Source organism: Dama dama, chromosome 28 (genome assembly GCF_033118175.1).
Source record: "Dama dama isolate Ldn47 chromosome 28, ASM3311817v1, whole genome shotgun sequence".
Taxonomy (NCBI): domain Eukaryota; kingdom Metazoa; phylum Chordata; class Mammalia; order Artiodactyla; family Cervidae; genus Dama; species Dama dama.
In genome coordinates this window covers 41,242,112-41,453,100 of record NC_083708.1, presented here as the reverse complement: position 1 = coordinate 41,453,100, position 210,989 = coordinate 41,242,112, and the positions used below count along the sequence as shown (strand labels likewise).

Here is a 210,989-nt window from a genome sequence, read left to right as displayed (position 1 = left end):
GGACTAAAACTTAAGGATAATCGTAGTTTGCCAAGTTTATTTCAGGTTATAACATAGGTATTTCAAATAAATTCTTAATTATGCTGCATGGATAAAAAGTGTCCCAAATTAAAGTCATCATATGCAAAGGTTATTGTGATGTGGCCCATAGATAAATAGATCTTTGAAAAACTCTTCTTTCCCAAATAGTGTGTCTAAATGAGAGGGAGAACGAGAAAGAGATTCCATTATTAAACTTGGAAATACGGAAGTCATGGTATCAACTTGCTGGGCTGAAAAGAATTCGCAAAAGACCATCTGAGTGAAAGTGATAAGTGATTAGGACAAATCATGTAAGGTCATTTCCCAACAGCTGACACCCACATAAGAGAGATGTCATTGTCAACTATTACGGTGTTGAACCTCTTTCTCAAAAGTACCCTGCTTTAAATCAGAAGAGCTTGCTGTGATGTTTTCTCTTCTTTGAAATCATGCCATAAACAAACATCTGTAATAAATGTGTTTGAATATTATAGGGCTGGTATGACCATGTTGGGAGTAATAGGTTTGAAGTACATAACAAAGCAAAGAATATGCTGATGTCAAAGGGAGTAACAGTTACTTTATTTTTCTAAGAATAAAAGAGACTAGGTCCCCAAAGTCTCAACAAACAACTCTACAAGACACTGTTTCCATGGAGAGTGACAGAACTTGGTGATTAAGAGCTCATGACACAGGAGTCAGATTCCTTGCTTTTGAATCCCAGTGTTGCTGTTAACCAATAATGCAAACTGGGCAAACTATGTCATTTATCATCAGTTCTGTGGTTTTCTTAGTTGTAAAGTGGGAAGAACAATATTACCTATATTAATGAGTAATTTTGAATATTTGCATGAGTTCTTAAATGTAAAGTACTTAGAACAGTGCCCAGCACATAGAAAGCTTGTTCTATCATCATTCTCCACTATTCAACCATAGATCCTCCCAACTTCAAATCAATAAACAATATAGATATAAAGTGCTTTTGTTTCTTCTACTTCTAGGAGAATAGCTGTTTTTAGCTCCAGAACAAAGCATGCAATTTACCCACATAGGATAAGCATGTATACACTGCAAAAATGATTGAAATGCTGTTTGCTTGCAAATATTATGGTCATGAGTTGTTTTAAAGATGTTACAAGTTATAGGGCTTAGAACTCTATTTTAGATAGAAATCCATTCACTGTTGAAGCCCTCTTTTGAATTAGACTTCTCTTACAGAGGTCTTTTTGTGATTTTTTAAATGGTTTTTTTTTTTTTACTTTCTATTACATTCTATTATAGTTTTCAAACTTTACACGAAAGTAGAAAAAATAAGATAATTAGACCATATGTGCTTATTACCCAGTTTGGGCAATTATCCACATTTTTTACTCCTCAACAATGCTGGAGTATTTTGAAGCAAATCCTGGATATCATATTTTGCCCAAAATATTTCAGAATTTATTTATAAGAAATAGGATTTCCTTTTTTTAAAAAAGTAACTACAATTGTGCCTAACAAAATGACCAGAATTCTTAATATTCCAATTGTCTCAAGAATGTCTTCACATGGTTGATTTAAGTTAAGATCCAAACAATGTGAAATGGGTAGTTTAAGTTCTAAGGATCTGGTTTTATATTTTGGAAGATGTTTCAGCTTCATACTTTTTCTAAAGGGAAATGAATGACCACAGCTGCAGTTTGAAACTGAAATCGTCATGATAACAGAGGAGAGAAAGCTAGAGTGAGAACTAGGAGTCTCATAGTAGGTGCGGGTTTTGCTTGTAACACTGATCCAGGGGTCTATTTCATGACAGTAGACTCTTTTACCACTGCAGAAAGAAGAAAAACAATCCTTCTAAAGTACTTGTGCCATACTAAGCATAGGGAGTTAAAAAACAACCTGTCTGTGGTCATTCCAAGACACTGAAACCGAATGAACTGGTCAACATCTCAATCTTTGAAGTCCTCTGGGTGCAGAATTCCCTTCTGTTTTTCATCTGTCTCAAACTCTAAGAGAGACAGTCTCCTTCTTAAAAATATTTCCAAAGGATTTATTGGTGATATTTGCACCTTGGTTCTCACATTTAATAATCATGCCTCAGTTTTTTTTATACAAGACTATTTGCATGCCTCCTAAGACTTGGATTTAATGTTTTTATTGGATTTCATCATTTTTAATATTGATTTAATAGGACTACCACTGAAGCCCCCAAGTGTGTTTTACAAGGAGACACTTTATAATTCCTTTATATTAGGTTACTTGTAATGACCAGAATAAATGAGATTTCCCTTTCAAAGGAGGTAGATAGGAAATAAGTAACAAAGATAGTATTTATATAGATATAATGTTAACATATTTGTATGGTGGGAGGGATCTAAAAATAAATGAACCCACATCCTTCTGTGGATTCCTACAATACAACCACTTGCAGCTATGAAAGCTAATGTGAAAATCATCTTTATTGATTACAACCTCAAAATAGTCTGTTATATTGCATACGTCTTTTCCTCAGGTCCTATTTATCATTGTAAAATTACCACTGCTTTTATATTTCCTTTTATAATGTCTTCTGGAGTATGGTTTGTTAAAATCGTATAGGCTGAAAGTTAAGATCCTAGGCTCTAGAATCAGGCTAGATCTAAATCTAGATCTTGGTTCTGTTACTTCCTAGCTGAATGCCTTTAGGCAAGTCACTTAACCTTTTTATGCTTTGGTTTATTCATTTGTAAAATGGATGTAAAAATACCTATGTAATACCTTATTATAAAATAATTTTGATTATAGTTCAGCAAATATTTAAGCTCCTTTAGGATGGCATTTGCAGCCATTGATGATCTGTTCCTATCCTACCTTTGGGGTGGTCTCACAGATCCCCTTTAATACACTCATCCTAAACCCACTGAATTATCCCCCTTCCCTTTGCTCCATGTGCACCGTCATGCCTTGAAACCTTTCTTCATATTGTTCTTCCTGCCTAGGATGCTCCTCCTCCTCCCTCCCTCACTTGTCAATATCGTACCTTGATCATCCATCAAGGCCCAGCTCAAATGGTTGCCATTTCTATCCTTCACTAGGATTAGTCTCCCTTTTTCTTACCTCCATCTCCCTAGGCAAACTTATATCAGAAGTTTGGCTAATAAACTAATATTGGATGCTTTCATGGCTGTTATATTTTCAAGATCAAATGGTACTATATGTTTCTGCGTTTGTAATCGAATATATAGCCATTTCTTCCTTTACATTCGGAAATGATAACTCTTTTTTAAAAAATAAAAATGTTAATAAAAGTTTACAGAAGGATTAGCCTAAAATGAAAAAAAAGGAAGTTTGCCTAATGTATACACAATGTATACCCTGAGATCTACACACATTTAGCACAATCTACTCCCACTGCACTTTACAACCACGTATGGTGGCATCAATAATTCTGAGGCATTGCAAAATCTTCATAATCCAAATATTTTATAAAGAGTTGCAGTGACAAGATCTCAAATATAAAGGTTTGTGGGTCTTTTTTAAGGGCTTAATCACTTTTAGTTAGAAATTTAAGTTAACAAGAACTTTCTATTCCCTAAACATTCCAATTAATTGCTGTTTAGCATATGGGTTACCAAATTTGTCTTTTTAAAGTTTGCATTTAGAGATTGCAAATAAATCTATTAGGATGAAATTCTAGGTCAGTCAGGTTTTGATTTGCAATATTTAATGTTTGCATAATTCCACCTTTGCCTGACCTTTCAAAATTATTTTAACAGCCCTACATTTACTTTCCTAATGGAATGATTTGCTACAAAGCGGCTACAGCGGGTAGTCTGGAAGGACATTATAACATTCCTTTGGCTGTCAAAATCCATCTGTCCTTGTGTTTAGGGGAATTCTTCATTGCATGTGATATTGGGATATAAGACCTCACTTTCCACTGTAGATGCCAAACAGATTGAATCGCACTCTCCCCTCACCCTGGAATATAGAGCAGGGGCCCCAGTGCCGGGCCATGGACCCTCCCACACAGGCCCGTGCACCCCGATGAAGGAGGAGCAGTTCAAGGGGTCAGCATGATGTCCAGTAGTCATTTCTAGAAGGTGTGGTGCAGCAGAAGCAGAGATGGTGGCATCTTGGATAGAGTGTTCCTATGGCCTGGCCTCCTTAGGCCCTGGGTTCTTCCTTGTTTCCTAAGCCTGTTCTTCCAGCCTCTCAGAGTCTATGAGCCCCCTTTCCTTCAACATTTTTGTTTCCTTTAGATAACCAGAGCTCATTTTGTTGCTTGCAAGCAAGAACCCTCATCAAAACCACTGATATTGCAAGGGGGAGGAAGAATTCTAGATTCCAGTCAGATTGTTGGCCCACTTAGTAGGCAACTGATTAATGTTTCCATTTCCTCATCTGCAAAATGGAACACAGTCTATAATTGTGTCAACTGTGTGAGGATCGAATAAAATAATCTCTGTAAGATATTAAGCACAGTACTACTTATTAAAGTCCTATTTGTTAAAAAGCATTCAATAAATAGTAGCTTTTGTATTACTAAATTCTATGTAATTGTGTGTTCAGGCCACAAAACTCCACTGCTCTTCACATAAAGAGATGCTTCTGTGCACACTCTGTTCAGTGTAGAACTTCCTTTTATTTCCCCATGCTGGGGTTTGGTTTGGTTTTGCTTTGTTTTCCAGCTTAGGACTTTGGCACTTTCCCATATTGTACATCCCGAGACTTCCTCAGGGAGTCTGCAGTCACTGTCCCTGGATCTTCTCTCTTCTCTTCCCTCTGTCCCTGCCAGCTCTCCCTCACCTCCAGACTCCAAAAGCAATCAGCTGCCCTAAAGACTGACTGACTTCAGATGGGAAAGGCAAAACTGAGTTGAGTGAGTCCTACTTCAGCATCTGGTATACAGATTTAGTATCTTTAATGGATTTAAAAAACAAAGCAAAACAAATGCACAGCCTATATCCCAAGACTTATTATAGCATCTTTAATTTATCTACTTAGCTTTTGATGAAAATTTTTTTCTTCCACTGAAATGTGTAACGTCCTCTCATAGTTAAACTGTGGAATCTTTTCCATTCAACTTCTTCCCTCTGGGATGTAATAAAGAGACAACTTATGGCTCAACAGCACGTTGGAGACAATTTTTCTGTGAAAGAAAAATGTTTCTTACAACATGTAATGTTTCTCAAAGGAGGTGGGTCAAAACATAGATATCAATTCTCTGTAACCATTCACTGAATACCATATTTGGTTTGAGAATATTACAGTGTAGTATGTTATTTTTGAGAGGTTGAGTACTGGTCATGGATATTTTAATCCCGATAACATCCAGGTGTAAATCAGAATAAAGCAGAAGTTAGAATTATTTACTGTATCTGCATATTCTCTTTTCCCCAGAAAAAGTGATAGAAGCGCTGAGCAGAGAAGAGCAGAGTATGGAGTAGGTGGCAGCATACCTCACCTGTCTGGAAGTTGGCCAATTGAAGACGTTTTTCTGGATCAGTCATTTCCTAGTGTGATCTTGAGCTCAGCCTCGGTCTCCTAAGGTGTGAAACAGGAACAATTATACTCTAAAGCATGCTTGTGAGAAATAATTGACATAATTTGCGCAAAATACTTGGCTCTAGCAGGACTTCAAGACATGATTGTTGATGATATAACTCAACATCGGATTGTCAGAGGGCTAGTCATTCTAATGGCATTTGATTGTCTAAAGGAAATATGATATTATTATATCTCCATTAGTATCTACATAAATCTAACAGAGAAGAGATCTGATTTCATCAACAGATGTCATTGGGAAAGGCAATGACAATTCAAGATAACTCAGATACTGGGAAATTTGTATTTACCAGAATTTGGGATAATTATTGAAAATGTTCTATGTTTAAGTTGGTCTTATTATGATAGTAAGGCCATACCCTCAAGGAAAGCCATACTTGTTTGGGTGATACTATTTTAGATAGTAAATAATCAGGCAGGTAATGCACAAAATTTACTTCAGGAGTCAGAAAACTTCTTTTAAAAATTGTTTAAAAGCAAATTTGAGTTATAGGGTAAAATATATGTGTGAGCTGTAAGTATCAATGTAAAAACTTCAGGTACTTGCTACATGTAAACTTCATTTCTTTATAACTGAACCCAAAGTCTGTTTCACAAGACTCCTATGCTAGGAGGTGGAAATGAAACCTCCAGATAATCTCAGCTGATGGAATCTCCTCTCGTGTCCACCCCTACACTCTTCTCACTGCGCTGGCATCTACAGGACAGGTGGGTGGGCGGGTGGGTGGAATTCACTCCTCAGCCACAGTCACCTCTCCAGCTGGCCTCCTCTGATGTGGAAGTCCTAGTGGAGTCTCTGATCAAACATTTTAGGGGCAGGTCTACTTAGACTCTGTAGTCTCATGGAAGCAACCTACATGCCCTTCAACAGATGAATATATAAAGAAGGATGTGGTATAATACTCCACACTACAATGAAATATTACTCAGCCATAAGTGAAATAATGCCATTTGTAGCAACATGGATGGACTGAGTGAAGTAAGTCAAAAAGAGAAAGACAAGTACCAGGTGATATCACTTGTATGCAGAATCTAAAATATGATACAAATGAATTTATTCACAAAATAGAAACAAACTCACAGACAGGGGAAGGGGGACAGATAAATTAGGAGTTTGGGATTAGCAGATACAAACTACCATATATAAAATAGATAAACAACAAGGTCCTACTGTATAGCATGGGGAACTATATTCCATATCCTGTAGTAAACCATAATGGAAAAGAATATGAAAAAGACTATATATGTGTACAATGAGTCACTTTGTTGTACACTAGAAACCAATAAAACATTGTAACTCAACTACACTCCAATACAAGATTATGTATAAATTAAAAAAAAATTCTGCAGTCTCTCAGAGCCACACCTACTCTACCCCCAGCCACACATGAAACACACACACACTATGGTGAGTGCAGGGTATTTATAGCAACCCCAGAACCTTCTGTCCGAGTTCCTGCACACCACCCTGCCTGCCCCCACTGTGCCTGGCCATGCCATGTTATACAGGTGCTGTTCCGGGCTCCATCTCAGACAGGAGGCATGATTCCCCTCTACTCTCTGGCCTCTGCCTTCAGACCCCAAACCTAGAAAATTCTGATCTCTTATCCATCCCTTACCTACAGGCCCCAGCAAATCTGGCCTCTGCATTTCTCTTTCACTACTTCTCCTACTACTCTCCATGTTCCAGATACTTTCAACATCCCCAGTGTACTGAGTGCATTCTTCAGCTCCTTAAGAATTTGGATCAGAACACTTTTCTCAAGGATCATAAGACCTCTGCAGAAGCAATCTCTCTCATCCTTCCTATTTCAGATCAAATATTCCCTCCTAAAGGTTAATCTTGACTATTTAGCTAAAGTAGACCCCAACCTCTTTTATCAACCTACTCCAGTTCCTATCATATTGTCCTTTTTTCTCACCCATCTGGATCTAAAATTGTCTTTTTAAATTATTTATTGTCCCCTTGCAGATTATAAACTTAACGAGATTTGGGAACTTGTGTGTCATCTTTGCTGCTGGATCTCAAGAACTCAGAACATCATGCCTGGAATATACTGGGCTCTCAACACATAGTTGTTGAATAAAGGAATAGATTAATCACAAATCCCAATTGAGAATGACCCATTCCTCAGAAAAAATGCACTGAAGATTTGGTATATCCTTTAAGAAGGTTCCAAAGCCCTGAAGCTCACCTGTAGACTTCCTGAATTATAGTTATGCTGTTTCATAATGTTCTTTTTGAAGAATTCTGAATTTTGTTCTTTGAAGTTAAACATGAGCATGAATTTTGAAAATGCACTTATGATGGACTATAACAGATCATAGGCCAACTGTTGCTCATTGGTTTTTATTAAAATAGATCCATGATATTTACATTCACTGACCCTAATGACCATATTTCATAAATACTTGCCCATGTCCAGCTCTTCACTCCTTTGGGGAATGTGGTAGATTCAATTCCCAGCTTCCCTAGCAGTTGGGCAGAGCCATGTGACTAATTCTAGCCAAAGATTTGTAGACAGAAGTGAGCTATGTCACTGCTAAGCTCGAGCATGTAATTGCTGTGTGAGATCCTCCAAGGTTTTACCTTCTTCTTCTTTGTAGCTACGGGAAGTACCTACTGGTACAAAGGTGCAGTGCCCTCTGGAGGGGCACACAGATCTTCAGCAAACTTTGTGTGAGCAAGTAGTGTAAACCTCTCGTGTGTGTGTGTGTGTGTGTGTGTGTGTGTGTGGTGTGTTTTAATTTGGCTGCACAGTCTTAGCTGTGGTATGCAGGATCTTTAGTTGAGGCTTGTGGTATCTAGTTCCCTGACCAGGGATCGAACCTGGGCCCCCTACATTAAGAGTGTAGAGTCTTAACCACTGGACACCAGAGAAGTCCCAAACCTATCTTGTTTTAAGTCTCTTAGATTTTCTAATATTTGATATTGCAGCATAACCCACCATAACCAAATATACCACTGTTTTGGAAAATATGTGATTTCTTCACAAACCAATGCAGCGGGGGTGGGCGGAGCTTTATTTATAATTTAAAGAAGTCTTATAAGATATGTCACAATTTCAGAGATGTTAAAATTTGAAAAATGTGGGCCTTAGATGATACAAAATACAGATTGTCAAAAGGAATATGTCGAAGTAGATTAGTATAGTGTCAAGAACTCCAAATCCAGAGTTGAATAGAAAGTTATAGATTCAAACCCCAGTATTTACTGGCTTGTGACTTAATAACTTAGCTTATGCAAGCCTTAGTTTCTTCATCTGTAAAATGGGGATCACAGTAGATGCTGCCTTATAGGGTTTTGTGGATATTAGATGAGACAATTCTTATAATGTGTTCAGCATAGTAATTTTCCCACATATTATAGTCTCCATATTTGGTTAGATCACGGAGCTTGTTCAAAATGAGCATTAATTTTAGACAATATACAAAAGTTTGTTATTATATCATACTAATCAATCAGCAAATATCTATTCATTTCTTTTAAGTCATGAAGACTAGGCCTCTGAGTTAGGTGTTCTTGGAGATAACAAAGAAGCAGATTGAGAGGTTGAGGGCTGAAGGCAAATCACACTGGGGTCTTCTTCCTATCCACTCTCTGAAGGATTTTCTGGATTAATCAGGCTAGAATGAACATTAAGAGCAAGCTTGAAGAGTAAAAGTCATAAAAATATACCTGAGGAATGAATGTAATGAAAGGTCAATCTTGTGCCTATTTTGGTGACTGGCAGGACTAGTAAAGGGAATTTTTTTCTACGTTCAGGGTTTGTCTTGGATGTGTGCTTGAGTGTGTGTGTGTGAGAGAGAGAGGGCACTAATGATTGGGAAGCATAAAGATAATTCATAGAATAAAGGGTGGCTCTTCCAAGATAAGTAAGAGATTGTCCTGTCCACATTGGGTTATACTCTTCAGAGTGTCTGAAGTTATCCAGGGAATATTATTGGACTCATGGTATATCCAAATTCATAAAACAGCAACCCATTATATAATTGTCTTCATCTGTTCCCTGGTGGCTCAGATGGCAAAGAATCTCCCTGCAATGGGGGAGACCTGGGTTCGATCGCTGGGTTGGGAAGACCCCCCTGGAGAAGGGAATGGCTACCCACTCCAGTATCCTTGCCTGGAGAATTCCAAGGACAGAGGAGCCTGGCAGTTCATGGGGTCACAAAGAGTCAGACATGACAGAGCAACTTTCACTACACTTTGTCTTTGCCAAGGTGTAAAAATCATAAGCTGAGGTTTATTCAAGACTAAAAGTCTTCTCACACATACTTTACGAGCTTTCATTCTGTCACCGATGACATGCATTGTGGATTCTAATTCGATGTTCTCACCTCAGTTTTCTGGAGGACATATGCCTGTGAAGGAACAGGTTGCTGATTAATATGATTATTTGTATTAAATGCCTGGCAGAGCAAGTAATTTTCTCTAAAGGAAGTGTAGCTGCCTCTAAATATAACTCTGGGCTACAGTTCACCTTTTCTGTTTATTTTATTCTTAGCTTGTGAAACTGTATCTTAGGACTTGGGGTATATAACTTGTTATTTGATATCAACTGAACAACAGTGAATCAATTGTAATGGTTCTGGCACCAAAGGAAACAGAGGGGACTTAAATATGTCTCCAGAAGACAAAAAACTTCTTTCTGTGTACACTTTACAACATACCTTTCCACAGTTATTCAAAAGTCCAAAAAAAAAAAAAAGTTTTCTCACTACTTCTCATTAAAGACCGAGAGGACAAAACAGAGAAAAATAACTCCAACCCACATCCTATTTATCAGATGTTTTGGATGAAATTCAGATTGAAAAATCAAAAAGATTCCTTCTTCTTCTCTCTCTTCCAGCAATGGCATTAGGATGCTTATTTCTCACTGAGAAATACACCCACTCTCACACACTCATTTAAAAAATGAGAATTTGTGTTAGCGTTCCAGGAAGGGGGCGGGGGTTGTGTTAGCGCAAACAGGTTTTGGCTCCTCCCGGTTTTCTCGCTGTCTGGATGGTCTTGGGTCCCACTTTGGGTTCCGGTGTATACCTGGGTACGCTCCCAGAGGCTACCGTAAAAAATCTCTAACTCTGGTATTGCAGAGCACTCCCCTAACACCTCATCGGTCCTCTTGAGTTTTTCTCGTCCGGATAACCGCCCCAGGATTTTTAACTTTACTGGGGGCAAGGGTTTCGCGGTGCGGAGCCTGCCTTGGCCCCGCTGCCTCTGGCCTCTTGGCTCGCCTGGGACCCACGAGCCACGCGGAGCGGGGTGCGGCTTCTCCTCGCTTTCTCCCGACAGGGAAGAGAAGAGACGAAAGGAGGTGCTCAGCTCTCCTGGGTACACGCCCAAGCATCTGTAATTTGACCTTTACGAAACAAAACGATGCTAAACGGCAAAATAGCCAACGTGGAGGTACTCAGTCCACCCGAGTACGCTTCCAAAGAGCTCTAATTCGACGTTTAAAAAACAAAACAATGCCAAGATGCAAATTAGGCAGCGTAATATCCAGGATGAGCCTCGTTTGACAGGCCAAACTGAGATTTTAATGGAAAGCTTACTCATATCCTGCACACTGAATTCATTCTTTTAGTAAAAATGTAATAAAAAATTTTTTAATTGTGCAATTTTAAGTTCCACCACTGTCACAGTGCACACTCTACAATAACACTGAACGGAACAATGGACACCCCCATATCGCATTGTGTCAGGTAATTACGAAGTGTCGCGGCGCGGGAAAGCGAAGCCGGGAACGTCAGCTTGTCCCCCGCCGCGTGTACGAGGGATTTAGAGCTGCGTGTCTCACCGAAAACTCATCAAACCGTTTAGGCCACTGCCTTAACCCAAAGAGGGACAAACGCCCTCCGAGCCTGGCCCCGGGCGTGGACGCAGAGGGCCAAAGGCGAGGCGCGCGAGCGCAGGGGGAGCGAGGTCGACTGGCGGAGAGAAGATGCGCGCCCGGCAGTCGAGGGCGAAGAGTCACCCAGCGGGGGGGAAGGGTCCCGCCGGGGGTGGCCAGGGAGTCCTGGTCCCTGGGGAATGGAACCCCACGCGGGACGCTGCGCTCCCAGCGGCACCTAATCTTGGGGGGGGGGTGGTATATATCAAGCGCACCAGGAGACGGGTGCGCACGGGGTAACGCTGTTAACTTTGTAGTGAGACAAACACACGTGTGTGTGTGTGTGTGTGTGTGTGTGTGCGCGCGCGCGAGAACTGGAGGGAAAAGAAAGAAAAGAAAGAGCAGGGAGCTGTAGGCCGAGATGTCCTACTTCTAAGTGGTTCATTGAGAGGCAAAAGCTTTCCTGCAAGCGCAGTCGTCACCCGCAACGCGTTGGGGACCAGCCGAGCAAGACGCCGGGATCTGCAAGGGGCCTCCAGCCTCGCGAGCCCTGAGGTGGCCCCCAGAAGGCGACACTGTCGCCGACAGCTGTGAGGAGGTCCGGACTGTGGTTTCCTTTTCCCGAGACCCCGACCTTGCCGTCCGGAGGGGGCGAGCTCAGCCTGCCTTCTTCTGGGCGGGGGTGCGGAAAAAGCGGCCTTCTATCGACGCGACCTCTGGTCCCCACGCCCTCCCACCGCCGTATCTCCTCCCCGCAACCCCATTCATTTTTCCTAAGCAGCTTCCAGTTCGGGATCAAAACCCAACTGCAAGCCCACCCGAGAGCTCATCACGGAGCTGAAGCGGGTGGCCGGGGTCGGAGCGGGGCCCCCGGGGGGCCGTCGTACGGAGGCAGCGGCCGCGAGGGGCGCCGCGTCCCGCCGGGGCCGGCCACGGATGAGCCCGGCGGCCGCGAGCAGCCCCCCGGAGCCGCGCAGCATCCGCGTCTACTGTGACGGTGGAAGCCACGCCCGCTCGGGAGCTGGGGGCTGTCCTAGCGCCCCCCCTTACCTTTCCCCCGCCCGCCCCCTGCTCCCGGCGCCGGCCCCCGGCCCGCCCCCGGCTCGGCTCGCGGGAGGCGCTGGGTGCCTGGGCTGGCGCGCTCTCCCGGGCGCGCACACACACACACACGCACACGCACACGCACACACACACACACACACACACACACACATCCACGCACGCACGCCCAGAGCCGCTGTCTCCGCGCCGGGCCCTCGTCCCCCTCGCCCATGCAGACGGACAGAGCGCCGGAAGATGGCTGACGACTCTACGGGGCACCGAGGATGCAGCCCGGCGGCGGCGTTGGCGGTGGGAGCGGCGGCGGCAGCGGCAGCAGCAGCGGCGGCGGCAGCGGCAGCGTTGGCGGCGGCGGCGGCGTTGGCGGCGGCGGGAGCCGGAGCGGCGGCGGCGGCGGCGGCATCCCCGAGACCCCTCGAGCTACCTTTCCCTCTGACAGCCACTGACGTTCTCCGCCGCTAGAAGCGACCGCGCTTCCCCGGAGCCTGCCTCCCCGCCTCCCCCGCCCAGCCCCGCGCCCGGCCCGGCCCCGGCCCCGCCAGCACCGCTACCTCCGCCAGCGCCGCCACCATCAGCACCACCTCCGCCACCGCCGGCGGCGGCAGCAGCCATTTCATCTCCACCGAAACCAGACACAAAACATGGCAGAGATGGAGAAAGAAGGGAGACCTCCGGAAAATAAAAGGAGCAGGAAGCCGGCTCACCCGGTGAAAAGGGAGATCAATGAGGAAATGAAGGTATTTTTTGGACTTCGGGGCCAGAGAGCTTGAGCTCTTTCTTCCGCCCGCTCCCTTTGGGCTGTTGTATGGATTTTTTTGGGGGGGGGGGGAGGGGGTGTACAGGGGAGCGCTTGTCAGTTTCCCTAGGATGCCCTGAACGACTCAGCTCCTCCTCCAGGTGCAAAACAGAGGCCAACTGTCGGGCTGCATCCCGGAGATTTGCCTGCCTCGGATTTGATGGGGGTGGGGTGAGGGGGGGTCGACCGGGAAACCACAGACTCTAACCTGATAAACCCCAGGTTGGGACGGGCGCGTTTCAGGGAGGAGGGGACCCGGAGCCCGAGTTGGAGGGTGGGTATGGTGAAGAGGCTTTCCGGGTCGGTGGGGTAGTTTCTTCCCCCCTCTTCTTGGGCAACCATCCCCGGATCCCTCCAAAGTTAGGAAAGCGCCGAGCCAAGGGTGCCCCGGGAGCGCTCGATTCCACCCCCCTCTTGCTAGTTCATCCGCCCGCTCCTCCGTACCGCTTCCTAGTAGCCCGCTGCATCGGTGTAAAGGGGCTGTCAGTGCCGAGGCGAGTTGTGGCCCGAGCGGCGCGGGTCTAGGTACCGTTTTTGACGGCCGGCTCGCCTCGCCCGTCCCTGCTTGCTCCTCTCGGTTGCCTCCGCCTCCCTCTCAGCCTTTGCATGCTTCACTTCCCAGTTTAAGCAGACCCGGGCAAGCCCTGCTGAAAAGATAGCTGTCTGAGGGGCGGCCTTCGCGGAGCGCCTGCCCATTGTTCGGAAAGGCCGGCCCGGAGTCGTGTTGGCGAGGCCGGGCTCCCCGCCAGGCCAGCGGTGCTCCAGAGGTGGCGAGCGCCGGCAGCCTGGCGCTCCAGCTGTTCGCGTTGGAGTGATTGCACAAGAGCCCCGCTCAGCTCCGGACCCCCCTCGCCCCCCCCACCTCCAACTTATTTTCCATGAAGTTGCAGCTTTTGCCCGGTGAGGGTTTTGTCTTGTGTTGATTTCACGAGTCTCTCTTGATTTTTATTTTTAATGTTTTATTTGTAATTTTTGTCTTTCTGTGAGTTACGAGCAAGTAGCAAATTTCAGGGAGGACTTTAGTTTTCATTCTGCAGCCCTCTTGGTGTTCCCCATCTTCTGCATAGAATCCTTAACACTGCCCACTGACTTGGTCAGGTTGGTCAAGTTGGTATTTAAAAGACAAACGAGGAAAATGGCAAGCAACTAAGTAAAATCTATTACAGTTTGACATCATCTTGATTAGAACAAGCATATTCTAGAGAGTGCCTTGAAAGGGGCCCATGGATAATAATACTATATATATTATTATATAGTACCTAGGTGCATATGGTTAGCGTTCCTTTCTTTCAGAAAATGTCTGTAGCAATCAACATTTTGGGATAAGAGTTTTGATTTCTGGGTGAGGAACTTAGCACCTGGAAGCATGCTTCAGTCCAAAGAGAGTTAAGGAAGATTTGCCTTAGAAATCAGTGCCATTCCTTGTGATGGAAACCACCACTGATTCCATTGATGGTTTTTTTTTTTTTAAAGAGACCGATAGGAGTTGTCTTCCCATGGGGACTGGAATTCAGAGAGTTTAGGATAACCATTCTTCCTCACTCACCCTTCCCTCCTGTCCTGCATTTCCAGATTACTTTTCTATTTCAGTTTAATTTGGGGTTGGAGGAAGAGGAGGGAGGTGAAGCCACCAAGAAATCACAGTGTGCGCTGGCCCTTTAAAACACTCTGCCTAATGTGATCTATATGGATGGCCAGCTTTTAAGTTTCATAGGTTCTAGGATTACAAATTAGCTAATTTTAATCAAAACATGTGAAATGTTATCCCGGCTGGATATAAAGGCTGACTGTGCTCGATGCTTGGGGCTCACGTTGTTGACTTTGGCTGCAGGAGCACTCCGTGGTTTGGGAGATAGTTGTCCTTCTACAGTATAACAGATGTTTGTCTGAACTGGTGAGGAAGAAACAAAAACAACATTGTGTGAAGGGGAAAAATTACACAATTTTTAGCCAGTGCTGCAGGACTAAGTATGGAATTAACCTTCATGCACAGAATTTCCTCTTTTTAAAATGTTATTTTTCTTCCAAATCGCCACCTACTATTTGAAGTTTGAATCCTTGTCATTGCAGTACAGAGTAGCATTAAATAAGAAGTTTTACGCAGCAACCAATTCAATTGCCTGAAGTATCCATATTTTTTCCATAGTTTGGAACAATGTGTAAGAGACCCCAGGTCAGAATCTTCAGTCAGGTCAGTGCGCACCACGCCAGTGAGGGATGAAATCCCATTTCTAGAGTGGTTCTTCAGTATTCATTCTTCTAATATGATAGCACCCGAAGTTCTCATTTTTAAAGTGATTTCTCAAAGTCAGAAGGTGGGTTATGTTGAACTCGTGAATATTTTCTGCTTTTAATGTTAATAACCACATCCATAAAGCCCTTTCCCATACCTCTTGGTATTACTACCTCTCCATTTCCCCAAACCTAAAACTGTAGAGTAATGCAACAAGTTGATTGCCTTATGTAAAAATATGTGCAACAAAATGTCACCGAGAACATAATGTGGCCTTGTGCAGCTTCATACCGGTGCCGCTGGAGCTGCCTGGCTGTGTTTGCCTTCATCTGAACGGCTTTCATCTGGACCAGTGTAAACTAAGCCCTGGTAAGTAATCACTGCCCGGCAGAAAGAAAGGAATGTATACAGCTAGCATGGCCTAAGCTGTAAAAACGGAAACCTGAGCCCCCACCGTGGATCACATATCAAGGCTGGAAGGTAGGGGAAATGAAAGGGGGAAAGAGGAGAGAGCGAATGCAAAAGTCAGCCTGGGAAGTGGAGGATCAGGAGGAGGCCCCCCTTAGGGAGAGTTGGCTCAGGGATTAGGGAATTTTATCGTGGTGTCCAGTGACCTACTCAGGTTTCAACACTGCTTGGATCAAGTTGCTTCTCTGTGAGCTGAAAGAAAAAGGACTGGTGTGTATGTGATTTTTTTTCCCCTTGGGGTAATAGAAAGGACATTGGTACGTGTCTATTTTAAGTACAGCAAATGCAGGGCACTGAAAATGAGCACCAAAATTGCCTCATCATAGAGACTTCAAGATTTCCTAATTGAGATAGTCACACATTTATTTAAAAATGGACGGAGAAGACAAACTGGCTGAGGTTTAGCTGACACCAGTAATGTCATTGGAGATTGTCTTCATGTGGCTAGAAGCTAATGTTGGTTGCTGTTTCACCAGATCAGATATTGAGTTACATTTTCCTTATCACTGGTGTAATGTACATGGCAGTTGTAACAAATTTAAATTTGATACAATATAATTTTGTGTGTGAAAAGTACATGACTTGGCATAGCTTGCCTTTAGTGTCCTCTAGTGAAAATATCTTCAAGTAGAAATGTTTGTCTCATTATGATCTTTACTATGTTTCATTATCTTTCCTTTCCCCCCACTTCATCCTGGTTTTTCTTAATTAAAAAGACTTGTTACATTACTGTACTTATAATCAGTCTGCCTTGTTTAGTTAGTGACCAATAGAGAGAATTTTAAACAATCAGATGGCAATTCAATTTATATTTTGAGTACTTTCGGTTTCTAAAGTGAATATTGTGATTGTATCTAATGTAATATGCCTTCAATATATTGTTAGCTCACATGAATCATTATAAGTGGCCCTTAGGAGGAAATTTGACATATGGAAGTGTTAATTTGTTTCAGGAGTTCATCCAGAACATAATATAGAAACTAGATGTAGTATTGGATGTGTAAATGTAAATATATGAGTGAGTGTAAATATAGTTGCACTTAAGGGTATGTATTTTATATGCAGAGATCTTGGTGAGCATGAACATGATTAGTGACTAGCAAACAGTAATACAGCTCAAAAAAGTCTAAGCTATGTGTAGAGATAATGAGTCAGATTTTCATCTTCTAAAACTCTTTGACAAAACCAATGTGATTAGATCATGCACTCTGCCCTGGAAACTTCCCTAAACAAACCAAAATTAATGCATTTACAATGTTTGGCTTCCTTATCAATTGCTCAGCTACGGGATAAGCTGTGTTAAATGTTTTAGGTTCTTTGCTGAAGAAGTTCTCTGTCTATAAATATTCTTAATAAGTAATTTGTACCTAAAATTATGCTTCAGTCCTAATGTTAGAGTCAGGCACATCTGTTAGAGTTCAGTAGTAAACCCACCATAAGATTTTCTAGTTTAGTTTCTGATGGTCTCCATTTGGCGTTAAAAATGACCTGTGTCAATTGCATAGACAGTAAAGCAAGTTGCAGAGTTGAGCTTGTGAGTGTGGTGATTTAAATAGCTTGTCATAAAATAAAACAGTGATATCAGAATGTGGATTGGAAAAGTCAGCATGTTTAAGGTTGAAACCAGCTCATTACTAAAACAGGTATATTTTAAGTTTTGCTCCTGAAACTCCATCCTGATGTCAGAAACAGTAAGGAACCTAGGAAGTGGGCTTGGGACCAGATCTCACTGTGGCATTCACAAATTATGTCAGACCTCCCTGGCTAAGAAGTGGTGTGGGGTGTGCTGTCCGGCAGGGCTGGGAATTCATGTCAGGTGGGACGTGGCCCTTGCCCCTCGGGAGCTGGTATAGGATGTTCCCTAGCCCACTGTCCTTGTCCTCTGCATTGCTCTCAGTTGTCCTGCTCAAGGCTCTAGTCTCAACCCAGAGGAGAAGTTCCTGGGAGGGCAGAGGGAGCCATGAATCCTGCTCTGTTCAAACCTGGAGTTTTCTGAAGAGTCTCTTTCTCCATCTGTGAACCTGTGAGGATGATGTGTGGTAGAGCAAGGCTCTCTAAGCCTTACACAACTCACAGGTTCCAGAGAGGAGGAAATGGAAAGGAACCACTCCACTTCCTCCCGAATCTGAAATAAACATTTGAACTAGAAGCAAATGAGTCTGACAGACTCATTCCCTTCTGCGTTTCCTGCCTCTGTGCTTGCCAAGCCCGGCTCTGAGAAGCCAAGCTCTACTCTCCTTGTGTGAAAGACGGACTCATAGGAACCAAGAGGTAACGGAGTTTTTAAAGGAAAGTCAAAAAACAGGGCCTCGAAAAGGGCAAATAGCAGTGAATACACACTACAAGTGACTGAAAAAGGAGAGTTCGGGGAAATAGACTATCTTGCTAGGGTGACCAGACTTTTTATATCTTCTAAGGACGAATTCTTTTTATTGAGTCTTTATACTTTTTCTTTTGAAAAAATTATTAGAAGTAGTAGAAGGTGGATCCTTTAAAAATCTCAGAAGTCTAAAACTTCCTTTTGCGGAATGGGAAGTCAGCCACATTTACACTCTTGAGCTAATAAGATTATTGAATATTTTCCTAAAAGAAAAGGGATATTCCAGGGGAGAATGGAAAAAAAAAAAAGCAACTTTTGTTTTTGATGGTGCCAGTTGAAACATGTAAACAGACATGAAAGCCTGAGGTGGGTGAAATTTGCTGAAGGTATATTTTCGAATCTGTAGACTGATGGGTGTTAATATCTCTTATATAACTAAACGTCTGTGGAACTCCTGCTTTAAGGCCAGTGGCTTTGGCATGGACAGGGAAACAATGTCACAAGTCTTGGTGATTTTGAAGCCAGTGCTGCAGCTGTGATGGGACACAGCTGCCCACAGCTGCACGCCTGCTATGCCTGCCACAGTGTCAGCCCGAGGGCTGGCCTCCACAATTCCACACATTTGTTTGACCTTTTTAGGACATTTGATGTCCTGGCCACAGATTAAAACATGGGGACATCATTGTCTGCTCCTCATCACAACAAGACAATAAAGCAACATAGATGTTTACATGTGGAAACACACACAGTTTGGTTTCATGTGACAATTATACAACCTTCCCATTGAGACTGTGTCAATAAGAGAGCAAGACTTTCTCCTCAGGCCTGCTCCAGGTCGGAGCTGGACTTTAGTGTTCTTATGTATCCCCTGCCCTTAGAACCGTGTTATAATCCTTGGGTCGTGGCTGAGAACAGTGCTGCAAAGTGACCCAGGTGGAGCTCAGTGACCTTCTTCAAAGGATTTCAGGCCAAGAATCTGTGTGTGGTTCAGGGACAAACAACAGGGCTCAATGGGTGCAGTCTGCATACAGAGTATGAATCTGGCAGCTCTTCATGACATCCATGTGAATGATTCTCTAATGAGACGTCTGTGGGAGTGGCTTTTCCTTAGGATGCCTTCTGATCCTGTGAAGTCATGAGTGTGGAGGCACTCTGTAGACATTTCTTTTCCACTACTTAAATTTTACCTCCTTCTTGGTAAAACCCTTAAAATGAAACTGATCCATTAGATCTGTGTTAAGAGAGATGACTTGAAGTTGAACCAACTTGAATTTCCAACAGTCTGAGAGTGCTTGTTAACATTGGATGTTATAATTTTTTTAACTTTCAGATCTGGGGGATAGATAGAGCTAGAAACTGATTTCTAATCAAGTTTAATTCCTACTTCCTACAGAAGAAATTGCCTTTCTTCTGCAGCTTCCTCCCCCGAGCCCTTTCAGTTCAGTTCAGTTCAGTCACTCAGTCATGTCCGACTCTTTGTGACCCCATGGACTACAGCATGCCAGGCTTCCCTGTCCATCACCAATTCCCGGAGCTTACTCAAACGCATGTGCATCGAGTCGGTGATGCCATCCAACCATCTCATCCTCTATTGTCCCAAACCCTTTAAAAATCTTAATTAGCAAGTCCAATGATGCTTAATAGAAATTTACTTTACAACTCAGTCAGAACCCATGGAGGTGAAAAGGGAGATAAAATATTTTCCAAAAATAATCATCATTCTATTATTCATAACCTTAACTGGCAGAGATACTAGCATTTCTTTTCCTACCTTGTAAATTGTGCAGGACTGGGGGTTTCCTTTTCCTTTGAAAGTATTTCTCATATGCTGTACTTTCTTGGGTAATGTGTGTCAGAATGTTTTGAAGTTAAGTGATGTAACTGGCAGATCCTTTTTATTGTCATTAGGACTATGAATATGACTGACATGGTTGTCTGTGAGAAGACTATGTGTTAATTTTTAATTAAAACTATTTTTTTATTTTTATAAAATAATTCATAGGCATGACAGAAATAGTAGAATAAGCAATACAAATAGCAAATAGCTACAATACAAATAGCAAAAAAAGAAAAACAAAGGCTATAATTTTCCCACCCAAACACAATTACTGTCAACATTTTGATGTATGTCTTTCCATGTTCTTTTGTATGTATGATACATTTTTAAAAGATGGTTTTATAGTGTAGTAACCTTCCTTTTTGAACTTAATATATTGTTAACAGTTTTTCATGGCAGTAAAAATTTATCCACAGAATATTTTAGTGGCAAAGTAGTATTCTGTTTGAGCAATTTTATGATTAAGCTATATTTATTTAACCAAATTCTGATTGTATTTAGTTTATTTCTAAGAAAACAACACTGAACATACGTTGTTTTGTACGTATTTCCTTAGAATAGTTTTTACCTAGGAATAAATAAAATTGCTAGGCATACCTAGAAATAAATAAAATTGCTGAATCAAAGAGTATGTAAATTCTTCAGCTTTTATTGCATACAGTCAAGTTACCTTTTCTAAAAAATGAGTCAAGTTGAATTCCTAATAATTTGAGGATGTTCATTAACATTGGATGTTATAATTTTTTAAACTTTCACACACTTTTTTAAGAATCATGTATCCTGAATTTTGTTTCTATATTTACACTTTAGAAAAATATGGAAAAGTCATTTTTCTCTATTTACACATTTTAAAAAATATTTGTGGATGTATCCAAATGTATCCACATTTATTGATTAGATTCTAAGTGTTGGTCATTGTGCTGGATGAGGCATAAAATGAAATAAAAAGTTTCTGCCCTCAGATAACTCACAGCGTGTTTGGGATGGAGGATATATTTTACTAGCACTGGAAAGGGATATAGGACTTGGAGTAAAATGGAAATTATATTTGTGAGAAGAGGGAGAATGTGACTTTCCCCTCGTTTGAATGAATGATTAGGAGCCCTCCGAAAACTTTCTGCTTTCTTGGGTAGGATACCGAGTTGAAAACAAATCGACATTTGGTTATGCAAGGCCTGAGATGAAAGAAATCAGTGATGCCCACCCTATATTTTAAAGTTGGATTGGTGTGTTCAAAATAAAATCATTAGTCCTCTTTGAAGACCTTGAAGTACTTTCATTTCAGAGGTATTTTGAGATTTTGTAATTACTGTGATTTTCAAAATGACTTGAAGTCAAGTCTTTATTGTTTACCTGGTAAAATGTTCAATTAAAAACCATTTAGATTGAACTTTGACATGCATACAGTATTTTTAGTTGAGTAAGGAGAATGTCTAATGAATGTCCTGTGAATTAAATTCCAATGAAAGTAAATTTTGCCAGCATAGAAAGAACTCAGAGAAATGAGGAAAAGTAAAGTTTCCCATCTTTCTACTATTTATTATTTCCACCTTTTTTTTTTTTTTTAAATTCTAGGAAAAGATCAGGCTTTCAGACTAATGTTAGAAGTAGAATTTTCTTCTTTCTTTAGGAACCCTGGAGATGAGAGAGGGGGATCTGAAAGGGAGAGAAAAGGTATGGGGGTAAAGTATTAAAAGTGCAAAGCCATTAGAGTCAGATGTGATGTCAAAAAGTTGTCAAATGAAAAGATTAAATTTTAATTGTGAATTTTAAGAACCACTATTCCAACAGTACAGATAATTAAGGAGAGTAGAGATCAATGACCAAATCAGAAAACAAGTTTACCGTAGGTAGATATATCCTGGTTAGAAAGCTCTTTGTATGTGAAATTGACATCCTGTAATATGATTTCTTTGCAGTTCTTTGTTGGACCACGGAAGTAGTTATTTTGGAGTTGCTGACACATTGGACTGAACAGAATTTATAGTAGAAAGAGTCCTGGTATAAGAATCAGAAGATCTGTATTTTTGTTCTGACTTTACTAGGTGATCTCTCATGCCTGCCATTTACCTTCTGTACGTTCCAATTTTCTGTTGTAAAATGAGGATGTCACAGAGGTTCACCAAAAGTTTACTGTGGAAACCAAACACCTAACTCACAGGGTTGTTGAAAGGAACAAGAGAGTTAAAGGATGTGGAAACACTGTCAAGTGCTATAAGAGTGTTAGACATTATCATTGTAATTATAGTGACCTATTTTCCAAACCCAAATTGGACCACATGGTATGAGAGAGGATTTTTGTGTCACTTCCAAGGGCGAGAGGCAGTCTGCAAAATGTGTTTTGGGTGCCAGAATATTGAAATTCTGGCACTTTTGATGGTGTGTGGGAACAATGATAAAATATTTGAGATAGTGGCTGTTCAGTGAAATTTGTGATGTGTGATCACTGTAATTATTATATTTCTTTGTGAAATGTACTTTATTTCATGTGTAAGTAGAAGTTCTTTGATTTCACATAGTCTTAGCGCTGGAAGGGACTTTAAGAGACTGTACTAAAGTTTCCTGCTGTAAGTCTCCATGAGAAATTCTGGGTGAAGATTTTGGGGGAAACCAACTTTACAATTTCTGTCCGTACAGTAGCTTGACCTTTTATTGAACATCCTTACCTCAAAAATTTCTCTGCACTTAACTCTTATCACCTCAATTTTCTGGTAGAAAAACTTGAAAACCCTTATGGACCATAAACATTAAATTCACTTGTCTTAGAATATGTATGTTTCTTGGATGGTTGCTGCAAAAATCCATTTCATTTCCTTTGGTTTGGCACCATAACGAGCCCATATGATGTCTAGCATCAAATTCTAAGTTTTAATTCTAAATCAAATTAAAAATTATTTATTTCTTGGGGTTCTTCAGTTTCTTAGTATAGTATAGTATATAAGACAGAGGTAATACCTATTTCTTGTAGTTATACTACAAGAAACTTTGGTGTTTGTTTTCTCTTTTATCTTGTTCCTTTTTTATGAAAGGTTTGAGATTTGTGGCTCAAGGCTTTATAAACCTTTTATTTTCTGCTTTTGCAATCATATATCTAAACATTAAGGTGTTTCTTTTTATTTTCAGTGATAAGAAAGGAAATGCTTAGAGTTTATTTTCACTGACATTTATAGTAACTCACAAATCATGAAATAGATCATGTTCATATTGATTGTTCCATGAGGCCTCTGAGTTTTCAGCACAAACCATAAACTGAGTGATGCAGTTAAGGTGCCCAAATAATACAAATTTGGTATCAATAATCCAGTTGCAATTTCAGTTTTTACCCAAATGTTTGAAACTTCTGGATCCCATCCTTGGTTCTGAAAGTCTGAATGGGTTTGCAGCTGAACTGAAACAAACAAATCTATATCCTTGACTGGGAGGTTGCTCCATGAATGATGCATCTGTAGCTTTGTGTCACTTCAGAGATTAGACACAACCAGCGAGAGGCGCCCAGGATACAAATGGCCTAGAAAATTAGATATGGTGGCCAGCAGTTATCTTTTTGGCTCATTTCTCTTAAAGATTCAGGCAGACAGTATACATTACCAGTAGGATGGCTTGAACTTGGCTTTTAACACTGTTGGGAATTGTGGGGTTTTTGTTGTCGGTTTGTTTTTTAATGCAAGGTATAATCGTTATCCTTGAGGTTTCTGCTGCCAGACCCCTGATGGAAGACCTCTGTTTGTGTGCCTAGGACTGTCATTCTCCAGTCAGGCACTCAGCTCAGTGAAAGAAATTGAGAACTAGGGAAGAGTGACACCTCATTCAATTAAGAATGTCTTTTGATTGAGTAGTGCCGTGTTTAGCTGAATCCTCCTCAGTGGTATTCCAGAAGTTGCTGAGCTTATTACACATATCGATCATATCATCTTTGCACATTCATGAAAGGAATGTCTATTTAATGTGGACATGACCAGCCATCAGAGAGAATAAATGCCTCACTAAAGCTTGATATGGCTGACTGTTGGCCTTGTGGATGGTAGCACTGAATCAATCTGTCTACATTTTTAAAAAATTGCTTGTGCATTATACCATCACAGATTGACCCATTTGGAGCTCTGAGCTCAAGTGGGTACTAAAGCAAAAAGAAAAAAAGTCTAGCATCATGTAGGTGGTTTGAAATGCTAGGTTTGTTTTTGTGGAGTAGTGTAATACCCTTTCTTTTTTATGCAACTGCTGAAATCTAAAGTGAAATTCAAAAGAACGTGGAACTTGCATGTTGAGGCTGTGCACGTGCTGGTTGAGCCTGGGCGCTTTGTCTCAGGTATAAATTATACATCCCAGTGTAATTCAGAAATGACAACTTCTAGGGAGAAGGAGAAAAGATTCTTTGAGTCACAGAGAAGGTTAAAATGCATAGTTTCTCTAACTCCATCTACGGCGCTCAGGCTGTCTTGCCAGATAAAGATGCCTTAAAAAATTTAGATGCCTTAGAAAAATTAAGGTCCGTCTAGTCAAGGGTATCAGAGAAGGCGATGGCAACCCACTCCGGTACTCTTGCCTGGAAAATCCCATGGATGGAGGAGCCTGGTAGGCTGTCGTCCATGGGGTCGCGAAGAGTTGGACATGACTGAGCGACTTCACTTTCACTTTTCACTTTCATGCATTGGAGAAGGGAATGGCAACCCACTCCAGTGTTCTTGCCTGGAGAATCCCAGGGACGGGGGAGCCTGGTGGGCTGCCATCTATGGGGTCGCACAGAGTTGTACACGACTGACACGACTTAGCAGCAGCAGCAGTCAAGGCTATGGTTTTTCTGGTAGTCATGTATGGATGTGAGAGTTGGACTATAAAGAAAGCTGAGCACCAAAGAATTGATGCTTTTGAACTGTGGTGTTGGAGAAGACTCTTGAGAATCCCCTGGACTGCAAGGAGATCCACCGAGTCCATCCTAAAGGAGATCAGTCCTGGGTGTTCATTGGAAGGACTGATGTTGAAGCTGAAACTCCAATACTTTGGCCACCTGATGCAAAGAGCTGACTCACTTGAAAAGACCCTGATGCTGGGAAAGATTGAGGGCAGGAGGAGAAGGGGATGACAGAGGATGAGATGGTTGGATGGCATCACCGACTCAATGGACATGGGTTTGGGTAAACTCCGGGAGTTGGTGATGGACAGGGAGGCCTGGCGTGCTGCGGTTCATGGGGTTGCAAAGAGTCGGACATGACTGAGCGACTGAACTGAACTGAACTGAAAATAATTCATTCAGCAAACATTTATTAAGCTCTTACTCTATGGTATAGGATTCTTCCTTCTATTAATTTTTCCAGTTTATTGAGATATAATTGACAGAAAACATTGTATAAGTTTAAGGTGTACAATGCGTTGGTTTGATACATTTATATATTGTAAAGTGACTACAACCACAGTATTAGGTACCACCTCTGTCCTGTAACATAGTTACCTTTTTTACAGTGAAAAGATGTAGAATCAACTCTGTCAGCAACATTCAAGTGTATGATAGTGTTCTTAGCTACAATCACTGTAGTATACACCGTTCTGTACTATACCCTTTGACCAGTCTCCTCATTTCTGCCACCCCTCAGCCCGGGTAATCCCTTCTCTCCTCTGTGTTTCTCAGATAGAGATACTTTGAGGCACACACAAGCATTAAGACCTAGCAGTGGTTAAGTTCATTAAAAATAGTCACCTGGTAGTATAAGCTTTAAATTTGTTCAACTATTATTTACCCATTATTTCCACAGCTTGACATCTATACTAACAACAATAATACCTTACATTTATAGAGTTGTCCCTCCAAATCCACAAGGGATTGGTTTCAGGGCATCCTGCCTCCACACTGGAATACCAGATTCTTAAGTACTCAAGTCCCTTGTGTGAAATGGTGTAGCATTTTCATATAACCTATGCGCACCCCTGCCATATACTTTAACTCATCTCTAGATTATTGATAATACCTAATATAATGTAAATGCTAGGTAAAGAGTTGTAAGTACAATATAAGTGCTATGTAAATAGTTGCCTGCATGACAAAGTCAAGTTTTGCTTTTTGGAAGTTTCTTAAAATTTTTTCCTAAATATTTTCCTTGGGGGTAACTTGAATCTATGGATATGGAACCTGCAGATACTATATGGCTGATTGTATATTGATTTATAGTTCATAAAGTGTTTTCATGTGTTATCCAAAATCTGAGCTGATTAGTAACCTTAAAGTTATTTGGTGCTTTTACGTTATTTGTCAGAAGACAATCATAGTGACCTTTGATTTCATGGGGAAAGAATCTGTCACTTATGGAATTCGTAAAGGAAGATATGCTTTGATGTTTAAAGACTACTGTTACAAAACATAAAATTAAAAAGGGAAACCCTTATAGCCTATTCAGCTTCCTGGATGGTAGTGGTTGACAGTTGAGGAATTATTTCTTTGCTGAGATTTTGCTTTATCTGAGATCAGAGTCATGTTAAGAAACACCACCTGAGTTAGAAAGCAATTCTAATTTAAATTAATCTGAGCCACAAAATGCTTGATTGTTTTCAGTTTTGAAATCTCTTCTTAGCTGTTTTCGTGCTTTTACCTTTCAATATTTTTGTATTAGTTCAAGATACAGACTTTGCAGAAGGATATGCCAAAATATGACTTCCTATTCTTAAGCAAAACTGACAAATGCCTTTTTTCTTATTATCTTTAAATTGCAAATGTCTGAAGGCCTGTCATAATTGGATGCGTCATCCTGAGATTTAAATGCATGACAGTTTTCAAACGTGATTTGAAAAATGAACATGACTCTAAGGAAGGAAGGGCAAGGCTGGCAGAATACGGGGTGGTGCTAATAGAATTCAATGTATGCATTCTTTTTCAAATAGTTATTGATTATATACATAAGTAGCCTATGCTTTTCTTTCAGAACTTTGCAGAAAACACCATGAATGAACTCCTTGGCTGGTATGGCTATGATAAGGTTGAATTAAAAGATGGTGAAGATATTGAATTCAGGAGCTATCCTACAGATGGAGAGAGCCGGCAGCACATTTCTGTTCTCAAAGGTAATGACATTTAATGTCCCTTTGTTCATGCAAACAAGGATTAACTATCTCAACCCGCCAGAATTGAGTTGCTCTGGGACTCATTTTGTTGATTATGCCAATAGTTGATTTAAATGTGCATCCCCAGGAGTGCTTTCCCATAAGCAGAATATAAGAGCACAACATAAAACAAAAACAGACACAGCTTAATCTCCTTCCAGCTATGGGAGGGCTAGCTAGACAGGGCTAGGGATCCTAAGCACTGCAGTCCTGCTCACAAATATAGAGAAAGGGACAATGTTTGCTAACTTCTACTTTCCTAAACCCTTTGATATATCAGTTGTTAAGGGCTGGTGCTGTTAAGTGAAATGTTAGGTTTAAAGTTTCAGACTGCAAGAGACAATCATGGTTAATTTGGTAATTTCTCTTCTTGCCCCCCAGTTTTAGGTGAGAATTCTAAAGGAGAGCCCTACTTCTATTTTCTGTTTGAAGTTTTCACCTTATCCCCACAGCCTTGGATAGGGTAAGAAGAAAAGTAAGAGAGTAGTAGATGATTGGATCCTATATTATTCTTTAGGAATTATCATCGAAGCCTGGCCAGGGAGTAGAAATTAGAGGCTTGGCAGAGTTGACTTAACACTAATTCTTCCGGTGGGTAGCAATGCCAGATACCCCATGAGGGGAGCCTAGAACTATTGGTGGGTGTTGCTCTGCATACTGAATTTATGAACCTAAATATGGATTGAAGATTTGTTCATCGAAGGAAAGAAGAGGAGTATGTGAAGAAGCTATTCATTTGGGGAACTTGAATAAAATGTGGGCTAAACTAATTGTGTGATATCATTGGCAATTTGATCTGTATTTTCATTGCATGCAAAATCTTTTGGCATACACTACCTGTTCAAGCATTTTATTTCCAGTCTCTAAGACAGTGCTTTTCCTTCTTATATGCCAAGCAACAAAATGTAAATGAGCTGTCCTGCGGGCATGTGGAATTGAACATACCTGACAAATTTTATGTTAAGCTTGCTATGAAATTGTCCATATCGTTACAGAGATAATATCATCAATTTCACTGTAAATGAAAAATGCAAGTCATGAGTTTATATTCTATAAACTAATAGCTCATTTAATACTTGATCTAGTAATAATCTTTGCCTCTGGGGAACATGGAGAGAATACCATGATATGCTACTGAAGGGAAAAAGTTGTGTTCCATGGTGGAGTGTTTTATTTATTTTTTTAATGGTTCATATGCGAGGATAAGATTCACAAAGTTCATATCATTATAAGTTTTCTTTGTGATCATTTTTGTTAATTTGTAAAAATTATTTCATTTATTTATTTTTGACTGTGCTGTATCTTTGTTGCTGTGTGTGGGCTTTTCTCAAGTTGCGGCCAATACGTGGGCTCAACAGTTGTGGTTCCTGGGCTCTAGAGTACAGGCTCAATAATTGTGGCGCACGGGTTTAGCTGCTCCAAGGCATGTGGGATCTTTTTGGACCGTGGATTGAACCCGTGTCTCCTGCATTGGCAGGCAAATTCTTTACCACTGAGTCACAGGGAAGCCCCATTTTTGTTAATTTTTAATGGCTATTAATGGGTTAATTTAATGAGTCTACCCTGTGAAATAGCAGTTTGTGTTCTTTTTTCGTAATCATCAGCTTCTTTCTCATTGGTTCTTTTGATTATATTACCACTCAACTTTATAATATATCAGGACCTGGTTACCATGGTAGGGGGGCACTTTTTAAGCTTCTCCTTTGGTAGCCAGAGAGCGATGCCTGCCATATATCACTTTGTACATGTAAAAGGTTAATTGCCTCTCAATTTTCTATGGGCTTTTACGGTACTAAAATTCATCACTACGATACAGTAGAGATATTAGCTATCATGGTGGAGCAAATGATAAAGGAGCCCATAAGAAATTTACCGTAACACAGCTGAGAAAGGTTCAGGATTAAGTTCTGGTAAAGTGTTTAAAGATTGGCAAGAAAAAAAATTTTATTCCATAGCCATTTTACTTGAGAAAATGTGGTTGTAAGGAAAGTAAGTCTTTCCATCATATTGAATGATTTTTTTTTTTCTTTTACAGAAAATTCTTTGCCAAAACCCAAATTACCTGAGGACAGTGTTATTTCACCATACAATATAAGCACAGGCTATTCAGGGCTTGCCACAGGAAATGGACTCAGTGACTCGCCTGCAGGGTCGAAGGATCATGGCAATGTGCCCATTATTGTACCTTTAATTCCGCCACCTTTCATAAAGCCGCCGGCAGGTAAGTCACTCCTGGGGTTTCCAGTGATCATGATTTACGGAAAATTGTTTAAACTGCCCTATGATAATTATTCAGTGCTTAAGTTTATTTTGGAAAAGACTGTTTTAGGGACATTGCAGCTAAGAAATGTGAGTGTATGTATCATTTGAAGAGCATTACTTTGTTAAGCAAATACCCCCAATCTACTACTGCTTAGGCTGTTGACCTTCAACTGACAATACACTTTCCTACCCCTGGCTACAAAAAAAGTTATTTTCCTTCTCTGAAATCTATTTAAAATTAAAAAGGATAAATTAATTTAAAAAAAAAAGACATATACTGATCGGTTAACAAGAAAAAAAGGTTGAGCTCTTTGGTGTGGTGCAGTGAGGACCACGTCTCCCTGGTGCGTTTCCCAAAGGAAGGGGCAATTTATAAAGCGTGTGTGGCAGGCTTGTTCCCCAGTGTGCCTTTCTTCTAAGTCTACTTAAGAAACAACGCGGGTTACTCATCTCGTACAGAGTTGTTTCTAATTCCTGGAAAGCTTTCTTTAAGAGCTTTTTGAAAAATGGAGATTCAGATTTTACTTGGATGAAAGTGTAATCAGTTCTTTCCAGAAAATTAGATGGCAGTGTATTAAGCTAGATGGCTATAGGCTGAGCATGATGTTATATTGCAAGTTAGGTTACAGTTATGTTCCACATGGAGAAAGAAGGTCAGTAATATTGTGTCTGGCTTGTTGTAAAATGTTAGAATTTTGCTAGAATGCTTAATTGCTGTGCTGGTTATTTTTCTGTATGTTGAATTAAGCAATGATAAATAATGAATTTTGATAGCAGTACTTACCATAACTCATTAAAGGTAACGCTTGTATTTTATTTTATTTTTTTGCGGGGGGAGAAGATAGGTGTTTGGTTATGTTTCCATAAATGGTGAACATGTTTGTAAAATATAAATTACTGGGCTTACATTATAGATATATTTATACCATCTTCTAAGTGTTACTAACATTTTCCTTCATGGTATGGTTACATTCTCTTCCTTGACCTATTACATTTTAGCAGCAAAAGTGTCCTTTCATACTGAGGTCCTCACATATGTCATTAAAATCCATTTACATATAAAAATCACTTGTGATCGTGTTTGTTGCTGAATACTAACATCATTTTTGTTTTATGTAATGTTTGTCTTTGTAATGCCACTGTTACTTTTTGGTTGGCTGTTTTATGGTGCAGAGGGACCCAGATTTATCTCCTAAAGGGTCAAAGATATATTTTGCATAGAATAGCTGGAGAGAAAATTGACTAATTTTGTAAATGTAGGATTCTTTGTTTTGATGTATGTCAGTGGCTTCAGTGCGTGGTGATGTTGAGGATACCAGTAAAACAGCGTGACACAGTGAAAAGAACACAGGCTTCAGGTTCAGATAGATTGGGTTCAAATCTAGGCTTTGTCATTTACCGAGTCTGTGAGTGTAGAGAAGCTAGGTAATTTCCACATATATAAAATGGGGGTCGCAGTTTCACCACCTGAGATAGTTGTGGCCCTGAGATGAGAAAATGTATGTAAAGCACCAACATAGTGCTTGCCGCATGGAAACCATTCAGTACATACCATGCCTCTTTGTCATCTTTTTATTTTTTCAGTCCTTATTCTGCCCTAGAGTTATCATGCACATAATTTGTGCATAAAAAGGTGTGCATCCAAATGCAAATTCTCCTCTAAGGTTTATTTGAGCAAAGCAAACAGCTCTAGAAATTAGCATAGCTGAGGCTAACATGAGTTTGGCATGCCAAAAAACCTGCCCTGGAGTTTCCTGCTGAGCCAGCCACGTGGAATTCAAGCACACAGCTCCTATTTAACTCTAATTCCACATCAGATCAGGAAATAAATATGCAAAGGATAGAGGCCAAAAATTGAGCCTTGGAAGTCTTAGATGTAAAAACTCTGAGGAATTAAAAGCCAGAGTAACTGAACACCAGTGGTTTTGTGCTGTCTTCCATGGAATTCTAGGACACTCATCTGTTGAAAACAGAATATAAGAGAGGACATGTTTAATTTTCTGTATCTGCTCTAAATCTTGACCCAATCCTACTGCTGGGTTCCATATGACAAGACAAAGGTACACAAAGTTCTCTGCTTTCAAGGAGCTTACTCTATTATTGCCTAAGCAGAAACTTACAGGAGAGGTGAATTTTGACTTATGTTATTTAGTGCAGGGGTCGTCACAGCTACTGAACTCTGCTGTGGCAGCAGAAAAGCAGCCATAGATAAACAGGCCATAAACAAATGGGCCTGGTTGTGTTCTAATAAAACTTTATTTACAAAAAGAGCAGCAAGCAGGCTTTGGCTCAGGGAAAATAGCTTGCTGACCCTTGCATTAGGGTAAGATTGGCAAAAGTCTCATGATAACAGGAAGGTGAATAGAGTTTCTAAGAGTCAGGCTATGAGCTTTGTCAAAGTGCTCTCTGTTACATCATGAGGAAGGGATGTGACAGGGTAGGAAAACAGCAGGGTTTTTAGGGAATGTGGTGAGCTCTTGTCACATAATAGTAATCCACCAGGATCTGTTGAATAAATGAATGAATGACATATTCAAATTCCTATTGCACATACATAAGACAGTACAGGCTACTTTGTTGTTCACTGAGAAAGCACGAGGATCTTGTTTGAGTTAATCTCAACCTTTTTGACCGTGACCATAGCCTTTGTGACAGTGGTTTGAGTACTTATCCACAGATAAGTGTAAAGTTCACCAAGTATCCAAAAACTCCTGTCTAGTTAATCATTTCAGTTCTTCCTTTTGCTAAAACTTTTACCAGAGTTGTTATTCAAGATAAGTTGAGGGACACTCACTGTCAATTTTCTAGCCATATATAGGTTAATGTGGCATTTCTTAGGGAAACTAATCATACAATGGCTGAAAGAAAGTGGCCCCTTGATAATCAGGCCCTGAATAATTTAGAGTTGACTGTATCATACAAGTGTCCACCTCTCAGGATAGGGAAGATGAGCACTGTATGTATACTCTGGATTCCTGGAAAGAAAATAACTATTAGCATTCAAATTATTCCTGTTATACTGTAAACCAGCTATGTGAAAATGCTCACAACACCTTATGTTCATATTAAATCCTGTAGTTATGAAACTCATTCAAATTTATTATTTTATTTACTTTGATCTTAATAATAACCCTGGGAAATAGCATTTGAGATATCATTAAGTAAAGAACTAAAGCTCAGATGGTTAAATGGCTTTCTCAAGGTCGGGTGGCTTCCAAGTACTTGAATCAAGACTAGTACTAAAGTCTTCTGATTCCTAATCTAATATTCTTTCTAATATAAAGTTGCCATTTCAGCATATTTATATAGAATTTCCCTAGACTGTATCAGAATAGGAATACTTATGCTACTTCAGATTCCTTAATGATGGGGATACAACTTGTTTCTGCAGAAGGTTATTTTTTTCAAGCCCACATCTTTTGGGAGACTTGATAAGTTCTCTAGCTCTAAGCATCTGTGGTTCTGTGAACCTGGGTGACCTAGTAATAGTAGTAAAACCCCAGCTTGGTTTTAAAGTCTTGCCATCATGAGGCAAGTTGCTTCTGCTCCAAGGTACCAGAAGGCTACATCTGGTCAGGCACTAGTTCCAGAGAGTTTCATTGCTCAGGCAGGCTCACCACTGGATCTCGTCCACGTTTGGCAGCCAGTGGGCCCAGTGGAATTCTCGTGATCGGGAACACGGTGATACCACACTCGCTTGGATTTCCACTCTGCTTTTGCACAGCTGCAGACAGAAGTGTGGGGGTAGCTTATTCCTGGGCCATGGGGACTGCTTTTCTGTTCCTGCACCCCTTTTCTTCCGAGAAGGGGAACTCCTCATGCCTTGGTGATTACCGCAAGCTTTGACCTCGCTTTGGCTGCTTGTTTCCATCCAATTTCAACCGATTTCCAAGGCTAAGCTGCCCTTCCCTCCTCGGAGACAGAATCTGGCCCTTGGTGTAGGGTTTATGACATCACGGTCGTTGCTGTGGTAATAGACTTGTTATAAACACAGAATAATAGCTCTGCTTTTACTTTTTTTCCCCCCTCCAAACAAATGAAGGGAATCACCATGATCCTTAAATAAAAATCACAAACTTTTCTGCAGTGGACAGAGTAAGGTTTTGCCATACAGAGTAGCCATTTAAAAAAATAGCTGTAAGAATATAGTTATAAGAATAATACTAGAAAATAATAGAAAGTGTTGGCCAACTCTTTTTATGCTAACATTCCTTTATCCTTTAAGTTAGAATGAATATGAAAACCTCCTTCTTTGCTAATTTAAAAAACCAGAGTGCAAGCATAGTCTGAAGTGACAGAATATATTTCAGCAAGAGTTTTGAAAGATAAGTCAGGTTAATTACATTGTAACCTTGCTGTAAATCTTCTCATATTAGAGATTTTTAATATGAGTTCAGCCTTTTGGGACTTCATTCAGAGAGGGCTGTACCACTAAAAGACTTTCGGCATGGATTATAAGAGCTGTGCAATAGTGAATCTCCATCAAAATACTTACGTCTGCTCTGTTCCCCTGCAAGTTTGACTGTTGAAGCAAAGCCATTCAAAATGAATTTTAAATTCAGTAATTTTTTTTTACAAAGATCTTATATTATGCTTTATTGCTTTACATATGTAATAGCACTCAGTTCCATTGACCAGGTGGCCCAGATGGTAAAGAATATGCCTGCAATGCAGGAGACCTGGGTTTGATCCCTTGGTTAGGAAGATCCCCTGGAGAGGGGAGTGGCTACTCACTCCAATATTCTTGCCTGGAGAATTCCATGGACAGAGGAGCCTGGTGTACTATACAGTACATGGGGTCACAAAGAGTCGGACACGACTGAGCAACCAACACTTCCACTTCCATTTCCATTGACTAGACATCAGCCCTCTGCAGTGGTTGGGCAAGGTTAGGTCTCCCCACCTTGCCTACTCATGGTTAAAGTAACCAGCTGGAACTTGAACCAAGATTTTCTATCTCTTGCTCTTAGACTTGTTCCAAGAACAACATTTTGTTCCCAAGACTTAAAAATATCAGTAAAATGATTAGTATGATTTGTTTTGCTGATGAGGTAGCAGAGACTTTGCTAGTGAAAGTTTCACTGAGCCCGGCTGCAGAAGACACTGTGTGTCTAGTAAACAGTATTTTAGATCTGAGTCTTTTGACAGGTTTTTCTGGAGGCTTATAACTTGCCTGTTACAAGTCTAGAATCCCTCTAGATCTCTGAATACTTTAAAATAAAATGAATGTGAAAAAAGGAGGGAATATACTTCTCTGGATGCATTTATATGGCAGTTTTGAATAACATGTCTTTTACCTTAAATGATAAGTGACCATATTCATATTCCAGTATGTTCCCATGTGTGAGGTGAGACATAGGGTCCATCCATACAGCACTCACAGGTTTATGTGGAGGACTTGAGATTAAGCTCCTAAGACCAGCTTGATTTCCTTTGTGCAGAAGCGTCTTGCCTTTCTTGGAAAACAGTGACCATTTCCTGTCTTCCAGGATGGTTTGCTTTCAGTGAGCTTTCCAAATTTGTGTTCAGTCATAGTTGTGGAAATGTATTTTTTCAGGCAAATCTTGAAATTCTTTAGGGGTTATAAGAACTGGGCTCTAAGGAACCATTAGCTTAACGGGGAATATGGAAACATTCACGTGATCTGCTAAGCTCTATGTATATAGCTGAGTAACCCACAGTTAATAAGCATGTTACTTTTTGGCTCTTGTAATTCTTACATGGAGCTGTACTTGCAGGAAAGTGAGAATCAGAATGTGGTTTCCATTATGATCATTATTTATTTTATCTGTTATTCAATATTCTTGGGGCTTGCATATGAATGCTGTATTCCAAACAGCCATTGAGAAAACAGGATTTAATAAAAATTGCTTTGCCATTTATTTATTTGTCCAAATTTTAAAATATGATTATTAAATAAAATTACCTACAGTTAATGGGATTTGGATGAGTTACTATTTATGTAGCAGATACATTTCTCATCAAAAAGAAGAGGTTCACTGAACCCTCAGATTTGGAGAGTTTTCCAAACCACTTAGGACAAGGACAGGAGGAATTATGGTAAATGGCAAGAGTAATAGTAGTTAATAACAGTATTGATGTAATCTCATCAAGCTAATATTTTCTGAGCACTTATTATGGGCCAGGCAATGTGCTAATAGATTATCTCATCTCATTTTCAGAACAACTCTGTGTGGATGCTCTTATTAACTTTGTTTTACAGATGAGGAAACTGAGACCCAGAAAAGTTAAGCAACTTGTCTGAGGTCACACAGGTAGTAAGTGGCCAAGCTGTTAGCTGAACTTAGGTGCCATATCTCCTTAACTCATATTCATACCACTGGACTATCGAAAACACAGTATCAGTCTTTCAGTCAATAGTGTATTTACTGAATCTTCTTTATATTGTATGAGATAAGATAAATCTATACAATATAAATGCAAATTATATATATAATATATATGTATATACACACACACACATATATATGGTGGAGCTTCCCAGGTGGCGCTAGTGATAAAGAACTTGCCTGCCAATGCAGGAGACATAAGAGATACAGGTTCGATCCCTGGGTTGTAAAGATGCCCTGGAGGAGGACATGGCAACCCACTCAAGTATACTTGCCTGCAGAATCCCCATGGACAGAAGAGTCTGGCGGGCTACAGTTCATAGGGTCGCAAAGAGAAACAACTGAAGTGACTTAACGCACACACATGCAGATGTACATGGTACAAATATGTATATCATCCCTGACCACCTAGCACTTGGCACCAAGGGTACATGGTGGCAGTAGAGGGCAGTTAAAGTGGAGTAGTAGAAAGTCTACAGGCAGAGTCTCAGGAACTGTTATGTTTGTGCCGTTAAGGAGAAATGGCATCTGAAACATAATGTAGGCTAGAAGATAGTCACTGAAAATTCAAAGTGATAAAAAAGACACAAAATGAAGCTTTAAAATGTTAACGACTATGATATGGGTCCTGTTTTATCTTTTTAAAGACAATCAAGGGGTCTTGAAAAGTTATTTCAAATTTCAACATGTTCAGTCATTCTTTTGTTGTTGTTTTTTATGAATTTATTATTGATTGTGCTGGGTCTTCCTTGCTGCACGCAGTCTTCCTCTAGTTGAGGTGAGTGGGGGCTACTCTTCATGGCAGTGCACAGGCTTCTCATTGCGGTGGCTTCTCTTGTTGTGGAGCAACAAGGCTTTAGGCATACAGGCTTTAGTAGTTGCAGCTTGCTGGCTCTAGAGTGCTGTTCAGTCATTCTTAATGCCAAATGGAATGTGTAGTTGAATGCTAGCGTGATGTGGTGGAGAGACTACCAGAGCAAGAACCAGGAGACCTGGATTGTTAATGCCAGCTCTGCCATTTGTTGATTGTATAACCTTGGATAAGCCACTTAGCCTCTCTGAGCCTCAGTTTCCTTGTCTGAAAAATGATGTAGTTAATTGAAGTAATCTGTAATTTCCCTATATTTGTAAAATCTTGGCTTTGTGACTTGTATAGTGAATTGCCTAGATGATTTTAGGATTTGAAAGGGTCTATTTCAACATGCCACAATATATATTTGTCAATTGACTGACTATATTTAAAGCCAGTTACCTATGTGTATAGTTACAGCAGCTGAAAGTCTGATGGAAGATTTATGCTACTTAGGGCAGCTTTCAATGATTGTTAATTTTTACTTTGAAAGAGTCATAAATAAATGCAGAAAATAAACTTATGTTTAGCAAGGGGGAAAGGTGGGAAGGAGGGATAAACTGGAAGACTGGGATTGACATATACACACCACTATATATAAAATAGATAACTAATAAGAACCTATGTATAGCACAGGGAACTCTGCTCAATGCTCTTTAATGACTTGTATGGGAAAATAATCTAAAAAGAGAGTGGATATATGTATAACTGATTGACTGTGCTATACAACAGAAAGCAATACAACATTGTGTATCAAATATACTCCAATAAAAATTAATTAAAAATAAAATAAAATTGAGAAAAAGTGCTAAAAAGTGCTAAATATGAGTAAATAACAAGATTATATCACTCATATGTTATTAAATCTGATCATTTTGATGTTATACATAAGTTGTGATCACTAAAAGTATTTTCCAAAATTTCTGACAAAGAGAAGTCACATTATGTCAAATTTAACTTACCAAAACAGGCATAGGAATAAGTAGAAAACCTGAGTAATTCTACATTTACTGAGTAGTAAGGGAATTAAATAATTAAATCATTTTACAAAGGACATTCTAGACCCAGATAGCTTCAGTGTTAAATTCTACCATTTAAGGAAAAAATAAAAACAAACTTAGAGAAACTCTCCTAGAGAAATAGAAATCATTTTATGATCCCAGCATGACCTTGATCTCATCAAATGACAAAGGCATTAAAAATAAAAATGATAATTTAATGTAATTAGTTTACATTAACATGGAAAAATTGTTTATCATGAACAATGATTCAAAAATCCTGAAGAAAATCATAGCAAATCAAAGTCAGTGATATAAACAGTAGGATAATGTGTCATGACTAAAGATTTTTTTCTAGAAATGCAAGATTGATTTGAATTGTAAAAATTAGTTAATGTAATTAATTGACAGAACAAAATAAAGCTCATGGAATAGTCTCAAAAATTGCAGAAATTTAAAATTTGATAAAAATTTGACACAATAATAAAAACTCTTATAAAAGTAGGAATAGAATGGAACTTCCATAAAGTGACAAGCAATATCCACGGAAACCTACTGCTAACATCATACTTAATGTAAGCTTTCCTCTTGAAGTCCAGAATCAGATAAAGATAACCACTATCACCATTTCTATTTAATTTTGTACTAGAATTCATAGGCAGTGTAAGAAGACAAGAAAAAGAAGCAAAAAATATAAGATTTTAAAGGTAGAAATGCTATTTTGTTTAGAACCTGTCTCCCTCAACAGTGAACAGGTAAACTATTATAATGAATGATTAGTGCTAAACAAGTTAGTACCCCCAAATCCATTATATCTCTATATTTCAGCCACACACACACACACACACACACACACACACAAAACCTTAATAATATCATTTAAAATAGCATCAAACCATCAAATACCAAGGGGGAAAAAACCTAATGAAATGTGTGCAGGATTGCTACACAAAAACTATAAACATATAAACTATAAACACAAAGAAAACCTAAATCAGTGAAGGGGGACACACCATGTTTAAAAAGTGGAGGCTAAATATTCTAAAAAGGCAGATTCTTCCTAAATTGATTGATATATTTAATTCAATTCTGATAAAAATTTCATCATAAAATGTGGAAATTCTATTTCTAAAATATACATGGAGATGCAAAGGGGTGAGAGTAACCAAAACTATCTTGAAGAATAAAAGCAAAATTAGAAGACTTCTACTGTCAGATCTCAATATTTATTATAAGATTAGAATAATTATTAATTAATTAATATTATTCATGTTAATTGTTGCTGTTGTTATTCTTCTTTCAACCATATTTAAAATTATCCTTTAGGATTTATTGATCTATAATTGAGATATAAAAGAGGAAAGAACACTTTCTGTTTCATGTCAATTCTCTTTTGGTTTAATGTTTTATCGAACCTTTCCTTGCAATTATGAAATATATAAATATTGGAAAAGTGCATAAAACATATTATGCAGTCTTTTACAAATAGTGATTCTTGTGTACTTAAACCTTCTTTCCTCCATAGGGTAACTACTTTCATGGTAATCATTGGTTTCCTTTCTTCTATAGTTGAAACAACTTAGTATGTCTCCCTAAGTAATATAGCTTATTTTTGCCTATTTTTGGACTTTATGAAATTATGGTAGCCAGCTTCCAAAATGACCCCCAATTATCGTAGTCTCCTGGTGGTGTCTTCCTACGTTGAATCAGGCATCGTCTGTGTGACCAGCTTCTTAGGGTATCATAAAAGGTCATTGCAGTTTCTGCATAATTCTCTCACATTATTCACTCTGTGGGGAGCATGAAGAAACTTAAGCAGTCCTGTGAGAAGGACCCATAGAGGCAGGAACTGAGGCCTCCTACCAATAACCAGCACTGATTTGCCAGCCTTGTGTCTGAACCACCTTAGAAGTGAATCCCCCTGTCTAAGTCAAGTCTTCAGGTGACTGTAGCCCCCCAAAGACATTTGATTGTAATCTCATGAGCAACCCTGAGTCAGAATTGCTCCAAATCACTCTCAAATGCCTAATCCACAGAAACCATGAACAATAATAAATAATTTCTATTGAATTTTTTAAAAAGACAAGGAGATAATGATATAAAGATATATATATATATATATATATAAGCCATTGCAATAGAATCCAGAAAATAATCTAGATTGATTATTTATGACAGATGTATTAGTCAGCTTGGGTTTCCATCATAAAATACCATAGGCTGCGTTGTTTAAATAAGCAACATTAATTGTCTCACAGTTCTGAAGAATGGAAGTCCAGAGCAAAGTCATCAGGGTTAACATCTGATAAGAACTGGCTCTGTGAGTTGCAGGTGGTTCCTTTTCCCTGTGTCCTCACTTGGCAGAAAGAGATAGCAAGCTCTCGTGTGTCTTTCTTATGAGGGCAATAGTCCCATCAGACCAGGGTTCTACCCTCATGACCTCTTCTAACCCTACTTAACTCTCAAAACACACCATCTCCCAACAGCATCACCTTGGGAGTTAGAGCTTCAACATGAATTTTGGAAGGACACAAACATTCAGTCTGTAAGAACAAAAATGACTGTAAAGCAGTGAGGAAAGAATATTCTTCTCAATAAAAGTCCTCATGATAAAAAAATGTATGTTGACTCTCTTCACACCATTCACAAAAATCAGTTCTAGATGGATCGTAGATCTAAATGTGACAGGTAGAACATTACAGCTTGTAGAAGAAAACCTCAGAGAATATATTTGTGATCTTTAGTAGGCCAGTACTTCTTAAACTATATACTGTGGGCATTAACCATAAAGAAAAAGGTTGAGTAAATAGACTCTGTTCAAGTTAAGAATTTCTGTTGATTAAAAGATATCTTTCGAAAAAATGAAGTGGCAGATCAAAGTGGGAAATGGTGTTTGTAATACACGTTGCACAAGAGACTCATTCACAATACGTAAAGAACCCCTGGAAATAGAAAAGAAAACATCCCAATAGCAAAATGAGCAAAAAGTATAAACAGGCACTTCATTAAAGAAAATATCCAAGTGGCCTATAAACATATTAAGAGTTGTTCAGTCTCATTAGTCATTAGGAAAATAAAATTTAAAATCCCAGTGAGATACCAGTATAGCAAAAATGAAAAAAATTGACAATACCCAGTGTTGGAGAACACAGCAACTGGAATGCTCATACATTGCTGGTGGGAGTATAAACCAGTATAACCATTCTTGAAAGCTGATTGCCAGCATCTGTTAATGCCGAACATGTGTGTTTGTGCTCAGTCGCCAAGTTGTGTCTGAGTCTTTGTGACCCCATGGACTGTATAGCCCACCAGACTCCCCTGTCCATGGGATTTTCCAGGCAAGAATACTGGAGTGGGTGTTGCCATTTTCCTCCTTCAGGGGTTCTTTCTAACCCAGGGATCCAACCTGCATCTCCTGTGGCTTCTGAATTGGCAGGCAGATTCTTTATCACTGAGCCACCTGGGAAAGTCAATGCTGAACATACACATATCCCATTATCCAATAATTCCATCCTAGATATGTACTCAACATAAACGTGTGTGTATATAGATATATATATATATATTGTCCAGTCGCTAAGTTATGTCCAACTCTTTGCGACCCTTTGGACTACAACACGCCAGGCTCCTCTGTCCTCTACTATCTCATGGAGTTTGCTCAAATTCATATCTGTTAAGTCAGTGATGCTTTCTAACCCTCTCATCCTCTGTCGCCCTCTTCTCCTTTTGCCTTCAATGTTTCCCAGCATCAGGGTCTTTTCCAATGAATCAGCTCTTCGAATCAGGTGGCCAAAGTATTGAACCTTCAGCTTCAGCATCAGTCTTTCCAATGAATATTCAGGGTTAGTTTCCTGTGGGATTGACTGGTTTGATCTCCTTGCAGTCCACGGGACTCTCTAGAGTCTTCTCCAGCACCACAGTGTATATATATTGAGCCAAAAGCATTTGAAAGAACCTTTATAGTAGCATTTATTCATAATAGCTAAAAACTGGAAACAGTTTAAATGCTCAGCAACAGTAGTTAAGATTGTTTCCTAGGGATTCCTTGGATGGGCCTATGTGGATGAGTGTGAGCCTTGAAGTTAAGTGTGAAATTGTGTGTATATGACCTGTACAAAATTCAGATTGAAAAATCCTTGTCTCAAAAGATCTTGAGTCTTTGACTTAGAGACCTAGATTAAAAAAAAAAAAAAAATAGCTCCCGCCTCTCTTGATTTCATCAACTAAGCCTTAGAATGTAGCTTTAACATTTTTATCCTTTGTCTAGTCTGTCCATAGCTTTCTCAAATTGAGTATTTAAAATCTCATCGTTCCTTATTATTAAGGAATTATCATCTGTTTACATGAATTATATCATGGTGAAGCCTAAAAATTAAGTTACAGGCATGAGACATAAATATCTCTGAAAGTGATCTACTTGAGAGCTGCTTTTGATATGGTGTAAAGTAGAGAGAAATGAAGGGCCACTGAATGAGCGACAAGAAAGTAGGATACACATTACTCTAGAGCAGTGGTTCTTATCAGGGGGTAAATTTGCGCACACCACCCACCCCCCCCGACCCCCGCCCCCGACCCCAGGAGGACATCAGGCAATATATGGAGATCTTTTTTGTTGTCACAGCTGGCAGAGGGGACGGTACTGGTGTGAGTAGATGCCGGGGTCCAGCCTCAGCAGGATCCAGGGGTACCCTCAGGATGAACGGCGTCTGCAAGAGAAAGAGGGAGAGAGAGACAGAGAGAGAGACCAGACTGGGGGTGTGCAGCAGAGTCTGGCCAATCTTTATTTTTTACCGTAGCTTTTATATTCTAAGTTAGTACATTTTTAAGGGGAAGATAGTTTAATATTATATCAGCTTATCCTTCACGAAACCAGGGTGTTTTCTGCATACTTCTTTGTGAGAGTCTTGTACATTATCTTCTGGCCATGGGGCCTATTGACATTTTATGACCTAGGTGAATGCAAAGCTGTTTTCTGTAATCTATTGTTTAATGAACACAAAGGTCAGTCCTTTTGCAGAAGTTATCAGTTAAATTTATCTAAAAGGTTTACCACACAAAGACTCTGCAGCTCCGGTGAGGCAGCCCCTGTTAAGCATTCCTGGTTAAAATTAACAATTAAATGATTACTAATTAATTATTAATTAAAATTAACAATTCTAAACTCTTATTTTTCTAAATCTTTTAACTATAACCAGAGCTGCCACAGAATAATATTTTTGTGTTCTCTAATAGGGCTTCCTCACCCCACAAAGGGCTCTGTGCCTATTAGGGCCTTTATGTGATAAACGCTGTTTTATGATTAGGGCATTATGAGCAGTCATGCATATTAGTACCGAGGGCATAAACGCATTTGCCAGACAAACTAAAATGCCAGCAAAGGAGTTTAAATTGAAATACTCCTTTCATCCTGGATAATCTTATAGGATGCCGCCGTCCGGGGGACATATTGATTAAAGTTCTAAGTTGATTCTGTTTGGAAAGAGATCGGTGAAGGCCTTCTACCTGTGTCTCAGAAATTAGGGAGTAGTCTAATAAAGCAAGCATCAGAAAGACAGATATCATCTTTAAGGTGAGTGCCGGGGCAGCTTTTCGAAATCCCTGAAGTCCTAATCTGCCTTGCTTGTCAGGTCTTCTCCTCATGACCTTGTCATGGGTGGGATCTCGTGTGCTGGCTCCCGGTAAGTAGAGGCCAGGGAAGCAGCTAAATACCCTACAAGGCACACGGCAGTCCCACACACGAGTAGGAAACCAGGCCGTGTAGTGATGGCAGCTCTGTGTCTGGGACACCTCTTGGTGTCTTGGGTACCGCTCCAGCTCCTGTTGGCCCCACAGTGACTCCTGTGCTTTGACAGCTTAGACATGTGCATTCTGAAAGGGCCTTGCCTCATGCTTCTGGCATATATTTCCAGTTTCTTGCCCTGGGACTTACCCGATACGGCAGCATGGGCTTCATGTAAGTCATTTTGGCAGCACATCCACAAGTGCAAACCAGAAATATAGAGGGCTTGACACACTAGGTCAATGGGACATGACATGTGATGAGTAAATTCTTTCTCCTTTTGCCACCCTGGTTCCCTGGTGGCTCAGATGGTAAAGAATCTGCCTGCAATGCGGGACATCTGGGTTTAGTCCCTGAGTCGGGAAGACCCCCTGGAGGAGGGAATGGCAACCCACTCCAGTATTCTTGCCTGGAGAATTCCATGGACAGAGGAGCCAAGTGGGCTATATATAGTCCATGGGGTCGCAGAGTCTGATGCAACTTAGCAACTAACATTTTCACTTTTTCACTTCAAAGAGTTATGAAATTTATTTCACACTCCAAAGAACATTCTTTATGACTGAATACCAGTCTCTGTTAATAGTGGCCAACTTGGTATTACATTGTTACTTTGGCTCTTCCGTCCTCCCCAGGTTCATTTCCCTTGTCCCCTACTTCTTCCTGGAATCACATGCCCAGTAAACCACATGCATGCAAATCTTTGTCTCAGATTTTGTTTTGTGGGAAGAGTCAGAATAAAATACTATGTGTGTGAAGGTTCACACTGAAAGATCAGAAATTGATGGAAAATAATATAAAAAGTCAGAATTTTATTCATGTTCATCTCTTTAAAGTGAAGCATGAAAATGTAATAAAGGATTAAAAAGAGGGTACCAGATTTGTGGTGGCACAAATATTAGAGAACTTAGAAAGGCCCACTTCAAAAATTGTCCCATCAGCCAAAGAATTTTCTAAGCCTCTTCTATAAGGGCAAGGCACAACAATGGTGGTCATAAAGAAGGAGAAAAAAGAAGGAAATTAAATGAGGGCTTCAAGAAAGAAAATGAAAGGAAAAAGATTATTCCCTGACTGCACTCCTTTAAATGGATCTTGTTGTTTTGAGAAATTTTGAATCCTAGATTTTTAGTTAGAAGGAACCTAGGAGATCATCTATGTAAATTTCCTCTTTTACAGACGAGAAAAATGAGGCTAGAGAGGCTAAATGAGCTTACCAAGGTCACCGAGTTGCTTGCATGGCAGAATTAAGGACACCATCTAAACATGGATTCTAAATCACTCATCTCTGTGATTCCTGAGGCAGCCTGGAACTTTTCTTGGCATTCTATAAACTCTTTTGAGGGGTATGACCAAGCTTGGATTTTAGAACACCCTGCCCCAGGTCACCAAAGTGCGAAGATGCTAACAGGAAATAAGAGGAAATGTCAGCTGTCCTTGCCCTTGCTTGTAGAGGGGTGGGTGTGTTTCTGGAATTAACTAAGACCTGACTGTTTGAAATTAATCATTTGAAGGTATAAATAAAGTTTGGTTAAGAGAGAGGAGTGAAGCAGAAGGTTAAGTTGGTAACTCTTGTTATTCTAGGGACATTCTCAATGCTGACTTCTGAAAGTTTCTGTTAAATTGAGAAGACTTAGTTTATGGAGTTGGCCAAGGACAGTGGAAATAATGATTTCATTCTGTTTGGGGGCTTTTCACTGGTGTTTCCTTCTAAGGCAACTTTGTTCTGAGTGATTAGCAAAGAAGGTGTTCTTGGTTTCCTCTCCCACCTCCTGCCCCCACTCTGGACATCCAACTACACAAAGTGTGTCTAGTAAGGATTCTGATATTTCTTCTCCTTATGCTGATGCCCAAAGTCAGACATTTCCTTCTAGTGGACAAGACAGATATGGTCTCTGTCTTAACTGGCTCACGGTTTTCTGGAAAGGACAGACATTAAAAAAAAAAACAGAACTCAATCAGGTCTGATGATGGATCAAGTCCAGAGTGCTTTGGTATCTGATCAGGCTTGGGGGCAGGAAGAGCTTCCATAGGAGGAGATTTAAGATAAGATACAAATCGGCCAAGGATTTTGAGGTTGTACTTGAGGGAGGAAGCAGCACGTGGAAAGGCTCAGAGGAGAGAGCACCTCAAGGTAAACAAAAGGAGGCACTGCCCAGAGAGGAGATAAGCTGAGAGGCTGTCCTGAGCATGGGAGCCATGGGACAGTTTGACTTCTTGAGGGCAGCGGATGCCACTGAAGGGTTTGGGGCAGGTGAAAGCAGTTCATCAGATTTGCCTCAGAAGAATTCCTCATTTCCACAGTGGAGGGAATGAGCTAGATGGGAGTGAAGTGGGAAGCCACCTGTAGTATGGGCGAGAGGTGTTGGTGGCTTCCTTGGAATGGACAGCAGTAAACTCCATGGTGATGGGTGTCGTATAGCCTAGGACAGTGCCTGGTATGTAATTAGACTGTGTAAATAGTAACTGAATGAATGGATATATTATAAAAAATATTTAGGAGGACCTGATAATTAATCAGAATATAGGAGGTGAAAGGGAGGGAAGGGGCAGGAAAGATAACCAGATTTCTGCTAGCAGGTAACTGCATGGATGGCCAGGAACTGAGATGGGAAACAGTTATGGGAAGGTTGAAGGGGCAGGTAATGGGAGGGGTGTGTATGTAGCTTTGGACGTGACAGGTTAAGACGCTGGGAGGCAGTTGGATATAAACTGAGTGGTAACTGTATTGATTCGGAAATCTTCATCTTATGGATGGTAGCGGGAGTCACAGGAGTGCGTAGATGATATGGCCCAGCGGAAATGCAGAGAGAAGAGAGGACTCTGCAGCGCTGCAGTGGGTGTGACCCTCTACCTTCCCCATCGCCAGGCTGTTTTGGCACGTGATGGCTCATCATATTTCCAAACAGGGATTGGCATGGGGCCCCTTCAGAGAGCCCCGCAATGGCTCATTTTTCTCATTCAAGAAATCTAAACGAATATTTCAAAGATCGGAAGGTGAAGAGGGAAGGAAATTATCTTTTTGACAGTGTTCCAGCAGGTTCATCTTGGTTCTTTCAACAAATTTAGTTCAGTGAAGGTGCTTCCCACTCTTCAGTCTGCTGAACTTGCAGTTCAGGTCATGGAGGGAAGGGGAGGAGCTGAGGAGATGACAGCATGTGTGTGATGCGAAGGCTTCACCCTCCCCACGTGTCCCTCTGACCCCTGATCTCTAGGCTGTCAGTTCCTCTCCCCTAGGATGGTAGCTGCAGCAGGAACTCTGCCTGGCTGAACCACCTGGAATGCTGAGAGGTGGCACGTGGCATGCTGGCCAGTCACACTGAGGCTGCCTATACCCCCTCTGTGGTCACCAAGAATGCCTGACTCCTGTGACCCCTGGGTGGTGACAGAGAGCCCTGGGGATAAGCAGGCTGGCTTTTCCCATAGTCCTTTTCTACTGCTTGTTGGCATTTTATGCTAGGGGCAGCCATGGGAAGCTCCTTGAGGACTGGGATCCAGTGTATTTTCAGACCCTAGTAGATTGTCTGACACAAAGTTGAGTAAATAAATGAATCCTTTGTCTACAATGAAGGTTCCCCCCCTCTGGGGAGATTTGTCAACCACTGTGAGGCCCATTAAGTATAATTTATGGGGCAGCCAGATTTCAGAAGGAGAAATGAGCCCTTCAGATAAATAGTGGGTAATGGGAATACTTTTCTTATTCTGAAGTCCTATATAAAGCAGTTTGACCCTTTAGTCCTAATATGCTGCTATTTGTCTTTCTTTGGAGATGATACCCCTCTGTGTAGAGCAGGGGCTTGGAATTGCTTTTCTGGAAGTGATCAGTGTGCTGGTGCACACTTTTGACCTTGATCCCTTGTCCCTAATCATGGGCGTCTGTTGGCTAGATGCTGAGACTTGTGCCTGGACTTGAGCCATGTAGAAGAGAGAGAGGTCCAGAGAAGAGCAAACCCATCACTGCAGCAGAATCGTCCCAGAGCACCTGAGGTTGGACAGAGGGTCAAATCCAGGACTCGGGGATGGAGGACAAGATTTTCATCGAGTTTCTTGTCCATGGCAACCACCCAGTGAACCTGAATTATTCAGTCTATTAGGAGCAGGGTTATTCTCCCATTGCCTTATTATTGATGTCTCCCATTTTCTCTGTCGAACTTTACGGTAGAAAGGGTCACCTTCTCTGTATATGATGCATGTAGCAGACACCACAGGACTTAGTGGACTGTGGGTGTCTTTGTTCAGACTGGTGGTGTTTATTGAGGACTAGTGGATGTCAGTCAGCACACCTAGCACTGGCCGTGTGGCTGCTGGCCTTGTCCTCCTGGCAATGGAGGATCCAAATTCTGGGCAGAAGAGAAGAAACCTTCCTGATAATTAATGACCCACACAGAAGTGCTCGTGCTTTAGCACTAATCCAGGGCAGTACTGCAGAACATCTCAAGGAGAGGTCCTTGGAAATCCAGTCTTGTGGATTCTCTCTGAAAACACCTGTCCGTGGTCACGTTGGTGAAATACATTGCACTCTTATCTCCCTCTTGAAGATTCCTAATGACACATTGGTGGAACCCAGAAGTCTTACAGTAAAGAGCTTGTTGTTTAGCTTTGTTTGGCCCAATGCTTCCCATACATATTTGACCATGGAAGTTTTTTTGTTTTAAATAACATTGCTTTAAGTATCCAATGGTATTAATGTTCTGTGGGGGTGTATTTTAGAAAATGTTGTATCGAGAATTCTGGGTTTTGGTTTTTTTTACCTCTTAAGTTCTACCCTCTTACTTTCTTACTCCCCCTTCTTAGGGTGAGTACATAGGAAAGACAGACTTTCTGCAGTGAGTACTGAGGAGTGGAGGTGAGGTTTCGGAGAGACTTAGAAGATGTCCCTTCACTGGCTGATCAGTGAAAGTATTTAAGTTAATGTTAAGCTGCTGCAGGCACAGTGTGCTCGGTAGTGTCTTGTTAAAGAATTCAAGTTCAGCGTGGTATGCAAGAGGGAATGACTACTTTGGGACTTTATGGGATCTCTCTCCTGTTATACTTTCTTTCTTCAAGTGTTGGGGAAATGAGTAAAGCAAATTTCTGGAAGTAAAGCAAATTCACTTTGAGTTTGACTACAGAGTCAGTTTTCACAAAGAACTCTTTGGACTTTCCTCTGACATGCTCTGATTAGAGACACAGGGAGATAAATTCTCTGAATGTGAGTTACGTTCCTACATTTTCGTGATTGTTAAAGTCTCACTCTTAAATCTATCCTTTCCTTTTCCTTTCTACTGTTACTGTATAGGTTCAGAACTTCATCTCCTTTCCTCTACATCCATCCATCCACCCATCCATCTGTCCATCCATGCTTTTATGCATTCATTCAACATGCTCTAAGTATTGATATGTACTAGTTACTGAACACACAAAGGTGAACGAGTCATGGTGTCTGCTCTCCTGTTGCCTGTTTCTAAGATGTGGAACGAGAGTCCAGCCTTTCTGAATTCTGATCCTCCCAGCCTTTCTGAATTCTGATCCTCCCGGCTGAGTCATTTCTCAGCACATCTCTGATCCTGTCACCTCCTTTAAGAAACATTTGGGAGCTCTTTGTTACCTGTGGAATGAAGAGGAGCCCCTTCCACCCCAGAGCAAGATGATATTTAAGGGACCCTTCATGCAGGCCCCAGCAGTCCCAGTCTCATCTCTGACTTTTCTCTTCATATAGTTGGGGTAACTGGGGGACTGCAGGTCTTCCCCCAGTCCTTGAGCATGTCTGCCGTTCCCTGGCTCCTGCTGGTCCTCTGTCCTGTGCCTCCTTCTCTTGAACTTTCTCCCCCTTCAAGACCCAACTCACAAGCTGTGTTCTCTGGCCTTTAACAGGCTTCGGAACCCTCTCTTCCCACATTCTCCTGTTTTAGACTGTGAGGCACAGACTTCTTGGTTTCTGCAGGGTCATATCCTGTTCAACTCAGCATTCTTGACCAGTAACCTAGTGCAGGGACCTGCACCTGGATGTAAGTGTTTAATTCATTCTGGAACCATATCTTTGACAAATATGTGTGTGTATATGTGTCATATATATATATCCCCATATATATATATCCCCATATATATATATCCCCATATATATATATATATATATATATATAAATAATTTTAAATTAGCTAGAAAAGTTCCATTAGAAAATTTAAAATTAATTTTATTAGTTTTAATTTTTTGTACTTTGTACGTATTTTAGCAAGCTTAAAAACTTTTCGTGTAATTCTTTTTAATATTTATTTATTTTTAATCACTTGAATGCTTTACAATATTAGTTTGATTTCTGTCATGTATCAACATGAATTAACCATAGGTGTACATGTGTCCCCTCCCTCTTGAATCTCCCTCCTACCTCCCACCTGTTCCTAATCCTCTAGGTTGTTACAGAGCCCCAGTCTGAGTTCCCTAAGTCGTATGGCAAATTCCCACTGGCTGGCTCTTTATGTATGTTATCATGTATGCTTCCATGGTTCCATCATTTTCCTGTCATTCTGTGTAATATGTATATAGTGCTTGTATACATATTACATCATTTGTATAATATGCTCATTCCTTTTACATGTGTGCATGCTAAGTTGCTTCAGTGGTGTCCAACTCTTTGCGACCCTGTGGACTGTACCACACCAGTCCAGAAAAGCCCTTCCACATCAGAAAAGCCCTTCTTTTTATATACTGGAACCAAATTTTAGTTTATGTATAACCATTTAGATTTTATTTTGGAGTTAAGTACTACTCTATTTGGGCTTCCCAGGTGACTCAGTGGTAAAGAAACTGTCTGCCAATGGAGGAGACACGGGTTCGATTCCCAGTATTCCTGCCTGGGAATCCCATGGACAGAGGAGCCTGGCAGTCTACAAGATCATAGGGTTGCAAAAGAGTCGGACACTACTTAGTGACTAGACAACAACTGCTCTATTTGGACCGATGTGGACTATTTTAAATCTTGAAGACACTGCAGATAATTCTACTTCCAAAAGAAAAATGGGGATTATTTTAGGTACTATAAAAAATCATAATTGTATGGAACCACTATCATATAATTGCATCTCTCTTTTTAATGAGAATTAAGTGCAATAAAATTTTATTAATTCAGACTCTATTCTTTGGCAATTTTTGATAGTTCAGTTACCAAGGTGGCAGACATTTTCAGTTGTAACTATATACTTTTTAAAAGAGCAAACTTCTCAAGTGCGTAGAAAGATCCACCCATGTATAGATAGTTGATGTAATAATTACAAATAATTCCCATCTATTAATTACAGAATATCTGGCAGTACAGTGATATATTTGGCAACACCTTGTCAACTATTAATTTAAGTACTTTTTAAAAAGAATAAGTGTAAGTGAAGCTTTTATTAAATCTAATAGCTTTATTCTTAAATAGTCTGAGTTAATGAAATTTAACCTATTACTGGGTTGTTCTTTGCATTCAGAGATATTGGGTCTATATATAGATATCCACTGGGTGGGAGGGATGTGATTGAAGGGGCTGGTACCTACTCATTGGGCCTCCCAGACTGCATACAGCCATCACCTCCCCTTTTCTAATGCCTCATGCTATGCTGTGCTTAGTCACTCAGTCGTGTCCGACTCTCTGCAACTGCATGGACTGTAGCCTGCCAGGCTCCTCTGCCCATGGGATTCTCCAGCTTATAGGTCTAATTGCCAGTAATTTTACGGAGAAGGCAATGGCACCCCACTCCAGTACTCTTGCCTGGAAAATCCCATGGACAGAGGAGCCTGGTAGGATACAGTCCATGGGGTTGCCAAGAGTCGGACACGACTGAGCGACTTCGCGTTCGCTTTTCACTTTCCTGCACTGGAGAAGGAAATGGCAACCCACTCCAGTGTTCTTGCCTGGAGAATCCCAGGGACGGGGGAGCCTGGTGGGCTGCCGTCTATCAGGTCGCACAGGGTTGGACACGACTGAAGCGACTTAGCAGCAGCAGCAGCAACAGCTAGAGTTAAGGTGGGCATTACTATTCCTTGAGTGACTTGCCCACGTCACACAACTGGAAGGGGCAGTGTTAGTACTTTCACCTGTGATCTCTGTCTCCCTCTCTCCATACTTTATCATACTGTCTTTCAAATAATAGCTACTTAAGTTTGCAAAGGAGCAGGTATCTGTTACCTCATTTGCTTAAAGACAGTCACCCCCTTGAGCTGTAATAAGTGGATCAGCCTGTTGCTTTTCTTTTCTGGAGATCCCTAGCTATATGCCATTCTCCCCACCTCCTTCAGCTTCTGCTGTGCTTTAAATTCACATCTAACAGTCATTCTGAAAATATTCAACATTATGCTGCAGTATGATCATACAGTAGGCTTTTGGCCACTCTGCCTTCACTTGTTGGTCCTCAGCTAGCTCTACCTATATGCCCAGGGCTAAACATTAGCCAGGTAGTGAGCAGAGGCTTCTTGTGCCCTTAGCTTCTCCCATCTCTGCCCTCCTTTTTTCTCATGGAGCTCTGTTCTTAGCCCTTCTCTCCATTCTCTGTGAAAACTTGTTCTTCCAAAAGAATCACTCATTTTAAAGCATAGATCATTATAGACAAATATGTATTAAGCCTTATTGCTTTCAGGGAATTTATGTTTTAATGGAATATAAGAAATATTTAGCCTAGGAAATTACTCCATAATGGTAGAATTGGATTTCTGTGAGTAGGTGAGGATAATTTTTGAAGCTAGGTTATTCTTATTGGAATCTAAAAAGTTACACATGTATAAGTGGTTCCCTACCTCACCCACATGGAAAGTCAGTCTTATCCATGTCCTGCTATTGATCCCCCTCCTTACTAAAGAAAAAGCTGGGAAGAGTATTGCTTGCCTGTGAGTAGAATGACTGCTTCCTGAGACCCAGGTATATTGGTTCTGTCTCATCATTTAATGTTCAAGTGGCCCTTGAGGGTGCAGACAGAATGTTTGCAGTGAATCCAAGCCTCGTAGTCATAAAGAAGCATAGGCTTGCACTGTGGGCCTTTAACTTGTTTCTTAAAAAAATCGACCAACAAATATTGATTGAGTAACACTTCAGCTGTCTCCTCAAAGACATTTTGACCTTTCTGATTCCATTTTGTCTATTAGTGTGTTATGGAGCAGTGTGCTGTGCAAGTAGCACAATCTGTGACAGCTTTTAGTCTTTTTCTTGGAGGGATGTCTGTGTGGATGGTATATAATCTCACCTATTTAGAAAGACTGTGGTCTCTAAGGTGTAGTAATCAAGAGCTTGGGCCCTGGAGTCAGATGCCCCAGTTTTCATCTTGGCTTTGGTATGTACTGACTGTATGATTTGGAGCAAATTACTTGGCTTCTAAACCTCACTTTCCATATCTGCATAATGGGGATACTGTTGGTACCTACCTGCCTTGGGGGTGGTAGCTGTGATTAAGATTAAATGATGGATTTAAAGAACTTTGCACTGTGCCTGGCACCTATTAAATATGAAATAATTACTAGCCATAATTATGTTCCTTTTGGTTCAGTGGTCCAGATTTTCTCTTGGTCTCCCTTATGTTTATTTCTAGAACACAAGGAATTGTACAGAAGCTTCTGTAGGACTCTAGAGACTTTTAAATTAGACTGCCTTAAAGTTTTTGAAATTCAGTTATTCCAAGAAGGGCTTCAAAGAAAGCACACTTTAATCTTAGTTTCTTGCCCACTTTCCAGGCCATGTGTTTATTCTGTTCTTGAGTGTAACTTCTCCAACAAATAGTTTGAATGTTACCTGTGCTTTCAGTTCGTAATGTGGAAAACACACAGGAATCACTTCAAGCTGTCTTCCAGCTTGTTTCAAACATAATTCAAATCTTGAAATGATTACCTGGACATATGCATTCTAGGAACTGTTGGAAGAGAGAAACAGCACCAGCAGATACTTTTAGACTTATTTTCTCAGTCTTAGATTCCCATGAAAGTTACAAAAGGGTGGTGAATCACTTGGGGTCCATCAAGTGGGGTCCCTCCTGATTTGCTTGCGCTCTGGTTAGGTAAGCTAGTATGCATGTTCATAGCCAATTAAAATGCCTCTAGAATGGCATTGACCAAGGCCATCCTTATTTTTAAGTCCCCAGATAAGCAATTTTTCAACTTTAGCAAGGCATTCCAGAAATGCTTGACTTCATACTTCTCTGCCTTGTGAAAAATAAATACAATTTTGATTTTATCTCAGAGTAATTACTCTAGATATCTCCTTCTGGGATATAAAGTAGAATAATGTTCTATAGCTCTTTGAACATTAGATTGGAAAGAATATGCCCTAAACATTTTGCTTAATTAAATCCTAAAGAGGTGGTACAAACTTTTCATGATTAATTGAAACATGCCTATTTTGACTGATGCATATTTATATGATATTATCATATGAAAAATTTATCATGTTATATAAACTATTCACTATGGAAATGTGATTTAAAGCTGTAAGCATTTTGCATTTGTTGCTGCATTGTTCATTATGAAAAATAGGCTAATAATGTCTATAAGGAAAAATCTTTTCTCAATTTTCTTTGAGGTACTCTTGTCTCTAATGGCCCAGATTTTAGCCTAGATATGAGATCAGGTTTTCCTAGTTTGAAGAAATATTTTTAAAATTAAAAAATTTTAAAGCAGATAAGGTTCAAAAGACTAAAGGGCTGGGGCCTTCTGTTTTGCCCGTGTAAAGCATGTACACAATTCCTGGGTTTCAGATTTTTTAAAAAAGATGTGGTTGTTAAAATGAACCAATTCTTTTGGCTTTAGTGTTTCCCAGGTGATGCTAGTGGTAATGAACCCACCTGCCAGTGCAGGAGACTCAGGAGACCTGGGTTCAATCCCTGGGTCGGGAAGATCTCCTAGAGGAGGGCATGGCAACCCACTCCAGTATTCTTGCCTGGAGAATCCCATGGTCCGAGGTGTCTGGTGGGCTACAATCCACAGGGTCACAAAGAGGCAAACATGACTGAAGCGACTTAGCATGCACGCATGCATTTTAGCTTTAAGCACTTAAGAAAAGCTCATTTTCTAGGGGTACAGACATGCTGTTTAAGATGGGGTACCATCTCATGTCTGGTGGCAGAATTTTCAGCTAAGTTTTAGCTGACAATTTTAATAACCAAAGTTCTTTCTTATTTCTTAAATATATTAATAAAAATGACTTTTTTAAAGACTAGAACATCTGAGATATCTGAAAATGTTTTCTTGAACTTTTGGAATAATCCCTTTATCTGACTCTTCTTTGGAGCATTAGCTGTTGATAACAGTTTGGTGACAGAACAGGAGATATCTGATGGCAGTTTTCCAAAGGGTTTGCCTTTATGAAACACAATTTTATGAAAAACGGAAGAGAATACTGAATTATTTAACAAGACAGATGCTAAGTACCATTCTAAGAGTTTTCCAACTGCCAGATACAAAAGTGCACAATTTCTTTTGTCTCATTTTCTCATATCGTTACTTTGTAGTACAAATTATTTATAAAAATGATCTGCTTTAAAATTATACTTTTTATTCGTTAGCTCTATTGTAAGAAACTATCCTTGCCTCTCTTTTAAAAAAGACAAGTAGGACTGTGTGGTGATGATGGAGTAAAGTATGAGACAGACCTGTGAGTGGCCTTTTTGCCCTGGGCATCATTCCTTCAGGTCAGGCCAGGACGTAGACCAGCTGCCCAGCCTTCTTATAGCTTTGCTCTTTACCCTATGTGTTCTTGCTTTTAGTCTATGATAGTTAAAGATCTAGGACCTAAAACAATTACTACCCCCACATCCCTCCAAATCAGACTATTTAAAGGAAGAAACCGCAAGGGGAAACCTAATGCATGTTCTAAAGTGGATCCTGGGGAAGTGGGGTCTCCTTGTTGAACTTTGAGGCCAAATAATTTCCCCCGTAAAATCTATTTTTCCTTACAGATTTCACCAGTATCAAGCTTATTGCCAGCGGATCATTTGTGAGAATTCTGCTGTATCATCTTTTTTTCAGGAATTTAAGATTTTAAAAGAGCTAACTGGAAAAATAGAAACTATTAGTGCTAGTTAGTTTAGTAATGATAAATGATTATTTTCTACATATACTCTTTCTAATCTAATTTTTAAAACTCCACCATACTCTAAGGTAAATTATAGAGTCTTGTTAATTTTTCATACCATGTAAAACGTCTGTAGACAGGTGCCATATTAGTAAGCATACAAAATGTAAATAAATCTTTATTTGAATAGAATACATTATTAGTCATTGCATGACATTTGAATTCATGTTATGACTCCATTTAAAGGAAGTTATTTTATCAAAAATGCTTGATTAACATCAAAGGTTCTTTTTTTATAGCATCTTATTTGATAATTAACAATCAATTACAACATGTAATTTGTGAAATAAAAATGATCATTAAAATGACAATACTTATTCCATTAAGGTAAACAAAATGCTACACAGAGTTCTGAGTGATGACACTTGGGGGGAAAAAAAGCCATATCACTGCACTACAAATTAGTTTGCTTCTAATTTTGCAGGCTGATGACCGTATTGCCTCAAACCAAATCTTTTCCCCTGGAAATGGAATGATTGCATGACAGGCTCTATGAACCATGAATATGTCAACAACTCATGGACCAGGCCTTGCTTAGCAATTAGTCTTTGGGGGATTTTATTTGGAAATCAGACAACACTATACCAGAGCTTGTTGGGGATTCTATGATTGCCACCCATGTCTGGAACATGAGTTTGGGTTAGTCAAAAAAAAATCCACAAAGGAGGAAGAGGTATGGCTAATAGTGGCAATCAGTCATACACACACACACACACAGACACACACACACGGTCAATTGGGACAACCATGGAAACGTAAGATATAGTGAGAGCCCCCTAGGAGGTAGCAAGGAAATATTTCTTAGATTTCCACTAAGAAATCATCTCCTATTTTCCGTGTAAATACCCCAGTGTTTCCCTGACTCCAATCTTTTGAATATCACCATCACATTTTGTTACAGCATCTTAGCACCTGCACTATGATTTATTCAATATATTTTATTAACTGACTCACTTTAAAAGCCTTTGTTTGTCTCAAGCAATAATGTTTGTGATATTCTGGGCTTGTTATGCTAGTTAAATTTGTTTTGTTTTTTTTTTTTCTTACAAAGGACAAGAAATACAGTAGTTTAAATATTGAAAATATCTGTCTACCACCTAACATTATTCTAAGTGTTCCCACGACACGGGTAGCAGGTGCTACAGAAGCTCCTAGGACCACCAGTCTGGCTGAGAATGATCTGGGCAGCTGAGTGACCTCAGGCCTCATGGCTGACTCCCCCATTACCATTGCTCCATCCAAGGACCATGAACCACACGTCACCTGGAGGGGAATTTGAATCAGTCCTGCGCCTCCCCAAGGATAGCCGTGAGGGAAGGCTGTATCATAGCAGACTGCTGAGTGAGCTGGGATACTGCCTTCCTTCTGGAGAACCTGGCCACTCACACCTTTTCTTTCTCTGACTGATCCTATCACGCGGAAATCGTTAGATTGCAAGAGTCAACACCACCCCCTTTCATGTAACAGTATTTGGGAACACAGAAAGATTGAGCCCGGCTCCTGACTGTCCCAATTCACATGGGGACAACACTTTTGTAGGTTAGCACTGGGCAACCCACTCAATATGGATCTGGTTAGGCTGTCAGCATTACCTTTGAAGAAAGGAGTCACTTTACGAGCTTCATTAGTACCGAGCCTGGTTTAACCAGGCAGAATAAGCATTTGTGCCAGGATAAGAAGCCTTGGGACCCCTCATGGCTCTGCAGTCATGCTTTGGTTTTTAAATAAATGATGTCTTTTGGAAACATAGGAGCCAACTAAAAAAAAAAAAGAAAAGAAAAACGAGAGAGAAAAAAGCACCAAGTCTTTCCACCCGGCTATTTCCTAGGTCAGAAAGTGGTGAGGTACTGAAATTAAGATCAGACCTCAAGTAATTCTGTGAGGTTCAGGGTGTGTCTAAGTTTGAAGGGATGTTTGCTTCTGATATGAACATTTTTCTTATACTTTTATTATAGAAGATGATGTGTCAAATGTACAAATAATGTGTGCCTGGTGCCAGAAAGTGGGAATCAAGCGCTATTCCCTGAGTATGGGAAGTGAGGTGAAAAGCTTCTGCAGCGAGAAGTGCTTTGCCGCCTGCCGACGAGCCTACTTCAAGAGAAATAAGGTAAGAGCACCGTAGAGAGAGGCGGCCATGCAGGCCTCACCGCCCCGTGCGCATGCGCCTCTTAGCTTCTAGCCGAGATCACTGCGCACCCCGAACTTTGATTCTTTCTGTTTTCTCTGTTCTCTTTCTCTGTCATACTTAACCTTCTGGATTAAGGAGCCCCCTTCTAATGTGTAACCTGTCCTTCAATTTCTCTTGTCTTGGTGTTTGAATTCTGAGAGGGTGAATGAATCTGATGAAGACACGGTGGTCGCAGCCGGTATCCTAAGTGACAGTGTCTCTCTGGCCGTATAGTACTAGACGAGGGTCTATGAAAGAGAAGTGGTAGAAATTCCCTATCAAGGCTGAGAAACTAGCCACAGAAGCATGGCCAGAAAGCTTTTAGTCCGCTCAGCTTTATACTTGTTTGCAAGGCGAATGTTGCTCTGGCTCTTTCCAAAATCCGACCCACAAATTCTAATCAGGAAAAAGTCAAGTTTTTCTTGACACCTTACATTAAAATTGATTGATATTGAGAGAAGATGAAATAATGAATATATGAACCAACCCTGCTCATACAGCGAAGTGTTTGTGAGAAGCATGGTGGGTGAACACAGGAACAGCCATGGTTATGGTTTCTTTTTTTGTTTTGTCTTAAGGCATCTCAGATCTGAACGTGTCCTTTTAGAATAGCATTAGCCACCATTGATGGGAAATGGAATTCATGATGTTTTTACAATCAACATACACACTCAGTTAATTTCCTAATCTTTTAAGAACCGCTACTGCATTTTGCCACTAATAATTGAAGTCAATTGCTAGTTCTTGATGATTTTCCACTGATCTGCAAATCTTCCTTAATTCATAAAATCATCCACATTTTGCTCAGCATTTCCATTATACAGTATCAAAATCTGTCCTTCTTTGAAGCAGTTACTGTTTTTTTAAGTCTGATATTTGCAATCCTGAAATGCTAATTTGGGGCTCACTGCATTGCAAGAAGCACTGTTGCAGCAAATTATCTCCTTCAAATTTGGGTCACATCATTCGGCCAAAAAACATAATGCCAAAAGAATTAGGCTGCAGAATTCAGCGAGGTGGAATTTTAGTAGCAGTCTCTAAGAATTAGCCTCATAATCTTCACTGGAACAGGGAGACAAGTAAGGAAATTGGAATTCTTTTGGGACAGTCAACAGTTCACTTTCCCTTGGGAGGGGCCTCACAGGAGGGGCTGGTGAGGCTTTAGAGGAGGGTGGTTGGAGCAACACATGGGAGACACGTTTTGTTTTAATATTTGGGGATTAAAATGATCTCTGAGACCCTGGGGCTCCCGTTTTGAATGCTGAGCACTGGGGTAACAATCACAAGAGTGGGCCCAGAGCTTTCATCTTCAAAGCCGTACTTACCACAACAAAATACTTTGCATTCCATCCCAGAAGATGGCTATAGAACAGGGATTTTGTCTTTCTATGATTCCAAAGGGTCATGGGTCTGAATCTTGATGGACTGCATGTAGTGAATAAAATCAAGCAAGATAAATTTGTCACAACCCTAGTAATACATGTTGCACTTTGCACAGTGTTCCAGCTTTTTAATCCTTTGATAAAAGTCATCTAATTCAATTTGAGAAAAAAAACAGTCCATAAAATATATATGTATAATACATATCATATATACAACATATACATATTTATAAAGTTTAAGGTCAAACTGAATTTAAACTTCCATAGCATACAGTTTTGAAAAATGGATAACTGGGAGCCAAGATAAGAGTATTTGGAATACTTAGTAGGTAAAATCAACAAAGGGAGAAAGACCATTACTTTTCACTTCCTGCAAGTAGTTACTGGGGTAGTTCTTTGAATATCCTATGAAACCTGGGAGCGGCAGTGACTTGAAGTTTAGCCAGTGACTTTGAGGGCTGACCCCAGCAGCCCATTAGTGTACATACAATACCTGTCTTCTCTGCAATCTTCATGCTTATTTATGTATTCCAAACCTCTGCCGCACTAGACGGTCTCGTTTTTCAGATAGAGAAATAAACTGGTCACATCGCTTGCTGGATTCTTTTTTTTTTTAAATTTCAAGAGTGTTATCTGTGCAACAATATCCTATTGTATTACAATAAACATGTACAGCTGCTGCATTTCTGTTAACTGATAGGATTTTGTGGTCATTTCATTTAGGGCTTGGGTTTCCTAATGGATTGTATTAGATACCAGTCTCCATCCTGCCATTTCTAAGAACTGCTGTACTAAGCCCCAGGGTGTTCCTCACTGAAGACAATAGCAAATAGCTACTTCTGTTCTTGTATCATTTAACAAAGTCTTTAGTCCTCATTATTAAAATTGTGGACTGCTTAATCTTAGAGGGCAGAATTCCTCGCATTCCTACATTAAAGATTTTCTGGCTAAATTCTACACTTTTAAATATTGAGAAGTGGATGGAAAACAGAGTGAATAATGTGTATGCAGAACAGAATTTTGCCTTAGGTATACTGTAGAATCTAAAAAAACATGTAAAATTAACTATGTTGTAAATTATGCTTTATAATGACAGCCCGCTTCTTGGTAGATAGCATGCTGGGATCTAAAAATGGTCTCTAAGTTGAACCCAAATTGCATGCATAACTTTACAAAGAAAAATCCTGGTAGAAAAGGTAACTAATTAGGAGCAGTATTCAGCTGACCTCTGTTTTGTGTCTGAGCAACACCTGCATTTGTGAATGTAAATTGGACAGCTGTGCCTATGCTTCCCCTGCCATCCTCTTCACAAATGCTTGGGTATAAAGGCAGGAACTGATTTTCTGCTAAAAAACAAGGACAAAAATAGCCCAACTCTCAGAATGAAGGCCCGCTGAAAATTGGCTCTTTAAATTTCATTTGCTTCTCAAACCTTCTTTCTCCTGGGGTCTCTGTGTTTGTTTGATGGAATAGGTTAAGAATGTCACATCCCTCTCTTCCAAACCCTGATGCTGTGAAATAAGAGGGGGATGGAGGGAAGCCAAATTAACCCTTTGTGGCATGTAGGTTATAATTTTAAACCAACTTAAAATTCAATTTGAAGAGTAATTTGGATTGCTATAAGTATGTAGGCTTTCTTCGGAATGCTTCTGCTAGAACTGTGAGTCACAGCTGTATTCATTTAAGGAGCCCAACTACCAGCTTACACGTTTCAGGATGTTGGCTCTAGGAAGTGTATGGTGTTGATTCATAATCATATTTCATAGAATCCTTATCCCCAACAGGCTCGACTGCTGGCTCCAAAGTGTTTGAAACAGTGGGTAAGACAAATACTTTTGTAGTCTGTGGGCATCAGCTGAACAATGGGATGTCAATCTCATTACCTGATGCACTGCAGACTTTTCGGGGAACTAATAGCTCATTCTTTTCCCAGCCCCTTCTTGAGGCCACAAGTAGAGAAGAACTTGAGAACATTTCTAGCTAGTGTTTTGCCTAGGAGTTGGAAAGTTGCAGACTCCTTAGTGGTTTTGTAAGAGATGCTGAAGTGTTTAGTCCAACTAATACCAGTTTTACTTTGCACAATAACAGACGCTTAAAAATATTCTTTCCTAAGGGAGTGATGCCTTGTAACCATTATCCCACTTAAAACAAGAGTAACAAACAAGACCACAAATAGTAGTCATTTCCAAATATCCTGTGTTTGATCTTTTTCCTTCTGCATGGGAAATATCCTGTTGTCTAAACTGATGTCTACAAATCAAGCAAGAAATCAAAATTCAAGACAAACGACTAACACAGGCAATGTAAAGGAGGTTTTCTTTCCTCGTTCAGATACCAAATTTATAGTGGTATCACTGATACTTTAGTAATAGACACAAATTCCTAATAGCACCAAAGTTTTGCTTCTTTGTTCTAATTTTTCTGTAACTTGAGATAAGAGTAGACAGAAATACATCTTCAGTATCACAACGTTGCTATTCTTCCACAGACTATAGTGGGAACATATCAATGTAGATAAGAGATAAAGATGAACTAAAAATAAAAAGGTTATATAGACAGAAACGACATTTGCAGATGATATCAGTAAGATCTTCATAACAATCATGGTAATAATAACAAATATTCAATGGGGAGAATATTGTATAATAAGCATTGCATTTCCTTTACTTTAAAGCTATATCGCTGGATACACAGCATGTATCGTCATAGTATTTGGAGTTACATTTTATTTAGACTATTGGGCTGTTTATTAAACTTGAATATATCCTGGAGAAGATTCTCAGTTTCAGACCTCACTATAGAACCTAGTAGTGCAGAAGAAATGTGAACAGTTGCCTTGTTAATCTAGTGATTAACCTGTCTACTTTTTTTTCATTTAAACACCTGCAAGATTTAATTTGCAAAATGGCTATCATTCATGAAGGTTTAGGGAAGGACATTAAATTACCTGTAATTAATGTCCCAGTTGCCTGAAGCTTAGGCCACGGACTTGCTTTTGCCAGTTGTTTGCAAATATTCTTGACTGACGAGAATTCTTAGGGAGCACCAGATTTCTTCCTGTAGATTCACCGTGTTTTTATGGGGTGCCATTTTTTTTTTTTTGGTGCCGATGTTTTTATGGGGTTGAGACTGTATGACTGTATGCCTGCACTCTGGCCTGGAGAATGTCTGCTTTGGTTCTGCATTGTCCTCGAACTGTGCTGCAAGCCTGCCCACTGCCTCCCAGGACTTTAACCCACAGGCCAGAGGCCAAGTTAGTTCCTTTTCAGTTACAGCAAACAAAGCTGTCCTTAGGAAGCTTTGGGGGAAAGAATAACAAACCCACCTGTTTTCTTGTTCTCTAGTATTTTGAAATATGGGATGGAATATTGATGAAATTCTGCAAATAAGAGCCTGTGAGAAAAACACCAGCAGAGGAGAGGAACTGTGTTAGTCCTTTGAAACACATTCAGGGTAGGGGTAGAGCACGAGAATTCTGGCCAGAGAAATAAGAAGCAAATCAGATTAAAGTGATGCCTGGACCCTTCAGGAGAGGCAGGAAGAGTCTGAGGGCAGAGCTTCTGCAGGCCAGGTAGGATCCAGTGCCCTAGGAAGCCATCAATCAGAAGCTTGGGGGAGAGGCATGCAATCTTGAGTTTATCAGAACACTTGAACACTACTTGAGAAACACTGGTCTAAGGGACCCCCAGAACACAAAGAGAATGGGGCAAGCGAAAGAAAGAAAGGGATCGCAACCATGTGCTGAAAGAAAGGAATAGCAACCATGTCCCATAGTTTTGAATGGGCTACATGTTGGGATATTGTGGGGAAACAGAAGTAATTTTAAACTATTACCCAGAATAGATGCCAGCTTCTGAATAATATTAGATATTTTAGATTAAATACGAAGAGATGATTAAAACTTCAAATAGCTTCAAGCCCTAATACTTTATTCAACGTTTCTTTTCAATGAGCAGAAGGAAGAGGGGCTACTTTCCATAGATCCAAATCCCGTCACCCAGAGAGCGATACACAGGGTTACTGACATAGATGCTTGAATGTTAATTTTCAGACAGTCCGTCACTGGCCATCCTTCTGGTGATAGCTAATGCTTTACACTTAAATCAAGTTTTTCTCATCTGAACTGCCGGTAATTATCCAATCCATCTCAAAGGCACACTCCCTTTTAACATTAACCACAGTGTCAGATTGCATCAGCTGCATTGTGCCCCGGTGGCTGCGGCTGCAGAGTGATGAATGTTTGTGCTCCGAGTTCCTCGTCCGGTGTCTGTTGGTTAGTGGGCAGTTCAGGGAAACAAATGATCAGGAACGGGTTTGGTTATTTGGGACCTGCGTTCTCCTTATTGATCCAGTCACTCGCATCGTCAACTTTCTCACCTTGCTGCTAACAGTGTTTAGGTTTATCTGAAGAATGAAATTTTGAAGAAATATCTAATGGCTCGTTTTCATGTCCTTCTCCAGGCGTCAGCTCCATGCAGCTCAGAGTTACTCTTTGTGCTGATATTAAAAGGGAGGTGTCATGCAACCTTACTAGTAATGACTAGGAGGGGGAGAAGTTTCTAAGCGTGCTTAGTGCACTGTCTGGAGAAACCAAGAGAGATGATTGTGCATTTTCCTAGGATTGTAGTTATGCTCTGTAAATTCAAAGGCTTCGTTAAAAATGTTAACTGTCTAAATAAGTGCATGCATAAGTCAGGCCAGGTGGCTTGCTTTGAGATATTTTAAGATAGTAGTTTGAGTCCAGAATTTCTCTCATACACTTTTGCAATGTCTGGTCATAAAACCTAGTACGCCCAAGAGGGCCATATGCAGGAGATGCAAACTATAGGCACACCCGTGGTTATTTTTATTTCTCTCCCATCTCAGTACCTCTGGATAGCTTTTGTACACATAAGCAAAAGTGTGAACTGGGCAAGCCACGTGCAATTCTTTGTTCCTTGGGCTTTCTGCTCTTTGTTCTTATTCTCACAGATTAGGATGGAGTAAAGAAAATCTTGCAGCAGAGGGCCACTTAATTTCTGCCCCAGCAGCTCAGACTGAGAATGGGAAATTCCCTAGGTTGCTATCCACTCATAGGGTGGCCATGCACACAGTAAAGTCTAATGTCTCCTGACAGGCTGCCCTTGGAGGTTACAAATGCCAGTCTGTTGTATTCTCTGTAAACACAGGCTGTGGGCCAGAGCAGGGCCCTACTACAAGCTCTGGAAGGCAGATCAATGGTTTAATAAATCCATAAAAGATGCTTGAACTCTGCTGCAGTTTACTGAGCACTCTAGTTAAATGAAACTCCTGTAGTCTTTAACAAAATGGAGATAATCAATGGCCATAGGTAGAAGCCAGTGTCTGGTAATCACAACCTCCCAGAATTTGTGTTGTGGTCTCCTTGCTAACAGAGTGTTAGTCAGGTCAAGGCTCTGGAGCTCACCACATCTGTACTGATATTTTCTGAATGTTTGAGCTGAATTTGGCCTGGAGATGACATAAGTGTAGTAGTGCTTCTGTGAGAACTATTTTTAAAAGCTATGAGATATTATTTAAAATAAATTTTTCTTAAGGCAGAATGATTAATCTCAAGAATTATATTTATCCTAACACATGGTGGCTTTGAAAGGCATCCCTGTGATGAAAAGTAAATAGGTAAATAAAATTCATTCTTGGTTAAGTCCTCAAAATGTCAAATTGCACAGTGTTAAGAGCCCTGATTAATCCTTCTGTGGTAAAATATTCCTCATTAGTTTGCTATGGTTAAGGGTTAACCTCTTCTATTATAAATTCAGATATTAATGTATTTAATATATTTTCTGCTTAATGTATCTTCTAATAGAAGAAAATATAGTTAGTAGATGTGCATTTTTTACTTCCAAATGTGCTTTGGAAACATACTGATTTGTGAGAGAATTTTGGATGCATGTAGGAGAATTCCTTCTTAAATATGTTGAAAGGTATTTGAAAGTATTTAATCACTTTTGATTGTGAGAAAACAACTTTGGAATGATTATTTTTTCCCACAGAGACAGTAGATTTTATGACAAATGAAAGACTTTGCATCCAATTTTTGTCACAAAAACTTAAATTGAGTTTAAGAGAGTCTTCTCTCTTAATGCAGGCTCCTACCCCAATAAGTATATTTGGGGGGGTTCAATGGGTAATAGGAGTTTTGAGGATTAGAGACTGCTAGTCTTCTTCATAGGCAAATATCACAAGATAAATTGGTGATTTCTATATGGATCCAATAAATCATATGTTATCTTGTATTCTGTTTTGATAGAAAGGTTGCTTATTATTTATAATGTAGCAAGCGGTTCTGTGACTGCACATCCAATTCTTTGCTATAAGAGCCTTTGAAGGCCCTGACACTTCCTGTGATCATCCGGAGGATTGCCTATTTTATAAGTTGGAGCAATTTAAGTTGTTGGTGTCAAATGATTTAGAGATACAGAGATCCAGGAGCAGGTGAGATAAAGTTGGGCAAAAGGTAAAAACAAGGGGCATTTGTCCAACCAGAGGCAAGTGCCTCTGTGCTGCTCTTTTGTTTGTTTTTGGCCAAGCTTAAGAAAAAAAACCTTGTTACTTATTCATCCATTTAGTCCTAGAAAATAAAATGAAATGTATATTGAGCTCCTATAATGTTCTGGGTACTATTTTAGGCTTAGTGGCTACATCATTGAACAAGAGAAAAATCCCTGCCTTAAAGGGACTTACAGTCCATTCTTGAAGGGAGATAGATAATATACAGGTTAAAAATATGTATGTATTGAACACAATTTCAGGTAGTGATATATGCTATGAAGAAAATATAGGGTGAGGGGATGGATAGTGATGAGGTACTATTTTGTACCTGATGGTCACAAAAATTATCTCTGCAGAGGTGAAATGTGGGTAGGGACATAAGGAAGTGATGGAGTAGTCATGTGAAGTGTTTATAGCAGAGAGCTGCAGAGAGGAGGGGGAGTGAGTGAAAGGCAGTGGTCAGGCAGGAACAGTTTTGGCATTTTTGAGCAATAGCAAGAAGGCCAGAGTGTCTGCAGTTGAATGATCAAGGTGGTTAGTGCCCAGATCATGTAGGCTGGAGAGGTAATAGTTTGGGTTTTGTTCTAAGTATGATGGCAACTATTGGAAGGTGTTGAATAGGGTGTGTGACATCTGATTTTTGTTGTTGATTGAATTTCTGTATCAAAGAAGTAATACATTTAAGAGGCTTCCCTGGTGGCTCAGAGGTTAAAGCATCTGCCTGCAATGTGGGAGACCTGGGTTCAATCCCTGGGTGGGGAAGATCCCCTGGAGAAGGAAATGGCAACCCACTCCAGTATTCTTGCCTGGAGAATCCCATGGATGGAGGAGCCTGGGTAGGCTACAGTCCACGGGGTCACAATGAGTCGGACACAACTGAGCGACTTCACTTTTGCTTTCAATACATTTAAGATCCTGGAGGCAAAGGGAATTTTGAGAGTAAGAAAGGCAACAGCTTTCCCGTCAAAGTTGGGTGTGTCTGGCAATAGAAAATTAAAAATATCGTATTCACTGAATTATTCATTCGTAGTTATGAAACATTTCCCAGTAGCAAAAGTGTGTTGAACCAATTTAGGTTTCTTTTTCGTTCGTTCTTTTTTTTGGGCACACTGTGGGAAGAAATGAATGAAGGATGGATGTTGTTGGTTAAATGTTCTGACACAGCAGTTTTCTTTCTATGGGGTTGACAAGGCTTGCTCCCAACCTAATGGGGAGGTTAAGGCCTCAGGAGGCAAGCTCAGGTGCCATATGGAACCCAAGTCTTGTCCTGGGAGATATATAACATATACAGGCCTTCTCAAGCTCTACCCCTCAAAGAAGCACGATGAAAAGGAGGTAGAAACTTTGAGGGGACCATCTTTGGATCAAATTATTTAAAGTTTATTTTAAGTGTGTTAGTCACTCAGTCGTGTCTGACTCTTTGTGACCCCATGGACTGTGGCCCGCCAGGCTCCTCTGTCCATGGGATTCTCCAGGCAAGAATACTGGAGTGGGTTGCCATTCCCCTCTCTAGGGGATCTTCCCAACCCAGGGATCAAACCTGAGTCTCCTGCATTGCAGGCAGATTCTTTACCATCTGAGCCACCAGGGAAGCCCAGTTTATTTTAAGAGCAGACTGAATTTGGTGACTGCATACTTTTAGGGTGTATTAGAATTTTTTAGTGCAAGTAGCAGACGACCCAACTCAAACTGATTTAAGCAATGAAAGGCATCTTTTATCTATGGAACTGTAGAGTCCTAAGGTAAAGTATACTTCAGGGTAGGTTGATCCTGCAGTGCAATGGTCTTATCATGGTCTCATTTCTTCCCACTTCTATATTCTTCTGGATAGAGTGTTGACCATATTCCAAGGCAAGCTCCTCAGGACCAAGGAATGGCTACTAGCAGCAATCAGGGCTAGATGTCTCTTCGTTCACATCCAATAGAAGGCAGAATGCATATGGCCTAGTGTTCTGAGCAAGAATGTTGAAATTCACACTCATTGTCTGTGCTGAAGTTACATGCCTAGGCCTGAATTTGGGACTGTGACCAGAGCAATAGATATTTGAATTAGCTTAAACCAGTGATGATTCCCTTTTGATAATGGAGTTGGGCTCATTTTTCTGTAAAGCCCATGGGAAGCTGCATGGGGGAGGGGTAGCTACCAGAATGAAAATCTGGACACTTTTTAAAGAGGGATGAGGTCAGAGTGATGGCTGATGATATGTGCCAGCAAATGTCCATGAGAGAGAAGGAGAAGTGATCTCATGACGTTGAATTCTTTACACAATGACCATGTCATGTCCACCAACTTTTGTCATGTGGAAGGACTCTGAAACCCGTGTGTGGACTGAAAGATAAAAATGTAGTTAACATTCATCAAAGGGCCCTTAGATGCACTACCTCATCTATCCAGGACCAGCTGCTTTGACAAACCCAATAATTAGAACGTTGGTTTTAGTGCCAGGACCAAAGTGCTGACTCTTTTGATTCTTTTTGGACTCTATAGAACACGAGATTGCACAGAGCTAAGACAAAGGGACTGTAGTTAGCTGTTAGATATACTCATTTAGGAAGAGGAACAAGGGTGCAGTTAGAACAGCAGATAACCCAGCATGTGGCTTCATCAGTGTAGTGGCCTGGGAGATGTTGGCCATGGACCATATTGAATGTGGGGAGTCAGATGCCTGGGAGTAGATGGTGATGGGATGAGGCTGCTGTTACCCATCAAGAGTTAGCCTGCTTGCCCATACATTTAAGCTTCTTTCTCTCTGGCTGAAAACTGAGTCTGCTAAAATGAAGGGAAGGGAGAGTGTTCAAACAAATTGTGATTTAGTCTGAGGCCGAATACATCAAGTTCAGGTGGGCAAAAGAGCAGAGACCTTGGAGACTTCAGCTTTCACAGTTGTTAGTTAATGAATCAATCTAACAAATATTTGTTCAGTAGCTACCATCTGTCAGACACTGTACTAGTCATTGGAACTACAGGGGCCAAAAAAAAAAAAAAGCCCTAGTTCCTGCCCTCATGAAGCTTACAGTCCAGTGGGGGACAGAGATTTGTTTAAATAAGAATGCAGTTGTGAAATTACCACTGTGGCAAGAGCTATGATGGTGTGGGCACAGTCCTGTGAGGGTCTCTCATAGGGAGATTTGACCAGTCAGGAGATCTGGAAGCTTCTCTGAGAAAGTAGTGCTTGAACTGAAGTCTGAGAGATCTGAAGGGGTGTTAAGTAGGGGAAGCGGGGAAGGAAGAACTCACTGGGCTGAGAACACAGCAGTATGATTTCCAATCCTGGCCCTAGGTTGCTGCTGCTTTGCTCATTTCAAGTTCTTTTGGAAGGAATGGAATTTTACCTACAAGCAAGAGAACAACTGAACAAATAAACATTCCCTAGGACAATAATCTCATTTATCCATTTGTTTGTGTGTTCATTCATCCATTTGTTTATTCATCCCACCAACCTTTAGAAATGCGTGACTTGCCTGCTGGCCTCTGCCTTTGATCCTTCACTCAACCTCATAACTATAGAGTTTGCCCATTGGTCCTAGTTCATTTCAGGGAGTATATTGACAGCACTTAACTCCTGTGGATAGAGGCAATTTGTAAATAAATAATAATCAAAATAAGGAGAAGAATAAGAACCCAAGTGTTTTTAGTTATCAACTATATCAGAAAAGCAGCAATGACAACAGAGAAAAGATTGGATAAAAATGTGCTGATTTGAAAGAGAGCAATAGTGTCATTATTGTCTGATAGATATGGTTGGAAATAAACCTAACCCCTTCCCACCCCCTACCCATGACACTGAGTGTGGAAAGAGGTATGGTTTTGTTATAGAAAGAAACCGTAGAGCTATGTTGGGCTTCCTTGGTGGCTCAGATGGTAAAGAGTCCACTTGCAATGCGGGAGACCTGGGTTCGATCCCTGGGTTGGGAAGATTCCCCTGGAAGAGGGCACTGCAACCCACTCCAGTCTTCCTGCCTGGAGAATCCCCGTGGACAGAGGTGCCTGGCAGGCCACAGTCCATGGGGTCGCAGAGAGTCAAACATGACTGAGCGCCTAAGCACAGCGCATGGAGCTATATTAACATTAATGTGAGGGCAGACAGGAAGTTTGGGTGATGATATAGTCCAGCAAAGAGGAATGCTTATTGACACGCAGGTCCCCAGACTACACAAGTGTGATAAAATTGGAAGCAGAGCAGCTCACCCGCTGGCCTGCTAACACAGGGCGATTCTCAGGGCACAGTGGTGTGGCGGGAAGTAAGGAATCCCTGCCCTTTCTTTGGATTCTTTGTTTCAGCCTCCTGTTTCATTTAATGGCTAGGATCAGGATGACAAAGCCATAGACGTGTGGTAATAATAAAAAGGAGGTAGGTGAATCAGATTTAATATTCCTGGGTCTTACTGGGTGATGTGGACATGGCTATTCTAAATCCAGGGGGTCTCCATCACTCTTGGGGATGCCAGGTGGAGAAGGTGACCCTCATCAAGCTCCGCCGTACCTGCACCTGCCTCAGGTGGCTGTGAATGGAAACCCACTAGAGTTCGGCTGGAGTCAGTGGTCCCCTTTTCAGTTCCAATAACTTCTGAAAACTACATATAGTGACAGTCGTCTCCAAAAGAGGCTGATTTTAAAACTGTGATGAAAATGGCTAACAGCAGGCTGAAGGTTAAAGTAAAAAACTTAAAAACCATAAAATCTGCCTGGAGGCTATTTAAGCAAACTGTTTTCGAGGCACAGATGGTTCATATACCTCTGAGCCAAAAACAAAAAAGTAAAAAAGGGACAGTAAAGCTGGCGTGATTAAGCAGACAAGTATGAAAGTTTTATTAGTACTAAAAAGGCATCCTTTAGAAAAGTGAAAAATCTGTCTCAGGAAACTCAGAAGACACGTTGAAGACCAGTGAGAAATGGAGAGGGCAAATGGATGACATTTTAAAAAGCAACCAAAGATGGCATAAAACGTGTCATGTGTGTAAGTACCTGGGGTATCAGAAGCTGTGCTCTAAGGACATCAGAAAGCAGTGTGAGAGAAAGATGTAGTGCGTGGAGAGCTGGGTGTGGCCTCCCTGTCCTGCAGAGCAGTTTTTATAGGGAATTCAGTGCACCTTAAATGGTGAGTTGAATCTCCAAGAAAAATCAGCTGAGGCAAGTTTGAGAGTTTTACGTGCGGTAAATCAGAAGGTCCAAAGCTCATGAAGGAAATGGCATGATGTTGCTATTAAAAATTGTAAGCATACTTGAGAAATGGGAAGTCACTGACTGGGAGGGCCTCCAGCCTCTCTGGGGGACCCCGGGGTGCTTAAGGGTGCAGCCGTCCGGTGTGTTCTGTTCACGTGCGGTGCAGGGGCGTCCACATACGCATACACAGAAAGTCCCCAGATTTTAGGTTGCTGATATTCCGTTATCATAATTTTGAGAGAAGTCAGACTCTGAAGAATCACAGAACAATACAGTGTTTGTAGGGTTACCATTTGAGAAACCTTCCCCTGAGGAAAAAATATAGTACTTGTGTTTTGAGGTAACATTCAATATAAACCTAACTAAAAAGGACCAAGGGGCTTCCCTGGTGGCTCAGATGGTAAAGAATCCGCCTTCAATGCGGGAGACCCTGGTTCGATCCCTGGGTGGGGAAGATGCCCTGAAGAAGGCAACGGCTACCCACTCCAGTATTCTTGCCTGGAGAATTCCATGACCAGAGGAGCCTGGCTGGCTACAGCCCGTGGAGTCACAAAGAGTCGGACCCAACTGAGTGATAACACACACACACACACACACACACATACACAAATGACCAAATATAGCCTTGCAAAATGTCAGGTAAGTTTGGATTTTCAAAAATCTAAGTAATTCACTTAGAGTTTGGCTGACTCCCTCTGAAGGGACCCTTGAGGAAAATAAATAACCAAAGGCAAGGAATAAAGCCTAGCCTTGGATTAAGAACCTAGGTAGGGAGTGCATGATATTCCTCAGAGTACAGTTAAATTAATAGCATTCCATCTCAGGGGTTTATATTAGGAGTAGTGTCACTTAATATACTGATTGCTTGTTTGGGAGTAGATGTCTAGGAAGGAGGAGAAGTTTGTTATTTTCTCTAAGTTGCATTCATTTGAAAAACCACAGAGGAATATCTGCAAAATATCTCTATCCCCCTTGCCCCCTCCCCCTGCTAACCTCTGCTCTACAAATATATAATAAAGTAACCTGACATCAGATGCAGTTCCATTCACTGAGCTGTCAGCTAGCATGGTGGTGGTGGTGGTTTAGTTGCTAAGTCGTGTCTGACTCTTGTGACCCCGTGGACTGTAGCCCACCAGGCTCCTCTGTCCATGGGATTTCCCAGGCAAGAGTACTGGAGTGGGTTGCCATTCCCTTCTCTAGGGGACCTTCCGCAGTCAGGGATTGAACCTGCATCTCCCGCATTGCAGGCGGATTCTTTACCACTGAGCCACCAGGGAAGCCTGTCAGCTAGCCTAAGGGAGTGAAAAATTTCAGTTTCCCTACTACCTGATATGGGCTGTCTCTCAGCATCTTCAGAGAGGGGAACTTGGTCCTGTGTGAAGGCAGCTCAGTTGTGCTCCTTGCCTAGACTAAAAACAAAACAAAACAATCTTTCGCTGCATTAAAGACAGGTTTTTGAAGTGCACAAAAATACATTAGACTGTATGCTGATAATCAAGTTTTGTCTTCTCAGGAAATGTGAAGTTCATTCTTCTTTAGCCTGAGTTTTATAAAAGGCTAATGCTGAACTTTAAAAGAGTTGACATAGAGGATTAAATATATTTTCCTTAGACTCTAAGCTATGCAAATATGGGACACAAGAGCCTGAAAAGATATTCTGTTGAGGACAAAAGAACCAATAATAAAACCAAAGAATTGGTACAGATAAATGTAATGATAGTGTACTATGCCTCTTAACACTCACAGGTAACCTTTGCAGTTGGCCACCATGGAGAAAGACTGGGTCAGACTTCGTGGCAGATGGTTTAATACATAGTGCATATATTAACCCACTGAGGCAGCCCTGGAAATGCAAGCAGGTTGTTAATGATCGTGTACAGCAGTCGTGAGCTGCTTCTGCTCTTGCAGTAAGGTATTCAGATGTCATGCTTCAGGGTTCAAGTTGATGAGTTTCTGGGTTGGGAAAACATTTTCCCCTTTGTGTTGCAGTGCACAGCTGATGAGGCATGCTCCAGGGAAGGGGTGATTTAGACTATGTCAGCTGGATGGAAGGGAGACAAGGTGGACTCATATCCCAGGTCCGTGATTTAGTTTGACTTCTTACTTCTGGTTAAAATGGTACCAGCGAGAGTACACAGCGTATGAGGAATTTGTGAATCAAATGTGAAGGCAGTGGACATCACTGCTATAAATCTAGTGGAACTTCGAATCTGATTAGCAAGTCAATATGGTTTAAAAAAAAAAGAATTCCCAATCCTATAGCCTGTTAGCACCATAGAGAACCTGTACCAATGATGTAATTTTCATTTTCCTATATCCTTAATTGTTTAATAAGTTTAAAAAAAAAAAGTACCGGCTTCCCAAATTCCAGAGTATTAAAGGTAAGGAATCCGCCTGCCAATGCAGAAGACGCAAGAGACACGGGTTCGATCCCTGGGTTGGGAAGATCCCATCAGGCAGGAAATGGCACCCCACTTCAGGATTCTGGCCTGGAAAATTCCCTGGGCAGAGGAGCCTGGTGGGCTACAGTCCTTGGGGCTGCAAAGATTCGGACACCACTGAGCAACTGAACACACAAAGAGTGAATTAAAAACAGATAAACTCCAGAGAATTAATTATGAAGAGGCGTACTCCCAAGGCCAGGGATGGAGCTCATAGAAATTATTTGTATTTATTGAAGCTTAAATCAAGACAGCCAGAATTAAATAGAAATTCGGGAAGAATTGGGTGAAAAGTTTAGAGGCCTTATCATGTTTCATTTAAGGCATTGTTTTGTATTAAATGTGATGAGAGAAGAAAATTAAAGTACACCAAAGTAAACAGAGGCGATATTAACATTTCCATTCCCTGCATGCAGAAGTCGCCTGCTCATTCAAGGCGTTTTGCTCACTTTCTCTGCATTTCTAATGCAGCCATTTATCACTTAGCAAATATCAGTGAAATTTAATTCTTTTTAACTATGAAATTCAACTCTAGATGAGGAGACGTTTGACTCGCCAGGACCTGCATACTTGGTCTGGGGCTGACAATGGTGATGTGGATCTCAATTTCTTTCTCCTGGTGTATGCAGGGAGATAGGGGATATATTAAAACCTATATCAAAGAGATTATTTCAGTTTTCCTCCATCACCTGTGCTCTCCAGAGACATCCAGGGCCTGGAAGTCACCAATCATGTTGCTTTAAACCAGCTGTGCAGGGTGTGAGACATGGGGACATGGGCCTCACTCATTCCTGCATAGCCCCGCACTCATGGGGCTCTTCCCTCCCACACCTGGAAGGCCCAGCTTCCTCTCACCAGGGACAGGAAGAAGCTGATTGCTTCCATCTTGGTTGTGGGTCCTGAAATAACTCCCTCTGTCACTCAGCGCCTCCCTAGGGGCTGCTGCTAGCAAGACTAGGAACAGGGGGACCCAGTGCTCTTGGCTTGGGCCAGAATACTGGCCTCGGTGGGGAAAGTGAAAGGCTGGAGAGAAGCGCAGGGGTTTGGGTACAGATCATATCTGTGGGGCCAGTGAATGAACCGGCAGCTCAGTTAGGTTCTCCAAGGCTGGGCCTGTCTCAGGGCTGGGTGCCATGGAACACAGAAATCTGAGACATGGTTTCTGCTCAGAAGAATGTCTGCTTGAGTGTGTGTTTGCCTGTGCTTGCGTGGAAATTGACCTCATGCAGCACTTTTATTCCTTTACCCGCTTATGCTTCATCCACAGCACACTGGCCAGTGCTGTGTAGCTGGGGAGACAAAGGTAAATAAGGAGAGGTGTCTGCCTCCAAGGCTCTCATTGTTGAACAGGGGAGACTGACACATAAACAAATAATATGGTACGAGGCAGGCTGAAACAGATGTGGGTAAGAGGAACTGGGGCCCAGACGGGGACTCCTCCAGCCCAGGGGCCAGCACGAATGAGCACATGTGAGGATAGAGACCAAAGTGTAAATTCAAGAAATGGGATGGCCAGGAACAAAGCTAAGGATGGTGAGGCAGGAAAAAAGGCTCTGAGTCAGGAACGAGAGCTCCACATGCCACATGTTAAAACACAATGGTATAACCCTTACTGCTATTCCCACATTATGTTTTAACATTTTTAAAACATTACAGACATTATAGGAATACTTAACATCATTCTGTCTCAGGTGTATGGGAAGCTTCTTCCACAGGAGAGAAAGGAAGCAGGGACGGAGACAGCCCACAGGGCCCATGACAGACATGTAAAGAGTTGCATGTGTATCTGCACCCTTCCTGGACTGTTCAAAATGAAAGTGCTGTTAGAAAGCTTCTCCAGCATCCTCCTTGTACAGATGAGAAAAGAGAAGGGGTCGCACAAGTAGTGAAGGGCAGATACCTCAGTTACAGCTAGTAGGGTGAGGTCTCAGAAACAGGGAGTGGTAATGGCGGTTGTCTGAAGAGCAATGGAAACCGCTCTTCTGTCTAATTAGAATATCAGTATTAGTAAGTGCACATATAAATTTTTTGAAAGGGCTTAGTATGCTATTTTTCAAGCTTTTATTTCCCATGCACCTGTGCTGAAAAATAAATTTCACTTTGTAATTTAGTGTACACGCCCCCCATCCAACACACACACACACACACACACACACACACACACACACACACAAGCTCATACCATATTCAAAGTATCTAAATCACTTTGATGCTGGCAGTGTCTTGATTTTACCAGATAGTGTCATCAGAAGGTTTTCCCACAATTATGTCATAACTGCAACCTGGCTGACAGCAACTGTAAGATGCATCATGATTTTAGAAGTGTTACAGTGTGAAAAAAGGTTTAAGCTTTAGAATACACAAAACAGGGCATATCTATTTAAAACTGAAACAAAAGTTTCATGAAACAATACTTAATTTTCCATGTGATGTACTCTGATATTTTCTGTTTTGTTCTGTTCTATCTCATTAAAAAGTTGCTGGTTGGATCTCATGAATGGACTGAGAACCCAGCTTGAAAATAGATGAATAGACAGATTTGTATTAAATGTAATTACGGACTTCCCTGGTAGCTCAGCTGGTGAAGAATCCTCCTGCCAATGCAGGCAATGCAAGAAATGTGGGTTTGATATCTGTGTCAGGAAGATCCCCTGGATAAGGAAATGGCAACCTCTTCCAGTATGCTTGCCTGGAGAATCCCATGGACAGAGGAGCCGTGGGGTTGCAAAGTTGAACATGACTTGAGCATGCACGCACACATTTTGGCACAGTAGGGACCCTTCAAGTTCTCACTATTTGATTCTCCCTGACCTTAACTCTACAATTTTACTAGGTTAAATTGAGGTATTCCTATCAGCTATTCTAAACTTTCATTGTGGACTCTCTTAATTGTCATATGTATCCCTTAAAATGGCCAATGGCTGCCCCATTTATAATTTGTTTTCAAGTATGCATTTGTCTTGATGGAGAACTTAGATTGATGGATATACTGATCAGACAGGGAAAGGAAATCTCACATTTAAAATATGCTGTGCCAAGCTCTTACCTCAGGTGAAAATGAAGTAAAGGAAGGTAGAGGTGACTCGGTGGAGAGAGCCAGGGGGATGGAGGGAAATTGGACAGGGAGGAGAGGCCAGAAAAGAGTGTGAAGGAGGAGGAGCAGCCTCCCAAACAGCTTCCACTGTAGTCTGAGTCTTGGGCCAAAGGAGGTGAGTTAAATGACCAGACTATCTGATGTTTGGCCTGGTTTTCTCACCACAGTCAATGAAACAACAGCCAGGCCTGTTTCAGGCCAGAGCTGCACAGCTCATCATGACATGAGGGTCATTCCTCACAAGGGCTGGCAATGCCAGGGGAATTGTTTGGGAGGACAGTGTGGCTGTCAAGGGAAGCGTGGTTGAATCTATTTTTTAGTAGGTTGATGAAGAAATGACTATGAAGGCTTTCCCCATTTAAATAATTCAATACTCACAGCTAGATTAGACACAGGGTGAGGATGGAGTGGGACATAAACCTACATAGAAGCCTGTCTGGAGGTTTCTTAACCTCTTGTTTGACTCATGGCCGCCTTGGGTTATTCAAGAAAGCATCAGAGTGGATGTTTTCTCTAGGGAATAAATATACACACAGATTTTACAGATAATTTCATGGACTTTCTGAAATTCATAGACCCCTTGATTCCAGGTTTAGAGTTCTAAGTAAGGATTACAGGAGGTGGGTGAACTCAGCTCCCCATCTGTTCTAACAGTTAGAGTTCTTCCCTTAAACCAGAGATAGAAGACAAGGTTTTCTGACCTATGCAGCCTAGAATAGAGGCTTGGAACAGGTGGAGGTGAGCTGTAAATCTGTTAGCATGAGAGACAATACAAGCAGACTGCGGGTTGACTGCCACTGCTGGATGTCCCCAGACAGATTTTTAGAATAAGTGTCCAATGGGACTTCCCTGTAGCTCAGGTGGTAAAGAATCTGCCTGCACTGCAGGAGACCTGGATTTGATCCGTAGGTTGGGAAAATCCTTTGGAGAAAGGAATGGTGACCCACTTCAGTATTCTTGCCTGGAGAATCCCATGGACACAGGAGCCTGGCGGGCTACAGTCTGTGGGGCCTCAGAGTTGGACACGACTGAGTGATTAACAATACAATACAATAATAAATAATACCTTCTGCCTTAGTGACAGAAATGATGCTCATTCTATAGGCCTTGAGAGTCACATGGCACATTTTTTTCATCAGTTTGTCCAGCACTTGGAGCCGACAGATACTTCTCAAAACAGATGTCATTAAAGTCACAAAAACTGGTGATGTTATGGACAGGTTCTTCCATCTGCATTGCAGAGACATAACAGATGTGGGAAAGCCATCAGTCTTGGCAAGATACTGGATTAAATAACACTTGATGCCTGGATGTCCTGTCAGATGCCTTGTCATACTTAACTGAACTCCTTGCTACTTTTAAAAGAATTTAACTGTCAGCCCATTTAATGCTCATCTCCAGTGTGAAAATTTTAGATGAAGGCTATTTAGTTTAATTTGCCAAGATGTCCCTTCATGTTCGGGGAAGGGGAAGCAGGGCCGGAGTCCACCGGAGCTGCCCCTTTGCAGAAGTCTGGAGCACGTGTGACACAGAGTGGCTTCTGTGGGTCACGGTGGTGTTTGTTATGTGAAAGCAGCGCACCCTGCTTCTGTCTGCCACTCCCGCTCTGGAGAAGAGTATCATTCATACCACCATTCTGCAGACACGGGAATGGTCCAGGCACCGACCATTCTTTCTTCAGGGTGGAGGGTGGGCTAGGGAGAGACTGCCGTTCTGAGAGCCTGCCTGGGACTGTAGATGGAAGGGCTTGGTCAAGTCCAGCAGCTTCGTGCTGCAGTTAGATTTTTGGTTTTTTTTTTTTCCTTCTTAGGGAAATCTGTGATGACATTTTTTTTTTCTCTGCACAGGTGCTAGAATGCATTGCACAAATACAAACATATCCCACTTCATGAGAAAATTTGGAAGTCATTTTCCTTCCATCTGTCTAAAGTAGACTGTGCTCTAAAACTGGCCATGCACCCACCCGTTCTCCCACGCACCTTCCTGGTGACAAGGAGGAGATGGCATTGTAAGAGCAGGAAAAAAAAAAAGATAAACCCTGGGAGGCATTTAAAAGGATGGCTTATTAGTATCGTTTGGGTGGCTATGAATAACACATGGCCGCTTCTGGGGCTGCATATGATGTCCAGAAGAGTAGCCTGGGTTTTCCTTCCCTCCTCCCTCCCATTCCAGTGTCGCTTTATTAACAGATCACTTTCTCCATGTAATTTCCAACTCCCTGCCGAACCTGAGCATCCTTTGATCACAGCTCCTTTCCTGTGTCCGCAGTGAGTTCTCGCCCACATTAGGTAGGTAAGCAGCACTCTTTTAGAAAAGGGAGGTCGTTTCCAGAGGCTGCTGCAGCTGTGAGCGCTCCGCAGTCAGACAATCAGAGGCCCAGCGGGGCACCTTCCGAGCGCAGCTGCACGGCTCTCCTCTCGAGCTCTCCAAGGCCCTGGACCCTACGTGCGGATTCCAAGCTACATTTAACACAATTGCCCATCAGCACTTAGGAAGCAGTTACCACAGAAACCCAGCAGAGACCAATTAGTCACATGATTAAATTAATTAAAATAACCCAGGGCATCTGCCATCTTGCCTCTTTCTGCTACAGATAGCGCCTGACCCAGACAGAACTGTAATTGGTTAGCAACACTGTTGTGTCTCTACATCCTAGAATTGTCTTCTTACCACGGAAGGGGGTTCTTCTGATTTGCTTTTCTTTCCCTAAAGAACTCTCTTGGGTTGCTTTGGAAGATACTCCTTCCCTATAAGCCAGGCAGTATCAAATTTACCAAACATCAGATTTCATAAACAGTGGGATTTGTTATGTTGGGGATAAGAGGATTTGGAGACATTTCCAGTTGCACAGTGGAAGACTTTTGGAGGTTCTTTAAGGAGGGCTTTAACAATACATGCCAGAGGGTGCTCTGTAATATGCATTCACACTTGACCTGAGAATTCTGTGGCAAATCAGGGAAACCAGACCTGGACTCTGCTTGTTAAAGTAATAGAGGTGTTATAACGGGGCACAGGTGACCTGTGTTCTAAGATGGTCCTGAGTCAAGGATGCTGTGCAGTGACCCCACTCAGTGGCTTATCACTGGTAGAAGACAGAAAACGCACACTCTATAAAGCTAATGCGGTGTATCAGTGCTTTATCCTGGGTACGCCGAATGACCTAATAATGGCCTCTCCGAAACCTCCATGCAGTCAGAGGTTTTCTGTTATATCAGTGCCATACTTCTACACGCACACACACAAATCCGCTTACTCAAACTCTCACAGTGCTCCCGGTAGTGTGATTTCCACCACCTTAGACACTTTTCTGGAGACCCTTCTTATCCATCACACCTGAGAACAAATGATTGAACATGATTTAGAGATACCAAACGAGGTAATGCTGTGGTTTCCCAATCCTCTTTCTTTGTGAATTGGCTTGACAGAATGGCCTGAATTAATTATTTAGTCCGACTGCATTAATTTGTGCCTAACAAAGCTAGTGGCACAGTCTCGTCCACAAACCTTGACTCTGAGCAAGAGAATCCTGGTTATTATACATGAACAAGAGGTAGCATGTAAATAGTCAGCTGGGGCGGATCTTTCGGCAGCTGTAGGCATTGACCTCTTTGAACTTACTTCTTCCTGGGTGAATCAGAGTCTAGTCAGACCTCAGAACAGATGTGTCCATCTGGCAGTTCTGAAAATCAGGTGACTGATAAAAGAAAGCTGCATGGTAACTCAAAAAGCTGTGGCCTAACCTATTATGGAGTGAGCCTTAAAGGAAATCAATTGATGGGATGTCACTAGTAGCAATAGTAAGAATAAGAAGACACGTTTCTATCACGTTATCATTTACAAAACAGTCACGTCCCTCCAGGCTTGGACTTAGCCTTTCCTCTGATCTTCACCAATTGTGTTATTTAATTACACATATTTTGTGTGCATTTGGTGCATTCACTTTGTTACCAGTGCAAGGATTACTTTGTAGATAAACATAGTGTGAATGCAAAGCAGAGCTAAAATTAAGGGGGAGAAAATGTATTTCACATTTTAGAAAGTTTTTTCTTTGAAATAAACAGAAAAATGAAAACATATGAAACTTTCTTTGCATATGTAATTAATAAATACTTCCAGTAGAGGTGATTTGAAAAATAAAAAATATTTTTTAACTATTTTATTTATTATTAAATAAATAAATAAAATTTATTATTAAATAAAATAGTTAAAATATTTATTAAATATTAGTGCCTCTGTGAACCATAGGCTTACTTTTATTAGCAGAAAGCTGTTTCTGTTATTTCCATATAAAATTTTTCTCAAGCTATGAAAAATTACGGAATACGCAGCCATTTAAAAACTGTTAACGCCTACTCTTTTGAGAATGGCAAAATGAACCACAAATCAAAGTGTGTCTTAATTCCTATATTGCATATCAGGTGTGGTCAAAATTAGTCAAACTTTCAGAAAGTTATTCTAAAATGTTTCAACAGATAGACACTGAGTGCCAAGAGATTTCACATTGCTAATATTTTGTACAGACCAAACTTGATTATCCAGGAATTGAGTTTTCACAGCAGTGCATGGGTTTGCCTGTCATCATCATCACCCTAAATTCTGGCTGCCAAGAGGAACTTTGAAGGGACCAAGATTGATTACGGAGGGGATATTAGTTATGCATGTTCCATTGCAAATTTTAGATTAGCCTTTGTCTTGTGTAATTCAGACTTCTCTCACCCTATCAAAGAGGAAAAGCAGAAGGTGACTGCACAATTTATGAATAATTTTTCCATTCTGCCTCCACTTTCCCATGTCTTATTAATATTCACTGTATATTGACAAGAATATGAAATCTGAACATTTTAAAGTCACAAAGCTAAATGCAGGATCAATCCTGATATGCTTCTGAGATTGACACATTGTGAGAAAAAAATCACAAAGTTAAATTTGTGTGAAAATTGGGATTATAAGAAATGGTTGCTGCCGGTATTGATTTTTAGCCTCTTCACTTGCTCTTCCTGGAAAATCTTGGTTCTGAGTACTTACTGACACACTTTAGTTGTCAAGGAAATCAACTTTAGAGAAAATGAAATATTTTGGAAATGAGTTTGTGTCTCTTCTATTTTCATAAAGACCTAGTTCTTTAGTAGTAAAGAGACAGGGCAGTTTGTGGAACTGCATAGTAGCTCCACCATGAATCTTTTCAGGAGTGAGTGTATGAATAAATTAATAAACAAAATTATATTAATAAGTAAAACTGCATAACATCAGGGCTACATGTTTGTTCCAATGTGCTAATTCATAGCACTCTAGGGAAGGTGAGAAAAAAATTAAACTCACCCTAGTGATATTAAAAATTGAGCACTTGTTATTTTATTCAACAAATACCTATTAAGATCCTCAGTCCCCATCACTCTAATGTCTTTTGACTGCTTTTCTTTTCATAGCATATAATACTACAGGATATCATATATTTTAAATAGATTTGTCTATTGGTTTATTGTCTGTATTTCCCATCATAATAAAACCTTATGAAGATAGCAATTTATCTGTCTTGTTTACCAGCATATCCCCAATGTTTAAAATAGTGTCAAACCATATAAAAGAATCTTGATAAATATTCATTGAATAAATGAATGAACTAGGTCTGAACTAAATGATGAACTCAATAAACTAGATCAGACTTTTTGAAATAGGATCATGGAAAGGAATGTTAATTTGTTTACCAAATTAGATGAATTAAATGTTAAAAAAATCTAGTTTGTAGGCTAATGAAAGTGAAAATCACTCAGTCATGTCTGACTCTTTGCAACTCCTTGGACACATGGCCAGAATACTGGAGTGGGTAGCCTTTCTCTTCTCTAGGGAATCTTCCCAACCCAGGAATCAAACCCAGGTGGATTCTTTATCAACTGAGCTATCAGGAAACCCAATAGATAACCTCGTTTTTACCATCAAGTGTTGGTTGCATTTTTTGAACCTGGAAGGCTTCAAGAATCGATGGTAAACTAATCGATCATTGTAGTTTTTCTTTTTCAATATGTAAATCCTTTGGCACAAAGAGTCTAAATGGATTGAAGATGAAAAGATTCAGATGAAATTAATTTTAGCCAAGAAGACAGTAGAAATAGGCATGAAATAAGAAAAAGAGGAAATATTGGAAAAAGACAGAACTACAATGTGTGCATAATCCTGTCTGAGGTAAATGGACCAAGAGTCGGGGGTCCTTATTCTCCTGATTGCTTATCCACATGGCTTTGTTCCTGAATCATTGGGTTGTATAAAACCCCTGCAGATTAACAAATCTGTCTTCCCAGGTTTATAGTAGTAAGAATAATTATCTTATTATCAGCCATTCAGTGGTATCACCATACAAAACTTTTATTTTTGTTGTGTGAAAGAATATGGATTTGGCTAATGTTCAGGTGACATATAGATCTGATTATTTTCTCTTAATACTATCCACACATAGTTTGTACCTTGCAGCAAACACAGACTCTTGTAATCTAAAATAGAAATCATCAGTCACTCACTCATTTGCAATATACATGTCAATTTTTTTCCCTTTTGAAAAAGCACAGTGTTCAATGCATTGCATAGAATGACTGACCTGAGGAAGCTATTTAACTTCTCTGAGTTTCAGTTGCCTCCCTCTTAAGATGAGGACAAAAACACTCTTTCCATCAGGTTGTTATAAACTTGACATGTATACTGCATGAGAAAAATTGACATGTATGTTGCAAACCAGTGAATGACTTACAGACTTAGGAGGAAAGGGGGCAGCAGTGAGGAGGGGTTGTCTGATGCCCCAGTGTATAGCAAATGGAGCCTAGAAGAAGGTCAAAAATAACTAATTCAAAATAACCTTTTGGATAGTTGAAATAATACTATGTGCCAAAAAGAACCTCTACCCCTGCCCACCCCCCTCCCCCACACCATCCCTCATGTCTGCCTGGTGACTTCTGTTTTCTTAACTGCTTCCTGCCTTCATCTTACCAACCAGCTTGTAAAAAAGAGGATTTAAGGAGCCTTACCTAACCTTCCCTATCCCAAGTGATGTTGAGATAAACTTTATGCAGCTCTCTCTGGGGTCCCCTGAATGGATTCTCATGGTAAGGATAGGACTAGCTCAGAATGGATTCCTCATGGTAAGGATAGGACTAGCTTAGGACTAGCTCATTTGAGAGGTTTCCTGGGGACCTGCTTAGGGGACCGTGCAACACCAGAATGAGAGGTCAGCCAAGTGCAGAAACCTGTCCAGCACTCCCTCCAGGTGTCACCTCTGCCCATCCCACAAGGGGTTCCTTCCTCTTTTGTTCCTCTCCTTCTAGAATCCTTTCCCCAAATCCTGGCCCTGAGAGTCTTCGTGACCCACAAGGGTTATTGTGTGTCTCTATAAACCTGTGGATACTCATAGTTCCTCCTGTTTTTAAAGTTCTCACTACATGAGACGATGAGCCAAGCACTTTATATTGTTTAATCCTCACAACAACCTGGTGGAAAGAGTGCTTTTGTCCTCATCTTAAGAGGGAGGCAACTGAAACGCAGAGAAGTTCAATAGCTTCCTCAGGTCAGGCAGCCCATAAGTGACCGGGTTGGGTCTCTTTCCCCACCAGGTGTCTGACTACCCCTGCATCAGGCTGAAGGTGGGTGCACGCCGTCAGGGGTGCGGCCGTGCCACGCACACGGTCCGTGCTCTGCTCGGATGCTTGTTTCTGCTCACACAACCTAAATCCCTGGAAAAGCCCAACCATCTTTTCAGGATTTTTTTTTTTTTTTTCCTTTCAGAAATGTGTGCTTGCAGTGAGCCTACTGTCAATGATATACTTGCTTTCAGTTTCATAAACACTTCCTATGCCTTCTCCCTGGGAAGTTGTCTCCAGGGTTATCTGACCTATGAGTGTGAGATACCAATTAAATCCATGTGCAATCTAAACATTTACAAATCAGGGCTGTGCCGAGCCTAAAGATTGTGGGGTCACCAGCACCTTCCTTGGAAGTGTCCTAGCTAGCAGATAGAAGTTTAGGTGAATGCTTCTGCCAGCCTTTAAGACATTCCAGCTTCATTTGATCCAGAAGATATTGTGAAAGGGAAAGCAGGGAGCATATATACTACATATACACTTTACATGAAAATAATTTCTTTCTTTTTTTTTTTTTTTTAAAAAAAGGAAGAAACCTAAGCTAAAATTTCATCATCGTTGGAGGGAAGTTGGACTTAGTGTTTTCCGCCAGATGTGTGGACAATTTCTCCAACTGGAGTCCTTTAATGGGAATTACATTTTCCATAGACTTTCATTTCCTTGACTGTTCTGTGTTTGCACAGCATGGCTCCAAAAACACCCTGCTGTGGCTGAGGAGGTCTTCTCCGTGAGGCCGAGACAAGTCACGGGGCTGGGCCGGGCCATCCCTCTGGGACGAGGTACTTTTTCTAACCTAGTCCCGTGCGTGTGCAGAGCTGCCTGGTGGCAAGCTCCGAATAGCACAAAGGAGGTTGGCTGGTCGGACTCCTTGTCAGGTTAGGAAGCCCTTTGTTTCTGTTTAGTTCTCTGAAACAAGACAAATTATGATATTTTCTGTTAATTTCTTTCCTTAATGAGTTTCATTAAAATCAAAGCTTCCGGAAGACTGAGCCTTGACAGCCGTCTAAGGACTGTTTCATTTACTGGGGGCTGCTTAGACTGAATAATTATTACAGCTTGATAGTTTAAAAAGAAGTAAGAACAACAGAGAGAAATAGATCCCTTGAATAGTGTGTCATAACGTTTCTATTTCTTTCCAGGGTCTGCGATTCTATGGGGTTCAAAAGAGATCATTAAAATCGTGTATTCTTTGAACTAAAATATTATTAAATCATCACACACTTGCTTCTTAATGGCTCCCTGGTTCTTAAATACTGAATTTCACTTAATGATGCTAGATTAAAAGGAAACCTTTTAGAGGTTAATAAAAGAAATTTTAAAGAAAAGCTGTCTTTAGACCCCGGCAGGTCATTCAGTTCATGGTGCCGTGTTGTCTTGATGAGAATGTGGGCAACAGCATGTTTTATCTCATGGTTACTGAGTGGTATAGTTATGCACATTCACTTGTCTACCCCAAGTCATTTTGTATGCCAGTTTGGCTTTAAATTTAAATTGCTGGCCAGAATCTCATATTTCATGATAGGGTCTTCTTATTTGTATGGCAAGCCTTCCCCCCACCCCCCGCCCCGCCACCCCCCGGCCCGTCTCTCCAAAGCAGAGACAGTGAATGCAGTACACTGAGATGCCGAGATCCTCTGAAACCTTCTGTGATGGTTTACGTGAAGACCAAACCTGAAAAAAATCTCAGAAAGGAAAAGAAAAGAATATCAAAATTATTCAAAAATCGATAGAAAGGAATATATACTGCTGATGGCTCAGACAGTACATAATCTGCCTGCAATGCAGGAGAGACCTGGTTTGATTTCTGGGTGGGGAAGTTCTCCTGGAGAAAGGAATGGTTACCTACTGTAAGTATTCTTGCCCGGAGAAATATGGACAGAGGAGTCTTGTGGGCTACAGTCTGTGGGGTTGCTAAGAGTCGGACACAGTTGAGCGACTAACACTTTCATAAGGATGCAGTGACTCAGAATTATTTTAAATGCTTCTTCAAGGAGAAAAGAATGAGCAGATGAAGTAAGTGGAATAAAAATTTGATAATTGTTGAAGCTAAGCGATGGGAATTTGGAGATTTACTATTCTGTTATCTTTATTTTTGTGGATATTTTAAAAATTTATAACAAAAATTTTTTAAGTGATAAAATATTAATAGGAACATGGTATGCGTGAGGTAGAAAAACAAGATCATGGATGGTAGCAATTTGATGGGTCCAGGATAATTTCACAGGAAAAGCTTTACATCATTTGAAAAAAAGTGTATCATTGGAAATTTTACATAACTGAGAAAAAAAATTAATGAGACACAACTCTGCAATCTTTCAGGTTCTGATTTTTTTCAGCAGATAAATTGTTGATTTAGGAGAAATTAAACTGGGGAAATACTCTGTATCGGGGGAGGGATTTCTAGGAGCAGGTTTAAATTTCACCAAGGAAGCCCCATTAGTAAAAGTGAGTTTAGTGGGTCAGGTGGAAAAAAAGAAATTGGATATAAATTATGAGAAACAAACTACAGAAAAGAATATGCATTTTCATTGTTCTTATTTTATCCCTAGCTGTTTAAAAACTTGTCGTAGACAAAAGAGAGCATTGCTCACGGATTCACCTATATGCCCAGAAAAGCAGAGGGTCCCCTTCTCACCAGGGTCTTTGGTTTGGGGTTGGAGTCTTAGAGCTACACTCTCCATGAATGTGGAGGCCCAGGAAAGCACAGGGAAGCCCCTCTCCCCTCCACAACTTGAGATGGAGAGCAACTAGCTTCAACTCTTGGGAGGAGTCAATTTGGTTGGCTATGTTAGCCCTTGATAATGTCCCGTAGGGTTTCCTAGCCTTTCTGGAACACTTCCAAACCACTCCCATTTTCTGATAGTTCTACTTAGTGATGGAACTGGATGAATAGTTGGACCAGAGGGTTTTTACGTGTCCTTCAAATTCTGAGATTTTTTTTTTTTTTTATTATGCAAGACAAAGAGAAACGAAAACATCCTCAGCCATAACTGAGGTATTTGGATGTAAGATAGGTATGTCTGCAAATGTGCCTCCGCACATTCCCTGTAAAGAGAAGATGTATCCATATTGTGAGCCTAGGCTGGCTGCCCACCAAGTAGCAGACTGGATGTAATCTGGTCCTTCTATTTCTTAAAGCTTTTAATACCAGGGAGCCTGGTCTCTCTCAAGAACTCCTCATTAAAGTATAAAAACACTCTCCTGTAGTTTCGACGCTAGGAAGGCGCTCTCTGTCCGAGAAGTCTCTCACTGTCTTATGGAAATGTCTCCCCTAGGAGGTCAGTGAGCCCAGAGCTGCAGCTGTGTTTTAATAAGGGCTGGATAATTTTATGACCAATAACATTTGTCGTTACACATGCTACAAGAAGGTTAATCAAATCTCAGCCTTCAGGGCATAATCTGGGCTCTCGCGGGAATTTACCCACAGAATTCTGTGTTTGCCTAGGGAAGCTTCCTTCCCTCCTCACACATTAGCTGTTGACTGTGGCTTCTCCAGTCTGGATTTGCGCCGGCATTGTCTCTGACTATCACTGGAATATCGCGATGTTTGGGGGGCGCCAACCTTGTTTGGGGGCACCAACCTGATGGTATGGCTTGAGGAGGCTGGATTTTAGAGCTTCTGGGCTTTCAGGCCAATAGTTTGTTTTTTCAACTTGAAACTTCAGTGAGACTGGAGTATTCAATCTATCTGTTTCATTTGCCTTAGGGAGCCAAAGTTTAAGGCAACTTTCAGACCTGAGATACCAAATATTTTTCCAGCATTTCTCGGTTGCTTAGGAAACTCATAAACTGGTTCAAACATCTCACTTGGGGAAATATTGAAGTGACATTTAACTCAGAAACAAACTGCTTTTGGTCTGCTAAAGAAAACAGCATCACTGCCTGGAAGGGCAGCAAATCAAAATAAAGAGGGCAAGAGAGAAAGAAGAGACGGCTCTTGAAAGCTGAAGTTCGGGTGGCGGGAACACAAAATTTGAGATTGTGCATGTTTTTTTCTTCAGTTTGGATTCTGTGGCTGGATCAACTGGTGGTATTTCACATCCTGCCATAACAAAGAAGTGAAGTCCCCTTGTCATTTGAGGGGTCAAGAGACCTCAAGAATTCTTTTCTTCAGGACTCAGTGATATTTAATGGCACAAAGGAGGGGATATAGACAATCAGAAATAAGACCTAGCTGTCCATGGCTTCCGGAGTCTCTGTTAGGCTCTGTTGAGCTGGCCTCTGTTTTGATTTGTTGTAGACTATCCGCACAAGGCCACTCTTGCAGGTTCTTTGTGATGGAGGCCATGTTGCTTCAGAGTCTCCACCATGGTAGAGTTCTCCCTACTCATTCCCCGCCTTGTCGTGCTGGTTTCTCCAAATCCAGCACAAGGCAGGCACAAAGGGTCTGATTCAGATTGTTTGAGTACTGAAAAGGGAGTGGTGTGTGTGTGTGCACGCACGTGTTTGGGGGGGCACCAAATTTGACTCTGTTTCCATATGGTCACCTAAGTAGGAGGTGACTTGAGCCTACTCTAGGACTAAGAATAGAACCAGGTCGGTGTGGAATGGAGTGGGGGGAGTCCCAGGAGAGGAGGCAGAGTTCAGGGAATAACTCTTTACTCCTTAGCACTTTCTTGGACTTTGGCTATAACTGGAGGTGTCTAGAGATAAGTAAAATGCGTACATAATATTAACTGAACAGAAACAGAAAACAAAAATGAAATTCTGTTAGGTACCAGAATATACACCTAATCTCTAGGCATTTGTGCAGAGCCAGAGACTGAAAAATCAAAGTGCACCTAATCTGAGTATTCAAATGAATTGACCAGTTTCTGTATTGGAATATGTGAGATGGAAATGAAGGGAACTGGGGAGGGAAGGCATCCTGCCTCATCCCGCCCCTCCTGGGTGGAGAAGGCGCTAGAAGCCATGTTCTCCAGCTGCTTCAAGCATAATCTTGTAGTGTCCCCCATGGGCTTCGGCTCAGGTTGTGTCAGCTTATGTGTACAAACAGATTTTTAAAATTGTCCCTTGCTAAGGGAGCTGACATCTGCCACTCTCAGAAATTAGAAATGACAGATGCCCTGAAGGGTGAAAGGCAGTGGCTGATTTTGCGTAAAAAAAAAAAAAATAGCATCTACTCAGACTCCACTTTTCACCAAACAGACAGCATTGTCTAATCCACGCATTTAGTGGTGATTTCAGGTAACAAAGGAAACTGGTTGTGTGTGTTAACACTGCTGTTTTCTCCCGCAAAACAAAAGCAGAACCGTCCTCACTCTTTCCTAAGGTTTAATGCAGCGCCTCGTGCATCAGACACAACAGGTGATGGATGTTTGTGATGAGATAGGTGGTGGTGTAGAATCCTCATGTTTGGTCACCCTGGGAGGCCCCTTGTATCTGCAGTCGCCATGTCCCCTCTCTGCCATGGGAGAGAAAGAACACAAGCCTCGGTACTCTTGAAAGAGCGTGGAGTTAAACTGAAGGTAGAAGTTCTTGTCTATTTTAGCCAGGCGGTTTGTGAAGGGGAGCTGGAATTGGAACGAGGAAGCAGTGAGAACCGAGGCATTTAGGGCTTGGCTTCTCTCCACCTCCTCTCTGTTGGTATCTCTGAGTTTCTCTGGCTGTTGGCTCCATGTTTTTCTCAACCAGACTTCGTTGCTTCCCCACAATTCTTAGTCCTCATTACTTGAGTGTGCACAACTCCATCATGGCCTCTCCAACGCCTCTCAATATAGTGATTTTTCAGTTCAGCTCCCGTCCTTACCTGGTGTAGTCTCTCGCTGTGTTCTAGTTTTGGTTCCTGAGAGAAGAAATCTGATGGAATTACTCCGTCGTTTTGCAACAGGGCATTTCATGGGCTGCTGGCCAGATTGTCTGATGGCTGCCCTTGGGTCACATGCTCCACTCAGCTAAGGTTGGTCACATGGTACAAAACAGGGCACACACTCTCTTAGAAAGACTGTGATGGGTAGACACCTTGGTTGATATCTCAAGTTTACTGCCCAACATATATTGAGTGTTGACTTGTGACTTTGATAGACATCAAGGGTGATCAAAAGCCTTTTTCCCCCCTATTTATGTAGTAAAGAGGGAAGGAAAAAACATGACTCCATCTAGAAGCAGATAAGAAACAGCAGGAAGCACATGAGGAAGATGGTAAAAGTGTAGGATTTAATCATCTATAACCAAATTTGTGGTTCTGATCCAAAATCCAGAGTGTACTTTCTTCCTCTTTAGTCTTGCTCTTTGGGTGTGAAAAGATGGGCAGATCCTTAAAGATGACTGAAAACCCCTATTGAAAAGCCTCCTTCCAGGGCTCAACTAAATCCCATCTCTTCCTCACCACCTCAGCCCCAAAAGATACCTCTCTCCCATGGCCTTGGCAAGCATGGTATGTATTTAAGCAAGAATCTGTCACGTTTTTCCTCCCATATATATATATGTATATGTATATATATATATATATGTATATATATATATATATATATATATATATATATATATATATATATATATGTATGTCTAATCTTCTTAACCAAGCAGAAAACTCCTTGAGTGAAGGAGCCAGCTCTTATGTGTCTCTTTCCCATAATTCCCATAGCTGATGAGATAAAGAAAGTGAATTCAGAATGCTGGAATAAGTTCATCTAGGAGGAACCTTGATTAATGATTTGAATATACTATGTGTGAAAATGCAGTCCAGTCCCAGAATTTAGTTAGTAACATATGCAGGTATTTTGACGATATGAAACAGCAGAGCAGTACTTGAAATGCCCCAGAATATAGTCTTTGAGAAGATAATTTCTTGACTGAGGAAGGACGTGGTGTAGACAGTGGTTGGTCACCCAGGAGTGAGCTGTGATGCTGAAGGTGTGCCTTTGCTCTGGGGGGTCTGGCATGGCAGGGAGGTTCTAAGGGGAGAACTACAGAGATACTCTGAAAGTAGCCCAGAGGATCTCCCTTGCCTCTGCCTTTCTGGCTCTAGTGTGGGTGTGTGTGGAGAGGGGCAGTGTTTAAACTCAGCTGGCTGGTTCTCTTATGACCTTGTCCATTTTAAGAACCTGGGGTTTTATCCAAAACTGTAATATGTTTCTTTCCTTTTGGTTTACATATACTGCTCAGAAGACTCTGTTAAGAATTTTAAATATATCAGTAATAATTAATCACACACTGTGTTGTCAATAGATTAGAGTTAAATGGCAAGAGTCACTTCCAATGATTGACTTTCTTCTGTTTTCTGTATATTTCTACTCATTAAAAAAAAGAAAGAAAGCAACCACAAGAACAAAACAAAGAAGAATAAGGCAGGACAAAGTGCTGAACAGTGGAAAGTGCGGCAAAGTTGCCTGTGGAGTCCTTATAAAACACAATCTTTTAAATATGTATTTTATTTCTAGCAACTTGACAAACTAAAACCATATTGAAAATGAAAAAACTGACTGAAATAAGCTGAAGCATGCCTCAGGCAACTCAAAGCTTCCCACCAGTTTGGGGTTAACTTCCGTCACTCCTAACATTTGTGAGAGATTCCGAGTAATGTGGAATCGAAATCACAAATTCTACACACAGATTAAGTGAGGAAAGGAACAAACACACTCAGCATTATTAAGCCTACAGCTCCTTTGCAACCTCTGCTGTTGCACCAACAAAAGGTTTAGGTGGGGAGAGAGATATCCTTGAATGAGGAGGAGCTGCTAGCAGATATTGGGGACCATATTGGGCATGACCTTGGGTACCTTCTGCTGTTTTCCTTTTATCCCTTAACCTGTCAGCGTCTGGCCAAGAACCCCATATTACGATTCTTTTATGCCTTCAGTTGGATCACCCAGTTACATCTCAGTATCTTCCATTTGTGAAACAAGGACACATTACCATTCTCAGCAGGCTGAAAAAGTGCAATGGAAGCCTTAATGCATTGACCCCTATAAAAACTGACTTCATTTATTACAGAAATCTTTACACTCTCACGCCTTTTCCCTATGTATATAAAAGGCTAATAGGAAAGAAGGGAAGACCTCTGATTTAAAGGGAGAATGGATTTTTATATCAATCCCCTTCATTAGGAACCATTTATTTGAAAAGAGTTATCTTAAGAAATCATGCTTCAGTTGGTGGTGGAGGGCGGTCAGGAAAGGAAGAGAGGGAAAGAGGGAATCAGAACCATCCAGCACTTGGCCCCTTTTACATCCCCAGTATACAGGGAGTCCTGAATCTTGATCTGTATCAGATTTCCACTTTTAGAAACACTTAGGAAGTGAAAATGAAGCCATTGATTGGCTAAGGGCTGCGGCATCCCATGACAGGATGGTTAGCTGAAGACCTCAGGATAAAACTGAGGACCAAAATAGCCGTTTCATCACTAGCCCCTACCAAGGTAAATCTGAGAAATTTCACTGACATTTTTTCCATATAAATTTCAAGCATTCCAAGAGTGAAAGCAGCACTGGATCCAGGCAGAGGTTCCCCAGGGGACCCTCTGTGTGTGGAAGGGAAGCCCATCTTCGGGTCTGAAACCACAGGATGAAGAGGAATGAGGCGAGTGCTGGCTCTGAGTCCTTGCCTTGCAGAGCTGCCTTTTGTTACAATGAGTGTGAAGCACATGCCTTAACTTTTAGTTACTTTGGCTTTTTTGGCTAGTGTCGCATCTTATAAGTCACAGTCTAGCTTCTCCTGTCCGTATTTTTACTGCACAGAAGGTTTCCCAATTTGCAAGCGTTTGCAGCACGGCTGGGCCCGGAGATAAAACAGAATGTGTATGTAGTACAGCATGCATTCAACTGATGCACAAGATTCTTTCCACCATATGTGCAAAGTAGTGTGCTTTTCACTCGAGGTGCCACTGCCAGAATTGCCAGGAGCACATGAATAAGTGGAGGAGAGACACCCCGTCCGCCGTGCAATGGGATGGGGTGCCAGGCCCCACCCTGTGCTTGGAAGAAGACCCTTGCTTTCAACATCCACCTGTATTTTTACCCCTCCCTTTTTAGCTCCTCTGTCCCGCTGTGTTCCACTCACCTTGACACAGCTCCCCTAACCTCATCCTGTTCCCTCAGCCTGGATCTAGGGTGCCTGCCGTTGTTAAGGTTGGTGTGGGGGCCCTTCCAGTAGGAGAGGTGAGGTGTAATTAGCACTTATGCTAATGAGGATAATAAGACTGTGGTTAAAAACTCATCAGTTATGGAGAGGAATGACATGAGAGGAAAACCAGCTGATTTTTTTTTTCCGTGTAAATGTTTATTGTTCTTCATCTCAGGCAAAGCATAATTTTTTGAGCCTTTTTACAGGAACGTAACATTAGTCTGGTCTTTATAGGTAAATCTTCTAGTGGAACATTTTTCATGATAAGAAAAAAAAAAACAGATATAAAAGAACTGTACTTTTCACTCATCTCTTTGTATCCCCTTGTCTCCTTTAGCTGAAATAAGCCAATTCAGAGAGTTTTTGGTTCATTGTATTTTACTTTCATATTTGCTGCCTAAAATTTGAGTTGTCACCTCCCTTGGTTTTACTGAAAACTTGTTTGAAAGCATATAGTGTTTCTGACCAAAAGATGTCAGTGGACACATGACTCAAACTCTCTTCTTAACATGACCTCCATGTTAGTTTTTGATGGAGGTCATAACCACTGTCTCATTCAGCCAAATGTGGGTAACATGTACTAGCACCTCTTCACAGCTGGGGAACCAGGCCACAGGGCAGTAACTGCCTTTTACCTGTCCTTCAAATTCTTCAGCCACTGGTCTGGGAGGTAGGGCTCCTCCACCCACAGGCCTTGCAGCCAGAGAAGTTGGTTTATTATATTTGATGAAGCATAATAACTGTTATTATAAGCAATCTGTTATAACTAAATCATTATCTCAACTTTCTACATTGATTTCATGGGAGTTATTTGCAGGCTTTCCTCCCCAGCAGGTTAACAGGTCACCTTTGGGCCAATCGAAAGTGTGATTTTTGGGTTTACATTATTTGTGAGTGCTGACGGATTTGCTGTTCTTGACCATACCCACAACATAGAACAACACACGGCTTCTGACCTGGCTCTCTGTGTTGCTACCCTACCTTTCCCGAGCTGGAGATCTATTGGAAACTCTTTGTGTGGGAGGCTGCACTGGGAATGGCAGGGTTCTTGGGTTTTGGCATTGTCCTGTGTCACTGTGGTGTCTGGGGGAAGGTGATCACACCACAGGGGAAAGGACAGGCTGATGGTGGATTTTCCCCTGTCCATGTGCAAATCTGGGTGAGCAGACAGCCCTAGTGCTAGCGTGTGCTCTATGAGAGGTGAAGCTTGTGTGTTCTGGAAAGGCCAAGGACAGGAAATGACAGGGATATTGAGAGATCCCCACTGACCATCCCTGGTGGCCCTGTTGGAAGCTTTACTCCTAAGGGCAGGGACCAGCAGAGAAATGTCCCTCATTTTAGCAGATTCCTTGTGGAGCAGGAGAGTCTTCTTTCCCAGGCTTGCAGAGCATCCTTCCTTGGCTGGGGAGGAGCACACCGGAGACTCTCCTTCAAGCCCGTGTTTCAGATGCTTTGCAGTGGTGACGACAGTCACACAAGGGCTCGACCCACATTCATTGGGTAATTGGTTATTTTAACACAAACTGTGACTAAGGAACATGATTACACACCTGTCAGCCATGTGACAGGGAAGAGAGCTGTCTGTGAGCAGGGGGACTGGCTGCATTTCTTCCCAGGTCTCCGTGGAGTCTTCTCCATCAAAGATGTCATTTTTCATTTTTACTTTAAAACAAGACAGACATTATAGCTACTGCCTTGTCTGTATCATTTATAGGAGTTGATGCCACAGATGCTAATCTAAACTAATACAATTTCATTCTGATTATATCTTTGTAGACCTCACATCCTAGAGCACAGGAGGGCAGGATGTAATATGAAGAAACAAATGAGCATAAACATTATATGGTACCCAGACAGCAGCTTCCTGTGACAGGGCAAGGGGTGGAAAGAAATCAAAGTGTTTTGTACAAGGACAACATTTTAATTTATGATGAAATAGATCAGAAAAAGAAAGCTGTTTCAGATTGTACAGGTGACTAAGTGGGGGAGGGGATTCCCACTTGTGGTGAGGGGATTGCCAGGTGATTCAGGGTCCTGTCTGTGGGTTTCAAAGGAGGAGTGATGTGTCAGAAAGATGGGGATAAACACATTATGAAACAAACAAACAAAAAAAACCTCAAAGGCAACAATTTTGAACTGAATTCTAAAACAAATAAGGACCTAATAAATGTTGCAACATTTAATTTTTTTAAAAAGCCCTAACCTTTTGAATAAGAAAATAGTGTCCATTCATTTGCACATTGACTGAAAATGCTGAATCAAATATTAGATTGTTCAGAAATTCTCCCTCTTCATTTGTCTGCTCCTGTCCATCTTTGGTGAGGCCATTCAGCTTGGGAAGTGTGCTTGTGCTGGACAAGCATGTGTCCAGCCTCTGCAGAGCATTGAGTTCGATACATGTGTCTTCTATCACTGAGTTAGAAACAAAGTTGATACAGGATGAAGTTAGTAGCTGGAAAATAAGAAATAAAGGGAGATGGTGTGAATGGTAAAGAAGGGGGACTAACAATAAAACCTAGGTCGTTATTTGGGGGGAGTGTGGTGAAGGCAGTGGAATTCAACATGCAACAGTCCCCCCAACATGCAACCCTAGGCCGCTTATGTGGGTGGGAGCTGCCCAGGAGGGTGGAAAGTTTCTTGATGGAGATGTTACTCTTGAAACCTAAGAGGAGGTAAAGAGAGAAAACAAAGGATGCCTTATTTGCAGGGGGCACAATGGTAGTCAGAGAGCAGAAGAGAAAAGAGGTCATTAAGTACTGTTGTGTCCAGGCTGCATAGAGGGTTAGGACCCTGATTAGAGGGTGTATTTATGCATTTCTAAAAGCCCTCAGACCTTCACCAGTATCTTCACCTTTGCCTTTGGCTGCTGAGCATGCCCTTTGACTGCATGCAACTTAATTTTAATCAAGACTTTAGTGATAAGAAAAGATATTGAGTCCCTCTGACCTTCCAGTCAGCTGAGTTTTTCTCTCCAGAAAAGCAATGGGTTTGTAAAATATTTTTAAATAACTGTCATCTATTGAGTTCTTACCCTGTACCAGACATTGTGTGGGACATGTAATGGATTTTCTCACTCAGTCCTTGCTACGAATTCTTGAGCTGGATGTTAACGTCCCCTGTTTTTACCGGTGGCCCCGGACTCAGCTCATTATAGGCATCCCGTGGCTCTCCTGGCCCCTTTTTGTACTAACATCTTCAGCCAGATGGCACACGGAGTGCTCAGCCTTTAAGAATTTGCTCTTTTTCCCCTTGGTTTTCACTTCCTCATAATTCTTGTGTAATTATGAGAATATTTTCTAGTCCTTACTTTTGTGGTTTACTTTTATTTGCCTTTCCAATTTTATAATTATTTAAAAACATAAATTTTAAATAGGATATAAATGTATGATATTTGACACTTCAAAAGGTGTATGATTAGACCTTGGCAGGGAATCCTTTGTGCTATTGTTACCATTGAAGTTAAAAAATTATCATGTGTTGAATGTTGAACGGGCTGGATCCCATTCATTTTGTATCCTTCGTTGTAGATGCTCAGTGAATAATGAATGAATGAATGAGACCTAAGGAAAAAATAGTTTAAATGCCCCTGTCATTGCTACCCATTTTCTGTGGGTTCACAAAGTCACGTATTAGTGGTTTGGTATAAATTTGGAGTAGTGTAACCTATAGTTTATGAAGTTGGGTTAAACATTTTATAATTCAGAGGCAAAGGTCTGTCATCCCCTAAGGCAAATAAATTAATGAAATTTCTTTATCACACTAGAATACTTGATTGCATGTAAACACTGCTTGTTATTATTAACAAGGAGAGGCTAGGGAAATTCCCTGGTGCTCCAGTGGTTAGGACTTGGCGCTTTCATTGCCATGGGCTGCGGTTTGATCCCTGGTCAGGGAACTAAGATCCTGCAAGCTATGTAGCTCAACAGGAAAAAAAAAAAAAAGGAAAGCTAATACTAGTGATAGATATATCAAGTGATCATTTTTATTTCCCTTTTACAATTTTCCATATCAGACCATAACAGTTTTCTATCTGATGCTTAGGCAAGAACCACAAGGTGAGTTTTATGAATTTAGAATCCGTTGTCCTTGGTCTCAATCCATCTTGAAATCCAAGAAGAGATTTGGGCTCCCATTCTCAGTTAGAATTCCATAGTCTTAAATTCACAGGATGTGTAAATGAAACTGAAATATAGGAGAGATTTGAAAGCAAGCAGGCCCCCTAATGAGAAGTCTGTCAAGTTCAAAGGACATGTCCTTCCCCATCTACAAGCAGAGTTTCTTCGGCTGTTGTACAAGACCCCCTCCCCCCCACACACACTCCCATTTCCATATCCACTACCCATTCTCCCTCCCCACCCGTTCTTCCGCATCCCTGTCCCATACCTCGAGGGCAGAACGCTTGGAAAGGCCTTGCCCTCTGGGCTCAGGGTTTGGGTCTGCTCAGCTTTTGGCTGCGTTTTTGTTGCTTGTGTTGCCTGTGGTCCAATAGACCACAGTCTCTTATTGGTGGTGGGGAGGGGGATGGCTTCCACGAACACCTCCATTTGAGTTGTGTTGGGCATCAGTGCTCCACCATGAAGTAGGGAGACCAGAGGGCAAGGTTTCTCCCTCTCCCACCAGCAGCCACAGGGATGTTGAGCTGTCACTTCTGTCTCCTGGTAGTGTCTGCAGTTTCTCTTGCTCGTCATCAGCCAGGCTTCCGCTGCTGGCTCTGCTGATGTGGAAGAGCCACTTGTGGTGTGGGGGTAAGAGCCTGCGCTTAGGGTCGAGATCCCCGCGTTCAGAGCCAAGCTCTGCCTTTATCAGCTCTTTAGCTTTGGACAAGGTACTTAGCTTCTCTATACTTCAGATTCCTTGCTGGCAAAATGGAGGTGGTAATGGTAATATAGACCTCATAAGGATTTACTGGGGGGCTTTGATGAGATGAAGTCTGCAAAATTCTTAGTGTGGTGTCTTGCACAGAACAAACTTGAGTCTTGTGTTACTGTCAGAGGGACTTCTATATTGGGTTTTCTTCCTTTGTGGTGACAGCTCCATGAAGCAGTCCTTGAGTGGGAAGTTTCTGAAAGTGATAATGTTCTCTCCAGTGGGGTCCAATCTGTGGTCTTGGAACCTCCATTATCTCTGGGAGATACCTACCAGTTATCTCATATCTCATATCTAGAATCACACTGAGCAATTGAGACACCAGGGTGCAGAGGAACTGGAAGAGCTTGGGAATTTTGGTACCAGAATGGTTGGGTGAGGGGTGGGGGGGGGGAGAGCAAAACAGGAGTGGCAGGTGGGGACTGCTCGCTGTGGAGAGCACCTGTTCATCTCTTGTTCTAAAAAGGGAGAGGATATGGAAACCCAGGTCATTTTTTGTCTTTTGTCACATGGACTTTGATTCCAAAATCTACTTCATGGGATCATAATAATGATAGAGGAGCAAGTGTTAACTGAAGTTGTTATCCAAAAATGGATCTCAGCCTGATACTTGGCTGTTGGCCTCAACGAGCCTTTCCCTCAACACCAAATTCTGCTAGAATGATTATCTCCCATTTAAACATGACACAACCCCACCTTTTATTACCTCCATTTTTCATCTACAGAATGACTAAGATTTAAAACTAAGACTCCAGAGAGTATTGTTTGAGCAGAGGTTGTATTCATGAAGGCTCTGTGCCACCATCTTTGCATTTGGGTCCTCAGAGAGGCTGATTGGCTCTAGGGTTAGAAGCAAGGTAATTTTTAGACTTTGTTGCTCCAAGCCTGATAATGCCTATATTGATGTGACAGGTCAAGTGGCACATGGATTCTAATTGAAGCTGTCAGGAGGGTCCATCCTGTTCACAATCGCATTCCAACTTCACGCTCTGAAAGACCCAGGGGGCAGAGCCAATGGATTGGTCACCCTGCCTTTCTCCTTTGCCTGCCTCCAGCACATAAATCACAGCACCACTCCACATTGGTCAGAACATTTGTGTGGACAGTGCACAGTGACATCAGAGTTTTCCTCCTAGTCCTCATCTTTCTTCATGTTCAGACCAGTTTTATAAACATTGCATAGTTTCCAGATCTATTTCTTGCTAAAGAAATCTTACCTTTAAGGCAAATTGTACTTGACATAACATATTGGATGCTGACCATAAAACTGTCCCAGGCCAGAGCAGTGACCAGAGTAAGTCTCCTGTGTCTTTCCTGAGTGGAGGGCCAGAGTGGTGGGTCCATAGCTAAGTCCATGAAAGAAAATAAAGTCCAGGCAGGCCAAGTGCCTGGATCAGAGGGTCCACGGCAAGGCCAGAGCCAAGGGTGAGGGTGGAGAGCTGGGAGTGGTATGGAAGTGGACTCTAAGTTGAAGCTGGTAGGAAACCAGTGACGAAAGTGCAGAGTGATTGCTGAGATCAGCCTTGGGGCCTTTGTCATCCTGCTTAGTGAACACCCAGGGGACAGGGTTGACTGCAGCTTAGCATATGAACCATCCAGAGAAGATTTAGGTGACCCTGCTGTACCTGGACATTGATTATGGCGTTTCTTTGGCTGCTGGTAGGAGAAAAGAAAGTTAAATTGGTCCGAGCACTACAATTGTGACATCATGGTCATTGACAAATACTTCTGCTAATTCAGAGTTTATAGTCCTTGACCTCAGAATTAGAAAATAATTCAGAGAGACCATTTGTTTCCGTTCATGACACATAGCTCTCCGTGACCACTATCGCTGGGGTATGCCCTTTGAGATATTTCTTCCAGAAGTAGTGAGAGACGTGCCCTGACTCAGCCATATCCTCTCACATGTTTTCTGGTATCCATCTACCCTTTGGAAGACCTGTGTGCATATGTCACGAAGAAGGGTGTGTTCTGGGATGGAGATGCAGAGCAAGCTGACTGTCCCGGGACCATGACCCGCACTTCTTACATCATCTTCCCACCATATTATGGACAGCAACTGAGCTAAGCAGCTGTCAACCTGATCAGAGTGCATTGCTGATGCTCTGTCTCAATTGTCCTTAGGAGTGGATGGGGTTGTGGTAATGAGCAGAGGCCCATGAACTGGGCCTTTGGTTGCCCACCCCTCACCCTTCAAGAATCACCACAGTCCAGCCCCCATTTCTCCTCTAGGCAAGTCCAGGGACTCAGTGTCACTAATTTGTACGGGGGGCTCCACTGCTTTGATGAACTGACTCATGTTAACTAAAGTCACAACCTGCACTTACGTACCAGAGAGTTGGGACTAAATGGGATAAGACACACGAGCGTCTTTTATAGTTTGTATGGCATTTTCTATGGGATTAAGAAAAAAAATCATAAGATAATATTGATAATGCTTTTAGAAATTCACAAAGGAAATTACTAAAGGGTCTGAATAGTTGAGTGAACTCTGCAGGGGGCATCCTTCTGGAATTGATGGACTTAGCTGTCCTGATCAAAGATCTGAAGGTTATTTAATAAGAATTAGGTTAAAGAGTTTGGTTTGTTTTAAGGATTAATTTTACAGCTTTTGAAGTGTCATATCCCCCAGGTTGTGTAAGAGAAGTACTGTCTCCTGCTTGCTCTTGGATTTTTTTCCCTAGGCTCTTTGCAGACCACCCTGCCCCCTTCAGTTGTATCTGTCATTAAATACCCTCATTTTCTAATTTCCTTGGTGTATTCAATCTTGGACTGCTAAACCAAAGACTTAAAAGAAAATCTCCCTTAATAATAAATAATACATATTTTTAAATTAATGGCATTAGTATTTTCAAGTTATTCCATATTGATTTATTTTTGTCACTAGCAGAGAGGTGGTGGATCATCAGAGTTTCGAGTGGTCACCCTGAAGGCACACTGCCTAGGTTTGAATCTTGATTCTACCACGTGTTAGCTGTGTGACTTTGTGTAAACTATGTAATCTGTCTGTGCTCTAGTTTCTTCATATAAAAATGGAGGCTAGTACCTTCCTCCTAAGATTTTGTTTGATGTATGTGTGAGTGTGTATGTAAAATCAGTTAATATGTATCAAGCACTTAGAATGCTGTCTGGTGAGTACATTAGAGCTGCAGGAATGTGAGCTGTTCCTATTAATCCCTGATATTATCCAGAGCAGTATCTTCGTCTGGTTCTAGTGTGTTTCTTACTCCCCTTGGAGATCAGGTTGTTTCGGGGGGAGACTTCCTATGGATAGTAAATTTCCCCCGTAACATCTGGATCCTTTCCTAGCCTTACAGGTGGGGTCCTGAGGTCTGCTTCCAGTCCTTGCCTGTTTCACATTTTCTCTAATTTCTCAGGTCCATCATGAGAGCTATATATAAAGACCAGGGTCCAGACCCTTTGCCTAGTGATTTCAGAAAACAGGAATAAAAGGACCACCTGAAATGCTCAATTATTTGAGCATTTTATAGGGGTCAATTGGTAGCAAAATGGTGTTATCTGTGTTTCCCTGCCTTTTGTTTCCCCTCTAGGGTCCCAGGGTAATAGATGCAATTAAGCAGTGAAAAGTCAAAAGGCAAGCAATGGGCAGAGGCCGGAGGTGGGGGAGGGGAGCAGTCAAAGAGTATGGATCAAGGGTCCTGGGATAATCAGAAGCCACCTAGATGTAACAGTGGTATCGCTTTAGCTGAGAATTGAAAAGAAGGAATCACATGCCCCAGTTGCTGGGTCTTACCTGTGGTCACTTTGAAAAAGCAGTTCTTACCAAACAAAGATGCTCAGGTGACCTGAAAAAGAGCAATGCAAGATAAATCCAGAAGGGCCACCTGTTCAATAAAGGGAAAATAGATTTTAAAAATGAAAAGCAGAAACAGGGATTTCAGAACCACTCAGCAATGGCTCTGATAATTCCAGACACAGCTGTAACGCGTGCTGGATGGAGGATGATATATTTTCGTCCACGTGGTAGCTGTATTTCAGGCTGATGTGGAATCTGTTGCCGTAACTGTCATGCAATCCATTAGGCCCCTGAGTGAGGGCAGCCATTAATCAGGCAGGAGATCAGCCCCACAGCCTCACACGCTTGCGGCTCTGAGTGGCTCTGACCTGACATCGTTTAAGGCGATGCTCATGGAGGCCATAAACATGATTCGATTCCCATTATCTTCGTGTTGCATGTTTGTTACCGTTATTCTTTGAAGACTCCAAATTGGATATTAAAAATTTATGATATATATAAAGGTTTGTATGGAGTGAAAAAATAGCTGCAGCAAATAAGTCCATCTCATTCATCAGAGATGTTTGAGCTGTCAGAGGAGCCTGAAGAGGGATGGAGAGAGCCCCCTGCTTGTCAGCTGAGGAGGATGGAGACTTAGGAGGAACTTTGCTGCAGAAACCAGCTTCTCCCTTGGCCCACGTGCTAAGTGGGAATTTAAATACGTTTTGTTAAAAGAACTGAGTAAAACGGGTGTCACCTCAAGATCCCATAGTCAGTCTTCAGTGACAAGCTAATGAAAGGGAAGGGAAGAGATGCAGATGCAAAGATTAGGAGCAGGGTTGACTTGAGCGAGTGCCTGACTCCACACACCCCTGTTTCTGGGTGCCTGGGATATTGAAGAGCTGGGACCCTGAGGCCAGATAGGAGTCCCCAGTCTAGGAGAAAGCTCTCTGCCCAGGCTGCATGCATACACACTCCTGTCCACGACCCATCCGCCATCTGATATTCAGTGACTTGAATATGTACTTACGTAGACGTAGGCAGTTCAGAGTGGAGAAGAAAGCGCACTTCCGGGCCTTACCTTAAGGAAGGGCAAGGATTAATGAATCCATTCAACATAAATGTGGAGAAGGAAATGGCAACCCACTCCAGTATTCTTGCCTGGAGAATCCCGTGAACAGAGGAGCCTAGCGGGCTACCGTCCATGGGGTCGCAAAGAGTGGGACCAAATGAGCGACTATCACTCGCTCACTCAACATATATGTATAGGGTTGTTCTACAAGGTACTCGTTGAGTATGGGGCCTTCGTACATAATGCACAGCCTCTGCCCTCAGGCAGTTTCCATTCTGGTCGGGAGGCTGAGACAGGAGTCCTGACCAGGGTGAGTTACACCAAGGTGTCCCAGATGGACTTGGGGCACTATAACTAGGTGAGATAGACAAACGGAGCAAGGCACCAGGTTGGTTAATCTAGGAACAGAATTTTGGAGAGGAGAGTTTTGTAGGCAAAGACCAGAGGCTAGACTGACTTGTCTTAGGCGAAAGTCCATCTGGGTGGGAGGTAGAGGAAAGAAACACATGGGGAAAAGGGATTATTGGCTAAAGTCCAAGTTGAGTACTGGATCTGCAAGCTAAGACACTGATGTCTAACCACATGGGAGGGATGTGTGTTGGGCAGAAGTGCATGGAATAGTGAGAGGTCAAAGTGTGAGGCAGATGTGATCAAAGAGCTCCAGCAGAGGCTGAGACTCAATATGGCGAGTACTTCTAGGTTCAGGGGCAGAACACTCACCTCTAGGGACTGGCATGCAAGGCAGAATGTCCAGTTGTTAGGGTTAAAGGATAGGAATTCATTCATTCATTCTCCATTTATGTGGCCTTTATAATATGACAGGAACTAGATGAGGCTCTTGCAGCTTGCAGCTGAATAGACGGCAGTTTCTGCACTTGAGGACCACACAGATTCGTGGGGAAGGCAAACACAGAGATGGTCATGGTACAGTGCAATGGATGGAGTGGGTGTAGAGAGGACAGAGAGGTTAGACCAGGAGGAAGAGGTCTCAAATTGGTTCCTACTGGAGCTGCAGTCTGAATGAAGGCTTACAAGATGCCTGCGAATTTTCCAGAAGTGGGGAGGAGAGATGGAGTCTGGTTTTACCCAGGGAAAATGAGGTAAGGGTCAGGAATCTAGCTGAAGGGAATGGGACTTTCAGTCATGAGGAACTGGGCCACTGAGATGAGAATAACTGGGCGGTAACTCCGGAGGCCCCCCCTGTGCTGTTCCAGCCCAGGGCCAGAACTGGCTGCGCTCACTGAGAGGTGAAGACGCTGGGCTGATGCTTACATCAAGCTCACAAGGATGTTCACAGCACACTGAAGGGCCATGTGGCAGCTGCCATCCACTCCTTGCTGAGCTTCCTCAAGACAGTGTGTGTAGACATGTAACAAAGGGACAGACCAGAAATGATATACCAGAAAATGAAATTCCAAGGGTTTTTGGAAGTTGTCTCCCCGTGATAAATTCCGTTTCTCTTGATAAACTGATAGAGTTAATTTATCTTGAATTTTGAAAAGATATTCTATGGCTTCTGGTTCCAAAAATTAGTTATAAAAATATAATTTTTTTTTTGCTCTACAACTCTTCATCTCTAAACTTATTCCCACAACTTTGAGATGCACTGTTTTTGATGTTCCCAAGTCTATTCACCACACCACATGTGTGAGCTGACATGTGCTACATCTGCTGAAGAGTTGCAAAGCAAAGTCTGGAAGCTCTGCAGCACTCTCCCAAGTTCTGATTCTAGGCGGAACCTTTTCTTGTTTTCAAAAGAAATTCTGAAATCACAATGACGTGAAAGTTTAAAACCCTATTCATCGCAGGGAGGTATTAACTCTGAAGCCTAGTTTTCTTTCCACTTAAATGGCAAGAGTATTAACCTTTTCATTGAGTCAGAGACATCTCACTTTTCTGGGTAGGTAGTGCAGTTGTTTTTAGAATGCTCCACATTTTCTAAAGGAGTCCTCCACAGGAGAAAAAATGCTAACCTTGCTTGGATCTGCACATGACACCAAGGCTCTAACCCAAAGGAAGAAGTGGATTCTTTGAAAGAGAACTAAAGTTTGCTATATGTAAGAATCAATATTTAAAAAGCAAGTTAGTGATGATTCACAGGGAAAGAGAGGTGACTAAAAAGTTGTTTAAGCCAGAGCTGTTTGAGGTAGAGAGGCAGTTAGTCTAAGTTTCTCATATCTGTGCATGCTAAGTTGCTTCAGTTAAGTCCCAACTTTTTGCAACCCTGTGGACCATAGCCCACCAACTCTCCTGTCCATGCACTTCTCTAGGCAAGAATACTTGAGTGGGTTGCCATTTCCTTCTCCAGGAGATCTTCCCAACCCAGGGATCAAAACCATGTCTCTTATGTCTCCTGTATCTGCAGGCGGGTTCTTTACCACTAGCACCACCTGGGAAACCCTTCTTACATAATCTATTATTTATTCAAATATTAGGCATGGCATGAAAATAGATGTATGACTGGCAGCAAGATGGGGAAATCCCTTTGCAGTTTAGTTGAAGGACTTCTTAATTTCTATTTAATGGCAAGAAATGAAGGTTTCTTAGATTAATAGATCAAAAATGCACCTTTGGTCTTACAATCACATTTGTAGTAAAATGTGAAAAACAGCTTTCCATTTGCTTTTCCCCATAGTTGGCATAAATATCTAGCATATTAGTCAGAATAAAGCTATTGAGAGTGAGACACATGGAGAGACTTAGTTCATCATGACGTGTCTCGCCATTGCTTCTGTCCAAACTGGTCACTTTAAAATGAACTCAGACACCAACATGGGCTTGTGGCCCCAGTAGTTACTAAGAGCCCATGGCAGTGGTCTCCCTCGAGACGGACAATTAGAGGGGGCACTGTCTGTAGAGAATTCAAGAACAATGATAAAACCAGCTGAAAGTTGATTTGCTTTGTGTTATTACTATGAGCAGTGATTTCGTGAAACTCCAGTGTTTGCACACCCTCCCTGCAGGGGTCAGGGGCTTCCTCTGTCCACCCACCTTGGTATGCCATTGTCTGCCACCCACAATGGGGTTGATGCAGAAGAAGGCACTGGCTTTGATATATAAGAGGTTATAAAACATGCTGAAGTGAATCTGCATGTAGGGTAAGGAAGTTCTAGTGGGTTTTATTTAACATTGCCACAGTTGGTATGGAATGATAATGAAGCTCGTTCCTACAGAGCACTTACCAGGCTCCAGTCAGTGAGTGGGACCAAAGATCCAATGGTGAGAAGCCCTTAGGAAACTCGTAGTCTGATGGAGAAGACAGAAGTCACAGCAGCCAGTGTAAGGGTGCATCTGTGTCAGGCGTAAGAAAGGCAGGTGCGAGCTATTTGATTTGGTTAGTGAGGTTCAGGAAGGTCTTTTTAGGATGAGGTATAGTAGGTCTTCCAAGATTGTCACACTAGAAACTAAAACTAGGTAGATTTTTTCTTTTTTTGCTCATAAGCAACTAGCCATGTGGGGCTTCCCTGGTAGCTCGGTTGGTAAAGAATCCGCCTGCAGTGCAGGAGACCCAGGTTTGATTCCTGGGTGGAGACAATCCCCTGGAGAAGGAAATGGCAACCCACTCCAGTATTCTTGCCTGGAACATCCCCAAGGACAGAGGAGCCTGGCAGGCTAAATCCATGGAGTAGCATAGAGTCGGACACAATTTAGCAACGAAACCACCACAACTAGCCATGTAATCTCTTAAATCTTCAGAGAAAGCCCCACTGCTGGGTCCACATCCTGGATCTTCCTAGTGTTGCGTAGCTATTCACTCCAGAGGGCCTGGGGCCTGGCTGTAGACCATCCAAATTCACTCAGGGTCTCCTCTGAATTCTCCCCTCCAGGCAAACTTCTTGTATCAGTGCTTCTTGGGCTGCCTGTGCATTACTATTACCTGAGAGCTTAAAACAGCAACAAAACCACCCGTGTCAAGGTCCAATTAAATCAGAATCTTGGAAACATGGCAGGGTTGGGGGGTCAGGCACCAATATGTTAAAAACCACTGCAGATGATTCTACTGTGTAGCCAGAGCAGAGAACTACTGCCTTAGATGGATTCACCTAATTTCACTTAGGCTGGTAAAAGTAATTTAAGCTTTTACATTAACAAAAACTTGAGAATGCAGAGGGGATTGCTTCTGTGAGAGGTGTGTGAGCGCTTGTGTGTGCACACACACACGAGGGTGATGGTGCTAGGTCTCCCTGTGTGTCGTGTGCGTTCCGTCTCTGGTGTGTGGTGGAAACACAGTGAATGGCTGGGGGATGGAATTTCTTAGACTCAAGAATCAGGTTCATTGTCAGAGGCAGACCCTTCCAAGCTCCATGGGGTGTGATGCAGAGGCAAATACATGGCTTAATAAAGAAGCAAATTTCTGCCTTTCTCTCACCACTCCTAATCATTCCAACCCTCCTCCTTTCTTTTCTCCTGCTGTTTTATTTAACCTCATAATTTATGAGGCTTTATATAAAATCTATGGCCTCTTTGACGAAGCACAAATCTTAATGGGTTTTTTTTTCATCCTTTAAAAACAGAAAAAGCATTGTGAGCACCTTACATGTAAGTGAAATGAATGTATTTTTGCCACTAATGTTGAAAATATCCCCAGGCATCTGGTGTGTATGAATGTGTATACATAGTACATGCATAATAAACATATTCCACCTTATGAATATTTATACACAAAATACATATATATTGAATATAGACATATATATGTAAATAGTAGCCCTTGCAAACTATATGCAGTGTATGTTTCCAAGCATTTGCATCATAGTGCATCAGGAATATAATAAACCTACCACCAAGTTTAGCATATTTTGAGGTGGCATTTTTCTACAGAGTTGTGCCTAGGTCTAGTTACTATCCATGTATGGGGTTTTTTTCATCACGGAAATGTTTAAGAACTAACTGAAAGTAAGGTGCTGGGCGTAGCAGAGTAAGAAAGATGAAGTAGATGTGGTCTCTGCCTTCAAGAGACCTGTACCTCTACAAAATGCCTTAAAATTCACTTAAGAAGAATCTGACATGTTTGCTACCCATTGGCATCTTATTGCTTTTTACACTGCTGCCTTTTATGTATACGGTCTGCTTAAATGGGCCCCCTTTAAGGCTCTATTGGCTTTCTCTGATGTAGCTGCAAAGTAGGACTGATGCTGGGAGAAGAAATATCATTGGTTCCAGTGCCTTGATAGCCATTGGGCATGAGCACGCTTACACTTTTTTCTTTGTCACACATAGTCCAATCCTGCAACTACATTTTCATTTTATTCTGATTTGGTGGTGGGTTGCAGGGGAAGGTACAATTAAAAGGCACAAAATCCCGGAGATGTTTGTAAATCTCAAAAATACTTCTTGTAATCCCAGTATTCCTACCATGACAGTCCACTTGCAAATCCCATCAGTTCCCTCCCTGCAATAAATAGCAGAAGCCTTTATTAAAGACAAGCTGCCCCTTCTAAAATGTACCGAATAGGGATCCCTTTCTAAACTGACAATCCCTAGCCTAGCTGAGAGCTCCGAGTGGTCCTTGTCAGGGGCAGCTTTGAGGCCGTTAAAAGAGAAACAATGCTGGGCGCTGTCACCGCTCTGCCGACGTATGCGCGTTGTTTTCTCCCCCTCAATCCATACATCACAACAGGTAGTTCTCAGCTGTTCCCCTGGTGCCAGACGTACATTTTATCTAAAGAGACAGCAGACAGAACTACCTGCTGCTTCCTGTGCGGCTCTCCCTGTGTTTCTCTCCTTTTTCCTACTTCACTTGGGCATTTTAAAATCAGCTGGCAGGGAGCCAGGAGCTCATCATTTTAATGCAGTGCAAAATGGAATATGCATAATTATATGCAAGCCATATGTGAGGGAGACAGCTCAGCTGTGAATTTCAGAAGGGCCAGGAAAGAGAGAGCAGCTAGGGCTGAGATAAGAGGAGAGCAGAGCGGAGTGCAAGTGTCACCAAATGGATGGTTTAATGAGCGCGCTGCGGACACGCCTCCTTTCGCCTACCGTTTTCCTCTCTCCAACTCCAAACCAGAAACTGATGGAGATTAGAAAGGGAAGACTGTATGCAAGGGGTATTGCTAATGGGCTCTGTTAAATGTCTCCATTTAAACTTCAGCTTTCTTAATTAACAGTGTAGATGAAAATAACCAGTAACTTTTAATGCAGCTTCTTAATTAAATCTTTTTTATTTTTACTGCATTTGATTTAAGAATCATTGTTCTTACTAGATCATTGCTCCTTTCAGATCTTTATTTAAAAATTGAGGGGAATCAGTTTATCTCTAATAGTATGACAATGCAAAATATAACTATGCAAATTGCTTTTCTTATGGCCTTGCTATTAGAATTTTTTTTAAGTGCATTATCTACAAATTGCTTAAGCATGCCAAAAAGTTTAAACACGTATGTATGTCATATAATCCTAAATGTGCAAAAAAAAAAAAAAGTCACTGGAAGTCTGAAGTGGTGGTAATTTTCAGCAAAATTATTTGATTTTGTTTTGTTTTGTATCATTTAAAATATTACACCACAATGAATTTGCATGTTCAAACTGAACTATGTAAAGAAAAATAAATCCTAAATTTTGATATCTAAAAGGCGTACTGCGTATTTAAACAAATTTCTTAATGATGTTGTGATTTCTGGATTCCCGTTTGTTTAATGATCTGAGCTGTTATGCTTTTAGCTTTTTTTCTTCCATTATTTGTAAGTCCCTAAATAGGCCATTATATTTCCCTTCAGGCTAGAGATGAAGATGGACATGCTGAAAATTTTCCCCAGCAGCACTATGCTAAGGAAACTCCAAGGCTTGCCTTCAAGAATAACTGCGAACTACTTGTAAGAATAACATACTTACAACAAGTCTAGAATGTTACTTTAGCACAGTGAAAACAGTTTTTGAAAGGGTTTGTTCATTATTACATAATTTTTGAAGTATTATAGTTTTTCTGTATAGAGTTCTTAATGCTAATTCTGATATCACTGAATATGAAGTATAAGATCTCACATTGTTTGCACATCTTTTATATCTGATTATAGAGCTTGGATGGCCCTGTCTTTATTAGTTTGTTCTGTATAGTAGTTGATTAGCAGCCATTTGGAGAATGGCTAGTAAAGTTAAAAATATAGAGAAAGACAGTTGATATATGTAAGCTTGGAGAGAAAAAAAAAAACCACACAACAATTCCACCCCCTTCCCTCCTCCTACTTCCTAATTGTACACTATTTTAGGCGACAACATGGTAATATTTTGTTCTGCTAGGAAAGATAGCCGAGTTGACACGCAGTGCTCCCTTTAGAATTCAAGTATTCCTGCACTCTCTTGCCAAACTCAATCAGGCGCTTTCGTCTCTCCTATGTAGAAGTCAAAGCAGCGACAAGATGCGGGGATGTTTCCAAGTCGTGAGAGAGAGGATCTCAGCTGTGACAGGGACTCTGTTCCAACGCAGGGTTAATTTGCTGTTCATTTTAGCATTTACAGCGAGACAAGATGAAAAGAGAGCAGGAATGCCTATTATATTTCTATTAAATGAATCTGTTGGGACCTAATGTTCTTGATTAGCTTTTGAAAACGAGTGCTCCGCAATGCATTTTCTGTTTACCTAAAGTAAACAGAGAATGAATTGTCATTTATTTAGAGATTCAAACACTGCTTTTGAAAATGAAGCTTTATGAGGGATCTAGCTATGTTGTCCCTAAATGTTCTTTTCTTTTCAATTGCATTAAAGCAAAACATTTGCTGCAACTAAATGAAAACACTGAAAGAGAATGAGGATGCTCACTTGTGACATTCTGAGGTCGTCTCATTTCTGTTTAGATTTTTGGCGGAACACATTAGGAAATCGCACATGTAATAGTCTTTGGACTTAGCTCTGATACCAACCATTAATTAAAAATAAAATGTCCAAAGAGCAGGAGAAGAGAGAAGAATACAGTTCTTACTCATTCTAGCCACAGTAGCTAGATGTTGACAGTAAGAAACTCCTTCCCGCTCCACAGTCTGCGTGGTTACGATAGCATCACTTATTCTGTGTGTCGTCCTTTGACCAATCAGTCCACAGGCAAATTTACTGCTTATAAATGCAATTTTTTCCTGAAATTTTAACTCACCTCGTATTTTATCATAGTGCTCTTAAACTTCCAGGGTTGCTAGTGTTACCTATTAGAGGGAAACCCTTTTCATATATTTCCATTTTAATGTTTCACTTTGTGACTCTGGTTTTCTAGCAGAAGACCATAGGGGCCGTTTATACTATGTTTTGATATTGAAATGCTTTGGGGGATAGCTGACTTCTTTTTAGAGATACTGTTTACAGTAATATGCCATATTTTACTTTTTTCCTATTTACTGGAAAAACGAATGTGCTTGAGTCCGGGTTGTGGTCAATTTATACTGGAGAAAGTAAAACATACATATGAACATCTTTTCCAGCTATCTTTAGAGAAAATATATGTTTAGTCATTGATGTGCTTAAACACAGTATTGTGTTGGCAGTAGTTTCAAGAAATCAGTGCAGTCTTTGTCCTTCTAGTAGCTATTAGAAATACTTTATTTTGGTCAGTATAATTTCTTGTGATAAAAGAAGAAAATATTAGAGTGAAAGAACAAGTGAGCTTATTTCTCCAAGGAGAAATGTAATTTTTTTCAGCTGCAAGAGAAGTGATGGTGTTTGGCTGGTTATGAATCTCTGAGAAGTTATGCTTCTCTGTGAAAGAGATTTGTTCGTTCATAAGAGAGGAAGTCCTTGGAGTTTTCTTAGTGCAGCTTAGGGCAAATTTAAAAGACTGTGAAAGAAGATTGCAAGCCCCGCTCCAGAAGGCTTTTCTTAGCTTGAGGGTGAGTCTGCCCTCCTGTGCAGCTCACTATAACAGGCGTGGGTTTAGAAAGTGGGGGAGCTCTTTGAGGGATGATGATGGCTCTTGGGAGAAAGCGTTGAGGGAACAGATTACTCTGGGTTCCCAGGTGATCAGGGACACATGGCTGGAAGGTTAACCCTCTGGGCCACAGCTGCTGACAGAAAGTGCCCTAGCCAGGGAAATAGGACATAGCCTCTGACTCTATTACTGACTGCTGATGGTCTCTGCCCTCCTTCCCTTACCCGCAGTCTCTGCTTCTTGGAAGAAGAGGAATATTAAGTAACCTAAACAAAAGCAAAGTAGAAGCAATGCCTAGAATGCACAAGTGTGTGTAATCAGAAGGCACTGACAAAGCATTGGCTGAAAGAATAATTGGCCATGCAACTGTCGATTTTCTGTAGGTATTGATTTGCCCATTTAAACCTCAAACTATGATACGTGCCTTCACACTTAATGTACAACACAAATGACTAGATTTTTAGCTTGGTGGCCAAGATTCCTTGGCTGGTGATTGTGCAGCAGTTTCCTTATGTTTTTTATTAGTTTTGAAAATGCAAGACTGTCAAGATGAGTGACATAAGATAAAACTTGCATATTATTTGATATATCACAATTCACTGTGGCCCCATCTACCACTTCGTAAATAGATGTGTGTACACACACACACTACTCAGGGTATTTTGCTGGTCTGTCTAAGCTTATGACCAAAGCAAATAACTTACAGTAAAAGATAATGTGGGGAATTCATATCCCTGAACAATACAACAACACGGGGGACTTCCCTTGTGGTCCAGTGCTGAAGACTTTGCCTTCCAATGCAAGGGCGCAGGTTTGATCCCTGGTCAGGGAGCTAAGATTCCTTGTGGTGGAAAAACTGAAACATAAAACATAAGCAGTATTGTAACAAATTCAAAAAGACTTTAAAAATGGTCCATATAAAAAAAAAAATCTTTAAAAATCAAAACCAATACAGCAACATAGCTTATGAGAGCCCAGAGGAGGCAGAATTTAGAGCCAGCTTTGGTGACCAGCACTCGTCCCAAATTACAGCTCTGTTGCTCATCCCTTTACCGTTATCGCCTCATTCTTTTGGGACTAGGAGTCCTTCTCATTTCCCCTGTTAAAATGCTCACACTGATGGTGGGAGTTGGGTTAAGAGCCAGAATGGAAGGAGGACCTCGATTATACCAGGAGCTTACACCTTCCTGTTAGTCAGTACTTGCTCAGTTCTTGAACGCTACCTGGGGTAAGACCTAGCAGCACCTTAGGTAAGAGCTGAGCCCCGATTGTTCTTTGGAGCCATCCAGAGAATACAGAGAGCATCAGTGTACTCAGGAATAAGGTCAAAATATAGTCAAAGATGTCCAGAAACCAGTGTGGTGTAATTTGGTTGGAAAGAAACTATGTTTAGGAAGTCTGAAAGCGGAAGGGGAGAGCAGCCTATCTTTAGTTCCAGATCACGGATCATTACCTAGACAGTCTGGTTCCTTTTGGCTTTTCCTTAGGTTGCTGAAGGTGGCAGTTTTGCAGAGGAAAGGGGAGATGCCCTTCGTTGGGAGTGCATATGTGTGTGCACGGGTGTGTGCTCAGCCTCTAAGTCATGTCTGACTCTCTGAGACCCCATGGACTGTAACCCACCAGGCTCCTCTGTCCATGGGATTTTCCAGGCAAGAATGCTGGAGGCGGGTTGCCATTTCCTCCTCCAGGGGATCTTCCCAACCCAGGGATCAAACCTGTATCTGTTGCGTCTCCTGCATTGGCTGGCAGATTGTTTACCACTGAGCCACATGGGAAGCCCCCTTAGTTTGGAGGCTAAATAGAAATAGCATCAGGGAAGAATTCTTTCTGGTCACTTACAATGTCAGTGTAGGGAGAAGGTGAAAACTATTTTAGTTTTGTGGCCTTGTATATAGAGCTGGTGGAGAGGAGAGATGCTGGGCAGTTCTGTGGGCTGCTTTGTCCATCTGATTTCCTTGTGGAGGCAGAGAGGTGGATTATAAGAGTTGGATGTTGCCTCTAGGAAGAACTGCTCTGTGTTAATTCAGTGTTCAGTTAATAAGACATTACTGAGCATCTTCTATGTACAGGGCATTATGCTAGACAGTGTTTGTAGGGGACAGAAATAGAGAAAGACAGTCCTTTCCCTGAAGGAGCTTAAATTCAGTAGGAAGAACAAGGATAGTCAGTATTGTAGTCATCAGGAACATGGGCTCTCTGGTCTTCCTGGAAGTTAGAATTTTGTCTGATTTATACCATATCACTCTGATGGTATAGCGAAGGATCATAGGCACAAAGGCTTAACATTTATGGTGATACATCTGACATCATATCATATTGGATCACCATTGCTCCTCATGGACCTCTTTGCATTTCGGATCTTCATCTGTAAAACGTGATAATAAAAGATAATAGCCTCAAAGGGTACTGTCAGGATTGAATGTGATGACACATTTAAAGTGCCTGGTACATAGTAACTTTTAGTACATATTAGCTGCTATGGTCACGCTCCTTCTTTATTTCATGATTATTATTGTTCCACAGTGAGCTGTGGCCCAAGAGGGCACCAACCAAGTTCTGGAGTACAAGGGAGGAAGAGATTATTTCCACATGTTGTAATTAGAGACTTAACCAGGGATACTTTTGATATAGGCCTTCCAGGGTTGGATTTTTTTGTCGTTGGAGCCGGGGTATAAGGGTCATTCCCAGCAGAGGGAAATACATGCACAAAGGCGAGGAGGTGGGAAAGTTCAGATCAAGTAACTCACATCTCAGTTGGCAATTAAGTTGACTGAAGTGGAGGGACCTGAAGGATATAGAGTGAGCTGGCAGGCCGGTCCATTTGCAGAGGTCTAAATAACTGTCTTATATTTGGGTTAAAGTGGGTAAAGAATCTGCCTGCAATGCAGGAGACACAGGAGACAAGAGTTTGATCCCTGGGTCAGGATGATTCCCTGGAGAAGGAAATGACAACTCACTCCAGTACTCTTGCCTGGAGAATTCCACGGACAGAGGAGCCTGGCAAGCTACAGTCCATAGGGTCGCAAAGAGTCGGACATGAGTGAGTGATTAAGCACACACAAATAACTGACACCATCCTATCAAGTCTAGACTTCAGTAGTTTTACTTTCAGAAATCCCTAGTACTTCTGTGGATTAAAAAATTATTATGGAAAATTCCTAACATACAGAAGTAGAGAGTCGTAAAACGAATGTCCATGTACTACTAACAGTTATCAACTATTAATCTTGCTTCATCTACCCCTTTACTCTCTACCACTCCACCCTTTTAGTCTGCTGAAGTATTGTGAAGCATATGCTTTTTTGTTTGGTTTAACATTTTTTTGGGGGCGGGGGGGTAAAGATTAGCGCACCACTTATCTGGCTAGAAAGAATCCATTGAGACTGATTAAATTGGGAATTGGAGCTTTGGGATTAGGAATACATAAAACAAATGACTCTTGGTTATGCAGAGTGCTCTTCCCTCCCTGCTCAGCACAACTCTGCGAGGCTTGGGTGGTCAGATGGAGTTTTAAAAACCCTTAAGGTGAAAGACATGCCACAGTGCTAGTGATGACTTTTATTTTCTTTACTGTTGGACCCCTGGTTTTATTGTTTTATTTATCTTTCTTTTTAAAAATTGATGTATAGTTGATTTACAATATTGTATTAGTTTATGCCGGACAGCAAAGTGATTCAGTTATGTATATATGCATTCTTTTTTATATTATTTTCCATTATGGTTTATCACAGGATATTGAATGTAATTCCCTTTACTACACAGTAGGACCTTGTTGTTTATCCATCCAATATAGAATAGTTTGCATTCACCCCTGGTTTTAAATGTATTTATTTAAAAATAAGATCTCTTTAAGCTTAGATGGACAAGAAAATAGGACGAAATTTATGATCAAGATTTAAAATTACGTGTAAGAAATACATTTCTACAAGCAAAAAAATTAAGATCTCTTTGCAACCCAGCCCATCTCACCTGTACATGTTGACTTCTTTATAGCAGTGAGGGGGAATTCTGGATTGCTGTCAGATATTAGCTATTGCTAGGACTTTCTAGCTAGATCATGGAATGTCAATGCAAACCCCCAAAAGGGTGATAGAAATAGCCACATTTCACTTGAAACTTGATAGGCTTTTCAACATAGGTGTAATTGGCCAAAGACCTCCCTTAATGCTGCTAGTCTGGCAGAAAGCCAGATACATGCCCTGACTCAACTTGAATTAACACACTGTTTCTCTGATGTTACAGCTGAGCAGCCCAGGCATTGAGAATTAAAATTCATGGTGACACACTTGGACTCCTATAACATCAAATAAAATATCATATGACGTGTGCGTATGTAGTATGTTGTGTACCAGTTTCCTGAAATAGTCATTGTAAAAACCCCAAAGGCGTAAAATGACCCAGAAATCCCCAGGGATTGGTTGCTGTCTGGAGAGAGTTGGCCTAGCCAACCTTTTTTTTCCCCCCCTCCCTCACCACCCCTGTTCCTGACCCCTGTAGTCTAGAGCTATTCTGGTATTCTCCAAAGGGTTCTCTGAACTAATGTTTTTAGAAAAATAAAACTTTTTAGAGAGAAGAGGACCAATCTTAGACTAAGCAAGGAGCAGTTCTGCTAGAGGTGGCCCCAATACACTCTCCATCTAGACCATCCAGACTTTGACACGGGCAGAAGAGTGGCTTCTGCCTGAGCTGTCCTATTTCCGCTCACACTCCTGTCTCCATCTGTGCTGTGGTTTCACCCTCTTTCCAGCTGGCTCTGCTGCTTCTCTCTTTCTCTTTTTAGCCCTTTGGCTCCATGGCTGCCATGGTCTTGTGATTCAGAGCCTTTTCTTCTCCTACAAAGACCCTCTCCCACAAAGACTGTCTCCCTCACTTACCACCCATGCAAATCCTACTTTAACTGTCTCTTTTTAGTTTCTTCCTTTGGGAGAGAAGCCGCAGGAAGGCTGGAGTTCCCCTGCTTCTGCTCTGGTGTAGGTACTTTTCTTGGGATGAGATTTAATTGGAGACCCTTGGTCCCCTGCAAGCTCCCTTTTCCAAGACATGGAGATCTTTGCCTTTACCGCTCTGGGGCCGTTGCACAAAAAAGATCAGAGGCATATGGTTTGATGTTCGTGTAGACTTACATGAACAGTACATCGTGGTGGTTCTTGAGAGAGACCTGGAGGACCATGTGTTTTCCAGGTAAGAGTGGGTGTCCCAGCCCTGCTCTGCAGACATACCAGCTGCGCAAGCTGGTCAGGTTTCCCTGAGCCTCAGTGCTTTTATCAATACAATGAAGATAAATACAGTACCTGCCTCATAGGGTTGTTTTCGGGGATAAGTGAGATCATGTATATGAAGCACTTACTATGCCCGACATATACTGAGTAAAAGTTCAATAAGCCTTAGTCTTATTATTAACAGAAAGGATCTAGAAAGTAGCATTAATTTAAGCAAAATCTTAAAGCAGATCCTGGAAGCACCTGCCTTTCTTCTCTATTAGAGTCTCTTCCCAGTTGGGTTGGTAGAAGCCCATAAAATATTTGAAATTAAATATTTTAATTTAAGACAAAACTTCAGAGAAACATGTGAACTTACTTGCCCATTTATGCCAAGAACACTACAGATCGCTATTGGCTGCATAGCAAATGTTGCTGATATGTGAGGTACTGTAATGTCAGGGTAATTTTCAAAGAAGGATTTAAAACCTCCCCAAAATAGTATGGTGTTAGGTTGAAGAGCTTGGACTCTTGAACTGGACTATTTGGTTCAAATTCAGGAAGCTCCTTCACTCCCTCCACTGGCTATGTGACCTTGGGCAAGTCACTGAACATATCTCTCTGTCCATGTCCTTGTCTGTGAAATAAGGAGAACAGTCATGTCTGTCTGGTAGGGTTGGTGTGAGGTCTGAATGAATGAATACCCCTAAGATGCTTAGAACAGTATTTGGCAAACACTTGGCATTCCATTGAGGTTGTTGTAACTAAGATTATTTCTTTCAAGGCTCTCTACTTACTAGCACATCATAGAATACCACTGACTGAATTTTCTAGCAATTGATTATCTGAAAGTCCTGAGTATGAATATTTGCAAACAAAAGCCACGAAATTTCCTTGTGAACAATGAAAGGAACAAGGTATATCAGACAGATAATTCTTAGAGCTAAGTTTTAAAAAAACTATCAAAGACTGTTCTATGGGATCCAAGACCCCTTCATCTTGCCCTCCCATTTAGTAGTACAATTGTTAATTGTTAATTAGAAATAGGCAACTATTAAGAAAATAAATGCAAAGCAAAGGAAAATATAATTTACACGTGGAAGTATCTGTAATAGCAAATGAATAAGTTTGTTAAGGGAAGGAGATAAGAAACCATCCTTTGTGGGGCGCCTCCAGGGTGCCATTGTGCTTGGTCTTTACAGACCCTTTTTGAGACCCTGTATGCTCTATACCTTTGCTAGTAGATATTGTTATTATCAGGGCTTCCCAGATGGTGCTAGTGGTAAATAACCCGTCTGCCAATCAATGCAGGAGACATAAGAGAGAGACAGGTTTGATCCCCGTGTCGGGAAGATCCCCTGGAGAAGGGCACAGCAACCTACTCCAGGATTCTTGCCTGAAGAATCCCATGGACAGAGGAGCCTGGAGGGATACAGCCCACAGGGTTTCAGAGTCGGACATGGGTGAATCCACTCAGCACAGCGTGGCACTCACATTGTTACTACTATTTCACGAAGTGGGGAATTACGATTTGGAGATGTACGTTCCTTGCACTGGGAGACGGGAGGAGATGTAGTGAGAGATTGCAGAGCCTGAGTTGGTTCACATCTCTGTGACCTGTGACCCTCAGGCCAGGATACTGCCAACTTCTCAAGATAGGCACCAGGTCTGATGTACTCTTTTATCCCTGGGTGAGAGAAAGGGTCCAGTCTGTGTTTGTGGGATGACAGAATTAAGCAGTCAATCCAGAATCACTCTTTCTGGCTTCTTTATGGTAACAATTCTTTGGTAGAATTCTGAAGCCAGAAGGAACATCTGTGGGAATGTTAGGAAGGGGAGTTTATTCAGAAAGGCATGTCAGTGTTTGAGAATTTCCAATGAATACTAAATTGTAGGGAAAGGAACCAAAGTATATATTTTTAAATTTGGTAGTCTGTAGAAAATATAATTTTCAGTGTGTAGTAAGCATTTGAGTGGTTTTTTTTTTTTTTTAATCTGACAGCAATAGATGGTATTTGATAAATGTTAAATCTTCTTTTGAAGATTTTTATTCTTTTTATGATCAGTAAAGCCATTTCAAAAAAACTTGGGCTCTTTTGATTTGGTGGAGTTGTATTCTTTGGGGTGAACCTGGTAAACCAGTTTTAAACTGATCTTTTGCCTTCAAGACCTCTGGCCATCAAGTAGCATACTGGAGATAAGTGTCAGTGACATTTTCCTTCATTGTTTTAATTACTAGGACTGAACAATTACCTAAAGTACCAAAGAGAATTCACCTCTGATGGCTTGAAAGAAACTCTAGATCATATATCAAACAAAACCAGAAAACCAGACAGGATATCAATTATCAATATAAAGGTGCCCAAGAAACCAGCCAGAAATAATATTAATCATATTTAGTCATATGCTTGGTTTGTGGCTAGAACAAGCTAACGACAGTCTCTTGGGAGATAAAGGAAAAGGAATAAAAAATATTTGGACTTGAGAAGAATGGCATACATGAGTAATAAAGGAGGCAGAAAATTGGAGATGGGGATGTGGAGGTGATGGAGGACTGGTGAGAGGGAATTTTAAAAGAGAAGAAGAAAGAAAGAAGTCCATGGTTAAGCTGCAAATAAGGTCTTTAATGTATTTTCCCACTGCATTTGGCTTGAAATGCCTTTTGTGACCATGTTTTTTGCACACTTGCTGCTCTTCTGGTTTGAGGCATTGGACTTCCCTGGAGAGCGCTCTTCCTAGCTTCTCCTCCCTGGCCACATTGAACCAGATGTTGAGATGCCCTCTTTTAATTCCAGACAAGGCTCCCCTGGCTCAGAACTCTGTGAGGCAAGACCTTTGTCTTTACTCACTGTACCCTTGACAACCATGCTTGTCCACCCCATATTTTATGATGCACCCCCCAACACGTTTACATCTCAAAAATGGGATTTCGTGTTATAATTGATGACCTGTCATTTAAAAAAAATTGGCAATGTTTTTCCCTGGTGGTATTAAAGAATAGCATCCTAACAATCAGTGGTGATATAGATTCAATGAACTGTGGAGGTAGGTACTCAAAAATTATTTGTTGGATGAATACATGAAATAACATATCCTCCTGGTTCTAGTTCAGATAAAAACAAAATGCTTAAGGTTGGGTCTGGATTGTTCATGGGCCATGGACAAAGTGGAGTGGAGGGTGGGCCTGTGGTTGTCTTGGCTGAGAATTTGACTGCTGTATACTTGCCCTTCAGTGGAGCTGATAGATGTCTTTGTTCATAATTTCAAGAGAAATATTGAGCCAGTTTAGACATACTCTCAGTAAATCAGGTTTAAAATAATAAGCAGTACTTCTGCTTTAATTATCGAGAAAATTGCTTAATGTTCTACATTCGATTGTATATCCATCAGTATTTCTCTTAAATATCCATGAAAATACATTGGTGGAGAAGCAATGGTTTCTCTCTCTCTCTCTCTCTCACACACTTTCTCAATAGAACAAGCTGTAGATTTCATTAGGAGAAAGTATGGGTTTTTAAATAAATTAGGATTTTTTTTTTACCCATTCTCATCACCAACACCATCACCTCTTAGAGAGGTTCCCAATCTAGAGAAGAGACAAGTACACATAGATATGTACATTCTGTACACTTTGAATTCTGTAATCTACCTTCAGGATATCAACCAAGTTATACCCTAAATTTAACTGTGTGAAATACTCTGCTATTTTATAGTGTTCAGATCTCAATATAGTTCAGTTTCCTTTGAATGGAAAATTTGAATCTGATTCTGATATTGCAGCAGAATCTGTTATACTCTTCTTGGTGTGAACACGGAAGGGGAAAAAACCACATAAACATTTTTAAATGTCAGAGTCTGAGATAGGAAGGGAGGCAATATTTAAATATTGAGCATATGCTAGGATAAGACCTTCATGTGGAGAGTATCCTGATTATTAACAAATATGAAACACTTTGGGGTCTCCATTATGTAGCCATTTCACACAGTGATGTTTTTAATTTTTAAATTGTCTGATAACTGTGTTAGGACAAAAATAGTATAAACACTAGTTTTGGCTTAGAGAAATATTTATATACTTGCCAGATAGCTTGAATTTTGACAATATGTGACATCATTGTGTATATACACATACAAAATACAATATATGGAGGCAAACATATATCCCTTGCAGAAATGTCGATACATATATAAAAGAAAATGAAAATAGACTGGAGCATTACAGAAGTGCTTATGAGCCTATGGCATTTAACACATCTCAATCATTTATGCAGTATTTGATGTAAATATCAAAACATAATTTGATGTTTATATATGAACACATAAAAATAAGTAACATGAAAAAATAAAGTTGTAGTGAAATTTTCGTTTTTCCTTAGCACTTTTATTTTTAAACAATGTTCTGACTGTCATCAAATCATCCAAGTTAAAAATTGAGTGGCATCAGTGGAGACAGCTGGTCTTGATCATTCAAACCCCAAAGTCCTTTTCTCAAGGGATATATTCTCTGCTGTGTTTGGTTTGGATAGTTTCTTATATCTCTAATTTCTTCTGCGTACCTTGCATGAAACAATATATATATATAATTCAATACAATATCTATAAATATTTAAAACCTTTTCTAAAAACCTGAATATTTAGTGTCATAGACACATCTCAGAAAGTGGAATTAATATGAGTAAGTGGTTATGGTGTGTATATGACTTAGATTTTGAAGATATTTGTCTTCCAATCAAGATGCATTTATTGAGTACCTACTGTCTCCTGAGTGCTGTACTTAAAAGATGGTATAAAACGTGGATCCTTCTCATTAGGCATTTATATGCAAACTGTGCTGGTGTGAACAATGAACTTCCAGTGTAGATTAAAGTGCCAGAGGGGGTTGTATGGTGATTAGAGAATAGAAATACATATTAAAGTATTATGTGTACAAAAAGGAAGTAAAAGTTCATTTAATGGGGAAGAGATGGTGAGCTAGAGTCATCAGGAATAGATCCTCAGGGGAGGTGGGGCCTGGGCTGGTTCCTGTAGGCTAGAGGGGGAAAGGAAGTGTATCACAGAGAAAGAGAAGGCTGTTGGTACGATGATGGGAGCGAGGTGAGCTTGAAGTACAGGGGGGCCATTGAGACACTGCCTGGCATCATTGTGTGAGTGATGAGAATAGTTAACTCAGTGGGTTATGGTCAGATAATAAAAACAGTGAGAGCAAGGCAGCTAATTTTACACTTGGTGTTTTAGGCTATGGGGATCTGTATTAGGAGCCTGAGCAATGAAGCACAGTTATGAAAGCAGTGCTTTTACCCCTTGGAGAATGGGAGCAGTGAGGCTTCTAGAAAGAAGGCAGATAGAGCAGTCTAGGTACATCGTGATGAGGACAAATGCTTCTCACAGCTGGAAAGGCAAGAAAGAGACTGCAGATGACTATCCAGAAATATTGGTCATCAAGTTCTTATGACCATGTTAATATAAATAACTGGCAAAGATTTCATCTCCAGCCAATTTTCTTATAAATTTAGATTTTGGATAAGAGTCATAATTGAGTAAGTAGCTAGTTGTGTCCAGTGGGAAAAAGTGAGAGCAAGTAGAAGCAAGAAACTGAGCTGTGATCCAGAATGATTCAGGGATCAGTGTGGCTTCACTGTAAAAACACAAACTGGGGGGAAAAGGCTCTTAAATTTGAATTAAAGAGGCATAGAGTCTCCCTTCACAAGAATGTAAGAACTCCTTCTCTCAGAGAATCGCACAGAGGCAGTGCAGATTATGTGCCCTGGAGTTACACCAGCCTGGCTGGGTGGGGACCAGCTTTGTGGCCTTGGGAAGGTCGGTTTCTGCAGCTGTAAAACAGAAATAATAGCTGTACACGCCATTTAGAGTGGCTGTAACAGCTAAATGAAATAATACTTATAAAGTATTTGGTATATAATAAGCCTCAGTAAAAAGTTAGTAGTAAAGGGAATAAGCCTCCCCCCACTTTTTTTTGTATTTAACTTTCAAGAGAGAGAAGGAAATACCAATAAATAAAGCTCACAGGAATATTTAGATTCCTTGCTGTTTAAAGAGAAAAATCTCACGACATATAGTTTTTGATTGTGTGAATTTAGCTTACTTTTTTATACCTGGCACGTGTACAGGACTCTAGAAGGAGAACTGGTATTTTTCTAGTAATGACCCTAAAGATTTTCAAGATCTTCATAAAGAAAAAACATCTTATTGAATTCACTGTCTTTACTAAGATAGAGTATTAGACTAATATTAAATGGTTTTGGGGTAAAAAAAAAAAGTCTTACACAAAGAGGGTTTACTAGTTAAACCCCAAAATCAAATTTCTTATAATCTGATATTCCCTGATTTTCCTAATTAACTGACTGTTTAAATTCTACTTTTCTTTTGGAAGTAAACATCATCACCCACTTCTTTGGCCATCTTCTTAGTTCATATGCTGATAAATTTCAGGATATATCAGTTAGGCACTTACTTATTTGATAAATCAGTTTTTCTTTGGCCAGATTTAACAGTTTGGAATGCACTGGGGACTTGTTGCAGTTGTAAAAAAGAAAAGAAGAAAAAATCCAAAATAATGTGAGCAAAATGTCATTAAGTGAACATGGTAAATCTGGAGAGCATCTCTCTTGGTTTGAATTCTTTGAAATCGCTGGGCTGCCTCTACCTTACACAGATTATCAAGGTCATGTTCAAGATTAAAATGAGCTGTGGAACAATAAATTGTCTGTTATAGCAGAAAAACAGACAAACAGAAAATGAGACCTAATATCTTTCCACATGCCCTGATTTTTTTTTTCTTTCTGAGCCTAATACACCTATTTAGTCTAATTTAGCTTTAGCATTAGTTATGGTTTCTAAAATTACAATGTGTGTGAAGATTGGAATTTTTCTTCCAACAGGAATGAGAGTATATGTAATATGCTTTCTCTCCTCCCTCAGGGAATGGTAGAATTCCGTATCTCCCTACTCTCTCTGTGTCTGGTCTGTCTGCTTGTGGGAATGCCTCTCACCATGCCTACTATGGGAACCGTACCTCCCAGAACCAACAGCCCCATAGCCTTGCATCTAGATGGATCATGTCATCAGTGTATTAGCCCCAGCAAACAATGAAAGTGCAATAATGTCTTTTTAGATTGTGAAACTAACCATTATAAAGCTAATTTTAGATTTGGAATTATGACTTTAAGATACATGGTTGAATCTTTTGGGGTTTTTTTTTAATGAGTACAACACAAAGGTTTACATTTTAAGTTTTCTGTTGCAAGAAAGGAGTGACTGGACTGGTAAGGATGCTGATGGTTAGAGCAAGAGACCTGGAAACAGACAAAGATTCTGGAGTCAGTTCTCCTTCACTTGCTGCTGTCATCGTCACCATCTCTTTGGCTCATGCTGGCCATGCATTAACATCTCTTAACTGTTTCAATAAATTAAAGAACTTTATGCAAGAGCAACACACAGTCAAGCTTTCCTCAAAGCCCATGTCATCAATTTCTTCCATCATTCGGTCAGCACGATTTCGGGAGGAATCCCCCTGGGAAAGGAAATGGCAACCCACCCCAGTATTCTGATCTGGAGAATCCCATGGACAGAGGAGCCTCACGGGCTACAGTCCATGGGGTCGCAAAGAGTCGGACATGACTGAGGGGCTAACACAACGTGTGGTGTGCAGGGCATAAGATCATCTCGGGTGGGTGTGAAATGAGCTACATTTTCACAGAATCCCCCATGGCTTTGTATAAATTCTTTGTATACTTTATAGTATAGATAGATGATAGATATAGACAAACGTAAGTATTTATAAAATCACCTTACTATAGGCTTTGAATAGGTGCCCAAGGAATACTGACTGTATGAATGAATGAACAAACCGTCCTCATGTGGCTCTCTGTTGGCACTTTTCCACAGCCAGTTCAGACTGCAAGACACTCTCCTGTGTCTAGGGAGTTGTCAGGAATGTCTGGAATGCCGCAGCCTTGGCTGAGTGGACCTCCTTTCTGACACATTTCTGAGTTGTCCAGTTTCTTGGGCAGAATGAATAACGGCAGAAGATGTAGGAGCCACCTTTGGGTTCTGAGAACTCTCTGGGACTCCCTCTCTAAACGATGGTATACCTCATCCTCCCCACCTCCCCAGTTGTTGTCCATGTTTGTTTCCCAAATAAGAGAATGGAGCCTGAAAAGAATTTTCTCCAAATTGCATTCAGCGCCCCTATATTCATGCATATGTCTGAATTTAGCTACTAGAGAAGGTATCAGATGTAGTTCTCAAGGCATTAGATTTAAAAATATGTAATTTTTCATTCTTTTTGAACTATTTAAAATTTTTAAATGAAAGAATTGCTTTGAAAACATAACAACCTTCCTAGGTTTAAATGAGACACTAGCTCTAGCTTGTCTAGGACGATAAGCAAAGCAAGCTTCCAGAGATCCTCATAACCCTCCTTCCAGCTCCCTCTCTCTCTCAGGTGATTTTCATACAAAATGTCAGTGAGTCCAAGATGTAGTTTCTTTTCTGGAACCCTCATTCTGCTCAATTGGCCCCATAGAATGATCATACTTCTTTTTGAAATAGAAATGTGCAAAGTCTTGAATTTTATTACAGAATTTAATACCAATAATTACTTAAAATTTAATGAATTTCACTACTGACTTAATTGCTTTTGAGTAGTTCCACTTAACTTATTAAAGAGAAGCAAGGACATATTCATTTAATGAGCAGCAGAAGTCTTGCCCTCACATCTGCCTACATTCTCTTTTCAATTAATCAATTATAGTCTGATGGTGTGTAATTACACATTAAGAAAGTTATTGGATATCGCAGCATGTCTGTCCCGGGGGGCTCATGAATACACGAATATAACACACCTGTAATGACCTGCACTGAGTTCTGCAAATTACACTCATTTCTCTCCCTCTCTTCCTCTCTCTTCGCTAAATTAAGATGAGACCAATTACCATTAACTTTTTGAGTCACATCTAGTCAATGTGATATGGAGAAAGTGAAAAAGACTGAAAGAAAGTGAAAATGGAGGGAAAATACTTTATCTCTGAGTGTGAGTAATCTGCCTTTTGAAATGAAGCTTGCCAAGACCTGGTCCTGAGAGCCGATCAGCGGTGGTTGGTGGTCGTCCGTCCAGAACCGTGTCTACTGAATCGTACTAAATATTTGAGAAAATCAGGCCGGCATTATTTGAACTCAGATAGTGTCTTGCTTCCCAGCTTCCTTCAACCTCCTGATGAGAGAAATAGGAAAACCTTTTGAAATCACATTCAGGCAAATTTGCTTGGCTTGTTTCAAATCAAACCAAAGTCTGGAACTGATCCCCAGGCAGGAGCGCTAAGCCTCCGCATAGCAACTAAGCCGCGTTAAAAAAAAAAAAAAAGCAAAGAAAGAAAGAAAAAAGAACCCACTAAAAATGCAGCACAAACAAAGAGCAAATTTTACTACGTTCATGGCCTAAAGGCTCTGGTTATGTGAAGGGGTCTATTCCAGTATGTCCTTCTGATTTATGCTAAATCAGTAAAACCAACAAGAACCTCTTAATCCAAATTATATAGTCAGAGACATTCTAAATGCCTCAACCAACCAAGTGATTTTAAGCAAATGCCCTGTTAAAATAAGCTTTTGATGTCTGCACAACTCCAACTCAAGAAGCAATCTGTTGACATTTTCGGCAAATGCTATCTTCGTCTGAGACAGAGGCAGCCGTGGCTCCTTTGGAGTATTTTTCAGAGAAAAGTGGTTCTTCTCTCTTTCCCTCTCTCCTCCTCCATTAAAACCCCTGCTTCTGTCATCCCCTCATTGAGGTACTGACATGGTCAATTCTGTTGTGATGAATGGCTGTCCATCAGGATAGTAAGAAGGATACATTGATCTTCAGCTAGCAGATAATCATGCACATGCAAACGAATGTGGTGAGCCTCCTTGCTAGAGAAGGATTTGCTTTGTTGATGTTTTTAACTCTGCAGCCAATTTGGGGCATTTTGTGTGCTGTTTGCCCCGCTCGCAGCCACTGGCCATGCATACCCCGCCATCACTTGGGCAAAGCCTGCCTCTCAGGGCACCTCCTAGGGATGCCCGAGACCCCACGGGCCCAGGACAGAGGATGTGTGTCAGTGGCAGAGGCACCCCGTGTACTTTCAGGGTGTGCCCTTTCCTGGTACTCCTGGCCTGTCGGGACAAATGTCTCTGCCGAAGGGGCCGTCTTCCTGTGTGGGCTCCATTTGTGGCATCTCATGGGCCTCCATGGGGTTGAGTTGTAAATAGTGGCCACCACATAAAACATGCCATCTGTACCCCTGTGGGTAGTAGGATGGAACACAAAAAAAGATTTATTCCAGGAATATGAACTGATGTTTACAGACATGCCAGGATGGGCTTTGAAAACACAGTGGAAAACTGTCTCAAAAGCAGTTTAAGTACCATGTAATAGAAGCCTGAAAAAAGTGCTATAGAAGCATGAAGGAAGCCTCTATGCCCAGGGAGATGTGCCAAGCTGGTTTGTCCACACCAGTCCCCTTCTCCCAGAGACGGGAGGTACCATAAGGGAGGGCAGGGACAGGAGGCTCTCATGCTTTAGGGGCCAAGAGTCCCCCCAAACCCCAATCCCTGTAATAATTCCATAAAGACTGGAAAGTAAGGAGATAAGTTTAGATTGAGCAAATTGGATTGCCCTGGGAAACTTTCATTATTCGCTGGTCTGGGGTTCAGGGCTGTATTGGGGGGGCATCCTTTGTTGGTGGCGTCATACCCATAGGCAGACACAGGAACCTTGGCTCTCAGGGTGACAACCACACACCCCAGGCTTTGCACAGCCTTCCCAATTTCACCTTTATCACCTGTTTTCATAAACCAGTGGTCCTCCTCAAATGAGTTCAGGCGCCCAACAGTTGGAAGTAGCGTCACTCTTGGGAACGCTATGCATTATTGTCCTATTTAATCCCCATTGTGTGAACTAGGAGTAATTTTTGCCATCTGTAATCCACTTATGAGATAGTCATAAACAGTTCAACAAATACATTATTAAGCTAACTAGACAAGACTGACAGTTTCCTGTTTCCCACTCATATTCCTTTGCTGCCTGCCTGCCCGTTGACTTTGTCACCTTTGAAAGCTTGCTAGCAGACACAGAAGGCTCGGTCTGTGAGATAAGAAAGTCCTTTTCTACTGAATCTGGGTAATTTCTGTTCATGCATGCTGTTGGTTACTGCCTTGTGAACTCATTTCCCTGCTCAGCCTGTTCTGGAGACCTGGCCACTCCGTGTCTGAAGAGACTGGGGTCTCACCTGCAGGGAGTGGCGACTCGTATTTCTAAACTCAGCCGCACATCTCTACCCCTACCCGGTTACCACCTGTTTCCCCTCCCCATCCCCTTCCCTTCAGAAATGAAGAGTGCAGTCTGGGGATAGGCAGGCTCTTCTTGGCCCTCACCACGTGTGCATGTCTGTGAGGGCGCCCCCTAGTGATTTGCGGTATAATGACGCCCTCCAAGTTGGCCCCGAAGTTGAATCCTGCATCTGGATCCAGGCCTGCGAATTGTGCCATCACTTTAGGACCTGTGAGTTCGATATTTTAGGTTCTGTCTGCCAGACTGTGGTGTGTGTGTGTCCTCACGTGGGCGTGCATGTGCATTCAGTTTTCATGGAAGGTTTGAGTCAGCGAGGGCTTTTATATCACAGGACTGTGAAAAGCTTAAATATGACATTCCGGTTCATAAAAGTTTTCCAGCCACCTGCCCCCAGGAATTTCTCCCTGGCCACATTCCCCCCCCAGGTTCTGGTCACCTGTCAGCCTGCTCAGAGTCACCTTCCCCTCCTCCCCTCTCTTTCTCTCCCCTTCCTGCCTGTCCACACCTCAGGCTCACATTCCCCTCAACTTTGTATGCTGAATGGACTAGCTGTCACCCAGCATCCTTTGTGCATCCCGTATTCTCTGAGTCCATTTCCCTTTCGTTCTCACATCTTGTGTACTGTACTATCTTTTTTGAAGTTGCGCTGGGAATAAAGCAGGTCAAAGGAAGCTGAGGCTTGTGCTTTGAAGACCAGGCAGCTGCCATTTCACAGACCTGTGGGGGCCCAACAGGGCTGAAGTGGGGGGACCCCCGCGGCGGTGGAGCTCTGGGGTCACTGCCTCTTGCTCAGTTGGCTGCCCTCCTCCTACTAGAGATTCTCCTGCCATAGCCACGTCTTGAAGGCTGCTAATGAAAGCTGAGGAAGATATATAGGGGAAAAACATAAATTTGCAAAATCAGTGCATTAACATTTCTCCTCAGTGGTCTGGGAGAAGACAAAAGTGATTTGATTGCAGTAGCAGCTCCAGCTGGTCCAGCATACAGGCAAACTGTGTCCTCCGAAGCTGAATTTGAGAACCACCACCCCCAGTTCTCTGAGAACGTCCCAGGAAGTGCGAAGCTGCAGCCTCCTGCTGCATCTCCCACACTGCCTTTGGCCCCAGGAAGCTATCCCAAATGTTTCCTCAGCCCGTAGGCCCTGGTTTGAGGTTCAGAAGGTACGCTTCCCCTGATGGTGGGCTCACCCTCCTGCCCCAAGTTGGCTTATCAAAATGTCCACCCACCAGCAGCCTGGACTCCATTTGGGCCCCTGGCAGGACTGCAGAATCTCAGGCTGCACCCAACCATCCTGAATCAGAACCTGTGTTTTAACAAGATCCTGGGGGAGTCATATGTACCCTAAAGCTTTTTGAGAAGCTCAGGGTTAGGATTTTTATCCTATAAATTTGGGTCTGCTTCGGCGGGCCCCTTTTCCTCCCAGGACATGTGCCCACAGCTTATTCAAAAATTCACACCCCACACTTCTTCCCCTGCTTTCACAGCCATTGAAAAACTTACAACGGATAGAATTTTGTCCCCTCAGCTGAGAGAGTATCTTGCTGGGCATCTTTAGAAGGAGCAGGTAAAGGTAGGCGGGAGGGGGGACAGACGTAGCCTCGAATGATGGGAGCTCTGCGGGAAATTCAGCCCACCGCTTCAGTGCCTTTGCATATTTAAAGTCTGAGCCTTCGGGCTCCAATTTAGGAAGAGAAGGTGAGGACTCTGATGGGAAACTGAATTCCAAACTGAATTCTGGAGCCTGGAATTTGGGCTTCATTGTTTAATCTCTGGAGGGAAAAGGGAGGGTTCCTGCGTGGCCTCTCATCCTAGGGGAGATGGCTCAGCAGGGTGGGATGGGAGGTGGGTCACAGGCTGGGCGGGGTGGAGGATGGGGCAGGGGGCAGGGTCAGCACCAGGATTTTCCCCCCTGTTTTCTGCCTGGAGGACCAGGAGAGGCTGGGCTTGGCTGGCCTCCCTCTGCTCAGACAGATCAACGTGTGCGGTGGGAAAGATAGCCGGGGCAGTCCCAGTCCTTGCCACGTGACTTCACAGTAGCTGTCCACAGTGGCTCCGAACTTGGGGCTTAGCACCGCCCCCATTCCTCTCTCCCCTCCCCACTCTCTGCATGGAACAGGTGAGGGAGCTTAGCATATGACAGACTGGGAGGCCTTGGGTTTCTCATCGTCTGGGGATAGAGGCTGTTGTCCACACCAAGAAAGGGAACTGGGAAGGAGACATGTGTGACAAGAGATTAGGGCCAGTGAGCATTTGACCTTAAGTCCAGTCCCGGGGATGTGCTCTGGGTGATGTTATTCCTACAGCGACTGTACATTTTCCAGGGCACCTGGTTTCCAATGTTCTGCCTGTTGTCACTATAAATCATCAAGATGACTTGGGGCCTCAGCTATACATCCCAGTCTGCCTTACGCATCATGGCAGATCAAATACAGGTCAGATCATGTTTCCTGATTTTTTTTTTTCACGCAGTTGGTGACAATTTATTGCACAACAAGAAGTGGACAGTTCAAGGATCATGTCTAAGGCCACCTGGAATTTCTGGGACAGGCCTGATGTAAAATATTCTGGCCTGTTTTCTTGAAACTCCCGAGGAACACTGGTGCACCTCCAGCTAGGCCTTCTTGTTCTACTGCTGATGTCAAATACAGGCATTAACAATTAAGTTAATGAATGTATTTTTTTTTCATTGAAGAGTTTGTCTTCTAATTTTTCTTAAGCCTTTAGTACCTGGTACATGTTGTAGCAAGCATATGCTAGCACTTGATAAACTGAAGATGCAAGAGAAAAACCTTAGTACTGAAGAGCTCATGAAGAGCTGCTCCTGTGTGGTTCAGGAGCCTTTTGTGTGCACGTGGGCAGTGCGTGGCTTGAGGTTGGCTTTTGTTGATGGTGCACATGTAGTATAGTCAGTACAGTCACATTTTCTGGGTATAACACTGTTTTCAGTTCAAATGATAGAGTTAACCGTATCAGCATTTTATGCTGTCCGCTGACCAATATGAGAGACTCTGTGTCAGTCAGCATCCTTACAGCAACTGGAGCTTTGGACCTCTTTACAGGGCCAGCTGGAGAGAGGAGGATTGGTTTGTAGCCATGAATATGCTGTGATCTGAGGGGCTACTCAAGGGGAAGGTATGGCCACCCACTCACCTGAAATTCTACCATCAGAGGTTATTTTCCTTGGGTGTTGAGGCTATCCAAGGTGAAAGCCTTGGTTTGACATGTTGGGTTTATTTGTTGGAGATCAAGGCCCTGAAAAAAGGATAGATGACCCAGGGGAAGACAGACTGATGAAGGAGAAGGTGGGACAGACACCTTACACCTCACATGTTGTAGTTCTGTTGGGACAGGCTTGTCTCTTCTTTAGCCGCCCAGGGGAACAGAGTGCTGTCAGTGACTTGGTTGGAATTATTGTGCTGTGGCTTCCCTCCACCTCAGTTGTGTCTAAATGGTGATTCCTGGACTGGGGCATGATAAATGGGAAAATGAGGATGCTGTTTAGGTGCTAATTTTTATGGAGGTGTAAGGTCCCAGACCTTTGTGGGAAAGGATGATCTTTTCTTTCAGAGCTTATGTCTTTCAGTTGTGTGGCATTAAAATATCTTTGTTCTTTTCATTTAAAAAATGAGATTACAGTGATAATAAATAGTGGTGGCTTGGCAGTAAAGAATCTGCCTGCATTGCTGGAGATTCAGGAGACGTGGGTTCTATCCCTGGGTGGGAAAGATCACCTGGAGGAGGAAATGGCAACCCACTGTAGTATTCTTTCCTGGAGAATCCCATGGACAGAGGAGCCTCATGGGCTAGAGTCCATGGGGTTGCAAAGGGACACGAGTGAGCATACACACACAAAATTCTTTAGGCAAAATTAATTTAAGGGACCGACATAAGGTGGCGAACTTAAAAGCTGTTTTTGAGTTTTCACTGGGTATGGAATCCGAAATCAGGGAAATACTTAGTGCCCAGTTACCTCACTATGACATGGTCATCTTTTTAAAAATGAAAACTATGTTTGCAGGTGTTCTTCATCAGATACTGTATGCAAAGTCTTTAGGAGATGAGTTAGGAAACAGACACTGCCCTGAAGAAGCTAAGAGTCTAGGACAGACATGGTAAAAACTCAAGTAACATCAGATTTATAGTGACCTGAGCTTTGAGCAAGGGGAAAAGTGCCAAAGAGGGGTCCCAAGGCAGGACCAATTATATCAGATCCGGGAAAGGGAGTCAAGTGAGTCTATTAGATTTGGCGTCCGAAAGCTCCTTAAGAAACTAGGGGTATTCATCACTTTTGATCTGTTCCTTACACTCCTAGGTGTAAAGAAAACCTGAGCAGTATCATCCTTGCCCCGCAGCTGTTCACACCCTAATCTGCTGCAATCAGTGTTTCATAAAAAGTGAGGCCCCACTGTGCCTTAGACCTATGATCTCAAGTCAAAAAACCTGTGGGTTTTTGATTGCATGCCCAATGAGTAAAAAAATTAAAAAAAAAACTAGATGCCCTAATATTTTCTTCCATCCCTTCATTGGATTGTCCTTGCACCCTCTGGGGTATCCCACCCTGCATCAGAGATCAACACTCTGGAGAGGAGCACATAGGCTGCTGAAGGAGGCTGGGTTTTGTAGGAATAGCTCCTCTAGATAAGAAAAGCCCCAGGATATATACTGTTAGGCTACATGTCCTATTTCTGAGCAAATCTTAAGAATACATTGATGTTTGTGTGTGATAGAAATTACAGAACAACCGTGGGGCACAATGCTGAGATTCTTGGTCGTAATTCAGCTTGCAATGCAGAATTTGTGTGTAATGCATAGGTAATTAATACATTGCCCAGGTCCTCTCTGCTGGATCCCGAGTTTTCAGGCTGGGGTGGTAGATAGTATTCGCAGCCCTGGTCAGCGGGGTGACCTTGTCCACTGGCTCCATTAGGCATTAGGAATCCCAGGTAGAAGGAGGAGGACAGAGTTTCTGGGAGGACTAGTGGGGAAACCCTGCACCCCCCAGATCACCACTTTCCCTGGGGAGGACTAAACTGTGAGGAAAACAGTAAGTTAGGGCTGGGCAGTGGGGTCATGATCTTTGATGCTGCCCCCAGGCTGTCTCAGGGCTCCATCCTCTGGTGCTCTTTGACCCCTTCCTGATCTTGGGATCCAGTTCTAGGAAGATTCCCCCCACCATAAACACTCATTTCCAATTTCCATAAGCAAAGTTGGGGCCTATAGAGGGATCAATTCATAGGAATTCATTTAAAGAGCCTGCTTTTTTTATGATTTAAAAAATATTTATTTGGCTGTGTAGGGTCTTATTTGCAGCACATGAGATCTTTGATCTTTGTTGTGGCATAGGTGATCTTTTTTAGTTGTGGCATGCAAGGTCTTCAGTTATGACATGTGGAATCTATTAGTTCTAATCGAATAGTTCTAATAGATCTAATAGTTCCCTGAGCAGGAATCGAACCCAGGCCCCCTGCATTGGGAGTGCAGAGTCTTAGCACTGAACCACAAGGGAAGTCCCCAGGAGCCTTCTTCTTAGTCATATCTCCTCTCCCAGTTGGAGATGGGAGGGGAATGAGATGGGTATTCCCTTCCAGTGGCACTCACTAGGTCCAGAGCTGCCTGGGGTGCCCCTGAGCAAGGCAGCTGGGGCAGGACTGCAGAGCTGGCCCAACTTTCTTTCTCGGGGAGAAGGAGCCGTAACCGCTCTCCTAACTGTCTCCTGTCTAGAATCCTCACCAGGGCATATCAGAGGCGACTGGCCCACAGAGGCAGCAGGGAGTGAGGCAGGCTGGTCTGGGAAGAAGGCACCCGGCACATCTGAGCAGCCAACGGATCCATGAGTGAACCTGTGGCCTTTGCTCAGGAGGCCGGGCCTGGTGCCACGGGGCTGCCACGAAGCCCTGAGGGAGGCCCCACCCGCTGCAGGCCAGCTGAGTCAGAACTCCTGAGAGTGGGGGCCGAGCAAAGCTTCCCCAGTAATTCTAGGGTGTAGTAAAACACTTGGGGCATCTGAAGGTGCTTAAGTCGTGTTCCAAGCAATATCTTCTGGTTGGTCCTGAAAATACGTAAGGCAGCATTTCTGTCTCCCTCCCTCTCTCCCAGGCTACCTCCTTCCCTTCCCTCCCTCTCCATTTCCTTCCTCCCTCCCTCTCTCTCTCTGTCTCTCTCTCTCTCTCTCTCTCTCACACACACACATACACACACCCTTGGGCAGGAAAAAAGGAGAAGGAATAATAAAGGCTATTGAACACTTGTCTTGAGAAAAATTGAACATTTGCTCAAAATGCATCATTACCATAGTTACCATTTGCTGGGTGTGAATATAATACCTGAAAAACAAAATTCTTCCAGCACGCGGGAGGGAGCTGGCCATCTGGCTGGCTGGAGCAGGTGTGGCTGCTGCTTGGTCCCCAGACGCAGGAGTCTTCTGCTTCCCAACCTGCCCAGCCCGTCCTGTCAGGCTCCATCTTTTCCTTCCGAAGGTCGAGTGATCCTACCCCTGATTGCTGCTTGGTTCCCTCTTCCCCGAAGACTTCAGAGGCAAGGGCCTGTGATAATAACTGAGAACCCACGTGAGGCCTTTGTGGGACTGTCTGAGCCTGGGGTGTTTATTATCCTTCTGAATGGCGTTCTCCCTTCGAGAGGGGGCCCTGGCGGAGCCAAAGAACAGTAATCTTCGGAAAAGAAAGACGAGGGCCAGCACCAGCAACAAAAACTTCCTGCAGATGTGGAATTTGAAGGAATCCAGAGCAAGCGAGCCTATTTTTAGCAGGAGTGAGAGTGCAAACCGTGATCGTCTCCACAGGCTGCTGTCACTAACATTTGTCTATAAGCAACATTTTCATATTTAAACATGACAGCCCTGTGAATTGAAAAGAACCAACACTTTATCTGCTTGCTAAGTAAAAGCTATCGCCTTGCCTCAGCCTGGTGGGAGGACCCGCCCCACGTGGTCCGCCCGGCCGGGCACTGGGTTCCCCTGTGTTGCCGTGGATATTCACATCAGCCGCTGATGGCAGGCTGCTCAACAGCGGTGATGAGGGGTGCTGTTTCTTCCGGGTGAGAAAGCTGCGCCATGTTACCTCTGTAGGGAAAAATGCCCAGTGCACTTTGCTCAATTAAGCATGCATGTGTGGAAATAACAGCTCTCAAATGAGCAGGAATAAAAATATATTAAATTTGTAGAAGTTAAGTAATACCATTGGGAAAACCAGTGAACTTGAGGTGAACCCAAAAATGTCAAAAAAGAGAATCTCGGAAATGTGAGCTCTTCGGCAGTTTCGTGTGGACCCTAAACGAGACACATGCCTTACATCCTTTATGCCTCGTGTGAATATCCTGCCCAGGTCAGTATCAGGGAACCTGGCACACAAATTCTTTTGACACTTAGGCAGCAACGACTTTAGTAAGTCCCATTAGAAAATAGTTCATCATTAATGTAGTGAGTTTAGACTGGGGAGGGAGACAGTCCTCTGAGAATGAGGCCCCTGAAGATGGCTTTCTCCATGACCCCACTGCCCATTCAGACTTGCTCCTGTCTCTACTCTGCTGTTGCTGATGTTAGTTACTGGCATTCCTGCTGCAATGGCGGCTCAAAACTTAGTGAGAAGAAAAAGAGGGAGAAAATCATAGGGCAGCCCTGAGAGCCTCAAGTCAGCCTGCATGCAGCTGCTTTTATTATCCCCAACCTGTGTCGACATTGGGCTTCCCTGGTGGCTCAGTGGTAAAGAATCTGCCTCCCAATGCTGGAGAAGCGGGTTCGACCCCTGGGTTGGGAAGATCCCCTGGAGGAGGAGATGGCAACCCACTATAGTATTCTTGCCTGGAGAATTCCATGGACAGAGGAGCCTGGCAGGCTACAGTCCATGGGGTCACGAAGAGTCTAACATGACTTAGTGACTAAACAGTAGCATTGGGTTGACATTGCTATACATGCAGAGAAGTTTTACCTTTTCTAGACGATGAGCAACGCAAAGCAGGAGAAGTTGAAGGGTTTGCCCAACCTCATTGTGGGCTTGGGGCAGTGATTTCAAAATGTGGTCCCCAGGCCAGCTGCACCAGTATCACCTGGGAGCTGGTTAGAAATGCAGATTCTTAGACCCGCTCCCAGACCAGAATCACAGACTCTGGGGCTGTGGCCCTGGAATGTGTGGAGTTACAATTTTTTAATATTGCAAAATATAACATAACGTAACATTTGCCATTTTAACCATGTAATTCAGTGGCATTCTCAATGTTGTACAAGTGTCATCACTGTATATTTTGAAAACTTTTTCATCACGCCAAACAGAAACTCTTTAATCATTAGGCAGTAACTCCCTTCTTCCCTCCTCCTCCAGTCCCTGAGAATCTCTAATCTACTTTCTGTCTGTATGAGTTGCCTACAATATAGATATTTCACACAAGTGGAATCATATAATCTGTGGCCTTTTGTGTCTGGCTTCTTTCACTTAACCATGTTTTCAAGGTTCATCCATGGTGCACCAAGTGTCAGCACTTTGTTCGTCTTTATGGTTGAATAGTATTTCATCATATGCATATGCTGTGTTTTTGTTTATTCGCTCATCTGTTGATGGAAACTTGGATTGTTTCCATCCTTTGGCTCCTGTGAATAATTCTTCAGTGAACACTGGCCTATCAATATCTGGAATCTGTGTTTTAACATAACCACCAGGTGACTCTGGTGTGTATCTAAGTTGGAGAAGCTCTGGCTCAGAGCCCCAGAGCTGTCTTTATGCAGAAACTGGGAACACTCGGTGCAGTGTGCCCAACTGCAGCTTTATCCATTCCAGTCAGGGGTCAGGTCTGCGACTACTTACATTTTATTTCTCCACACAGGGATCAATATTTAGAATCTCTTAAGAATCCTTTTAAGACTGATCCCAGAATAAAAATACCTGTCCCATTTAGGGGTTCTCTTTGACTTACCTTCAAGGATGATGCCTCACAATATTTCAGAAGGATGGCAGAAAAACATTTATTAAAAATGCCTATCCATCCATTTGTTGTTGACTGGAATTTCACTCCCATGTCTTATGTTATCCTTGATGACCTCGGTATTAACTATGATGATGACAGTGTCTACCATCTTTTTTCTGAGAATTGTAGAGGTGGTAAGTAGAAAGAAAACAAAGTGAGAAGGAAATGTGTATTTGCTGTAAGTTCACAGATGCTTGGGTAATGACTATTGTCTGTAAAAAATTTTATTTTTATTTATTTTTGACTGCGCTAGGTCTTCATTGCTGGGCACAGGCTTCCTCTAGTTGCAGTATGTAGGGGCTTCTCATTGCAGTGGCTTCTCTCGTTGTGGAGCGCAGACTATAGGTACACAGGCTTCAGTAGATGTGGCCAACAGGCCTAGTTGTCTAGTGGCATGTGGCATCTTCCTAGACCAGGGGTTGACCCTGTGTCCTCTGCATTAGTAGGCAGATTCTTAATCACTGGCCCACCAGGGAAGCCCTCAATGACTATTGTCTTAATTTGCAGACCCCAGTACCTTATTCTCAACTAATTATTCTTCCTATTCAGAGAGGTTAAATAATGTGCTTGTGGTTGCATAGCTAGAAAATGACAAAGCCAGCAATTAGAATCTAGGTCACAGTCCAAAATTGCTGAATAAATCAATTTATACTGGCTGTGAGTGGTTTAAAATATTATCCCTTTGGGGATATTTGGATTTTTTACTCCTGGAATTTGTAACATTTTAACCTAAAGAAATAAGTCTTTAAAGGTAGAATGTCATTTCTGAGGAAGAGGAAAGGAAGACCTTTCCAACAACCGCAAAACCACACCATGAAGACTCCTGCAAGCTAAGCGCTAGCAATCCCTGGAGGGCAGTCTCAGGAGAGAGTTTTGTTTTACCTTGGGTGTCACATATTGAAAATGGAATGGAGGTGAGATGGAGCCAGCCTGGATTGGGCCAGTCTGGAAGTCATGATGCCTTAAGAACAATGGAAGTGACTGAGGATGCTCCGCTCAGACAGAAAGGCCAAGGGAACACATATAACCCCACTGCCAAGTAGATTCAGGGCAGCTGTGTGGAAGAGGATGTAGCCATGCTGAGTGGCTCTGGGGTAGAGGGCCAGGCCTATGGGTAGGGGTTGCAGGAGGACAGATCTCGTCTCAGTATCAGAAAGAGTCTGCTAACAAAAGTAGGATGGACACCCTTGTGAAGTAGTGAGTTCCCCATTGGCAGAAGCATCACAGTTGAGTCAGATGACCAGCCGAGCATATAGTGGCAGGGCTGCCTGCACTGACTGGAAGGTGAGATGTAAATGACTCCCTGGTGCCTGCTCATCTCGAGACATTATGACTTTGGACTTCTGAAAGTTGCTGAATTGTTATATGCGGAACGCAAAATCAGTATCGAAAGGGAGTGGTAATGATCTATCATTTTCACTGTTTAACTTGTATCCTTCCTTAAAAAAAAATTTCTCAGCATCACTGATGGAAATTTTTGAAATATTTAGAGGTGATTATTCTGCAGGGATTTTGTCTCCTGTTTATAAATTCAGTGGGAGCATCAATTTGAATACCCTCCGATAACTGTTTACTGCTCTGACCTGTTGGAATTTCCCTTTTTAGACTAATAATTGGAACAGTCACAATGGAGCTGCTCCATGGGTAAGGATCTTGGGAACTAAGAAAGCAGGGAAGACCCAGCTGGAGTCTGAGGCAAACACAGGGACTGTTTGTGTTACCATTCTTCCTATTGCATTTGGCTCACGTTATTTAGGTCTGAGGATTGGATGGTTGGCATGACCATGGTCTTCAGACATCTAACGGATATAAATACCGAGCAAGGAAGGAATTTATTTAGCTCAAGACAAGGGGCTTCATTAGGGTAAGAGTGAGGGAATGAAATTAAGCAAAGAAAGATTGAGACTGAATATTAGTGGGCTACTTCCAAGCAACAGACTGGTAAAGCTTTTAGATATTTTCTAGGGAATACAATCCTGTGTTTTCCAAGTCACTTGAAAATCACAGGGACAAAGGCTGAGATAATCTTGAGGAAACCATAGTCTCTGGGGATCAGGCAAACAGAGAATGCTTAGCTTTTTCTGCTTCCTAGTCTGTCTCATAAATGTAAAAAGCTCACTGGGCAATCTCCTACTGAATGACTTCTGTCCACCTATAGCAAGTACTTGTTTTCTTAAATCCAGGAATTATTCAAATGTTCGTGTGTTCCCAAGGGTAAAATCTGAATGTGAGAATCAGTGGAGCGTTCTGGAGAATCAAGGGTGGAGCAGGCATCTGACTGCTCCACCTGCTTGTTAGTTGTGTCTCTGAAGGGCAGGAAGAGGAGGCGAAAAGCATCTGTTCCTGTGGTTGGTGGAAAGGACCTTGAAACTCTGGGTCAAAAGGAGATGCCTGCTGCAGGGAGATTTGAACACAGTGGCTTGAGAAAGATGGAGGCCTCAGCCACTGCAGAAGCCTCCAAGAGCTGAGAGCATTTCCCCTACACACTAGGAATCTACTTGTTCTTCCTGAAGTCTAGTACAGACAAGCCTTCCAGGATACACTCAGCTCGTGGGGACCACCAGTCACTGTCCGGAACTCGCAGCCTTCCTGGACTAGCCATTGTGGGCACCATGCATTGCCTGGAGGGTGTGGGACTGGGCTTCCTTCTGAGACTTAATTAGAGATGTTTGCATTGAAGTATTTTGCATAAGCCATTCAATGGCACTGACAGGTAAAACAGAAAGATATGTTGACAGTTGGTGGAGATCTTTACGTTTAACCTCTTGAGGTGTCAGTACCTCCAGCTTCCTCTGTGGTAACAGAGGTGGGCAGTCCGAATAGGGATGCTCCTTTTCTATTACATAGGTAGCTCCCAGGTAATTTTCCATTTTGAATCCTGCATCTCTTTTTTGAAATAAAATGGGATTTTACTTTTTAAAACAGGCCATCACTGGTCTTCATGGTCAGCTTTATCTTAAAAGGGAATAAAATTCATAAATTGAAACCAAATTGGAGACCGTTCTGTGGCACACTCTGGGAGGGCTGAGAGGACAATGGGTCTGCTGATGACCTCGACTGTGGAGACCGTGGGGTCGTGGACCCTCACTGCACGGGTTCCCCCTGTCCTTGGATTTAGACAGCCCTTGATCATCCTGCCTGGTCTCAAGTCCTGGATTCCACTGATTGTCTAGCCTCAGGCCATCCACTGTTGCATTCAGGCTTTTGGGAAGCCCTTGTCTCTGTCACCAGGATGTTCTGCATTGGAGCTGGGAGAGGACAGACAGGCAGTCAAAATCAGAATCAAAAACCCCCGGCAGCAGAGAGAAGGGCCTTGGGGAGCTGGTAACAGAGCTGATGAGACAGGAGGCGGGAAGGCCACAGAGTGCCCCGGAGGACCGTGTCTGCTGGCCAGCGAGGCAGAGTCCTCTCGGCGTGAGGGCACTGCCCAGAGCAGGGTTAGCCCTTAATGAGGTTTCATGTGTGCTCCGGGGTTTGGAGTTTTCTGCTGGCGTCTCATCACAGTGTGAGGTAGTAGCCAAAGAAACCCTCACGTGCCTTCACATCCATTTCCCAACCCTGGTTCTGCAGAGAGCAGGATGCCTCCCACCCCTGAGGTCTCAAGGGGCATCATAAAACTCTCCAAATAAGACACATTTGGATTCTTGCTAATTAAAAAAGTCAGCGTAATAATGAGTCTGTTGGAAAATGAAGAAGCTGCGTTGTAAAAGGCGGGTAATTATGGTACAGGGTTGGGTTGAACCGAGGGTTAGTGTCACATTACTGTTACTGAACATCAAAGATGTCAAGCTAGGAGCACAATCGTCTCTCACAGCGTGACTCTCGTTTACTGCGTGTCAAGCTGCAGGAAGTCCAGCTGATGTAAATAGATTAATATTTTAAAAGTAATACAGAAGAATGAGGTTCCAAACATGTAATGTTTAATTATTAAAAACCCGTAATGGAATTCTAATCTGAACTCATGTCTCACTGGTGCTCAGCGAAAAAACTCAATTAAGCCGGCGAGTCTGCTCACCCTTCGGCTCATTTTGACTACCTCAGGCCCGAGCCTGTGTTCTCTGAAAGTGCCTGGAAACAGGTATGGGCAGCTTAGGTCATGTTAGGCTTTCCCATTAGACAATTGTTGCAAACTTTCATTTAAGTCACATTTGGGGGCAAAATGACTATCCATTGTTAACAGGACTCAGAGAAGAATTTGAGATACTTCCAACTAATAGGACTTGGAAGAGTAGGTGATCCATTTGAAATCACCGTATGAGGCCCTCCGTGCCCCTGCTGGGTTTATCAGGCCATGAAGTGTGTGTTACAGGATGCAGGTGTCTGATTAGAAACATGGGATAGCTAACCACCCATTCCCCTTTGGAGACCACAGTTCTCCTGGCCCTTTGGGACACACGTGTCACATTCTCGATGAGGGTGAATTTGCCCTGACACCTGTGGTGGACAGTGGCCAAAGGAAGAGATAACACAATCAGTGTGGCTTGGAGTAGAATAAACCTCATGGGCACGTGGAATTCCATTCAAAGTCAGTGTGTCTGGAAGGCTGCGTGGGGTAGTAGTTCTTGATTTTATGTTTTTATTCAGCAGGACAGATAAGGATGGTTCTTATGTGACCGCATGTCTGAATATGAAAATACCAACGGGCCATTTGTTTTTCTTGTTCTTGTACTCTGTGAGTTTGCTTCTCGCTGGGGCACCTTGGTTCTCAGGAGATGCTCATGCATTCATCTATGATGAGAAAATGCAGTCGTGTGACCTGAAATGCTCTTGGGTGGAGCTTCAGGGTGTGGAAGGTCACACAAGAGGTAATGGCATTCATGACATCCTGTGGGCTGGCGGGTGGTATGGAGTAACCAGAACTGAGAGGACAGAAATTGAGTTTGTAGTGACTGCAGAAGCTGAAACCACAGGGTGAAATGTAATAGGGTCCAGGCCTCTGTGAACACAGGAAGCTGATGAGAGGGGAGCGGGGAGCTGTAGGGCTGAGAAAAGTGCTGTGAGGGGACGCAGAATCTTGATTGCCGGCAGGACAGAGCCTGTGAACATCCAGAAGGGCAAAGGCGTGGGAATCACCATCACCTCCTCTGACAGTTCAGGTAACAACAGACATTCGCATATGGGAAGCCTTATCCTGTGCAAGAGTGCGCTGGGGTGTGAGAACCCAGGCCCAGTACCACAGAGGAAAGCCTTAATCAAAGGAAAAATCCTAAGGCCTGGGGTTTCCTGGCTCTTACACACATCCAAATCATGACAGTAGCATTTTCCAAAGTGATTTTCTTCAGGATCCTACTAGGAAAAAAAAAAAAGAAAAGTTCTATTTTGGGAAAGTTGAGAAAACTCTGGGTTAGTGAAGTTAAATGTTTCTTTTCTGCAGAACTTCTCAGAGGCTTAAATATGGCAACATGCATTGAGAATCTCCCAGAGGAATATAGGGTGTGCAACTTTTCCCAAACCTATTTGACTGTGGAATCCGTTTTTAGGATAGAGCATTGATGGGCCTGTTATTTCTCAGGACATCCTGTAGGCAATAGAGTTGGGGGAAGGAGTGGTCAGTGAGTGGGGCAAGGGGGAAGATGCTGCAGTGGATTTAGGAACAGGCAAGGACCCGATGTGGCAGTCACATTTCCTTTCTGTGGTGACCTTCAGAAATAACACTAGTGTAGAAAGGCCTGTGTCAGAGGCTATCTTGGGGTCACCTTCCTGCTTTCCTGGGCCGAGGCTGCCCTGTGCACTTCACACCCATGGCAGAGGGTACCTGGTGGGATGCGGCCACAAGGAGCTCCTTAACCACGGGAGGAAGTAGTGTGGGACCAGAAAGGACTTTGAAGTCACTGCCTCTTTCCAGGAAGGACTTTGAAGTCACTGCCCCTTCCCAGATTTTCTTCATCTTTTAATAGAGAGTGATACTGACAAGGGCTGTGAAAAAGTGAAAATGAAAAGGGCTGTGGTCAGGATTAAATCGGAGAAAGTATACACAGCTGGGTTAGATTCTTGGCCTCCCTAAAGTTGGAGGTCACTGTATCAAGGAAACAAGACAGAAATAGCCATTGCTGCCCATGCTCATGGGCAGTTGTTCTGGCAGCAAAGATGACCCCCCAGGCCTAAGAACTTGGTGACAGGACTGTCTTTTTGCCCCCAAGGAGCTGGCACCGTTACTTCCTGCTCTCGCACACACCCTTGGAGGACTTGCAACTCCTGCCACGTACCGTTCTCTCAGCTCCAGTCTGCCCCGTGACCTGCACTGCCCTGGGGCTTCTGCTTCCTGCCTGTCTTCCATGGTGCTCTGGCTTTCAGCCATGTGTTTCTGCTCACAGCCATCGTTCCCACCACTACTTAGTCTCTTGGGGTTACCTTGATCCCCAAACCCCAGAGAAGAAGATCTGATTGGCTTGTTGGATTACCCTGTTCTCGTTAGGCAGAGCCACACCCCAGGACTTGAGGTATCCTTGGGTCCAGTCTGCTAAGACCAGGAAACCAGCCTGGCAGTGGCCACAGCAGGCATTCAGCGTCTAATGGGTTCTGTTCTGATACAAAGGTAGTTCCTGCAAGTTCTTTTTCTCCTCCTCTCTTTCCCCTTTCCTGTTCCTCCCCACTTCTGTTCAGGCACAGTGTATCCAGTGTGAGTGCTAGAAGAGAGGCTCCACCTCCAGTGTTTTGATTACCCTCCTGCACACCTTTCTTTTATATCTTACTGGATCTGAGGTCCATTACACAGGCTATTTGGATTAGACAGTGCATCTTACTCTTCTCTTTTTTAACTTAGGAGCCAATAGTCCAGTTGTACAGTGCCTCAAATAGCAGGATCCTTTCCCATTTCATTTCCTTTCTTCAGAGTTGATCAAAGAATGATGTCGTTATTTACCCGTGGGTTATGAGGTGGGGACTTTTACCCAAATACTGATAATGGGATATATAGTTATTGCTAGTTTTAACTTGTGGAGAAGGCAATGCAACCCACTCCAGTACTGTTGCCTGGAAAATCCCATGGACAGAGGAGCCTGGTGGGCTGCAGTCCATGGGGTCGCAGAGTCGGACACGACTGAGTGACTTCACTTTCACTTTTCACTTTCACGCATTGGAGAAGGAAATGGCAACCCACTCCAGTGTTCTTGCCTGTAGAATCCCAGGGACGGTGGAACCTGGTGGGCTGCCGTCTATGGGGTCGCACAGAGTCGGACACGACTGAAGCGACTTAGCAGCAGCAGCAGCAGTTTTAATTTGGGCTTCCCTGGTGGCTTAGTCGGTAAAGAATCCACCTGCAATGCAGGAGACCTGGGTTCAATCCCTGGGTTGGGAATATCACCTGGAGAAGAGCATGGCAACCCACTGCAGTATTATTGCTTGGAGAATCCACATGGACAGAGGATCCTGGTGGGCTGCAGTCCATGGGGTCACAGAGTTGGACACAACCGAGTGACTAAGCCCAGCACAGTGCAGTCTTAATTTATTTATATCTAAAATAAGGTATGTTACCTGACTGCTGATATCTTGCAGACTTCTGGTGAGTCATATTATGATAGTGTCTATTATACCACTTGAATTTTGAAAGAAGTTATAGAGATAACAAATGTGTTTAAACCTATATGAATACATATCTTTGTCCCAGGTTGTCTTGCTCTCTAGCACTTCAGACATTCAGCCTGGTTGGGGAGATTGGGTTGAGCTAACCCAGGATTTGCTTATGAGGATGGACGTGTAAGAGGGATGCTCAGTGGCAAATCTAGCATTAGTGGAGTGCTGGCTTTCAACTACGTAGTTAGCCCAGCATGATAGCTGCATTCACGGAACAAAGATGGAAGAGAACTAGGCAAGTCGATGGCCCACAGACATCCAGGAAGCTTTTCAGAGACAAAGGGACCAATATGGGGATCTGAAGTCAGAAGCAGTCCCACACATCCTTCCCAGACAACTAAGAAAGTGTCGCTAAGCTCTCATACCGGCTTTGATTAACTAAAAAAACAAGACAACAGGCAGCCTAAATTATTTCTTTTCCCCAAGTTTGTGAGTTCAGCTCTCTGAGCCTTTTGAATTTGTAGCATTGTGCACCAGGTACCATTAATGTCACATTTCCGTGTACCTGAGCATAAGGGATTCCATTGGTGACTCTGGCCCAGGTGACCGTTGCTGGCCTGAAGCTGAGCCTAGGGCTAAAACATCCATAAGCTTCAGACCACAACCTGGCTGGCAAGCCTCCTCATTATTGCAATTATGTTACTGTCAAACACTCCACAGCTCTTGCAAACACAGTGGAGAAAATTTGGGGTCAAGTGTATTGTTGGTTTGGGTTTTTGGGTTTTATTTTTGTGGTGTGCTTTTGACTTTGAAGTGCGCATCATAGGAAGGTTGACAGTAGTGAGTTTTCTCTTTGTTTTTAATAACTGAGATTTAATAAAAGAATAATGAGTAAATAAGAGTGTAGGTAAACCAGTGAGCTCTGTTTTAAACCTGTAAAACTGGACCCAGTGAAGGCAGTGCGTATGACACAGGAAGAGATGGGATAGTGAAAAAGGGGCCAGTCCTTTTCAAGAGTAAATAAAGTCATGAGCAGGAACAAACAGTGGCTTCTGACATCTCTCTACTGATGCAGAGAGTGGAAGAACCAAGTTACCCTGGATTGTGGGCACAAGAAGATAAAAACAATCTCAGTGATACCACTGAGACTTGTGTATGGGGGATGGGTTATGCCTAGACGAGAGCTGACATATAGAACTAAAACGTAAAACACCATATCCCACCAACATAGCTAATAGGTGGGTAAAATTCAGGAAAATATATCTTTGTATGGCAATACATGCATTTGAGGTGAAATTCAAAGTGGGAATTTTAAGAAAATAAAGGAAACATCCAAAGAATTATTTTGGGGGTACCGAGTACAAAACCTGAAGTAGAGATTAAAAACAGATTAATTAGCAACAAAGTAAGATAAGGGCAATTTACCTACATATTTGCTAAGAATATCAGTCTCTTAGAAACAGCAATTGATCCTTCTTCCCATGCTTTGTGGATAGTTCTGAGAAGGCAGAGAAGCTGTGAAAGGAATCCTACTTTGACCACCATGGTGCTTAATACAGAGGAGAGCTGCTTGGTGTGTGGATGGACAGAAGTGGCCCAACCGTCTTGGAATGTGCACGGATGTGATCAACTATGTTCCCTAGAATTTAAAAAAGCAAACATTTTTAATCCAAGGAAAGGTTGCTTTGTTCGCCAGATCAGAAGCTCAGTGTAGTTTGTGCAGGTGAGGAGGGAAAATGGAGGGTGGGAAATTCTGAAAATGGATATTATGTTAGGAAGGCTAGGGTGCATGAAGGAATAAATGCTTGGGGGAACTGCCCAAGGTAATAAAAGGAACTTTTAGGGCTCTGCTCATAGAAGCAGCAAGAAGTAGAATTGGAGAGATCAGTGTTCAGAACAGATGGTGAAATGTTTAACAAAAGAGGGTGAGAAGGCAAGACTGGACACCTTTTTACTTGTTCTTTTTTCCATTATCTCCAGAAAGACAGTGCTCTTTATACTGGAAAGGGTAAAACAGATCCCATAAAGAGTACTGTGAATCCCACATTGAGGGCAAAGAGGTAGAGAGCACCTGCTACACTCACCAAATTCAGCTGTCCCTGCCACCTGGGGGAAATGTGTAGATTATTTCATATCAACTTTTGGATAATCTCTCTTCTATCATGATGAATAGGAAAGGTTTCAAAAAGACATGGACTAAAATTTCAAAACTGGGAAAGGATTTCTGATTTCTGAAAGTCTAGACCAGTCGGCTTCATGGCTCACCCTCAAAAGTCTTTGAATATATCATTAAACAAGTGGTTGATGAGCACTTAAGAGAAAAGGGATTTGGTTGAGCAACAACTCAGAATGAAGCAAGCAAGCAGCATGGCAGAGTGAAAGGAGGATGGGTTGGGAGTTCTGATCTGGATCCCAGCTCCATTCTTTGTAGGCTGTGAGAGCTTAGGGAAACCACATCATCTCTTTGAACTCGTGTCTCCTCATTTTCAAGTAAAATGGGAAAAACTGTAGCTCCTTTACAAGTTTGTTGTCAGAATTAAAGGAGATCAGTGAAAGCTTCAAGCTTCGTACATAAGAGACATTCAATAAATGTTTGTTTTGAAAAAGCAAATAACTAACAGCGGGATACGACTAGCTTAAGCACGTGTGTTCTAGGGTGGCATTAGCGGAGCTACAGTGTTCCACGGGAGAGAGGGAGAGGAGAACGCCCTGGACTTGGCCAGGTGGCTGCGTTCCGTTCTGGGCGTTCCCAAGGTGAAGTGGACGTCTGGGTCAAGGACAGACAGGACGGGAGAGCTCTGGGAACTTGTCCCTGGCGAATGGGTGCAGGATCTGGGGAGGTGTAAAAACAAAAGCCTGGGGGAAACATGATGGCTCTTTTTAAGTATTTGGAGGGCTAAGCTTTGGAAGAGGTGTTGACCTGTGCTAGGACACCTCGGTGAACAGAACTACTAACAGTGGGTGGACGTGACAGGGACATTGAATGGTTAAACTTTCTAACACTCACAGCTGTCCAAGGACAAAATAGGCTGCATAGGGCTTTTCACGGTCTTGCAGCCTCTTTAGAACTCACTGGCCATGTGGACGGAGCTGGATGGTCACCCTGTCACAGGAAGATAGGGCCACCTAGAAGCCATCTTTGTAGAAGGCAACTCACGCTTTCTGGGGGACACAGGCTGGGCTTGACCTGTGAAATTCCTTTGAGGTCTAAATGTCTGCAATTCCAAAATTTCAAACTAAAGTCATTATCAAATACAGACATACCTCAGAGATATTTTGGATTTGGTTTCAGGCCCCCGAAAATAAAAGCAGATATTGGAGTAAAGTGAGTCACATGAATTTTTTGGTTTCCCAGTGCATATAAAAGTGACATTTACACTATACTGTGGGATGTGTGCTATAGCACTGTCTATAGTAATGTACATACCTTAATTAAAAAATACGTTATTGCTGAAAAATGCTAGCCATCACCTGAGCCTTCGGCAAGTATTAATTTTTTCCCAAGAGTAACATCAAAAATTACTGATGACAGATCACTATAACAAACATAAAATGAAGTTAGAAACATTGTGAGAATTACTGCAGTGTAACACAGAGACACGAACTGAGCAAATACCGCGGGAAGTAAGGCACCAGTAGATTTGCTTGATGCAGGATTACCACCAACCTTCAATTTGTAAAAAAACAATATCTGAGAAGTGCAATAAAGCAAAGTGCAATAAAAGGAGATGTGTCTGTATTAGTCAGTCATTTTAGTTTGTAGTTTTAAAGGAAAATGCCAAAAATCCTTGAGATAGTGGAGCAGTATAGGCTTTGAGCCAGACTGATAAAAGTTAGAATCTGGATCTGCCATCCCTTATCTGCACAGGTAATCTTGGGCGAGTTATTTAACCCATCTAAACCCCAGTTATCTATGTGGTCAGGTACTCGTGGAGATTAAAAGAGGTAATTCATGTAACATGCTTAGCATGGTGACTAGTGCTTAAATAATGCAAGCTCTTATTACTCATATAATCTATTATTGTTACATCAAACTGGTGCTTCCACTAGGCATGATAATAAAAACCATAGCTTTTGACGAAGCATCCTGGAGAGATCTGAGGACTGGGCAGCCATGGATACAGGGGGTGAAATACCTGGGGCAATCCTGGCACCCACAGATCGGAGCTGGTTCAGTCTGGAACCCAGGAGCACAGAAGTGTGCAAAACTGTTAAAAGAGGATTGAATGAGGCGTTGGGCTTCCCTGTGGCTCAGATGGTATAGAATCTGCCTGCAAAGCAGGAGACCCAGTTTCAATCCCTGAGTTAGGATGAATGAGGCATTGCAGGTGAAGCCCTTTGCCAAGTAGCTGGCAGATTTCGAGCAATCAGAATATAGTTGGTAAATAAATGAGAGTCACCAGGAGCAGCTGTGAGCCTTCGAGAAGACTCCAGAGAGGGAGCTGAGGAGCATGATTGCCGGAGGAGCTGTGAATTCTGTCCAGCAAGTGTCCTTGACCTGGACCACCAGCACACACACAGCCTTGATCTTGTGGCATTTCAGTGCTGCTCATCACTGATGCCAAGACACAGCCCAGGTGGGTGAGGAGGCAGATACAAATAACATCCCTAGGGAAAAAAGAGACTGTTTCAAATATCACAGATAACAATAGCAATCCTTCCGAAGAGTCATATTATTGATGTATGATTAGCTCTGTTGTGGAATTAAAACCTTGTATTGAAATATGATTTTTTGCATTTTCTAAAAAGTCTGTATGAAGGAAGAAATGAGGTGAGTGACCACAGATAAAAAGAAGTCAGGTAACTACTATACTTCACTTTTTAACACATCACGTTGATGGCTCTCCTATTTCACACAAGTGCAACCCAGAGTCCCTCCATGTAGTTTTTTTCAGGCAGAGAGAGGGCTCTTATAGTCACACATAATGAATTCAAGTATGAATTCAAATATTCAAGTATGCATTTAGGAAACAGAGTAGTGATAAATGAGATCAAAGTACGTTTCAAAAGAGATTCGGATATCTATTTTGAAAACAAGGAAAGTTTACAATAACCAAGGTAAATACATATCTGAAAAAAGATTCTGATACACATTTGATAAAAGAGGAGTCGTGGGGTAGAGAGGCAAAGAGGAGTTAGATACTCAGAGAGTAAAATATTAAGACTATTTTTAGTTAACTGTTGCATTCAGAACAAATCTGGGGAGTGGGGCACGCAGATTTCTCCCATGACTGTTGTTGACGTTGTTTTAATATTTATTTGGCTGCACCAAGTCTTAGTGGAAACATGCAGGATCTTTAGTTGCAGCATGTGAACTCCTAGTTGTGGCATGTGGATCTAGCTCCCTTACCAGGGATCAAACCTGGGCCCCCCACTTTGGGAGCACAGACCCTTAGCCACTGGACCATCAGGGAAGTCCCTCCCATGTCTGTTAATAGATTCTGAGCTTCTTGAGGGCAGGTGCTGAGCCTTTCCTGTGCTGCTTCACAGTTTAGCGCCTCCTGAAACAAGGTGGGTCCCCAATGAACGAATAATTGGATTATGTGATGGCAAAATTTTCAGGGCAGGTCACCATTAGAATATCTGGAGTTGATATAAAGGAGAGAAGATCGAGTCACAGCGCATGGCAGAAGTGATTCCGAGGGGATGGGGTAGGACATGGCTCTCTGCTTTTATGGGGCACATTTTCCATGCCTGCACTCACTTGCTGGTTCTTTCTTGGCCATGTGTTTCCTGGGCAGTGCGTCCCGATGGATGATCTCAGTTAACAGCTGAGCGCCTGAGCTGAGCATGATTAAGTACTGCCCTACCAGGAGCTGGAGGCTGGAGGGGTGTCCCCAGTGGTCTCTGAGGTTCTGCTCAAGGCTGAATTTCATTGCTCTGAGATCTCCTGGACTCTGTCTGTGTCTGTCCTCTCGGGGCTGCAGAACTGAAAAACAGAGAGGCAGACATTTGGCATCAGGTGGACCAGATTTTCCAATGTTTGAATTTTTCAGTTTCCATCTGGGTGATTTGTGTTAGGAAGATGTAAGTAGCATTTATCCAGTTTAAATGAAGTGGAGAGTTTTGTGATGATACGCTAATGCGCTTAGGCAACCGAACTTGTCAGAACAAAGGGAAAAATCACCTTCTTCTGAGTCATACGTTTGGCCGTGAGGGTGGATGGACCCTCCATCACTGAATACAGGGCAGGAGTCCATCTCTTGCTTTGGCTGTAGAAACAGAGGCTTGGGTCAGTAAGGAGCCGTTTGTCAGTGCTCATTGAGATCCCGAAAACCTAGCCTATCTCTGCTCTGCCTCTCAGAGCTCATGGCACGTGTGAAAGAGAAGGCTCTGCCCTGGTGACCTGGGCCAGGGTTTCTGGAATCCAGCTGAAAATTTAGATAAGTAGTACTTGAGTCATGGTATAAAGTTCCTACAGGGCAGCTTTCTAAGGAGATGTTCAGTTCTAACAAAGATGGTTGTTAGTCTCTTCTTGAGTTCCAAATCCTATATGAGGGAGAGAGAGACGGAGAGATGGGGGCAGGGGGCGGGGGTTGGAGAGAGAGAAGCCCAACAGCAAAGCCAAACAAAAAACCAAATAAGACCCTTAAACAAAAAGAACTATGTAGCAAACACCATCCTATTGGAATCTAAACCTGCAGAATGTTTGTTTTGAGAATGAACTTCTCCATGAATTGAGTTTAAAAAAAAAACACAACAATAATAGCCTTTGCTCATTCTAAATCCCTCTCCTGATTTCTGTGTGGCTATGCATGTCTAAGGCTAGGTCATCTTCTTCCTTCCTTCTCTGTAATCCCAACTTTGCAAGGAAAGTTGGAATGGTGAACTTGGTCCCCCCCTTCAGAGTTTGGCGCCCCGCTCCATGGGGGCTCACCCTCACACACATTCTGCCATGCTGGGCTTGGGTCATCCTGTCTTCAGGGCATGTGATACCGTGGCTTCTGGCCCTTCGTTTGGAAGATAGTTTCTGCCATGTAATGAGTCAAGCAGATCGTTCATCAGTTCTGTTTTTTAATAAAACATGAATAGCACAGTTTATGGCTTCCACTATTCAAACAGCAGTTGAGCCTAAGAGGAATTACTCATCTTAATGGTTCTAACACTCATTTCCATGCAGCCGTGCTGCTTTTTCAAGCTTTTGCCTGAACTGGAGAATGACTGGCCTTAGAAAAAGTGGGCTCAGCAGGAACTGAATAAGGCCTTCCCAGGAGGATGGGCAGCTGGGACTCGCGCAGGTCTATCATCCCGTTCCTTGTCACTGCAGACAGTCCTTCTGTCACCCCTGGAATGGCAGGATGGGAGCTGGCCCTGTGAGGTTCAGCACGTGTTTGCCCAGAGAGAGACAGGCTCCATTCTGTGTCAAACAGACGCAGGCTCCTAGGAGAGCCTGGATGGAAACCTTCCTTTTCCTCCTCATGCTGCCATAGAAACATCCTCCCATTAAGTTAAACTGAACTTAAACATATGGGATGTTCCTAGGAAATCAGCAACCATGAAGGAGGCAGGTTAGGAACTGAAAGAATATTCTATAAAGGTTACTGATATGCCCAGTACACCAGCATTACCCATCACTACTATTAGCTCCATTTCACAGATGAAGAAACTGAAGCTGACATTTTCATAAGGCTGTGCTGCTGGAAAATGATGGGGCCCAAACTTACACCCACATCTTCTAATTCCAAGTCAATCTGCTGCCCAAGTGCACCAAATTAGGGCCCTGATAAAGGCAGAGCCTGAATCCAAAGGAACAGCTGATGCTGGGGCCATGGACTGCAGGGTTGAGCTGAAAGCAGGTATTCAGGTAGGATCAGTCTAAGGTTCTTAATCCATGCTACGAGGTGATTATCTATAGGTAAAGCAGACCCAAACTCTTCAAGACACTGATCACCCCTGTCCATGTCTCTCGAGCCTCCTTGGCTTCACTCCTAGGTGAGCTCATGATTTTTTGAGCTGGCCTGGACTGCAAGATCAATGCTGTGTTCAACAGGCCAAGATCTAGAGAACCAGCCTCTTATGGCAAGTTCCAGTCTTGGTTACAGCTACAGCTAAGTTGCTTCAGTCATGTCCAACTTTGTGCGACCCCATAGACGGCAGTCCACCAAGCTCCCCCATCCCTGGGATTCTCCAGGCAAGAATACTGGAGTGGGTTGCCATTTCCTTCCCCCCAGTCTTGGTTAAGCAGCTACAATTTCTGAGCTATTACTTGAGTGCTGTATTCATGAAAAGTCAGGAGCACACGAAGATTTTGTTTTGTTTTTCAAATTGTTGATGGTATTCAAGGATTTGCTAATATCTTTTTACTGTTCCATTGCTGCAAATGTCTTTGCCTAGTAAGAAAGGTTTCAGCAAGAGTTTCTTAATATTGCCTGATGCCGGTTACCACTCAGAAGGCAGTGGTGGGTGGATTCCACTCCAGGATGAACTTCACTCCCACAGCTGACAGCTGATTAATGTGTTAATTAGGCACCCTGTCCCCCTCCCTCACTACCCGAATCTTCTTCTAAGCCCAGCCGAGTGTATATATTGTGCCCATGTGGGTAACCTCATGGCATACTTTGGCTTTGACTTTGGACGTTTATATAAAAATAGAGGCTCACTTGCCAACATGAATAGCTTTCTTTCTTTCCAGGGGAAATACAAGATGGAAAGAGTTATAGGAACCAGAAGTCCTGCTTTTCAGTTTTCTTGTATCAAGAGCAAGTGATATTTTTGCTGAGGCAGTGTCTTTTGAGCAGTTTAGCGGTGTAGGTTGCCACATTTATTTCACAGGAAAGGAGTGAATCCATCAGGCCACTGAGCTTATAAGTACTACTCTGGCAGTCAGCCACCAAAATATAAATACTCTAAATGGACTAAAGGAAATGTTCATTCTGTTGTTTAGAATTAGACACATCCCAGGAAGGTAAATTTAATCTTTTTGAGCACTGCTGTTATAGGGTTGAATGGAATACACATTTGTTTATCTCCTTTGTGATCTTTTTGTCTTCCACGTGATACATTATGTATTTGTGATACGAAGCATTTCAGCTGTCTCACTCAAAGGCCTCGCATTAGCTGATTGTTCGGTCCCCAGATTGCCATCGTTAAACAGCTTCAGCCTCAGCTCTGTCCAATCTGGGACCTGTTAGGGGGAGAAGTGGAACCAAAGAGGCCAGATTCCAACAGAAACAAAGCCGGGTGGAATTAGGGGAAATCATTCCAGAGCCCAGTGAGTTGAGCTCTGCACTTCTTACTCTTTATCTTCTAAAATATCTGAAGGAATTTTGGTACTTCTTGGCATAATGAGGAAAAAAATAATGCCTCAAAAGGTTAAAAAGAAAAAATTAAAGCCGTCTGTGGAAAAAAAAGACAGGGAGGATACCCTATAACACAATTCAGAAAAACCATAGCTTATGAGACACATGCTGTGTATTTCATGGATATGCAAATGTTATTTTATTAAAGAGAAAGATCTACAGTATATATTTTCACCTAACTACGACATCTTAAGTAATCAGCTCAGGCTCTCATGATGAAATCTTTAATTACGAGAAGTGTGTCATTAGTTAGATGTAGAATGAATGATGTGTTGTTGCATTTTATTGCTTCACATGATATAGCCATTTGTGCCATAAATTCATTGACCCAATCTTAAACGATGTGTCCTATAAGACAGACGTGATTCATTATGTCTTAAGTGACAATTTTTTTCCTCTAATAATTTTTCGCTTCATCAGAAAGATTGCTTTACTGTGTTTTTAGACCAGTGTTCAGAATTGAAATGTAATAAGACAAGGATACACACACACTCACACTCCTTACCCAAAATAAGACAGTCATAAACTGTCACAATATTAGGTAAACCCTTTGAGATGCTGCAGAAAATCAAGTAGGTAACCATTAGGCTTTTGCTTTAACTGGAAAGCCTGATGAAATAGAATCTGCTTTGAACTTTCATGTCCGTAATTCCTTTTATGAGGAAATAAATAAAATATGGTGGAGAACTCTCCTTGGATAATTGGGATAGATCTATAAGCATTCCTTATTCATCAATGAATTATTGAAAGTGAAGGAAGTGAAGGGAGAGCATTTAAGTTATATTTAGATTATTTTTTGTTACTCTACTTGAAAATATTTATTTAGCTTGAGGAAACATAGGAATCCTCTGGAGGCAAATAATTCAGTCTGGCAATTTGAAAACCAATTAAGGATTTCAGAAAACTCTTTCCCCTTATGGTTAAAAAATACGATCCAAAAGAAATATGCCAGAAAGTTTAATATATTATTTTAATTAGTTTAATTCATTGATAATGTTCTTTTAGTTCATGATTAAAGAAGCTATATTTGATCCTTCACTTCAAGCTTAAAAATTTACATTTTAGGCTTTCTCTGGATTCCTAATGTTGAAACAGAATCTGGTGGCTTTATTTCATATTGGAATTTAAATGTCATGTCATTATACATTAATTTTATAAAAATGATCAGGTTTTAAAATCAATAACTTATGAGCATCAAGTTTTCAATAGTTTATTTAACCTTTATCTAGATGAGAATTTTAAGAGTCTGATAGATTCTGTGTGTCTCTTCTCATCAGAAGCAATTCTGTGCTTATTTGTAAACTAGACATCCCAACTGTGATAAAAATAAAAACACAACTCTTAATTCTGGAGAAACTTGAAACACTGTAATGAAACACAGGAGTATCTTAGTATTGTTTTTTGTTTTTTTGTTTTTTTGCTACAAGCATTTTGAAAGGGTTTTTTGATATGAGACCAAACAAAAAAACTAATGTATGCCAAGGAGTATTTGTTATTCAGTCTCGCACCATCGAATATATTACCTGCAATATCAGGGGGAAAAGTGAGAAGGAAAAGGGTGGATTTACACATACAGACACATCTGCCATGAGTGTGTACACTCATAATCACACACTAGCCTGCCACCACTGTTTACAGTCTAGGAAAGCTGAGAGTTAAATGAGATGAGTAATCAAATGCCCAGCATATGTTGTTTTTGCATTGTTTATGTGACCAATCATTACTAAAATTTATCATTTTTAATGCTATCAGTTTGCCATAGTTAAAAAAACATGCACCAGCAACAGAACAACAGACACCCTTCTCAACAAAAACAGGGCTCCATTCAGAGCAATATTGGAACCAGGGCTTTATTGAAAAGAGATTCAGATTCAATGAACTCACCATTGCATTGTTTCAGAATTCTTCCTCTCCTGCTGTATGGCTTGAGTGCTGAGGAAATGACCAAAAAAAAAAAAAAAGAAAGAAAGAAAGAAAAAAAGATTGTGTGTGTAATGTTCAGTCAAAAAAGTAAGGCACTGAAAGAACTATTGAAAATTTTGACATCTGTTTATCTGTTTATAGCTATGGCAAGATTACTCATATTAATTCTTGTTTAAAATGCCATATGAAGGAAAGACATTTGTGCAAACAAGAGTCATATTTGAATTGTAGATCATGTCTTCACCATCTGTGAGAGCTGATGGTGTTGCAAAATTAATGTGTTAATGAAATCACAATAATTTCTCCAAAGTAATGGGTTCTGAAGCCGAGAATGACTATTTTTTGAACTTTGATGTCTAGTGATTTCCAATTGGGAAAAGCTCTCAGCCTTTAATTAGTTCTGCAGCCCAACTTTAAAATAAATTTGGTGATGTCTTTCTTTTGCCAGGAGTAGATTTGAAGGGGGGAAAAGCCATAAAAACTTTTGGAAAACGTTCTCTGGTGTTTGAAAAGTTGTTAAATAAGACTGCCTGCCAAGAAATGTCACCAAAAATTCTGACTACTGAGAGAGAGTGGGCAAACAGCTCAAAAAATAATTCTAGCTTGCTGCAACATCACAGGTTGGGAATAGCTAAACCTCACACAGACTTCATGACTAATTCCAAGTTTCCCCTTGGAAGCCAGACATAATGATGTTCAGTGCTATGTGTTATTGGTTAACACAGCACACCCCTTCCAACTGCATTATCCAACAGTCAATAGTGTAAAGTGACTTTGTGTGAGGAGAATTTTAAGGGTCTATATTTCAAAGCCCACTGAACTTTTGGGAGAATTCTTTTCACCAAAACTATTTGGATTTGCATGAACAATGAGCCTCTTTGACTGGGGAAAATATATGGGCAGGTATATGTACTCTTTGTCAGATCCACCTTTAAGTCATGCTTAAAGGGGAACAACACAGTTTCTTTTTTCTTTTTTTAAAATAGGAGACGGTGGTAATTGCTAGTCTGAAGAGTTAATATTTATAAACGATTCTGGCTTCCAAAGAGAAATCATTTTACAAACATTTAAGAATTTTACCTTTTAGAAGGAAACACTTCCGCCTAGTTGAAAAATTATGATAAAGTTTGAAAAGAACCTCTGTGTAAAACATGAAATGCTATCCACCAAAGGAGCTTGCTTATCTTTTTTCTTCTTTATTACTGTGTTGTAGGTATGTGACTGGTGTAAGCACATAAGACACACAAAAGAATACCTGGACTTTGGGGACGGGGAAAGAAGGCTTCAGTTCTGCAGTGCGAAATGTCTCAATCAGTACAAAATGGACATTTTCTACAAAGAGACACAGGCCAATCTTCCAGCTGGGCTGTGCAGCACATTACACCCTCCCATGGAAAATAAAACAGAAGGCTCCGGGGTGCAGCTGCTCACTCCAGACTCTTGGAATATCCCTCTAACAGATGCTCGCAGGAAGGCCCCCTCCCCGGGGGCTGCAGCTGGCCAAAGCCAGGGCCCTGGCCCATCGGCGTCCACCACCGTCTCTCCATCTGACACTGCCAACTGCTCTGTCACTAAAATCCCTACGCCAGTGCCCAAGTCCATGCCCATCAGCGAGACTCCAAACATCCCTCCTGTCTCCGTCCAGCCACCTGCGAGCATCGGGCCTCCCCTCGGAGTCCCACCTCGCAGCCCTCCCATGGTGATGACCAACCGCGGCCCGGTCCCGCTGCCCATCTTCATGGAACAACAGATCATGCAGCAGCTCCGCCCGCCCTTCATCCGCGGCCCGCCGCACCACGCCTCCAACCCCAACAGCCCCCTGTCCAACCCCATGCTCCCTGGCATCGGACCCCCGCCAGGCGGCCCCAGGAACCTGGGCCCCACCTCCAGCCCCATGCACCGGCCCCTGCTGTCGCCCCACATCCACCCCCCGAGCACCCCGACGATGCCGGGGAACCCCCCGGGCCTGCTGCCCCCGCCGCCTCCCGGCGCACCCTTGCCGAGTCTCCCCTTCCCGCCGGTGAGCATGATGCCAAACGGCCCGATGCCCGTGCCCCAGATGATGAATTTCGGGCTGCCGTCGCTCGCCCCGCTGGTGCCGCCCCCCACCTTGCTCGTGCCATACCCCGTGATCGTACCCCTGCCCGTGCCCATCCCCATCCCCATTCCCGTCCCCCACGTCAGTGATTCCAAGCCCCCCAACGGGTTTTCCAGCAACGGGGAGAACTTCATTCCGAGCGCCCCCGGCGACTCCTCGGCGGCAGGAGGCAAGCCAGGCGGACACTCCCTGTCCCCCCGGGACTCCAAGCAGGGCTCGTCCAAGTCCGCGGACTCGCCGCCCGGCTGCTCCGGCCAGGCCCTGAGCCTGGCGCCCGCGCCGGCGGAGCACGGCCGGAGCGAGGTGGTGGACCTGACGCGGCGCGCCGGCAGCCCCCCGGGCGCGGGCGGCCAGCTCGGCTTCCCCGGCGGCGTGCTGCAGGGCCCGCAGGACGGCGTCATCGACCTGACGGTGGGCCACCGGGCCCGGCTGCACAACGTGATCCACCGCGCGCTGCACGCGCACGTCAAGGCGGAGCGCGAACCCGGCGCCGCCGAGCGCAGGACCTGCGGCGGCTGCAGGGACGGCCACTGCAGCCCGCCCGCCGCTGGCGACCCGGGCCCGGGCGCCCCCGCGGGCCCCGAGGCCGCCGCGGCCTGCAATGTCATTGTGAACGGCACGCGGGGCGCCGCCGAGGGCGCCAAGGGCGCGGAGCCGCCGCCCGAGCAGCCGCCGCCGCCGCCTCCCGCGCCCCCCAAGAAGCTACTGTCGCCGGAGGAGCCGGCGGTGAGCGAGCTGGAGTCGGTCAAGGAGAACAACTGTGCTTCCAACTGCCACCTGGACGGGGAGGCGGCCAAAAAGCTGATGGGGGAGGAGGCCCTGGCGGGGGGCGACAAGTCAGACCCGAACCTTAATAACCCCGCGGACGAGGACCACGCGTACGCTTTGCGGATGCTGCCCAAGACGGGCTGCGTGATCCAGCCTGTGCCAAAACCCGCGGAGAAGGCTGCCATGGCGCCTTGCATCATCTCCTCGCCCATGCTCAGCGCCGGGCCCGAGGACCTGGAGCCTCCACTCAAAAGGAGGTGCCTCCGAATTAGAAATCAGAATAAGTAAAAGGTTTGTATGTCCACCGGGGCTCTTCTCCGCACGAGTCACTTCACTGCTCCTTACTTCTTATAAGGCAAATGCGTGCAAAGGGGGTAGAGAGAGTTGTGTTGACAATCATGGTTTTGAGTTCTGTGTTGTACACTACGCCTTGTGTGGTCACATACTACCATCATTTTCATCCAATTCCTATTTTACAGCTGAGAGAACTAAATCAACAGCAAGTAAGTGCCATGCCCAAGGTCACTTAGTGATAAAGCCCAGTCTTGAACCTGAATTGAAACACTGTCTACTAATTACACTTTTGTTCTTAGGCTCATGTCTGTAAGTAGAGGAGGATGCAGGCAGGAAGGAGCGAACGATTTCTCAGAACCTGTACCTGTTCAGTCATGAGGTTATAGACTGATTGTAGTAAAAGGTGATGGAGAAGGAAATAACAACCCACTCCAGTGTTCTTGCCTGGAGAATCCCAGGGACGGCGGAGCCTGGTGGGCTGCCGTCTATGGGGTCGCACAGAGTCGGACACCACTGAAGCGACTTAGCAGCAGCAGCAGGAGTAAAAGGTGAGCAGAGCCACTCCCTGGAGCAAGCTGGTACAGGCATTGGCAGAATGTCCCAACTCACCAAATGGTCTCAATAACCAGGGAATTCCATTTGCAAGATGAGAAGAAAATCTAAGCTTCTTAGATGCCTATGCCAACTGAACCCAGACCACGCAGCCCCATTTGCCTGGTAGGGTGTTGGAGCAGCTCCTGTTCTTGGGATCTCTTCCTTCATTTGTCCCCAGCCAGCATTCCCCAGGGCAGGCCTCCAGCATCACCGACCAGCTTTGCCTTCTCCCCTTTTTGGGACTCAGCAGCTCAGCTGATGGCCTGCTCACCTCTCCAGGCAGTGGGAGGCTCTGGCAGAGAAAAGGGCAACAGTCACTGAAGTGAGTGAGAGTGTACATCCCTGATCTTGGTGGGGCGGGGGCGGGGGGGGGGGGGGGCGGGGCGGCAGCAGAGGCAGGAATCCTCCTTAATACCAGGTGGAGGACAAATAACAAGTTCACAATTGCAGTTAGGGGGAGGGCAGTGAGCCTGTGTGGCTGCCCATTGTAGCCAGATGCAGCCTTATTTGATCTTCCCGCCAATCCTGGTGGAATAAGCATTGTCTGCATTTACCAAGGATGAAGATGAGGCTTGGAGATGTTGCCCAAATCAAAGCTGGTAAGTGAGGGAATTGTTATTCGACTTAGGCCTGCTGGACCCAAAGCCTGGGTGCTCTCCTCTGTCCACAAGGACAGCAAACAGGCTAATGTTCTGCTGAGGTTTATCAGCTCTTTATGGAGAGGAAAGCAGGGGAAATGAATGTTTACTGAGCACATAGCTTGCGCACAGCTCTTTCCAGGAGCAGGGGTCAGGGAGGTGGGTTGGGGGACACAAAGTGAATCTGGAGCAGTGCCCGTCCTCAAGGCACTTACAGTCTGGTGGCAATGTACACTGGGAAGAAGGAGGTCTGGCAAGGAGAAGCAGACCTTTTAGGAAGAACAGTTGCTCATATTTGTATGTGCAGGTCATTCTCTAAGTGTTTTTCAGTAGTATTTCTTTGGGTCAGGATTCATTTGGCAGTTGTTTTCATTTTACTGATGAGAACACTAAGATGTAGAAATTAGGTAACTTGCCCAAGGTTCCAAGATTTCCATGTTAGTAAGTTGAGATTCAAATTTAGGCTGTCTGACTCCAGGGAATACATTTTCTTTAAGCCACTGTAGGAGAATAGGTTAATTGGTCCCTACAATAAGCCCTACTTGATGAAATTCTTTTATTCACCTCAGTTGTCTTGGGGGAAATTTCCTAGATAAAAACTAAGCCTACCCACCAACTTCTCTAGTGGTTTTTTTGTTTGTTTGTTTTTATCATTTTCAGTTGTATTTTTCAGCAAGAACAATGAAAAAACAAAAATACCAACCCATTACTTCACAGTAGGAAATACAGATGTGGACAAGAACACTTGATGTGATGTGTCCAAACCATTGTCCCTCGAAGTCAGCATGTTTACCCAGACACCTACCTGACTTGTAACCAGGAGTTTTCCTGGGAAGCTCGGAGCCCATGAAAGGGGACTTGCTGTGTGATGCAAGAAGGGTTTCTTATAATTTGAGGCTTCGTTTTTCATTGATGACTTTGTCAGTAGGAGCAGAATACTAAAACTCAGCTCACCAATTCTTGATTTTACATCTGCAAGTTTGGTTCTCTAAAGACAGTCTCAGCCTTCTGCTAGTCACCTCAATTGAAAATGGCCCTAATTTCTCTGCCAGCATAGTTTAATCTGGTTGACAAAGCAGTGAGTAATGCAAAGATGTGGGACAAAAAAAGTGATGGCCTTTAGAAAGCCAAAAAAGCATCAGGAATTGTAATTTTAAACACATTCTAGTGTCACTCATTCAAATGACATTAAAGAACAGGAGGGTGAAAACTTTTACTACCATTACTAAGTGAGAAGTGACCAGGTCAAGGAGAGTGTCACTAGTCCATAAGTAGCATGGGCCAAAAGAACATAAAAGCATGAAATATATGATGGCTATTTCGATGACATATATTTCTGAATAAGGAATCAGGCAAGGGTCTTGTACATGGACCGGAGTCATTACTAAAAATATTAACCTGGCTTCAGTCAATTTCAGAAGATGCAATGACGAAATCACCTACAGTCCCCCTGAGATTGGAAAGTTCTTTTTTATGATGGGTTTCCCCAAGAAATTACAGCTTTTCTCTAAACCCAGAGACTCTCAGTCTTTGCCAACTACAGCGGGGTGACAAGGCGAGTGATTTAAGAACGCCTCTGCTCCTCTAAATCACATAGCCTCTTGCCCTCTGTAGTTGCGTGTCAACTCATAGCACAGTCTCAACCTGCTGTAATTCACTCACATTCTCTGACCCTTCCTGATTTTCTCTGCACATGCGGCGCTGTTTTTCTTCTATGCCTTCAGAAACCCGGCCCATGCGTGTGGTTACAGAAATTGGACATGCTTCCGTTAAATAAAGGACTGCATGGCTTTTGTGACCTGACAGTGAACACTGTTTGGTGACAAGTTAAAGCCAAAGGGGAAGCATTAAAAACCAAAACCAAGCCCGGGCTGAGTTGTGGTAGGTGAGGCGGAGGTGAGGGATTCTCCCTGCGCTTGTTGGTGACTCGTATTATCTCTCGGCGTCGAGTCTGTCAGTGACTGCCGTCCAGGTTTTTCATTCTTTTTGCTATGCCCACCATTTTCATACAGTATTACTATTTTTAAAAATAATTTAAAATAGATTCAAAGCAGACTGTAACTTGAAATCAGTAGTCCAGGCAGCTGCTGTTACCTTCAAAGAAGTCATCATTTTTGCTAGTTCTCGGCAATCACAGGGTTTTGTTTTTTCCTTTTGACTGTTTCTGTTCCTGGTTACCTGACTTTATGCATTCTTGTTCGTTGATATGATTACAAGTGATTTAAATAGGCAGATATTTTCCTAGATGCAGAACTAATTAAGTTTAGTTGAAGGATTTTAAAAGGTTGGAAACTTCCTTTAATCTTCAACTTTTAAGATGCCAAATACCAGTTCTGCAGCTTCTGTAAGCTGAAAATAAAATCCCCCCAAATAATAAGGAAAACAATGTATAAACATTTCCCAAACTCTTCTCTCCACAAAGAATTCCACTTATAAATGGAATACTCCTTTCTTTGCCTTTGCCTTGGAGTTTGGGGGATAGCTGTTTGTATTTGTACATTTTCTGAATTTCAGCAGTTTACACTTGTTTATGGTACATTGGGGAGTTCACAGTAACCATTTGCAAATGTTTGAAGTTATTCAAAAGAAAATATCCCCCCTCCTTGATTTTCCAGGGAAATGACATCTTCTCTTTAAGTAAAATAATCAATGGAAAAAATGTGTACCATGAGTAACCCTTTCACCCTCACTTTTTCCATTCCCAAGGAGTGGCAAGACCAAGAACTCCCCACCTTTGTGGCTCCCAAATTTTTTATGTGTTTCTAAGACCAGAAAGAAAATCTGAGAATCTTGTCCCTGGCGCCCACTCCAAGATACTCCCCTAACTCCAGCAGCTAGAGTTCCTTCCACTTTTTATTTGCTCTGAGAGGGCTGAAGAAGGGATGGGAGCTGTAGTTTTCACTTTTTGGAGTTTAGAGTTTAATTATTAGCCTGACCACGGAGCTACAATCCCAGAAAGGACTATTTCAAGAAAAGGGCAGGGGACTCTCCTCATTAGGGAAGCCCAAAGGATGGAGGTGACAAGGAGCTTTTTGCCAGTTCAGTTTCTCCAGCTAAGTTTGAGAGAGTCGGCTGTCTGCAAAGTCAAGTCCGTACAGTTGAAATATAACTATGGATGCCGACCATAAAAGCGAGGAAAAGAGGAAACCCTTCAACTGAGAAGAGAAAATCAGTACAAATAGGATGTGCTCAGATCCTCTGCCAGACTTGAGATTTTTAATGTGCTAATACTTAGTTGGAGAAGGCAGTGGCACCCACTCCAGTCCTCTTGCCTGGAAAATCCCATGGACGGAGGAGCCTGGTGGGCTGCAGATCATGGGATCGCTAAGAGTCGGACACGACTGAGCGACTTCAGTTTCGCTTTTCACTTTCATGCATTGGAGAAGGAAATGGCAACCACTCCAGTGTTCTTGCCTGGAGAATCCCAGGGATGGGGAGCCTGGTGGGCTGCCGTCTATGGGGTCGCACAGAGTCGGACACGACTGTAGCGACTTAGCAGCAGCAGCAGTACTTAGTTACTGGAAACATTCATTGGCGACATCACCCCTGGTGGTGCAGCTCTGCCTGTTTGTTGGGATGCAGATGGCTGCCCAGCTCTAGGTCCAGGTGGTTCAAAGAGCTAGCGGTGAGGAACGGCCAGGTGTGTGTCATGCACACAGGTGAGGGGTGAGAACCGGAGAGAGCGCTTGCTGCAATCATTGCAGACTCATCAGGGAGAGTCTTATGGATGAACAGTGTCAAGGCTGCTCCTAGACACATCTCGCTTAGTGTTGCTGGGTCTCTTTTAACTTTTAGGACAAGGAGATTGAAAGAAGGTTTTAATGTGTAGGCATCTGACTTTAGATATTATTTTAATCAAATTATGATGGAATAGGAAATGACATTTGTGATCAGGTATTTATTTCCTTTAGATATATCACAGCCCCCCTTCTTCACAGGGCTGTGACTAGCGTGAGGCCAGAGAAACGCTTAGTGCTCGAGTTTTAGCGAGGACTCCAAGGTCAGGCAGTGTGGCATGAGTCCTGGCCCTGATCTGCCAACCTCCTGATCTGTGTGGCGGCTCCCCAACCGAAGCTGGTCTCCATGCATAGCCTTCAGCCGCAGCCCCCCTGGAATTTTGTGGAAAGCTTTATGTGCCTGTGAGTGGAGGCATTTTCTTGGGAGGAGCAGTTCATAGATTTTGACTTCAGAAAAAAGTGTCTTACATATCTAACATATCTGAAGGGTTATTTTATATGATCACCAAGCAGTATCTGAGCAGAAATTTTTCTTGTTACTCTGAGGAAGCTGAATTAATTGTAAATTTCCCTTAAAACTTGGAATTTATTTTTAGCAATTTTTGCTGTAGACCTAATATTGCAAAATCACTGTTACAGCCATATAATGTAGCCCTTGTCTCAGTAAGATTGCCTTAGTGACAAAATGCAAAAGGTCACAGACCTTTCTTCAAGTTACTATAACCTGTGAGTATCTGTGGGGAAAGCAGAAAAGGGAAGCGAGGAAAGGAACAAGCTCAATGCTTCTTCGCCACTTGGCCTTTCAGAGTTTATGCTGTGTAGGCAGCGGCTGCCCTGCACTGGAAAACCATCAACCCTGCTATTAAGGCCAAGGGAGGGGAATGGCTCGAGTTGGAGAATTGGGTAGATCAGTAAACACCAGAGCACTGGTGTGGCCATATCTGGGAGCGCCACCAATCCCCATAGCTCCTTAGCACATGCTTCTTCACCTGGAGAGAGTGTGCTTGGGAAGGTGAAGGCATTCGACTAGCTATTAACAAGCCATGGCCCAGAAGGGCACTGGAAATAAGCTCCCCGTCTAGTTTCCAGTGAATCGCTCCCTTGCCGGCTCGAGTGACTGCCTGGGCATCCTGGTTCAATCACTTACACCTACCTCCATGCAGACAAGCATCGTGGGGGGCAGAGGTGTTTGAGGACCAAAATACACTGCAGCATGAAACACTTAGCTCATGTTGTGGAACACCCCCACCACCAATACACCGCCTTTTCCAGTCTCTCTTGTCAAAGAGATTGTGTCAGCGGCTGAGGGTGGCCGCCGTTGTCTTCCTCCACCCTGTCCCATACAGAGTTATTTTGTATTCTTTTGTTGCTGGTTTAAATAAATATACGTGGATGCATGTTAAGGCAATGCATTCTGCATGTGTAAACTTTTTTTTTTTTTTTGAAATGCCTCACAAACATAAAAGGAATCCATTTAAGAGAAACAAATAAATTAGCTTTAAAAGAAAAACAATTTAGCCCTGGCATCATTTAACATGGTCTTAGTCTCAAGAAAAAGGAGTAAATGCCATCTCAGATGCCAGCTCTAAATACTAACTCCAGAGAGCTCTTCTCCAGATCTGTGGATTTCCACAGCACTCTGCTTGAGGGAAAAACAGGGTGGGGTCGGGATGGGGAACATGAACCCATCAGCAAGGAGGGGAAACACACACACACAAATTATTTCAAGAGTCATTTAAAAGATTCTAGTGAAAATGACTAGAGCAGAAGCAAAGGACGAAAACAACAAACGTTGGAATAAATCTCCTGTGCTTTGGAAAGATCCTGCATGTGCTAAACGTTCTTAATTTGGACACTCGGCAAGTTGCCCCTGAGATCCCTTATCTCTGAGCTCCTAGGACCGAGCTGTGGCCATAAGCAAGAATGTGCCTGTGCGATTTTACCCAACGCACAAGTCTGAATAGAGAGATGGGAACGTGGGTGTGGGGTCAGGACAATCAAAGCTGCCTCACGCTGCCCGGCCTCATTCCATCCAGAGACTTGGCTGCGATGGTTGTCTCATCATTTCCCCTCTTTGAACCTCTGGTTTGTTGTCTTTCTGTGATAGCAAGCTGTGTTTTGTTTTGGGTAAAAAGGGAAGTAAGAATGTGACAGAAGAACAGAAGGGAGAAACACACTTTATGGACTCGTTTGATATGAAACATTGACCTCATGTCCAAAAGATGCAATTAAAGAGTATATCTCTCCCTCATTTGCATGGCTTATTTCCCCAGACGTGTTTTTGGTATTGAAAATGAATGGTATTCCCATACAACATGTGTCTCAATTTGTAATGATATCCTCCTTGCAGCTGGCTTAGTTCTCCAACTGTTTCTAAAATGTTACTGTCTTAAATTTGAGCCAACCTACAATAACAAATTATCTGGAAGCAACGTGGCTGAGTTGCATTTGGTGAGAGAAGGGGAAACCCTATATTTCATCCTTCAACTCTTGTTTTGGAAATTCAGAACTGTAACATGATCTTTTTCTAAGGAAATCTACACACGCACACTTTAAAAATTGTGCATATTGGGTGTTGTGGGAGCAAGAATGACCTGGTTTAGGTTTCTCTGCAAAGTTCTGCATCCCATCAACAAGCCCTTTTGATATTTTAAACCCATATTTAGAGTCATTTCAAGATATTTGGAGCACATGTGGTTAAATGTGAAACTTTGTCATTATGATTTGTTAGATGCTTTTATTTTAAATATTTATAAGCCATTTTTAAGTACTTTATCCAAAAGATTTCTCCTGCTACAATACTATAATTGAGTGGTATCTGAGCATCAACTGAGCGTATAGTAGACAGAGGGTGAAGTCACTGCAACATGCATGCACGTTCTTCTTGCTTTTCTGGTTTTGATTCAAATGTTGTTTTTAGTAGATTCAGCTTATTTTTTAACTGTATAAAAAGTCATGAACTGGATTGGTTGTCTCTGATTTTTTTTTTTTTAATGACCAAATCTCCCAAAGGTAAAATGTTCAACTTGAATTATGTTGATTCCTACCTCTTTTTTTTTTATCCTGAGAGTAATTAATAAAACTTTCCATTAGAATGTTGGATTGGAATCTGTGCCCATAGGAACTTAAAAGTGTCATATTGTTCCTCTGACATGTCTTAGAGACAGTTTATTGGTGGTTAGATTAAATTCTTTACTATTCACCCTCAGCCTTCAGAAACTGAGACATAAGATCCCATCTTTATCATAAGTAGCCTGTTTGAGTACTTAATATGAAAAAGAGGAGGTGGGGGGAGAAACCTTTTTCCAAACTTAAAATCCATTTAACCTTCAGAGGTTATAAATTTCAAACTGACCACAGGCCTCTGGGGCTCACACTCTTTATGGCTGGCAAAATACAACTTTCTGGTAAGAATGGGGAAAAGAAGGCTTTAAAAGGGCTCATAAACTAGCTTGGACATCTACTAGCTCTTACCAAACAGCATTTTCATGAGTTAAGTGTAAATGAGTCAGAAACATATAGATTGAATTTCTTTTAAAATACACATGGGTTTAAAAATTAAGGCCAAAGTGCTTGGCAAAATAAGTTTTGGTTTTAGCCAAACCCCAAATGTTTGAAAAAAATAGTTCTACAATTTGCCAAACCAAAAATATATCCAGGTCCCTCCATTCCTCTCATTTAATACAATGGCATCATAAGCATGGGACTGAATGTCTATTTTCATATCCACCAGGGTTTGAGCAATGTGAGTCCCAAATACTAACTGAAAAACTATGAAAAATTTTTTGTGGAAAAACCTTATGACCTTGAAAAGGAAGATGAGCAGTCACTGGTTCAGGGTTCTGATTTTGACCGCGCTTCTCACTGTCTGATCCTCTGATCAACTTGTTTTCTGTCTCAGCTGTGTGTGTGTGTGTGTGTGTGTGTGTGTGTGTGATGCACAGAATAATAACTTTTTAAAGATCCTATATTTGGAATGCTTAATTTTTACTTAATTAATATACCACAATCCACAAAAGTTAATAAACTCAATCATATCCGAACAAAGGGAGGCAGTCCCCTTTTACTCATTATGGTTCAAAGTTAGTCTTCATTTATTTCCCTAGAGGGTAAAACTTATCCATTTTCAACCAACTGTCTTGAATACTGACTCCATGCAGGAGACGCTGTTATTAAGAGTTAGAAGGAAGAAAAAAAAAAGAGTTAGAAGGAAGGAAGGAAAGAAGGATGGAGGGAGGGAGGTAGGAAGGCAGGGAGGGGAGAAGGAGAAAAGCCAAAAAGTGGGAGAGGGAGTGTCAGGAGTCTGACTTGTTTAGAGGAGCCAGTGATCTGACAGAGACAAGAAATAATCAAGGTCACTGTTACAAGCCTCATGCAGACCCTGCAAATGGGTGTGATACTGGAGACAGCGGGCTCTGACAAGAGCAGGGACCCGGGCAGTTCACACTTTGTCATAACTAGTACCCAGCTCGGGGCTGGCAGGATGGGCACGGGAATGAGAGGGGAGGGTCAGGAAAGGCGTAGTTAATGGAGTTACCACAGTAGGGCTCCATACAGCAGGTGAATTTGGGGTTAGGTTCTAAAACCCAGAAGGGCCGTGAACTGGCAGTCGGGAATGGGGGAACAGGGGAGGCAGTAGGCTGTCAAAAGCCGCAGGTGAAGAGAAGAGAAGCCACCTGAGGGAGGGCTGTCCCCTCACCCGGCTGGAGCAGAGGGCTTGGCTGCAGAGAGGGCGAGGGGGGAGGCCGGAGGAGGGCAGGTGGGTGGTGGAGCAGGGGGTCGTGGAGCTTGTACTCTGAATCAGGCCACGTCAGGAATGGCTGGAGGTCTGTGCTTGAGGGAAATTCCCTTAGCAGCTGTTCACAGACTGAAAGGAAGCAAGAGAGACTGGCATCGCTGAAGCCGATCCCTGCATTCTGATGACAGGCTGATTATCAGCAGTGGATTCTGAACATGGCGGGACGTTCTTGCTGCAGCATTGGGGGGTGAGCACTGCCACATCCACGTTTTAAGCGTTAAGAGCCTTCGTGGCAATGCGCAGGGAGGATGGACTCCTTACTTTGAGCTCAGAGTAGGCCTAAAAGGCTTCATGGCACACAGCGGAAGGAGACCTCAAGATGACAGAACTTCCCGAAGTTCAGGCAAGGGGGATACTGGCCAGGGCCCCAGATTGTCATGGAAATAGGGCTCCACCCTTCTGACCACCCCCACCCCCGCCCACGGCTGGGGCAGGGCCTGGTGCAGGCTGTCAGTCACCTCTTGGGTGCTCAAGGAAGGCAGAGGCTCACCAACAGGGGACGTCCCCGGTTGGACGCCGAGCCTGGACAGTGGCCGTAATGATGCCCAAAGCTCTTGTCTTTGGACTGCAGAGCAGCCACAGGCTCGGGTGGCTTGCTCAAGGTTGGACACCGGGAGAGATCTTCACAGAAGCTGAGTCAGATCCCCCCAGGGCCAGCAGGTACTTCTAAAAGAGTTTGGTGACTGTGGGAGATGTCCTTTTATCTTTTTAACTTCCCAGGCCATAAGCCTTCCGAAACTTTCCCTTGTGGTGAAGAGGACTCTCGGTAGAGAAGGGAGGTAGTGTCTGGTTTAGGGGTACACACCTATGCCTTGAGGTTGGGCCGGCCTGTGTTCAGATCCCAGCAGAGCGGATGATTGAGGAAGTGTTTTCTCTCCTGGAGCCTAAGTCCCTAGCTCGTCACATTGCTGGGAAGAACAGATGAGGAAACCTAGGTAGAGTGTGGTGCGTGTGCGGTACCCAGGAAAGGGAGTTCCTGTCTTACTAGAAAAGCTACAATGCCTGGGAGAGGAGCCCGGGGCTGGAGTGAGGTCTGCTTGGCTCTGAAACTGACTGTGTTGCTTATTACCAGCTGTGAGTTTGGACAAGTTTTATAACTGTGTTGTGCCTACGTCTTTCTCATTAAACAGTTGTAATAACTAATATTTCCTGCGGCCTTTTTAGATGTAAGCAGTGTTCCAGATGTTATATGCCCACAACAACCCTCTGGGGTTTCGTTATTAAACGCATTTTATAGATGAAGAAACTGAGGCACAGAGACCTTAAATATCCTACCCAGAGTCACTAGCCAGTAAATGGCAGTCCTGGGGTCTGACTGGCAGCCTAGCTGCCCTTTGCTGTCCCTGCAAAACCACTGAGCGTGTCTTATATACAAAAAAAAAAAAAAAATGAAGGTAATAAGCCCCACTTCATAGAGTTATCGGGCTCCAGTGTAAACAACAGAAGTACAATGCCCAGGAGGTTCCTGGCTTATAGGTGCTCATTATGTAAGAATTGTTGGGGTAATTCCTGCAGCCCAGAACTTCTTCCCTCAACGTGTCATGGGAGGTCATGAAACACTTCCATGCTACCAACCTTGGAAGTTAGGGAAACTACTCCAGAAATCCTCCTAAGATGTCTGGTTCCACTTTTATAAGCAGAGCCTGGGACGCACAGAGCACAAGCTCACGGTCACAGAGTGGTGCAGCCAGGGTTAGAACCTGAGTCCCCCTCTGCCTTTCCCCTCGGTGGGACACGGGATACGACCTGGGCTGCTAGAGTTACACAGCCGGTGCCAAGCACCAGAATCATATTTTTGCCACCTACAGCATTGCTTCCTCACACCGGGCAGCTGATTTCAGAGAGGAAATAGGTTGTACCTGAGTATCTGGTTGGAAAGGCCACAGAAAAGCAATTATTAGCCACACACTCCATCTCATTGTCTGTTGGGGAGGGGGCGGCCGGGAATCAGTATGCTTGCTCTTGTTTTTCACTTGAAGTTTCCTTAACTATGAAGCCCTTCTCTCTCTCTTTCTCCTTCTGTCTTTCTGCTAAAGGGCTGGTTGTGAAGAATAAATGAAGTGTCAGACCTCTTTCCCAGACCTAGCCTAAAAATCTTAAAGTCTGTTGATCCATAGACAATAGCTACTTGCCACATAAAGCTGCCTTTTTCTCTCAGTTTTTTTTTTCTTTTCTTTCTTTCCTTTTTTTTTTCTAACTTAGACTGCCTACGTTCAGATTATATAAATAAATAACAAACTCAATCTTAGTACAATAAACATCTACTTTTGTGTCCAAGGCAGATTTTTTGGAAGGCGCGTGAGCCAACATCAGCTAGTTTGTGTATTGGATAGGACTTGAATGAAAATGCAATTATTATTTCTTGTCAAATAATTTCTTGGAGTTCTTGTCTCTAAGGCCCCTGCAAGCTTTGACATCTGCCTCTCAGGGGGAGGAAGGGGAGAGATGAAACCTGGACTCGGGGGCAGTACTCCGAGGGGAGCGTGGACTTTGGGGTTGTAGGAGCTGGACTTCAGATTTGCCCCTTTCGAGCTGGTGACCTTGAGCAAGTAAGTTCTTGGCAAAGTTTCCTCATCTGTAAAATGGGGACAGTGATAAATACTTCATTAGCATTATTGTTTCAATAAATCAGTATATAAAATACACTTGTTTTCAAGTGAAATAAATATATAAAAGTGCCTGGTGCGATACTTGACATAAAGTAAGTGCTTCTTAAAATTTGACTCTTTTCTTTGAAAACACTGCAACTTTCCCATACTGAACAGGAAGAGCTTGGTCCTGAAAGTCAAGGGGCATAGGGATCGAGGCTCTTCTTCCAAAATTTCTTGCAAAACATTAGCTATATCATGTAATTTTTTGTTTATTTTTCTCTGTCACAAATGGATGTAGCCACTTGCTCCAGCACATTTGTAAAAATGTGTGCAGTTAGTCATGAATCCCTGCCTATTTTTAGAAAAGGACCAGAGACAGGGTAATTTGTTTTGCTTAAACTCTCAGGTTTTAGAAAGGACTTGAGGTGGCTGAAGAAGATCCATTGTCCAGGGAGAAGATATAGGCTTTTGCAGAACACAGGAGGGGTTCTGCAGGTCAGGGTTCTTTGTCCCCCAGGATCTTTTAGAGGTCAGCAAGAGATAGCCGTGGCCACTTGTGTGAATAAACAAGTCTCTCTGCCCATTTGACTCATGGAACCAGCTAAACAAAGAAAAGCAAAACTTAAATTTGTAAAACAAAGAATTAAAGATGGAGTTTTCCCAGTTGAGGGTCTTATATGGTTGGAATTTTTGTTGATTAAAGAGTAAAATAAGAGATATTGCTAAACGAGGAAAATTATTAAAAAAGAAAATCAAGGCCTTATGTTTGGTTTAATTTTTTTTTCTTTTAGATAATATGAGCCTTAGTTTATCAGAGCTGTGGGCTAGGCATCTCAGTAGTGATGGAACTTACCGTTTGTCCCACAGCCTTCTCATCATGGGTTATTTCCCAAAGCAATCGTGCTAGAAACAAGAAGCGATGTTTTTAAATTACTTTCATCAATTAGCAAGCAAGCTCTAAGAAAAGAGATGTCATCTACTTTGTAAATTAAAATAGTTTCCAGTTTGTAAAAGCCATTTCAGAACTCTTCACAAAGCCATGGTGGATGGAGGAGAAAGGGAACCATTTTTTGGCAAAACCTTCCCAAGCTGTAGCCCTGTCCGGAATGGGCTTGGTGCAGAGACCACGATCTGGCGTCACACCCGGGCTTATCAGCCAGTGCAGGCGGCTCTGTTCATTGACCACGGGGCTCTCCCCTTGTGAGCCTCCCAGAATAGCTGCAGCTACCTGAGAGCAGTCCAGTCCTTGGGGACTCATTATTGTCCCAGATAAACAGCATGGCTGAAGCCAGCACGTAATAGCTGTATTTAACTGTGATAAGTGATGGGCCGACATGCCCGAGTGAGTGGCATCATGGCAGGGCCGGGATAACTGGACAAAGACAAGCCAGCCTGGCAGTGGGCATCTCTTGCACATCATAGGGTTGATGCCACAGGATTTTGGTTTCTGGGGAATATATATGACAGACCTGGAGAGCTTGCATTCTAGAAGACAGGACAAACCTCCGGGATTTTGATTATGCTAATGACAAAGGTATTTAAGGAATCAAAGAAGAATAAAAGTTTGGAAAATGGACTAGATTAATGGAGGCAGGCTTCCTCACAGAGGTGGAATCTTGGATCTTGAAAATACAGAGTAAGACATTTTTCATTGGAATACAAACATTTTCTGTGGCTACACATTTACATTTGGGAATGTGTAAATTAGAAAATTTCCTTTTAGATGCAACCTGCATCTATCTTGTTTTGTCGCTACGCTGTGTCGGACTCTTTGCTACCCCATGGACTGTAGCCCACCAGGCTCCTCTGTCTATGGGGATTCTCCAGGCAAGAATACTGGAGTGGGTGGCCGTTTCCTTCTCCAGGGGATCTTCCCAACACAGGAATTGAACCCAAGTCTCCTGGGTTGGCAGACGAATTTATTATCACTGAGCCGATAGTTAGGCTGTAAAGGCCAAAGAAGAAAAGGTGAGAGTGATGTATGCTGACAACATCAACATTAAGATAAGTTATTAACACTCAGGCCTATTTTTGTTTTCTATTGTGCTCTGAAAGTGCTTGTGTGATAAAGGAAAAGTAACTCGGTCTTTGCAGTGCTGTCCTCGTGAAGAGGGAAAGTGTTGGTGGACAGAGGCTGGCTCCGTGCACTTGGTGTACAGTTGTGACTCCACGAAGGAGACACTGCATTTCTCTGGCCAAAGGGGCAGCTGGGCCTGGAGTCCTGAGGGCACCGGCTGTGTGTGCCTGCCGGAGATCGTGCACTGTGGAGCGGTTTTCATACACGGTGCCTGCATGGTCCATGGGATGGGCTGCGCGCGTGTGTGTGTGAGACATTCCATGTGGCAGGGCCCTGGGCTGTCCTGCCTTCAGCAAACCCCGAGTTCAGAGGAAAACCCAAACGTGAGGCACAAACAGAACTGCTTGCATTAAGAGACACTTCCCTTAAGAGAGGAGTGTGTGTGTGTGTGTGTGAGATAGGAGACTTTTTCTGAACCTTAGGACTTCAGGGTAGAGACGTTAATAGTCTTTCTTCTACAGTGTGTACTTCCATACTTGATGATGGCTTCGGTCCAAAGATCCTATAAATATAATCACAGAATATGAGAGTTGGAAGATGTAATAGAAAATCTCACCCAGGCCTGCATTTCACAGAGGAAGAATCCAGGCCCAGGGGGTTAAGGAATCAAGGTCACATGGCTGCAGAGGGTTTGTGCTGGACTATAGTCTACTTCCCTGTCTCACTTATTGTAGAACTTTCCCCTTAGATCAGGAAATTTAGACAGAGAGGACAGATTGTCCCATGCGATGTCTCTGCTGGGCAAGGGTCGGCTCGGGCCCTGGAACTTCCTGCCACGAGCACTTTCTAAAACCCCAAGCTCACTCCCTCCCCACTCTTGAGTTTCGCACCTTGCCGGCCAATAGCTCTCAGGAAGGTGACTCCCAAGCTTGGTTCTTCATTTTCACTGATTCCTGTCACCAACAGAGGGGCTGCCCAGAGCCAGGAGGACAGAGGAGGAGGTCTTCAGTTCACCCCCTCCTCAAATATCATCTGCCGAGAGCAGCTCACACTTCGGCAACACCACCATCCTGCCTGGGTGGGTGTCCTAGACATGGCACGTGTGTGGGGAGAGGGAAGGAAATGGTACAGATTTTGCCTTTAGCCATTAAAATAAGCTTGGTGTGAGGAGGCTTTCCGAGCAGCAGGAGTGGGGCTGCAAAAAATAGAGTGCGGTGCAGCTGCACCCTTTAGAACTTTGGGGGAAAACACATATTATTTACCAGACAATAATAGATACCAGAGAATAATAATGATTATTATAGTGTTTGGGATGGCAAACGCTATAGTTAAGGTTCCAGAATGGCTCTCATTATAATCCCGTTTTCCTGGTCCCTTATGAAAGCCTGGAGATTTTCTCCAAGTAGGCTGTTGCTGTCCGTGTTTGGCCTTTGTCCAAAGGCGATTTCAATATAAGGAGACTTATTTGAGACATATTCCCCTTTGGAGGCGGTCACGCTCACATTAAAGAAAAAAGCTATATCCTTGAAAAAGCAGTTGTAGCATTCTTGAGTGAGTAATTCAAAATGGTGGTGTTTCCCAGTCACTGGAAGAAAGCATTAAAGACCTTTTTTTTTTTTTTTTTCCTTTTTAAAGAAAGGATTCAGAGGTCCCCTCTGACTGTGAGATTTGGTCACTCTTGGTCCCAAGCCCAGAGGTAGGGATGGCTTTCCTCCCTTCACAGCAAGTTTCTTGCTGTGCTTCTTACACAAAAATAAATCCTCCCCAGAAAAAGCTGTGCTCTGTCCATTTGGATCAGTTTCCAAGTTCTCTTCTCAGTCCTGTGTGATCTCTCATGTAATGGTGGCTCTTAGTGTTTTTGTTTTGGTACCTCTTTTCACCACTGTCTTAAAGAAAGCAAGAAAGAAAGAGAAAGGAAGGAATGAAAGAGAAAGAAGAAGAGGAAAAGAAATTAAAGTGAGCTCTTTATTCTGAGATAAATATTCACATTTCCAAATCTGACCATGCCAAATGAAAAGGTTTCCATGGCCTTGTAATTCCACTCCCATTGCATATTTGTGGTGTTTTGCATTTTCACTTTGGTTATTTAATATACATATTAAATGCACACGGATCTGGTGATTTAATGTGATTTGGGGAACTCAGGCATTTCCTGTCATGCACATTCAGATTTTCAAGTCTTGTTTTTTGGCTGATCATTATTATGGTTACCATTAACACCAGGATTTGGATAGCAGGGTTCAAAGCACGAGCTTGGATGTAGTCCTCCCAGCGGGCATTTTGACCTCTTCACACTTGTGCTAAATTCATGCTGCAGACACTCTGAGCACGTTTCCAGGTCTCTTTGTGGCCTCCATTTCTTCGTCTATAAAATGAGGAAATTGTGTATATTATCTCTGGGGTCCCTTCAAGTTCTCCATTCTATCACCTGAAATTATTTGTTCATTGTTCTAGGAATAATCTCAACACTTGTAAAGATGTTTATGAGCCCTCTGCTACCACGTCATGTTAGCCAAATTCTACCCGTTCACATTTCTGACATCCCCATTTACGGGCAGAGGGGAAGAAAGTACTATTTGGGGACACGGGGGACAAGAGTTGTTTGACTTCCATTCATTTGACAAATGTGTGTTGAGCTGAACACATTTGTCCCTGGGTGTAGGGACGTGAGTTAAACAGACACCACCCCACACCTCAGGGACTTCACAGTTTGGTTGGCCATCTTCTAAATGGCTGCTTCCTAGGGGTGGCGGCAGAGTAGCTTCAGGAGGTTGAATTTCAAGCCAAGAAACTGGTAGCAGATGAAATAAGCCAGTAAGGATAGAGAGGCAGAGCCCGACATCTGTGGTGGAAGTTGGGATGGGCGTTCCCCACTTTTCTGGTGACCGTCCCGTTCATACCTGCTGCACTGGGACCAGCCCCGTGCTTGGTTTGGATATGAGGGGATGTGAGTGGCTCACCTTTCAGGCCTGACCCACAGAGAGAGATACTTTTTCCAGCTCAGTGGTCCCTGGAGGAAACCCCTAAAGAGAGGTCTGGTTGTCTCAGGAATTTTTCACATGCTAAAACATTCATCTCATGGCCTTCCTCCTTTGCAGCAAACCTCGGGGCTGTTACATGAGGTACGGGGGTGAGGTCTGCAGCCCCTGGTCCCCTAACGACCCTGCCTGTCTTTGGGGGTGCCCTTGAGCAGCTCCAAAGACCTCCTGCCAGTTAGGGGTGCACTAACGTGGGGAGCGAAAGCTGCCGGTCGCAAAGGATGCTGCTGTGGTCTTTGGGCGAGGGCGTGGTGCGCCATGCTCATTATGGTATTCCAAAAAGCGACTCGAGTTTCATTTCCTCACACAAAGCTGGCAGGCCTGACCCTGCGCAGAACCGTGAATGAAAGTCGTGTGGAAACCAGGCCGTGCCGCCCCGTTGTGGGGCCTCCTCTCCAGGCTGACCTGCCGGCTGGGGAGCGCGCTGCCCTGACTAATGCCGGGGTTCTCCCCAGCCTGGGGGTGGGGGGCGGTTTGGTCCAGTGGATTCTAACAAACCCCTTCTCCTCTATTTCTAGGAACGCGCACTCACAGGGTACCTTGCGTGGAGAGAGGGCGCAGAGCAAACCATATCTCGCCATCCAATGACACCAGCTGGTCCGCTCACCACCCCCTCTGGCTAAAACTCAAGCAAATAAAGCCGCTTCCTGTCATTAAGCATCTCAGAGGAAGCAGCTCTCCCTCAGTGGCCTCTAGCCCAGAGAAGCCAGCACATCTTGGACCCACCAAGCGGGCCCAGCCTTCCTGCCGCCACCATCTCTGCTTCTCCCCAGAGGAACTTAGGGATTTTGCCCCTGGTTTAAAAAAAAAAAAAAAAAAAACCAACAAAACACCAACAAGCCACAAGGACCAATGTAGGTATTCTCCCTGCCCCATCTTCCAAGGCTCAGAGGGTGAGGCTGGAAGATGATCCGGATTTGAAAACAAAAATCTTTTTTTAATCTTTTTAAAAACTGCTGTGGTTTTGCTGCTACACGAAGAGTTGTGATTTGCATTGTACGGTTTTGGACCTATACTGTTCACGTTTTGACGGCGGAGAGGGATCGTACTGGAGTCCCAGCGCTTCCAGATTCATCTCTGTCCTGCCCAGGATGCACTTTTAAATGAAGAGTTAGAATATTTTATTGGCTAATATACTTTTCTTGTTATTTTTACAAAGGCCACCTTTATCCTTTTTAATGCCATATTTTCAGTGTTACACTTTTATGGCTTTTAATTTTCGATTTGACAGATGTAAGAAGCAGCATGAATAGTTTATACTGTGGTTTTTCAGAGACTGAATGCCAAGAGAACTCGGTAAATGTTTATTCTTCTCAGCTTTCTCTTTAAATTCCCCTAAATAGCGCCCCATTTGGGAACAGAGCAAGAGTGTTGAACTGAAGACCAAAATGCCCTGAAGGTGTAAAATAATCCGAGGGGGAATATTTGCTGGGCGTCACGAAAGACTTGGATGAAATTTCAACCCTGATGGTTTTCGGTGATCCAGGAAGTCAGTGAAGCAATCTCTCTATACGCAGAGCCCTTTCATGATAATTAGAATGGTATGGACAAACCAATGAAAACAGGAGGGAAAGTGAGAAAGCTCACCCATGATTCTGTTTCACTGTTTGCTTTCTCCTGTCATGGTTAAGAGAAATGTGCAATTCGATCCTCAATCAGTGGGTGGAGGATAACAGGGTAGATTTTCTTGTGTGCACTTGTACAGTTGTTAGCTGGGAGTCCAGAAGTCCTCTAGAGCATGTGTACTGGCACTGAGTTGGTGAGACAGTTGTGGAGTATCCCATTCTGATGAGTACAGAAAAAAAAAAAAAAAGAAAAAATAAGAAAAAAAATCCAAAAAAAGAAGAAAACTAAAGAAAAAAGAAAAAAAAAATCAAATCACCTTGTGATTCAGTGTATCTGTTTACTAACTCCAATAAAGCAATTGTTCCCTCTGGAGGGGTCCAGGTGCCCCCGCCCACAGGCCGCTGAGCTGGCAGCAGGAGGGGGCGGGCGGGCGAGGCCAGGATGGTGTCACGCTGGCCCTGAAGCACCACGGGGCCGTGGATGCGGTGTACATACTGTATTTCTATATCCTCCTTTGTACAGAGTCACTTAACAAGTCAAGCTACTGTCTTACAGGTGCTCCTTATTTATTAGAGCTGTGAGAGCTTGGGGGGACACACCTGACGAGCGAGCTCGCTTTTTAAAAATGAAATTGGGGGGAGGGGGCAGGGGAAGGGGCGGGGGGGAGGGGAAGCTCGCAAGCCCAGGGAGAGATTTATAAAAGTGAACAAAAGGAAAACTTCCAGCCACCGATTAAACCAACCAACTGACCCGCCCACGCAGGACGCAGCAGCCCCACCTCTGGGCACCCCTTTCCCTGCGGGGGGCCCCCAACGTTCTCCTCGCTCCCTGACCCAGTGTCCAATTCATCAAACAAAAATAAACCTCTAAGAAAGAAAAATGCACTTACATGTGCTTATTTTGCTTTTCTCATTATTATGACTATTGTTGTTATTTTCCTTGTTACAGAAGGTGTTCATGTCTTTCCCCCAGGGAAAGTTTTTTTTTTTTTTACATAAAGTCAGTTTTAAAAGATGTCAAAATAGAAGGAGTGAAGCTGGCCCTTCCCAACCTGCATCTCTGCAAACAAGAGCCCACCTGGTCTGTTTGAGGGTCTGATTTCCCATCGTGTCCATCACTGACAACACACAGCACATGAGGAGTGAGCTCTTGGGCCTGTAGACTGGGGTGTCCCTTCCCAAAGGCTCTCCAAGTCCTGATTTTTTTGGCTCCAAGGGTTTGGTTCTAAGGCTCAGGAAGCGCCATGCGCTAGAAGCAAAACTCCCCAGTGGACTCCGCTCCCATCAATACATCAGTTCACCTGTAGGTCAGGAGTGCTTCGTGAACAGGAAGAGTCAACCTGGTTTGCTTTGGTACCTGAATTAAACATCAGAAAGTTTCTAAGATGGAAAGTACATGAATACCTAGTTCTAGTCAGTGTAGGTCTACCCCAATCCTCTTGTTTTACATGTATAAAAATAAACAAACTGAAGCCTAGAAAAGTGAATTGACCTGCCCAGGCTCCACACTGAGTTGGTTTCACTTGTCAAAAAACAAATGTTCATTGAAAAAACTTAGGCACCATCAGCAGTCTTCTCTAAATAACCATCCTTGGGGTGGATTCTGACAACCTAGTTTCTCTCTCTCGTGGAGCCTGAGGGATCTTGGAGGCTCCAAGTGTGAGGATATGGTTCTGGCTCCATGGGAACCCCTCAGCCCCAGCCGAGTTCATACAGGGGCGGGCACCCGGCTGGGGCGGTCTGGTGCAGTCTCTGATAGCATTATTTATCTGCACTTGGCTGTAGACACCATCACCCAGGATACTGATTCTGCTTTTGTCTGTAGTCCAAGATTGTCCAGCAAACATGTTGACCCTTCAGGAAACAAAAGCTCCCTTTGTTTCAACAAGAAAAGATTCTGTGGTGTCTCATCAGACAGCACACCTTTTCCTCTTTCTCTTCCTTCTCTTAATCTCAGTGTTCCCTGAAATACAGAAACCTCTTGGGCTATCAAAAGTATATACACAGAAATAGAAATAATTATGCCAACATTTATGAACACGTGTTGAGTACATTATTAGCCTCATTGACTCACAGAAGGTCCTAGTATTTCTCCCCTTTTTTTAATTGCATGTGAGGATCTAAAAGCTCAGTGCATTTAGTAGTCGCCCCAGATCATGTGGCCAGTGAGTGACAGAACGGGATTCAAACCCAGGGGTTTGGCCCCCAGAACCCAGGTTGCACATCCAATCTGCAGAAAACTGTTGACATCTTCATGGATTGTCATTTTGTGGTGCAGTAATGCAGTTTTGTAAGTTCCTAGCAGTGATTCAGTTTGTCGTTCTAAAGTGGCCCTTATTTAAAACTAAGCCAGAGAGTTGAGTGTTCATGGTTACCCCACTCCACAGCTTGTTGGGTGTGTGGATGTGCTGAGGCCACTCTTTCAGAGTAATTAGGCAGTGAATTCCCTGTTGGTTAGCAAAGGCCCACTGAACATGCCCATATGTGATGCCGAGGGTGGCCCAGGAGAGACCAGAGCTCACCGCCCCTGCGCAGGGTGGCTTACACGTGGTGGGAAGAGGGGGTTGTGGAAAAGATGGACCACTTCTTGGTCTCAGCAGGACCTCTCTGTAAGTTCCCAGGGTTTATGTGAATGTACACTTGGAGCCTGGATTCACAGCTGTCCAAAGCCACCTCGTGTTGCAGACGCTCCCTTGACACTGGAAGCTGCGAGCAGACCTGTAGATGCCAAAGACCAGGGCTGGGGCCCAGGGGCAAAGGCACTCAAGATCCGCACCTGCTCCCTGCCCTCTCCGGCTCCTCCTCTACTCCTGAGCTTAGCCTCAGCTTCCTTGACAAACGTCCACAGGGTCCTTCCCGGGGATGTGTCCACTCTGCTTACAGCTCTTCAGCAGTTCCCTGTGGCCTATGGGGTGTCATCCAAAACCCTCCCTGCTTTGTCCCCTGCCGGCCTTTCCAGCCCCACCGGCTCCCTGCCCTCAGCCTCACCTGCACGCCATCTGCGGAATTAGGAACTGTTTCCTGACCCCCCTGCTCTCTCTCCCACTCCTGTGTCTTTGCACAAGGAGCTGCCTTGGCCTTGAATGTCTGTCCCTGGCTTCCCTGGGCAGTATCTGTAGCCCTTCAACACTTGACAACTACCCTGGGGACGCTTTCCTGGGGAGTCTGCAGGGCCCACTTCCTCACCTCCCCGCTGGGCTGGGACCCCCTCCAAGCCCACCTCCGTCCAGTGCATAGCACACCCAGCTTGTCCAGTCCCTCACCTGGCCATGCCTTTACGAGTCTGTGAAGTCCTTGAGGAAGTGGATCCCGGCTTAGCTGCCTCGTACCTCCTAGGCCCCGCATGTGGAAAGCCCTCCTTCTTACCATCATGTGTAACCACAATGAGCAAGGCAACCACTTCAAAGCTCAGCCGATGTGCCACCTCTGCATGGAAGGTCTGCTTCTCTGAGGGGCAGCTGGTTGTTTCTCCCTCTAGCTCCCACGGCTCTTGTTTAAACGCACCGAAGCCTCTTCTCACCTGTTCTTCCCACATCATCCAGGCTCCTCAAGGGAGGGCACCTTGGCCTTCCTACCTCGGCATCCTTGAAGAGCTATTCTCCATCCTTGCAACAGAAAACTCTGGCTGAGTTGAGGCCCTTTTCTCCTACCAGCCTAATGGGAGAAGAGGACGGGAAACCCCAGAAACCAGAGCCGCCGTGAGACAGACAGGGGAAGGCTGCATTCGGAGTTTCATTTTGTTTCTGGGGATCAAAGGAGGAGGAGCTGTGGCACCCCCAGTCCAGTGCATCTTCAGGCGGCTTTTAAAAGCAAGACGCAATACACAAGCGAGAAGACTCAGGGCTGCCCCGGGCTTCTGTGCTCTGCGCTGACTCCAGGCAATGGGCCGGTTACACACTTTTCTCCCCAAAGCCTTAGAGATCATTCCTTGACCCTCGGGTACATATATAGATGGAAAGTTAGTCTTCGTCACCCAGAAACGGCCTCTTGTTCTCTGTCTTCGCCTTGGTGGATGGAATGAGCCGTTGCCATGTGTGTGGAGTTCTTCCCGTGAAAGGAGGAGCCTCGGCTGGTTCCCACCTTCAGATGCTTCCTTTGTGCGCGGCCCCAGTTTTGCATACATTCGCTATTAAATTCTCATGACAACCCTGTGAGGGAGGCAGTCGCATGACCATCATCCCCATTTCACCGTCAGAAAAACCTGAGGCATGACAGTGAAGGAGGTTTCTGTCCATAAATGGAGGCAGAATCCAGCAGTGGGCTCCAGTGGCCACGCTCTCTGTGCAGTGCTTAATAACCTTACCAGGGCTCAGGATGCCTGGCGGTTCAGGCAGAGTTCAGGTCAAGTGTGTATGTGTGTGTGTGTGTGTGTGTGTGTGTGTGTGTGTGTGTTTGTGTGTGTGTGTGTGGTGAGGGGAGGGTGCTCAGTTGCTCAGTCATGTTGTGACTGAGTTGACTGTTTGTGACCCCATGGACGGTAACCCACCAGGCTCCCTGTCCACGGGATTCTCCAGGCAAGAATGCTGGAGCAGGCTGCCATATCCTACTGCAGGCGATCTTCCTGACCTAGGGATCAAACCTGCGTCTCCTGCATTGGCAGGCAGATGCTTTATCACTGTGCCACCTGGGGAGCCCCTGCCTTGGCACCCAAACCCTGCAATTGAGACACCTTTGACCTCTACATTGTGTTCAGAGAGGAAAAAACAATCTACTTCTCTTGATGCCTGGTTTTGAACATCACTAAAAACACAACTGTCACTGTTTCCATAGGGACAGTTTGAGGGAGATGGGAAGGGGCCTGGGCCAGCAGCTCAGAGAAGAGAGGAGAAAGGCACCCTGGTCTCGTGTCGGGTTTCCTGTGGCAGGAAGAAAGGGGGCATGTGGACCAGGGGCTGGTTTCCATTTCCCTTATTCTGATTTAGGGAGCTGTAAGCAGGGTTTTCTCCTGCAGCTCTTGTTTGGTGGGTGGAAGGGGTGTCAAGTGAGAGCAGGATGGGACTGCCGGGGCCACACAGGACTGTGTCCCTCTGCCCAGTGGGCAGGGGGCTAAAGCCAGTCTTCACCGTCACTTCGAGGCTGGACCACTGGATCCGGGGTCAGCTAGCTGACTACACAAATGGACAAAAATGTTGAAAGTCCCCGAGTGCCAGACTCCACACAGGGCAGTCACTCAGATGGGCTCAGACCATTTTTAATAAACCGCCTGCTATACAGTCAGTGTGATCCTCATTTCTGGATGAGAAAGTTACAGTCCAGTAAGATAAAGTGGTCTGCTCAGGTCACTCAGCTGATAAGGAAGAAACTCATGATTCGGGCCCTCAGCCCCCATGTGCAGGGCTCTTTGATGGCAACACAGCTGCAGAAATACCAGTGTCAACTCAGGTCACAACTCAGTATGAATTTGAATCAGCCAACCAGGCACGTGCCTGATGACATCATTCCAGTCTGCTTCTAGACCTCTGGGAAGAGATCACCCTCTCTTTCCTCACCCATTCCTCACCTGCAGGGTTGGGCCAAACCAGCAGATGTGACCCCCTCCAAGAGGGAATGAACCCCACTGGACCGAACCCCACCATTAATCTTAATGGGCATTTATCAAACGTGTTCTAAATGCCACTTTGGTTGCATTATTTTATTTATGCCTCATAACAACCCTTAGGAGGTGATTACTATGATTATTCCCATTTTACAGATGAGGAAGCTGAACACACAAAGGCTAAGTAAGGGCAGAGCCTGCCGCTGCATCTGGGCGGTCAGATATCTGGCCTTCGCCTCACCAGCACACTCACGTTTCAGCTTCCCTCTTGTGGATGGATGGATGGATGCCTGAAAGCATCTTGTGAGCGCAAGAGCATTTAATCGAGTATTTTGAGGCCAAATCTTACACTCTCACGTATGTCATCATCTTTGAGGGTGGCTGGAGCATCAATCCTGGAAGTCATGTGGATGAGCACAGAAGTGGTTCCCATCTCCCTGAGTTATAGAAAAAGTTAATTGCCCATTTCTTCTCCACCTAACCTCCCATCAATTCCTGTCCTGAATGAGAACTGTTCTCTGCAAACCCTGCTGGCCTCGCAATCCAACAAATAGGAATGCTCAAGGGGATTCACTCCAAAGCTCTTTGCCGTGCTTATTTCCACTCGTGTGCTTCCTTTTAACAGCCTGGGAGCAAGGACCAGGGCTAATTCATCTTTGCATTCCCTTCACACATCTGCCACGCAGGGCACACTCATTGTCAAAGGGCTGAGTCGGATGTGTAGATCGTGGCTGCTGCAACTCCCTCACTATGGGACCCTGAGTCCCTCAAATCTCCTCCACACCCTCTATGTCTGTGAACCCCCCACCCCATTTCCTGCTCCCCTCCAGGACATCTGAGCAGCAGTGAGGGGCCACTACCTGCCCAGTGGCAGGGACAAGGCTGCTCAGGGAGCCTCAGCTGTTCGGGGAGAAAAAGGGAAAACTGCTCCTCATTTCTCCTCTCCCACTTCTCCTGCCAACACTTCACTCATGTTTCATTTAAATGTCCCATGTAAGATAATTTCTGGTATTGGAAGTAGTTGAAAAAAATTTTTTTGTTTAGGAAAGGCTGGTGTTGGAGTGAATGAGCTCTGGAAGGCGTGCCTTTTGACCTTGACCAAGGAAGGGAAGGTCAGTGCAGAAGCATATTTAGCCACAAGCTTTGGACCATGGGGTATTCTTTGCCCTTTCTTTCTAGGTTTATTTAAATATGGAACGCTTCACGAATTTGCGTGTCATCCTTGCACAGGGGCCATGCTAATCTTCTCTGTATCGTTCCAATTTTTTTTTTTTTTTTTTTAGTATATGTGCTGCCGAAGCGAGCACCTTTCTAGGTTTATTTAAACAAAAGGGAAAGATGATCACAACATAGAAAAATGAAAACAATTATAGGCAGGGAAAGCAGAGTTTCATAAAACAACAGCACCCAGGGGGGCTCCTCTGGATCACGTCCTCCCAGCACCGGAGCCCCCAGCCCACACCAAGACCTCCCTTCCCAGGCTCGGCCGTGCGCCTCACAGTATCCCCTTCACGTTCGGTAGCTGGATTAGGGCTCAGGACCAGAGGCCAGGAATGCAATAAGATACTTTTCTACTTATTGATCCTTTAAAAAAAGAGTTTGTTTTCATGAAACTTTAATTCACTTTTTTTTTTTAGCTTTTTAGCCTAACTGCTACACATTTTATCCCTGTTCTTTGTGAAATGCTAATCCAGCCCAGGGTTTTCATTTTCCGGGTGTAACTTTTCAGAAATTGTATATCTGCATAGCAACCCAGCAAGGGCTGCCTATGTCACGGTATCATGTGTCAGAAAGATGAAAAGGACTCCAAACCCCAGCTCTCCACACACTTGGCCCTCCGATCCCAGGGCAGAGAGCTTCTTGGCCTTAATATAAATGGCAGGAGAGTCATTTCGGGGCCAGAGAGGTGCAAACTTTTATCTTGTTGATGACAGAAAACGACACATGACCTCAGCTCAGCTCAGCGGGGACGAGCAAACCCGAAACAAAGGCCGTATTTTTCTCTGCTCTGTCCCGGCTGTCAGCTTCCAAGTGCAACCTGAGCCTGGATTCCGAACCCAGTGTCCAGATTAGAGATTGTTGACTCAGATTTAGTGGTGAAACGTGAGCCCAACTCTGTTGATGGCAGGCCTTGAAGGAGCAAGTTTAGTTAAGCCAAGAGAGATTGTATGTCAGACGAGAGCCTGGCTTCTCTTTATCACAAACTTCCTGATCTGCCTCTGTTTTAATAGTTTCCACCACCACCACCAAAAGAGAGACAGCAAGAGAGAGACAGAAACAAAGGTGGAGAGAGCCAGAGACAGGGAGAGGGGAAGACAGAAGGAAGCTTTGCCCTCAGTTCATCTCCTCAGTGTCATAAATCAGGAAATTAACAAGTGTGTAACTGGCCTTTGCCACAGTCAAAGACAATAAGCTTTTTGTGTTTCTTACCGGTGGTGAGCACTTAACATAATCAATGGAGAGCTCCACTCAGAAAGGATGAAAAATGGGGGCTTGATCTTGCCACTTAAAGGATATTTCCCGATACGCAGGCACATGGCTTTTATGAGGCTCAAACATGGCTTAGAAACTCGCCTCTCTGGTCTGAAGGCGGGTCATTAAGAGAAATCATTACATCGCTTTCCCTCTCTCTGTCTCTCCGTTTTTTATTTTGGCACCTTCCCGGCTTTTCCTTGGCTTCTGATTTCATCCCTCTTTTAGATTCTCTGTGCCTTCAGTAATTTATGTGCAAGATATTTTTCCCAACCTCCAAATGTTTTTCCATTTGGCAAACCATGTCCCAATGCTTCCACACAATGTAACTGTAGAGTTCATTTACACTAGAAAACACAAGCTTGGTTAATGGAAAAGCCGAACAAGCCGACGTCGGTGACCCCGGGTGCAGGGCCGATTCACAGACAATCTTCCAGGCCACCCCTGGGGACATGTGGGGGTGGGTGTTGAGGAGCAGTGTCTTTCCTCGCTTGCCACAGATGCTTGGCTTCGACCCTTCTTGTCTCCGAAGAGGAAAGAATTCCTTCCAAGCCCCTTTCTCGTATAGTTTTTGGAAGCTTCGGGGCACCATATGGAGAATCATTTCGTGATTCTCCTGATGGCTTTTACGTGAGCAGCTATAAATTGGATGGTTTCCTTCAGGTCTGCTATCCCTATGGTACCTGCTAAAGACTGTCGGGAGTAATCACTGAAGATGTTAGTCCTGTGTGTTCTCCATGGGAGAGAAAACCCAGGCCTCCTCCTGGCTGGGCAGGAGTTAAGGAGACCGGGGAGCGGGTGGGTGGGGTGGGGCAGGCCATGCAAGCCTTTCCAATTGGTCACGAGGGTGCTTGGCCCCAATGACTTTTTCATTCCAAAGTCAAGGATTTAGGATAAAGGCGGAAGTTGAGGCCCCGCGCCCCATAGGGTTTATGTCCAGTCACAGGGCACATCTAGACAACATTTTGGCTTCTGAAAGATGAGTTTTATTCATTAACTGACACTATTTCTTCCTTAACAGTTGCAATGATGTAGATAGACTAGACTCCCTGCATTTTACCTTTTAAAAGTGGATTTCCCTCAACCCAACACTCTGTTAATTTAATAAGCCAATCAAAGGCAAATTGTTGTTCTAATAAAGATACAATTGAAAGTGAATCTTTTTAGGGTGTTTATTTTGCTTGGATAGCATTTCCTTACCTAATTTCTCTGGCCCTCTGGATCACTGCCAGGAGGGCAGAGGGTGGCTAATATCTTCTAGGGAAACACAAATGAATGAGGTACCAAGCCTTTAAATGATTTCCCAAGCACTTCCGCTTAAAAAAAAAAAAGTTAAATATAAAAATCATAATACTGAAGATTGGTTGGCTGTAGGAACTCATTCCCCTGGATGTATTTTTAGGCTTTTGTTTATCTTTCTTGATTGATAAAGTAATTATCAAAATGCGTTAGAAAATAATAGCCAACTGGTGAGAAAAGGAACAGTTGGAGGAAGCAAAGCAATGGAGGAAAAGCCTGCACAGACTCAACCCCAGGCTTTCCAGCGAAATTCCATGAAAATTCATCTTCTCTTTTGCCTTTCCTGTCCCTGGGGGCTGATCATGGCTCTGGCTGGATAAAGCTTCTCCATCACCCGGTAGCTAAAGAACTCCTCCAGAAAGGCTGCTCTCATCTCCCTCCCCTGGTCCCTTCTCTCCTCCTCACCTTTTCTCCATCCCTCTTCACTCTGAAGTCTGCCACAGGCCAACCAGAAACCCAGCAGATGTTTGTGTTTTATGAGCCAAATGGGAGCCTGAAGGATCAACCAAATACCAGCCCCAGTGAAAGATGGAACCAAGCCATCTGACATCAGAAACACAGAATGCCCACCCAGGCTGGGCTTCCAGGGAGCAGAAGGAGGGCTCGATAATGAGCTGGCACACCCTACATACTGGCCCATTGCTCTACCTTCTGAAGAGCACACACAGCCCTTTCGTGGGGGCCTGGGGAGGTTGGGCAAGACCTTTCACGAGTTCCCCTCCCTGGATGGCAGTCCTGGCACATAGCTGCTTCCCCTCTCGCCAGAGCACCATGTGGTGCCCTGACTGTGACTCCTGGCCCAGGCATGGACTGCACGTGAAGGACCACCACCATCAGTGGCTTGCAAGTGCCATGCGGCTCAGCAGACAGCCCTGCCTTCACACCACTGTAGGACCACAGAGTGGGCAGAGTGTGGGGGGGACAGATGGAAGATCTAAGCTTCTGTCTCAGCTCCACCATTCATGCTGCTGTTGGCTGTGCTGGTTTTTTATCATCTCTGAGGCTTGGTTTCTCCATTCGTGATATGGAAATCATAATAGTCACTCTTGGGGTTACTTCCAGGATGAAATGATCCAATGTGCGCGAGCTCTGGGCCCATTCCTTCACTTTCCCTGCTCTGCCCTGTATGGGAGGGAATCGGACTCACTGAGTTCAGCCAATGGGAATGTGGGAGAAAGGTGTCCTCCCCACCCCTCACCCCAGCCCCCCTGCTTCAGGCAGCTTGTCCAGGAGCAACTTCCTCTCTGCCGAGTCTCCAGTCCCCTCTGGGAAGCCCTGAGTATAGCAGGTCCCTTAGTGGCTCCTCCCTTTGTTCCTCTGTCTTGGGGTGGTCTCGCCACCCACTGCCTAACTGCTCAGCTTGCCATCCCCTTCATCGAGTTCCCTCGCATGGGAACGTAAGCGCTGAGGTGCTTTCTGTTTCCCTGGTTGGACCTTAGCTGATAGAGTGTGTGAACGTGCAAATGAATCTCACACCTAGAGGAAACACCTGAAGATCTCAGCGCACGAAGATCAAGGGGCCAGGACCACTGACCTGGTTCTTCTCTCCCTAAAGCTTCAGATCCTGGGCTTTAACCTTGAGGTCAGGGTCTTCCTGCACCAGCGGTCGATCAGAAGCAATTTCCAGAGGGGTTCTTCAACTTGGGCTTTTATAAAGACAGAAAAATGGGATAAGATCTACATATTTTTTAAAACTCATATATTAGTTTAGAAATACACCATAATGAAAATATCCAGTGGACTTCTGGTCTGCTTTCCACGTACTCTCTGCTAAGGCAAATATAGGCGATGTTGCCTGGTGTGTCTAGACTCTTTAACGGTCGCTGACCTCCCGAGTCTCTGGCTACTCCTGTTCCCCACCGGGGAGCATTTTCTGCTTTCCCAGCCTTGATCTCCAGTGCAGTGAGTGAGCGTCCCCGTACCACCAAGGAGGGGGCGTGTGTGTCCATCAGCGCCCTGCTGTGTCTCTCCCGGTGCTGTTTCCCTCCATCTGCCTTCTGTCTTCTGGTTCTTCTGTGCTGTGGGGATGGGAAGGTTGTGCTCCACTCCTTTTGGCAGGAAATGTAACTTCCTCATTGAGGTCAAATTGAAAATGGATTTCCCCACCGGGCAGAGAGAAGGAGGCCCAAGCTTCCCTTTCGTGTGATTAATCAGTGCCCCTCCCCTGCCGGTGGCCTCGGGCTCAGGACAGTCTTGCTTAACCATTTCCTGCCCAGCATCGTGAAGTCTCCAAAGGCACCGTGGGCGCTCTGAAGTACTGGTTATTGGATCATTGTGTTCTGTGGGCATCTTTCCTCAGGTCCTGGGCTACTGGTGCCACGTGGGAAGCAGGACCATTAAGACAACAGTGCCTTTGCCCGAGGAGTATACTTAATACATTTTTCTCACTCCCATCTCCATGTGCAGATTTATGCTATTTCATCTCAAACTGACAGGCCTAGAAACACATTCTTTATGGGTATCTCTCTCTCCTCCCCTTCGACTGGATTTCATGTCATTCCTATAGAAAGTATACTGACCAAACCACACGGGGGCATTTTAAACACACCTGTGACCTCACAGATGACATTGTACACTCAAGCGTAAACGGGGGTCTCCCTAGTTTTGTACTACCCAACCTCTCCGGATGCAAGTTAGACTCACGTGGTTTCTCACACAGTCATAAAGTCATAACACTTTAGATCTGGAATGGACTTGACTGTTCATACTGTTCAATGCACCTGTTTTTGCACCTGAGAGAACTGAGATGTGGACATAGGTTGCGTGACTTGGCCAGTGGCAGGTGGCCAGTGAGGGGCAGTGTCAAGATGAGAACATGGGTCTTCAGGGACCTCACTCTAGTGCTCCTTCCAGTGACCACTACCGTGATTAAAACCAACAAAGCTTTTGTTGCCTCCATGCGTGTGAGCTGTGTTCCACTGACGTGACACTCAGAGAAGATTAAGTGTGCCCTGGTAAGGGTTTAACCCTGGGCTCCATGGAAAATACACATGTGCATATACATAAATACACAAGCACTTTATAAATTTTTGCTGACATAAAACAAGTGTAGCACACAATTTACACATAATATAATATAACTCTCTTTGTTATCAATTCCCTACTGCCAGTTAATTCTCACAGGATGTTTTTGTTGATCTTGGCTGAATTCTTGTAACTGTACCTGGCTGCAATTGCTGAAGAAGTGTTCAATGGTATTTTCTTGTACATTAGCCAACAAGACAAAAGTAAAGCCACAAAGACACCCAGTTGAAACTTTGCTTATTCTTCAATGACAGCAATGACTTTTTCCTAAATCAGTTAGTAGTCTTCAAATATGGGGAGGATATTCTTCAAGTTTTTGTGCAATTTGCAATATCACAGCCATAGATAGGACATGCTTTTGAGTTTAATCCTCAATATAATATTAATATTTTCCAACATCTTCCTAAGTTTAGACAATCAGCAAACAATAAATCAAGCCCTCGGATCTAGCATATGCTGATTTCTGTGGCATGAATATTTTCACTATGATCAGTTTCAAGCTACCAGTGTGATATCACTGAACTCAGAGTTGGCAAGACCTGTGCAGAGGCTCCACGTTAAGCAATATTTCCACTCTTCAGATACAATAGGTGTAGAGAACCCCAAGAGCAGAGAGAATAGAATAATATAAGGTGGAAAATAATTGGGAAGTGGTATGTTTTGAGCATCGATTACTTTTTAACATCTTATTGAATTGTAATATGTGTGATCTAAATTTTAACAATGTCTGTATTTAGCAACTGACTCATAAAATTCCTGAAAATTAAGAATCAGCTCCTGTGAGCCCATAGGAGCAGCCTCCAGCACAGCACTGGCAGGATATGGGTGGGAAGGAGCTTTCTTCCTCCTCAGGGCATGCAAAAGGGTGCCAGGCTGAGGAGACCAGACACTGGCCATCTGGGTAAGAAGGCCTGGACGGAACTCATGTGAGGCAGAGGGCAGACTGATCATTGTAGATCAGGTCCTATGTGGCAGGTGAATAAAGATGGGGCTGAGTTTTTATACATCTTTCTAAAAGTTACAGGAAGTGAAGTTTTAAATATTAGACATTGTTGTTTTCATCACCAAGTCGTGTCCAGCTCTTGGTGACCCCAGGGACTGCAGCACTGTCCTTATCAAGGGAATTGAAAAGGAAATTGATAGTCAAGGAAATTGAATGGAAAAGGCAGGCAGGAGAAAGAGAAATAAGGAGGAAAAGGACTAGGGTTTTTAAACATCCTTTATGGAGAAAGTAACGTGCTGACCCAAACCCTAGGCCAGCTTTTGCTAGGCTCCCACGGCCCTCCCACGTGTGTGCCTTGTCGGACACAGTGCCCGCTGCCCTGGGCAGTTCCTTTCGTGAGGACCTGACCTCTTACTGCTTTGGAAGGGGAGGATGAGATTACCAGAGCTTTGGATCCATTTTTGGATCAAATGAAAACGTCAGGCTAATCCTTAGCGTCTCCCTCTCGGCTTACAGATGCCGCCTCACCCTAGGGGTGGGGCATCAGAGATCTAACAGTCCCCCTCCGTCCTAGGACAGGGCGGAAGGTCACATGCTGCTCACGAGGCCTTCAGCACCCCTCCTGACCTCCGTCAGCAGCACCTTGTCTGTCCCAGGTGACCCAGTCTTTCCAGACAACCCCAGAGTCACCTCAAAGCCCTCAGGGGCGATGTCCTAGACTGTTACCACCCTCTCCTCCTCCCTCCACAGCATCTGTTATCATTTGTTGTACCTTCTGTTCACTAGTCTCTGTTCCCAACGGGACTGTGGGCTTTTTGAGGGAAAGGATCTGCTCTGGTCGGCGTTCGGTGCATATAGATCTCAATAAACCGTAGATCCCACATCAGCTTGTTTCCTGCTTCTCAAACACTGGTACATAAGAATTACCTGAAGAATGGATTAATGCAGACCGCACCCCCCTCCCCACCCAGACCCCAGAGCAGTCATTTTGAAATCTGGGTCTTTAACAAGACCACGTGACTCTCATGCACATATGTTCACAAACCACATTTTAAGAAATACAGGTTTGCTCAATCTTTTCATTTCATAGGTGGGGAAACAGAGGGCAAGAGAGGAAATGATCTGCTTCGGACTCTAAGCTACCAAGTGTAATGGGACGTCATGGTGCTTTGAGATGGAACGGTCTTCAGTTCTTATTAAGCAAATCACAGTCCCACGGATGGTTATTGGTGGGAATATTAAAAACAAACAAGCCCTGGACTGAAATCACTGCACACTGCATCTTAAAAGAGCAACAGAATCTCAGATTCAGATATAATGCCTCCACTAGAAGGACGTACAAATAGGTATCAAAAAGCACCCCTTTTCCAGACCTTATCAGTGTCTCCTGAGAATATGAGTTGTGGAACAAGGCCCCCGATGCTTTCTGCCTCTAAACTTGCCTCAGTGGCTCTTAGCAGGGCCGTCTGTCACAAGCTCTATTTCCAGCAGTGTCCTCTGCCCGCCTTCTGATGCTCAGGTCTGCGGCAGCAGACCCGGCGTTCAGGTGTCCGGTTCAGGCCTATTTTTACGAGCAAATCCTTGTTTCATCTGTCAGTTGTTTGGCGAGTGCCCTGCGTGCTGGTTACCGCCTTGGGCAGCAGGTGCCGCCTAGAGGGCCCTGTGGCAGCCACCGTGCCCACCGTCAGGAGCTGGGCGGCCCCGGGGCCCGAGGAAGCGCTGCAGCCACCCACCGAGGGTTACACCAGCTCCCTAGCAGAGGAGGGGCTTGCCGGGAGCCCGGGAAGGACAGAAAAAGATCCTGCCGGCCCTACCCTAGTTCAGCTTCCTTCCTTGATGGGATTCCGAGGGGAAGTGGGTGGGCGCTCTGCTTCTCGGCCACAAGGTGGCAGCAGTGGGCTGGCCAGGTGCCTGCTCTCCGCGGCTCCAGGAGGAACGCCCAGCACGCGGTGTCGCCGGCTGCCCTTTAAAATTCCCCTTTTTGAGAAACGGCCTTTCTTTTTAGCAAAAGCACTGTGTTGAAGTTACCAAAGCCCCTCCCTCAGTCTTGCCAATGGACCAACCACAGGCCTCTCCTGCGGGGTCTCTTGACCAAACCACAGTTTAAAGACGCGGAGAAGTTGCGGGGTGGGGGGCGGTGCGGGAAATGTCCAGAAAGCAGTGACGCACGAAGTGTGAAGACAGATGAGTAAGGACAGTTTTTAAATTTATTTTTAATCTAGCCGTCAGTTCTGGCCTGTTTGCTTGCTAGCTGTGAATCTGAAGCCTAGGTTTGCTTCCCCATCTGTAAAATGCCACATTCCTTTTTCACATGGCAGTAGTCGCAGGGTGGTTCTGTGGATCAAAGGAGACAAAATGGTTTGCAAACTGTGATGTCCCATATACACAGGGGTGTCGTTGTTGGGGTTGGTCTTTTGAGCTGAGCCTTGTCACAGCGCTTTCTTGGGACTGGAGGCACAGACACGGGCGGGGCAAGGGGCCAGCTCCTCCCCCGGAGGGTCACTGCAGTTCCTGCATGAGCCGCAGGCTGTCAACTCCTGATCTGGCCTGATAGTCATCTTCCAGCGAGATTCTTTCTGGATGCCTTTCTGTGGCAGGTTTCCAAGCAGAGCGCTGGCAGTGGCTGCTCCCTCTTCCTCCAGTGAGCCTGCTTTTCCATACTGGAAGACGATGAAATGCACATTTCAGAATGTAAGTTTTTCCTGTAGGACACTCTCCCCAATGGTGGAGTGATGGAGAAAAATATTAGATGAAGTCAGGGGATAACTGAGTAACATACTGATTTATAAACTCATGGAATGAAATGAAGGCGTTTTTTTCCACTGGTGGGATTATTTATTATGTCCTACTTGGCCAGAGCCAAGGGTTGAAGAGGCTTTGGTTCCTGAGCAATAGAAATAGCAGGAACCAATTTTCTCTTTTCCTCCTCTTTCAAAAACACAGAACTCAGCCAACGTTGAAACACACCCAGTCGTAGGTTTGACTGGATACTCCTCTGCTCATCACCCTACTGGGGTGAATGGGGACTGAGACCCAGACCCCATCACCCTGGGATGGTGGCAAAGAAGAGATGAGACTATCGTCAGTGGTCATTGCTCTGTGGAGTTTTTCCTGTGACCTGTCCCTCGGTGGAAATGAACTGCTCTGGAAATATCCTATGAAAAACTCTGATGCTCTATGTTAATTTGTAGGATAGTGGCATCTTTACGATATAACATTTTTCCTTCCATGAACATGGTGCATCTTTCCATTCATTTCATTTCTTCTTTATATCTTTCAGCATAAAATTTTCTTTCTTAATAAAGATATTGTACATCGTATGGTAAATTTATTCCTAAGTAAATTATAGCTTTTATTGTTATCTTTAAGAATAACTACATCTTCTAAAAACCTGTTTATTGCTTTGCAAGAACAACTGATTGACATCAGAGAAGATGGAAATCTATAGCCAAATTTTAATGAAAGTCTTTCCATAATTGGTGAATGAAATTTAGTTAAAAAACAGCCAGTAAAGGAAATTATTACGGATTTATGTTTCTTCATGAAACATATTCCTTAGTTTCAAAAACCACTACAACAAAATACTGGAGAAAATGAATTAAATAATATTTAAATGATTGTTGGACTGTAAAGAAAACTGAGTGCCAAAGAATTGATGCATTTGAACTATGGTGTTGGAGAAGACTCTTGAGAGTCCCTTGGACTGCAAGGAGGTCCAGCCAGTCCATCCTAAAGGAAATCAATCCTGAATATTCATTGGAAGGACTGATGTTGAAGCTGAAATATTCCAATACTCCAATATTTTGGCCACCTGATGTGGCCAAAGAGCTGACTCATTTGAAAAGACCCTGATGCTGGGAAAGACTGAAGGCAGGAGGAGAAGGGGATGACAGAGGATGAGATGGTTGGATGGCATCACTGACTCAGTGGACATGAGTTTGAGTAAACTCCAGGAGTTGGTGATGGACAGGGAGGCCTGGTGTGCTGCGATTTATGGGGTTGCAAAGAATCGGACACGACTGAATAACCGAACTGAACTGAACTGAACTGATGAAATTCAATTAAGCTTTTGAGCTTTTTTTTCCCTCAGTCACATTTTTTATTGCTGTTGTAAACTTCTGCCTCTATGTTGGACTTTTGCAGTTCTGTGGAGTTCTGCCCCTCCCCCCCCTCTTTTTAAAAAATCTTTTCTGTTTTTTTTATTTTAATTTTTAATTTTTAAAATTATTATTTTTTCTACATTTATTCCTTTGTTTGCTTTTCCTACTGTTCTTTTCCCCTTGCAGTTAATCTCTAACATATACAAATCTTCATCTACCTCTATTTAACTTTGCATATCTATTCTTTCTTTTTCTCTCCCTCCCTTCCTCTCAGCATATTTGTTAGTTTTATTTTCATTGCTTTATTCCCCAATTGGCACCTTGCTTTATTTTTGTTTTCCAGTTTGTGCTTTAGTTAGTTTTGTTCTGATAGATATAATTCTTGGTTTCCTTTGTTCACAGGGTCAGTCCAGTGTACTTTATTTTTGTTGGGCTGTTTTGATTTTGCTTATGGCTGTATATGTATATGTGTATATTCAATCACACCTTTTATTGTTGTTATAAACCTCTGCCTCTACATTCTTTTGCAGTTCTGTGGAGTTTTCCTCCCCCCCCCCCCCACTTTTTTCTTTCTTCTTCCATTTTTTTTCTTTTCTCTTTTATATAATTTTAATTTTTTTAAACCTATTATATTTTTCTACATTTATTCCTTTGTTTGCCTTTCCTACTGTTCTTTTCCCCTTGCAATTAATCTTTAATGTAAATAAATCTTCTTCATCTACCTCTATTTAACCTTGCATATCTATTCTTTCTTTCTTTCCTTTCCTTTTCTTTCAACATATTTGCTAGTTTTGTTTTCATTGCTTTATTTCCCATTTGGCACCTTGCTTTAGATTTGTTCTCCAGTTTGTGCTTTAGTTTTGCTCTTAACTGGTAAATATAATTTTTTATTTCCTTTGTTTGCCAGGTCAATTTACTGTACTTTATTTTTGTTGGATTGTTTGACTTTGCTCATGGGTGTATATGTATACATGTATATTCCATTATTTTAATTATTATTTGCCTAATTTTGTAACTGCCATTTGTCTGGGGTTCATCTTTGGTTTCTTGGTTTTTGATATTTGTTTAAATTTCACTTAATGCCATAACAAATCACTTGTGGAATTTTCGTTCCTGACCAGAGATCAAGCCCTGAGCCTTTGGAGTGGGCGCACTGACCCCAAGAACCTAGACTACCAGAGAACTAACCCTGTTGCTGCTGCTGCTGCTAAGTCGCTTCAGCCGTGTCCGACTCTGTGCGACCCCATAGACGGCACCCCACCAGGCTCCGCCGTCCCTGGGATTCTCCAGGCAAGAACACTGGAGTGGGTGAACTAACGCTAGGGAGTATCAAATAGTGAGAACTCACACAAACAAAACCACTTGAATATAAGACCCAGCATCACCCAACCACCAGTAGCACCCTGTGCAGGACACCTCATCTAAACAAGAAACAAAACAAAAATACAAACCCAATCATCAACAGACAGGATTACCACCTCAACTTTGTCCATCAGAGGAAAAACAAACAAACAAAAACTCAGCACAAATCTCACCCTATACGAAGCTTTCACAAATCACTGGACCAATCTTGCTGCTGCTGCTGCTAAGTCGCTTCAGTCATGTCCGACTCTGTGCGACCCCATAGACAGCAGCCCACCAGGCTCCCCCATCCTTGGGATTCTCCAGGCAAGAACACTGGAGTGGGTTGCCATTGCCTTCTCCAATGCATGAAAGTGAAAAGTGAAACTGAAGTCGCTCAGTCGTGTCCGACTCTTAGCGACCCCATGGACTGCAGCCCACCAGCCTCCTCCGTCCATGGAATTTTCCATGCAAGAGTACTGAGGTGGGGTGCCATTGCCTTCTCCGGGACCAATCTTAGGAGGGCAGAAACCAAAAGGAAGAAAGAATTCAATCTTCTTCAAGGAAAGAGTTCAACTTTCCTTGAAGCCTGGGAAAAGGAGACCTCAAACACAACACGTAAAAAAAAAAAAAAAAAGTGAAAAGGCAGACAAATACCACACAAATGAAGGAACAAACTAGAAACACAGAAGTCCAAATAAATGAAGAGGAAATAGGCAAACTACCTGAAAAAGAATTCAAAATAATGATAGTAAAGATGATCAAACACCTTGAAAACAAAATGGAGAAAATGCAAGAATCAATTAATAAAGGCCTAGAAGAATTAAAGAATAAACATACAAAGACAAACAACACAATTACTGAAATTAAAAATACTCTAGAAGGAATCAATAACAGAATATCTGAAGCAGAAAAATGAATCAGTGAGCTGGGAGATAAAATGGTGGAAATAACTTCTGAAGAGCAGAATAAAGTAAAAAGAAGGAAAAGAACTGAGGATAGGCTCAGAGACCTCTGCGACAATATCAAAGGCACCAACATTTGAATTATAGGGGTCCCAGAAGAAGAATAGAAAAAGAAAGGGTATGAGAAAATTTTTGAAGAGATTATAGTTGAAAATTTCTCCAACATGGAAAAGAAAATAGTCAACCAAGTCCAAGCGGCACAAGGAGTCCTATACAGGATAAACCCAAGGAGAAACAAGCCAAGACACATACTAATCAAACTAGCAAAGACTAAACACAAAGGAACAATATTAGAAGCAACAAGTAACATACAAGGGAAACCCCATACACCTAACAGCTGATCTTTCAGCAGAAACTCTGCAGACCAGAAGGGAATGGTAGGATATATTTAAAGTACTGAAAGGGAAGAATCTACAACCAAGATTACTGTACCCGGCAAGGATCTCATTCAAAATTGATGGAGAAATAAAAAGCTTTTCAGACAAGTAAAAGTTAAGAGAATTCAGTACCACCAAACCAGCTTTACAACAAATGTTAAAGGGACTCATGTAGTCAAGAAATACAAAAGAAGAAAAAAGATCTATAAAATCAACCTTAAACAACGAAGAAAATGGCAATAGGAACATATATATATATACATATATATACATATATATATATAATTATTTTAAATGTAAATGGATTAAATGCTCCAACCAAAGACACAGACTGGCTGAATGAATACAAAAACAAGACCCTTATAAATGCTGTCTACAAAAAATCCCCATGGGGTCACAAAGAATCAGACATGATTGAGCGACTGATCTAAAGACACATATAGACTGACTTCAGACCTAAAGACACATATAGACTGAAAGTGAGAGGATGGAAAAATGTATTCCATGCAAATGGGAAGCAAAAGAAAGCTGGAGTAGCAATCTCATATCAGACAAAATAGACCTTAAAATAAAGATTATAAGAGATAAGGAAGGACACTACATAATGATCAACGGATGAATCCAAGAGGAAGATATCACAATCATAAACATCTATGCACCCAACATAGGATCACCTCAATACATAAGCCAAACACTAACATACAGAAAAGGAGAAATTGACAGTAACACAGTAACAATAGGAGACTTTAACACCCCACTCACACCAATGGACAGACCATCAAAACAGAAAATTAATAAGGAAACACAAGTCTGAAATGATACATTAGATGAGATGGATCTCATTGATATCTTCAGGACATTCCATCCAAATGCAGAAGAATACACCTTCTTCTCAAGTGCACATGGAATATTCTCCAGGATAGACCACATCTTGGGTCACAAATCAAACCTCAGTAAACTTAAGAAAATCAAAATTGTATCAAGCATCTTCTTCTGACCACAATGCTATGAGACTAGATATCAATTACAAGAAAAAAAATGTGAGAAACACAAACACATGGAGATTAAACAACATGTTTCTAAATAACCAATAGATTGCTGAAGAAATCAAAAGGAAAATCAAAAAACTTCTAGAAACAAATGACCATGAAAACACAACAACTCAAAACCTATGGGATGCAGCAAAAGCAGTTCTAAGAGGGAAGTTTTTAGCAACACATTCCTACCTCAAATAACAAGAAAAACATCGAATAGACAACCTAACTTTACACCTAAAACAACTGGAAAAAGAAGAACAAAAAATCCCCAAAATTAGTAGAAGGAACAAAATCATAAAGATCCAAGCAGAAATAAATGAAAAAGAAATGAAAGAAACAATAGTAAAGATTAATAAAACTAAAAGCTGTTTCTTTGAGAAGATAAACAAAATTGACAAACCTTTAGCCAGATTCATCAAGAAAAAAAGAGAGAAGAATCAAATCAACAAAATTAGAAATGAAAAAGGGGAGGTTACAACAGACAATGCAGATTTATAAAGGATTATAAGAGACTATTATGAACAACTATATGGCAATAAAATAGATAACCTGGAAGAAATGGACAGTTTCTTAGAAAAGTTCCATCTTCCAAGACTGAACCAGGAAAAAATAGAAATTATGAACAACTCAATTACAAACACTGAAATTGAAACTGTGATCAAAACTCTCCCCCAAAACAAAAGCCCAGGACCATATGGCTTCACAGAAGTCCATCAAACATTTAGAGAAGAGCTAATACCTATCCTTCTAAAACTCTTTCAAAAAATTGCAGAGGAAGGAACACTTCCAAACTCATTCTGCGAGGCCACCGTCACCCTGATACCAAAACCAGACAAAGACAACACAAAAAAAGAAAACTACAGGCCAATATCACTGATGACCATAGATGCAAAAATCCTCAACAAAATTTTAGCAAACAAAATTCAACAACATATCAAAAAGCTCATACACCATGATCAAGCTGGGTTTATTCCAGGGATGCACGTATTCTTCAATATACGCAAGTCAATCAATGTGATACACCACACTAACGAACTGAAAGATAAAAACCATATGATAATCTCGATAGAAGCAGAAAAAGCCTTTGACAAAATTCAGCACCCATTTATGATTAAAACTCTTCAAAAATGGGCAAAGAAGGAACCTATCTCAATGTAGTAAAGGCCATATATGATAAGCCTACAGCAAACATTATTCTCAGTGGTGAAAAGCTGAAAGCATTCCCCCTAAGTTCAGGAACAAGATAAGGGTGACCACTTTCACCACTATTATTCAGCATAGTTCTGGAAGTCCTAGCTACAGCAATCAGAGAAAAAAAAGAAATAAAAGGAATCAAGATCAGAAAAGAAAAATAAAGCTCTCACTGTAGATGACATGATACTGTACATAGAAAACCCTAAAGACAGTATCAGAAAATTGCTAGAGTTAATCAGTGAATTTAACAAAGTTTCAGAATACAAGATCAATACACAGAAATCATTTGCATTTCAATATACTAACAAAGAAAAATCAGAAAGAAAAATTAAGGAATCAATTCCATTCACCATTGCAACAAAAAGAATTAACTATCTAGAAATAAACCTACCTAAGGAGACAAAAGAACTGTACACAGAAAATTTTGAGACACTAATGAAAGAAATCAAAGATGACATTAAACAGATGGACATTAAACATGTTCCTGGGTAGGAAGAATCAATATTGTAAAAATGACTATACTACCAAATCTACAGATTCAATCTGATCCCTATCAAATTACCAATGGCATTTTTCACAGAACTAGAACAAAAAAATTCACAATTCACATGGAAACACAAAAGACCCAAAATAGCCAAAGCAGTCTTGAGAAAGAAGAAAGGAGATGGAGGAATCAACCTTCCTGACTTCAGATTATACTACAAAGCTACAGTCATCAAGACAGTATGGTACTGGCACAAAATCAGAAATATAGACCAATGGAACAAGATAGAAAGCCCCAAAATAAACCCATGCACCTATGGGTAACTTATTTTTGATAAAGGAGGCAAGAAAATACAATGGGGCAAAGACAGCCTCTTCAGGAAATGGTGCTGGGAAAACTGGACAGCTACATGTAAAAGAATGAAATTAGAACACTTCCTAACACCATACACAAAGATTAACTCAAAATGGATTAAAGACCTAAATGTAAGACCACAAACTACAAAACTCTTAGAGGAAAACATAGGCGGAACACTTGATGACAGAGTAATGAAAATAAAAACAAAAGTAAACAAGGGGGACCTGATTAAACTTAAAAGCTTTTGCACAGCAAAGGAGACTATAAGCAAGGTGAAAAGACAACCCTCAGAATGGGGGAAAATAATAGCAAATGAGACAATTGACAAAGGATTAATTTCCAAAATACACAAGCAGCTCACACAACTCAATACCAGAAAAACAAACAACCCAGTCAAAAAGTGGGGAAAAGACCTAAACAGACATTTCTCCAAAGACATACAGATGGCTAACAAACACATGAAAAGATGCTCAACATTGCTCATTATTAGAGAAATGCAAATGAGAACTACAATGAGATATTACCTCACACCAGTGAGAATGGCCATCATTGAAAAGTCTACAAACAATAAATGCTGGAGAGGGTGTGGAGAAAAGGAAACACTCTTGCACTGTTGGTGGGAATGTCAATTGATACAGCCACTATGGAAGACAGTATGGAGATTCCTTAAAAAGCTAGGAATAAAACCACTATATGACCCAGCAATCCCACTCCTAGGCATATACCCTGTGGAAACAAAAATTTAAAAAGACACACGTATCCCAATGTTCACTGCACCACTGTTTACAATAGCTAGAACATGAAAACAACCTAGATGTCCATCGACAGATGAATGGATAAAGAAGATGTGGTACATATACACAATGGAATATTATTCAGCCATAAAAAGGAACTCATTTGAGTCAGTTCTAATGAGGTGGATGAACCTAGAACCTATTATATAGAGTAAAGTAAGTCAGAAAGAGAAAGATAAATATTGTATTCTAATGCATATATATAGAATCTAGAAAAATGGTACTGAAGAATTTATTTGCAGGGCAGCAGTGGAGAAACAGACATAGAGAATAGACTAATGGACATGGGGAGAGGGGAGGAGAGGGTGAGATATATGGAAAGAGTAACATGGAAACTTACATTACCATATGTAAAATAGACAGCCAATGGGAATTTGCTCTATGGCTCAGGAAATTCAAACAGGGATCTGTGTCAACCTAGAGGGGTGGGATGGGGAGGGAGGTGGGAGGGAAGTTCAAAAGGGAGGGGATATATGTACACCTATGGTTGGTTCATGTTGAGGTTTGACAGAAAACAACAAAATTCTATAAAGCAATTATCCTTCAATAAAAAAATAAATTAATTAAAAAATAAAAACAATACTAAAAGTGCAATGAAAATTAAGGAAATAAAGATAGCAGAGACATCAGCTTGCCAACAGAGGTCCGTGTAGTCAGAGCTATGGTTTTTTCAGTTGTCATGTATGGATGTGAGAGTTGGACCATAAAGAAGACTGAGCACCGAAGAATTAATGCTTTTGAACTGAGGTGTTGGAGAAGACTCTTGAGAAGTCCCTTGGACAGCAAGGAGATCAAACCAGTCAACCTTAAAGGAAATCAACCTTGAATATTCATTGGAAGGACTGATGTTGAAGCTGAAGCTCCAATACTTTGGCCACCTGATGCAAAGAGCTGACTGGTTAGAAAAGACCCTGATGCTGGGAAAGATTGAAGGCAGGAGGAGAAGGGGATGACAGAGGATGAGATGGTTGGATGGCATCACTGACTCAATGAACCTGAGTTTGAGCAAACTCCAGAAAATAGTGAAGGTCAGGGAAGCCTGGCATGCTGTAGTCCATGGGGTCACAAAGAGTCAGACATGACTTAGCAACTGAACAATAACAACAAAAGATAATCTAAAATTTCATCACCCCAGAGGAAAGCTCACTTTAGATTTAGTTCTAGCAAAGAGCAAGTTTAGAAGTTGAACCCAGACCAGAATTAAGGTCTCTCCGTCCCTTTGAAGAATATTTGCTTTTATTTATTGACATATATTTCAAATCACAGTAAGTATAGACAATAGTACAAAAATCCAGGAAGCCAAGGCCCACATGTAACACAAGTTTGCATATTTACTTCAGATAGCTTTTGTTTTAGTAAACACGATGGGGCCGAGATTTGATACCCATCCCCACCCTCAACCCTTTCCTCTCTCCTGGAGATAACCACTTTCCTGAGGTTGAGTCTCTTTCCCATGAGTGTCTTTCTATTTTTCTATGTGTATTTACATACTTAAACAATAAGGTATCATTTTTGTATTTTTTAAGACTGACACAAATTATATCAATACCCTTCGACTTTCTTTTTTTGCATTCACCATTGTATTTCTTGCTTTATTCACATTGACACCTCTGTATTATTTTAGTTACTGTATAGTATCCCATTGAATAAATAGATCAGAGGTCGTTTATCCATTCTCTTGTTGATAGGCCTTTAGGATGGTTCTAACGTTTGGCTATGTCAAGCAATGTTGCTGTGAAATATTTGGCCTCCTTGTGAACACCCATGAGAATTTCTAGAAGTGGAATTTTGTTGTTGTAGTATAGGCACGTGTTCAACTTTGTTAGATGTCACCACATTGCTGTCTAAGGTGAGATTCAGGTGTGAGTCGAGTCCTCCAGGTCTGCACCTTCTCCTTGGATTCGGGCTGGAGTTGGAGTGGCTCTAACCACAGCTTGTGCTGTCCCATCTTGGAGCTGGGTGGCTCCTGTGTCTCCACCACTGCCCTTGGCCCAGGGCGGCTTGCAGGCATGAGGTGACCATGCTTGCCATGCAGTCCTTGTAAAGAGGGTCGGAATTACCACTTCCCTGACATATCCACATCCATTGCCATGTGCCCATCCTGTCCCTCCCGTCCAGAGGCCGGTCTCCCCTTCCCTGAAGCCCTTGTGACTTCTTTGACTAATAAAATGTGTAGGAAGGACTTGTGTGACTTCTGAGCCTCAGCCCCAAGAGACCTTGCAGCCTTGTCTCCGCTCGTTAGAGCTCGATCCTGCCAGGTTGGAAAGCCCAGGCCGCCCCCTTGAGGGTGAATGACCATGTACAGAGAGAGGCCCTGCCATCAGCAAGCCCCTAGATGACGGAGCGTAGCGTTCTAGACCATTCAGCCCCAGGAGAGCCCCAGCTGAGCCCAGGTGAGCCACCGGATGCCTGTGGTTATGGAGCAAGCCCTGGCAAGACCAATAGAGAAAACCCTCCACTGCACCTGGCCCAAGATGCTTACCTGTAGTATTGTGATCACATGAAAGCGTTGTTGTTTTAACTTAGGCTGGTGTGTTCCGCAGCAGTACACAGCTGCCACAGCGCCCTCCCACATGCCAGCCGCCCAATTCCTGCCTCTAACCTGCCGAGACGTGGGAGGCCAGGAGACCCACTGGTGCCCGTACAGACACACCCAGAAATGGCAACTGGCATGCCAGGACCAATGGAAGATGGGAGCTGGAGGTAAGTCCATCTCCCTCCTTCCCCTCGGGGGTACTGTCTGAGGATGGGTTGGGTCACGTGGTCTCTCCACAGACGTGCTGCAGGACTGAACAGCTGCTTTCTCGTGAAGCCACGAGCAACTTGGTGACACGCCTCCTCATGTTTGCCTTCCCTCTTCCCGATTCTCTTATCTTCAGTTCTGTGTCCCCCATGTCTCAGGAAAGTCTTAGCATTTAACCTTGGCTCTGTTTTCTAGGGATTCTGGGCAGAGACAATTCCCAGTGTGGCCCTAGAGAGCAGATCCTCAGGATGGATTTGGGAGTTGAATCACCTCCTGGTCTGAAAGTGCTGGGCCCCCGTTGCTCATGGGAACAACCCTGATGTGCCCTGGCGTGCAAAGGCCACGGTAATACTTTCACAGCACTGCAGGGAGGTGCGAGTCAAGGTACCAGGATATGTCAGTAGTTTCCAAACCGCTGCGTGCTATAATCATGTGGGGGAGCTTTCAAATCCATGCTTGGGCCCCACCACTTACTTATTAAATCAAACTGTCTCTAGGTGGAAGCCGGGCGTTGAGAATTTTTGAAATTTATCAAGGTGATTCTTGTATGCACCAAAATTTGGGAACCCTTAGACTATGCATGGGCTTCCCAGGTGGCACTAGTGAAGAACCTGCCTGTCCAAGGAGGTAGACATGGTTTGATTCCTGGGTCAGGAAGATCCCCTGGGCATGGCAACCCACTCCAGTATTCTTGCCTGGAGAACCCCATGGACAGAGGAGCCTGGCGGACTGCAGTCCATAGAGTCAGACAGAGTCAGACATGACTAAAGGACGCAGCACATGGTCTATGCATGGAGCGTGGCTCTCAGCTGGTGAAATGGGATAATTACAATGGTAAGGACTGAAGTAGGTGCTGGCTGCTTTTGATGGCATTGCAACACTTGACTTAAAAAAATGTTTGGGATGCTTTACTGCCAACTTAGAGCATGCTGGCAAAGCCAGGGGCCTCTGTGGCCACCCGTAACCTCCTGCATCCATGGTGCAAACCGTGCTGAAAATCAGCCCTGAGATCTGAGCATGGTAGAGGCAGAGTTGCGAAGGACACTGAGTGGATAACCTGATGTTTCCTGCAGCTAATCCATGGCTCTAAAAGTGACAGAGTGGGACCCTGAGATTTGGGATGGAGACAGTGACTGGAAGCACCTGGGAATCTTCAGCCCCCCAGTTTTCCTTAGTTCTCCGCTTCAGCAGAAGCAGGCCCCTCTTACCGAACAGAGGGGTTCCCTTTGCCTGGAGACAACGTAAAGTCTTCCCCTGAAGCCTCACAAGTTGGTCCATGGACTCTTCGAGATCTCCCCCTCCCCCTGACCTCATTCCAGGCCCTGGCTGCCTCCGAGTGGATTGCCAGGGGCAGGTCTCGGCAGAGCTAAGTGAGGACACACAGCCCTGCTTCAGGAGGGCATGTTCACACACCGTGTCGTCTGCGAGCTGGTGAACATCTGCTGGCAGAGCAGTGAGCGCACATGTGACCGTGAGTCTGCAGAGGCAGGACTGATGAGAGCCGACTGTAGCCAGACAAGGAGGACTCAATCGACACGGATCACTCACCAGTGCCACGGGATTCAGGGTGCTGGCGGGGACGTGAATCCTGAGTTTGCTTGAAAGTTACACACAACGAGGGTCTACAGTAAAGGATAGAGCACATCGGCTGGGAGTGCTGTGTGAATGTGTAAGAGTTGTTGAGTGTATTTTGAGTGTGTGAGTGTGAGCACATGTGCTTCTACTGAGAGGAGGCTTTATCCTTGCCTTCCTCCAGGTGGGCCAGGTGACAAAAACCAAAATTTCCCTCCATTCTTGTGCTTGGCATTTTGACAGCTTTTGAGAGGCTTATATTCATAGTCTCTGAGAGAAGGGAAAAGGTCCCCCTAGACTGAGGACCGGGGTCTGTGAGCTGGTTCTTGCCTAGGACAGAGGTCTAATCACCAGACCCGGTGACCTGGGCTCGATCCTCACGGAGAACAAAGGCCTCCCAGAGGACAGAGTACCTCGGGGTGCGCTCACCTGGCCCTCTAGGTGCCCACAGAGCAGGAGCGGGGGTTAGGGAGTTAGCTATGTGTTCATGTGAAGCACACAGGGCCGAGCTTGACTCTGAGGGGGAACCGAGGGGTGCCCATACCTGGCCTGCTGCAGCCGGAGCCCCACAGCCGCCCCCGAGCTTGCTAAGGCCCTGCCTGGGAAGTTGCTGCAGACTTGGGTTGCATGCTGGGACCTGGTCTCTTGGAGGGGCCACCGCCCAGCTGCATAATCAAACATTAGGAGCCCAAATGAGAAATCACAGCTTAGAATTACATCCAGAGCCTCCACCAGCTTCTCAAGTCATAAATCAAAGTCAGTTCTCCGAGAACCACGGGTCATGGGGCCCTCTGGGCACCTCACAACAGAGCGATTTCAGCGGCAGTCAGGATGCGAGCAATGGGTAGGAAGCCAGGCGACAACCCACAGGGCTCAAATCCTCCCTGTCTGGAGAGAGAGGGGGTCTGTGTCTGTAAAAGGGGAGGGGGAGAAGCCCAGAGCACTTGGTCCTGGCCTTTCCCAAAGCCCAGCCGCCTCTCCAGCTCTGTGCAGATGGAGGCCCATGGGGGACTCTCAGAGCTTTTACTGGACGCCTCTCTAGAGTGTCTAATTTTAATGAAGAAATCTTTCATCTGCTGTCCTGTTTCCAGGAGACAAGTTTGGAAGGAATTTTCACAAGTCACTGAGGCCCTTGGAAGAGTGTTTGCGGGTGGAAAATGTAAGGCAGTGAGACTTGCACAGGGATGGTCTTGCTGGGGTGGGGGCAGAGGAGGCAGAGGAGGAAACAGAATGCTGAGAAAAAAATGCTCCAAGAGCCAAGAGGAGGAAGAATGCAGAGGTGCAACCAAACGGCCAAAGTGTTGGACTGGAGATGTGTAAAGAGTCATTCAGCCAGAAAATACATAGACCCTCCCGGGGGAAATCATATGCAGCTCCAAGAAATGCTGGGGACCAGAGGATACATGGGAAGGGGTGGGTGAACAGAGAAAGGGTGGGAGGGAACGTCATCCACAATGGAAGGAGGCAGAGAGCCTCCATGTGTAAACATAACACCACAAACACACACACACCACGCCCCAGAAAAATTCTCAAATTCATCCCCTCTAGAGCTTTTTGAGTCAAAAGGGAAAAAACCAACCAAAAAAATAGCTGAACTGGAAAGTGGAGGGTATAGCAGGTCGTCTGGGTTGCATCTGTGAGTGTCGGGGAGGGGCTGAGACACAGCCATGCCCCTCTGGAGATGAGGCTGAAAGGTCTCCACTGCCTGTCCCGGCAGCAGCTCCCACCCTGCATTTTGCATGGAGGAAACGGCTCCCCTTGCCTCCATCTCTCCATCCCACAGTGCCTCCCACCAGCTGCAGGACACGCTCACCCACCTCCCTATCCACACGGGACATGACGCCGTCTTGGTAGGAGGTCAAAGCAGACGCCAACATGTTTAGCACCACCTGGTCCTTCCCCAGGCCCATGGGAAAAGGGATGGGTGAGCCTGTGTGAATGCACGCAGAGGAAATTTGGCAGATGAGGCTCTGGGATTTAAACATCAGCAAGAGCCAAGGGTGGGGAGGTGTGAGGAGACAGGGAGACAGAGCTCAGAGCCCTGGAAGTGAGAGCTGAAGGGGGTTAGCGGAGGTGGTTTTGTTGAGGCAAAGTGGCTCTCCTGGATCGCTAAATCACTGTTAAGTCTCCTTCAAGGCTGATGAGCACTGGGACCCGGAATTGGCATTGACTTAGCAAGGCTTTTACAAGCCTGTGAATCTACTCTCAGTGGACACGAGAGTGTGTTTCCTTCAGCTGGTGGTGAACAAAGGAGCTGCTTCCTACCTCTTTCTGATTTACACTCCACACCAGCACCAAACAATGGGTGAGGAGGGAAGTGGCAGGCTAGCACGACTATAAAATATTTGGATGAAAGCATCAGTCTGATTTGCACACAAATAGCATTTTCAATGTGCTTCTGTTTACCTCATTTCTGCTAACAAGATACTACTTGTAGATGCAAAATTTCAAGGATGTTATCTTCAGCCTGGAGAGAAAGAAACTGTAATTTGCAGCTTTTGCTAAGTGATAACCTTATTAAGTAATGGGATTCGCTGATTAACTGCTGCTAACAAAACATCCTTGCCAAAACTGTTAGTCTGAAACCGGCAACAGAGCTGCTGTCAGATCCACTTCTTCTTCACCTCCCAATCCCGGGGGATTTTACAGAAATATTTAAATAGTCCTTGCCTCTCAATAGATTTTTTATTGCTTCCACTAATAGGTTAACAATAAGTTACCAGCTACTCCTAGATGGATTTTTGAATCAACCTTGGTGAAGAGTTCAAGGAGAAAAGCAATTTTCCTTAAAAAATGATTTTTTTTTAATGAAAGGGGTAATTGGAAGATGTGCAAGTTCATTGAGCACTAAAATGAATGGACGTTCTTAGCCATCAGAAGGCAAGCTGTGTCCGCACTCAGCGTGATGGTACTTTACCTTTCTACAGTGGAGCAGTATCTCACTATGTGAATCACAGTGATTCACATGGTGTATAGGAAATTCTCTTTTCTGGTAACTTGTCTGAGAAAAATCAACTCCATTCTGTTCTTAAAGAATAACTTTCCCTTGTCGATCTTTAAGGAGAGACCCTGACATAGGTGGTCATCTTGGTCCCAGCTAATTAAACTCCTCTCTTCTCTACAGGGCCCCACGGGTTTCCCGCCAGCTCAGGACTCTCAAGATCTTGACAGGAGAATCTAGGCACACATGGCCTTTCTATGACCAAGCCACAGGCTCAGGGCGGCTGGAGTGGTCAGGGTGAGGGTGGGAACGTGGACCTTGGCTAGTCTAACACCCTTGGGGTCTAGAAAGTTGAAGTCATTTCCCCAACATCCGCAGCTGGTCAGTGGGAAAGTCAAAACTAAAACCCAGGCTGGGGTGGCTTCTGGTCCAATCTACTGATGAAATAAAATCCATCTTTTATGGCAAGACAAAGATTTAAATAAAAATTTTCTCTGCCTGCTTGGGTCTCCTCCTTCTCCTTTAGGTATGTTTGTGCATCTGCATTACCCAGACCTCCTTAGGGGATGACATTCCTTCTTCATTTCGTAAAGGGCTGTGATGACCCACTGCCTGCTTTGTATGTGCAGTTCTGGATTGTGTAATCTGTCAGAATGTCATTGGACGCATAACCTTTTGTCTCAAAAACTTACTGTTTTGACTTCTAATGGACAGACCAGTCTTCAGAGCTTCCTAGATTATAATACTCAGGTTGGCTTGGATAAAAATTTTCCATTTCTTCCTTAGATTGACTACTGATTAAGTTTTTTCTTTGACAATGTCTTCTGGCCCTTAAAAAACAGAGAATGAGGCAGGGGGCGTGCATGCATGTAGACGCATTCAGAGGTTTACATGCTGACACGCCAGCTTCGGACCTGACCAAGGACACCTGCTACACTGATCCTGACCTACAGTGATGTCTGCACACCATGTACCTGCTAAAATCCCAGGCAAGACACGTCCCTCCATTGTGAAATTCCCTCCTTCCTTTCCAGGTCTGCAAGTGTTCAGCTGGTCAAGTCTATGTTCAGATTTGACAGAAAAGCATATAGCATTTATTTCAGGATTTCTTCTCCACACAGACAGCTTATAATTAGGATACTACAGTTGGTACAAAATAAGAAAAAAACTAGTCATGGAAGGTGGGTTTTCAGAGCTTTCGTCTAACAATTGGGGAAGAGCAGGCTCGGGGAAGGGATCCTTAGGACCTGGGTGCCTGGGTTTTCTTGGGGTGGCTCAGGGGCTCATGGACATGTGAGAAAGACCACCTAACTTGGTCCTGGACTGGAGGAGAGAGGGGAGAGATGAGTTTGAAAATGGTTGTGTTCGAGGCAGGGCAAATAGTAAGGTTAATATTTTCAGAGGCTATTAAGTTTTAAGCAAATCCATGGCAGATAGTGAGAAGCTTTGGAGGTTTGCACCCCAACCCTTCCCAAGAGTTGTCCCCAAACCTTTCTTGCTGGCTTTATCCAGCCCAGAGAACATGAGAGGATCCCCCATCCTGGATTGTTTTATTGAGAACCATGTTGCCCTTGTCAAGGATTATTGCAAAGCGCCAGGGATGGGTGGGAGGCCTCTGGGCAGGGAACTGGCCACTCAGGGTGAGAGCTGGATCAAAAACCAGGAGGAGCCATGACCCCCAAACAGCTACAACCAATGGGAGTAAACAGCCTGGAACAAGGATTCCAGATTCAAAGGACGCTGTTTGAGGAGCTGTCCAACCATTGCAATTTTAATCTTCCCGACTGTCACAGGCAGCAGCCCTCTTGTCCCTGATTACTGACCTGGAAGAAGATCCTGGTCTAAGATGACCCCTGGGGGACCCTCACTTTGAGGCTCCGACCAGACCGAGTTTTCCTTCCCTGCCCAGGGGCTGCCCCTTTATAGCCATGAGCTGGAATTGGAAGGCCGGGGAGATATGCAGTGTACTC

The 210,989-nt window shown here is 42.9% G+C and overlaps 1 protein-coding gene, 1 long non-coding RNA gene and 2 other non-coding genes across 7 annotated transcripts; 1 reads left to right on the top strand and 3 right to left on the bottom strand.

Moving 5' to 3' along the window:
- Positions 1–3,970: 3,970 nt before the first annotated feature.
- LOC133048148 (uncharacterized) lies at positions 3,971–13,932 on the bottom strand. 3 transcript variants are annotated; one of them, XR_009690964.1, is made up of 4 exons: positions 13,766–13,932; positions 9,827–9,912; positions 5,445–5,529; positions 3,971–5,134 (listed from the first exon to the last, which is right to left on the bottom strand). It is a non-coding gene; the product is annotated as an uncharacterized LOC133048148 (long non-coding RNA). The 3 variants fall into 3 exon arrangements; XR_009690965.1 differs by having other exon boundaries at positions 5,450–5,529; XR_009690966.1 differs by lacking the exon at positions 13,766–13,932 and adding an exon at positions 13,681–13,741.
- TRNAK-CUU (transfer RNA lysine (anticodon CUU)) lies at positions 8,360–8,431 on the bottom strand. The gene has a single exon. It is a non-coding gene; the product is annotated as a tRNA-Lys (tRNA).
- Positions 12,959–178,471, top strand: SOBP (sine oculis binding protein homolog). Of its 2 annotated transcripts, XM_061131747.1 has the most exons (7): positions 12,959–13,177; positions 27,003–27,141; positions 29,216–29,401; positions 57,437–57,588; positions 109,318–109,413; positions 156,916–158,859; positions 176,794–178,471. In XM_061131747.1, the coding sequence occupies exons 1-6, from the start codon at positions 13,082–13,084 to the stop codon at positions 158,854–158,856; spliced, it is 2,610 nt and encodes an 869-aa protein (XP_060987730.1). In that variant the 5' UTR covers positions 12,959–13,081; the 3' UTR covers positions 158,857–158,859; positions 176,794–178,471. The 2 variants fall into 2 exon arrangements, with proteins under 2 accessions (XP_060987730.1, XP_060987731.1); XM_061131748.1 differs by lacking the exon at positions 109,318–109,413.
- A 6,090-nt stretch (positions 178,472–184,561) lies between these two features.
- LOC133048354 (U6 spliceosomal RNA) lies at positions 184,562–184,664 on the bottom strand. The gene has a single exon (XR_009691016.1). It is a non-coding gene; the product is annotated as a U6 spliceosomal RNA (small nuclear RNA).
- Between the last annotated feature and the right edge of the window lie 26,325 nt (positions 184,665–210,989).

Coding starts and splice junctions, on each gene's coding strand:
- SOBP (XM_061131747.1), top strand. CDS start 13,082: ATGGCAGAGATGGAGAAAGAAGGGAGACCTCCGGAAAATAAAAGGAGC. Junction 13,178..27,002: donor AGATCAATGAGGAAATGAAG/GTATTTTTTGGA, acceptor CTTTTCTTTCAG/AACTTTGCAGAAAACACCAT. Junction 29,402..57,436: donor TTTCATAAAGCCGCCGGCAG/GTAAGTCACTCC, acceptor CTTTTATTATAG/AAGATGATGTGTCAAATGTA.